The sequence below is a fragment of the Peromyscus maniculatus genome, chromosome 13 (genome assembly GCF_049852395.1).
Source record: "Peromyscus maniculatus bairdii isolate BWxNUB_F1_BW_parent chromosome 13, HU_Pman_BW_mat_3.1, whole genome shotgun sequence".
NCBI classification, from domain to species: Eukaryota; Metazoa; Chordata; class Mammalia; order Rodentia; family Cricetidae; genus Peromyscus; species Peromyscus maniculatus.
Genome location: NC_134864.1, coordinates 24305217 through 24559313, shown reverse-complemented (window position 1 = coordinate 24559313; position 254097 = coordinate 24305217). Strand labels below are relative to the sequence as shown.

The 254097-nt window shown below is 46.5% G+C and overlaps 1 protein-coding gene and 3 long non-coding RNA genes across 16 annotated transcripts; 2 read left to right on the top strand and 2 right to left on the bottom strand.

The window, feature by feature from the left end:
* The first annotated feature begins 26590 nt into the window (after positions 1–26590).
* On the top strand, positions 26591–145844 carry Mtcl1 (microtubule crosslinking factor 1). Of its 13 annotated transcripts, none has more exons than XM_016009937.3 (16): positions 26591–27736; positions 38041–38265; positions 40293–40451; positions 90876–90935; positions 96020–97330; positions 98417–98575; positions 109260–109382; positions 112607–112837; positions 114629–114826; positions 123463–123630; positions 127267–127521; positions 132889–133167; positions 135270–135301; positions 137935–139480; positions 142031–142087; positions 144672–145844. In XM_016009937.3, the coding sequence occupies exons 1-15, from the start codon at positions 26708–26710 to the stop codon at positions 142067–142069; spliced, it is 5814 nt and encodes a 1937-aa protein (XP_015865423.3). In that variant the 5' UTR covers positions 26591–26707; the 3' UTR covers positions 142070–142087; positions 144672–145844. The 13 variants fall into 13 exon arrangements, with proteins under 13 accessions (XP_015865423.3, XP_076405922.1, XP_076405921.1 ...); XM_076549807.1 differs by lacking the exon at positions 142031–142087 and adding an exon at positions 92351–92425 and having other exon boundaries at positions 26592–27736; XM_076549806.1 differs by lacking the exon at positions 142031–142087 and adding an exon at positions 92351–92425 and having other exon boundaries at positions 26592–27736; positions 95987–97330.
* LOC143268289 (uncharacterized) lies at positions 104973–109419 on the bottom strand. Its single transcript, XR_013044027.1, has 2 exons — positions 109282–109419; positions 104973–106624 (listed from the first exon to the last, which is right to left on the bottom strand). It is a non-coding gene; the product is annotated as an uncharacterized LOC143268289 (long non-coding RNA).
* A 48168-nt stretch (positions 145845–194012) lies between the features above and the next one.
* LOC143268288 (uncharacterized) lies at positions 194013–209354 on the bottom strand. Its single transcript, XR_013044025.1, has 3 exons — positions 209145–209354; positions 195308–195488; positions 194013–194282 (listed from the first exon to the last, which is right to left on the bottom strand). It is a non-coding gene; the product is annotated as an uncharacterized LOC143268288 (long non-coding RNA).
* Positions 202255–234392, top strand: LOC143268287 (uncharacterized). Its single transcript, XR_013044024.1, has 4 exons — positions 202255–202543; positions 225292–225451; positions 228982–229104; positions 234254–234392. It is a non-coding gene; the product is annotated as an uncharacterized LOC143268287 (long non-coding RNA).
* Positions 234393–254097: the final 19705 nt, after the last annotated feature.

Below are 254097 nucleotides of genomic sequence, written 5' to 3'. Positions count from 1 at the left end.
AACCTGCCCTTCAGCCTGGAGGGCTCCACTGAGCAAGGCGGGAGAGAGGACAGCTCAGAGCACGGGTGGACCGAGACTTACTTTCCTCAGCAACTCGGTGGCTATCAAGAGCGAGCGCGCTCTCCCTCTGTCATCTGCCCTCTAGGAGTAGGGGTTGGCAAGCCGATCCAGGCATCCTTACCGCTTTGATCTTGTCTGTCCTCTGAAGTAGCAGGAGATTAGCAGGAGAAAAGGCACACCCAAGGAAGACAGTGAGTACTCCGGAACCCCCAGGCCTGGAGTCTCCATACCCTCCTTCAGAGGAGAGAAGGTGAAGTAATGTAGAGGGGAAGGGAATGAGCCCAAAGGAGTGTCCTACAGACCACTGCTACAACTTAAAGACACATTTGAAGCAGGCTTTCACTAAATACTGGCCAGGTTGATGGCTTCTGGCCAGGTCCATCTCTGGGTTCCCAGAACACCTTGCAGAGGCTTGTTAAAGACAAATCCATAAGGCCACCATATTTCCCATCAGGTCCAATCAGAGGCGAGTGTACATCCTGATGTATTTCCTGTCTGAGTACCTCCCACCCACACGCACATTCGGTGCAGATGGGTTAAATACACACAGAACAAACAGGAACATATTCTTAACTGTCTTAATTGCAAACAGAACTCTTAACCTGCAAGGTGTATTTTTCCTGTTTTGGTCTCAGAAGGACAGAGAGTAGTTTTCTTTCGAGAAGTGAGTTCTAGGACAGCCAGGGCTATTACACAGAGAAACCCTATCTCGAAACAAACACCACCACCACCAAAAAATAATGACTCCCCTCACCCCAAAGGCTCATATGTTTAAATGCTTGGTCCTTAGCTGGTAGAACTGTTTGGGGAAAATTAGGAGGTGTGGTTTTGTTGGAAGAGGTATGGCACTGGGGATGGGTTTTTAGGGTTTCAAAAGGCACAGTTGGCTTTCTCTCTGCCTCATGCTTGTGGACCAGGTGTAAGTTCTTAGCTACGGCTCCAGTGCCATGCCTGCCTGCCTGCCTACCTGCTGCCATGCTCCGGCTCCCCATCAGCCATCATGGTCATGGACTCCCTGGAACTGTGAAACCTCAGATTAAATTCTTTTTTGTTTTAGTTTATTTGTCTGTCTTAGTTAGGTTTTTTTTGTTGCTGTGAAGAGACACTGTGACCACAGCAACTCTTATAAAGAAAACATTTAATTGGGGTAGAGGCTTACAGTGTCAGAGGTTCAGACCATTATCATCAATGGCAGGGAATGTGGCGGCGTGCAGGCAGACGTGGTGCTGGAGCTGAGAGTGCTACATCCTGCAGGCTACAGGAAGTCAACTAACACACTGGGCAGTATCCTGAGCATAGGAAACCTCAAAGCCCAACCCCATAGTGACACACTTCCTCCAACAAAGCCATACCTGATAGTGCCACTCCCTATGAGATTATGGGGGCCAATTCCATTCAAACTACCACATTATTTATGTTTGTTTGTTTGTTTGTCTGACTATTGGTTTTTTGGGGGACAGTGTTTATCTCTGTAGCCCTGGCTGTCCTGGAACTCACTCTGTAGACTAGGCTGGCCTCAAACTCTGAGATCAGAGAACTCTGCCTCTGCCTCCCAAGGGAGTGCTGAGATTAAAGGCATAGGTCACCACTGCCCGGCTTCTTTTATTCTTTTTTTTTGGTCATGATGTTTTGTCACAGCAGTAGAAAAGTCACTAAAACAGGTGGTAAGCTGGATGTGTGAACAGTGCTAAGCCAGATTGAAACAGAAGAATCAGAAGTTCAAGGTCACCATCCCCCACCTATACACAAAGTTCAAACTTCAAAGTCAATCTGGTGTACTTGAGACCCTATCTCAAACAAATAACAAAAGTGGCCTCTGGGCTGGAGCGATGGCTTAGAGGTTAAGTACACTGACTGCTCTTCCAGAGGCCCTGGGTTCGATTTCCAGCACCCACATGGTGGCTCACAACTCACATCTCCAGTCCTAGTCATCCCAGCAGTGGTCTCCAGCACACATGTGGTAAAGAGGCATACAAGCAGACACAGTTTTTAAAGAAGTGGCCTCTAGTATCTGACAATCCTTAAAATATTGACAAGATTTAAACTCAAACAAACACAAAGGAGAGGGAGAAGACAGTTTTGAGGGAAAGGAGGAGAGAAAGCAAGAGAACATGGTTGAACAAAGGCCAAGTTGAATGTGACTCTTTCTTAGACGCCTCAAGTCCTTGCCTCTGCTGGGATTACAAACCTTTCTTTGTTCACAAATGGACACAAAGCACATGTATTTAGGCATTTAGATTCGAGCCAGTGATGTGGGTTAGGCCCTTGGGATCGAGAGACAATCTCACACATCCATGATTTTTCTGTCACCTTTTTTTTTTTTTGTAAAAAAGAGTCTTTAATGAAATAGTCACCCTTGTGCAGAGTGTGAAGGAGAACGTGTGCTGTTCCCGAGTGCCCTGAGCCTCCTCCAATCTGTGATGCCACCTGCTCTGTGGGGCAGAGAGGTGAAACAGTTGCTGTGCATCCTGGGAATGCTCAGAAAGGCCCTGCTGCTGAGAGTGAACTCCTGAACACATCAGCCAGAGACCTCTGCCTAAGTCCTTAAACTACTGAATTTTTGGAAAGGCGAATGAGGTGAAGAGAGACAAAGATTCTAACTTTAGTTAGATTCATGAATGTTTTCTGGGCCCTTCCAAGGGCTTCCTTGGAATATCTAGTTTTAGCAAAGAATCCTAAGTTAGTTAACTAGTCCTGTCCCCAGAGATGGGTGGGGTCTCATTGTCCACTGTCCTTCCAATCTTGTCTAACTCTAACCTGTTCTCATGAAGAATCCTCTTGGGTTGGGGTAGCCAGAGTCCCTGCCATCCTGGCTCTAATGGTCCATCGTTCTTATTGTATTGAAAGACCCGTAGTAGGTGGGTTTACAAAGAGAAGAGGTTTATGTAGCTCATGTTTCTGGAGGTACACGGGCATTGGCTCAGCTGTGTTGAGGGTTGTACTGGGTGGTTTTGTGTGTTAACTTGACACAAGCTAGAGTCATCAGAGGAAGGAGCCTCAGCTACAGAAATGGCTCCATGAGATTCAGCTGTAAGGCATTTTCTCATTTAGTGATCAATGTGGGCGGGCCCAGTCGATTATGGGTGGTGCCATCCCTGGGCTGCTGGTCCTGGGTTCTGTAAGAAAGCAGGATGAGTAAACCATGGGAAGCAAGCCAGTAAGCAACACCCCTCCATGGCCTCTGTATCAGCTCCTGCCTCCAGGATCCTGCCCTGTTTGAGTTCCTGTCCTGACTTCCTTCAGTGATGAACAATAATGCTGAAGTGTAAGCCGAATAAACCCTTCCCTCCCCCCACTTGCCTTTTGGTCATGGCGTTTGGTTGCAGCAACAGAGACCCTCAGACAAGGGTCTAGTGACAGATGCACTGTGACAGAGCACATTGGGAGGGATAGACCGTGTATTGAAGTGGGGCAGAGTGACCAAGAACCAAACTTGCTCTTTACAGCATCTTGTTCTTACGGGAGCTAAGGATACCACAGATGCTACCTTAATCCCCTCTATGGGCTCAGCCCCAGTGATCTAAAGACCTCTCGTCATGACCTCAGTAGGGACCTAACCTCCAACACTTGAGCCTCATGACTATTGCTGCATCAGTCCCTTTTCTGTTGCTGTGATCAACACCATGACCAAGGCAACTTATAAAGGGAGGGGTTGATTTGGGGCTTACGGTTTCAGAGTGATAATATGGAGCAGAAGAAGGTGGCGGCGGCGGCGGCGGTGGCAGCGGCGGCAGTGGGAGGCTGGAGCAGCAGATGAGAGCTCACCTCTTGAACCTTAAGCAGGAGGCAGAGTGCACTGAGGAGAAGACAGGACGCTTTTGAAGCCTTAAAGCCTTTCCCTCTCACCCTATGACATACCTCCTCCAATAAGGCCATGCCCCCTAATCCTTCCCAATTAGTTCCATCAACTGAGGACCAAGCATTCAAACATATGAGCCTATAGAGGCCATTCTCATTCAAACCACCACACATGTCTAAACCACAGCCTCATCAGACCCCATGCTTTTTTCTGCTGACCATGCCCCCCATGACTTTTGCCTTTCCCCACTTGCCCAGGCTATATTTGGAGTTGAACCAAACCTCTCTCCCACACTGCAAACCGATCACAATGGTCCCCAATGAGGTCTTCCTTCTTGTGATGTGACATGTGTCAGTGAATACACTTTGTCTTTAACAGTTCCTCTTGTCAATCCCACTAATCAAAAATAAGACCACTACCACATTTTAAAGACAAATTTGAAGGAAACTTTAAATACTGGCCAGGTGGATGGGCTCTGGCCAAGTCCATACCCAGGTTCCCAGGAAATGGCCCAGAATAAAGTATGGCAAGAGCTTGAGAAGGAAAACCCATAATTCATTGTGTTTCCCATCAGGTCCAATTAGGGGCTAGTATGATATGTTTCCTGCCTGTGAACCTCCCACCCCCATGTGACCAAGCACATCGGCGCAGATGGGTCAAACAGTCTTGTTTAGGGGAGTGAAAACTTGTGACTTGTTATCTCCCATAAACAATAGCCTCCAGCATTTCAGGAACTATCTGTCCTTGAGCAAGGGGCTTGCAGATCAGAGTCATTTTTGTTTCATGGATCATAGGAATTAAAACTTAACGTGTAACTTTGGCTCTTACATGCTGTATCAGGAATCCACTGTGTGATTGGTAATGTCCTCAGTGTCTTACACATGTGGTCCTGTGTATGACAAAGGCAGAGTGGTATGTGGCTGTCACTGCCTCCCTTCCAGATGCCTCTTTAAGGACATGGTGCTGGCTGTGGTCTTGCAGACAAATTTCTTATTAAATAAGAAACACAGAGCCAAATACAGAGTTAAAGCCAAAGAGATCAGAGCGAGAGCCACCTAGCTTTAGCTTACCACCAGCAGTAGCTTCCCCGAGAGAGAGACTTTCTAATGTCTGATTTGTATTTTTATTGCTTTCTTGTTCTGATTTCTCATTGGCTCTAAGCCCAGCCACATGACTTCCTCGTCACTGCCTGTCTATACAGACCTCCTGGTCTCTATGGTTGGTACTGGGATTAAAGGTTCCTGTTACCACGCTTGGCTGTGTCCTTGACCACACAGAGACTCTGCCTGTTGTGTGATTGGATTAAGGGTGTGGCCTACCACCGCCTGACTGCTGTCCCTGGCTCGCTATGACCTCCGATCTCCAGGCAAACTTTATTTATTAACATACAAATAAAATCACATTTCAGCACAATTAAAATATCACCGAATGGTCTCCTACGTCTTCCCCTTGGGTGGGGCAGAGGCAGAAAATTGGCCTAATCTGGGTCCATTAATTTTCCTCTCCCAAGAGTTTTGGGACATAGGGACTGAGAAAAGGGGCCAGTAAGAGCTGTCATGTCCTATGTGTTTATAGCTCAGACCTTTACTAAAGGTGGCCAAAGCTGCCAACAGAAATGATAGAAGAGAAGTCAATGTGACCAGACACCATTTGCAGGGAGCAGAGGCAGGCAAGCCAGATTTCCAGTATAAGAGATCAGAAATATCTTCACCTCATAGAAGCCAGAGAACTGTTTTTTTTTTTTTTTTTTTTTGAATCATCTTTCAAATAATAGAAACTCAAGAGACCTTGTGTTCCAGTGTATAAGATGATGTAATCTAAATCTATTCTGGTACAGAATGTAATTTTGTGAGATATTGTAAACAGATGTTTCCTGTCCTGACCACCCAGTCCCAAATAATTGACCCAGAGGCTGAATATGAATTATAAATGCTCGGTCAATAGCTCAAGCTTGTTACTAGCTAACTCTTACATTTAAATTAACCCATGTGGCTCATGGCTTATTACCTCATTTTCTACCTGTCTTGTTTGCTCAGCAGCTGGCTGTCATCTCCTGACTCTACCCTCCCTCTTCCCATCATTCTCAGTTTGGCTTTCCCACCTAACTTCCTGCCCAGCTACCAGCCTGTCAGCTTTTTATTAAGCCATGAGAGTAATACATATTCATAGTGTAGAAAAGAATTGTTCCACAGCAAGATATAACTCCCAGTGTTCTTCTGGGAAGAATTTAACTTCTTTTTGTTTTTCAGACAGAGTCTCATGTAGCTGGTGATGGCCTCTAACTCCCTAGGCAGGAGAGGATGACCTTGAACTTCCTGCCTCTACCTTCCAAAGTGCTAGAAACACAGACCTGTGCCACCACACCCAGCATAAAGAAATGGGTTTTGTTCCTTCATTTGTTTTTGTAGTTCTGGGGACTGAATCTCAAATTAACATTCTTGGTTTAAAAAATAGATCTAATGATAAACTTTAATGAGATTAAGCTCACTGTAGGGAACCTGTAACCCATTCACTCAGCCAAGTAGCACAAGGCTGATCTGTAACAAACCTGCTTCTCTGATTGCATCTGGTCTCTGTCACCTGGTGACTATTTTCTTTTCCTGTATAATGTCCTATTAAGACTAAATTGCAGCTGGGCAGTGGTGACACACACCTTTAATCCCAGCACTTGGGGAGGCAGAGCCAGGTGGATCTCTGTGAGTTCGAGGCCAGCCTGGTCTACAGAGCAAGAGCTAGGACAGGAACTACACAGAGAAACCCTGTCTCAAGGAAGAAAAAAAAAAAGGAGTAAATTACATTGCTCTTCCAGAAGTCTTTCTCTTTGGATGAAACGTCTACGTCTACTAAATCTCACACTGAAGTGGTCTGAGGTTGCTACACTGTGGGCTTCAGCAGCATACCAACCATACTAGACATGCCAAGCCTTGTGTTTACCCAGACTCATTGAATAGAGAAGTCCCATAGGTGAACTACTGTTGCACTCTGGGTACCAGGTGATTCGGGCAAGCTCAATTTAAGGACCCCGGTCTTGAGGACACAGGAACTCACAAAGAATCAATCACAAAGGGTTGTGTGGAAGTGAAGGGGACACTTCTTGTCTATGTTTTTCTTGGTTCAAAGTGGCATCGTTCTAAGAAATAAATGATCATGACCGAAGTTTAGACAGTGACCCAAAGAAAACTTCATTTGTTTATTGTTTCCACGTCAGACTATAGAGTCTTGTTGAGGAGCATAAACAGCTGCTGCTTACCCTGTACCCACGAGAACCACAAGCTGCTGACCAGCCACAGTCTTCTCATTCAAGGGGAAGCTAATGAGGAAGCTAATGAGAGTTTTCTTCAGAGGCAACATGTCCAAGCAAGTCAGCAAAGTTTTTATTTGCTTCTGGCTTTCAGCCATGATGGGCACCAGAAGATAAGTATTTTTAAAAGTCCCCAGTAGTGGGTATCTCCGCCGATGCAATAAGCCAAATTAGACCAAATTAAAACTCCAGATTTAATGAGCAAAGCATCCCTAGGTGATCTCTGGGGAAGAGGAGAAACCATGAGGAAAGTCTATGGACCGGACCTTAAATACCCTGTAGGGGTGGTCTCGAGGAGCTTGTCGGGGAGGGAGGGGGGAGGAGCCAAGGCTTGGGCGGGCTTTCTTTGGTCAGGGTCTGGAATGGAAAGAGTGGGGCCAAGTTCCCAGCCGAATATGTGGGCAGAGTTTGGAATGGGGCCCGAGCTGGAGATTCCCAAAAACCATACAGGTCTCCCACTGACACAGTAAGCTTGGGACAATGTCATGTTCCTAAAAGGAGACCTCAAAACTTGACAGGTGGTAGGACCTGTTAGCATCATTCTTAAAATGAGGCACCGAAAGATTTAATGATTGCAGGAACACACCTGAGGAAAAGCCAAAAAGGGTCGCCAGAGTACTAGCTCGGTCTACCAGCCTTTCCTACCATTATCAAGAGAGTACTGATTTTTCTTTCCTTTACATCCACAGCAAGGACCATATTCTCTGATGTAATATAATAGCGATCCTTACTTACAGATGGGCTCCTAAGGTCCAAGGCTATGACTAGTCATCTTAGTATTCTTTGTGTTTGGCAGAATTTATTTGCTGAATGACTTTGTGCATGTCTGAGTAGTTATGTGGGAACTGCCCAGCAGATGTTCCTGACTGCAGATTTCTGTTACACACACACACACACACACACACACACACACACACACACACACACACACCTTGATAGTGATTTTATTACCAGGAATTTTTTTGTTTGGGGTGGGAGTGGGGTTCCCATCTGGGTAAAGGGACTTGTATCTGGGAAATTTGGGTCCCCTCTTAGGATTATTAGTCTCATTAATAAAAATAATTTAAGAACGGTCCCAAATGGAAGCAGTTTAGAAGAAACCCCTCAGGGCAGGTAAGCTGTAAACCTCTGCAGCTGCTCAGAGGAGGGTAATGGAGGAGAGACGTGGGGGAAAAAGCAGAACTATACCATAGGCGTTACCGGCATGGGAAGTCTGCCGCATATCAGCAGGCAGCCATGTGGCCAGGAGAAGACTTCAGAGGAAGGGTAAGGAAGCCCGTGTATCAGAGAGAGCATGCTTAGGTTCTGGCCAGAGCCTGAAGGAAACAAAGTAAACAAAAAAGGAAGAAGGATGCTAACAAACCTCATTGCAAACTTCAGGACAGCTGGTAGGAATTGTGTTAGGGGTGGGAATTCTGGAACAAAAAGTACAGTGTCTCATTAAAGGGATAATTACCCCATCTACCTCTTCAGCATGGCGTAAGGTGAGCCAGCCTCCTTCCTGAGGGGTGGGGTCTTGGCCTACAGATTGACCCGCACAACTGGAATGTTAGGTCTCCCAGGGCTGGAGACTACTCTGTGGACCAGGAGTTTTCCTTTAATAGGCCCTTATTGCTGCTCTAATTTCATGTAAATTAAATCCCTTTTAGGTTGGGAGTGTAGTTCAGGAGCAGAGCACAGAGCACATGCAGGAGATCCACTCATCAGCACAGACCCACACACACATCCACCAAACCCTTCTTATCTATGCTGGCTATTTGTGGCAGTCCATTCCACTAGAAACAGGCTCTCACAGGCTCCCCCTGACAGCACACACCTCTTCCAGAAAGGCCACCTCATACTCACATATGGGGTCACTTCTGAGCTCATCACTCACTGATGGCAAAGAAAAACATCGAAAATTCAAACGGCCCTTTGTTGGTTCTTTAGGGCAGTTTGTGTGCCTTTGGGTCCTCAGTGAACAGTTTGCCGAGGAAATGAGAAATGTCAACACCAGAGAGGCACTGTTTTCTTAAGGATGAAGCCTGCTAGGCTTAGGAACCCAGATTTACATATAAACAGGGTAATTTCAAGAGTAGCTGAGCTGCAGAACTCAGTTGCTGCTAGATGTGCTAGTTATGATCCTCTGTAATCCTTCTAGGCTGTTGGGAAGAAGAAATGGAGAATTGGAGGAAACGGGAACCCGAGGAGGTTCAGTGAGGGGCCCAAAGGGGTCACCACCAGGAATTCGCTCTGGTATTGAAAGTGCAAAGGATTTTATAAGCAATATCTCATTTATTTGGTGGGTTCTTGTTTTTGTTTTTAGCCCTGGCTAGCCTGCCTGGAACTCACTATGTCGGTCAGAGTTCCTCCCCCAGTCCACCTCCCAAGTGCTGAGATCGAAAGTGGGCACCACCATTTCTGGCTCAGTATCTCTTCACTCTCTCTAACAGCTTTGGGGAATTGCATTACTATTACCACCAAGTTAGTTCTGAGAAGGGAAACTGTTGATTAAATGGCAAGCTGCGGGCGGCGGCCATGCCGGAGGAGAGTGCTGATCGAAAGAATCACAGCCGTGGTTACCTTTTTAGAGCTTTATCGGGGGTAGGAGAGAGGGAGAGAGAGGGACAGACAGGGACAGATGGAAGGAAGGAGCGGAAAGGAAAGAGAGGGACACACAGAGGGCCCACCCGCTTTTTAGGCTGGGACACCATTGCAGGCTGATGACGTAATTAAGGGCAGAATCCTTACAGAAACTACCTGATCACAGAGAGAAAGTAAGTCACACTTACTTGCCCAGATGAACTCTGCTAGTGACTGGCAAAGTCCTCAGAAGCAGGTTGAGAGCTGAGGTCAGCCTGGTTCCAAGGTACATAGGGCTGAACACTCAATTATCACATACTCTCAGGACTTCAACTGGTTAAGAGGTTCTGTACTAACTAACTACTGATTTCTGTAGACAGAAACTTTCTAGCCAAAGTTGAGGGTGGACTAATCTATGTATAAACATAAATATTTAGAAGACACCTTTTAGCATGTCTACTCAGCAAGTTAACAGTAGCAGGGGCCCTCTTGGTGTCTATGCCCTCCTGAGCCATGGGCTTTTGAGCAGATTTATAGCACTAGGTACGAATTCCCTCCTGAGGAAATTAGGTCCAATCCAGAAGCGGTCGGTCACCTCCTTAGCCTCCCTGCCATTATTGTCCCAGTGGGTGCATGAAGAGCTCACCACTGGGTAAGACGGTTGGGGGCTCTTCTCTCCCAGTGGCCTGCACAGCACATTCCAGCACTATGAAAACTAGCCAGCGGGGGTAGATTTCAGGTCAAATTCCAGCTTGAGTTCTCTGTCCTGCAACCAAAGTAAGTTGTGTCTTTCACAATAGGGTCCTAACACCTAGTTCTAGTGGGTAGCCAAGAGCATGCTCATCTTTTGATGTGAGTCCTGGGGATTCAAACTCATGGTCCTCATGTTTGCAGAGCAAGTGCTCCTACCCACTGAGTGTCTCCCAGCCCCACCATCCTTTGGAGGTGCTGGAATAAATCCTAAGAATTCACACATTATAAGAAAATGTTTCGCCACTGAGCTCATTCCCAGCCTTGTACGTTCTAATTTTTAAGTTGGCAAAGAACAACCGCTGTTTGGTTCCCATTATTATACATAAAAGGCTGTATTTCTTTTCTTTTTTAGACAGGATCTCACTATGTCACCCTGACTGGCTCTGAACTTGGTATGCAGATCAGGCTGGCCTCAAGCTCCCATAGATCCTCCTGCCTCTGCCTCCAGAGTACTGCAATTAAAGGCGTGCGCCACCATATCCTTAGAGGCTACCTTTCTTCCTTCCTTCCTTTCTTCCTTCCTTCTTTCCTTCCTTCCTTCCTTCCTTCCTTCCTTCCTTCCTTCCTTCCTTCCTTCCTTCCTTCCTTCCTTCCTTCCTTCCTCCCTCCCTCCCTCCCTCCCTCCCTCCCTCTCCCTCCCTCCCTCCCTCCCTCCCTTCCTTCCTTCCTTCCTTCTTTCTTTTGTTTTTTCAAGATGTGTTTCTCTGTGTAGCTTTTGAAGCCTATCCTGGAACTCGCTCTGTAGACCAGGCTGGCCTCGAACTCACAGAGATCAGCCTGCCACTGCCTCCTGAGTGCTGAGATTAAAGGCATGCGTGCGCCGCTGCTGCTGTCGCTGCTGCTGCCCCCGCCGCATTGTATAAATTGTAATTAGCATTCTAGGTGCCGATCAGATTTACTATTATCAAAGTACTTATATTGCATCCCCCATACAAGCTGTCTAAATAGCAGTAAAAGTGGTATTAGTATTATAAGTTAAGAGCTTAAAAATGTACTGTCTTTTTTCCCCTTATTTTTACTTTCATTTGAAATTTATAGTGCATCTAATAGTGATTGATGCTGTATAGTTTGCCTTAATTTAAAAATTTTGAATGTGCACATTCAGGTTGACATATCTGGAGGTGGGTGGTTATATTCTCACATGGCAAAAATATATGTTTTTGTCCTTTATTTGAAAAAAACTTCTCAGCAACTGGCAATGCAGTTTCCAGATTTATCCTGAAATTTCTGTAGCCTTGCCTAAGTTGTCTGGGCAGGATAAATGTGAAAACTTGCATTCAGCATCACAAATTTTGCTTAGACATTCTCCCTCAGTGCTTTATGCTGACTGGGCATGCTCTGACAGGAAAGTCAGTGTGGGCCACCACCCAGAGGCTTCAAGAGAGCTTATATAGAAGTGCAGGGTGGATTGGCATGGGGAGAAGGGTCACAAGGTCATAAGATCACAAGGTCACAAGGTTTACTACTGTATGTCCATTGCACATAGTAGACACTCAACAAAAGGGGGATGAAGATGACCCTTTGGAGCCTGATAGTAAGTTGTAGGAACAAAAAAGCAACTTACAGAAGGACTCTTTTGCCCCGACACCCCAGCAAGGCCTTACTATGTAGCCCAGGCTGGACTGGACCTTCCTATGTAGACCAGGTTAGTCTCAAACTCAACAGAGATCCACCTGCTTCTGTCTCCCAAATACTAGGATTAAAGACATGCCCAGCCACGCCCAGCCCGGGGCTCTTCCTGAAGCCTCTTCCTGCTCTGTCCTCTGAAGTGTCTTCTTAGTTGAAAAGCATCCATATTCTTCCTGGGATTAAAACACACAAGAACACACAGCTCCAGAATGTTGAGAACACGTTATATCAGAAACGTAGGTGAACACACTTGTCAAAATTGATTTACTAGCAACAAGTTCACAAGCTACGTCAGCTTCTTTAGCTGAAACTTACCAAGTAGTCTCCATGTCCCTTGCTAGTGTTACCATTGGCCATCGTGGCTTTATTCTATTCACAAATGACTCTCAGGCCACACGTACATGTGTTTATTTATGTGACGGAATGGCTATAGACTGTGAAAGAAGCCACAGAGTTCAAAGAGGGTTTGCTGGAGGCAGAAAGGTGATGCCCATGCAAAAGAGAGTCATGCAGGTCATCGGATATGACTGAACCCAGCTGGAGAGCTGTTGGAGGCTCAGCAGTACAGGACTGGGTACAGAGTAATGGACCGATACATGGTGTGATGGCTGGTGTTGGTTGTTCACTTGACTATAACTGGAATAAACTATAATCCAGAAATGGAGCGCACACGTGTGATCTGGATCTTGAGGCAGAAGACAACATGCCTTTGATCCAGACCTTGAGACGGGAAGGCACACCTTTATTTAGACCACACCTTCTACTTATCTTATATCAGGACAATGGAAGAAGGAAGGGTTTGTTCTTCATCTGCTTGTCCTCCCCTGTTAGCACATCCATTTCTTCTTCAGGATCCAGCAGACCAGCTGAGACACCCAGCCTGTGGGACTGAGCAGCTTCTAGATTCTTGGACTTTCCATTCATAACTAGTCATTGTTGGATTGCAGCCTGTAAGTCATTCTAATAAATTCATATTAGAGAGAGAGAGAGAGATTCATCTTATGAGTTCTGTGACTCTAGAGAACTCTGACTATACAGATGGTGTCTTAGTTAGGGTTTTCTATTGCTGTGGTAAAACACCATGATCTGAAGCAATCTGGAGAGGAAAGGGTTTATTTATCTTACTTATTTATTTATCTCAGGTCACATCCATCATCAGGAGAAGCCAGGGCAGTAACTCAAGGCAGGAGCTGAGGCAGGAGCCATGGAGGAGTTCCGCTTACTGTCTTGCTCTCCATGGCTTGCTCATTCTGCTTTCTTACAGTATCCAGGACCACCTGGCCTGAGGTGGCACACCCACAGTTATCTGGGTCCTTGAACATCAGTCATTAATAAAGAGAGTGCCCCAAGACTTGCCTATAGACATCTGATGGAGGCATTTTCTCAACCGAGGTTTGTCTTCCCAGATGATTCTGCCTTGTGTTAAGTTGACAAAACAAAACAAAACAAAACAAAAACCAGACAGTGCAAAGATAGGGCTGTGGCACCTCTCTCTGCTCATTAATGTGGGAAAATATTATGGGGGATAGGAACCAAAAGGACTTAAATATGGAAACTAAATGACCACACACATGCCTGTCGAAGACACCATGAACCCTGTGATGTGGTTATTGCATCTCTGATATCAGCAAGGGTTTTCCTAGGGTATCTCATCAAAGCAGCATTTGATCCAATCATCCTGACTCCACCTACATCTGAGCTTTAGAAGGTGTGGGTCAAGTTATACTTCTTATTAACACAATGGTGTGTGAGCACCACCCAAGGGCGTTCTCAGTGAGCTGACCCCTGTCCACTGAGCTCCTCAAGTGGCATGTGCTGTGGATATCATTCTGTATAAATAAAACACTGATTGGCCAGTGGCCAGGCAGGAAGTATAGGCAGGACAAGGAGAGAGGAGAATTCTGGGAAGTGGAAGGCTGAGTCAGGGAGACACTGCCAGCCGCTGCCATGACAAGCAGCATGTGAAGATGCTGGTAAGCCACGAGCCACATGGCAAGGTATAGATTTATAGAAATGGGTTAATTTAAGATATAAGAACAGTTAGCAAGAAGCCTGCCACGGTCATACAGTCTGTAAGCAATACAAGTCTCTGTGTGTTTACTAGGTTGGGTCTGAGCTGCTGTGGGACTGGCGGGTTAGAGAGATTTGTCCTGACTGTGGGCCAGGCAGGACCAGAAAAACTCTAGCTACAGGCATGGAGGAACATTTTTGTTTCTGTGCAAACACAGAAATGCAGTTGGTTGGAAGCTGGGAAATCACAGAGCTCTTCTCTTCTGTACTAGTGGTCTTTGTTTTCTCAGAGTTTCAGAATCCAGCTGTCTCCCCCGCTTCTTGAGCCTCTCAAATGCTGTTCCCTCAGGACTGAAGGACCTGAAGAAAGCCATTTATAGCATTTTGTGAGCAGCTTTTCTGTGGACCACCATTGTGGATGCTGCTGCCCCATAGCCCACAGTCCTATTCAGTATTTAAATTAGAGAATGGCAGAGCTGGAGAGATGGCTCAGTGGTTAAGAGCACTGGCTGTTCTCCCAGAGGATCTGGGTTCAATTCCCAGCACCCACATGGCAGCTCACAATTGTCTCTGACTCCAGTTCCAGGGGATCTGACACCTTTATACCAAGGCATATAAAATTAAGTTAAGTAAATTACTTTTAAAAAATTAGGGAATGGCTTCCACGCTTTCTTCAACTTTAAATTCATAGAGAACTCACCCTTAAGTGGACTCCAGGTACTGCCCAAAGGCCCAGAATCTTTTTTGTTTTGTTTCAAGACAAGATTTCTCTGTGTAGTAGCCCTGGTTGTCCTGGAACTCACTTTATGGACTAGACTGGCCTCGAACTCACAGAGATCCACCTGCCTCTGCCTCAAAAGTGCTGGGATTAAAGGCATGTGCTACCATGCCCAGCCAAGGCCCCGAATCCTGATGAATACACAGCTTTCTTTCCTGTGTGTGCTAATTCTAGAACCGTCCCTGGTTCCAGACTCTAGTGTCAACCTTCCCACGAGGAAGCAAGACATCTCTGGGCATCATCTGTGTGATAACCATCAGTTTCTCCCTTCGCTTGCCTCATCCTCATCTTTCTCCTCTGGGTACCTCGTGAACCCACTCACTACACCCTAGCAGAGATCTGTGGCAGTTCTGATGGCTGCCTGCCTGATAGCCTCGTGAGCATGGACGAGCCAACAGCACACATGAGAAGACAAAACAGAGCTGGGGAGAGTGTGGACACACCTCTACACTTCGGAATTCACAGCCTGGCTGTGCCACCTAACCACACCCCCAAGCCGGCTTTCCAGAAGTCTTCTTGGTTCAAAATGACCTTGTTCCAAATTAATGAATAGTGCTGATGTCAGGGTCTTAGACAGTGACCCAGAGGAAACCCATCTATGGGTAGGTAGACTGAGGAGCTTTGTTCAGGGAATGTGAACAGCTGCTATTTCCCCTGGGCTCACGATAATGCAATTCTGTTGAAGAATAGCTTTCTTTCTTTCTTTCTTTCTTTCTTTCTTTTTCTTTCTTTCTTTCTTTCTTTCTTTCTTTCTTTCTTTCTTTCTTTCTTTCTTTCTTTCTTTCTTTCTTTCTTTCTTTCTTTCTTTCTTCCTTTCTCTCTCTCTTTCTTCCTTCCTTCCTTTCTCTCTTTCTTTCATTATTTTTTTAAATTTTAATTTTTTTCATTTTACATACCAACCACAGTTCCCTCTCCTTCCCCTCCTCCTGCTCCCCTCTCACCTCCTCCCCTCCCATCCCCCCCATCCACTCCTCAAAGAGGGTAAGACCTCCCCTGGGGAGTCAACAAAGCCTGGCTTATCAAGTTGAGGCAGGCCCAACACGCCCCCCCCAATCAGGTTGAACAAGGTATCCCACCATAGGGAATAGGCTCCAAAAAGCTAGTTCATGCACCAGGGATAAATCCTAGTCCCACTGCCAGGGGCTCCACAAACACACCAAGCCACACAACTGTCACCCACATTCAGAGGGCTCCCCAGCTGTCAGTCCAGAGTCTGTGATCTCACATGAGCTCAGGTCAGTTGTCTCTGTGGGTTTCACCGTCATGATCTTGACCGCCCCCACTGAATGAAGAACTGCTATTTCTTCAAAAATATTTTAAAATTACAGTTGTGTGTGTGTATGTATGTGTGTGTGTGTGTGTGTGTGTGTGTGCGCGCGCGCGCACCTGGAAGTCAATCCTAGGGATCAAATTATAATTGTGGGGATCAGGGTCACATGTCTACCCACTGAATTATCTCACCATCCCCCAAATGGTCATTTTCCTTTTTCTATGGCTTCTTCATTTGTGAAACTTAGAAAATAACACCTACAAAACTTAGCCAGATCCACTTTCCCTCCCGTGGACTCAATTGCTGTTTCTACCATCATAGTCACAAAAACCACTTGCAAATCAAAATACCTACTTTTTGTTGTTTGATGGGAACTGAAGGCCTTAGGCACCTCCTTTGCCTACACACAAGTTCATACAGGAAGTTGATTTTTGGCAGGCGTTACTCAAGAGAATCTGGTAGTGGGAAATCAGTGGGACCTACACAGTCTTCTCCACTACCCATAGATGATAGTCTCTCACACCAGATGTTAATGAATATGATTCTAAATGTTTATATAGATTAGAATTCACACAATAATCTCGAGTTGGATATCAATATTACTTTTTAAGCAAGAAAAGGGAGACACAGAAAACGTGACTAGTGGCCCAGTGGGTGGTGAGGGTCGTCTCCCAGCCCTGCCTTTTGGATGTGATCTGTGTCAGGAGAACCTGCCACGTGGATTCCACACTACTTCAGCCACATGGATACACAGACAGCTGTGCTTTCAAGTGTTTAACCCATGATGCCCCAAAGGATTTCTTTCTAAGCATAAAAGCCCAGGGTTTTTATCCTTAGAAAGGCTTATTCTTGTTGGATGTGGTGGCACATGCCTTTAATCTCAGCACTCGGAAGGCAGAGGCAGGTGGATGGATGGATGAGTTTGAAGCCCTCCTGAACTACAGAAGGAGTTCCGGGGCATTCAGGGGTACACAGAGAAACCCAGTCTAAAAAACAAAACAACCCCAAAACCCAAAGATAACTTATAAACAACCGAAGCTTGTTTGGCACCAGCAAATGGTGCGTTATAACCTGGTGGCTGGCGCCCTGTGGGGAGACGTGGCAAGCATGCTACCTTGGCTCTCAACGGCTTCTTATAAAGTCGCTATGCCAGCATCTAATCCTAATTCCCACCTCTACAAAACATTAATGTAGCTAGAGTTTTCCTGCCTTGCCCACAGTCAGGACAAATCTTTGTCACCCGCCAGTCCCACAGCCACTCAGACCCAACCAAGTAAACACAGAGACTTATATTGCTTACAAACTGTATGGCCGTGGCAGGCTTCTAGCTAACTGTTCTTATACCTTAAATTAATCCATTTCCATAAATCTATACCTTGCCACGTGGCTCGTGGCTTACCGGCATCTTCACATGCTGCTTGTCATGGCGGTGGCTGGCAGTGACTCCTTCTGCCTTCCTGTTCTTTCTTTTCTCCTCTCTGTTAGTCCTGCCTATACTTCCTGCCTAGCCATTGGCCAATCAGTATTTTATTTATTGACCAATCAGAGCAACACATTTGCCACACAGAACATCCCACAGCACATTAACATGAGTTTGATCATTTTACCTCCTACAGGAACTTTTGGGGGCTATGCTCTCTCTGCGTTGAGTTACTTTACTGACTTACTGTTACACTGAACTTGAAATTCTTAGCACATTTATCTCCGAACCTGTGATTTTTCCCAGTGCAGTCCCCAGGGAAAATGGAGCACACGGGTGAGAGCAAAGTAAGACACGGCACAGGATTCGTGTCTGCTGTCCTTTGTGATTTTATTTTCACACCGTGCCCCCGGGACCCCTGAGCACAGCATCCCAGTGGACCCATGAGGCCTAGAGTTTAGTGAGACTCCAGCTAATTAGAGGAGTGTTGGATCTGTGACTGAGTAGTCAGGAAGGGCACTGGACTGGCAACTCTGTCCCTGGAACAAGAAACTACCTGACCATACCGACGAGAGCACAAAGGGACGTGAGCTCCAAGAAACATGGGACCCCGTGACTAGCTTTGCTTCTTGTATTGCTTCCCTGGGTTAACCAGTCCCTTATGTTGCAAGTAATAGCATGTAGGGAGAGATGGGGGCCCCCAAGTACTGGCATGTAGGAAGAGATGCCCCCCCCAACTATGGCCATGTACAGAGAGATGGGGCCACCCCACCCTGAGTTTATCCTCCTTTTACCCCACAAAGCTGACAAGTATCGGTAGGACATATGACCATCACAAAGCAAAATAAAAACAGTTGAGTTCTTTGGGCAGCAATATTTCCGCTGTCCTGGCAACAAAAAGGATGCAAATGTGTAAAGATTCACAATATAAACTGTAGTGTCTGTGACCTGACATGTGTCTGTGTTTGTGTGTCTACAAATGAATAGTACTGTATAACGCAGGATTCAAGATTTGTTTAGTTTTTGATCCTGCATGGTCCCAGAGTGGCCCTTTGTGATACTGAGACTCTGACATAGTTTACATTAGATGAAACACAAGGCCTAGAGAAGCAGGCATGAAGGCCTGGATGACAGTGGAGAAAAACTCTGGATGTCAGTGACAGCTTTTTTCTTTTTCATAACATCTCCTGTCTTAGAAGATCTCCAAAGGCAGGCACCATGCTCTGTGGTTACCAGCCTTGGAACTCTTAATGCCTGTACGAAATTTAGCATCTTAGGTATTTGATCAATAGTCTTCCAATGAATGTTCAAGAGAATGAGTGGGTGAACTAGCTTTCTTCGTGTCTTCTACCCCAGGTCTACCAGAAAGAATTCAACAAAATGAAAAGTGTCCCTGTCTCCTTGGTGTGGGCGGACCTAAAGATGAGTCAGCCTGACAGGAGACATTCCTACCTTGAGGAATGTGCGTTAATCATAGGGTGACCACACAGCCCGAGCTGCCCAGGCCGGGTCTGGTTCTTACCTGCTGTCCCTGTAATTATGGAGTCATAAATGTTCCATGGTCTGGATGATAAACTGCATCATAGGGAAAACTGCTTCCAAGCACTAACTGGAAGATGCCAGATATGGGGTCCCCAAAACACAGGGGGACACGTGAGGACAGGAAATATTCCTTAAAATCCTTTTCTGCTCCCAAATTCTAGGGAGTGATATTTAAATGCAAATTCATTCTGAAGTTAAAACTGAGTGTGATTGGCATAAAACTGCAATCCCAGCACTAAGGAGACTGAGGCAGGAGGATGGTGAGTTTAAGGCAAGCCTGGATACATATAGAGATTCTACCTCAACTGCCCACCTTACCTCAACAAGGAAAATTGCATAAAACATGGTTAGCTCTCGATAAATGTATTCCATCATATTAACTTTCTTCACTATATTAGTCATTCATTACAATGTGTTTATCATCTTATTTTTTAAAAATATTTATTATGTATACAGATGTATTCTGCATGCAGAAGAAGGCACCAGATCTCATTATAGATGGCTATGAGCCACCATGTGGTTCCTGGAAATTGAACTCAGGACCTCTGGAAGAGCAGCCAGTGCTCTTAACCTCTGAGCCATCTCTCAAGCCCTATCATCTTATTTTTTAAATTTTTAGTTATGTATATGCATATGTCTCTTGAACATGGGTGTGTGCCATGTGTATAAGAAAGTCAGAAGAAGGAATTAGATCCTCAGAGTTGGAATTACAGGCGGTCATAAGCCTCTGGACCTTGTGCTGGGACTGGAATACAGACTCAACTCCAGCCCCAGCTCACCATGTTCCAGTCTGATTTGTCTGGGAACGAACAGACGTGACCTACAACTTACCATGGATAATCCCATATTGATAATTAGCGTCTGCAAGTTCATTTCAACCTTTAGATCCATAAATCTGAGAGGTATATTACAAAGTTATTAAAGTTCAGTGTCTTAATTATATAGGTGGAGTCTCTAACAGCTGGGAAGACTGAGTTATTTTGTGGACAAAGAATTTTTCCATGCCTAGAACTCACATCACCTTAATTTTTCTTAGCAAAATTTTCCAGACAGTAATTTTATGTAAAGATAATAGTTAAAGTGTATTTTTTTTTTTTTTTTTTTTTTTTTGTATGGGACCCCACAGTGTCTCATCTCCTGATTCATCAGGATGCTGATTTCATAGTATGATCTGCTCTGGGACTTTCTATACATGCATTTTTCTAGTTTTACTTTCTTCATTATATGTAAGAGTCAGAAGGAAAGTTGGCCAGAGTGCAAGAAGAAATGGTTCCAGGTGTCGAGAGGGATGGCTCAGTGGTGAAGTATGCTTACTGCTCTTTAGAGGACTTGCTGCGTTCGGGTCCAGCACCCACACAAGGCAGCTCACCGCTGCCTGTAACTCCTCCAGTTCCAGGGGACTTGACGCTCCCTGACCTCTGCATGTGCCTGTGTGTGCATGCTGTGACCATAAACTCAGGCAGGTGTACAAACACACGTAACTTTTTTTTTGTTTGTTTTAAATTTTAAGACAGGGTTTCACTGTATAGTCCTGGAATTTACTCTGTTGTCTAGACTGACCTCGGACTCGGAGATCAGCCTGCCTCTGCCTCCCAAGTGCTGGGCTTAAAGGCGTGCATCACCGTGCCCCGCTGTAATAAGTCTCTTAAGACAAATGAAAGAAAGGGTTGTTGGTATCTTCTCCATTTTTATTCATTCATTCATTCATTCATTCATTCATTCATTCATTCATTCATTTTTGTGGTGTTGGAGCTGGAACTTAGGACCGCACACGTGCTGGGTCACCCTAGCATGTTACCCTTGATCTGCCTCCCCAGCCCTCCCACCTTCATTCCCGTTTTGAAGGGCTAGTAACTCTGTGGAAACAGAAATAAGCTCCGGTGAACTACATCACAAGCTGGCGAAAGGCAGCCTGCAGTGCGCGGCGGGGAAAATTGCAGCGTTCTAAATCAAGACTGACAGCGTAGCTACACACGGACGGTGCTGACCAGGGAAGAGAGCTCCCATTACTTTTCCTTATTTAACAACATGTTTTCTCTGTGCACCAAGCTTAGAGGCCCAGAAGAGCGTTTAAATATAATTTTTAAAAATTTAGCACTTACGTTGCCAGAGGAAAGGAGTCCAAAATTTTAATTCCAAGGTTGGCAAACATGCCAAAGCTTGTCTAAGGGAGTTCTGCAGCCTTTGATGAGAAGAAGCCTCTTAGGATCACCTGGAAGCTACTCTAAATTGCACAGGGTACCCACTCCCATTCTGACCTAATCCCCTGCCTCACCTGTGGCTGACTCTTTGAAATTCTCTTTTGAACTCACCTCGGGGAGAGGATGTCGTCCCAACTTCGACCACCAGGGGGCATCCTCTCCAACTCTGCTCAGTTCTGTCTGGGCAAGAAGAGACTGTGGTTTTCTTTCTTTTTCTTTTTTTTAAAGATTTATTTATTTATTATGTATACAGTATTCTGCCTGCACATATGACTATAGTCCAGAAAAAGGCACCAGATCTCATTCTAGATGGTTGTGAGCCACCATGTGGTTGCTGGGAATTGAACTCAGGACCTCTGGAAGAGCAGTCAGTGCTCTTAACCTCTGAGCCATCTCTCCAGCCCCAGAGAGACTGTGGTTTTCAATCCTTAGCCTCGAGTGCCTTTTTTCAACCCTTAGGAAATGTCCTTTACATGAAATGAGGACTATTATATGTGTATTACCCTAGATATATGTTTTTTTAAAAGCTAGGACTGGCATAGTGGCGCACGCCTTAAATCCCAGCACTCGGGAGGCAGAGGATCTCTGCGAGTTTGAGGTCAACTGGTTTACATAGAGTTCCAGGACAGCCAGGGATATGAATAGTGAGACCCTGTCTCTGGATGGGGCTTGGGAAGGGAATAATCCCAAAAGGATGAGAATGGACTAGGGAGGGGGACTGGGGGGGGAGGCATGCCATAAGATGACATTTCCCAACCATGACAGACCCCAGTAAAAAGTTCACACACACACACACACACACACACACACACACACACACACACACACGCACGCACGCACGCATGCACGAATGCATGCACCACGCATACACACCAACAACTTATATAATGCTGTAATGGGAATAATAAAAACCAAGGGCGTTTCACAATAAATGGCGTATTTTACTAAATAAAATTTACGTATAAACAGAGCAGAAAATACATAACTAAGGACTCTTTTAATTAGAAGCAACTGTTCAGAGGAAGACAAGCGCAGGTGTTTATAGTGACAGCTCCATTCTCTTGAGTGGCACTGACCCCCGTAGGAAATGCTCCGAGTTCCAAAGAAGCACACGGCTGTGGTCCCAGCTAACTCGGGGACAGGAGGATTCCATGAACACAGAAATAAGGCTAGCCTGGTCAACATAGCAAAATGAGGAAGGGAGGGAAAGAGGCAGAGAGGAAGGAAGGCAGGGAGGAAAAGAAAGGGAAGGGAAGGGGTGGGGGAGGACAGGGGGGGAAGGGACAAAGGAAATCCGGGTCAAGTCCACATCCAAGTTCACAGAGAACAAATAACTTTGGCAGGACTTGGAACCAGGTTTGCCTGTTATGCGTGCCCCAGCGCGGGCCATGGCAGCAAACTGCTCTGGGATAAGGAGATGACAATACAGCCAGCCGTAAATAGTGCTTGCGTGTACGACTTCAAAGAACTTCCCGTCAGTCTCTGCACAAGAAGAAAAGTGGACCCTCGGAGTGGATACTCCAGAGACAGCATGGTTCCCATGCACTGTCGGTCGGTCACGGGGATGGCAAAGGAACCTGGAGTCAAACCGGAGGCACTGAAGATGGGCAAGCACGGAATTTAGGCCAGAATCTCCTTTGTCAGGTGACGGGAAGATAAAAGTTACCAGAAGATGCAGATCACTCAGGGACAGCCAGATAACTCAGAATGCCACTCAGACTGGCCCCTGCTGGAGAGGCTAACTGAAGCTGAGAAGACAGAGTCCCTGCTTCCTCTCTTCCTGGCCCACTCCAATCTCCTGACATCGCCCCCTGTCTGAACTCATTCCACAATGGCAGAAGCCTGCAAAAACCGCTCTTGTGCTAGTCAACTTCTGTTACTCCCAAAGGTTGGAGGAAATTAATCCGACCCAAATCATCATGGGCAAATTAGTTAAAGCCAGCCATGAAGTAAAGCAAGCTTTTTATTTGTGCACACCGAGTGCCTCCCCCTAAGGCGGGGTTCAAGAGGCCAGCGTTGGATGAGAGGAAGACAAGGTTTTCATGGCTCAGGAGTAGGGGGTTTCCAAATGGGGGATTTGGTGTGCAAAACAGGCTGGGTTACAGGAGCAGAAGATAACAAGTTAGTCCTAACGACCTCCTGAAACAAGGCATGATTGCAAGGTGGTCATAACAACAGGTGGTCATAACAAGCTTTTGAAACCAAAGTATGGTTGCAAGCCAGTTACAACAACTTTACTCCCCCCCCCCCCCCCGCCCCTCCCCCCAGCTGAGGACCGAACCCAGGGCCTTGCACTTGCTAGGCAAGTAATCTACCACTGAGATAAATCCCCAACCCCTAGTTATAACAACTTTTTGAAACAAAGACATGGTCGCTGTTTCCTGGAGCAGGCAGTACAGGACTTTTTGTAGTTAAGGTTACAGGTGAAGCATAGGATTCCTGATCCTTGAGAAACAGATTTAATCACAAACAGGAATGAACCTAATTTGTCTTTACTATAAGATGGCTTTAAAGCCTAAGGTGGAGGCAGTCTGGTTCATCACTTCCACATGAGGGGCTGAGGAAAGGTCTACATCTGAGGGCAAAGGGACCAACCAGGTACAGGCACATCTTGTTTGGTTGTTGTTCTACAGAATGAGGAATTTAAGTTTCCTTTAAATTATAAACCATGAATCTTTAGACTAATTTGATAACAGAAAAAAATCTCTTTTCAAATTACAGTCGACTTTTTTCTTGCCCACAGGTGGCAGAACCGTGTGTGTGTGTGTGTGTGTGTGTGTGTGTGTGTGTGTGTGTGTGTGTGGTGTTGTATGTATAGTGTGCATCCCATGATGCACACGTATGTATGGAGGGCAGTTGTCTTCCCCCTCTCTCTCTCTGCTTCACTTTCTTGAGACCCCCAGAGCACATTTGTTTCTGCTAGGCTGGCTGACCAGTGAGCTCCTGGGATCTACCAGATCCATTCCCTCCAGGAGTTAAAGGAGACCACAGACATGCTCTGCTTTTTACCTGGGGGCGGGGCTTGGAACTCCAGTCCACAGGCTTGCGCTGCAAACACTCGTTTCCAGTGAGTCATCTCAGCAGCCCCACAACCACCTGACTCTTTCAACTCACAGAAAACAGAAAAACAAAACATTACCTGACGCCCCAGGTCAGGTGCAGCAGCATCCATCACCCTAACCTGTCCTCTCTAAAGGAAAAGGAAGTTGGGTACCAGCCTTGTGGAGGTTTTTGGGAGACAACGCTTTGGGGTGGATTTCTGCGTGACTGTGTATAGTCTGAAGAGGTAGCATGCTGTGCTTAGAGTCCTGAACGTAATTCTTCAGGAATGTGGGAGTTCTAGGTCACTGGCGAGGGACTGGAGTGGCCACTTTGGTACTGAAGGGAGACGCTGGAGCGCCCTCTAGCGGACACGGTTAATCAAGCGTGGCGGCCGGCCTCTAGGCTCTCTCCTGGCCCACAATCGAACCAACTCAGGAATACGACTCAAAGGCTACTCAGTACGGATTGCATTTGGTGTGTCTCCCTTTCAAAAGATTTCCAGAAAAGCGATTCGGAAAGTCCAGGCCTGTAAGTGCAGCAGAGTGGGGGAGGTGTCAGTAGGGTCTGAGCTTAAGCCCCAAGACATGGTATCTTCCCGGAGCATGACTTTCCAGATTTATACGTAAAAAAAAAGTCAGTTTCTCCTGCAGCTTCGGACAGTTCCGGCTAAGTAGGGCCATTCTGTCCTTAAGATTACAGACTTTGGAGTACAGTTTTTCTTTACCATTTCCAAGTCTGCCCACTCCTTATTTCTTCTCTTTATGCCACAGCCGCCCCATTCTGCTGCTCTGGGTTCTTTCTTAGCAAAGATGAATCAGGCTCAGCATCCTCCCGTCTCCCCTCCACAGCCTTAGATCTAAGCCTTGCCCTCCATACGTCGTGCTGTGGACTGGCCCGTTTCAGGAAAACACAGGATTTCCCCTGTTTCCCAAACACCAAGGCTAGAGAAAGGATTTAAACTTGTCCTCGCTACCTCTATTGCCCATGGAAAGCCTGGGACATGAACCACGCCCACTATCTATCAAAAGCACTTTTCTCCTATTTCCTCATTTAATCGGAATACAGCCAGAATCGGCATTCTCTGATTCTACAGGTGAGGAAGGAATCCGAGACTCCCAAGGTCAAGCGTCTGGCCCACGGGGCGGAGACTGTACTCAGGTTCCTTGGTGCTCTAAGGCTAATGTATTTAGCCTGTAGACCTGGGTTTGAATCCCGGCTCAGCCACGGAGTTCAGACTAGCGGCTTTCACCTCCTCGCGCCCGTGTCTCACTCTGAAGACAGGGTTTCCAATTCGGGACCGTTACTAGGACGATAAAGCGTGCATCAGCAGCGCCTGGCTCAAGGCCGCAGGAACTATAAATGTGAGCTCTCTTTCAGACCCCAAGCTTGGCGAACCGCTTCTCCTATTTCTACAGCGGCTCCTCCCTCCCGGAGCTGCCCAGGCCACTGGGGGTGCCAACTGTGGAGCGCTGTGCCGGGCTTTGACGCTGCATCCGGTACCCAGTGATCCTTAAAGAAGCCCTGGGGGGCGAACTGATGAGGGGAGGCTGGAGAGGGACGGGGAGGGGGGCTGGGCCGAAAGGAGAGAAAGCTGGCACCCACTGCAGAGGGGCCCTCCACGCCGCTCGCACCTTCAGTGTCCCCAAGTGGCCGATGCTCGCCCTCTTCCCTCCCTTCCCACCCAGCGCCTTCCCTCCCTAGCCGGCTCTGGGTGGTGTCCCCAGTATATCCAAAGGCAAAGAGTGGTCTTTGGAGGCGAGGGCGCGTGGGCAAGCGGGCTCTGCACCCCACCGAGCCCCGGCCCCGCCCTCCAGCCCGCCCCGCCCCCTCCCCGGCTGGCTGGCTGGCAGGAGGCGGGGCGTGCGCGCCGGGGCTCGGGACGGAGCGGGGGAACGTGCGTGCAGCTTCTCTCCGTCTGAGCCGCCGGGCAGAAGCCGTGGCTGCCGGTCCCCGCGGACTGGCAGTGGGCGGGGAGCGGAACGCAGGAGCCCGGCGCGCGCCGCCGCCGCCGCCGCCAGACAAGTGTTTTTTTTTTGTGTGTGCCAGGGCCGCGGCTGCTCCAGAGCTCCGAACGCTCGCACGGTGCAAGGGATGCGAGCGGCCGCCGCGGCTGTGCCAGGAGGAGAAGCCGAGCGCCGTTGACCTGAGCCAGGGGAGAGAAACTCCCCCCGGGGCTGCCGAGTGAGGGGGAGGGGGACGGCGGGAGCGCGGGGCGCACGCCGGGCGGGGCAGGGGGTCAGTGATGACCCGGCGCGCGGGGAGGCTGCAAGCCACCGCCAGCGCCGCCGCCGCCCGGAGCATCTGCCGCCTGAGCTGCGGATCGCGGCCGCCGCCCGGGCCATGGAGACACTGAACGGCCCCACGGGCGGCGGCGCCCCGGACTCCAAGCCGCAGCCAGCCGGCCAGCATCACCGCCACCACCACCTGCACCCGCTGGCCGAGAGGAGGCGGCTGCACCGCGCACCCTCGCCCGCCAGACCTTTCCTCAAGGATCTGCACACGCGGCCCGCCACGGCCACCCCCTCTGCGGCCCGTGCCCCGACTCCCGCCGCTCCTCGCTCGCCCAACCTCGCCGGGAAGGCGCCGCCGTCGCCCGGGCCCCCGGCCGCAGCCGGCCGCCTCTCCCGACGCAGCGGCGTAGTCCCCGGCGCGAAGGACAAGCCGCCGCCGGGCGCCGGAGCCAGGTCGGCGGGTGGCGCCAAGGCCGCCCCGGGGACCAGGAGGGCGGCGCGCGCGGGGCCCGCGGAACCCCTGTCCCGGGTCGGGAGGCCGGCTGGGGCCGAGCCGCCGCCTGCCGTCGCGAAGGGCCGCAAAGCCAAGCGCAGCCCCGGCACTCCTCCAGCTCGCACCGTCGGGCCCCCGGCTCCCATCGCCCGGGTCCCCGCCGTGACCCTCTCGGTGACCTCGGTGGCCGGCTCGCGTATCAGCCACACGGACAGCAGCTCGGATCTCTCCGACTGCGCCTCCGAACCCTTGTCTGATGAGCAGCGTCTGCTCCCCGCCGCCAGCAGCGACGCCGAGTCGGGTACCGGTTCCAGTGACCGGGAGCCCCTGCGCGGAGCACCCACCCAGACCTCCGGAGCCCGCGGGCCGCCGCCGGGCAGCCCTGAGTCCCCCGCGCTGCTCACGGCGCCCCCTGTCGCTGGTGCCGGTCTCGGGGGCCGAAGCAGCCCAGGCGGGGCCCCCTCAGGGTCCCCGGGACACGGTTCGGTGGAGGATGTTGGGGGCCGAACGCCACCGGAGCGGACGATTCTCGGGACTCCCAGGGATCCTAACTTGGGCGAGCAGCCCCGGCTCCTGGTGGTGGCGGAGGAAGAAGAGTTGCTGAGGGAGATGGAGGAACTGCGTTCGGAAAATGACTACCTCAAGGTGAGTGGCCTCTGGGGTGGCAGGTGTCTCGGAGGCCGACCCCGGATCCTCTGGCTGCCCTGAGGTCCGGCGAGCCCAGTCTGGGGGGGTGGGGGAGCTCATTAACACCTTAACTCTTCTACTTGGCACCCCCACTGCTCCCCAAATCCACTAGGTTCTGGTAACTTAACCCCAAACTTGTGAGAGGACCTGTAGGTCTGTTTTTTTGTTTGTTTGTTTGTTTTTGTTTTGCTCTTTGCTCTTAATTTTAGAAATCTTGCGTGTCTTCGCTTATGCCTTTTGGGTGGCTTATAAGTCGTTTTGAGTGCATTGACCCCTACACTGTCACCTGTTGAGGGTTATCTAGATGCCCAGCCGTGACCCTACACGTGCCTTTGTGTGTGGTATGGTTTCCAGGTGCCAGACGTACCCGCAGCTCCTCCTGTGAGTTCAGAAAAAGCTGGGCCCCTACCTGCTCTCCTGGAAGTCTTCGGGGTATAGCTGAGAGGGCTGGTCCTTTTAGTGATGAACACCTTTTAAATTCGGAGGAAACGCTTTGAACTTGTGGCCTGTGTCCCGGGACAGTAATGTTTTCGGCCCTTTGTAAGTGACCACAAAACTGGTCAGAAAAGGACACTCGGCTCTTTCCAAGGAACTGCAGCCTCTCACACTCCGAGTGTTATCCAGTGGGGCCTGCTGGCCATGGTCTTGTCATGTTAGCCTTGGGATAGGGGATAGATAGATGGGATAGATAAACAATCAGTCTCCACCTTCTCTCCAGGGCTGGCCTGCAGAGCAGAGGGTTTATACAGTGTGTGTGTGGGGGGGGGTGAGTTAAAGACAGCTGGGGTGATTTGGTAAGAGAAGACAAAAGGGGGGTAGTAGTGAAAGTGACCTAGTTTGCGGTAATCCTCAGGTCAGGAGGCGACTCCAAGAGTGTAAATCTCTTCATTGCTCTGTTAAGATGTTGTTGAAGGTTCTCCCGCAGAGCCAGGCGGCCCCTGCTGTATCCAGTGGGTGGTGTGATTTTGTTAGCAGGTGTTGAACCTGCCTGATTGAGGCTGGGATGGAGGTTCAGGTTTTCAAGGTGAGGGTAGTGAGATGTACAGTTCAAGCTGGAATTAACGCCTTCCCTCTGGGTCTTCCGAACCCAAATCAGAAGTTGCTCTCGAGTCCAGTGGTTAGGTTATCATATGTGAAGCAAGGCAGACCAGAAAGCCAGAACTGAGCGCTTCAGGACGCTTCCAGTAAGGTATTTGCATTTGTCCCTGGCTCTTATGTAATAGATAGCAGAGTGCATCGCAAAGGTGTGGACAGAAAAGGCAGGTAGCCATGTGGTGTGGGGCTCTCGTGAAAGTAGGGAGCACTGTGAAGATGCCTAGTGAGCACAAGGTCCTGCAGGGTGAGAAAGTGAGCCCCAGATGAAAACTTAATCCACGGCCTATGACCTGCAGTAGTTCTGATCAGATCACAGGCATCCAAATTAAAACTGCTGAGCAGCAGACAACGGAGTTTTCTTTAAAGAAACTGTTTGTCACAGCATCCTGGATCTTCCAGCAGGCGACTTAGACCTCATTTCTAAGTTAATTCTTGGATAACCGCTTTATTTGCCTTGCCTGCTTCCTTGATTTTAAACACATGATTAGATCCCCAGGGGATGAAAGCAGCTGTCTGACCTTGGAGTCTGATTTATGTGGCTCTGACATGTCACTGGACCTTCGTAACATGGACTGGATTTTGCCCACACCCTCCACACCCCATCATGGTAGGTGTAGAACTGGGGGTGACCCCCCCCCCAACATGCCAAGCAAGAGCTAACTACACTACTGTCCTGCACCCTCCAGACCTTGCTGCTGGTATGTTTATCTCAAGTCCAGTTCCACAGGCAGGATGCTAGCTAGCTGTCCGACACCTGCGTCTTGCCCAGGGTTACCCTGTCAAAAAAGTGGTGCTCCCTTCTCTCCAGTGGTGCTCTCCAGAGCCTGCATACCAGGCTGCCCCCACTTGCCAGCAGAGCTGGTGTATACCATGCAATGCCTCAGAGCTATTTATTTATTTTAAGCTTTCCCAGGGGACCTCTGTTTTCTGCTCAGGTGAGAGGCCCATAATGAGTATGTCTCACTGGCCCGCGTTTGAAGGGCCACAGAAATCCCACTGGTAACTTTCGATTTGCAAGAAATGTTCGGTGCAGCTTCCCAGGGAGCAAGTGCCCTGGTCATCTGTTCACTGAGCCTGTGGAGTCCATGGACAGCAGGGGGAAGAATTGGTTAGAAGGGGTCTGAAGGACAGCAGGAAGCCAGAATAATTGCCTGTGTATGTATGCCATGTATATGCTGGGTCCTTCAGAAGCCTGTTACAGTAGTTCAATTTTCAAAAGAATAAGAATCCTAATGGACTTCCCTACGGTCCGTGAGCCTACCCCCTTGCGTAGAAATTGTGTAGAAATTGCGTAGAAATTGTGCAGCAGTGACCTCATGAGGTATCGGCCATCATCATTCGGTGTTTTTTTTTTTTTTTTTTTTTTTTTTTGCAGCTAGAATGTGTACATCATAAACTTAATTTTACCTTTTGCTTACTGATGCCACACCAGGGTACCTTGTCCTCCTCCTCCCCACCATGGTAGAATAATGTGTGCTTGTTGCACAGAGCTCCTGAGGTCACAGTATCTGTCCATACCAGTGTTCTCTAATAAGAAATTTTGTGCAGAGACTTTATGTGTGTAGGTTCTGGATGGTTGTGACTCATCGAAGCATTACATTCTTTTCTTTCTTTCTTTCTTTTGAGACAGGGTTTCGCTTTGGAGCCTTTCCTGGAACTCACTCTGTAGCCCAGGCTGGCCTCAAACTCACAGAGATCCGCCTGGCTCTGCCTCCCGAGTGCTGGGGATTAAAGGCGTGCGCCACCACCACCCGGCCTTTGCATTATTTTCTGAGTGAGAGAGAGAGAGAGAGAGAGAGAGAGAGAGAGAGAGAGAGAGAGAGAGAGAGAGAGAGAAAGAGAGAGAGAGCGCTGTTGTTACATTGCGGTACAGAATTTTCAGAATAGACTGATGTGTCTGGAATAAGTAAATAAGGTCGACATTCTTAGAGGATGTCTTGTTGGTAAGGAACTTTAAAGAGCATATGTTGGTTTAATACATGTTCTCTCTTCTGCTGGGTGGAGAGTGTAGGGTCATCTATGACCCTATGTCTGTTCTTTCTTCAAAGGGCATTAGATAATTAGATGGAAAAAAAAGCAGAATACCTCAGTCCAGGTGGCTTGCCTTTGCATGAAAATACAAGCAGAAACACACCTGGGGCGTCCTTTGACCCCTGATGAACTCACAGATAATATTCAGAAATTAAGGCCAGCATAGGTATCCAGCGCCTTTGGGTCTTTCTTAGACAAACCCAGACAAGTTTCTTAATGCTGAGGAGAGACTTCACACAACACTGGCCTGGTTCCTCCCTGCCTGGCATTTTGCTTGATTGAGTGCTCTGGGACAATCAGACAAGCAGGACGGCTCATTGTCAACATCTTAATTAGGCCTTCCATTTCCACTGGCTTTTCACGAGGTAGTCGCCGAGTTCACGAGCGGGTTTTGAAAATGCTCTTAAGCGGTCTTACTTTTTACTGTGGCGGACTCACAACCTGCCCCTGCTCCATCCCGATGCCCTGCGTGGTGGCCCGGTGTTGGGGTAGGAAGGCCTGAGACTCTCTGCTCTGCTTTCTCAGTCATTTTCTAAGAATCGTTTACTTACAAGAAAATGAGAGCAGAGAACTGGCTTCTTGGAGTGATTTCTTAAGAGAGATCATTGAGGTTTTAGGTTTGGGGGAGGTGATGTGGATTGAACCCGTCCACTGAGAACAGCCTGCAGGCTTGGGGGAGATTTTTAGTTTAAGGCTGTCATGGTTTCCATTTGGCTGGCTGCGTGGCAGGTGCTCATCATGGCCCAGGGGAGGGGTGTTGGTGTGGACAGGAACTGGCATCTTAGCCTCTGGAGGGTCAGCTTCTCCGCCCCCCCCCCCCCCCCCGTCCTTTTTCTTTGGGGGAGGGGGGTTGTTAACATGGATAGTATTCTTTATTCTTTGCCGACATTCTGCTTCACATAGGCATTCTTTATTCAGCCATGAAAGCATCAATATGCTAATCTTAGGTGGCAAGATGTTGTAGTCGGGGACTGTAGCCACTCAGCTGCTGGCCGGACTGTCACTTGGTAAACAATAGTAGCCGTCCCTGGGTCTGCTCGGCTACAGCTGGTCCTCTGCACAGAACATTTCCATTGTCCCAAAGGAAATGAGGCCGATTATTCCTCTATGACAAAAGACAGCAGTTTCTGCCTTAAACTCCCAGAAGAGGAGACTATTGCTACAGTAACTACAGGACCGTGAGTGTTCCCACTAGGTCTGTTTACAAGGAATTATTAACGTAGGAATAGTTACTCATCTTTTTTTAAGTTCAGGTACAAAGTGATGGATGGATTTCATTATGGCATTTTCATGCACATATGCCATTAATCTTTGATTAAATGAGATTTGAACATACTCGTTAGTATGAGCCAGAGTTTTGGTTAATTATACCAAGAAATGCTGGATTTGGTTTTTATGGATGAAATTCTTGTTTTACTTGCCTGCATACATGGCATCCAAATCTATTACAATTTGATGTCTTGATTCATTCTCTGTAGCAAGGGGGAAACGTTGGACAGCTTCATACAACCTCAAGAATCCATTTTATATAAAATATTTTAAAAATATAGTTAATGGGCAGGGAGGTGGCTTAGTAGGTAATCACCATTGTTGCCCAACCTGGGTTTGGTGCCTGCCACCCACCTGGTGAAGGGAGAGAGAACCAATTTCTGAAAGTTAACTCTCTTAACTTCCTTGAGTATGTGGTGTGTACCCCCTCCAAGAATAAATACAATGTAATTTATTTTTTTTACAGGTCAAACTATGTCATTAAAAAACGTAGTTACAGCCGGGCGGTGGTGGCGCACGCCTTTAATCCCAGCACTCGGGAGGCAGAGGCAGGCGGATCTCTGTGAGTCCAAGGCCAGCCTGGGCTACCAAGTGAGTTCCAGGAAAGGCGCAAAGCTACACAAGAAACCCTGTCTCGAAAAACCAAAAAAAAAAAAAAAAAAAAAAAAAAACGTAGTTACAAACTAGAATAGTTTTTCCATGAGATAATGACCTAATATTTAAATATATCCAAACAGTCTAATGCTAAAAACAAACAAACAAACAAACAAAAACCTATTGATTAAGGACAATGTTTTTTTCTCCCCCTTATAAATCCTGTGTGTAAAATGACATCAGGGTGCTGGAGAGCTGTCTCGGTGGTTGAGAGCATTTACTGCTCTTGCAGAGGACCTGGGTTCCATTTCCAGCACCCACGGGCGCGGCTCACCACAGATCCCATGCTGTCTCTATCCTCTGAGGGCAACTGCACACACGTGGTTCACATAACTTCATGCAGGTACATACACACAAATAAAAAATAATAGTAAATCCTAATAAAAGAAAGAAACGTGGTGGGGGGCACATGGGCATCTCCCACTTTCCTTACTGTATCGAAATTATATCTGCCAGAAATACTGCATGTTCTGCTGCTGTGTTTGATATTCTTAAAAATTAAAAAAAAAATGACAGACGCCTTAACGGTCAGGAACACACTGTCTTCTGAAGTGTAGCATGTCCTCAGTAAGTTAATGTAATGTAGCGTTAGTTTGAAAAATCACAATCCACCAACATGACCCTGGTCCAAGTAGTCATTCCTTTTGTGTTTCAAGCGGCTGATGCTCTCTGTGGTAACTGACTTTCACTAGACCTGAAGATCACATCTTTCCAGGCCACGGAAGGAGTGGAAACACCAGCCTCAGTTTGCCTTTGAAACAGGCCTGCTAGGGCAGGAAGACGTTTGAACTCTCAGGTTCCTGGCTTTTGGAATGAGAGTCTTTGCGTCTCTCCTAGCTGCTGTGGGGTTTTCTTGAGTACCAGTTACTCTAATAGATGTGGATGTGTGCCATCCACGCTCAGGCTCTAAATGCCAGGCAACTTTTCTTAGTTTACATGGGTGTTGGGCTTTTCAAAAAGTACAATTGTAGGTTTGTTGCTGTTCGTCTGCCCTGCTTGTAACAGCTAATTTGTTGTGTTTACTAGAAGCTGGAGCGTCTGTGGTAGTAGACGGCCATCTTGGCGGTCAACTCTCTTTCATTAGCTCTGAGGCAGAGATTACAGGGCCTCGCCTCAGTTTGGTTTCTTTGTCTCTAAAAATGGAAGTTTATTTTAGGGTTGGCCACGAGGGTCAAGTTCATAATATATAGGGTGCCTTCTGTTTCAGAAACTTATGTAAAATCTGAGGTTATAGCAACAGTGACTGAAATGAAAAATAATTCTGGTCTTTCTTTAGTTCTACTCATGTTGGTAGTTATTTGTGTTATTTGTGCCCAGAATAAAATGATCTGTTTACATATGGCCTGTTCAGGGATTTGGAGGTGTCAGCATAAAAAAAAAAAAAAAATCACTGCTCTCCCCTTAAAGGGAATAAGAAATAGTTTGTTCTGCAGCTGTTTTGAGTGACCATGGCCCAGGAGCACAGATTTGGGTTATTTCAAATTCCATGTTCCAACGTGAAAGCAGTTTCACAAGGTTTTTATAGTTTCACAGCACAAAGAAAGTCCTATGGAAGGCAACTTTAAAACGCACTGGCGGGTGTGCCAGAGAGGCAGGTACCGCGATCGGGCATCTCTATAGGCCCAGGGTGCTTAGCTCTTGGTTTGGCACAAGCTACTGCTCTGTTAAGTTAATAGCTGTAAGAGGGATTTTATTTATTGTCATGAGGTGTTAGTTCAGGTACAGAATGGGACAAGGCATGGCTGTCCTAAAAGGCAAGCACTAGCCCAAGATAAAGTAACCAGCCTCTGAACCTACAAAATCCTAATCTCCCCACTGTACTGAAACTTCAGCCTGTTTGTCCACCAGTCTCTGCAGGCACAGCCTCCTTCAAGGAGTTTTGTTCACACCAGACAGCTTCTTCCCAGGGATTTTCATTCACAGAGATGAAGGAGCATCTGAGACTGTTTGTAGCTGGTAATGGCTATTTCCTCATGTCTCAGGCAGAGCCAGCCGTAGGGCGGACGAGGTTCCCTCATTGTAACGTGTGCAAACTAAGGGACATTTTTATGTCGGAGAACTGTCTCTTCTCTCTTGTTATGTATACAGCATTTAAAGGACAGAACAGGTAATTCCAGGCATTAATGCCTTGGTCTTGTTTGTTTGTTTGTGGTCCCGTCTTGCAGTCACTTTTCAAGACTGGACTCACCATGTAGACCAGTGGTTCTCAGCCTTCCTAAGGCTTCGACCCTTTAATACCAGCCCTCATGTGGTGCTGACCCCCCAACCATAAAATTATTTTCATTGCCACATCATAACTGTCATTTTGCTGTGGTTAGGAATCATAATGCAAATATCTGTGTTTTCCAATGGTTTTAGGCCACCCTAAAGAGGTCATGACCCACAGGTTGAAAAAAAACCCTGATGTAGACTGTGACCCTTCCACCACTGCCCTTCTGAGATGAGGGGGGGGGGGGATGAAGGCATGTACCACCACACCCAGCGGAATAAAACATTCTGTAAGAGGATGAGGTTTGGGTTTTTTTTTTTTTTTTTTTTTTTTGGTTTTTTTTTTGAGCATTAGAAAGTGGGTGAAGGTTTGTGTGTGTGTGTGTGTGTGTGTGGTATTTTTGTGTGTGCACTGCATGTGTGTGTTCAGGCAGGCATCTACATGTATGTGTGCTCCTGTGGATGCCAGAGGTTGACAACTGATCTTCACTTTATTATTTTGTTATTGAACCCGGAACTCACCGATTTGGTTAGATTAGCTGGCCGGCAAATCACAGGGATCCTGTTGATCAGGATAGTAGGAAGCTGCAGGCTGGGATTAGGGGGATGGGCTCCTCCATTTGTGTTCTGAAACCATTGTGTGTAGCTGAGGTTGACTGGAGAGCCCTCTTCCTCCAAGCATGCCCTCCGGTATTTCCTCTACCTCATCTTTACCCAAGATAATCTCTTTTTTTTTTTTTTTTTTTTTTAAGGATATTTCTTTCTCTTCAGGGTCTTGTCAAACCGAGGCTCAGATGTTGGGAAATGTGTCCTTTTTTGTAAGAAAATCCCGTTTTAAGAACAAATCAGGATTAGGGAGGGTGGGGAGAACACCCTCTCGCCCCCCACCCCCCCAGAACCCTGGAACAAACTGAACAGCAGGGCAGAAGAGGGCTATTGAGGGCATTCAAGTGTGGGTGAGAGTTTCCTATTTTTCTTGAGCCTCAGTATTAATTGCACAAAATAAATAGGCGTAACTGAGTGCTTCTTTTACTCTGCAGGCATTTGAATCAGCAAATATTAAACAAATTATGAAAATTTCTAGAATGCGTTCCTTTATGTTCTTCCTAAATTGCTCTTTCTTGAAATGTTTCATGTTCGAAAGAATATGTGTTCCATATACTGCACCACAATTACTGGTTTGAGGTGGGGTGGGGGTGGGGGTGGCGTTTCTTGACTAGGCCTCAAGATCAGAGCAATGCATTGCTGCAGTAAGGTTCGAGTTCTGTTGTCTTGAAGATTCGGTCTTTTCTGCGTGTTGACGTTCCTGTGTGTTCATCTCACGAATGTTTTTCTGAGAGCCCGCTGTGAGCCTTATGCTGCCCTGGGTAAGGGCCAGTGGACAAGGTTTTAGGCCTTCAAAGCTCACTTTCAGGGTAGGTTGAAAAACATGAAAAAAAAACCAAACAACTATAATAATAAATGATGATAGAAGGAGACAAGAGAGAGACAGAGACAGACGCCCCCGGGGCTGGTCAGGGGGCCCTAACCCATGTACCTCACACCTTCTGGTGGATCTAGGCTGGAACATTTCTAGGAGGGAGGAAAGGCTGGTGAGGTTTACAGGTCCTGAGGAGCTCTGAGGCCCAGTGTGGTGAGAAGGGGTGGTGGGCAGGATTTTGAGAAAGAAAAGAAGTCCTGAAGGGTTTGGTAGTGGTTGGAGTCATCGAATTTACATACTAAAGGCTCCCAGGGATTTGGAGGCCTGCTAGGAAGTTTGGAGTCTTGGAAGGATTTGTTTATGCTTGGAATTGAGGCCCAGACCTGAATTAGGATTGGGATTTGGGAACCTGGGAGGAGAGTCAGTCAGACCCTGAGATGATGATAATACTTCCTGGAGCGTGGGCTGTAGGGTGGGAGGGAAGCTGGGAGCCAGGGGCGAAGCCTCAGATAAGGAAATGGTTTTATTTGCAGTTCTAGAATCAAGCTCACCTCATTCCTTAGACTCTAGAGTTCCCCGTGCTGAGGGTGATTTTATAGACAGAAAGACTGAAGGAAGCAGAAACAAAGGATGGAGAGCAGATTGAGTGTTTCAAAGTGACTGCAAGATGGGACCAGGGAGATGGAACCCGAGGAAAAGAGCAGCTTCTGCTCGAGTTACTGCAGGTTACTCTCCTCCCAATGTAGATGAGAGCACCAGGGAGTTTGTTACCATGGCATTGAGACTGGCCTGTTTGGGACATCCTGATTTTTCCGAAGGTCACATAACAACACAGTTTTGTTTGGTGGCATGGGAAAGAGTATGATTTCATTTTGATATTCAGACTGATCTGTGTAGGGGCCCAAGGCCAGAGCTCAGAGCAGAACAGTGGGCCCGATCATTTTATGTAACGTGTTTGCATTCAGAGATAGTAAAAACGGGAGTTATGGGAAATGCAGGAAAGGAGATTGGGGGAAAAAAAACAAAACAAAACTGAACTCTCGTATATTTGAAATAGTGGAAAATGCTTCTCATTAGATAATCATTGAGTGCTGACATTTGTATCATAGAATAGGATTTCAGAGACATCCACAGGATTGCTGTAATTCCAAGGCCATCAGCAGTTATTATCCTGCTAAACTTTATGTCCATCGAAGGGGGAAGGTCTGTTTGGCTCGCCTTAGTACCTAGATTGTGCCTTTGGCTTGAATCTAAAGGCTTAGTTGTTTGCAAAGCTGATTCCACTTCTGGTTATATAAGGAAATAAAGGGAAACAGAGTAAATTCTAGAAGCTGTAAGGAGTCATGGTGATTGTGTTTTAGATTTTTAGTTCAGAAGAGTACTTGGTGACATTATCATCTCGTGTGAGAATTTCCACTGGTCCTTTGCTGTTTTATCTGGTATGGCCACGAGCTGATGGGGCCGTGTGGGCATCTGACATTTAGTGTGATGGGTGGAGCGGGGTGGGCGGGTGGATGGAAAGAGCTACATCCTTCTAGCTGGCTCCTGCTAGGGTCTAACTCACCTGCGGTGTCTGGATTCCTAGGACGAGCTGGATGAGCTCCGTGCAGAGATGGAAGAGATGAGGGACAGCTATCTAGAAGAGGACGGTTATCAGCTGCAGGAGCTCCGGAGAGAGCTGGACCGTGCTAACAAGAATTGCAGGATCCTGCAGTACCGACTCAGGAAGGCTGAGCAGAAAAGTCTGAAAGTGGCCGAAACAGGGCAGGTGGACGGGGAACTTATCAGAAGCCTGGAGCAAGACTTGAAGGTGAGTGAGCTCCCTCGGCATCCCATTCCTAGAAATCTGAAGTGGAAACTCCAGACACCCACCCACCCAATAGGTCTTACCTACTGCTCTTGCAGAGGACCTGGACCAGTTCCCAGCATCCACGTGGTGGTTCACAAACATCTGTAACTCCGGTCCCATAACATACAATGCCCTCTTCTGGTCTCAGAGGGCACCAGGAGTGAATGTGGCATACAGACATATGTAGGCAATACCTCTACACATAAAATAAAATTAAATATCTTAAAGAGATCGAGAAAGAATGAAAACCACGCTTGAAGGCGGGACTGAGTTCACTCTATGGACCGCAAAGCTGTCATGACCTCATCATCCAATCATTTATCTAGATGCGGATTATACAGAACATCTCAGGTTCTGAGAGTTGTCAAGTCTCATCTGGCTTTCCTGATGTCGGGAATAATCCTTGCTTCTCTCAATTACCAACCACTAACAGAATGCCATTCAGTGTGAAATAGGGTGATTTGTAGTTGTCTTCCCCCCACCCCAGACAGGGTTTCTCTGTGTAGCTTTGATGCCTTTCTTGGAACTCACTCTGGAGCCCAGGCTGGCCTTGAACTCACAGAGATCCACCTGCCTCTGCCTCCTGAGTGCTGGGACTAAAGGCATGCGCCACCACTGCCCAGCCGATTTATAGTTGTCTTATAGTCTTTCCTCACTTGCTGTTAGAAAGTAAAGGAGCTTTGGGCTGGAGAGAAGGCTCAGCAGTTAAGAGCACTGGCTGTTCTTGCAGAGGACCTGGGTTCCATTTCCAGTACTCACATAGTTGGTGGCTCACAACCATCTGTAACTCCAGTTCTAGGGAATCTGGCATTATCTCCTGGCCTCCATGGGCACTGTATGTAAAACATGCAGGCAAAACACTCATACACATAAAATAAATAAAATTTAAAAAAAGGAAGTAAAAGAGTTTAATTGCTTTGAACATTGCAAGGTTTTAACCACACAAGAGCCACAGAAGACATCTTTAAAAACATGACTATATGGACCATCTACTCATACAGAATTTTTATTTTTTATTGGTTTTAGTTTTTTGGTTTTTCAAGAAAGGGTTTCTCTGTGTAGATTTGGAGCCTGTCCTGGAACTCACTCTGTAGATAAGGCTGGCCTTGAACTCACAAAGATCCTCCCTCTGCCTCCTGAGTACTGGGATTAAAGGCATTGACCACCACTGCCTGGCTGTGTGCCACCACTGCCAGGCAGTTTTAGGTTTACTGTGGATTTGATTGACAGGAAGCATATGAGTGCAAGGAGAATTGGCAGTATTGCTGACACTCCATGAGGAAACAGCCCTGTCCAGGGAGGCTTTGTCATTATGAAAGCCATCTTCTCCTTTATAATGTAGTTTCATGTTTTAAAGTATACACTGAGTATCTGTGCTGCATAGTGTTTTGTCAACTTGACACATTTGAGAAGAGGGACTCTCAATTGAGAAAATGCCTCCGTAAGACGGGCCTTATGGGCAAGCCTGTAGGACCTTTTCTTGATCGACGATGGGCCCAGCCCTTTGCGGGTAGTGGCATCCTTGGGTGGTATATGAAAGCAGACTGAGCAAGCCATGGGGAACAAGCCAGGAAGCAGCACCCCTCCATGGCCTCCACTTCAGGTCCTGCCTCCAGGTCCCTGCCTTGAGTTCCTGCCCTGTAATGTGGGATTGTAAGTGAAATAAACCTTTTCCTCCCGAAGCTGCTTTTGGTCACAGTATTTTATCACAGCAATAGAAACATTAAGATTGTATTTGTTATTCTAAGTATTTATGTCTGAAAGGGGTTCAGATTTTAGAGCATTTCAGATGTTCGATTTTTGTTTGGGTCAGGGATGCTCAGCTTGTAGTACTTTCTTCTGTTAAATATAGGTCTGTCGCCTATTTCCTGCATTCTTGCTGTGACTAAGCTGATGATTCTTCCTCTGAGGTTGTCTGAATATTCCCTTAGCATCCCCTCTCCCCCAGACTTCATATCCTGATGATTATCCCCGTGTGTCCAATGCAGGTCGCCAAAGACGTGTCTGTCAGATTGCACCACGAACTGGAGACTGTGGAGGAGAAGCGTGCTAAGGCGGAAGACGACAATGAAACTCTCCGGCAGCAGATGATCGAGGTGGAGATATCCAGACAGGCTCTCCAGAATGAGCTGGAGAGATTCAAAGAGGTAATGCAGAAACATGGGGATAGTACTTGGGTTTGCTAGGAACTAGGGACTCCTTACATCTCATTTTTGGGTTGGAAGATAGGAGTCAATAAACAGTGGAAGGCTATTTGACTCAGGAGCTGAGGAAAAGGTACATGTATGTATTATATGTATATGTATATATATATATGTATTTATGTATATATATATATATATATTCTCATTGTAGACAAATAAAAAACAAGTCACATAAACACACAGCTGCAAAGGAGATTATGCAATCAAAGCTGTAGGTTGCTTGCAAAGCCAAAAATATTTGCTATCTGGCCTTTTACATAAAAGGCTTTGGAACTCTAAATTCATTTCCTATCATTTCTATTCAAGTGAACTGGCCATTAATCCCTTCAGTGTGTCCAAGTGCAGTGTATTATTACCGAATTAAACACTAACTCCCCCCTCCCCTGAATTTTTTCTCTTCCAATGAACTGGGGAGTATATTCTGTTTGTCCATCAAAACTCTATAAACAGTTGGGTGTGGTGGCTCATGTCTTTTAAACTCAGCACTTGGGAGACTGATGCAGGCAGCTATCTATGAGTTCAAGGTCAGCCTGATCTACATAGCCAGCTCCCGGGCCATCCAAGGCTACATAGTAAGAACCTGTCTCAAAATAACAACAACAAAACCTTCTGGAAATATGCTCTTTTGCACACACATATCTATATATTATTCAGCCAATATGATTCAACATAGATATCTATATATAGGGATAGATATTTTCGAATGTTACAGAGTGATTATTCTAGCAAAGTTGTCTAGAAAAAAAATATTTCATTTGCATATGGCAATGTAAATCCTGACAACTTTCTTTTTGACTTTGGTGTAAGATTGAAGCTGAGTGTTTTCTTGGAAAACACTCTGCATACTGATGAAGTGAAAAAATACTGGGGAAGGCTGGTTCAAGCTGGCATATGACCTGCTAACAGCCTCATGTAGCAGTTCACGTCTTCTGGGTACATTTGTTGTTTTGTTCAGTCATTCCCACCCGAATGTCCGGCACCACACCTTGTTCAGGCTGGGTCCCGAGCTCTGGGGATGGAGACATGAACATATGCTGTAGTTCCCCCGGGTGCCCAAGGTTTTTTTGCAGAGCACAGACCATAGCAAAGCAATGATGTTACCATCTCTTGTATCCCCAACCGCCTTTGCTCACGGTTTCTTTTTATCCCAGCTGTCCAGTGTTTTCACTAATGCCCCTCTGTAATGAGAGTTCTGTTGAACGGGGCAGGGACTTATCTGGTTCACTGTGGATCCTTGAGCCTGGATGGGTGCCTGACACATGCCGAGTGAGGGAATGAACATAGAGATGGGAATACCAAGCCGTGACGATCATGGCTTGCTGGGCATAAGGATGCCAGCCGTTCGCTGCAAGGCTTCACAGCCCAGGAAGCTGGCTTCTGAAAGATTATTTTCATCATGAGTGCAGTACACCTCTTAACTGCTGCCTGGTTCATCCCCAGGCTGGGGGAGTTTGCCCTCTAATGATGGATCTTTTGACTCATTCATTGTAATTGGTACCTTTTACTGCCTGCTTTTCCTTTGGTCTTAATTTTCTGAAACTGTGCTGATTTATAGGTCAAGCCCTACCTACCAGTGTGTATAGACAATAATTCAGAAGTATATCTTATATGGTTGATCTGGATAGATGTAACTACACATATTCTAGTTGTATACATGTAGGTAACACATGTACACACACATACACACACACACTATATATATACACACACACATATACATACATACACACACACACACACACACACATATATATATATGTGTGTGTGTATGTATGTATATGTGATACCAGGAAGTTCCAGGATGCCCACAGGAACTGACGTCCACAGATGCTCAAGTCTCTTACATAAAAATGGTAGTTTTCTGATAGAACGTGAGCACATCTGCATACTTCAAATCATTTCTACACTATTCATAATGCCCAATACAATATAGCCACTATAAAAATAGTTATTTTGTTAATGTTGTTTAGGGATGAATCATAGAAATCTAGTCTACGTAATCATGGTGACAGCAGTATTTTTTTGTGGACCGTTTTATACCCCTGGCTGGTTGAATCTGTCCGTGTGGAACACACGGATGCAGAAGACCGACTACATATATATTTTAAGCAAGGGAGTCTGCATATGTTTAGATGGATTGTGTAAGACTTGGATTCCTTGGGAGGAAGAAATGACTGCTGTTGTTTTCGACATGAGAAGAAAAGCCAGAGGAAGCAGGGGTCGTCTTGGAGCCCCAGGCTGGCTCAGGCAGTGGAGTGAAGTGGAGGGGTCAGCCCCTCCCTGTGGGTTAACATGACGCAGAGGGGCGGCTCAGTTGAGATGGAATAAGGATTTCACCCCCAGAGCTGCAGTCAGTCCGGTGGGACGATATTTTTATACCACACTGCTAAAGGATTGTGTAACAGACAGGAGTCTCAGGCGAGTCAGACCCGGCAGAGGGTGCTGGATGAAGAGAATGAGGGAGCCAGGGGACGTAGGGTCCCAAGGTGGCGGAAGAGAGATTGCAGGGAAATGCCACCTATCGTCTCCCTAGATGGGTTATTCTCACAAAAGCTAAAAACACGCACAGTTGAGTTGGCTCTTCAGTGTTCACCTGTGACACTTTGTCAATGGATGCAGGGTGGCCTAAAATTGCAAGGGCTTTTCCTGCCCATGAATAACAGAGTCCTTGTGTGAAGCCGCCTGGCCTCAGAGGACCCGAGCCGCCCTGCTGTGGTCCTTTCATAAAGCTCCGTGGTTTTCCTATTTCGGGGTCCTGGTAGACACCAGCAAACCCAGACATTTCCTACGACTGTACGCCAGTGACTTGCCGCCAGCAAGTTTGGGCTCTGTTCTGCTTTTCCAGTGACCATTGGCTTTGCAGACTTTGTAGTCAGGTGAATGGTTTCCAGTGGTTATGATAAGGAAGGGCCAGCTGTCCGCGGGTGGGTTTGGAATTGCCTTGGGGAGGGATGGGTGTGTTTTGGACCCAAGCAGGCAGGTGGCAGTTTTATAGCACATGTGAATGTACCAAATGCTATTGACTTATACTTGAAATGGCTGGTTTTATGTTACATGAGTGAGTTTTAACCTCTTTCGAAATGGTTTTCTTCTGTCGTACTTGACTGGTATTTTGGGCGAAGATGTGGGTGACAGTGTGCACTTCCGGAGTTCTGACAGTAAGTCTTCAGTCTTAAACAAACCTGCCTGGGCACTCGGTTGTTTGACTTCCTGGCGTGACACAGGGGACGGGTACTCACTACCTGGCCTTCACTCTGTCTCTCCCTGCCTTCCTTCCCCCACCCAGGATGCAGACTGGAGATGGGGAAGGGCTGTCAAAAGGGCGACAAAGGACTTTCCCCTCTGGTCCTTTTTAAATGAAAGCAGGTGGGTCATGGGAAGCTCACTTTCTCCATTGATAGATGGGAAAGCATGGGAAGCTCACTTTCTCCATTGATAGATGGGAAGGCATGGGAAGCTCACTTTCTCCAATGATAGATGGGAAGGCAAGAGGGCTGACCTGCTTGGCCTGGTCTCCTGGTTGCTTTCTGTGATTGCTCGCTCATGGTCCCTGCCCCCAGGAAGCAGACCCTTTGCTCTGCTGCAGAGTCCCAGCATGTTCTTGTCCTGGACTCCTCGGTGTGGTTTCTTTATAGAGCTGCCACAGTATGTCGGAAAGTAAAAGTGGGTGAACTCAGCCTAGCTTCCACTTTTCTTTTTTCTTTTTGAGACAGGGTTCCTCTGCATAGTCTTGGCTGTCCTAGAGCTTGCTCTGGAGACCAGGTTGGTCTCGAACTCACAGAGATCCACCTACCTCTGCTTCCCAAATGCTGGGATTAAAGGCGTGAGCCACCAGGCCTGGCTAGCTTCCACTTTTCCAAGATGGTTACCCCTATGTTTTTTTCATTCTTCAATAACGTCCACCCCCAACTTTTTGGGTATATTTTATACCAGACACAAATAAGTAGCCAAATTAGTGGGCAATTTCTTTTTTTTTAAAGATAATTTATTTATATGTATTTTATGTACACTGGTTTTTTTTTTTTTTTTTTTTTTTGCCTGCATGTATGTCCTTGTGAGGGTGTCAGGAGTTATAGACAGTTGTGAGCTGCCATGAGCGCTGGGAATTGAACTCAGGACCTCTGGAAGAGCAGCCAGTGCCCTTAACCACTGAGCCATCTCTCCAGCCCCTAGTTGACAATTTCTAAGGACAGAGATATGTGGGTTATTGTGGCGTAGGAACAGGGAAAGAGAAGATTAGGGAAGAAGCGTGGTGGGTGGCATTCAGGTGACTGTCCTGTGAACGATCATGCAGAGAGCATTGTCATATCATCAGTTGCTTGCTCGTGTTATTTGACTGTTCTGTCTCTCCTGGTTTCTCTGACGGTCAGATAGGCACGCAGTTGGAGTGTGGTATGTGGAACTTCAGCTGGAAAATTTTATTGGGCTTTGCTCTGGCTCGCTGAGCCTATGGCAGGAGCTAGGTTCAAACAAGCGGCCCCATATATTTTATTTTATAGGAGTCACAGGAGCCACTAGAAGCCAGAGGGCTTGTGCAGGCTGCCTTCCAGACCCTGGATGTGATGTCATTGCGGGGTTGGTGCTTAGTAAATGAATGGTTAGATACTGTGTTTCTGTGTGCTTGAGCGACCAGGGCTACTCCAAGTCTGGGTGGAGATTTTCATGTAATTCCATTAGAATGAAGTTTTAAAAATTCACCTGTAACCCATGGGGTTGGGAAGAACATTTTATACATTCAGCGTACAAATGTAAAGGTTTGATGGAATCATGCTTCTCTGTCTATGGAGTCTACTATATTTTCAGTCTTGTTCTGTTGGTGTTTTTTTTTTTTTTTTTTTTTAATTGATTTCCAGTCCATCCTTGTATTGCTGCAGTTTGTAAAGTATATTCCATTCATTAATAGTATTGTTCAAGTTTTTTGTGTACTTTATATTTTGGTTTTCTTGTAATTCAAGCTGTGTCAAACCCTTTATGTATTTTGAAGCTATATTTTAAAATCCAAGTAGATTTAGAACTTTTGGGATAAATTACCCTCATCAGTTGGCAATGACGTCTTTATTCTACTGGTTTTTGCTATTAAGTCTCAAGTTTTCTCATTTTATCATCTCTAATAAATGTATTTTATTGGCACTTGCTTGGAATGGCTTTTCTGTGGCTCCTTTAGTTTCTGATTTTTCTATGATTATGTTTTAGGTTATTATTTTTTATGAACCAGAATATAGCTATATTTTTTTAAACAATTTCTGAGAAGCACTTTTGAACCAATGAATTTAATTCATTTATGTCATTGTGGATATTAAAAAAATGGACCGATTTATCTCTATCATTGCATTTTATGTTCTTTATTTTCCATGCATTTTGTTTGTTTGTTTGTTTTCTTAAATGTTGCCTTTTCTTTGAATTTTTAGTTCCCATGTTTTCTCTCTCAGTTGGGACAGTATACATTCTATTTCTGTTCATTTGACTCAGATATCTCATAGGCACATTTGATTTGAAGTTTAAAATTATGCCTGCTTCTTTCCTGAGTAACAAGCACATCTTTTAAAGAGCTAATTGATTCTGTTCTTTCCTATTACTATTGTTATCATTTTAGTTTCATTTTTTAAAAGTCACCCCTCTTAGTTGACATATCTAATAGCAATGTTTATTTTCATTAATTAGCACGTTTGCCAACTTGTTCCTTTTCTTTCTTTCTCTTTGTCACACTTGTGTGTGATGTGTACACGTTTGTGTGTGGGTATATCTACATGTGCGTACACTTGCATGTGGAGGCCAGAAGCCAATGCAGGATGTCTTCGCTCTCTCTCTACCTGATTTTCTGAGAAAAGTTTTCTCACTGAACCTGGAGCTTCCTGAGTGAGCTAGACTGGCTGGCAAATAAACCCACCCAGCACATAGCACGGCCCAGCTGAGCCGCCTGGGAGGGTACTGGGGAGGAGCGGCAGGCCGTTCCCTGACCTAGGAGACTTTAATACAAGTTTGTCTGCATTTAGAAGAGAACCATTTCCCAATGACCTGTCCTCCACCCTCACCCTCCGCAGCAGTGAATCGGCCACTTGTGTATTTACAGCTCCTGAACCGAGGGCACCCACTCTTCCAGCCGGCCAACTACAGCTCAAGCATTCAAACTCCTGTGGGTCTGCAGCCTCCCTGCCTGCCTCCCACCTTGCCTATTGCGTTCAGCCCCCACTGTGCTCAGGGCTTGGCCCTTCTGGCTTCTGCGGTGTCCCAGCTTCTCCTCTGTCTGCTCCTTGGCATCTAGTCTTCTAAACTAGAACTTTGTTTATGTGCCGTGATATTCAGACTGTCTGACAGCCAGGGAGTCTGCAAGTGGAGGTACATAAAAATAATAAATAGCTATTGTCCTTCGACTACAGTGCAGTAAAATGTCATGGCTGGTGTTTTCAGACTTTATGGTTCCCCCAGTAAGCAAAGATTTGCTTGGGGAAGGTGGTAAAATTCTCTGCAGGCGGAATCTTACAGTGGATCACTCCTTAGGACCCTGGTTATGTTTTGGGTTGGAGCACCATTCCTGGCTTAAAACCTAGTAAGTCCAAATGCAGACCCTTGCACTCACTCACTCAGGAAAGCTGTGAAGGGACCAAGCAGTCTCTGGTTTCATTTGCTGGTCATGGTATGCTTTCATGTGTGGCTGTGTGTGGGAGTGGGTGGCGGGGAGATTCCAGCTAAGGTATAGGAAGGGGAAGGAATCTGGTGACTTAAGTGATATCTCAGTTGTATGTCCTGCTAAGTTAATAATGGAGTAAAATGGGATGGAGGGAGGAAGGGAGAGGAATTAATGGTGTCTGGTTAAGTCTTTTGCCTAATACTAGAACCTGAGAAGAGGTGGCCCATGGTGTCTGTCTGTCTCTGTGTCTCTGGCTGTGTGTGTGTGTGTGTGTGTGTGTGTGTGTGTGTCTGTCTGTCTGTGTGTGTGAGCCATTTCTGTCTTTTATCCAGTCCCCAGCTGGGAAAGGCAGAGTCCAGAGACTCATAGAGAACTTTAACAGGCACCAGCCACAGAAAGACATGGCATAAAGGTGTTTGAATGCTTGAGCTGTAGTTGGCCGGCTGGAAGAGTGGGTGCCCTCGGTTCAGGAGCTGTAAATACACAAGTGGTCGATTCACTGCTGTGGAGGGTGAGAGTGGAGGACAGGTCATTGGGAAATGGTTCTTTTCTAAATGCAGACAAACTTGTATTAAAGTCCCCTAGGCCAGGGAATGGCCTGCTGCTCCTCTCCAGTACCTTCCTGGGCAGCTCAGCTGGGCTGTGTGCTACGTATGTGCTGGGTGGGTTTATTTGCTTTTTCACAGGGAACTGTGGCAGAGATCCGAGAGGGAGAGTGGTTGGCCTGTTTAAGCATTTGGAATGTTCTGGTTTCTTGGGTTATGTTAGTTCATTAAGTTTGGTTGTTGAAGATTTTACCAACACCTTGTTTGGGTTTTGTTACGGCAGAGACAAAGAACACGGTGGTGAGGAGAATGGGGGAAGGCAGAGGTGAGCACAGACTGTGTGTGTCTCATCTGTGTGCAAGGCCAGATCAGATTTGCACCATGACCTAAGGGATGGTAGTCGACTTTCTGCAACTCTCAAAACAAAACAAAAAAACCTTGAGATAATTGACTTACAAGAAGAAAGATTTACCTTGGTAATTGTATTTAGAGATTTCAACCCATGATCCTTTGAGGCCTGTGATGAAGGAAAATCGCAGAGGAGCGTGGGCTGGAACAAAGCTGTTTAGTCTCGTGGTGGTCGAGAGGCAGAGACCGACACTCTAATGGCCTCTTCAAGAGCACACTCCAGTGACCTTCCTTTTCTCACCTCTGGAAGGTTCCACCGTTTGCCAGGAGCACCGCAGGCTCCCAAACACATCTTCAGCATGTTGGCTTCTGCAGGACTTTTACAGTGTCCGGTGTGTCGGGCCCACTCTCTCAGGGCAAGGCGTCCTCAACGGTCCCTAGTCATGCTGCAGCATGCAGGAGAAGTCAACCATTCTCCTCTTCCTCCATAGCTCCCTTGGGCATCTTCTTCATTGTAGCTTGAAGGGGGTGATCACTAGGGTCAGGACCTCAGGTGAGGGCTCTGGAGCCAGCGTCAAGGCAGGGAGTAGGCAAGGCAGCTCCGGTCTGTCATCAGTAGTTGGAGAAAGGTACCTGTGCCTTCCTTTGACCCACTGATGCTTCTCTATGTAATTAATTTCTATTTTTAGAAGTACTGATCGAGTTGTTTCATCTAATGAGAACATTACGAGAGGATGAAGCGAAGGGAAGGTTCTTCTTCTAAGGGAGTGGTGTGGGCCCCTTACCTGCCTCAGCATCTTGCTCCACCAGCTGTACCTTCCACCCAGAGCCTTGGTCTGTGCCTTCTCTTCCTGACCACCAGTCAGGAAGCAGTCTTGTACATTCTTTAGGATTCTCCTGGAAACACCAGCTCTCATAGATGTTTTCTGTAACATTCCAAACTCTGAACAGATGTTTCTATGTGGTGGAACTACTAAATGATGCTTGTGGAAAACTTGAGGAATGAAACTCTTTGCCTGGAACTGGAAATATTGGTTAGTTCTGTAGGGTAGGAATGAGGTACAGTGTCATTTCACAGATCACATGGCTTATTGTCATTCGAGAAGTGTTCCTTTTCCTTTGGGGCTCACATTAAAGAGGATTAGACTAGGTGAACAAATCCCGTGGGAAGTGGGGGGTGAGGGGTGGGAGCGGGAGGGGGGCCGGTGTCACTGGAAAGATAGAGTACATAAGCATCATGGTGAGTGAGTTCCAAAAATATCAAGGTCTCACTCAACTAGGATGTAGCCAGGCTTTTGAAAGTACAGTCACTGGACCTGCCTTATCTGTGGCTTCACTTTCCAATGTTTCCATTATTGTAGGCCAACTGTGACAGAAAACAGATAAAATGGAAACTCCAGAAATAGATAATGCAGGTGTTTTTATTCCAATATGTTGTTTATTATTTTGTTAATCTCATGCTGTGATTAATTTGGAAGTCAAACTGATAGGTATGATGTAGTCACATAGAATCTGAAGGAAATTTCTGAACGGTCTGTCCTTAGCCTGTGCACATACATAGATCTTTCGGGTATCTTTTCACAAATTGAGATGATGATGATGTCATTGAGTACTGCCACTTGGGACTGCCTTCACGTGTGTCGTAAACGCGGTCGGCGATGGACCACATGTGTACAGCTGTGCTTGTTTTCTCCATACACTCCTTCCTAGCTTATCTTAATCTCCTAAAGTGTTTGGAATCTCCAAAGGGATAAGAGTATGAGTTTATGAGAGGACAGATATTTGGGGTCCTCTGTGTTGTCTCAAGGTAGTTAACCAAGGAGACTGTAGGCTTTATCCTCTTGTCTTTGGGGAGCAGGAACAAGGAGAGAGTCACTCAAGGATATTTATGTTAATCTGGCTAAGGATGTGGCCAAGCTGAAAACTTGCCAACATGCAGGGCTCTGTTCCATTGTAATACTGGAAGAAAAGAAAACGGTAACCAAAGGTCAGGTTATCATCAATAGCCAATGCTATGACCAACCATGCCTTTGTAGCAAAGCCTTCTGGGACTCCCAAAGCAGAGCGAGTGTGAGGGTGCTGCAAGCTAGTTGTCCCCATACCCAGCTCCGGGCAGCGTTCCCAGCTAGTCATGCCTGAGTTGCATCCTTTTATAATAAAATAGTCTAAACACGAGTGAAATTTTCCTTTGACTTCCAGGAATGATAGTACCAAGTAATTGAATCCTGGGTGGTGAGAACAACTTATTTTAGCCAAGTTGGGCAGGTGCTGTAGGTAGCCTAGGATGTTACCTTTTCAGCTGGTATCTAAGGGTCAGAAAGTCTTACAGAGCTCAAAGTTCTTCATCTGATGCTTTCTGGCTCAAGCATCAGCATTGAATTTTATTATAGCACCCCCACCTGGCCCCACCCGGCCTCACCTGGTCTTGGATCATTGTGAGAGAACCTCACACATTTGTCTTAGACATGGTCTGCTTTGAGTTTGCATGGAGGGAAAGGAAGACAGCTGTGTCCCTACCTCACAATAACAGAGTTGTGTGCTAGTGTCTATGGATCCATGAGGTTTATTTCTCTGGGATAAACACCCAAGGTAACAATTCTGGGTTGTATATTAGTTGCATGTTGAATTCTGTAAAGAAAGTCCTCAGAGTGGGTGTCTCCACTGTTGGTGATGCTCAGGCATCCCAAGGTCTCCACACTCTCACAAGCATAGGCAACACTGTTTTGTTTTGTTTTGTTTTGTTTTGTTTTGAGACAGGGTTTTACTATGTGGCTCTGGTTGTACTGGAACTCACTGTGTAGACCAGGCAGGCCTTGAACTCCCAGAGATCCTCCTGTCTCTGCTCCTGAGTGCTGGGACTAAAGGTGCCCAGCAAACATTGTGTTTCGTAGAGGTAGTCTACGTGGTATCTCACCGTGGTCTGATTTGCACTTCTCCATGGCTAATGATGCCATACATCTTTTCACACTCAGTTTCCCATCTGTATCTCGTTTGGAAAACTGTCTCTTCGTGTGTTTCTCTCATTGAATTTTGTATTTAGATTCCCTGTTTATTTTGCTATTGCATTTTGAGAGTTCTTGTGTTCCAGACACCGTCCTTCATCAGACACACCATCCACAAACACAGTCTCCATCTCTGTGGTTTGTCTTCTCACCCTCTCCACAGGGTCTCAATCAGTCCTAAGCTCTTCATTTCATGTGAGGTCTTGTTTATAGCTGTCTCCTTTTATGGTCACGAGCTTTAAGAGTTCAAGTCCCAGCTGTAGATGGAATGTTTTCTGTGTCCCTCCTTCCCCCACGTTAAGATTTTGTAGTTTCACATTTAGGTCCACTGTAGCTAGAGTTTTCCTGCCTGGCCCACAGTCAGGACAAATCTTTGTCACCCGCCAGTTCCACAGCCGCTCAGACCTAACCAAGTAAACACAGAGACTTATATTGCTTACAAACTGTATGGCTGTGGCAGGCTTCTTGCTAACTGTTCTTATAGCTTAAATTAATCCATTTCCATAAATCTATACCTTGCCACGTGGCTCGTGGCTTACCAGCATTTTCACATGCTGCTTGTCATGGTGGCAGCTGGCAGTGACTCCCTCCGCCTTCCTGTTCTCTCTAATCTCCTCTCTGTTAGTCCCACCTATACTTCCTGCCTGGCCACTGGCCAGTCAGTGTTTTATTTATTGACCAATCAGAACAATTTGACATACAGACCATCCCACAGCAGGTCCACGATTCAGTTGGAGTTACATTTTGTATGGGATATGGGTTAGATTCTGGGCTTTGTTTCCTCTGTACCTGTGGCTGTTCAGCTGCCCCAGCACCACATGGGAATGACACTTCCCCTCCCTTGGATCTCTTTTGTACTTTTGTCAAAAATTAGTTGGCATGGCAGTGGCACACGCCTTTAATCCTAGCACTCAGGTGGCAGAGGCAGGTGAATCTCTGTGAGTTGGAAGTTAGCCTGGTCAATATAGCAAGTTTCAGACCAGCTAGAGCTGCATAGTGAGCCTTTCTCAAAACAAAACAAAACAACAAAACAAAACAAAAAACAACCCAAAAAATTAGCTGGGCATATTTGCTTTTTTTCCTGGTTCTCTGCAAAACGGCACAGGCTTGAATCTTCACCTCCATAGCGAATGCTTTCTTGATGTTGTCTAGGCCAGCCAGTGGTGTGGCTCATCTGAACCCTCACTGGACTTGTGGACCATATTTTTGCCTTGTGGTATATATGCTTGTATCCCACCCCTGCTTGTTGGGCATTCATTAAACATATGTCACTTTTGAGTTGAGTGGAGGTGGCACACACCTTTAATCCTAGCACTCGAGAGGCAGAGGCAGGTGGATGTCTATGAGTTTGAGACTAACCTGGTCTACAGAGCGAGTTCCAGGACAGCCAGGAACAAGTGCACAGAGAAACCCTGTCTCAAAAAACAAAACAAAACAAAAATATGTTACTTTTGCTCAAGAAAGAGCCATGCCATTATTTAAAAATCTCTTCCTAAGGAATTTCTGATTCTGTAAATGATTACCCAGGACAGTTAATGCAAACCAGTAATTCTACTCTAGGTTAAGTTTACTTTTTTTGACAGTGGCTATGAGTCACAAAAGCTTCGTGTTTGGCCAGTGGTGAGCAGAGCTGCTCTTGATTGTAAGGTTCCTGAATATCCAGCCAAGCTCCACTGGGGTCATGCCGTGCCAAGTTGGCCCTGTGAGCTGGGGGAGTGTCACCCACAGCATCATGGTGCCCCAGCGGCTTCTCAAGGCAATGGCTTTGTCCTTTGGATTGTCTGCATCAGAGCATCAGTGTGGTTTACAGACTTTTCCAGGGATTCCGGCTCCAACCATTTCTTCCTCTCCAGCCCCCCAGCCCTCCTTTGATGAGAATCTTTGATAATAGAAGGCAGCATTTCATCATGTTATCTACTGATCCTTGGGCATCAGAGTGGGACTTGTGAATGCTAGCAAACTAGACATGTCCTAGTTACTTTTTAAAAGAATGATTAAAATAAGCCAGGCATGGTCATGCACACCTTTAATGTCAGCACTGGGGAGACAGAGGCAGGTGGGATTTTTGTCAATTCGAGGACAGCCTGGTCTGTATAATAGAGTTTGAGGCTAGCCAGAGCTACCCAGTGAGAACCTGCCTCAATATATTGACTTTTTGACCTAGAGAGATGGGCTTCGTTTGGGGGAAGGATAGCACACTTTTCCTCCTCCTTGATTTATACAGCTTGGTTAATTGTGTTAATGGAAGAATTTCATGTGGGGATGGGGGCGTGGGTTGTACTTGCTTGTGGCCCACAGCAGCTTCATTAGACTCAGGGAACATGGGAAGTGCAAGGATGCCCCTCAGATGGTTGGCAGCAGTCTACCGAAACTATTAATTTCTTGGTGCTGATGTGCGCCGGCCATCCAGGCAAAACAGTGTGGATTTATTAAACACCTATTTGTGTTTATCATTTAATTCTGAGCATCCAGGACAGACGCTTGTGGTTTGTTTCCCGTGGCATCTTTGGCTTCATCTCTTCCAGTGGGAGGAGTGGGGGAGAGTGGACTAGGAAAGGCAATAACAGTGTTTGGGGAAACTTGGGGAGGGGTGGTTGCTGGACACTTGGCGTTCCTCCAGGGGACTGCCAGACAGCCTCAATTGTGGAGACCAGGCTCTTGGAGATTTGTGTGTGTGTGTGTGTGTGTATGTGTGTGTTTAGTCACACAAATAGCATTGTTGTTCTTTTCTCATGCATGAGAGAAACATAAACTAATTGCTGAAAAACGTCTTCCATGGATTAATCATTTTAAAAACCATAAGAACCAGGAAACTTTAGAGGTGTGATTGTGTGCTACAGGACCCTGTAATTGAGCGATGGGGAGTATGGCATCCCACCAGCATCCCTGTAGGAGGAAAGCAGGAAGGATCCTTCTCCCCAGTGAACCTGAGTCACTATGGAGGTGTGACCAGGCTATTTGCCTTAGTTTTGAAGGCATGCCAAGCATTTCCTGTCTGCTTCCAGGGGTTTGAATGTAGGCATTTTGGGGTCAAGGTGATTGGACTGACTTGTAAACAAACGCTGTCCGAGTGATCACCAAAGTATCGAGGCCCCCATGTCGTGGAGCCCCACGGAAACATCCTGGTGTACACGAGGGGGTGGTTGTAGGAGGAATCCATTCCCAGTGTCTGCTTAGAACAAACAGCCTTGCTCAGCCTCTGAGCGCATGCCGTTTGGATGGGTATTTCTTTGTGGTAGGAGCCGTCCCCATGAGATATCAGACACCTCACAGGTCTCTAGTCTCTTCCCACTAGATGCTGTCCGCGCTGCCACAGCCCCAAGTCTGGGACCATCAGAAATGTCTGCAGATACTGCTCAATGTCTTGGAGCAGGGATGGGGGTCTGCTGGCCCCCTGTTGAGAGCTGTTGACCTAGACAAGTGCATGCAAAAGCCATGATGTTATCTATGTGTATTTACCATCCACAGGGGTTGCTGATTCTTTCCTCTTGAATGGCTTATTTGACATGATTGTGAGGTGGCTGAACAGGCTCTTTTTTTTTTTCCTCATCTCAGAAGCCTGTTCTTATTTTCAGGCTTACATCTGGTTTCACATCTTGTTCCTCAGCTCTCCTGTGGAATCTGAAGTCTAGTCATTGTGCATTTTCTCAGGGGTGAGCTGGCCTGCATTTTTTTGTTTGTTTTGTTTGAAATCAGGTAGATGAGCAGCAGGTAGCAAACACATTCACCTCTTGCAAAGCCTTGTACGATACCTGTGAAATAACTGAGGCGATACCTGGAGCTTTGTAGGGAGACGATGGCACAGTCCTAAGGGACATCCTTGGGCAAGCTGCTTCTTGTAGCATAGGTTTCTTGGGTGAGGATAGAGTGTAAAATGCCTATGAAGGAGTCCTTAGATCCCGTACTGTTTGACCCTGATTACATATCAGAACCCCCTGGGTATCTTTGAAGACTCCTGATATCCATACCACACCTAGGCCATAACTTGGGGTCCTGTGAGGTGGGGCCAGGCATCTGTGGTTCTCACAACTCCCCTGGTCGGTTGAGTTCAACAGCCGTGTACAACTTCATAGTTGTACTGCTTTCTCTCTTAAAGTGTGTCCCACCCGAGGGGAAGTGCAAGGTTCCCTGAGTCAAGAAGGAGAAAACAAGAGCTGCCCCAAACTGGTGCTTTATGTGGTTGAGGTTTTATTTGGAGTGGCTTGTTCAGGCAAATGACCTCTTTGCTGCATCATAGTGGAGGCCCAGACATCATAGCTACACTGTGTAATTACTCCAGTGAGTTAGAAAGTGCAGTCTTGGGTTTTATATTCTTAGGACTTCGGAAGTTGTAAAGGACAATAACGCCACAGCTTCCTTTCCATTAATTGCAAATCAGAGGCCAGATTCTAGTGTACAGGAAGGTGACCCCTGTCTGAAGTTCCCTGGAAACCAACACTCCTCTTGACCCCGCCCCTCTCCACCGGCTTGGTTTTCTCCTTCTCTGCCCCTCCCCCTGGAGTAGTTCCTGCTGGTTGCGTGTGGCCCTGTCATTCCAGGTGGAATATGACAGTACTGGAACCCGTTACAAAGTCGTCAGCAGCTACTGTCCCCTCTGCCTTCTTCCTTGAAGACATCCCATCAGGCCAGACATGGTGGCGCACACCTTTTATGCCCGCACTTGGGAGGTGGAGGTGGAGGCGGGCAGATCTCTGTGAGTTCTAGGCTAGTGTGGCCTACATAGTAAGTTCCAGGACAGCTAGGGCTATATAGAGAGACCACCGCCACCTAACCCCCCTTTTTTGTTTGTTTTTTGTTTTGCTTTTCAAGACACGGTTTCTTTGTGTAGCCCTGGCTGTCCTGGAACTCACAGAAGCCACTTGTCTCTGCCTTCCTAGTACTGGGATTAGAGGCATGGACCACCATGCTAGGCCTGAGAGACTAGCTCTTAAAAAAAAAAAAAGCCATCGGATCAGGGCAGCAGGATGCATGTTGCCTTAGGAAGAGTTAAAGCTAGCTGAGCAGCGTAGGGGGTCTTACTCTGCACATTTCTGGGAATTCCAATGGAGGTGGGAGGGCCAGAGCTGCCATCACCCCCTGAAAGTTCCCAAGCCACTCGGGTGTGGCTCTCACTGACGTAAGTGCCAGTCTTAGTCCTTCTCAGGACAACCCAGTGGTTTGGGTGGGGCATGCTCACCCAACTTGGTGAGAAAATTGAACCCCAGGGCAAGTAGGATCTAACTCCCCGGGCACGCAATGTTGGTGGCAGAGCGGTCCGCACACAGGGACTGGCAGTGAGTCTAGGGAACCAAGGCACTTTTAAAAATCAAAATGTCTGTCCCTCCTCCAAAGAGAAACTCATAGAAAATGGGGGTGTTAGGTTTGAAGTGTGTACATGTGTCTGCTGGTCTGTGTAAGGCTGCATGTGTTCAAAATAAACAGACCAAGACGAAGAGTCCTACAGTTCTATTGCACACTTTAAAAATCCATGTCACACACAGGCCACAAGTGGCTACTTTCTGGGGACAAACCGTTTTTCACTGGCTTGGCCAGAGATTAGAAGACCCGTCATTAAAATCAAACCTGCAACCAGGTACACCATGACAAGCCATTGGCCGTAACTTAATTTCAGAGCTGTTCATGTGTGAGTGCATGTATTTTGTGGTGCATGTATTTTGTGTGTGTGTGTGTATGTGTGTATGTATGTATGTATGTGGCGTATGTATGTATGTGTGTTTGTGTGTGCTGCATGCATGCACATGTATTGTGGTTCACTTGTATAAATCCTAATGTATTTCATACCCAAATACTTCCTGAGTTAGCAATTTGAGGGCACATATATTATGGCCCGGAACATTCCAAGGATCCGTGCTGGATCCTTCTTGTTCTCTTTGATGAGACTGTAAAGTCCTGGAGCGGGGCGATCCCATACAAGATGCTGGGGCTGACCTTTTCTTTCACAAACCAGATGCTGGAACAGCCAGTATTCACTGGAAGGGTTTTCTGAGTTTGTGCATTAAGGCTGCATTTGGACATTTAGTAAAGGGCATGGGCAGGGGAGTTTAAGGTTGTGTTAGGGATCGGTTTAGAGAAAGCATCAAGCAGGGAGACATTTCCTATATCGGTGTCATGTCACATCTATATTTATTTATATAAATAAATATATTAAAAAGTCACAACACCTACATATTATTTATGTATTTATTGGTTTTTGTGTTTTGTTTTGTTTTGTTTTGTTTTTCTGTTGTTGGCTGGCTTTGAACTCATAGAGACCCATCAAACTGCTTCTGCCTCCTGAGGGCTGGGATTAAAGAGGCCGGCCACCACGTCCAGCTTGTTAAGCTTTATTGTTCCGAATTTCTTAGTGTGCCCAATGATTTACAAATTGAACTTTATAAAAATAAGTGTGTATAAGCATGCATGTGGGTACTCCTGGGAGTTCAGGCATCTGTGTGATAAGGTTGCTGGGAAGACCTGAATGTATCCCCTGCGGACTGTGGATCCAGAACTTCCAAGGTCAGGGGAACAGAAAGCCTTGTGGAGCCCTGTTTCCCAGCCCTGGGCTCAGAAGGGAGTCTGTGTGTGCCAGTACAAAGGGCCGGTGAGCTCTCTGTGGAGGAGAAGAAAGGAGTCAGGCGTCTTTGTCAGGGCAGTTACAACAACACTGTCTCCTTGTTAAATAGTCGCTCTCTCCTCCTGCCCGTTCTGCAGTTCAGAGGCAAGCGCTTTAGTCATCCTTGTAAAGAAATAGCTGGAGGGGATGGAGAACTGCTCCTCCATAGGAGCCAAACTGGGTTCCCAGCATCTGTGCGGCTCCCAAATGCCTGTGACTCCAACTCCAGTATCTGTGTGGCTTCCAAATGCCTGTGACTCCAATTCCAGGGGATCTGATACCCTCTTCTGACCTCCTCTGGCACGTGTGCACATGTGCACACACCACACATACACACACACACACACACACACACACACACACACACACACACACACACTAAAATAAATCTTAAAAACTTAATAGCTGTCTGTATAGTGTGCTTTTAACTCCCCTGTATGATTTGGATCCTAACTAAAATCAGTCTTTTGGCTTTTTGTTTTGTTTTGTTTGTTTTCCAGTTAGGGTCTCCCATGTATGTAGCTCTGGCTGTCCTGGAACTCACTGAGATCATCCTGCTTCTGCCTCCCAAGTGCTGGGACTGAAGGTATGTCACCATGCCCGTCTGTCTGTCTGTCTGTCTGTCTGTCTGTCTGTCTGTCTGTCTGTCTGTTTTTCAAGACAAGGCTTCTCTGTCCAGCCCTGGCTGTCCTGGGAGTCTCTCACAAGACTGGCTTCAAACTCTGAGCTCCTCCTGCCTCTGCCCCAACCCTCACCCCAATGGCATGCTCCACCACACCTGGCTCCAGTCTTTTTTTTTTTTTAAACAAAACAATATTATTTATTTAAACAATAGTTTTTTTTTTTTAACTTTCAGATCTCTGTGCTTCTCATCTTGTATTCTTTTTTTTTAATTGGCATACTATTTGCACGTATTTATGGAGTACTGGATGGTTTGATGCGTCTCAACAATGGAATAATTAGCATTTCCCTCTCCTTCAATGCTGCCATTTCTAAGGGCTGGGAACTTTAAACTCTGGTTATAGCTCTTGTGTTCAGCTCTTGAATCAGCTTAAGCTTGGAGAGCTCCTTGAGAATGAGCTAATGGCCCAGTATTGGCTTTATTTGCACTTAACAGCCCTGGGAGGCAAGCTGGTTGTTGATTGATTATTTTATCACCCTTATCAGGCAGATACCCCCAGGCCTGGGGAGATTAAGGAGCAGGAATCTTGGATAATTGATTTAGGAAGTGGTAGGGCTGGAGGACACAGACTCCCTGGGGCAGGACCGAGGGCCCTTTCTGGCCTTATCTCCTACGGCTGCTTCTGTTCATTGAAAGTGAACATTAAACCAGATTTTTTTTTTTCCTCTTAGGATTTCTCACCATTGATTGAACTATTTCCGGAAACAACCCTAAACTCTCCTTTTACAGAATTAGTTGGCAGGGCCATGATTTTCTTAGGCTCTAAGAGAGTGTCCGGTGTACTGCACAGTTCCATGCTTGCAAAGATGGAGTGACAGTCAACATTTTGAAGTGGATGCGTGAAGCAGTTTGGGGTTGTCTGAGGAAGTCAGAGGTGTGGTCTAGAGGACCCTGGCTCATTATAAGGGTGTTAATGAACCCATAGTAATTGTGTCTGGCTGTTCCCTTCCCAACCCTCTGTGGAGAATTAATGAGGACACTGGGTTTAGCCATTCATCAATGTCCTTTGTTTCAGCTTCTGCTTTTCCTAACTTCAGATGAATTACTTAGAATAGCAAGTGCCTTTGATTCCATGGTTAGCACTCCAGATGTTTAGGAGATGGGTTCCAGTCGGATCCACTAATAGAAGGAACTGGATGCTTCTCCAGGACCAAAATGATATAGATGGCAACAGCAAACTGTGCAGCTAGGTAAGAAGAGATTGTTGGATGGGGAAAATAAATGGAATAGCAGCGGAAGAGCTGAGCAACTGAGCGCCCAGCAACGCAACACAAGACAGGGAGGAGGAGAGGAAAAAGACAAAACCCAAAGTGATTTACTTCCGTGCCAAGGCTACACAGACGCACGGACCCGTAATGGCTATGGCTGAATTATGATGTGCTTGCTGTTTGCGACTTTATTTCTCAGTGCACTTGGTGGCTGTCCAGGAACTCATCAAATCAAGTTAATGGAGAGTTAAATGGCTTTGGAAACAAGCTGGCTCGGGGCAGCTGGAAGCCAGGGCTGTGCAATCTTGGCTCGGTGGGGCTCTGGATCGGGCATGCTCTGGCAGGTGAGCTGGTTTAGAGGAGAAAGTGAGGTCTCAAGGAAGCTGCTGAGAAGCAGCAGGAGTCTTCAGGGGAGTCCTGCTGCCCTTGACCTCTTCAGCTGGCCTTGGCTGTTCAGGAGTTCCCAAATGCAGTGCAGAGATCCCTGCTACTGGACTGACTCAACTCATCCCCAGGGGCGGACACCATTGAAACAGGATCCACCTTCCCAGGGTTACGGTTAGGGAGGTAGAGGTATTGACACACATGGAAGCTGACTGGATTTCATTATTTTTTTAATCTTAATCGTGGAAGTTTTCAAATATCTATAGCCTTGGAGAGAACAGTACAATGAATTTGCAAGAACCCACAGCCCAGCCCAGTCATGGTCAACACTACATTCTTGTTTATCTTTCCCCTTTATCCTTCTCCCGCCCTGTATGTTGACTTTTAGAAAGCCAGATAAGTCAGATAGCCACACACACAATAATTAGTACATTTGAATTTTTTTTCCAAACAATGTGGAACATAAAATAGCAAGCTGAAGGAGCCCATAATAATTGATGTCATTTATTTAATTATTTATGCAGATCACTGTTTTTATTTTTGAGTAAGCAAAGCTGTAGAGACATAGTGCAGATATGGGACTGAAACTTCACACCTGCTAGATGCCAGGCTGGCGCTCTACCGTTGAGTTTATTGGTTTCTATTACTTGGCATGGTGTCCTCCATGTTCAGTCCACGTGGCAGGATGTATCAGAATTATCACTCTTTCAGGAACTACATAATGATCCATTGAGTGATTGAGCCACATTTTTGTGTATCTGTCTATTGATGGACATGAGAATCACTCCTCCATTTTTGCACTATGAACATAGATATGCAAACTAGTCCCACTTCTGATTCTTCTGGGTGTCTATCTAGAGGTGGAACTGCTGAATTCTATGGTAGCCTCACTTTTAATTATGGTGATTTTTTCCACAGTGGCTGCGCCATTGTGGCTAGTGATAAGATGTAGCATGAATCTTAAAAGTTCTTATTAATAAAATCAAACCTGGAGCCAAGTATTGGGGAGAAATGCTGGATGGTCAGAAAGACAGAACAAGCCACAGCTAACCTCACCTGGCCAGCTTCTTGTTTCCTTAGACTGGAAGCCTCTGAGTCCTCATATCTAAATGGCTCTCAGCTGAACTGTGCTGCCAGAAGCCTGAAAGCTTAACTAGCTAACAGCTTAACCAGCCAAATGCTTCTAGTTTCTGGTCCTCACGCCTTATATACCTTTCTGCTTTTTACCACCACTCCCTGGGATTAAAGGCTTGCTTTCTGGGATTAAAGGCATGATGAGTCACCATACCATGCCTGTCTGTATTCTTGAACACATGGATTCCTGCCTCTGGAATGCTAGGATTAAAGGCGTGTGCTACTACTGCCTATCCTTTATGTTTAATATTGTGGCTGCTCTGTCTCTGACCCCAGATAAGTTTATTAGTGTGCATAATATTTGGGGAATATAATACTACAATAAATAAAGGTGCTAATTGCTCCAAAGTCCTGCCTAAACTTTATTCCATTTTAATATTTTTGAGACAGGGTCTCACCAGGTAACTCTTGTTGGGCTAGAGCTCCATATGTAGACCAGGCTAGCCTTGAATTCAGAGATCAGAGATCCCCCTGCCTCTGCCTCTGCCTCCTAAGTGCTGGGATTAAAGGCGTGTGCTGCCTCACCTGGCTTATTTTCCCCATCATTTTGACGGTAGCCATTTTGTGACTGAAGGTCTCTCCGTGGTTTTCACTCACTTGATGCCTAGTGCTGTTTGTGCTTATTGACCATTTTTTTTCATCTTTGAAGAAATGCCCATTCGAGTTGTTTACATGTGCTGTTTCCTTAGGTAATAACATTTTTTTTTTTTTACACTGCCTGTAATAGTTTATGTGTTTGTGAAAATTTTATTTTGTGTCTGTGATGAGTGCTTAGACTTAATGGTTGCCTGCTGCTGAATAGCACAGTGTGTGCTTATGGCTTCGGTCTGCGTTCTCCTGTCGGCTTCTGACGCCAGAGCATCTTCTGGTGTGTGTGTATCTTACTGTGTTCATTCTTGGTTGTTGCTTGTGAGACTGGGCCTCGCCATGTAGCCTTGGCTGGCCTGAAGCTTGACTATTGTAGATCAAGCTGACCTCAAACTCACAGAGATCCCCATGCTTCTGCAGGAGTAAAGGCACATGGCTACCACTCCCAACTCTTATTTTTCTTAATTGGGATATCCCCCTCCCCTTTTTTTTTTTTTTTTTGGTTTTTCGAGACAGGCTTTCTCTGTGTAGTTTCAGTACCTGTCTTGGATCTCATTCTGTAGACCAGGCTGGCCTTGAACTCACAGATCCTCCTGGCACTGGGATTAAAGGTATGTGCCACTGCCGCCCGGCTAATTGGGATATCCTTATGTAGTCGGTCAAGCATCCCTGTATCACTTTCAGATGTTCTTCCAGATTGGCCTCTTTTTGCCATCCTGTGCCACCTTTCAAGAATAGAGATTTATATTATATTGTAATTAAATTTGTGGGCTTCCTCCTTATACTATATGCTCCAAGCTCAAGAACATATTCTAATGTAATTGGATGTTTGACTCACACAATTAAGTTCTTGAATCAAATTGGATTTATCTTCATGGTCAATGTAAGCAGAGTGCCATTTCTCCTATGTGGATGATCAGTTTTCTAGGCCATTTGCTAATCGTGTCTTAGAGGAGTAGGCTGGGCCCTAGAGTTATCAGGATCTTTTTGCAGCATTACCTCACTGTATCTAAAGGTAATGGACGAATTACTGACAGTTACGTATACAAACAATGGGACTTTTTTTTTTTTTTAAGTTGGGTTGACCTCTTCAGGCTTCCTATAGGAAATCTCTGTCCTTTTGTGACTTTAAATGTTGTTTAGTGCAAATGAAAAAGCAAAGGCTGGGTAATGTGTGGGGATGGGTGTTTTGTTCTTAGAGAAGAGAGACCTTCTCTAAGACCCTAGTTCCAAGGGGATCAGGTTCAACCTACTCTAGTGTGACCTTCTCTCTCTCTCTTTTTTTAAAAGATTATTTACCATGTATACAGTGTCCTGTCTGCACATATCCCTGCAGGCCAGAAGAGCGCACCAGATCTCATTACAGATGGTTGTGAGCCACCATGTGGTTGCTGGGAATTGAACTCAGGACCTTTGGAAGAGCAGCCATTGCTCTTAACCTTTGAGCCATCTCTCCAGCCCGTGACCTTCTCTTACTGAACGTCTTTAGGGACTCTATTTCTGGTTGGAGTAGGGCAGCCAGTTGAAGACCAAGCCTGAGAACCTATACCGACCAGTTCTTTCCTCTCTCCTCACACTGGCCTTTGTTGCCAGAGCCTGCTTTGGATCACAGCAAGCATTCTTCTGTAGTGTTCCATATTGGCCCAGCCTTCCTGATGGAAATCTGAGAGGGTAGTCAGCCATTGGACTGGCAGATTAAGGCCTTCCCTAGTGTGCTCCACGGCACTATCTGCTCCATAGTACTGACTCTGTGACTTTCCTCAGGCTACTGGGACAACAGACTATAAGTTAGTGGCTTTAAAACCAGATACTTATTGTCTCATAGTTTGGGGGACTTGGAGCCTGAAATCAAGCTGAGCCAGACTCACTGAAGGCTCCCCAGAAGTGTCTCTGCCCTTTTCTTTGCTTCTGCCGGGGCCAGCCATCCTGGATGCACTGCCACAGCTGTATTACTTCAGTGTCTCGCTCGGCTGACACTCAGCCATGTCTGTGTGTGTCCGGTTCATCGCACAGCCTTCTCCGAGTGTGTGTGTGTGTGTGTGTGTGTGTGTGTGTGTGTATGTTTCTCTTCCCTGTGCTTGTGAGACTCTTAGCCACAGTGGATCAAACTCGCTCTCCTCCATTGTAGCCTCATCCCAACCTGATCACCTTGTGGAGACCCTTTTTCTGAATTAGGTTATATTCACTGCTATCAGAGTTAGGACTTGAGCATGTTTTTCTTGGGGTCAACTCGCAACACTGAGGGTGGCAGAGAAGTTAAATCGTGCACCATCTCTTGTCCTCATGGAACCTGATGTGACACACAGCTCGTGAGCACAGAGTCCGTGGCCCGCGCTCTCTATTTCCTTTTGACTGCTTCTCTTGGTAGCAACTCATTTGCGGTGATTTTTTTTTCCCCTAACGCCCTTCCCCACAATAGATGGCCTGAGCAGCGGCTAGGGTCGCTATTATTTCTGCCTTTGCATGCGTATTCTGTGCTGGAGCACCCCTGACCCCAGTGGGTTTTGAGGAGCCGCTCGGTCCCTTTTGTCACTACTGCATTGTGCTGACAGTGAGTGCCACAGGTCCTTCTAGTCTAGATCTTCAGGCCTAACCCTGGCTACCTCTCCTTGGAGGATGACCCAGCACCCCAATCAGCCGCTACACCACAGAGCTCCCTGGTTTCTTCATATCTCTCCCTTCTCTCGACCTCCTTGGGACCGAGACTCCTGGGACATCTATTTTGGTAGTTCCGTGGTGGACCTCTGCCTCAGTACCTCCCGTCCAGTAAGCTCTGCACAAGGCTGCCATGTGAGTCTTCCATAACAGTCTTCTCCACCCCCATGGCTAGGCCCATTTAACCCCTTTCCAGCTTCTTCCTTTCTGTTCCCAAGAACCTAGTGACTCACTTGGGCACTTGCTAGACACCCCCTGTATATGCTTTGTTGAGGTGTACCCCACATCATTTGATTCATATGGTGTGCCTTCTTCCTTGCAATCTGTTCGATTAAGCTCCCAAGTCCTTTGATGAACACATGCGGGGGGGGGGGGGGGAGTGTTCTCTTGTGGAGTTCTTTTCGTTCTTATCTGAGGAATAACCTGGACCTCCCTATGAGGTAGACACAGCTCTGCGAAGGAAGGCATCGTCTCACTCACTTTTCTCTCCATTACGGTGACTTCTTAATTTAACTCCAGTAGCCACGTAAAAGCATCTATTGAATGCATGGGCGAGCGCATGCATGAAACGAATGCGTGATTAGCTGCGTGCATGCATTGAATGAGTGACTGGCTGCATGTAAGCTGAATAGCTGAGACCAGCCATGAGGATGATGGAAGGAAGCATCCAGCAAGTCAGGCTCGCTCCACACAGCTTTGAACACAGCACATTCACAGCATTGCCTGTGATTAGCTGCTGTTTCTGTCCCAGGAGGTTGGCCAAGAAGCCTTCTTTAGAAGAGTAAACATTTCTACTTCAGTTTAGAAAAAAAATGCCCCCTCTTGGTTTCTGTTTATTTTTTGTTGTTGACAGTGAGGTATTTTATGAATCCCTATTTGGAGAAAGCAATTAAACAAAAAATCCCAACAGACTTAAGGAAACCAGCAGTTATAACTAAGAAAACAAAAATAGTTAATGGAAATAGATTTATAACTTGGGGGGAATGGGAATTCAGAGGACCAGAAAAACGTGTTCAAAAACATGTTTGTTGATTTGTTTGTTTAGTGTATGTGCCATGGTGCAAGTGCGGAGGGTAAAACTCATGGGAGTCAGTTCTCTCCTACCATGTGGGTTCTGGGCCTTGAACCCCGGTTGTCAGGCCTGGTAGCGAGCCCTTTGACCCACAAAGCTGTCTCCGCAGCCCCCAAAGCTTCCGACAGCAGAGAAGGTCCAAGGTGTGTGTGTGTGTTTGGGGCAGTGCAGTGAGGGAGTACTGGTCTGCGTCTGTATTCTTCAGAGTTACCTTTTAGTTCAGGAGACCTTCCTCTGACCTTTGCAGTGCTGGTGGATCAAGGCGGGACTTCGGGGAAGGAGCTGCCTGGTTGGTAAAATGCGGCTCACAGGGCAGCCTTATATCTCCTAGCCAAGTAGTCGCAACTGCTTCTCCCAGTAGCTGTCATCCAGAGTTAAATCTTTCCCAAGCAGTTTCTCTCACGTTAAGGACAAATGAGGTCCTTTCATGCCATCAGCGGCTCGTGATGCTTCCCCTGCAAGTGACACACGCACCGTCTCCACCTTTAGTTCTGTTATATACAGAGACCCTGGACTTGCCCCAGCTCACTTGGAGATGCATTTGGCCACATGCTGTATTTGTTTGGCAGCTTTCGGCTACTCGGCTGCACTTTCAGCTCCTGGGGTGTTCTTCTTTGAGAAGCATCTCCTCACTCATGGCGTCATGGCACGGATGAGCAGACAGAAAGTCAGGTGCACCATAGGGCACCCGGATCAGCTGGCTGCCTAGGGTGGCAGTAATACTGCTACATCAGGTTGGAGAGGACTGTGGTCAGAAGGTAAGAAAGCCTCCTGGTCTGGGACTATTAAACCATGTGTCACTACAGCAAGGGATGCAAGATGCAGAAGGGTCAGAGATGAGCCCGAGGGAGGCTGGTAGGCCAAAGACAAGGCCTGTGGGCCTCATGTCCTGCTTGGGTTGTTGGATGTATTTGAAAGGAATGGGCTCCTGCTCCAGCAGGATCATAGAAGAACATGGCACAGTCTTAGTGTAATTTGGAAGAGTGGACACTGGGGACAGGATGGAGAGCGAGCCGTTTAGGAGGCTTGAGCAAAGGTCTACGTGGGGAGAAAACAACCCAACCAAAGGCGTTTCTGACCATGACAGGCGTCCATGGCCAGGAGATTGTGTGGAGGGCATGGCCGCCTGTTGACGCCTGTGAGGACGGCACCTTCCACTCAGAGTGGTGCTGAGTCACGGCGAGCCGTGCCCAGACAGAGAGCATGAGCTTGGTGTTATTTGGACGTAAGTTCTGGTCTGTCGTTTAGCAGCTAGGTGGCTGTGGACAGGTGGCTTAATGACCTGGATTTAAGCCTCTGCAGCTGCAGAGCAGGGATGCCAGTGTCCCCTTATGGGATTGTTAACTCTGTCTTTGTGAGCTCAAGCTTTGCTCTGAGTGGCAACTGTACCACGACAACCTAAGATGGTACTTGGAATTTGCTTCTGTGACTCCATGGGGGGGGGGGGGTAAAGCCAGTGCTAGCTTGATGGCAGTGACATTTCACGACAGATATTTATTGGCTGCTAGACTAAGGGTCCTAGAAAGAATCCAGACCCAAGCCTGCCTTATAAGGGTACCCCCACTGTTTTCTCTGTGTCCCCAGCTTCTCAAAGAGAGCCGAGTATCTAGTACCAAGGCAGTAGCTGTTCGTCAACTGACTGACTGAGTGTGTAAAAGCAAGAAGTGTCCGTCTTTGCATCAGATGAGGGACAGGGAGGAAGTATTGACTGCCGCATACACTCCTCAAGGTTATACACTCTGACCCCCGAGTGCCTACCTCCAGAAGAAATGGGACTTGAAGATGTTTTTTCTGGACCGACAGGATTACTGACGTATTTTTAATGCCCTGCAGCGACCCTGACCTGACTTCAGGGGGGGCTTGTCTTAGGAGAGCACTCCATGACAGCTCAGTGGCTTGCAGATAAAACAAGTTCCCTGGAGGAGTGACAAGAGGGGCCCCCTCTGGCTTTGCTGGAACAAGGCCCCCAGAGTTCTTCTCTGTTTATGTGTTGATGAAGTTGCTAGTGAGCCGCAGAGCCCTGGGGTGGGGCAGACGCTCTTACAGCTGCAGGGTGCCTGTGGCAAGTCACTGTGCCAGGCCACTATTGCCCTTGTGTGCCCCGAAGATGAAGAAGACTGGGTCGGCAGAGGCACAGGCATGTGACTGCACCTGTTTACCATCCTGTGACTGTCCCCATCAGTACTGGATCCATGCCTGTTTGGATTTTTGAGGAGAAGAAAGTTTATGCAGAAAAAAAAAAGGGGGGGGGAAGATTCAGACTGTCGCTGACTCTACGCTCTTTGCTGAAATGTTTAAATAGACTTTTGACATGTTTGGACATAGCTCGTGTGGGTTCTGTCATAAAAGACCCCAGAAGGGAATTGTGCCAAGTTATGGGTTCTATGTTTTAAATTTTATAGGCATAGATGTTAAACATGCCTCTTCCAGTGACCACCCAAGAGCATAACATGATATTTTATCCATGCTTCTGGGGCATGTAACTAACATTGCCACTACTGTTCTGGGCTCTGACCAAGAGTGGCCATGTAAAATTTTCCCAAACAGAAACCTGAATTCTCTGCTATGATTTTTGATGGAGACACTGTGTTTGGCATCCATTTCCTATGTGCCTGTAACCTGAAAATAATTGCTGTATTCTTGGGGCCTCTAGCCTTAGGCCTTTCTACTGAAGAGGAAGCCTGAAATGAACTCTGGCAAAACTAGAATCCCAGTGACCCAGTGCAGAACCAGGCTTATGGGCAAATTGCATGATGTGGTTGAAGTAAGACTGGCACAGTGTACAGTGCCATGTAAGTGTGTATCTCAATAAAGTCATTTGAGGCCATTCACCATGCAAGACGAGGTTAAAATAGAAATACGAATACCCAGAGTTGGACAGACAGAATCCACAGGGCCCCCTTTTGAATGTATCTCACTAACTTGAGCATAGTGTTTAAGATCCACTTGGAGCAAAAGCCAGCATGACAGTGTCTTGCAAGGAGACTGTTCATGGCTGTGTAAGCTGAAGGTAAGGGGAGTGGGCAGCGGAGCAGACCTACTGCCCTGCAGCATCCTGAGAGCAGAGGCAGAGGGCATCGGTATGGGGGGGGGAAGAGATCTGGTGGGGGCACCATACTAGATATGAGGTCAAATTAAACATTGTCACACATGCTGCGTGGGAGCATTGAAACAGTTGATTGTTGAGTCAGATGCGTCAATATCGCGACTACTTCTAAAAGTCGCCTGTACATTTGGGTGGTCATTTTGGACGGTTTGTTACTGTCTTGTTTATTTAACATTTTAGTTTCCACATACTGGTGGCGCGTGGACCAAGAGAACTGATATTTTTCTGTGCGATGTCCAAGTAGAACTTTTTCAAGTTTGATGGTTTTCTTTGGCCATTGTGAGTTGTTTTCATGTTTGATTTGGGGGAAAGCTTAAGAAAGGACTGGCAGAGCTTTGTCTCACAGGAAGGCACCCGGAACAGCTTATGAAGAGTAAAACTGTTTCCAGCCTTAAGGTGCAGAGATGTCTCAGTGGTTAAGAGCACTTAAGAGGACCCGGGTTTCCATCACCCCCATGGTGGCGTGCAACTGCCTGTAACTCTGGTTCCTAAGGATCCAAGGCCCCCTTCTGGCCTCCATGGAGACCAGGCTTATGTCCCAATCACATGCTACATACACATCTGAACAGGCAGGGAAAATACTATTGCACACTTTAAAAATGCTGTAATTTTTATTTTGCAGACACACAGGTTCCTTGCTTCCATCTCAACTGTTAATCCCAGTAGAAAGAGACAGAAAATGAGGTCACAGATCAGGACTAGAATTGATGTTCAATAGGATCCACGGCTGGGGTATTGGTACCCGACGCTGGGTGTGTAGTCTACTCTGAAAGCATGAGGAGGGTCAGAGTTTTGTAGTCATAGTTACTGTAGGGAGGACCTAAGTACAGCGCCGTGAAGAACAGCGAGAAGCCAGCAGATGAGGTGGGCAGACAGTCACATCCTCGTCTCCAACATGGCTCCTTGGAGCTTCTGGATAGAGAGTGTGGAACGCAACTAAAATCAGGGGCCGATTTTCCTTCCCTGTCTCAGCTTCTGCTGCTGACTTCAGCAGAAGCCTGGGCACACTTAGGCATGGAGGAGAGAGGAGTGAATGAGATCCAGACAGGCCGAGGGGTTGCCTGGCTGAGGCTGTGCATGGTTTAGACAGAAGTCATTATGCACACTTGGAACTGGGTGTCAAGGGCACCCCATGGGAAAGACGGTTTTCATAAAATGCCAGTGTGTGCCAGATAGATCCCATTTAAAAGCACGTGGGATTTTTGGTTTTGTTTTGTTTTTCTAATCCAGTTGTTTTTCTTGGATTCAATTGTAAAGGCTAAATTTTTTTCAAAGACTTATTTCCATTATTTTTATTTACCTGTATATATATATATGTATGTGTGTGTATGTTTTGTTTTTCTAATTCTTGGATTCGTTGTAAAGGCTAAATTTTTTCAAAGGTTTATTTTCATTATTTTCATATATGAATACGTATGTTTGTATGTATTTATGTTTGTGGGAGAATGTATGCCACATGTGCACATGCCTGTGGGGGCCAGGCTGCCAGATCCCCTGCAGCTGGAGTTACAAGCATTTGTAAGTGCTGGGAACTGGACCAAATCCTGGCCCCTGGAAGAGAGTATGCACACTTAAATGCTGAGCCATCTCTTCATCCCCCAAGACCATTTTTTTAAATTGGAAAAAAATCATTATTTAAAATAAAGTTATTGGCATTTGGATTTTGGCTTACTTGCAGCCTTAAAAGTGAGCTTGCTGCTTCTCTCTGGATGCAGAAGGATGTTTGAGACTTCTTGTTTGAAGGCACGGGATTTCATCCCTCAGGACGTATCAGGCAGCCCACCCTCTATCCCACACTCGGGAAGTGTGACCTGATGGGCCCAGGCGGATGCTACATCTGCAGTGGGTTGCTGTCTCAGCTGAGAAGACTGTTCTTTGCTGTGAAGGGATCCTGCCTCATCCCTCAGGGGCTCATGCAAACGTTCCTGAAACATGGTCCAAGTAAAGACTGGTCCTAGCCTTGGGTTCATGGCACACACAGCAGTGTGAGCCCCAGACTGTGCCATACACTATAAAAACATCTGGGAGTGTGTTGTGAATTGGGACTGATACAAGGCCACCTCACAGCATAGTATCTGGTTATAGTTTTTAAGTTTCTAGAGTATGTTAATTTTTTTTCATGCTATTACCATTCCTGATGCTTTCCTGTAGACTTAGGGACCTGCTTCCAGATAGTTCTCTCCCCGCTTCCTTCACTCTCTCGCTTAAAGCAATCATCTTTATAAAGCGTTGCCTATGTGCATACTCACAGCTGTTGTGAATATGGAAGGCATAAATGATTCAGTCCTCGGCCTGGGCTTTGTAACCCGAGGATGGCAAACCAGCCTGTGGAACACACCAGTGATGTCAGGGAGGAGAAGGGAACCAGATCATCTCATAGGGTTTCTATGGGGAGCAGTTGCACACCTTTTCATTTTTCTACGTTTCTGTAGCCGTTCCCACCGGGCTCCCCGGAGCGACAGTATGCTGATGTTACCCTTCCCATTTCTCCGTGTGGTATTCTTTCCTGTCGTCTATTTTTTTGTCAGCTCTGTCTTGTTGAGGTGTGAGGTGCAGGTGTATTTGTGGGAAGAAAGCTGTTCAGCCATGGTGGTGGGAAGAGAGTGGTTTGCAGGTGGAATACATCTGAAAGGCTCCGCCTGCCCTCGCTCTTTGATGCATCCTCTGTGGCAGCATCAAAGAGGCCCCCTGGTGTGAGCAGCCTCGCCCTCCACTAGCTGCTGGGGGGCTGGAGCCCTTAGTCACCACACACATTGCTTTGGAGTCCCCGGGGAACCTGTCTGTGAAGATGGCCACATTAACTCTATAGAGCCACGTGGCCCTCCGAATGCTACCATGCTATGGCTGCTTCTCAGCCCTGCTCTGGAGTTAGGTGGCAGCTTCTCCATAAATCCCCCGATTTCACCCAAGGAGCTGTTTGAAGTCACACAGGTAACAGAGCGGGAGGTTCTAGAACCCAGACTTTCTGTTGCCGAGTTTGCAGTGACTCTTTTGGACTTGCTTGCTGCTGTTATATTTGATATGAAAATGTCCTCACGAGCACAGAACATCAGTGTTAACTCTTTCATTCCTTCTCCTCTGTAAGTGAGGAGGTACTGGGTGGGGGCGGGGGGAGGCACTTTACGTTTGCTACTCTTTCTGAAAGACGAATAGTATGGGCAGCTGTACCTTCTGCTGAGAACACTTCAAGGACCTGTCTTTTCTGCTCGCTTTCCCTGGAACCGACCTTGTCCCAGAAAACCACCCTGAGCCAGTGTGTAGCTCTGATCCTTCCAGGATATCTCTGGGGGGGCGGGGCGGGGGATCCAGGTTAACCTGACCCATTTTGTGACAGATTACAACTATTTTTAATGTTTAACCCACCTTTTAAAGACAAAAACCCTCATCCTCCTTGAGAGCACACAGCATCCCTTCACAGAACGGGAAGTGTCTCTGGATGCTGCCTGGCGAGTTGGAACACACAGCTCCCATGTGACTGTCTTCCTGCACTTGTTAGGTGAACTTGCAGACTGAAAATTGCCCCGTATGCAGTGCGACAGCAGCCATCTCCTGCACAGCAGGTGCCTAGGCTTTGGCACAGAATACTCAGGTCTCTTGGGGGGGGGGGTTTGGCATTCATGGAGGTTGTTGTGCTTTATAGCCCTCCCCATGTTTCTGCTGTAGGACTTAATCTTTACTAGGCAAGGGATTAAAATCCGTATGCAGGTGGATTTTCAGCAATATCGAAGTATGGAAGCAAACTATTCCTGGGGGAGAAAGGAAACATTTAGAGCCTTTGCAAGGGAGGAAGAGAAACAGAAATTGAGAGTGTCTTTGTCACGTTAGGTGGTGATGTTCAGCTTGTCCAGCATCCAGGTGTTGTCAGCTTAAAAAGTCCCTTAATTCTGAAGAACCGTCTATAGTAAATCCTAAGGCATATATCCAGTGAGATGTATTCACACCTCAGAGACCCCTTCTACACGAAGTTGGCTTTTACCCATTTCTAATGGCCATGGTTGTCTAGTGTCCTGTCCTCTAATGAGTTTATATTCACAGGGCACAAAGGAGGCACTGGCTCCCTGATTACCAGTGAGGGGGGCAGAGTTAGCACCATGGAATAGTCAGCCACCAAGCCCTACAGTAGAGTCCCCAGGGACTGCCTGTTAGCTGGAGCCTCAGACGCAAGGAAAAAAACTGACCTATATTCTATAATTACACTAAAAACATGGAAAAAGAAAGAAAGAAAACAAAAACAAGTCCCGTGGCTTTTCTGAAAGAGTAGGTGAGAGTCAGAAATACAGATTGCACATCCATAATCCCAAAGTAAAAAATGCTCCATAATTCAAAACTTTTTGAGCATCACAGATGGAAAATTCCATACCCCAAACTATTTTGTGTTCAAAATTATTATTATTATTATTATTATTTGGTTTTTCAAAACAGGGTTTCTCTGTGTAGCTTTGCGCCTTTCCTGGATCTCACTCTGTAGCCCAGGCTGGTCTTGAACTCACAGAGATCTGCCTGGCTCTGTCTCCTGGCTGCTGGGATTAAAGGCGTGCGCCACCACCGCCCAGCCAAAATTATTTTAAAATACTGTGTAAATTTACCTTCAGTGTGTGTCATATATATATATGAATTTTATGTTTAGATTTTGGTTCTTCAAGATATTTTATTTTATATGTGCTAATATTCTAATATCTGGGAAGGAGGCAACCTTGAAATCTGAATACTTCTGCTCCCAAGCATTTTGGAAGAAGTATTCTAACTGCGTTGGACCTGCCATGGGGGGTACCATGAGTCACCTCAGCATGCTTCCTGTCCTTGCCGCTGAACTTGGAGGAGTCTGGAATGCCATATTCTTCTTTAGCAGTGATCTTTATTTTCTATTGTTTTACATTTTAGTTTTCACAAAGGCAAATTGAATATCTCACTCTTGAGGGTGCTGGGTTCGCGAACTATCCCAGTGGTGGTAACTGATGCCGACTCTAGTGATGCCTTACCTTCCCCTAAGAAAGGCCCCATAATCCGTGAATACAAAACGCAGGTCAGGAACAAAAATAGAGGTGGCTGGAGGCAGGAGGGCTGAGGAGGGGCAAAGAGAGACTATTTTCTGCCCATTGACCCTGGGTCAGCAGCCTTGAGGAAGTCTGGCTCCTGCAGAGAGGACATGGGACAGGAAGGAGGTGTTATGTCTCTCTCTGCCTGCCCTGGGTCCTTTTGCAGAGACACATCTGCCACAAACACGCAGGTGTTGTTTCCAGAAGCAGAAACACAGAAGAGGCCATTTGTGTCTCTAAGAGTTCTTCTGTTTGGTTAGGAAGTATCTCTTCTGATGGGATGGGCTGATAAAATTTTCCAGATCTTGAGATGTGGTAGCATTTTGCAGTGGTAATAAAATACTCCCATTGTTTTGAAGAAGGCCAATCTTCCCGTAATTGGCTTCCAAACTGTGGATTTGGATAAAGGGTTTTAAAATCTTGCTTGTTCATTTTTTATGTGCAGAAGATAAAAGCTGTCAAGATGCCCTTTGGGGAGAGTTTGTGGCGGTGTCTGACAAAGCTTTTCGTTGACTTTCCTTCTCAGCACTGTGATGGTGGCTGGTGTGCCACTGTGAGGTTTTTTGTTTTGTTGTTGTTTGTTTTTTCCTTATCCACTTGGCAGGGCTCACCTCATATTTCCCTGGGAAAAATAATCTTAAGTTTTCTGGTTCTGTAGATCATTTATAGAACGTTCCTTCGACCATAAATTTTGGGGGTGATTGAAGACAATGGATACATCTTTCAGATTGATTATGCTTCTGCCTTGATATTTTAAGTCATACAACTTGGTAAATCTATAAAGGCGTGCTTGAGCACAGAGCTGTGGCCTTGGGTGCTGTTGAGGCATCCTGAAACTTGTCCATGCTTCGGCATATTTAGGTCACTCGGTGTTTGCGATCAGACAGTATATAATGGCGGTGGCTTGGGAGCATGGGATCTGTACGTTTTGCTGCTACCTAGGGAACCTGACAACAGGTGTTCAAAATAGAGTTGAGGAGACAGAATATACCAACCGTGTACAAAAACTCCCTTCCTTTCTCCTTCCAGTTTCTACAGTCTGGGACAGTCATTTAGTCCCGAGGAAGAGAAGGGGAAAAGGGGCAAGGGTTTGGGATGTTGGGGAAAGTGGACAACTGTTACCGGTTTTTAGGTTGTGAATCCAGACGATTTGGAGGAGATTAGCTCTGAGGCTTAGTGTCCACAAGTTAGTGCTTGCTCTTCTCAAGGAGGAAGAAAATTATGCAGCACTGTCAAATGTCTTTCCTGGGGCTCAGTCCATTCTGTTTTAAGCCCTTAGCAGGTTTTGAGCCATATGTCAGAGTCAGATTAAAAAGGCATTCTGAAAGAATCCTGCTGATTACAGATTGGGCCAGAATACTGGCTCTTTGCTTTTATCACCTTCCTATGGCCAGGACCCTATATACTTAAACCCTTTTCTCCATCATTAATTCAGAGTGAGAGCACTTCCCCAAAGGGCACTCTGAAACCCCGCTTGTAGGGCAATTGAAGAGGTTCCCCATTTGTTATCAGCAGCATGAAAACAGTCTCAGGAGAAGAAAACATTTCAAAAGGCAGAGTGCCATAATGAGGCCCTTATTTAAGGGCGAGCTGCCTGCCCAAGCAGGGGACCTTTGGAAAGGCATGTAATTGGCACACATTTCTAGAGAAAGTACAATGGTCATGAATGGCTGATTGTTGTGAAAATAGGCTTTCTATTTCTACCAGGGTCTCAGAAAACATTAGACCTTGGCCTGTGGCTCCTAGGGGTTTAGGGGAGCACATGCTAGAACTGTGCTAGGAAGAGAAGGTAAGACTCAGGCCCTTTTCCTGATTTAGGTCCCCGTTTTCTTATCTCCAGCCTTTCCAGCTCCTTCTGTGCCTGCCTTTTTTCTTCTTCCCATATTTCCACGAGACAGTGTTGTGTGAACGTGTGTGCATATAAAACAACTGTAGAAGACACTACAGAAGGTATTTTCATGAATGTAAAACAAATCTTAAGATTTAATAACTCTGTGAAGGATTGAAATTTCTCCCACTAGTATTTTTTTTTTTTTTGAGCAAATTTTAGAAATACCTTTTCATGAGGAGTGAGGAAGAAATTATTTACTTAGAAAGGAAGCATGCCTATAGTAGTTTATTCAAATAGACAGACCTGAAGTATCAATAGAGGAGGTGGAAGAAAATAGAAATTATAAAAAGTGTATTACCATTAAAAAAAAAATGAAGCCATTGGAGAAAACCCTTGCTGGAGCTTTGGTGTGTTTAAAAGCTGCCTTCACGTTTATAAACAGTAGGAGTCCGCTCCAGCGTGTGTTTTACAGATTGAAAACAGAGCTGGCTAATCTTAGCTGTGAGGCCATAAAAGGAGAGAAAAGGGAATGTATAGCTTTGCAGGGGTGCAAGTGCAGTAAATCACAAGGGTCCACGGTGACACCCCAGACTAAGCCGCGACACCCCTATGAGAGTTGTGGGTGTGCCTTTCCAACTCTTCAAAGAGACCAATTTGGATCTACTTATATATTTTTTATTATAGTAAGTGTACACAATGCACAAGTTGGCATTTTAACTCTCATTGCGTGTGCCACTCAGTGGTTTTACTCATCACTACTGTCCCCTGAACATTTCCTAACCCCAGCGAGGTGTTCTGCACGTCTTAAGCAGTAGTTGGTTTACTCCCCCGGTCCCTCACCAGCCAGTGGTAACCCGGCTTTCTTCTCTGTGTCTGTGGATTTGTATATTCTAGGTGTTGTGTGCTAGTGGAATCATATAGTATTGGTGTGTGTTTCCATCTCACATCAGAATTGTCTTCTTTATTTTGCCTGATAAGTCCAATGTAGGTCTGGACCATGTTGTCGCTATCCACCCATCTTTTGACAGACACTTGGGTATACTCACCATTTGACTGCTGCAAACAGTGTGATTGGAACACTGATCGTGTTTTTAAAAGTGTCTATTAGGGAGACCGTGTTAAGGACACATGGGTGACTAGCAGAATGGGCATGTGACTTTGTGTTGCCCATTCTCCCACAGGTAGCAATGCCCACATACCTGCAAGGCTGCACAGCACAGAATGTGTACCTCAGCCAGAGAGGGAGCCCTATTGCAGGTGCATAAGTGACGTTAAAAGTAGATGGAGAGCAGTGAATGGTGGTGAATGCAGAAGACTCGTGGCTGCTTAAGGTGCTGAGAATAAGTGATGGAGGAGCGCTCAGCCCGGAATAATGTCTACACCTCCCCCACTACGTCTTAGGGAGCCTTATGAAAAAAGGAACGGGATGAATGAAAAAGCGCAGAGGAGGGGACAAAGGCTACACAACATGCCACCTTCTGGAGATGACACAACCATTGTAGTTAAACACAATGGCAGCTGTACCAGGCCTTTACACAACTGCCCTGTCAACAGTCCGTCATGGATGGGGGGCATTGTTTATGGGGTCCGATCCTTCCCTGCTGAACTAGATAGATTCTTGGGGAGGGGAGTCTGTATTCACTTGCAAAGCCACCAGTGAGCCCATCAGGCTCCAATGGATAGTTCTAAAGCCATGTTCATATAGACGGCCCTATTTCAACTCAGTGGATCACAAAACAAAAGAAAAAGAGATGAATGTAGAAAAGAGTTTTGTAGGGAGGGGAGTAGGGTTTGGTAGGGGTGAGAGGGAAATAAGAGAGGGCGGTGGTGAGCGTGATCAGATCACACAATACACATATGTGAAATGATCAGTGAACAAATGTAATTAATGATAGAAGTAAAGTAGATGGAAGGGAGCTAGGGAGATGGTTCAGTGGGTAAGGGTACTTGTAGCACAATCATGAGGACCTGAGTTCAAGTCCCCGACAACCCTGTAAAAAGCTGGGTGTGGCCATGTGGGCCTACAGCCCCAGCGCTATAAGGGGGCAGAGACAAGGAGGACCACTTGAAAGGCTTTCAGCCAAGCTCCAGTTTCAGTGAGAGACCCTGTCTCCTGGGAATGAGGTGGGAGAGTGAAAGACCAGGACACCTGACCTCCTCCTCCTCCTCCTCCTCCTCCTCCTCCTCCTCCTCCTCCTCCTCCTCCTCCTCCTCATTCCTGCACGTGCACATGGGTACTGACTCCCCTTCCCTCAGCCCGCCATGTTATTACATAGCTCAGCATTGATTGAAGAGAGCCACACCAAGGTGATGCCCCTAGTGTGGAGGCGTTCTAGAAATAGTCCAGATGATCAAGTCCTCCTAAGGCTGTGGGAGAAGAGAAGGAAGAAAGGATGATGTGTGGTGGCTGGGAGGTACACACGTGGAGTGAACAGAGAGAAGAATCAATGATGACAGAAGACAGATGTCCTTGAGGTTGGGAGAGTAGGGCCTCCAGGGGCCCCCAAAGTGATGGAGAATTGAGCAATAATAATGATGTGGCCATGCAGAAAGAAGCATCGCCCACAGGTGACATAAAGCGCAGTCTCTAGGATCCAGAGACCCCATGAGAAAACACAGGTTGGAAAGTAGCCCCTCCGCCTCCTGCATTGCGACGTTTCAGTTCCTCCATCCTGTCTCTTTCTTCTTTGTTTCATTCTAATTGTTTTGGAAGTGCCTAGAAAATCTGTATGGTCTATAGCCTGAAGAGACTGGCCAGCTACATGAAGACATTCTCCACTCTGGAATACTGATCTACTTTAAATCACAATTCTCTTATTTAGAACAAGACAGGAAATGTTCCTACCGAGCGAAGGGGAAGCCTTGTGAAGGAGGCTGAGCTTCTCGGGTCTGGTTTTCAGTTTTGGAGAAGAAAAAGTGAAAACCCAGAAATGGTCAGGGGATTGGAAAGAGAAGAGTTGGTCAAAATGCCCGAGAGAGAGGTAGAGCCATTGGAGGGATGTCTTGGGGGCAGATGCAAGGCAAGCTGCCTGGGGCTGTCTCACGGGGCCATCCCAGACCTGAATCCCCACAAAGCTGATTAATTTAGATGGTGTCAGCCTTCCCACTCATTTTATTTTACTATGTTGAAGAAAGGCCTAGACTTTCCCCTCTGATGGTTAGGATCGGACAGTGTGGAGAGAACATTGTTGCAACTTGTATTCTGGTGGTTTGACATATCTCATAAATCGTGTGTGAAATCACTGCTCCCATTGGATCTCCCCTGAACTTAGCAGCATCATGCAAAGCCTGACCTACTTAGCTCCCGTGGTGATGGAAGCAATACCTTCTTCTTGTGGGAAAGTTCGACTGGTAAAGTCTCTCCTATGAGTATGAGCAGGTAATAATAGTAAGACGTTTTCCCAAAAAGACATTGTGTGAGCTGTGAGGTACTGCTCTAAATCACCCAGAAAGAACATGCAGAAACCCACAGAGTTGGTTCTGCCCTCCAAGTACACATTTCTATGCAGAATGGAAAACACTTTTTTTCTGAACATTGGGTTTCTCCCAGAGAGAAGAAAGCTAGAGTGATTCATAATGACTCTTTTTCTGACCAAGAAAAGACATAATTGCTTTTACCCTAAGTTCTGCTTATTGTGATTGTCACTTATTAAGCACATGACTGTAATTCATCCCTACAGGAACCCTTTCTCTAAGGAAGTTATTGCTATTACTTGCTTGTTTTTGTTTTTGAGACAGTCTCACTATCCCTGAATGGTTTGGAACTCTGTATATAGAACAGACTGGCCTTGAACTCACAGAGATACCCCTATGGTGTGCTGGGATATTCACCATCACACTCAGGGCCAGTCATTACTGTTATTCCTAATTATAAATAAGAAAGTTCCTGTCCAAGTGGTGTGGTGGTTTGAATGGAATGACTCATAGGCTCACGTGTTTTAATACTTGGTCCCCAGTGATGGAACTGTTTGGGAAGTATTAAGGGGGTGTGGTTTTATGGAAGGTGGTGTCACTGGGGTAGGCTTTGAGGTTGCAAAAGCCCATGCCATTTCCCAGTTAGTTCCCTCTGACTTGTGGTTGTTGCCTCAACTTGTTATGAGCTCTCAGCTACTGCTCCAGCACCATGCCCACCTGCTCGCTACCATCTTTCCTGCCATGATGGTCCAGGACCCTCTAGAACTGTAAGCCCCAATGAACCCTTCTACAAGTTGTCTTGATCACAGCTGTGGAAGAGCTGCTTATAGATGTCATTTAGAGGCCCCCAAATAAGGCTCTGCAAGTAATGGACATATCTGCCCCCACCCCCATGGACACACACACAGGCACAGCTCAAAAGCACTATAGCCCTGCATGTCAACAGAAGTGTCCCCAGAACGGTGCCCGATGAGGCCGCTTCTGTCCCTGGCTGTGTGGTTTTTTGCCTAGTGAGTTGGTCCACCACCTTGCTGCAGCCTCAGCAAGGCACCAGCTGTTGGAGCTTGTTCAGTGCTGCCAGGCTGCTGAAGGACCCTTTCCCGGGTCTGTTGCGGTGTCCCAGCATCAGAGGCTGGAGCCTCGGGTTCCCCAAGCGGCGGTCGGTCTAGCAGATAACGGTGGCTCAAATCATGGCTCTCTCGATTCGCTTTTGAGGGGGGCTGCACTGGAAACATTTGGTCTGGCAGCTGATCATGCTTCCAAGTTGTGAGCTATTCTGTCTCATAAATATAATACAGTGGCAGATATTATTTGTGGTTTGGAGTAGCAAGCTACCTACCTACCCAGAGCATTTTCTTAGAGAAGGGCACTCAGCGCTGGAGATAAGGAAACTGCCTTCTTGGATTTTCACCACCTAAAGCTTAGGTGGTTTGTGTGCCTCCAAAGAATGCTGCTCCAAGTGCAACTCTTTCCTAGCCATCTTCCTCACCAAGCCATGCTTAAGATGGCTGAGGGCCTGCTGGTGCCAGCCGCTGCAGCCCCAAGATCTGTCCTGCCCCCTGCCCATTCTTAGCCCCCAGGGCAGCATTGCTCTTGAAGCCCTTCTGCTTCCGGGTTGCCATTCACCGGGCACAGGTTCGTTCCTACCTCTTACCAGGGCTGGCCAGCCCTTCTTCAGCATCAGAGCTGCCCAGTGGCCTGTAGGGGCTTCTCACACACACATCCTGCCCCTCCTCTATAGTCCAGTTACTGCCTTTGCGTAATTAAATCACTTGAGATTCTCAGAGAAAGCTTCTGGTCCATAAGAATCATAAAACCGTGGGGTAAGCTCTCCCCACCCCCTCCTCCCACACACCATTTGGGGTGTGGCCTAGTAAATGCTTGGAGGAAAGGATCTAGGGGCCTGGAGACAGGAATTACTGGAGATTTTGCCTTAGAACTGGAATGGCTTTTCTGCACGGTGCCAGCCAGGCCAGTGTTTGAGCAGTGTGGTGGATGATTAATGGAACTAGGCTGTGACTGTAGATAACAGGGATCTAGGCAGATTTGGGTCAGTAAGTCACATGGACGTTATACTTCGCCTAGGAGAGAAGCCTCCAGATAGGAAACCCTGAGCCCAGGAAGGCAATTAGAGATTGGGACTTTCGTTTGCTTGCCCCAAGTGCCCATTGGTCCCCATGTTGCCCTCTGCAAAGATGTACATGAGGGGCCCCAGCCACACAGAGCTAGCTAATCTTGTCTGGAGGTTAATCCTGTTTAATTTCCTGGTGATTTCTGTGTGGTGTAAGGCTCAGGGCCCCTCAGTCTCAACCCATCACTGGCAGGTGGGAAGACAAAGAGTTATTAATTAGGATGTTGAATGATTCTACGATTCCTAAAATGAAAATCTTTCCTGATTCAAAAGAATAATATGGGTCGTCCTTGACTAAAGGGCTTTGACTTGGGAGTTATCAGCTTTGCTGTGTTGCAAAAACAGCGTGTATTCAGTAGGAGCTGTCCTCGGAATCTCGGGGTTTGAACTTTTCCTGGGCCAGGGGTGTTTGACGGGGGCACCACCCTCTTGTGCTGTACTGGACAGCACCTCAGCTCCCAGTCGGCTGTGGGCATGAGTGAAAGTCCCCAGCACCCTCCATGTGCTGTGCTGCTCGACTGTGCCATGCGGCAGAGAAAAATAAAGCACTTTTTAAAAGTAGAATATTTTCTGTCTACTATGAGTTTATCAGCATATAATCCCATTGTGCCTCAAGGAACATCTATTAATTTTGATTTTTTTAATGGAATTTGTAAAAATCTGTAGTCACTCGTAATTCTATTACTCATTGACAAATAGCTATGAGCATTTTGATTTTAAAAAAGATTTGTTTTATTATTTTATATATATATGAGTGTTTAGCCTGTATGTATGTCTGTTGTCTGTGTACCATGTGTGTGCCTGGTACTACAAAGGTCAGAAGAAGGCATTGGATACCCAGGGACTGGATGGAGTTACTGATGGCTGTGTGAAGCCCTGTGGGTGCTGGGAATTGAACCAGGATCCTCTGGAAAAGCAGCAAGTGTTCTTAACTGCTGAGCCAGCTATCCAGACCCCCTGTGTTGGCATCTTCAAAGTGTATTAGCATCCAAACATTTTCAAGACAAAAATATTTAATCGTGTTAAGATTATATATGGTTTTTATTTTTTACATTGAAGAGTAAGATTTTATGAAAAATTCCCTTTGTCTTTAAATATTTTAATAATCATTTTAATGGCTGCGCAATATGTTAACTGTTTTCAGTGACATTGAAAACTTACACACCTAATGTTTCCCTCCCATTTTACCATGACCATTTTTGAACATTTGATAAACCTAACTTGATAGGGAACACCTTTATTCCTCTCGCTTACAGTATGCATTAACATTTTGGCATACTTGGTTTATCTCCTCTGTCCATTTGCCCTTACATTTTTTAGTTTTTGGTGCATTTGAAAATAAATTATAGACTTCCCACTAAATATACATTGTTAATTAGAGATATTTTCCTTTACTGAAATGCACAGATCTTGGATTTTTTTTTTTTTTAATTCATTGAGTTTTGACGAGTATGAAGGCAGTGAGTCTCGCAGTATTCTCGATTATCTGGGATGGTACCTTTCATGGCTAATATTGACTGTTGAGGTCTCAGAATCTCGAGTCACCTATGAGACAAGCCCATGAACTTATCTGAGAGGGATCACTCAGATTAGGTTAGCCTCACAGGTATGGCCGAGCTTGATTAAGCTAAGTGAAGTGGGAAGACCTGCCCCAAGGAAGGTGGCACTGTCTGCCCCACTGTCTTGGCCCTAGACTGTGCAAAGCATAGCAGAGCTTTTCTCCTCCTCTGTTTCCTGACTGTATACACAGTCACCTTCAGCCACTGCTGGATGTGACTTCTGTGCCATGATGGAGTCAAACCCACCCATCCTTAAATTGTCTTTTGCAAAGGATTTTTTTTACCACGGCAACAAGACACTAATTAAAACGATACCAAGTCAAATTAGAACTTCGTGGTAGATCACTATAAAATATTGCCAAATGTAGCCCAAAACCTCATATATATTTGTGTTTGAAATAAAGTGAAAATGATAAATACTTTCTCTAGTCACAATGTATCTGATGAAATGACCCATGAAGTTTTTTCATAAAGGGCACACAGTGTTTTAATTATATTTGTTCATATAATTTTTCAACTCTGCCTCGTTTTTTTTATGTGTGCTTTTCTTTTTGTTTTATTATGCTAGGGAATAGTTTGCCTGTCTTTGGACTGGGTGATTTCCCTCTGGTAAATCAGGAAGACAGAGGCAGATTGTTTTGGGTTTTATTTATTTATTTATTTTGAGACCAGGTCTCTTGTGTAGCCCAAGCTGGCTTATATCTTGATCTTCCTTCCTCAGCCTGCTGAGTTCTGGGAGTGTTAGCAAGTGCCACCACGCCCAGCTCTTCCCAGAGACAAATTGTGCTTACAGATAAATTGTGCTTTATCTTTAGGCAATTGGCATACTTTTCCAACTTTTATCACCATGCAAGGGCTACTTATCCACTCCCTACTAAAGGAGTCAGTCGGGGCTTCTGACATGCAGACTCTGATTGGCTGTTTCGTACAATGCTTGGTGGTGACATTGATGCCCATGTATGCTCATGAAGAGTTGGGGAGTTCTTCGTACAGTTTGGGGAGAGGATACTTTGCTTTGGGTGAATCCTCATTTTATAGTGACCATGACAGGTTTTGTAGTTTTGTAGGGACCATGATTTCTTTTTTTCTTCATGTATATTGTAATCATTACCTTCCATTTGTCTTATATTATTTGGTAGTACATATCAGAGTAATCTTCCAATAAGTAGGTGTCAAAATACATGTCCACAGGGTTTTAAATGAATTATTCAGCCACCTCATATAGTACAGAGCAGCGGTGGGTCCTGTTCCTCACGGTTGCGTGTGTTCTGCCATGCCATTTTGATCACTGCGTTCCCTGGGGAAAGGTTGTATTTAATAGGTTGGGTGTACTTACTGGGTTCCTCTGTCCATCCATGGGCCTTGTGGCCACAGACACTGTGGCTTTTGACAGGCCATTGCCCTTGTCTGTCCCTTTTCACCTCTTCAGGGTTTGGCCATGGGGAACCGGCTTCTGTAATTATATTTTCCTTCAGCGCAGTGTGTCTTAATATAACTTCCTTTTTTGACTTTGTGGTGTTTTTGCCTGCCGATGACAGTTTTCTGACTGACTTTTCCAAATAAGGATGTGCGCTGTCTGCAGCTCAGATCTTTCAGAACCCTCCTGAGTGCCAGCTAGTGCATCTTGTAGCTGTGCGAGAGGCGCCTCAAGAGTGGGGTGGCTTCCTAGAATAGTCCTTTGGGCTCTTTGGCCAAAGGAAGGCAAGACATATTGGGGGTGAGAAAACATGCCAGTCAGAGCTCAGAAAGAAAAGGAAAAAAAGATACCTAGAATCTGGGAGATGAAGACGATGTGATCCTTGGGAAGGTTGCTCTAACAGCCTGAGGACCATGACCAAGAACATAGGATGAGATGTTCTAAAGCTGGTGTCCCTAGTATGAGCATGTCAACATTACCTGACTTTTCGGTTATGTAACCAGTAATTCATTCTTCCCCCTTTCTCTCTCTCTCTCTCTCTCTCTCTCTCTCTCTCTCTCTCTCTCTCTCTCTCTCTCTCTGCTGCTGCTTCTTTTTTTTTTTTTTTTGAGCTAAGGATCGAACCCAGCGCAAAGCGCTCTGCCACTGAGCTAAATCCCCACTCCCCACCCCCCTCTTTCTCATTCAGCTTTAAGGTTGGTAGTGTGTTGGTTTGGGCTGCTATAACAAAATGTCCAAGGCTGGTTAGCATACACCAGCATACACCATAGCTTCTTATACTGTGGCTCATAACCCCATATCTGCCAGGGCCTGCACATGTTCTTCTTGGGGGTTTCACTGTTGTCTTGGTGCTGAACACCTACCTACCCTGCTCACTTTCACTGTGTGTGTCGTCACACCTCCCAATGTCAAAGGACACTGCCTCAGACACCTGGGGTCAGGATGTGTTAGGAATTTTAGCGTTTTTGCTGATAATAAAAAAATTTCAGCTCTTGTAAGAGCACAATGGTTTAATTACAGAAGTCAAGAATTTTGTTCTCCTACCATCATTCCTCAGCATACAAATTCACGTTAGCATCATTTAGGATTATATTGTGTGAAAATGTTTGATTTTTCAAGATTCTTGTCTAAGTCCCTGAATTGAGTTTTTTTAAAAGGGGTTTTATTTTTATTTATTTATTTTTTTTGATGAATTTGCTTTGGGAATCGGATAGAATTTCTAACCATTTCTGAAATGGCCCTAAATATACTTCTGCTTTTTTCATTTTTACTACACATTCATGCCAAGTGGTGTTCTTAGCATCGACAATCATAAAATCAAAATATTGATCAACTCTGAAAAATGTTGAAGATATTTTACATCCTGTGCTGCCAAGTGTTCAGCCAAGATGTCGCTCATCATGTCAAAGTAAACAAGTGCACGGGCCTCATTAGTATGCAAATTTGCCTTAATCTTTAATAGGTGGAAACATTCCATGTATAGCAGAATTGCTTTTAGGTAAGTTTCTTTATTGTTTGTTACCAGTAAGTGTTGGTTTTATAGTCATATTCTATATAACTATTGCTTGAAGTCACTTGAAGATTTGTTAGGCACAAAGATACCAGGAATAGAAAAGGTTCAAGAAGTCCTAACTTAAACAGCAGATCTCTTAGTTTTGGAAGTTGTGGAGTCCAGGGTCAGTGGGATTAAAAGTGTGCGCCACCACAGCCCGTCTTGGACAAGGATGATCTTATCAACCTCTCTTCACTGGGCACTTAACATTGGGCACTATGCCCTCTGTTACACATCTATCATGGATTGAATGTTTATTTCCTCCCAGCTCATATGTTGAAGCCCCTAAGATCCAGTGTGATGGTATGAGGTTACAGACCAAGCAGTGGTGTCTCTTTCTTTTAGGATAACATCAATCCCATTATGGTGGCTGCACCCTCAGGATTTCACCACCAGGCCTAAATCCTTCCCAGGAGCCTGCAGAGGGTCAGGTGATGTGGTGGTTTGAATGAGAAACTGTTCCCCACTGGCTCATGTGTTTAAACACTTAATCCTCAGTCGTTGGTGCTGTTTGAGGAGGTTATGATACCTTTGGGAGATGGAGCCTTGCTGGAGGAAGTCCACTCCTGAAGGGCCGGCTGTGAGTTAATTGCCTTGCCCATTTCCTGTTCCCTCTCGCTGCTTCCTCTGTGTAAAAGGAACTGTAACCAGCTAGTTTCCTGTTCCAACCAGCATGCCTTCCCTACCATGGTGGACTCTAGCCCTTTGGAACTCCAGGCCAAAATAAACTCTTTATTTATTTATTTATTTTTAAAAAAATCATTTATTTAAATTTATTTTATGTGCATTGGTGTGTGAAAGTGTCAGGTCCCCTGGAACTGGAGTTACAGACAGTTGTGAGCTGCCATGTGGGTACTGGGAATTGAACCCAGGTCCTCTGGAAGAACAGTCAGGGCTCCTAACCACTGAGCCATCTCTCTAGACCCCAAATAAACTCTTGAAGTTGTTTTTGGTCACGATACTTTGTCACAGCCTCAGAGAAGTAACTACCACAGGCGAAGAGGAGGAAAAAGGTGGCAACTTTCAGCCAGGGCACACTGCGTGGAGGACAGGCTGGTCACAGCCTTTTTCCACACCTGCTAGCTCTTGAACGAGAACTAATAGAATCTTTGTGCCTGTAACCCTAAAAGGAACAGACGCTTCTACCACCTTTTGTGATGGTTAGCTTTAATTATCAACTCAACCGAACCTAGAGTTGCGTGAGGAAATCCTCAGAGAGGGGTTGTCCACACTGGGTTGCTTGTCCTAATTAATTGACGCGGAATAACCCAGCCCAGTGTGCATCTCCCCTCCCTGGGCGGGGGAGAAGTTGAGCTGAGCACAAACAAGCAGGTGGGCCCTTTCTCTCTTGACTGTGGGTGGGTGTTTGAGGTGTCTGCCTTGACTTCCCCACAGTGATGGCTTGTAATCTGGAATCACGAACTGGAAGTGACCCCTTCCTTCTTTCTTTTGGTTGGGGTATTTTACCACAGCAACAGAAATGAAACCAGAGCACCCTCGTGTCTCAGTCTGATGTTGTTTCTCTGTGTGCCAAAATCATTAAAAACAAACAAAACAAAAAAAAAAAAACGAAACACACACAAAATAAGCTTTCGAAATAATTAGAATCTGCAAGGCCTTCTGCATCTGGCTCCCCACACTGACTCATTTTACAATGTCCTTTTTTTTTTTTTTGCCCCCACTTACTCACAATTCACATTTTAAGCTTTAGCCCGCCTGTGGAAACACTTGAGCAACCGACCTCGCCAATTCTTCTGAAATTACTTAAAAGAATTGGGCTTAAAATAGGAAGTCTTGATAACTGACATGAAAGCCCAAATAACTGAGCTGGCATGATGGTTCAGCGGGCATTGTTGCTTGCTGTCCAGCCTGATGACCTGAGTTCAACCCCTGGAACCCACCTGGTGGAAGGAGAGAATTGACGCCCACAAGTTGTTCTCTGACCTCCGCATGTGTGCCATGGCATGCACCCCCCGCCCCAATAAAGAAAGCCCAAATAATTGCCCAACTTTTACGCGGTAAGCACAACATGCAAAGGGCTTCAGTAGATTCAATTTGGATTCCCAAACTTTGTTCTTTAAGTAGCAAGTAAAGTTGATTTGCTGGTAGCTGATCAGACTGAAAGGTGTACCCAAGTCCCCAGTCCCGCCTTCCACTTAATTGGCACCCACATTTACTCTTTCTTTTCATTGTCTTTAGAAGAGACATGGATTGCTGGATCATGCACAGGAATAAGCTGGGTATGAAACATGCCACACAGACCACCCCACCCCGAGGGTCCCCTCTGTAGAGTCCTCTGTCCTGAGCATTTTGTATTGGACCAGACTCCGGAGGAGACCTTTACTAGAACACAATTATCCCTCATGGTGACTTGCTTCTCTGCTTTGGAACCTGCATTAATAGTGGGTACTTGGCTGGTTTCTTCAATCCTTGGGACTTTACATGTATATGTGATACCTGAAGGACCAAGCACATAAAAGATACTACCGGTTTGTGGGACGAGACCCAGGAAGTTGGTGAATAAGTGCCTGCTGCATACCTGTACATGAGGTCCAAGACAGCCCTTCCGTTGTTTTTTTCAGTATACGTTTTAATTTCCTAACCTTTTCTCATTTGCGTAGATATGGGACTTTAATGAGGGGGCTTACATACACTGAACACATGGACCACCTTGCAGTACCCTCTTGCAGTACCCTCAGCCTTTTGTCGTTTCAAAGACAGTGACGTGCACTGTAGATGATGGGGGACTGTGAAGAGCCATCAAAGAGAATGAAAAGTGCCCCCTAATGCTGTCACAGTGATCGCCAACATTGTAATGTGTACGCCTTCAACCCACTTTCCTGGATTGCACCTGTAATACAATGACATTTGTGTTTTAATCCCATGGAGATGCTGTTCATCACGTGCACTTTCCTTTTGACACATCAGGAGCATTTCCTGTATCCGCCCATATTTTTCAAAAGCATCATTGTATCTGAAGATCAGTGTAGCAGATGGCTGGTTTAAGTGTAGCAGCCTGTATTGTATACTGGTGATTTGGCTCAAGTAGATTTTAGATACTCTTACAACAACAACAACAAAAGTCAAGTGACTGAAATGCTGCATATGTTAACTTGCTTGGCTTAGTAATCACTCCATGTGCCTATATGCACATCGAGACATCATCCTGCACCCAGTAAACATACACAGTAAAGAGCAAAGAAAGGTGACTGCAGCGTCTCACAGCACACGTTTAACTGAGTGCTGGGTGTGAAGAGCATTCTAACTGAACATCTCAGCATCTGCCCTGAGGGTCCAGCCCCAGGGGTGGGTCAGGACTGGAGTTAGAGCCCAGCTTCCATCCCACTCATGTCTCACTTGGTGGGTCCTTCCTAACCCAGGTGCTCTGCTTTTGTTAAATCTCTAAGTATCCAAGCAGGAAAAACAGCAACAATAACAACAACAGAAAAAAAACAAAAAACAACCAATCCTTTGCTTTAATTGTGCATCATAGATGAAACAATTCTTTTTTTTTTGTTGTTGTTTTTGTTTTTGTTTGTTTTTTGAGGCAGGGTGTCTCTACATAGCCCTGGCTGTCCTGAAACTCACTATGTAGATCAGGCTGGCCTTGAACTCACAGATCTGCTGCCTCTGCCTCCTGAGTGCTGAGATTAAAGGTATGCGCCACCATGCCCAACTTGAGAAAATTCTGGGACTTTTTTTTTTGGGGGGGGGGCTAGAGTTACAGATAGTTATGAGCCACCATGTGGGTTTTAGGAGTCAAACTCCTAAAGTTTGTAAGAGCAGCTAATGCTCTTAACTGCTGACCCATCACTCCATCCCCCACTTTTTAAGAAAAATGCTTCTATCTTGAAATTTTTAGACAAATGTTCTACAAGCTTACGCCAGCTAGCCCATTCTTTCCTCACTGGTTTAAAATGTTGCCTGTGTAGATTGCTAAAAATCTCATATTCCCTCAATGCTGTTTGTAAGCTTTTGTTTTGTTTCATGAACCTGTGTAATGTTATTGCAGCACCGAGCCATTATATCTATCCTATTTCTGTATCTACTAGAGTGAGCCTACTGTCATTGTTTCCTTTTCAATGTATCCCTGCCTATTTTGACCAGTTTGTTGCTCTTGATTTAGAGTGTTTCTGCCAGACTGGGAGGTTAAATGCTGTCAACTTTGTAGGTGATGATGGTTTTAACCAGTGCTTAGCTCTGTCTGTGCTGTGCAGAGCATCCAGGGGAGAACGGAGGCTGTATCCTCAGAGACTGTATCCACCAGTGCTTGGCTCTGTCTGTGCTGTGCAGAGCATCCAGGGGAGAACAGAGACTATATCCACCAGTTATTAGCTCTGTCTGTGCTGTGCACACCATCCAGGGAAGAATGGAGGCTGTATCCTCAGACCATATCGTCAAAGCACATTTGAAGATCAAGCAGTTTAATTTAGCCTCACAGCTCTAGTTTGCTAAGCCTGTTCTAGATGAATTCTAGAATCACTTTGTTAAGTCCTTAGAAATTCTGACTATGCTTATACACACATACAAAGTACATCATAGAGTGTACACACACACACACACACACACACACACACACACACACACACACACACACAGCCTGTTATAGACACATTGCATATTATTCTCACATTACATAGTAAAGGGAGAGGGATTTGGACAAAATGATCTTGTCTTCATAAAGAAAGGTAATGCCTCTATAGCATCAAGTCTTCCCTATGGGCAGCATTCATCATTACCGTTCGTTGATCACCAGTATTTCATGTTTGCCCTCCAGTGGGTTCTGCAGATTTCTGGTGATTGTTAAGCCCTGTAGTTTCTTCCACTCTGGTTGCCATTATGAATTCAGTCTTTTTCAGCAATCTTGTGGTTCCCAGCCTTGTCTGTGGTTTGTTAGATCACAGGACTGGAGGAGTCCTCCACCCACAGGCTCCCTGCTCCCAGCACCCAGTGATTCTGCACCGGAGTTAGGAGCCTTTTGTCTCTGCTTCTAGCTTTCATTTTACATCTGCATATTTCATTTTCTTCTGGCACACATGGCATTTATTACTGGAAGACCGGTAAATCCTGGTCTGTTTTCTCCATAAATAAGAGCCTGCCACTTTTTAATCTGACCCTTCAGAACACAAGAATTAATTTTGATTTTAGCTGAACAAAGTGTAATTCGGAAAGAAGCCAGCTCCAGACCTGCTTTGTATCTGTTTCTGAAACTTCCTGTGTCTGTCTTCTTGCCTTCTCTTTACTGTTCATCTAAGAACCCTCTTTGTGCATTAAACATAGTAACTGAGGAATGAATGCTCCCTAGCGATGGTAATTAGAATGTCAACTACCTTAGCACTGCACCCCAAACACACGCAACACCATTTAAATGTCACGGAGTGGGGTGTTGTTTTTTCTAGAACCAAGTAGCTCCACCAGGAGGGGCAAGAGCCGGCTGTCATGTGCGACCCTCAGTAACAAAGCGACGCTTGGATCTTTTTCAGAGTTCCCTGAAGAGAAGAGGCAGCCGGGAAATGTACAAAGAGAAGAAAAGTCTTAGCCAGGTAAGCTGAGGTTTCCATCCCCAGAGCTCTAGTCCTAACAAGGACGCCACCCCATTCGGAATTTCCTCTTTGCCTCTAGGGCACTCAAAGAAACATCACCCGCCGATGCGTTGGAGTTCGCTCCAACCTTCTCAGGGTGAACATTTCCTCACCGCATCCCCAGCTCCGTCCCTTTGTTTCTCTCTTGCTCTGACAACCTGCAGGCTCTTTAGGAAAGAGTTCAAATTGGCTATGTGTGAAGCTGTAGTAAGTGCTGTCCAGGGGTCTGACAGCTCTCCTAACCCCCAGAAAGTGCTGTGGCCTTCACAGTCATTCACGTAGTGTGATAATGCAACCATTGGCTGGTTGGGTCATTTATATGCCATTGGTTTGTGAGTATGTGTGTTTTAAATATGTAGCTGAACAATGCCTTACATTGGCTTGCTGGAAGGTAAAACATTCAGGCAGTAAAAAAAACTGAGAAAGTTCAGCCTTCTCTTACATACAGGATTTGTATTCTTCCGGACTCTCTGGGTTTTTTGAAGTTGCCTTGCTGGATTCCTTTTCTCTTTTTAAAATTGCTTTTGGTATTAGGCGTTTGAAGGGAGCAAAGATGTTATTGCTATCTAGTTTCAGCAGACTCTAAATAGCCAGTGGTCACTGGAGAGATGCAGTGAGTCAGGCTTACTAGGAGGGCATCAAGGGCCTGTATGCACCGTCCCTGGAAACCCCCTCTTTATCAGTCCCTCATGTATTAATTACTTTTCCGTTGTGATAAAAACACCATGACCAAGGCCGCTTCTGGAAAGAAGAGTTTGTATGGACTTACGATTCCAGAAGGATAAGAGTCCATCACCATCAAGGTGGGGAAGCAGGGCTGCTAGAGCAGCGAGCTGAGATCTCATATCTTGAACCGCAGGCAGGAAGTAGAGAGAACAAACTTGGATTGACTGGAGGCCTTTCAATCTCAACGAGTGACGTATTTCCTCCTAAGCTTCACCAAGCAGTGTCTCCGATTAGGGACCAAGTGTTCAAATCCTGGAGTCTGTGGGGAACATTCCAACTGCCACACCCTGGTTCCTGTGTCCTCCAGAAAAATCAGTATCCCTTGAGGACTCAGCATAAGACTGATTTCTCCTTCACCCCACCCCCAATGCAGTTCAGAATCCATAGATCACAGGAAAATCAAAGGCATCCCCCTGCTGGGTGTTTCTGCTAACATGGGTTTAGAATATGTTTCTAGTTCCCCGTCTCTTGCCCAGCAAAAGGCTTTTTTCTCCAAGTGCAATCCCTGACTGATGAAGAGGTTGGGTATAACATAACACGCCAGGCACAGGAGCTGTAGCTTCATGGGTCTGTGCCCAAGCAACCAGTGCTGTGTGGAGATGCCCCACACAGTCTGCAGGGTGATTGAGAGAGGAGTTTCTATTCAGCAGAATGGTGGAATGGAACGCCCTGGGAACTGCAGGTTGGCCACCAAAACCCCAAGGAAGCTGGCACCAAGGCGCAAGGTAGGCACATGAGCAGTTGGCTGCTGGGGTGCTGGCGAGATGGCAGACTTGCAAGCCAAAGAATATATACCAGCAGTGATATATTTCTGTTGCTTGACAAGCCTTTCTGGCTGCTGGTGATGGTGCTGGTCCCCCGTGTGTCTGACCCCACGCCGCCATGCTTGCCTTTTCTGCCCATGGTTGGAATAGTTTCCCTTGGAAAGATGGGTTTGATCTTGTGCTTTCAAACTGTGTCTGGAGTTATCCATGGGCTCACGAAACTCAAGCCCCATACTCCCAGTTTAGGATTCAACCTAGATCCATCCCTCCCCTGGAGTCTTGGTAGAGTTTCCGAGAAGTCTTTGGTGACAAGCTAATAACATATCTGCCAGCTGTTTGAGCTGAACTTGTCTCATTAGGAGTGGGCTCCTCCTCAGAACAGGCTGAGCTCAGCTTCCCTTGGGTAGAGGGACCCCTCCCTCTCTCTCGTGGACCTCACAGAGTAGTGTGGGTCCTGCTTCCGCTGCAGTGAAGGAGACCAACTCCTTCACTTTTTTATTTATCAGGTTTCAAGTTTTCTTCCCCCCTCCCCCCTCCCCTCTGCTTTAGTTCTGGTGGCAGGCCTTGTAGTGTGCATGGGTGTTGGTAGAAATGACAGCATGCTTCATCATGTGTTAGAGCACCCGCTGTTTGTATAGTTTCTTTCTCCGAGGAAAAGAAGCCCGGACAGTGATGAATCTTCGGGTGATGGCAGACTGGACATCTTTCAGCCATTTGTGGAATCGCAGCCATGACTATCCCTTGGTCTAGGTTTAAGGAGATGGGGACCGTGGTGCAGGGGAGGATGTGGGAGTGGAGGATGGAGGACATTAGTGTGAGGGCCAAGTTTTCTAGACATCAAGGTGACTGCAGGGCCCTGGGATGCTCTGTTTGCATAAGCAGATGGTGGTAAACACTGGGAAGCTTCGGAGTCTTAGAATCTTCAGGGACTCCCCTTCCCCAGTCACTTAGTTCACCTTAGCCCTGGGAGAGATTGCAGGAGTCCCTGATCTAGGCTCCTGTTTCACAACAATTGCTTCCAGAGCCAGGCAGGATCTTCCCTGGCCCTCCGAGGCCAAGGCCTCACATGGGTTACAACACATGGCCCTGCGCCTCTCTTGCTCTGGCCTGCTCGAGTCTCGGGCTGGAGGCAGGCAGAGGATGGGTGTCTGGTTGAAGGGTATTCTCATCAGTAGTCCCTGCTGAGGAGCTTGTCTGCCATGGAGGTAGTGGTGAGATCATTTAGGCAGTTTAGGCCAATGGGCACACTCTGGTCACCCAGTTAAAGATAGAGTTAGTTCTAACAGTTCCTGCATTTAATTCCCAGAAAAAAATGGGTTAGAAAGTATTTACAACTTGTCTCCATTAATAAGTATTATAGTTTCCTTTAAACTCCTCTTCATGTGAATAGCAGAGACCTGTCGGTGTGTGTGTATTCTGTGCACATCTTTGTCTAACAGGAAGCTGGGAAAGTAGTTTTCATTGTTCTGCTTTTGAATGTTCTGAGGAATCAGGGCTGTTTAAAAATATATGCCAATTGCTGTTACTGAGTAAATAGACAGTGAAGGGATGGATGGATGGATGGATGGATGGATGGATGGATGGATGGATGAGGGATGGAGCAGGTATGCTTTGTTAGTGTCAGGATCAAGCACACTGTATGTCCTTACAAACACATGAAGTCCTGTCTCAGAAAGTCCTATCCAATCCCACAATCTATGAACTCATTTTTACCTAGTAGTTAAAAGAGTAGAGCAGCCAGGCATGGAGGCAAATGCCTTTAACTCCAGCACTCAAGAGGTAGAGGCAGGTGGATCTTTGTGAGTTCGAGGCCAGTCTGGTCTACATAGAGAGTTCTAAGACAGCCAGGACTACATAGAGAGACCCTGTCTCAAAAAACAAAACAAGAAAAGAAATAGGGCAGGTAGCCTCACTTCTAGTTAGTCAAAACTAAGTCCTTAGGGTGGAAGTCCTCAGAACTGGAAGACACTCTGCATAGTGCTCAGAGGGTGTGTGTTAGGTAAGAGGTCCCAGAGGACAGCAATGGGGGTGTATCTCTCATAGGGTACCCAAAGGCTCCAAGGGATATCCCTTACATCATGCTTTCTGCAGTTTGCTGGTAGACTTCTTCTGAGTCTTCCAGGTCACTCAGTTCTCCTTGCACGAGTTTGTGGTCGGGGAAAAGTGAGCCAGCAGCAAGCTGGAGTCCCCAAGGAAGCAGTTTCTACATCTCACTCCCAGGTGGCTTTGTGCTGCCGGGATGTGGCAGAGAGTAGCTGCAGTTCTCTGAGCGCAAGGATGTTGTTGATCCTCAGTCAGTCACACACGGAAGGCTGACTTGTTCCATCACGTGGTTGACAGCCCTGGTGGCAGCAAGTCTCCTACCTGGTGTCAGTACTTCCTCCGTGTGACGAGGGAGCCTTTGTAGACATCACCCTTGCCTCTGTCAATCTTTTAGAATTTATGGGGCCAATCAAACATGGCTGCTTTGTGTAATTAACCGTTTCTATTTATCGAACACAAAGAATAAACCAGTTCCATAAGACCAAGATAGTATAGATTGCTTCAAGGCCTGGAGATCCAGGTTGAAAAGGCAGTTGACTTTTTTAACCTCCATCAGGCAAGGGCCTCGGGGGCCCTCTGAATTCTCTGGTATTCTGCTGAGAACCACTTCCCAGGTTTGTAAACTCTTAGCTTCTTTTTTTTTTTTTTTTTTTTGGTCTCTGTGTTTAATTTCCTGCTCTGTTACAGCAGCTAAAACAGAGGCCCGGAACCAAAGGCTCTAAAGTGGTTTTTGCATGGCAAGGAGTCCTGGTGTCTTCGCTTGTGGTAGCCAAAATCTTCTCAGTGTCAGTGTGTGTTCTTATATAGTACCTCAGCTTTCAAAGTTCCTTGATGCCTGCCGTCTGTCTCCTTGTTCTGTTCTCATATCATTCTGGGAGACTTGAGGAAGGAGAGATACCAAGAGGGAGGATGAATTTCCCCAGCTCACGTACCTCAGCTAGTCAGTGGAAAAGCTAGCTCCAACTATACTTGTCAACCTCCCTGTCCTAGTGGAACCTTCCAGAACACCAGACACATGAGGCATTTATAGTCACCTCAGGATCGATGTACTTACCGAGTCTCGTTAGCTCTACCACCAGCTTTGATGAGGGATTTTGGTGATTTTTTTTTTCTGGGTGCTGGCGATGAACCATATTGGCTCCTCATGGTTACCAGGGGCCACCATGTTCCTGATGCATGTTGGACTTTATTTTAACTTTCTCCTTCTTCATATGTAACTTGTGTGATGGTTTTTATGTGCATGGTTTTTCCCCCAAAACTAACTGTTCATTTTCTTGACAAAGCAACAAGCTATGGGTCTTCCCAGGGCCCCATCTGCAGAGGCTCTGGTTCTCACTGTGGCTTTGTCATGGTTCCTTTCTGTCCCAAAGCCAACTGTACCAACAGGAAGAATGGTGTACGTGCGTGCGTGCGTACGTGCGTGCGTGTCGGGGGTGAGGTGTGAGGGGATCATAAAAAACACACATTTGGTATTTTCAGATAACCCTCCCTGGGGCTATTCTTGCCTGGCAGGATGACAGCGCGGATCTGAAGTGCCAGCTTCAGTTTGCCAAAGAGGAAGCCTCCCTGATGCGCAAAAAGATGGCCAAGCTAGGGCGGGAGAAGGACGAGTTAGAGCAGGAGCTGCAAAAGTATAAGTCCCTCTATGGTGATGTGGACAGCCCGCTCCCAACAGGGGAGGCCGGTGGGCCCCCCAGCACCAGGGAGGCCGAGCTGAAGCTGCGGCTGAAGTTGGTGGAGGAGGAAGCCAACATCTTGGGCCGGAAGATCGTGGAACTCGAGGTGGAAAACCGCGGCCTCAAAGCAGAGATGGAGGACATGCGGGTTCAGCACGAGCGAGAGGGAACGGGCAGGGACCACGTGCCAAGCATTCCTACCTCACCCTTCGGGGACTCACTGGAGTCCTCCACGGAGCTCCGTCGGCACCTACAGTTTGTGGAGGAAGAAGCTGAGTTGCTGAGGAGGTCCATATCCGAGATCGAAGACCACAATCGGCAGCTGACCCACGAGCTGAGCAAGTTCAAGTTTGAGCCTCACCAGGAGTTGTCAGGGTGGCTTGGGGACAGTGTATCTAAGGGTCCCGGGGCCAGTGTTCCCCTGCAGGAGGAGCTGAAGTCGGCCAGGCTGCAGATCGATGAGCTGAATGGGAAGGTCCTGAAGCTGCAGTATGAGAACCGGCTGCTGCTGTCCAACGTCCAGCGGTGCGATCTTGCTGCGCACTTGGGGCTGCGTGCCCCGAGCCCCCGAGACAGTGACGCCGAGAGCGACGCAGGCAAGAAAGAAAGCGATGGCGAGGAGGGCCGCCTGCCCCAGCCGAAGCGAGAAGGCCCCGTTGGTGGGGAGAGCGACTCAGAGGACGTATGCGAGAAGACCTCCGGCTTTGGAAGTGGGAAGCCTTCAGAGGCGAGTGAGCCGTGCCCAGCAGAGCTCCTAAGAGTCCGGGAGGACACCGAGTGCCTGGTGACCATAAAGCAGGAGGCCCAGCGGCTGGAGCGGACGGTGGAGCGCCTCATCACTGACACGGACGGTTTCATCCATGATTCAGGCCTGCGGGGCAGTGGATCGGCCTCGCCTGGCGTCCAAGGTGAAGGTGAGGGTAGCAGCCAGAACGAGCCCCCCTACTTGTTAGAGACCATCCACGTGAAGATGAAGGCTTTCAGGAAGGAGCTGCAAGCCTTCCTGGAGCAGATGACCCGGATTGTGGACGGTCTGTCGCCCTTATCCCACCTCACAGAGTCATCCAGCTTCCTCTCCACCGTGACTTCGGTGTCCCGGGACTCCCCCATCGGGACCCTGGGGAAGGAGCTGGGCCCAGACTTGCAGGTAAGGGGCCTCGCGGCTTCGCCTCCCTGCTCCGTCTCGTTCTTCCTCCTTCTGGCTGGTATGGCTGCTCTGGCACTCGCGCTGCTCACCGCTGCTTGGTTTTAATTTCAGACCTGCATTGTACTAAAGCCTCGGCGTCAAACAAATCCTCTCTCTCGGTTGGTTTCATATTTTTTTTTCCTTTCTTTTCATTTTGTTTTATAAGTTCCTTCTTATTTCCTCCTTCTCCCCCCCCCCTTTGAATTGCGCCCTTTTTCCTGGTTTAGAGGGCCTTTCGTGACAAAGTTAAAGCCCAGTGGAGGCGCTAGGGACCCATGCAGCCTTCCATGGCTCCTTTCTTGGTGTCTCAACCAACCAGCCACCCTGACGAAGAAGCTGTGAGGAGTTTAAGACAAAATACCAACTCCCGCCACAGTCAGGACACTTAGACTCAGAGTAACAAGCGCCCGGCTCCCTCTGGGTTTATCGCCAGAGGGACAAGTGCAGTTCTGAGAAGTCTCAGGCATCCCCCCAGGCCCCACCTACCCCCTCTGGAAGATAAGCCGGGATGGGGGAGAGGAGCCGGCGCTGAGAAGGCTGGTGTTGATGGAAAATCCCTCCGCCACTCGCTCCTGCCGCCCAGGGTGTGAGGGCCAAGGGGAGCAGCCGTGCAAGGACCCGCTTCCCAGGCTTCGCGCCCCGGGTGCATGGCCCAGCTGCCGCCCGGACTGTGGCTTTGGCAGCTCAACAAGTAAGGAAGGCAGAGCCTCTCCCCTGTGTCCTTCATGGGTAGTGCGCCTGTTCCCATTGCATGTGTTCATACCCAGTGTTACGCCTAGCTGCCACCGCCACATTCACCCCACTTTCCATGTTAGCGCATCTTCCTGCTCATGCTCCTTTTGGCTTCGTTCTCTTAAGTGTTTGAGCTGATTGTTTTCATTCATGCTTTTCCCTGTCTGGTAGTTTTGGTTTTGTCTTTTTGTTTTCCCATTGTCTACCCACTTTTGTTTTTACCCACCCCTCCTTACCTACCTACCTACCCACCCCTTTGTCTTTTGTTTCTCGTTTAAAAATTCACAAAATAAATCCCCTTCGTGCACTTAACAGTCCAAACTGAGAGACCAGCTGGAGTGGCAGCTCAGTCAGGATCGAGGGGACGAGAGAGAGGGCCCGCGCCTCAGAGCCACTCGGGAGCTGCACCACCGGCGTGCTGATGGGGATCCCGGGAACCACGGGCTGGGAGGCCAGAGCTGTTTCAACCTAGAGGTAAGTGAGCTGCTGGGGCTCCCTGCGAGTCCGCTTGCCTTCTGTCTCCCTCCCCCTTCTCACTGTGTGGCTCACTGTGAAGTTTCCTACCTGTGGCAGGGCCCTGAGGGGATGTGACAGGAGGAGGGATGTGGAATCCAGTAGAACCTTCCTGAATCAACATCTTTGCAATGAATAACTAGGGCTTGTGTGTAGTTGCGTGTAGGTGACTTGCAACTTTCCTGTCACACAGAGTGAGGGCTAACTGCAGCCTGCCCTTCTCCCCCGCCACCTCCCCACACCAATACACCTGTGGGTTATAGCTAGAGTTTTCCTGCCTTGCCCACAATCAGGACAAATCTTTGTCACCCGCCAGTCCCACAGCCACTCAGACCCAACCAAGTAAACACAGAGACTTATTTTGCTTACAAACTGTATGGCCGTGGCAGGCTTCTTGCTAACTGTTCCTATAGCTTAAATTAATCCATTTCCACAAATCTATACCTTGCCACGCGGCTCGTGGCTTACCGGCATCTTTTCATGCTGCTTGTCCTGGCTGGTGGCTGGCAGTGACTCCTTCTGCCTTCCTGTTCTTTTATTTCTCCTTTCTGTTAGTCCCACCTATACTTCCTGCCTAGCCATGGCCAATCAGGTTTTATTTATTAACCAATCAGAGCAACACATTTGCCATACAGACCCTCCCCCAGCACAGCCAAGTGCAGACCATCTCAGACACCTGCACTCAGGCCCATGGTCCTAATCATCCTCTATGCAGACCCGCTTGGTAAAGCCACAAGGAACCCAAGAACGGGCTCCCACAGGACATACAGAACATCCCACAGCAGTGGGTGCCTGGAGATGTACTAAGACAGACTACGCTGGCAGTTGAGCATCCAGTGGCTTCCTGTCCCACACCAGAGAAAACAGGCATGGAAATCAGGCTGGGTCTTTCCTGATTTCCAAGAAAGCTCCTTAGGGTTTCCCTCCACAGTTCCTCATTGCTTGTGTTGTGCAAGCCACCCTCACGGTGTCTGGAGACACTCTTCCAGCCTCTGGGCAAGAGGGGGACTATCTCCTTTCCACCAGCAGCTTCCTCAGCCTTCTCCCTTGCCATGGTAACCTGGTATGCAGCGTTGAAGCTACCCACACAGTTCCTGTGTTGCTGAAGAGAGGTTACATTTCCATACAGGAGGGGCTTCTGAGTCACCAGTAACTCCCAGTACAGAATGGGCTGGGGAGGGTGTCAGAGTGAGGTTGGAAGTGTGGAGCGACAGGTTCCCCACCAGAAAAGGACCAGAACTTCTGAGGCATTGAAGATTCTGGATATCTTTTTTTTTTTTTTTTTTTTTTTTTTTTTTGGTTTTTCGAGACAGGGTTTCTCTGTGTAGCTTTGCGCCTTTCCTGGAGCTCACTTGGTAGCCCAGGCTGGCCTCGAACTCACAGAGATCCGCCTGGCTCTGCCTCCCGAGTGCTGGGATTAAAGGCGTGCGCCACCAACGCCCGGCGAAGATTCTGGATATCTTTATCTCCGTGAAGCTGCTACTGCTCAGCTCTGAGGCCCGAGAGCAGCCCCTGCGTGGCAGTACTGAAGGGGAGGTTCAGATGGTAATCGCCGAAAACAAGCTCACTGGGTAGGAAAATCTGGCTGTGTAGGTTGGGAAAGGGACCCCACAGCTGAGCTGAGTGGCACAGTGTCATGAAGTAGCTGCTGATGCCACCACCAGAGGTGGTCACAGCCAAAAGAGACCAAACATCTGTGGTTTGGGGATCTGTCACACACCACCCCCCTCCCCACACACACCATGTGAGAGAATGCATCACATCTTTACCCTTGTGCTTGCATACACACACACACTCACTCACACACATACACATACTCACATACACACACACACACACACACACACACACACACACACACACACACACACACATCTTCACTCTATGGCTGGGCATCTGTATATCACCTCCAAAGCATAGAAATCAAAAAGTGTTAAAAAACATCCTGTGCAGTACCATTGACCCTTGTTAACCTCAGATGCCAGGTCACCTGAGAAGGCGCTACCTAGGTATATGCCCTAAGGGAACTCAGTCTGGACTCATAGGGTTGTGACAGGAAAAGCCCCTCCTCTGAGAGAGCTGAGCATATATTGGTATTAACTTACCAGAAGCAAGCAGAATCACTGTATCCCGTGGGGAAAGCCACTAGGTGCCGAGAGTGGCCGAGTTCCCGGCCCTCCAGGCAGAGCACCAAGCGTGAGCATCTGGCACTTTAATGTTTCCCCAGGACAGTTTTTAGGCAGAGTTTGGTGTATCCACTTTAAATCAAAAATTAGACGTCCCTCAGTTTTATAACTGAAGTATAACAGAATGGCCACATACTGGAGGCACTTGTTTCCCCATGGATTTCATGAGTGAGTGTCTCAGGACTCCGAAACTTTCACAAGAAGCACTTTGGTAGCCCATACAGCACACAGGGTCCCCATCTGAGAAGGCTGGTAGTTGCTTGGGTAGGGCGCAAATGCACACTTTTCAAATGGCGCTCGGATGACTCATCACCAGACAGCCCAGGAAGATACTTTTCCCAACCTTCAGTGGGTGCTGCACCACTGATCTGTTCCTCAGGGACATTTTGAGCTCTGGGACTCTAGCCAAAGTGTCCATTACAAGCTTGGTCTCCTGAGTAAGGCTTTGTTTTCTCATCTATGAAGTGGGTCCAAGTACTGCTCTGCTTTCCTCCTGTGGTTATATGTAATGATTCTTTAAGCTGTGAGTGGGAATTGCTTCCCCACGTACCACGTGCTGTGGACAGCATAAAGGAGGCTTAAGAACAAGGGGCAGAATGTTCTAACAGATGGGTCACCTCCCAGTCACTGGGTGAAAAACGTAGTTTGTCAGCACGTGGTAGTCCTGTGATGGACTGTTTGAGAACTGTAGCCCCCACCTCAGGAGGCCGGCTATTCTCGCATGTCCCGTCTAGGGAAGGTCTGTAAGCCTCAGAGCCCTTCACCCGCTGAATGCCTCCTGGGTCCTGTTGGTGCTGGATGGCAAAGTACTGCCTGCATGCAGGCATCACAGCCTTCAAAAACCAGCCACAGGTTTGCAGAGAGAAAACTGAATGAAGTCAAATCCACAGGGACAGCCAGTCTCCAGGAAAGGTGGATGGGTCAACCTGGGAGGTAACGCCAGCAGTACAGCTCAGAGAGCCCGGGAGGAGAGATCTGCTCTCCAGACTTGACTCTTGCTCTGTTAATGGCAAAAATGAGGCCTTTGCAGAGAGGTGATCACCAGGCCCTCCTCCTCCCTGTTTTTATTGTTCTGTGCCGGCAGAGCCTGGCAGCCCAGAGCCTACACTCTTCACAGCTGTATTTCTGGCCACTGTCATTTGGTGACTGGCTACCTTACGATAACACCACCATTCTTTTGAATATATATTCAGGTTCCTTTCTATTGTTTATATTTTAAAGGGGGAAATAAGTTTAGGAAACTGACGAAGGCCGGGTCAAGGGAGCTTGTTGTAGCTAGAGTTTTCCTGCCTTGCCCACAGTCAGGATAAATCTTTGTCACCCGCCAGTCCCACAGCCGCTCAGACCCAACCAAGTAAACACAGAGACTTATATTGCTTACAAACTGTATGGCCATGGCAGGCTTCTTGCTAACTGTTCTTATAGCTTAAATTAATCCATTTCCATAAATCTATACCTTGCCACGCGGCTCGTGGCTTACCGGCATCTTCACATGCTGCTTGTCATGGCAGCAGCTGGCAGTGACTCTCTCCGCCTTCCTGTTCTCTCTACTCTCCTCTCTGTTAGTCCCGCCTATACTTCCTGCCTGGCCACTGGCCAATCAGTGTTTTATTTATTGACCAATCAGAGCAATTTGACATACAGACCATCCCACAGCAGCTTGTTTCCCTAGAAGGGGTGAGAGAACCCACACATCCTTCACTCTGGTGTTTTCATTCACAGAGGTATTTCCCATGGTACAGAAAAGGGATCAAGTATGTAAACACATCTACTTTTAAAAATGTAATTAACTGTCCAGTAGCCCTTCATCCTGCTGTAGGTTTTCCTTTTGTCAGAAGAGTCCTTCCTCCCTTGTAGGGCCCCAGTCAGGGAGGCTACCTGTCCTGGCACAGTGCGTCACTCCCATAGCCTCGCTGGTTGCAGTGTTACATTATGCTAAAGGACTGTGTTATGATGTATTACCAGGGGGCCCTGAGGGTATCCTGCATGTGCGTGCAGGGAAACATACTGGCATGCTGGGTAGATGCAGCGGTGGTTTTGTGGGTGACACATGACATGCGGGCAGGGCGGCAGTGGGTGGATTTAACCCAGACACTGCATCCACACGGAAATGGTTTATTATAATAGAAGAGAAGAAGACAAGAAAGAGGGAGAGAAAGTGAGGGAGAGGGAGGGGTTGAGGGGTGCACACCTTATGGGAGTGGAGAGGGGGGGGGAAGAGGAGAGAGGAGAGAGAGAAAGAGAAGGAGTGGAGTTTTTCCTTAAGAAGAGGCTTCTATGTCAGGATGCAGGGTAACCCTAAGGGGTGGGTCAGAATATTAACAGACTGTACAATGGGCATTTCCAAGGAGCAAGCAAGAAAAGCCTCCCAGTGAAGACGGCTTTAAATTCGCTGCTGGTGAGGCCTGTCCTGGAGGCAGCATGGAGCTCCTGGGAGTTTGCAGGGCATCCTGACCACAGAAATGCTCTGTGTTGAAAACTCACACAGACTTCAGAGTCATGGCAGGCGGGGGTGGGGCGTGGTGGTGGGGACACAAACATGGACACTTCTGTTCTGTTACACTGGGGTTGAACCCAGGGCCTTGTGAATGCTAAGCAACTGCTCTACCATTGAGCCACACCCCAGTCCCAGTGTAGACGTTGATCCAGAGTGAGGCCTGGCATGCAGCCGGGGTCTACCCTGCTGGCAGTTGTCTCTGCCCCCTCTTGTAGTGCCCTTTAAATAACCAGGGGGTCTGTCCTCGAGCCAACTCGTCCCTGTGTGTTAAAACTCCTTGGGCACTCTATCCTTGGTTCTTGGAGGGAAGCGGGGAGGGAGAGCTGGGGGAGAGTGTCTGACAGGCAAGAACCCTGGCATTAAAAGAACATCTTTCAGAGTTTAAATGCAAGTGTTCTTTTTAAAAGGATAGACTTCTCCAGCCCTGTTTGTGAGACACCTTCTGTGGTTTTGGCCTTCAGAGTGCTGCTGTTGAGGCTGGAAGAAAGGGGACCAGTTGCTCCTTTGGAAGATCAATTTTTTTTGGTGTGTGTGGGGGGGTTGTTTTTGGCCAGGTTTAAGCTATGGACACTGCTAGCAACATTAGGGGCAGCACTGCTAACATCGAGGAAGAAAAGGAAAGTCCACTCTTAGCAGATAGTAAACGGGGATAATATCAATGGCCTGCTGTTCAGATGCCCCCACCTTTACCAAACCTAGGAAAGGAAAGGTGTGTCTGAGCCAGGGTTCTTTAAATAGAAGTCAGAACTCATTCACACCTGTTAGCTCACTAATGCAAATGCACAGAAACTAGCAGCCCCCAAAACTTATGAGCAAGCAGACTTAGAAGGATCGACACTCCCGTTGCCTATTCACCCCGATGTATACTGGCAGTAGACTCCCACTGTGCTCTGGACTCTTCCCCGACTTTGCCCCATGTTTCCCAGTAAGCCTGTCAAGAGATTCCCTTACTTTAAGAGCAAGCATTGTATAGGACATTTCCTATGGAATGTGCAAGGCACCTTAAAAATAGACCCGAGTGAGAAGTGGCCGAGCGTGGACCCTGGTCGGGTTTCAGACATAAATGACACCAGGCCTGTGCCAGCGGCTTGAGTGTCTGTGTCGGCTCTCAAAGGGCTCTTCTCGCTCGGTCCTCCTCTTCATCCCTTAATCACGGAAGCACACAGCATCTGTGGTCCCTCATGTCTCAGCTGTGAAATACCAGTCCCGGGAAAACTACGTGGGGTCTGTGCCAAGTATTTGTACATGTGTGGACCTCATAGACCGAGCTTGACAGGAATGGTGGGAAAAAAATGGCCAGGACGGAATGGAATTCACCAGAAATGAGGTCATCATGGTCCTGGAGTAGTTGTGGGGTCCTACGGTGTAAGTGACTGCTGGGTAGTGGAGGGGGTCACAGTGAAAAAGCGCTCTCCTTTTGTTTATCGTGGGAGTGACATTAAGCCTGGGACTAATTTATAAGCTGCTTTATCTGGAGCTGGTCAGAAAGTCAGCAGTGTGTTGGGCTGGAGAGATGGCTCAGCAGTGAAGAGCCCTGGCAGCTCTTCCAGAGGACCCGGGCGGGGTTCAATTCCCAGCACCCACATGGCAGCTCACAACTGTAATTCCAGTTCCACAGGATCTGACACCTTCACCACCAATGCACATAAAATAAAGTTAAATAAGTTATTTTAAAAAAAAAGTAAGCAATGTAGATGAGCGGGGAGGGGCATGGATGGTGGGTTTCAGAATGCTGATGGGTGAGGGCGGTCTGATGCCAGGGCTAGTGTCTCTGCAATCTCAGAACAAGTATGCCTAGTGTTTAATAGAATAATCAGGGTGAGTTCATTTGTTGTTATGATCAAAATAGGTAAGTGAGCAAAGCATGGTTATGAAATTTAAACCTTGGAGATTTGGTGATAAAGAAAAGTGTTTATTTTTCTACAGGAAATTTGTGTTGTGTGCAAATGTTCCCTAAATGTATGTGATTGTTTGCAGTTGTGTGGAAGTAGAATCATTCTAGAAGGAGTTTTTGACACAGTGTGTTTGTATTTTGTTCTTTGTGACATTGGAGTGACCACAAGTGTTCAGTATTTCACTAGCAAAAGGGACACCACTTGAAAAGAAAACTTGAAAGGGCAGGAATCTTAAGTGCACATGGTCTACCTAGGCAGTGCTGGCCCTCCGTAATAAATCTGTTGCCCCAGGTAAATACCCTCAGATGACCTCAAGGACTCTCTCTGTGACCCAGTACAAGTGTGGCTCAAATAGAAAGGCATGCTGTCAATCAGATGTTGCTGAAGAAGGAGGCTTATCTCTTTATAATATTTTAAATATTTATTAAGATGAAAACTATTATAAAATTATAAAGTAATATAAGATTGAGCATATCTAAACTGAAAACCCAAAATGCCCCAGTCTGATACTTTTGAATATCCAAATAACTCAATAAATAGAAAATTCCATACCATGCAGCATCACACACAGAATTATTAAAAAAATACTGTACAAAATTACCTTCAGACTATGTGTATAAAGTGCATATGAAACAAATAAATTTTGTATTTAGTCTTGGGTGCCGTTCCGAAGGTATCTTATTATATACTTTCCTTAACAATGAACTTGATTAGAATGTCTGCTTTGTGTCTCAGTAACACAACACTTTGGCTAGTGTCTAATACACTGCGATCTAGAGAGTGTTCACAGTTCGAATCCATAATGTGTGAGCAGAATGAAAGCTTGCGGCCAGCACCCAGGCCCCCGAAACAGCCCCATAGAAAACACCTGAGATGCAGAACCTTCCTGCTGTGACCTCAGTGCTGTGGGTGGTACCCAGAATAGTATGTCCCCAATTGCACTGTATAAAATATAAAGCATACCAGGGCTGGAGAGATGCCTTAGCAGTTAAGAGCACTTGTTGCTCTTCCAGAGGGCCCGGGTTTGGTTCCCAGCACCCACATTGGGCAGCTTTCAATCAAGTATAATGCCACTTCCAGAGGATCTGACACCCTCTTCTGGCCTCTACAGGCACCTTCATATATAGGTGCACATAAATTCACACAGGTACACATATATAAATTTTATATATATATTCATTTGAATAGTGAATTCTCAGGCATCTTCTAGAGTTAGAACTCACTCCAAAGTGGGCAGGCAGCAGTATTCGGCCTTTAGACATGTGGCTTTGGATGGTCGTTGCCAGCAGTGGTGATCAATGGCTTCAGTAGCTCCAAGGGAACAGAAGACAGGGCATTGGACCAACCACAGGGCATCGATGAGCAGGAAAAACATTTGCCTACGGGTTGATAGGCAGAAGTGAGGCACCAAGAACCTGTCCGCCAGCACAGGCTGTGGGGTGGAGAGGAAAAGGAACTGTAGCTGACCTTACTCAGGACCAAGATTTGAACTTACGTTACCAGTTTGTTCTAAGAATCCCCAAGGATTGTCTAAAATAGTCAGCTTTATAGTCACACCCACGCTGTCAACCAAGTCATGTGCGAGACCACTAAATAAATGCCCCTTGAAGATGAGCTCACAGTGCAGAACTTGAAACACACAGTTAAAAAGTGTCCACCAAGCTAGAGCAGGCAAAGCATCCTGTAGCCACGCACGTACAAACAATCCTAATTAAACTGAGGGATTATAGGAATAGAATACAAAAATGACGTGAAAGTGGGAAATGTTGAGGAGAACGAGTGGGAGGGAATGAAAAAGAGGGTTGCAGGTGGCAGAGATGAGCAGAATACATTATATACATGTGTGAAACGGGCAGAGAGTTTTAATTTATAAAAATACCAAACTTCAAAATAAAGGAATAAAATAAAAATGAAAGAGTACGGGTCAGCGAACAACTGAGTTGAGTCAGGATTCAACGGAGATCTTCAGATAATGAATGGGATTATCGAGCCGGGCGGTGGTGGCGCACGCCTTTAATCCCAGCACTCCGGAGGCAGAGCCAGGCGGATCTCTGTGAGTTCGAGGCCAGCCTGGGCTACCAAGTGAGTTCTAGGAAAGGCGCAAAGCTACACAGAGAAACCCTGTCTCGAAAAAAAAAAAAATAAAATAAAAAAAAAAATAAATGGGATTATCGAATGGACAGTAAACAGTAAGTGTGTGGAGCGCTGCTCCACACAGGCCTGAGGGAAGAGTAAGTTGTTGTGACCCAAGTCGGCACATATTTTAGAAGAAATTCAGTCATTGGAATCAAAGTTAGTCATCAAAGAGAATCCGCAACAATGTCCAACCACTCACAGACCAGAGTGAGTAGCATTTCATGATCCCTATTCTTGAGTTTCTTAAAGTTGGATGAGTTTTAAGTATTTAATGCTAGGGAGAACCCAGGGCCTCACACATGCTGGGCAAGTTGCTCTGCCACTGAGGACACCCCCAGCTTCTGATTTTGGAGACAGGGTTTCACTACTGAACCCTGGCTGTGCAGGAACTCATTATGTAAGCCGGAAAGAATGGCTTCCAACTGCCTCCGCCTCCCAAGTGTTGGGACTAAAGGCACGCACTCCCGTGCCCGTGAGTTTAACTCTTTTGGAGCTCTAAAGCTTACTACAAAGTTGTGAAACCCCCGGCATGTAGCTTTCTCTTCCTTGGATCTGCCTTTTTGAGTTCTGTATTTTCTGTCCCGGGAGTGTGGTCTTTGCCCGACGACAAGCCCAGTAACACCAGCATCTAGAATGGTTTTCCCAGTGAGAAGTAGAACTTAGTTAAAGGCAGGCACAAGGAGCCAGTGAGATAACACGTCTTAATCACAATTTTCCACTCTAGGTCCTAGTGTTTAAAACGACCTACCCAGTGAATTGGAGTGGCACACTCCTTTGTGAGGCAGAGGCAGGAAGATCTCTGTGAGTTCAAGGACTATGTAGTTCTGGGCTATGTAGAGAGACCTATCCTCTTTTGTTTTATTTCATTTTTTTAAATCATTATTAAAAATCATTACACCTCCTTTTAATTAGTACAAACTTGTGGGTAAACATTTTGCTTAAATTTCAATGGTGCCTCAGATTTTAATAAAATGTTCCTTTAAGAATCATGACTAGCCAGCAGCTGTGGCACACGCCTTTAATCCTAGCACTCAGGAGGCAGAGCCAGGCGGATCTCTGTGAGTTTGAGGCCAGCCTGGTCTACAGAGCAAGATCCAGGACAGGCACCAAAACCACACAGAGAAACCCTGTCTCGAAAGACTTAAAAAAAAAAAAAAAAAGAGAGAATCATGACTAATCTCCCTTTCATGGCCATTTGGTCATAAAGTGTAAGCTTTGTCAATAAGAACAATAGTACAGATCCCTGGGCCTATCCCTAGGTTGGAGTATAGTCAGTATTAATAGATCTGTGCAGTTCCTGGACGTGGTATGACAAGGAGGGGCTTAAAAACAAGTGTCTGTCCTGGAAGGAGCCGCAGCTGCAGCCGCAGCCGCTCTGAGTGACCAGACCAGGGCCTTGCTGTGAGATTAAAGGCGCCCTGGATAGGGCAGGGAAACCCCCAATATGCAATCATATAAGCAGATTGGTTGGACCCCCTAGCAAGACCCCTGATGGCTCAGGGAAGTGTGTCTAGGAGGCTGACTGTGATGGTGGCCATGTTGGACGGAGGTATTTTCACCAATCCTTCTCCTTACACGTTCTAACCCACCGAGAAGCCGCCGTGGTACCAGAGAGCCTTCTGGCACACCCTGTTCTTTTTTTGTCCCAGCCGGTGTGTGGTTGTGGTTCAAGGTTCCCACTTCGTTGCCTCCTTTCCTACCTCAAAAAGTTGCAGGGCCGTTCAAATAGCCACGGAGCCCCGAGCAGCAGGACTCCTCCTGTGAGAAGCCCCGGGGAGAGGTGGTCACTCCACTGCTGCAGCCTCTGTGCTGTGTGTCCCTCACCCCCACCCCGCCCCGTGTCTGTCAGCGTGTACAGATGTGTGTCCTGCGTCGTCACCGGAGGCAGAGGTCTCATTTGCACTAAACCCTTCCTTTATCCTGCCGATCAGCTCAGGGGCCCCCCTGCTTTACCTGAGCAGAGTGTGTCCGTAGAAGAGCTACAGGGTCAGCTCGTGCAGGCGGCCAGACTGCATCAAGAGGAGACAGAGACATACACAAACAAGATCCGGAAGGTAAATATTTCATGAGGACCCCAGCACGCCTGCCCCGAGGGCTGCAGAGCCCGCCCCCAGGAGCAGTGCCGTGATGCATTTTACGGGCACGCTGTCTGTTGCATGCAGGTGTCGAGACCTGTCGGCATTTGGACGGGTCACTCGCTTGAGAGGCTCCCTCTTAGATGCACTGGAGAAAACTGTCCACCTTCCTTTCCACTCTGTAGCACGCTTTTCAGTAATGTTGTCCCTCCTAATCCAAAGAGGGGACGTTCTAGAACATTCCAGAGATGCCTGAAACCACAGAGAGTACCAAGCCTCTCCTATGCTATTTATTTTGCTGTTGTTTAACTTGAAAATCATGTGCAGTAGAGATGAACAGCAGTAACTAAACCATTGTAACAAGGTCCCGCAGTAAACGCTTAAGATGGATGAAGTAGTTATTTAGGGGGGTTTCCTATTCAATATTTGTGGACTGTGATTGGCCCTCAGATTACAAGCCACAGTAAGCAAGACCGTGGATAGGGGGAAATGTAGTTTCATGAAAATCTTCAGGTCTGGTTGGACTTTCCTGCAATGATGCCCACCAGGAATAACTAACATGAAACAAGGTCTTCAAATGTCATCAGGCAGGAAGCGTGTCTGTCACCGTGAAGGGAGTTGTCCGAGAGAAACATCAACTCACCCAAAAGTGTTGTCTTCAAAAAGCAGCCACTAATTGAGCTATGGCCTGGTTAACTTGTAGTTATTTTTAAAATTATGTGTTATAGGCTAATTATCCTTTATCCACTAAGGGATTCCCAGATCCTGGTGCTCCTGCCCTGGGCCTCCAGGGACACTGCCCTGCCGCTTGCATCTAATTAAGTTGTGAGCAGGTATCTAGATGCAGATTGCCGCTTCTCCCCTGTGCTCATTCTTAGAAGAGAGCTGTAGCTTCAAAAGGAAGCAAAGCAGAGCAGTTGGCACCGAATAAGATACCTTGATCCTCCAAAAACACATATACTATGCAAAATGAGTCATTCGGTATATCCAAGAATTTGTTTTGGCCAGGACTATGTGCTCTAGGCACAGACCTCCATGGTGGCTGGGGCCAAGAGGCTCTAAATGGGTCATGGGTAGATTAAGGGAGTGTCTGCTATACCTTGCAGCTTAGAAAGTGCAGAGTTGGGTGCCAGACCTGTGCCTCCTGTTGTGTCTTCCCAGGTGCACACTCCTTTCCAAACGTATTCTGTAGAGGTAAAGTTTCATACATTATTACCGAGGAGAAAGAATTACGTAAGAGAGAAATCTGCCCCTCCACCCTCCATACACACATATGCACACACATGTAGGCGTTTTCATTGCTCAAAAAAAAATGCTTCGAAAGGTGAGGCTGGCCCCGGAGATGCTGGCGACCCGGTAGCAGAGTCCCAGGTGTGGGTTTATGGTAAAGGAGTGTGTTGAAAAGGTCTTCAAAAGAGAAGGTGTTATCTTTTAGCTTCTTGAGAAGGAAGAGGACAGAGAGCGAGAGGCCAAGCTCTGGGCTCTAGAGGTACCTAATGGACAAACAGATGGAAGCAGACAGAGATGTGTAAGGGAGGTCCATGGGTCCCCTAGGGTCTGGACAGGGTGCTGCCAGGGAACAGTAGAGCATGATGGAAGTTGTTACTGTTGCCTTTGCTCCCCACTGAGGTACTTGGAATGTCCCCAGTTGGGGACAGTGCAGTGAGGAGCTGCAGAGCTGGGTTTCCAGGGCCCCCGGCTCTTCCCTACTCCATGCCATCACGGCCTTCTGGGGATAACCAGCATTGGGACTCTGAGGACTGTGGAGGTGGAGAATAAATCAGTCGTGTTTCCTCTTCCAGCTTGAAATCCAGTGTAATCCGGTGTTAGAACAGTAGCCAGAGAGGTCCCTGCACAGCCATGCGGACCTTCTCAGAAGATATCAGCCTCCATTGATCACATCAGGCCATATTGCTATCTCCACCAGGCAGCCATAGTTGTAATCCTGTGTATGGTTCTTGAGGATTAATCTAACGCTTTATAAGAAAACCACTTCCTTGACTTTTGGTCTAAGTGTTAAGTCGGAAGGCAGTGGTAGGGCTGCCATTCCAACCCTCATTTTGGTCTGATTCAGAAGCCCTACCACTACAACAAAGGCTTTTATCCTTCAGTCTTTATCTGAAAAATAAGATTTTTATCTGTACCTATTTGCTTAGTACTGACACAATAATTGCTTCCTGCTTAGAAGAGCTCCATATAGATATTAAACAAAAATAATTTAGTAGCCGGGCAGTGGTGGCACACACCTTTACTCTCAGCACTTGGGAGGCAGAGTCAGGCAGATCTCTGTGAGTTCGAGGCCAGTCTGGTGTACAGAGCGAGTTCCAGGACAGGTACCAAAACTACATAGAGAAACCCTGTCTCAACTCCCCCCCCACACACACACAAAATGATTTAGCCAGGTGTGGTGGCATATGTCTGTGGTTCCAGCTACTTTGAAAGGTGAGGCAAGAGATTTGATTTTAACCCTGGAATAGGAGGGCAGTCTGAGGGACATAGTGAGACCCTGTCTTAAAAAAAGAAAAAGCTCAGGAACTTAATGCAGAGATGGAGATGGGTAATTCTTCAGTGGTGCTTTCATTTCCCTAACCGGTGAACACATTTAATGGGCACACTAAGTCTAAAGTATGGAAATGGGTCGTTACATTTGCTTACTGGTATACACAGTTGAGTCCTGCATGCTCAGGAAGAGTTCTTTCTGGCCCATCTGCTCTAATTTTCTAGCACATAGTAGGTCTTCTGTTGTCTCAGTATTCTCTACCGGGGCTTGAGAGAAGCCGGAAGCCTCAGGAAGAGGTAGATTTCTAATTCTTTTCTTCTCTGCCATAGTAATGAGCCCTTGTGTGCCAAGCACAGGCACACAGGGGAAATGGGGTCTCCTTAAATGGCACCTGAGTTGATTGTAAGCCATGTGTCCAAGTAACATTTTCCTGATGGCAGTTGGAGCTACCTAAAAAGCATGGAGGAAGGTTGACAGGGAAGACGATTTCAATGCCTTCCTTTGAAATATCACTTGCTTCTAAATCCCCAAATTCATGAGGTTTTTGCACATCAGGTCGTTAATCACCCTGAACGTATGACTCCCCTGTTTCACATCCCCCGTGCACCATCCAGGTTGGACAGACGGTAGGGCTGCTCCCGAGAACCTTGGTCATCGGATCAATCAGCTGCTTTTTCACTGCCTCTTCTCGGTTCTGTTCAAGATGGAAGAGGACCACCTCTACGCTCTGCGGTGGAAAGAGCTGGAGATGCACAGCCTGGCCTTGCAGAACACCCTCCACAAGCGAACCTGGAGCGACGAGAAGAACCTGCTGCAGCAGGAGCTGCGGTCCCTGAGGCAGAACATCTTCCTCTTCTACGTCAAGCTCAGGTGGTTGCTGAAGCACTGGCGGCAGGGCAAGCAGATGGAGGACGGAGGAGAGGACCTCAGGGAGGTAATGCCTCCCACCCATGCAGCCCGTGGAATTGGCGGCTGCTGTGTTCCTGACAGCCCCACACCACTCTGCCACCCACCCAGTGTGACCTCTTGTTGTCATTTATCCTTCGGGGTCGAGCCAAGCCATGGAAACAGAGTTGGCCTATCCCAGCATGCACGAGTGCCACACTTGGACTCAAGTCTAAGTGCTCTAAGGTCTTTCTTTTTTTTTTTTTTCCTGATTTTTTGAGACAGGGTTTCTCTGTAGCTTTGGAGACTGTCCTGGACTAGCTCTGTAGACCAGGCTGGTCTCGAACTCACAGAGATCCACCTGCCTCTGCCTCCCGAGTAGGTCTTTCTTTAATTGCACCCTGGAGCGGTTTTGCTCACTCCTTCCTTTGTCGTGGATGGATAGAAATCCTTAAAGTCATCATCATCCCGAGGTCTTCACTACCTCATTCAAACTCACTGGTTTATACAAGCTGGTGCACAAATGTTTCCTGTCCTTGCACGTCCCCACATGCTGGAACCCATCCCTCCAGCTCTGTAAGGATCTCTTCTGAGCCTCGCATGGGTCACTTTGTGTATGTTTACACATGTCATAGCATGCATACGGAGGTGAGAAGACAGCTCGAAGGAACCATCTCTCTTTCCATCACGTGGGTCTCAGTGAGTTCATGTCTTTGGCCTGGGCTCCAGCATGTGTCCATGTTTACCCATGTGTCTCAGTTCCTAGATGTAGAGAGCGGGGTTTGTTGCTTTCTATTTAGTTTTGTTTGTTTGGTGTTCCAGTGTCTTACCTGCTTGTAGATCTTGTGCACCATGTGTGGGCCTGGGGCCTGCAGAACCCAGAAGGGAGTGTCAGATCCCTCTGGAACTGGAGTTAATAGATGGTTGTGAGGGGCTGGGTGGGTGCCGGGAACTAAACCCAGGTCCCTCTCTGTGCAAGAGCAGCCAGGGTTCTTAGTTCCTGAGCCATCCCTCCTGCCCCTTCAGTTTTTTGTTTTGTTTTGTTCTTTGAAGCCGCATCTTTGTATGTGGCCTAGGCTGGCTTTCTACACAGAAGTTCTTGTACCTCAGCCTCCTGACTGCTGAGGTTGCAGGTGTGGGCCGCCGTGCTTAGCACTGACCAAGTCCGAGCGCCCCGTGGCTTTGCGTGTCCTGTTCCTCAGTCTCGCTTTCTGTCACAGTTCGGCCACACACAGCGTGGGCAGCCAATGCAGCCACACAAGCTACTAATTCCGATGCTCCTGCACTGTGAATGCTCGGAGCCCTTTGAGCTGCTGAAGCCTTTTGTCTGCCCTTTTAAGTGACCCTGCAAGTGGTAATTCTCTTTCCTCAGATTGAAGAACATCTTTAAAAGTTTATTCAACCAGGTTCCCAGGGTCCATGGCAGGGAAACACATTGTTCAGCCAGGCTGAGATATGGTTGTGAGGTTTCTTGTTGATCAATACCCTGGAATTCCTCCTCCTGTCGTTTATAAAACTGCCACTGTGAACAATCATAATCTACAAAGCATAAAGCTTGTCATTAATCGTTTCTTACATGCCAAGCACCTTTGCTGCCTAAGGGAAAGAAGTGTGGTTAAGTAAAGCTAGCATCTGAGGGAAACGACCGAGGACCAGATCACCTGCAAGGTGAGCAGTTACCCGACAGGCCACACACACAGTTCCAGTGTGAGGAGGAGTTTGTTCTCACACAAAGGCTCGTCTTGGCTACTCTCATAATGAGACTCGATTGCAGGGGGAAACGTCAGTCTGTAGAACAAAAGAATATAAGCCAAGTTATGATCTTGTGTGCTGCTTTCAGAGTGAACAGCCAGACAATGTGCCTGGGTTTGCGGAGCTCGGCGTCCAGGGGGGTCACCAGACAGATGGAACAGACCAAGAGGATGCTGACCAAGGCTGCGGCCTTCCCATGGGAGAGCATGCCCCACACTCCCCGGTACACATCGGTGAACATGGATCGCGGCTGCAGACTGCAGATGGGGGACCACTCAACAGGCAGGTGGGTGCCTAGCTCTAAGCCCAGCATTCTATATAGCTGGAGGAGACTTCTAGGCTCTGTTTCTATAAGGAGAAATCCACAGAGTCTGTTTAAAGGGCAAAGAATTTATTAAGGGGAAGAACTCACTTGACACGGATTCTGGAATGCTGTTCCGGCCACCTGGATCAGTCTCGCATCCAAGTCTCTCACATCCAAGTCTCGCGAGGGATTGAAGAGGGAGCTGCCTACGTGCATCTCAGGTCTTAAGAGTCTCGGAGAGGCCACGCCCCAGGGGCATGTACCTCAAGGTCATAGTAGGTAGGACAGTTACCTGCTATATCTCTAGGGGTGGTGCTTCAAGGTCATAGATAGAACAGCTACCCACTACATGTATCTGTCATCTTATTCCAAATTGTTGATGTTCCCGGCTGCAGCAAAGTCCTCCACTGACGTGACCACCTGTCGGTATTGGGGGATAGAGTTGGGGTGGCTAGAATCTTACTAGCTGTCAGGCTGCTCATCCGTTCACTCCAGTGTCAGCTCATCGATTCATTTGATTAACCCATCACTTAGGACCACTGTAAGATCAAATCTATTGAGTATGTACATCCTTGGATCTGGAAAACTGGTCTCAGAAGGAAGATATTCATTAGACAGACTTCTAAGAAGAGAGAATACTCACTTTTGTCATAGCCAGGAAGCAACCTTCTTGGTTAGTATTTAACAGAATAGTCTTTGCCAACAGCACTGAATTGGTAACCTAGTTGATAGGGAAAAATAAAGAAGTATTTGTTTAAATTCCCATCATGCACGAAGTATTTCATGTTTCTCTTGGGCCACTTAAAACACACACCCAAATGAAAATGCATGGTGACACTTTGAAAAAAAATCATAGCATGGGTAAAGAGGAGTGAGGTTTAAATGTTACTAAATGTCTGCTGACAGTGAGTCTTGCTGACAAACCCTGAAGACCAACTCCCCCCCCACAACCCACTATTGATAACATAAACTTCATTATTTTTATTTATTTATTTTTGCATTCCTCTAACAAAGTGGTGACTCTATTTGAGTTGGAGACTTGAGATCCTGAGGTGGCTCTCTGAGTTCTTTCTGAGCTTACGCGGCTTCTCAGAGAGCTTGTGCAGAAAGCCTGGAGTCCCCACCCCGACTGCCTGCTTGCTGGTGTAAGGGTGCGGGTTTTGGCACCGGGCACGGCCCAGCCTTCCAGCCACAGCTATTCTGGATTACTCCTGCTGTGTGTTCAGCAGCTGCTGCTTCTCACCTGTCCAAAGTGGTGTGTGTCAAGTGGGAGATGGTTGTCACCAGGCCCTCAGTGCGGATTCCAATGAGAAAGTGGTGTCTTTTTGAGTGCAGGCTGGGGGGATATTACTTTCTCTTCATATACAAGTCAGAACAGTTGTCTATACCCCACCCACCTTCATTTTCCCTGAACAATGTGACTCAGGATGAAGATAATAACTTTCAAAGGAGCCTCTCCTCGGAGTCATCAGGAAGTGCGTCAGTGTGCCAGAATCCCCGGGGAGATCTGAGGTCATGGAATAAGTTTTCCAGCAGTGATCTAGTTAGAAACTAGAACGTTACAAATTATGAATAAAGCTTTAAAATGTAGGCATTTTATTGTTGTGAAAAGAGGTATTGTCGGGCCTCTGCGGTGGTGTCTGAGATTGGCTCCAATCAATAGACAGAAACATGCCACAACCAAGACCATGCGGTGGGCATTTCCCAAGAGTGCATCCAAACGCTTTGGAAAAGGGAAGAGATGCAACACATCTGGTTTTCCAAACAGTCATGGAAAATGTTACCCTTGGGGGCGAAAAAATAATGTAAAGTCACTCAGCCGGAACCACCCATCAGAGTGTTTGAATGTTTATCTCCCCTTGCTTGCCGTGGTTACTCTTAAAAGTAGGGCAGACATGTGAGTTTCTTCTGCAGACAGTGTGCTGGAGGATGGGCTGACGGGGGAGTGCGCATGTCAGAATCAGGTCTGCATCTCATTGAATCTGCCAGCCAGCAGTAGCAAAAGCAAATGTGTGCACAGTGCCATTCGGAAGAGGACAGGAGATTAATGAGCCCTAGTAACGACAGCTGGTTCGCTGAGAGTGAACGAACGTTCTCCATTAGAAGGTTTGCCTCTCTGGGAGTGGTACGGTTATTAGCTGGGCAGCCTGGATGCAAGAGTCACTACATGTGTTTTAAAGAGCCTCTGTGTAGAACCATGGCCCCCTCCAAGCCCTGAGAACCTCGGGGAGTGAGAAGTAGAATGGGAAACACCGCCAATCAGCTTTCCCATGGATGAATGAGCAAGTAACAAAAAGTAACAAAATTTCTCCAGCCCCAGCCATGGATTTGTATCTTGCTGCACATTCTCACAGTGGGACGCTGTAGATGGCAACATTTATCATATCCAGAGAAGTTAAGAAATATCGAATGTACTGACTCACACTGAGTACAGGTCAGAAGCAAAATTCATCAGGTTGGCAAACATTTGGTTGTGCCAATGTTCCCTGCCTCCAAGTCTTTAGTTACACAATCCCATGGCAGTGACCTTCTCAAGCACAGTATGCGCTTTTATTTTCCTCGCTGCTCTGTCAGGCTGAGAGCGGGGAGAACCAGCTGTATCATTCACATCGAGCTTCGGGGTGTAGGCTGCCCCGTGGCCATTTGAGGCCAGCATTCCTAAGGCGGTTTATGCATTTCGTACTCTTTTTAGTAATCCCTGAAACCGAGGTCTGAGACACAGGTGATTCATGTTGCCGGAATTGCAACCCTGTGGTCACGGGGTGGCTTGGATGACTCCAGAGAAAACAGCTTGTTTTCCTGGCATTAGAATAATTAATTAAAGGAACGTTACTCTGATGCCCAGAGATATGACACAGTTTATACATAGTGACTGTGGAGAGCCTAGCATAAGATTCGATTCACAGCAATAGCTTAAGAAATATGGTTTCACATTAATCTCTAAGCTTCATTCACCCTGCTGCTAGGGTCCTTCGTCCCCAGTCCAGCTGCAGTGGTGAAGCCTGAAGAGGCTGCCCCCCAAAGCTAGCCTTCCCCCCACCAGCAGGCTTTGACTAAATCGAGTACTTGAAGCCTTGTTGCTTTCTAGCTGTTCATGCTGCCTATATACCACCCCCTTCCCAAGATGAAGAGACTTGCAGAAAGAACACTTCTAATAGATGAGATTAGCATGTCAGAACTATGAACTACCACTCTCACTCAGGAGGCTGAGGCAGGGGGATTTCAAGTTAGAAGCCAACTTGCAGTACATAACAAAACCTTGTCTAGAAAACAAAAAAACCGACCTCAATGACTGAGGATGTAGATGTAGTTCAGTAGTAGGGCACTTGCCTCAAAGGCACAAAGCCTTGGGTTCAGTCCCCGAAAAATTAAATCTTTAAAAAGTTCCCCTCTTGAGCCTAGATAGTGTTTACATTTTAGCTTTGTGCACTAGGGCCTGGTTTATTCTTTAGAGCTTGTAGCTTCTGTAGCTTAGCTAGGAGCCAGACCGGAGCAAACCAGACCGGAGCAATCCAGACCAGAGCACATGATCACACACAGTTGGTCTTTGTGGTGTCTTTGCGGCTGTTGTCTCTGGAAACCGCACACACAGGTAAAAATTCAGAGGTGCTCAAAGTACTTCATAAAAGGACTCTCTCAGCCCCACATCCTCCCTCCCAGAATTCACCACACTAAGTTGTTTATAGCATCCCTTCCACAAGGGAGGAGTGTGTGTGTGTGTGTGTGTGTGTGTGTGTGTGTGTGTGTGTGTCTCCTAATGCTCTTTGAACAGTGGTTCTGTTGCCACAATGATCCCCTGACTTTGATTAAACCTGCTCTGGTTTTTCATCTTGTGAGCTGGTAACTCCGTGTCTAACCTACTAAATATGTACCTCCTTAAGAGGCCCTCACCCACCTGATTTCATTCTTGGGGGGACTCTTGGATAGGCACAGAGCCCTCCCGGCCATGAGCCACTGGCACATTTCCAGCCAGAGGCAAATGACTTCTGCATGAAAGTAAGTACCATTCCCGAAAACTCCCACCATAGATTATACTTTGAAGGCCAGTCTTGGGGGGGGGGGGGCTCATTCTTTTATCTACGGAAAGATAATGATTTCAGAGAAGAATGTTGAAGTTAATCTCAGCATAACAATGAACCAGAGTAACAAATAAATGGCTTAGGAAAATGTTGCTGATACGCAGATCCATCCTTTTAAGGTCTTGTTTGGGGTTTCCTGCCAATAGGTGGGGGACTGCCTGGGATTGGTTTGTTTGCTTTTATTGAACACCACAAAAGCTCCCCTCTCGCCTTTGAATGGAAACTGGCCATGCATGAGCCAGGCAATCAGGGCAGCTCCCCTGTCTTGTGAGTAGCTGAAATAAATAAGAGACAAAGGCCATCACCTCTGTTTTGTGACTGGCTTTTTGTGGGTCACCCCACAGTGGCAGGTCAATATATCCCATTCACCTTTAGATGAAGCCCATTCCCAAAGGGAATGATTGGCTCAGAGGTAAGCCAGGCAGAGCTCATGGTGGCTTCACTCTTCATCTACTTACAATTGCATGTGATGCGTGTATCTCAGAAATCTCAGATTCTGAAAAAATAGCTGGCATTGCATCACACATATCTTGGTATATGACCTTATCCATACTCCTGCTTCACTTGCTCTGAATGTACCACAGGCTTGCAAGGCAATCTGGGGGACTAAAGGCCAACCTTGAACCTGTCATAAAGTATGACCCGTGAGCACAGATCTCAGTTTTGGACTTTTAAAGTGTCCCACCCCAGAGAGATGAGCCTGTGAAGGACTGGGATGCCCTTAAATGCCTTAAGGAATAGGAAATAGTAAAGTCACTATTGCCAACCATCCTGTTTGAAGAGATTTGGGAAATGGTATTTTTGTTTTGTTTTGTTTGGGTTAAAACTTACCTGTACTAAAATGTATAAACCAAAACATAAGCTGCATAGCTAGACTCTGACCTGAAAGGTTCAGAAAGTTCTTGTGTCCAAATGACTGACCTGATCTTTATGGATCAGGGTCTTCACTATGTAGCCCTGGCTGGCCTTGAACTCACAGAGAACCTCCTAGGATTGATACATTTGCCTTTTACCTTTTACTTTGGATCATCTTTTTACCCTGAAACCTATCTCAGCAGGAGGCATCAGAAAAGACATGAGAAAGGGGACTTTTTTGGTGGCTCAACTGTTATTATTTCCCTTAATGAGGGAGATGACAGTGTAGCTGGAAGTTTTCCTGTTTCCCAACCAGTCCTGCAACCACTTGAACCCAATTAAACGCACAGAGGCTTATATCGATTAAAACTGTTTGACCATTAGCTCAGGCCTACCACTGACTAGCTCTTACATTTAAACTAACCCCTAATTCTTATTTATGTTTAGCCACGTGGCTTGGTACCTTTTCTCAGTTCTGCCTTCACATCTTGCTTCCTCTGTGTATGGCTGGTTACTCCTGACTCAGCCTTCCTTTTCCCAGAATTCTCCTCTCTGCTCATCCCACATATACTATACTTCCTGCCTGGCTACTGGCCAATCAGCACTTTATTTATCAACCAATCAGAGCAACACATTCACAGCATATAGAGTGATATCACCCATCACAACAGTTTCTCAGAGTAGGATGACTTCCCCAACAAAATGAAAAGAAAACACCTGGGCACATTGTAATGTGATGTTTTAAATGTTTCTGGCTTGGGTTGTCTGTTAGTGGTGGAGATGAGCCTAAGTTATAGTCTAGAGAGTGGGACCTTGGCATACCTGTTTGTCCTAGGCTTTAGTTCTTCCTGTATAAAATGCATCAAGATTGATAGGAAATAAAAGGTCAGAAGCTGTCCTGGCTTCCTGCCACCCCACACAGGGTTCTTGGGTGATTGTGATAACAAGGCTTGCTTGCTCTCATTGCTCATCTTCACCCCGAAGCCATTTTGGAGTTCATTCTATGGTAACGAATACTGTCTTGGGATCATAGAGTATTACACTGATGACTTGGACCCAAATGTGCATAGAAACATTAAGGCTTAATTTTTATCGGATCCAATATCTGCTAATGCCAAAAAGTGCCCACTTTGCTTCCAGAGAAAGTAAATTTTCAATCTGCAAAGAGGCCGTAAAGCCCTGATTTTAATGTCCTTAGTGGTCATGTAACACAGGGCTGAATCATCACATGATCCTAATGTTATTAGAATGTGGTACAGGAGCCGAGCCCTCACAGGCTGAGCCTTTACTTGACTTGGGATTCATGGAGAAGTGTTGATTGCATGGTTCACTGCGAGTTCTTCCATGTAAATGGGATGACTGACTGCCCCAAGACTAGATCAAAATTATTATGATTATTTTTCCGCTTACATTTCATTTGATCCAAAAGGTAGATGATTTTTATTTAAAGATCTAAAGGTGAAAATAAGTCTCTCATAAAACATATCATTCTTCAGAACATCCTGTGCAAAAATGTGTATTTCTTTCTTATATTGATGGGTAATTTGCCTGCAAGTGTATGTGCATTGTGTATCAGTAGTACTCACAGAGACCAGAAGAGGGTGTTGGGTCCCTAGAACTAATGGTTGTGAGCCACCACGCGGTTGCTGGGGGGCAAACCCTGGTCCACTGGAAGAGCAACCAGTCAGTCCTCTTAACCCCTGAGCCATCCCCGTGTCCTTCTGAAGCTGTGTGTCTCTGAGAGGACTGTTGCAGTACCTTTTCTTACCCAGCTGTTTACACTTACGTCCCTGGAAGGTACTTTTGATGTGGAGTTTTACATGTTCGTGAGTATCCATCTCCATGAGGACCAGGCAAACATTGTTACATAGTGGCAGGGACTGTAGAATTGAAAAGTTTTCTGTCTGCCAAGGTTTTCAAACGTTAACTGAATTCTACTCTATTTTTTTTTTAAGATTTATTTATTATGTATACAATATTCTGCCTACATGTACACCTGCACACCAGAAGAGGGTACCAGATTTCATTACAGATGGTTGTGAGCCACCATGCGGTTGCTGGGAATTGAACTCAGGACCTTTGGAAGAGCAGCCAGTGCTCTTAACCTCTGAGCCATCTCTCCAGCCCCGAATTCTACTCTTGATGCCTTTTGTCACAAGTAAATATTGGTGTTCGCCATCAGAAAATTAAAAAAGGAATAAATGGTGATAGACCTTAACACTCTGTCAAAACCAACTACATTTGATACAGTAACTTCTTCATAAATTGTGCTATGCACTTCCAGTTAATCAATATGCTGTTGGTGATTGAATTCACTTGTTAAACATAAACATATACACACAGTAGCTCAGATTCTTCCCATGCACAACAGTCTTTTCTGGTTAGTGGATTCAGAAGTGTCTTGGAGACACGACATTGTCATCTGTGAAACTTACACACTTGAGAACCACACAACAGTTTATAAATGTTTCCAGTAAGTCTGCTGTTGTGTTCTGGTCCGTCTTCATGGCTGTTCTTTGACAGAGAGTTGAAGGCACGTGACTGAGAAGTGGTCTTGCGTGTAGAATGTGAGCTGGGGCCTGCTGTACTTGCTGAGTGGTGGAACAGTGAGTGAACTTTCTGCATTCTGTGTGAGCCAGGGGCTCTGACGTCCTGAAGTGGCAGGTGGCACTTAAATGTGTGAGGTGGGATTTAGTTTTCAGTTCCCCGTGCTTCCTGAGTAAACCAAACCAAGGACATCCAGTCAAGAGCTCGCGAACTCGGTGCCTTGTGTTTAATTGGAAAGGACCGGTCATAGCCACCCGTTTTATCAAAGAGCTATAATTGACTTAGAGTATTTAATTCAGACAAACTTCCTCCATTTTTTCCCTCTTCTCTTCAGTTCTTAAGAGACGGGTTCTCTCTGTGTAGCTCAGGCTGGCCTGAAACTTGCAGTCCTTCTTCTTACTCTCCCCACAATGGGATTACAGGGGCTGTGTGCCCGACTTTGTGATACAGTGCCCGCGCCAACACACACTAAAACAGGAATCCGAGTTTTGAAGTGTGCCTTCAAAGGCTGGGCAGGGTCTGGAAAGCCTAATAGCTTTTATGTGAAGTACAAACGGCAACAAGTTAATAGCTCAGTCTTGGAATCAGCAGATGCCGTGTGAGCAAGTTGAGTATTTCACCTCCGGGTTTAATTAGGAGCTCTCAAAAGCCCCTCCCATCCCCGCCTGGCTTGTCCTTGTCATAGCCTCGTAGTGACCAGAACTCCAAGAGTGACTGCCCTGTGTCTCTGAGAGGTCTGGGCCCTCATTGATGACCTCTGCTTCAATAGTTGGCATTGGAGTGATGCTGTACCATAGTGGCCAGCCCAACTCCGAGCCCTGGATATCTCAAGTCCCACAGTGTGTCCTGACAGCCAATGGCTCCCAGTGGCCTTTGGCCACTTCTTGATTCTAAACCGACCCTCAGGGTTGAGAGCACCTCTGCCGTGGATGCCCACAGTACCGATCCATGGTCCATTCTCTGAACACACCTACCCAGAGCCTTGGCCTCAGGAGGCCTCAGGCCCTGGTGGGGACCATCTTGGATGATTGTAGACCAAACCCACAGGTACCTTCTGCAGGGAACCTGGCAGGTGCTCCAGCCCCCACCGGCTAAGAGACACTCTTTAGTGACATCCCCCTGACTCTGTTCCCACAGGTGGGGGAAAACCAGCAGCTGTTCAGGGCCCTCAAGGCCCTGCTGGAGGACTTCCGCTCGGAGCTGCGGGAGGACGAGCATGCCCGGCTCCGCCTGCAGCAGCAGTATGCCAGCGACAAGGCTGCCTGGGATGTGGAGTGGGCCGTGCTCAAGTGCCGCCTGGAGCAGGTACCTGCCCCCTCGGGCCACCTTCCTCTTGAACCCTGTGCCGGTCCCCTCTCCAGGATGAGTGAGGAAGACACAGATGACTTCTCCCCAGCCACCCCGGTGGGGGGAAGGGCAGGGAGAGGGGAGGAAGGGCAGGGAGAGGAGCCGGGGGTGGGGGGGTGGGGGGGTGGGGGGGTGAGGCTGTCAGGGAAGTGCCTCACCTCCCAAGTTCCTCTGTTCCCTGGGCGCCAAACAAGGATGTGGAGGAGCCCCATTGGAAAGGACAGCCAGTGGGAAGTTGTCGCCATGTGGACTGACTGTTCTGAATCACAGGAAGCCAGAGTAGAGGTTTTTGTGTTGTTTTGTTTTTTCATTCTTTTTGAGACAGGGTCTCACTATGTAGTTCTGACTGGACTGGAACTTGCTGTGTAGACCAGGCTGGGCTGGGACTTGATCTGTAGGCCAGGCTAGCGTCCCAGAGATTCACCTGCCTCTCTGCCTCCCAAGTGCTGAAATGAAAAGTGTGCACCAGCGCCCTGGCTTCAGCCTGTGGTTTTGTCAGCTCTGAAAAAGGGCAACATGTGGCTGCCCTTTAGAATTTTTGAAATATTGAAAGGAGCTTCCTTATTTATACCAAGGAAACTGAGACCCCGAAGGGTGCAGCTTGCTTCAAATCTGAGTCAGTGCTAGTGTGGGAAGAGCCCATGTGACCCACCTCCAGCGAGGATTTACAGCCCAGCCTTGGGAGTGTGGCTCGGGCCAGCTTCTCTGGGTGCCTCCCATATAGTGTCTACTGCTCCAGTGTGCTTCCAGGTCATAAGGCAGGAACAAGGTCTGTGTGTGTCATGCATTTTCTAGCCTTTGTTGCGAGGCAAACTACAAACTAATTAAAATTTTATATGGATTGGCTCAGTCATGAAAGGAAAAAAAAAAGTCTCCTAAAAAGGAGATACCTGTAAATAGCCTCAATTGTGATAAAAGACAAAAAGAAAACAGCTCTCCTAGGACTCCCCAAGTTCACTGTTCTGACCCATGACCTCCAGGTACCCCTCAAGATCACCCACACCACCACCACCTGACCCAGGATACCTCCCCAAGTCTGCCTGCAGTACCACTGAGCCCAGGCATCCCTCAAGTTCACTTGTCCTGCCACGTGAACTTAGGTACCTCCAAGGTTACCTGTCTTGCTGCTGACCCTGGGCACCCCTCCTGCCATCCGCCATCAGATTTCACAAAGCTCACCTGCTCTGTCCTCTGACTTCAGGTTTAGGCCTCATGGTCCTTGGGAAGGTAGGAACAGAGTCATTCAGGCCAAACTTACGAAATGATAGAACCGTGGCCCTGCTATGGTTCCTGGCTGCTCAGGCGAGGGCTTCTTACTAGATGCTCCGTTCATCCTGGCATCCAGTCTATCATGAAATTCGCGCAAGGATGCTCTTCCAGGAGGTGCCATTACATCCCTTTAGAAGTACCACTGGTGAGGGATCCGTGTAAATAAAAAGGAAGATATATTTGTTGATGCGAGCCACGTGCAGACATTGCATCTCTGTCTCAGAGGAGCCTGAGATCCACCAGTGGGTTGGCTACAGATAAAGCCTCAGGGGAGAAGAGTGCCTTCCCGCCAGGAAATGAGCTAGGACCTCAAGTTCAGAAGCCAGGTACCGTTCATCTTCAGTACCACAGACTGTTCATCTTCTGCCTCATTTGTTTAGGACGTTTCTTCCACATGCGCAGCCCGGGATCGGTGAATGGCCACTAATGCTGTCTGACTTGTCAACACAGCTTGGCCTTCTACTTAGATACAAATCAAACCCAGATATTTTCAGGGGAGCCCAAATCTCTTTTGTTTTGTTTTGTTTTTCTCCCAAACTAATCCTTGCTCTAAATACCTAGGATCCAGCAACAAATGGGATAGTCTTTGCTTAGCTGGGCTTGCTGGTGCATATCTCTAGGGAAACTGAGGCAGGGGGATCCCAAGTCTGAGGTCATCCTTGGTCACAGACTGGAACCAATTTCAAAATAAAAGCACCCGCCGAGCATGTGTGGAGCCCGTGGCTGCGTCTCTAGCCTACGGGGAAGCAAAGCAAAACACAGCTTTTCTGTTCCACTGAGTCAGTCCTCAGCGACCTGGCACAAGCCCGGAGGCTCTCTGAATAGAAAACCCTCTGCAGACGTGTGCACAGGCCAGTCTGATGGAGGCCGTAGTTGAAGGTCCCTCTTCCCTAACCAGCATACCTTGGCGTACCTGGGTTCTTTGACCAGCATGAACTTCCTCTCCCTCCCCATCCTCTGTACCATCACTGTTTACTTCTATATATGCCGTAAATACAAATGTATCACGACTGTGTGTGGTTTTTTTTCTCTGCCTCAGAGAATAAGTGATGTTTAAAATCAACTTTAAATGTTTAAAATGAGTTTTATATCTATATTTACTATTTCCACCGTGCATTTTTGGATAGATCCGAGTGTTGCTCCCATATTCCTTCTGTTTAAAGAAACTCCCCTGTCGGTCTGGGAGGGCAGGTCTGCTGGCAAGAGCTGTTTTTGTTGTACGTTTTCATTTCTGTCTGTTAGAAGAGGTTTCTCCTTCAGTTTTGAAATTTAGAATTTTATTGTCTTAGTGAGGTCTCTACTTCTCTGATAAAACATCCTGACTAAAAGCAATGTGGGGAGGAAAGAGTTTTAGTTTCAGCCTACACTTCCATATCCCTGTCCATCATTGAAGGATGCCGTGGCAGAAACGAGAGGCAGGAGCCTGGAGGCAGGAGCTGATGCAGAAACCATGGCGGAGTGCTGCTTACTGGCTTGCTCCTTATGGCTCGCTCAGCCTGCTGTCTTAGAGAACTCAGGACCATCAGCCTGGGGATGGCACCACCCACAACAGGCTGGGCCCTCCCATTATCAATTATCAGTGAAGACAATACCACACATGCTCGCCTGCAGGCCAGTCTTAAAGGGGCATTTTCTGAATTAAGATTTCCTTTCCCAGATCTGTTTAGGTTTGTGTCATTTATCCTGTTCGAATTTTTACCTCAGCTGCTTAGAGGTGCCCATCGTTCTCTGACTCACATCATTTCCAACGCGAAGTCTTGTGTAATCCTTGAGCACCGATGGTTCTAGGAACTGAGAGGGCTTAGGATAAACAGGATGCTTCGTGGGTACCCAGAGGAGGGAGACCTGCATGCACACCTTAGCGCTGTCACCTTTGCATAGTGTGTCTTTTCTCTCTCATGCCTACCAGTTTCTTCTTTGGTAGTTCTATGGTTTCTATATGTCACCCCTGGTGGTTTGACAGACATTTACTAAAGAACATCGGGTTCCATTGTTGTCCCAGAAAGGGGCCAAAGATATTGAACCAAGCATGGTATCACCTTCAAGGAGCTGTAGAGGCCAATGACGGAATGGCTTAGACTGGGAGGTGCAGCTAAGAAGGGGTCTGTAAGAGCTGTGATCCACAATCTATGAGAGTTTTACATCCGATATTCTTAATTCTGGCCTTAAAAATGAAATTTGTTTTGTTTTCCCATGGGATCGGTCCGGCTTGGCTTCAGTATGCATCCTGGGATCATGTGTAGATAGATATTCTGAGCTTCCTTTCTCCCTCGGGTGCTGTGCTTCAGAGGGGGTCTTCCTGAGTCTTTTCTTCTTCTTCGGCAGCTGGAAGAGAAGGCGGAGAAAAGCTTGGGAGAGCTCGACTCCTCTGCTGAGGGCAAAGGGGCCTTGAAGAAGGAGAGAGAGGTCCACCAGAAGCTCCTGGCTGACAGCCACGGCCTGGTCATGGACCTGCGCTGGCAGATCCATCACCGGGAGAAGAACTGGAACCGAGAGAAGGTGGAGCTGCTGGAGCGCCTGGACAGCGAGCGCCAGGAGTGGGGGCGGCAGAAGGAGGAGCTGCTGTGGCGGGTAGAGCAGGTGGGTGTGCCGCAGCCCCCAGCGTGGGCAGCAGCTGCAGCAGCGTGGGCAGCTTGCAGACAGCGCACGGCCCTGGCCAGGGGCACCTAGAGAAAGGAGCTTGCTGCTGTCTCCTGCTTTCTGTTAAGGGCATCCGGAAGAAGAGTGAGAAGTGCTAGGTTTCCTGTAGCGGAGGTCTGCTCCCATGTTCTGTGTGTGTTAGTTTCTTTTGTGTACCAGGATACCTGTGAGAACAACTTAAAAGATGTGGGGAAGCCTTGCACCAGTCAGTGGTTGCTTGGTGCGGTGTGCTTGGATGGTACATGGTGGCTGGAACACCTGGTAGAGGAGCTACTTCGTCTCATGGTGGACAGAGAAGCAGGGAGAATAATATAGAAGGACTGGGCAGGCTGTAGCTCCAAGAGCACAGCCCCGGGGACCTACTTCATTGAACTGGACCCCCATCTCTTTATGTCCTACCACCTTCTGGTAATGCCATCAACTTTGAATTTGTCTAGGATTTAATTCATTTATTAGGTCAGAACCCCCAGGATGTAGTGGCCTTAACTGAAAGGCCTGGCTTTCAAACAAACACACCCAGGTCAGCATTACTAATCTAGACATTTCTCAACCCAGTGAAGTTGACAGTCAAGGTGAATCATCGTACCCTTACATTACACACATCCTTTCATTGCAGAGTTTGTAGGCGATTTTGCCTTTATATGCATGTGCAGGGGCTGGGAAGGGACCTTTTAAAGGGATTTGAAGATTAAAGTTGAAAGGGGAGGTTATTTCGGGTTATCCGTCAGCGAGTTCTTCCCCAGAGTAAGCTAACACTTAGGATGGCCACGGAAGACGTGGTCGTGGTGCTGGCTGCAGCCTGGATGGAATTGTTCCCATTAGTGAAGTAATTACCAAATTGAGTTAGAAGTCATTGTTGGCTGGCGAGTGCTCCTGCTGTGGTATTGCTGAGCCGTGATTAGATAGGACCAGAATCAAGGGAGGTATCTGGTAGCTCATCATCTCCCGATAAACAAACTCAGATGGATGTGGGGAGGGCAGAGGGAGTTGTTTTCCTGCTGCTGGATAATGATTCTCTGCATTGCGTGCGCTTGGTGTGGTTTATATAGCTGCAGTAGGGCCAGAGTTATGTGCAGATTCAATTTTCACGTCACGCTGAGGAGAGGGTTTTGAATTCCTCCCTGGCTGGATTCCCACCCCCACAGATACCTTGCCTCTTTTCAATCTGTCACTCTTACGAATGCCCTAAGCCTCAAGAAATATCAGTCAGTTAGAAGTGGTAACTGGGAAGAAAGCCCACTCCAGATAGAAGGAGCGGAGGCCTTCCTGGGCTTGATCACCAATGAGTCACCTTGTTAATATTTGATATGGCTCCACTTCAAAATCCTCCAGATACTACCAAGAGGAAAGTTACCATTTCCTGTGTGGTTTGGAAATACAGCACTGGGAACAATCTGCCAGATCGTGCCTAGCATCTGTGCTCTGTTGAGTGGGTCTGTCGCGAGGCAGAACTCCAGGGCTGACAGTAGCATGCATTCTTACAAAATGATCACCAGTTTATCACACCCAACTTGACTTTTTCTTGGGAGACATGAACAGATGTCTCTGCCCCAGATGGAGTTCTGACTACAGGCCAAGAATGATTCCACCCCAATCTAGTTTAGTGAAGCGTTGAGTTTATTGGGGTTACGTACAGCACTGTGGATGAGGGGTTCCTTACAGGAGCCTGGGTGGCTCCTGGGTAGAATCCTCACTGAAGAGCCCACTGGAGCACCGTGATTCACAGGAGCTGCATCTCTGGTGCACAAACTGTAGGCAGCTCAGCCTCCAGGCAGCTCCTTCCTCCACAACTGTTAACTGCTTATATAACCTTGGGGGAGGGGGGACTCTTGGTGGATCTTCTAAGTTTCTGTGGTTCTCGGGCCCTGTAAGTCTCATGACGCTTTCTTCTCCCTCCAAGAGGCGCAGTGTTTTATCTCCTAGGAAACAACAGGTAAGCAGTGGCAGCCTGGGTACTAGGTGCTTCTTGGCCACTGCTTTGTGTCCCTGCCACACCCTGTGAGGCCATGGTGTCCCCTGTCATGGGCCTTTGGGGGTCCCCTCTGCCTGTCATTGCTGCTTGTTGATCCTGTCACAGGCCGCTTTAGTGTTGAAAGTCACGCTGTCAGCTAAGCAGGTATCTGAGGCTTTTGTGTTTCTTTGGGGGAGTAAGGAATTTCTAGGCAAAGAAGAACTTGGTCAGACGCATCTGGTAGCACTCAGTTTCTGAAGCAACAGTGACCCAGGGCTGAACTGTCTGTCACCTCACCTGGTGTTTCAGGTGTGCACCTGGCCCTCACACCTGTGCCGTAGGTCCTGCCGTCTGTGCAGGATTCCCTGCGCGTCAGGTCGGTCCACGATGAAAGGATGCTGCAGACGTGCAGATGCGGCTTTGAGAACTAAGTCTAGCCTTTCCGCGGGAGTTGTCCGCGTTGCATAGGGTTTTAGAGATCTCACTGCCCGATTTGAAAACTAGTACAGCGGCTGTACATAAGCATTCTCTGAAAGAGGAGGTTGGCTCAGATGCCCATGGAGATGTATGTCTTGTCCAGTTGCTTGCTGGTTTCATATCTAGCTGCATATTCCATAGATGAGCAAGAAATGTAACTGAATATTCCTCACGGCACCCACTTGATACTTGGCCCCCAGGGAAGCCGAATAACCTTGGCTGTGATAACTTGATATGGACAGGGAGAGAAGCAGCAGCAAATCCATTTTCCACTTCCAGGACATGTGCATCATACTTGCCCGGTGTCGTTAAGCTCCTGCATCATTTCTACGCGGTTTGTGTGGTGAACGACTGTAGGAATGTGCCTAAGGCATGTCTCATCTATCCTGGTAGAACTCTTATCTCGGCCCACGTTGGATTGGGGCGGGGAGTTAATTAACTTTCACGGAGTCACACTGGATTTCTCCATAGGATTGGTCAGCTCCCAGTACACTGTCACAGAATGTCTCTCTCTATACTTGTACTTGGGGAGCTAAAAAAAAAAAAAAAAAAAAAAGGAACCATCATGTGTCACCGATTCGCCCTCCCATTAATTTTCTCGAGTCAGTTACCTTTAGAACCTGAACGGCCAGCCCGTTTTCTAAAACCTGTGCACAAGGCGACCTCTTTCTTTCCACCCAGTTGTAAGGTGACACTCTTGAGATTTTTTGTTGTTTTTGTTGTGCTCAATGATTTGAAATCCAAACCTGTTAAATTTTCTATTTGCATTAAATGTCATTCCGCTGCAAGATCACAAGTACAGTAGGTGTGCGGCCCCAGGAAACCCTATCCGTTAAGGATCCATTATACTATTACAGCAGCACACAGGCATCTCGGCAGCAGGGACTGCCAGCGTGAGCCACTTCAGTTCTTTTTTTTTTTTTTTTTAGGGAATCTGACACTTAGCAGCCCTGGTGCAAACTGCTGCTGGCTGCCTGGGTTTATTTTTGAAACCCGCTTTACTGAGTTGGAACGTGGTTGTTCATAGCTCTCCTCTTTGGTCGGTCCTTCTCCCCCTTCACACACACACACACACACACACACACACACACACACACACACACCCTCAGTGCACATTTACAGCTCCCAATGTGATTCTTGCATTTTAATTCTCTGCCCAAAATAACTTGGGAGATGATCATGTGTTGAAATTCATCCGCACTGACATGCGTTAGAGAAATATAATGAAAAGCTTTCCTATATATATATATATATATATATATATATATTTCCAAGTAAAGCATTTAGCATCATTAAGGGAACTGCGAAGAAATGTGTCATTAGGAAGGGGGAGGAGGGAGTGGAGGGGCTGAGCTAAAATCTGGAGTGATCTGTTTGTTCCCTCATATAACAGTGAACCTGATACAGACTGGCATCTTAAGATTTGGCTGCTGGTGGGGACCCCCATCTTCTCATAGGCTAGCAATAATGTTCAAAGACGTTTGTTTGAACACCTCCAAAATTAGAAAATGAGCTGAGGGTCCTTTGGTCCTGTCCAGCTTCCTCCTGATCATGCACAGTCCACGCTGCTGCAAGCTCATGGATGCAGACTCAAATGGCTTCAGAGACGCAACCTGTGAAGATGCTCCTAAAAGCCAGTCTGGGTTTGAGGGTTTTTTTTTTGTTTGTTTTTGTTTTTTTAGAACTTCCTTCACCATCTCAGCATTTGAGGATTGGAAATCTTGAGTCAGCCACTCTTTCCAGTGAAATCCAAATGACATTCTGATCGTTAGATAATTTACTTATTCAAGAGGATAGTCGGTCTAGGAGAGCGTGCACTCTCATATCATAAAGTCCGAGGTGAGAATAGCTTCAGGCCCCGATTGCACTTTCTATAAGTGTTTAGAAAGAGAGAGGCGGTGAAGAAGAGAGCCGAAGCCTGTGAGCCACACCCCTGGGACATCCCGTCGGGCCTCTGTGAGTTTACATAGCTCTCTGATAAAATACCCCCACTAGGGATCTCCCACTGGAAGAAAGTGCTTATCTGCTGAGTGAACTGCACATGCCCGGCCCCTCTGTGGCTCACCTGTTTGCACATCTCCACTGAGCTGGGCAAGATTTGGGAAATCACTTTGCTTGCAGAGCAGCAAGGCACACATCCACAGCTTCAGCCCCTGCCTCCTTGAAGTGCTGGGGATTGGACCGGGGCCTTGCGAATGCTAGGCAAGTGTCCCCTGCCCCTTCCTCAACACTCCCAGTGACCTGTCTGCCCGCTATTGCTTTAGTTTACCAGATCAGGCTGAAACGTGTGCCAGATCTTCAGTCATCTTTACAGCTAAGTTTGAACTCTCTCCAGCAAAGTTAAAGTTGTCTTTAGCACCATGTGGCCACAATCCAGTTCGGTTACTTGGGTTATATATAGAATTTGTTATCTGCCTTAGGAAAATGGGGTTCATTTCAGGAGTTTGCCATTCATGGCAGTATTCCATGGAGCATAACTAAAGTTCTGGAGGTAATTGCAAAAGAAAGTACTAAACACGATGCTTATTCCCATTAAACTTAAAAAAAAAAAAAAGTCTAATTTCCCATGAGCACAAATTGATAAATTATTGGACTATAACAAAAATGAAGCAGACAACAGCAAAATCCCTTAGTACATAAATATTTGCATCGGGAAGAGTCCGTAGTCCTGGTAAAGTGCACTTTTCTTTAGAAGGCATTTGCATTTGTGATATTACTGTAGGACATTTTGAAACTGAGGGCATGACTTTAAGAATATTTGCTTCTAGCCAAGTCTTTTCAGGTAGACACTTGCAATTCAACATAGTGGAGAAAGGATGGTCTTAGAGAAATTGTCACACTGGAAAGGGAGGCTGATTCTTTCCATTTTTAACACTCAGTTGCAGAAAGAGAACAGTCCCCGGAGAAGTGGCAGTTTCCTCTGCAGTCAAAAGGAAGACAACCCTCACCCTTTTCCACACCAAGGAGGCCTCCGTGCACCCCGACCTGTGTCCATATGGCCCTGTGCAGACACTGACTCCATCCCATTTGAAGACCGGCCGCTTTCCAAACTGAAGGAGTCGGACAGGTGCTCGGCCAGCGAGAACCTGTACTTGGATGCTTTGTCCCTGGATGATGAACCAGAGGATCCGCCACCCCTCAGGAACTGCCTTGCCGAGGTCAGCCGGGGTTTGTGCTCTGAGGTCCCTAACAGCAGGAGGGGGCTGTCATCAGCTGCAGCCAGTGTCTGGCAGATGCCCCTCCCGGCAAGTTCCCCAGACAACCTGTGCCTTGAGCCCAGTGACCCTTTGCCAATGGAGACGGTTTTGTTTGGTGGGCCTGACCCTACTCCTGTGGTCAGTTTAACTTAGCCATCTTGCTGTGGGTTTAGAAGTGCTGGACTAGGGTTGCATGCAACATGAAAACTCTCAAGAACGAGTGTAGTCAACAAAACACAATAGACAAAATAAATGTGTATTTTCAACTTTTCTTGAAATCATAATACAGTTTTCTGATTCTAGAAAACCAATGGCTGAGAAATAGTTCTGTATTAAGGAATTTCTTAACATTTAATAGATATCACTAAATGGCAGCTGATGTAAATATTCTGGGCAAAGGGAAAAAGATCCAACAATTGAATCAACAAATGAGAGAATTAAAGAGAGCCACCAAAATTTCTGTGGCACAATGTTATTTATTTTCCCGTGATGATTTTTGTTTGTGTGTTTGTTTGTTTGTTTGTTTGTTTGTTTTGTTTTGTTTTTTGAGACAGGGTTTCTCCATGTAGTTTTGGTTCCTGTCCTGGATCTTGCTCTGTAGACCAGGCTGGCCTCGAACTCACAGAGATCCGCCTGGCTCTGCCTCCCGAGCACTGGGATTAAAGGCATGCACCACCACTTCCTGGCTGATTTTGGTTTTAAAACCTCATTTTAAAAAACTGGTATAGGAATAGTGAGACCCTGTCTCAATAAAACCGGATGATGGGGTGGGAACACTAGTATAGGAATCGTTACATGTGATCCAATTAACAGTGACTCTACTGGGTACTGTTCTTTCTAATACCTCAGACTTACAGGGACTTGCCTCAGATAGTGCTGAAATATGGGGACATTGTGTGAGTTGAATGTCCATGTTTCAAAATGCTGAGACCACAGGGTTTCGGGTTTCCAATTTTTATGCAGTTTGGGATATTTACATATTCATAATAAGGTTTCTTGAGGATAGGACTCAATTCAAACACAGAAATCATTTATGTTTCATATACACCTATGCCTGTAGCCTAATGGCAATTTTAGTCTATATGTTTATTTTGTGTGTGAAACAAATGTCAGAAATGTTCAGGTTTTGAAGTATTTCAGGTTACAGATTTTTGGATAAAGGGATGCTCAACCACGTATGTCAGTCACGTCAGTGACGTCAAATATTTGCCTTACCCTCAGCAGTGTGTGTCAGGTTGGTAGAATGTCTGTTGGTAGGTAGGCCCTGCCACAGGTCTGCAGGCGATCTCTGGTCCAGCTTTGTAGCCGAGAGAGCCAAAGATCCAAGAGAGACCCTTCCTCAACTCTGTTGGAGGAAACAAAGGCTTGCTGTCTGTGAGGAAGGACATGCTTCAGTGTGACTGTCCCAAGGAGTATGGCTTCATTACTGTCAAGTGATTGTTTCTTCCAGTGTGTCAGCATGCAAGTCTTTTTCTCAATAGACAGACAGCCTTTGCCATTGTGTTGTTGACCACACAGCTCCTGCTGCTCTTAAGGGGAAGTCACTGTTTTTCTACTTCTGATCCTAACTAAGAATATTCAACAGCAAGCAGGAGCCCCTGCCCGGAAGATGCCACCCATACCAACCTCCATAGCAAGATTTGGACCAGAGGACATCGGTCTCTCAACTCTCCACTCACTCTGTTAGCTTCCACGCCTCCACTAACATACGCACACTTGGACTTACCCGGGATGGCCAGTTCTTTGAACTTCAGTGGGGAGGTCCTCTACGGGAACACAGGAGAGCCATTTACTCAACCAGCTTTAGAGTCAGTGTTCCTCGCTCAGGCAGGCCCCTCCCTCCCTGGGGAGGCTACAGAAGCTCTTGCACTCCCATGATGCTGCGGATGCTGCTTTTACTGTTAAGACTTCAAAGGGCTCCGGGCAGTAGCCCAGAACTGGGCCTCAGTGAGCATTTTAAACCACATCTTAAGGGGCCAGAGCAAAACGAGTCACTTTAGCCCAGACAGGATTCCTAGGAAGCCAAAATCGACTGATTCTGACAAACATTTGTTTTTTTACAGGAAGAAGAAAGTTGCAAGGGAAATCTTCAAAGGTAAGTAAAATTGATTGCTAAATTAGAAATCTTTCATTCTTAAGGTCCTACTGTTTTGATGCAGTGTTTATGGGTACTCTCCGGAATAGTTTACATTAAGTAGTTGCTATTAAATTATTGGCTTCGTGGATTAGTATTAGCAACCAAAGGAACACACGCTGATGTGTGTCTTATGACAAGAACTTTGCAGTGCTTGAAAAGGTCAGTTTTTCAAAGGTCTGTGGAAAACTTTCTTCTTATGGGCCGCTCAGAAAACCGCTCCTTTCAGGAGGCATTGCTCCTGGTACATGGGGGATTTGTTGTTACAGTCCTTCCTGCGGTGATCCCCCAGAGGAAACCGACCGAGCTGCGGCCCTTCGTGTTAGCTGCACACCAGCTTCCTGCTCGAGAACCCATGCTTTCTGGTTTCTGCCTTTTCTTCCTTCTGTACATGGAGACACGTTATCTCCATCCCATCTGTTTCTCCGGCAGTTTGCCACTTTCAGTAACCCTCCTCCTTTTGGTCTGTGATCTTGGAGGCTGTAAGTGACCACCTCCTTTGGAGCCTACGTTGTCTGATGTCCACGCAGCCGACAGAGTTGTCTGGGCATGGTCCTGCCCTTCTCTGGTCTTCCCTGGGCAATGCAAAGTATACCTGAGGGCTTGGGTAGTCCGGAAGTAATCCTCGTATGCCTCTTACTGCTCTGTTTCCCTGGGTCTGGGACTTAAGTGCCTTGGGCCTCGGTCGCCTCATCCACAAATAGGAGGGTTTCAGATGCTTGAACGATTTTGTTGTTTTATTTTCTTGGAGAGTTTCAGATTCTTGAAAGATTGTGCTGTTGTATTTTCCTTGTGTAGTTTACACATGGGAGCACACGGGAAGCCAGTCAGTATCTGACACAGAAGCAGCCCACCCAGTTTAACTGCCCCTCCAACTGCTCTGCCCATTCCCAGCAGCATCCACAGCTCTGTGTCCAGGTGAAGGCTTCGAGCCGTTTGCTTTTGGTAGTCCAGGCCTCCCCATCTCTCTGGTTCTCTTTTGCACTCTGTTTTTAAATCTTATTTGCTTCTGTTGATTTCAGAAGGAGTCAACACGGGGGGCTGTGCATTTTAAGTAGCATCAAAATGTTCAAAACTGTGAAGGTACCGACCCCCTCCCCTGGCCATGCACCGTGCGAGTTCTAGCCCTATGGTGGGTCCTGCCCTATCTCTTATATCAGGAGGCACTTGAACATGCTTCCTCTGCGTCCTAGTCTCGTTTCATCAACGTGGCTGCTTCTAAGGTCCATGCCCCTTCGTTCTTTCTCATCCCTGTGCTCCTCCATCCAGCTAACCCCAGGGGCACGAAGCCCCCACCCGTGGCCACCACTGGTGGTTCTGTGTAGCAATCATTGAGCATTCAGACTTGCTCATGGAGGAGCCCCAGTCTGGCCTGACTGTGATCACCAGGCTCTGTGGAGGGGTGATCTGTGCCCTGGGTCTGGGATCCCCTCTGACATGGCCAGGGCTAAGACAGAACCCTAGGTACACACTGTCTGTCAAGGGGAAAGGAAACTGATCTAGCGGGATGGTAAGTTGGTGTCTGCCTTGCCTCCCACTTCTGCTGCAGTTGGAGTGACTCTGGGCCACAGAGGTTCTGTCACCGGAGGTGGTGGACACACCCAGTCCCCAGCCTCTGACCATTTGTTCGCCCTGGTGGCTAGGCAAGCTGTATGACTACTAGCCCAGCCACCTCCTGACTTGTCCAGTATGGCACCCCACCGCCTCTGGGGAGACTGAAGAGCAGCTTGGAAAGCATTCAACAAATTTACGTCGGATTGAAAGATGAGGAGTTAAAATGCTTGCCCTGAGGATCTGCACCCATGTGCATACGCACTGGGCAATGGCTACCAAAGTCCAGCTATTGTGACTCACCTGTCTTCCCTCTTTACTGTTGTTTGTGTGTCGGAGGGAGTTTTCCTCCTACAGAGGACAGAAAGAACACATAGAGAGAGACCACTTGCCTATAGAGAGGAAAGCGGAGAGAGGAGAGTACGCCCTCATACCGAATTGCGTGGGCTTGATCGGAATCTTGTTTGAAACAAGACTAGAAGCTGACCACATCCCTGTTTTCTCCCACATCTTCCAAGTGGCCTTTGGAGACTGTTAGTCCTTCAAGCCAGTGGAGGATGAGGCTGGGTGAAAAGAGATGGGGACCTATAGATGTTTCACCAGACTCTCTCTGCCGCGTCCTACGGCTCACTGTAGCTAGAGATTAGGGCGTGTTCATCTGCACGGGTGGATGGAAACCATGGAAGCCAGTAGAGGATAATGCTCCTCAGTGGGCTGAGTGGCCAGACCACAGCCTGGAATTAGCTGTGACCGGGTAGATAATCCATGTGTCTGTGTAGCCATTGCGGCGGGGGGTAGGGTGGGAGGGTGGGGGGGGTGGGGGATGGGGGGTAAGCTCTATTAAATTCACACCAAGGCAAGGCTGTAGGCACAATTGCAGAGCAGTACAACTGTGGACATTCATGGGGTGAGCATATCAGCCACCCAGGATATCGAGTGGCTGGCCTGATTTTTTAAGAGGTAGGTAGAGGCGGGCACCTCCGTGGGTATGTCTTGTGTAGAGCACAGCCCAGAGCCGACATCTGCTCTCCTTCTTTCCCCAGGGCTGTGTCCGTGTCCTGTATGTCTGAATTCCAGCGTCTGATGGACGTCTCCCCATTCCTGCCTGAGAAGGGCCTGCCGTCTGCCAGCAGCAAGGAGGACGTCACTCCGCCCCTGTCTCCCGATGACCTGAAGTACATCGAGGAGTTCAACAGCAAAAACTGGGACTACACTCCCCCCAGGACTGGGACTGATAGGCCTCCAGACCTCTGGGCAGACAGGACCGAGGTGGGGCGGGTAGGACAGGAGGCCACCACAGAGCCTTTCCCTGACTCCTCCTGGTACCTGACCACAAGTGTCACCATGACGACGGACACCATGACCAGCCCGGAGCACTGCCAGAAGCAGCCCCTGCGGAGCCACGTCCTCACCGAGCAGTCTGGGGTGCACGTATTGCACAGCCCACCTGCCATCCGCCGGGTGGACAGTCTAGTGTCGGGCGGGGAGGGCAGGAGCCGAGGGGACCCTGAGGGCCCCTTCCCCGTGAGCAGAGCGAGAGGGAACCTGGCAGATGCCAAGGGAGGTCACCCGGAACCCGTGCTCAACAGGTGGCCTTGCGCCCCACCCAGGCACCCCCGAGACTATGTGGAGGGGTCCCTCCGCCCCCTAGACAGACCCATCTGCCCCTCCCTGGGGTTCACCTCCCCCCTGCACAGCCTAGATATGTCTAAGAACATGAGTGATGACATGAAAGAGGTGGCCTTCTCTGTCAGGAATGCCATCTGCTCTGGTCCCGCTGAGCCACAAGTCAGGGATATGGCTTGCCAGACCAACGGGTCCAGGGCTGCAGGGACACAGACCATCCAGACAATCAGTGTGGGCCTGCAGACTGAGGCCCTGCGGGCCGGCGCCGGTGGCGTCACCAGCAGCCCCCACAAGTGTCTCACACCAAAAGCCGGAGGTGGCACCACACCCGTGTCTTCTCCTTCCCGAAGCCTTAGGAACAGACAGGTGGCCCCTGCCATCGAGAAGGTGCAGGCCAAGTTTGAACGCACCTGCTGCTCCCCAAAGTATGGTTCCCCCAAGCTTCAGAGAAAGCCCCTCTCAAAAGCTGACCAGCCAAATAGCAGGACCTCACCGGGCATGGCCCAGAAAGGGTTCAGCGAGTCGGCCTGGGCTCGCTCCACCACCACCAGGGAGAGCCCTGTGCACACCACCATCAACGATGGCCTCTCCAGCCTCTTCAACATCATCGACCACAGTCCCGTCGGGGTGCGAGCCGGGAGCCGCTCTCGCTCAGCGGAACCTCGCCAGGAGCTGGGTCCAGGCCAGGAAACGGGCACTAATTCCCGAGGGAGGTCGCCCAGCCCCCTAGGGGTGGGCTCAGAGACGACGTGCCGGGGGGATGGTGGAGAGAGCACACCCGTGAGACAGGACTTATCCGCGCCCCCCGGCTACACACTCGCTGAGAATGTGGCCCGGATCCTCAACAAAAAGTTGTTGGAGCATGCCTTAAAGGAGAAGCTAGCCAGCACCCACAGCCCCTCAGGTCTCACCAGCGACAGCCACACCGGAGACGCAGGACCAGCTGAACCAGGATCCATGGAGGTAAACTGGGTACTGCCCCATTCATTGCCCATCAGCTCTGCCTTTAGCAGCCTAGCACAGGAAGCCTGGGGCGGATCCTGGGCAGTGGTTTCAGGAGTCCTTGTAACTGGGCAGGGATGAAGCGAGCTGGGAAATGGACCAGGCAGAAAGATAAACCTTGAGTAACTTATAAGAAAGTTTACTTTTACTGTCCTCAAAATCGTGAGGACGCGGTTTGGTCTGACTCTGTCCTCTGGTCTGGGATTTGTCTTTCTCTCTTGGTCTGGGATTTGTCCTGGGGTATCTCTCTGTGTGACTTGGTGCAAGTGTGAAAACTGAGTGAGCAGAAGCCATGCGTGCATGCCTGTCTGGTCAGGACTTCTCCACACTGCAGATCTTTATGTGTGGCTTCCTGGGGGGGCATGCTATAGTGTATTTAGACCACATAGACACAAACTTCTTTGATTGGGAACTACAAGAATAGCTTTTGGATTCTCAGGCCTCCTCAGTACAGAGTTTGTCATCTTATGAACCACCCTTCACTGGAATCAGGTAATGGATAAAGTAAAAACTGTGCCCTAATAGAATATGGCAGTGGCAACTGAATTCTATTGACACATATGCCCATATGTGTTCTTACACTGGAAAAACAAACAACAACAACAAAAAAAACGAACGAACAAAAAACACACACGCAAACAAGGGCACCCACGGGCATGGTGGTCCACAGCTTTAGGGAGACAGAGGCAGGTGTATCTCTTTGAGTTCTAGGCCATCCAAGGCTACCTAATGAGAACCTGTCTCAAAAGAAAGAAAGAAAATCCCATGCCCACAGCAAGTGATGACAGCAGCAGGGATTTGCGCCTCACTGTCAAGGCCTCGCTGACAGAGCAGGCCTGTCCAGTCAGTGATCACATGACTGCAACTCCTAGGAGCCTGGCTCTGCACGTGTGTTCGTGAGCCTCGTCCAAGCCCAGCCACTCCCATGTCCAGCAAGGGCAGGGGCAGAAGACAGCAGGGCGCTCCCAGGCTACCCACCGCGTCCTTGCACGGAGTCAGCTCTGGCTTCCCGTGTGACATGAGGAGAAAGGTGTGCCTCCTCTGCCGCTCGCCCCACACCGGTCACAGGTTCCCCGTCCAGCCCTTGGGGGAGTATTCAAAATAGAGAGTTCCCACCAGAAGTAGGTCAGGCCATGCTGGTTTTGACAGTTACCTATAGAAACTGGCAATCCCCTGAGCTGCTCTTCCCAAGGTCTGAGTTTTAGGGACAGATTTGCCACATGCTCTGCCAAGAATGGACAGCACAGGATAAGAGTTCTCAGGTAACAAATGGTGTCTCTTTTGATATTTTGTACCAGCAAACCTCAGGAGCCCTCAGATAAGTTCCTGTGGCTTGGGAGGGTCTGTGTGTACATGAATACTCTGCCTTCAGTTACAAGAGAGCTTGTTTTAAAGCATTGTCCATTGGCTGTCTTGAGTTTCTGCTCTTATTAGAGGCCAAGTAGAAATTAAGTTTGGGAACCAAAGAACCTTTGTATTCTTGACAGCAAATGCTTAGAGCAACTGGGTGATGCGGAGGTTTAATAGTTGATAACACATAGTTGAATGGAGTCAGTGCCTGGGTGTGCAAAACTCACGATGTCACTGCAGATCACTCTGCACGGCCCTTATTCTCCGAAAAGCACCTGTGTCGAGCCTCGAGCCTCCCCTGCACCCCTCCCACCCCCCATCCCCTACCCCCCACCTTGTTGGCTCCTAAGCAAGCTGAGTGTCGCAACAGGGCACACAGCCAGTTTCAGGGGCCAAGAGCCCACGGGGAGACTCACCGGCAGCGTTTCAAGGCCGTGGGTTCGTCTTCCCCTTTCTCTCAGCAGTTTGCCTGTTCTGGGTGCCAGCAGAACCAGTTCTGCTTGGATGGACCCCACGTAATAGGCCCGTTGGGAATCACGTCTTGCCTCGGTGACCTTGTGGCAGGTCTGGCTTTCATGCCCCGAGCCGCGGAGTCGCTGGTGTTTGCCTAGCCCGTGCCAGGCACCCTGTGTAGCATGTTACTGGGGTCTCAACACATGAGAGACAGGAAGCGTCCCTTCTGTGCTTCCCTCTCACCCCTCAAGTGACCCTGGCCTCTCTCTCTTGAAGCTTGGCAGCAAAGGCAGAGATGTGCCAAGAGAGCGATCTGGCATCCTTCCCTCCCAGAGCTAAGTGTACTGGGGTACATTCACGCACAGGCAGGTGTAGCTTGTGGTGAGCAGAACAAGCCAGGCTGTGTATCCAGACACACCACTACACCCCTCACATTACGTGCTGTCAGAGAGCTGGGGGGCCACTGCCTGTCCCTGGTTCTGCTCCCTTCTTCAGTCTGTTGGCACATGGCAGGAGACAGTCCTGTGGGCTGAGTGCCATGGCCGCCGCCTCCTGCCCGTACCCTGCCTGCCTCTGAGTGAACTCGGGGACCACCGTTCTCTCCTGGAGGCCGTCTTAGAGCAGGGACTCTGCTTGTACTGTTCTTCTGTTTGAAACCTACTTTCCAACGGACTTGTTTTTCTCTCCTTTCTCTGCCTGTCTGTCCAGAACCAAACTGTCTTACTAACTGCCCCATGGGGACTCTAGCCCTGCCTGCCTCACACTGTAAGTGCCTCCTTCTCTCTCGCTTCCGCCTGTCCAGAGAGTTGTATGTGTAGCTGATGTGCTCATGGTTGTCATCCATCACCATCTGTAGAGATCCACTCTCACCCCCCAGGAATGGACCCCAGTACAGATACCCCGCTTTGCCTGCTCCAGGGTTGACTACTTAGCTTGTAGTTTCCGCTGGGGTTTCTCCCGTCCTGGAGTTTGCAGTTCGAGCAAGAGAGAAACATTGGCTAGGAAGGACCGTCTCAGGCCCTGCCTGGAGGAGCCTTTGAACCCTGCTTCTGTTGGTTTTAGACCCACACACCACGGCTCACTGGCATTTCAGTTGCATATGTGTGCTGTGGTGTGCTGGGGTGTGGTGTGCATAATGTGTTGAGCCTTCTCACTCATTTTTTTTTTTCAAACAATCGTGCCAGAAAGAATAAACCCAAATGTCTTTTGTCCTTCCAAATAAGTCTACTGGTGAAAAAGTAAGTCCTTGATAAGTATCAATGAATAATAATACTCTGAATGAATAATAACAGAGACATCTCTGTTGCCTGTATTTTTGAGAACTCAGCATGGCCGTCGGAGCCTGAACTGAGTGAGACCTATGAGAAAGTACACGTTGTGGTTTGAGTCGGGGATGTAGTCACCCTCCTAATCTACCTGAAGTTAAGAACTGAAGCAGAGCCATGCTGTACGTGGTGGCGCACACCTTTAATCCCAGCACTGGGGAGGCAGAGGCAGTGGATATCAGTGAGCTTGAGGCCAGCCTGGGCTACATAACAATGTCAAGGCCAGCCAGGGCTACATAGTGAGACTCTGTCTTGGGGCTAGGGGAGACATAACCACCATCAGATAGAAGTCATGTCCCCATAGCAGGGGGAGGGGCTGAATGGCCAAGAAATTGGTGGACAAGACCATTTACACACAGCCACCCCACTGGCTTCTGAGTAAAGGACAGCATCGCTCATTGTGTGTGCTGGTGTCTTACTAAGGAAATGTTAGTTTCCTTGACATTGTGGCTGCACATTTTTTTTTTTTCCTGCATGAACAGGTGCTAGTGAGAGGGTTTGATGGTCTCTGGGAAGAGCTCGTTCTATTCGGCCTCAGTGGGAAGAGGGCCTGGATAGATCCGTAGCAGCAGCCACACCGATATTCAGCAAACGTGTGCATGCTCACTCCTGTAGTACTGGGAGCAGGGACGTGGATTTCACAAACCATACCCACCCTCCTCCAGGTACTGTGAGTTGAGGTAACGAGACAGAGATACGGCCTTGACCTCACGCGTATCCACGTGGTAGCTATAGGCACATCCTGGCTGTCATGGTACTATCAGTATAAATGGCCCAGGGAAGAGCCTCCTAGGTCAGTTAGGAGGCATCTGATGGAATGGTCTCAGTGTTAATGTTTCCTTCCTTGCTGTCCCCTCAGGGATGAGGGGAGGACTCTACCCCATTACTCCATTGCCCTTGCAGAAGCCTGTGGGTCCCTTGCCGCCCTCGGGTCATGACATCCTCACTGGCCATCTCTGAGCATCCTTGGTCATGTTCTCATCTTCTCCCAAGAGCCATCACCTGCCCACTGGACACAGCATCTGTCCCTCCATCTCTGCTGTTCCTGATCTCTTCATTCTGGGTCCTTCATTGTCTGTCATGTCTAGATCTCCCAGTTCACCTCTTGACTTCCATTGTGGGGCCTTATTCCTCGACATCCTCTTTGTGCCTTTCATCACGGTACTATACCTCCTCACGTTTTGTGTGAGCATCACACTGCGTTGTGACCCAGCCCCCCACCTTCCTGTGTGTTAGTAACTTCCGAGTTTGGACATTCCCATTCCCTGACACGCAGGCAAGGGACACGTAGCACCACATTCCCTTTAAACAAGCCAGCGGCCACAGGTGATCTGCACCAAGACTGAATGCTGTGTGTCACGTGGTCAGCAGCCCTCAGAATGTTACAGTGGCCGAAACCCAAACACACGAGCACCGTCTCGGTACCAGTTTGTAAGACCGCTGCCGCCGCCACGGTGACGAGTCATTAAAGAAAACTAGACCTCAATTAAAATTTCTGTCTGCAACATTTTTTTCCCACACATTGTGGGAGTTTGTTTAGCCTTCTGCCAGTCAGCTTGGAATAAACAGTGGCAGAGTTCTGTTTGAATCCCGTTGCTGATACAGCTGGATGCCACCCCAGGTCCCTGTGGGGCCCCTGTAGACTTGAGATCCTGTGAGACTAGCTCAGTAGCTGAAGGGTTCCTTCAAGGGGCTCAAGGATGGGGCTGGGACAAGGTGACCCCCCATTGCTTCCTCATCATCTCTGTGTTCCAGCTCCAGAGATGCCCTACACGCAGACCCATGTCCCTGTGTTTTGTTGTATTTTTGTCACAGCGTAAAAAGGTCACGTGTCACATCTCCGGTCATTCATGTGGAATGTTTTCCTGATCACTTTTAAGTTACTCCCCGTGCATGCCATAATCACTGAGATGCTGAAGCCACCTGGGCTGTTCCATTTGACTTCCGTGTGTGTCTGAAGTGTGTTGGGGCCATTGCCCATGCGGACGCTGCAGGTCTGAGTAACGCTGTCTCCCTCTCTGAAGGAACTACCTTGTTCTGCACTCGCGCCATCCTTAGAGCCCTGCTTCTCCAGGCCAGAGAGACCAGCAAACCGCCGCCTTCCATCCCGCTGGGCCCCGCCTTCCCCCACCGCCTCCCAGTCTCAGTCACCTGGAGACCCGGTGTCGGTGTCCTTGGAGGAACACGGTGAGGAGGAGCCACCCGAGGAGAAGCCACACCTGTGACATGATGCAAGCTTGCATGGATTATCACCGGAATAATTCACTGTAATTTTGCATACCCAGACCATCAGTCACCATCCACCAACCTCTGCCCCCAAAGGAAAGATGTAGCTTTCTCAAGGTCCAAGGATGTTTTTTTTTAAAAACACACGGCTGCTGAATGTCCAACCTGGTAAACTGAGATGTTTCGGGAATGAAACAGTAAACGTGCCTGTAATAATTTTTTCATAGCTCAGAAAACTATTTTTGTCTCCATCTTTTTTACACACAATATATTAAACAAAAAAGGGTAAATAAGGTATAAATAGATTTAAGAGTTTTAAAATGTACATCTTAAGAGATTCCAAACACCCTTGTTCTTGATCCTAACTGCCTCTGTTAAATTTGCACTGTTCCATTTTGGTTGGGTTTCTCCATATTGAGTTCAGAGTGTTCTAAGTTAAGTTTTATTTTGTCCAGTGCTGAGGTTTTTAGGAGTCTTTTTTAATGCTTCAGACTGTCCAACTCAGTAAACTCTTTTTAGTGAAAAGGCCATGAGGCCAGAAGACAAGAGTGTCCATAATCTGGAGGGATGCAGATCAACATGTCTGAGAAGGTACGGAGCCCCTCCGATGACTTAAGACTCACTGTATGACCCATATACTCCGCCTGCCGCACATCCTCGGGCACCTGTACATACCCTGCTCTTGTCCCTGCCCGCACCTGCGTGTGCGTCGGTCTGATCCACTGTAACTCATTGTGGAGTTCCTCGTACTGTACGGTTCCTGTCGGTCCCCCTGTCCCAATGAGACAACAGCCCCGTTTTTAAATTATTGTTCAAACATTAACTGGCAGTGTACAAAGCTCACTCGACATTTTCTTGTTTAAGGGAAAAGCACTACAGAAAATCCTGAGGATGCCAAATTGAGACAAATGATGGTGCCTCAGAGTCTGTCTGAGACCATGATGATATAGAAATAAAGCCCTTACAAGGTCTTGGTGTCACAGTTCACTGGCTCCTTCCTCTTCCCCCCACCCCTTGTCTTGTATAGCTCTAAATGGGAAGTTTCTCCAGGTTTTCTGTAGCTGGCAGAGTGCAGGCAAAGGCTGTAAAGAAGGGGACCGGCTACCCATCTCCTGGGGCCGCATACTTGTGAGATAGTATTGTAACTTTCCTGGACTCTGAGGGTCCTGGGAAATTCTCACCACAGATGCTAGAGCTGGGAAGGGCCACGGCAGGCAAGGTGGCTCCGAAGGAGGAATATGTGGTCAGCCTCTTCCCTTCTAATCAGGAAAGGGAGTAAGTAGCCCGCAGCTCTGAGCGTCATTCATCTCCACTGCAGACATGCAGCCCAGCGTCCTGGTGTCGGGGGTGGTGTGAGGCTGGAATTATGAAGACACTGCTGGAGAGCACAGACCTATTCAAAAAGGCCAGAGCTGCTGGCTTTGACGATTCCGTAGCCCAACGGTTCTCTTCTTACAAAGATGAGGTCATAAGGCCTCTTCCCAGGGTCCCACAGTTCCTCCTTTAAATGGTTTCCAAAGACAAGTGTTGGTGCAGAGATGGGGCAGTGGGAACCTTGGCAGCATGTTGGTGGAGACGTTAAGTGATGCTGCCACCGTGGAAGACAGCATAACAGTCCCTTTAATCCTCAAACACAATCACTGCATAGTCAGCTATCTGGTGGTGGATACACGAAGCTTCTAAGTTAAAATGAGACTCCTATAGATACCTTTACACTGCTTTTCACTGGAGCATTATTTATAACAGCCAAAAAATAAAAATAGAAATAACACATATGTCCACCTGCAAGTGAGCAGAGAAACAAAATTCACAGTGGAATATTAGCTGGCAGCAAGAAAGGAGGACACTGTTGTACATTCTTCATTGTGGGTGAGCCTTGAAGACCTAGAAATGAGGTAAGTCCGTCACAAATAGTTGTATGATTTCCATTCATGTGATGTTTACTAATGCAGTCATTCATAGAGACAGAGTAACATAGTGGTTACTGGGGGCAGAAGAGATCTGAGTTGGCATTAAATGGTGGCAGGGTTTTGTTTAGGATGAAGGTAAAATGCTGGAAGTGGGTAGTGATGGTCACATTGTCCAATAGTGAAGATACACTTAATGCCACTGGGCTAACACTTAAAAGAGCTAACATGGTAAATCTTTTGCACATTTTACCACAAGAAAGCCTTTTTAATGCAGAAAATGAAAATTTCACATAACCACACTAGATACAGCGACAAACAACTTATCAGCAAGTGGGTATGTTGTTGGAGCTGGGGTGTGGCTCCATGGCGGAGTGTTCCATGTGTGTTTGAAGCCTCGGGATCAGTCTCTAGCCTTAGAGACAGAAAGAGATGTCGACAGGTGCACAGGCACATTCTTTCAGTTGGAGCCAGCGGTGAACTGAGTCTCAAAGCATGTGTCAGGACTGCTGTCTCCAACCATGCGCCTGCTGTATTTTAACCTTCAGACAAGCATCCTGAGTATTGGTGGTGATGATCCCCAGCACGCCTGTTACTTTGGGGGTTCCTAGAGAAAGAGTTTCCAAAAAGCTCAGACTTGATGGTCCTTACAGCACATCATGCTGTGCTATTCCAAAGCTGCCTGAGCCAATCGTGGTGACAGGCTGGACCTGCAAAGGAGTCTGGGTGCTGTTAGAGGGAAGAGGGTACCTGGAAAGTAATACAGGCTGTGTGCTGCTACAGGACACCCCCAAAGTTGCAGGAACAAGCTCTGGTCACCAGGATCGTGCCACGTGATTGAAAGAGGTAAACTTCCCAGGCACAGCAGGGCCTGGGTTGGTGCAGACAATATAAGCACCATTTCATTGTGGATGAGGGAGAGATAGGGGAAGCTTTCATAAGAACAGCCTCATCAGGCAGCTGGCTGGTTGCAGACCCTCCATGAACAAAGCCATCTGGAACCTCCAAATACTTAGGTCTATTATGGAGCCGCTCAAACTTTAAAAGGCAAGACAGGATGATGGAATCATTTCCCACTGCTCTGTCCAGATGGATGCGAAGGCAGTTCTGTGGGTTTGGGGTCGGCTACAAAGGCAGAGCAGCTGTCTGCAGGGAAGGGCCCAGGGGAGGCATCTCCACCAGTCATCATTCATGGGCCAGCTGTTTTCACGTCCTAAAGAAAGATGTGGCAGATTCCTGAGACCCAGGAAGCCAGACTCGCCCATCAGCATGCCCTGCACAATGGAGGATGGCAGCTCCAGCAGCCTGGAGACCTTTACAAACCACAGTCAAAGCAGGGGTGGGAGCTGCATGCTGGGCCCTCCATTTTTGCTCTAGGAGATAACGAGCTATGATAAGGTTTTTAATATTATGTATCTAGATTTTGTATATGTGCACATAATTCTAATTTTTTTTTACTCTTTTCTATAAAATGACCTAAGAGGTTTGCAGATCCTTAATTTCTCAAATTTTTATTGAATACATTTAAATGTTTTGGTACGCGCAGTGAAATGGTCGCTGTGTCAAGCAAATCAGCACGCCAAGCTCACAGGGTAGCGTCCCCCACCCCTTGTGGAGAGAGCACCTGGAATGTACTCTTCTATTCCCTCTGGATTTTTTAAAGAGCATCTCTCCATGTAGCCTAGCTGGCCTTGAACTCCGTCCTCCTGCCCCAGCCTCCCCAATGCTGAGATTGCAGGCATGTGCCACCATACCTGGCTCTAGACTAATTCTTTTAGCAAAAGTCCCAAACACAACTCAGTGTGTCACTCCAGCCTTTATATCAAGTATTGGCACTCCAGACTATCAAACTTGGCGGTTATTGCGCACGTTCATGTCCTCTGAAGGCAACTGAAAAGTACAGCTGCTTGTTTCTGTTGTCTAATATGTTGCTGTTTTTAAGTTGTGTTAAAGTATGTGTAGTATAAATTTTACCATTTAAACCTTTTGTGTTTTTTTGTTTTGTTGTGGTTGTTGTTGTTGTTGTTTTGAGACAGGGTCACTATATATCTTTGACTATCCTGGGACTCACTCTGTAGACCAGACTAGCCTAGAACTCAAGAGATCTGCCTGCCTCTGCCTCCCAAGTGCTGGGATTGAAGGTATGTGCCACCACACCAGGCATTTTAAAAGGTACGTTTTAGTAGTAGTGAATGCACAATGTTTTGCCAAGCACTACCACGTCTTGCAGACACTCCACAAAACCCCAGATGCATGAACTGTGCCCCATTCCCTGCATGCATGAATCTGCTCTTATTCTCCAGGCTCTTACTTAGGAAATCTCACATAGGTGGTATTTTGTATGCTATGTGGCCTCCTGTGTCTGGCCTTTTCACTTAGCATAGAGTTTCCAAGGTTCATCCGTGTTGTACAAGTAGCAGGACTTCCTAGTTTTGTTTTGAAGACAGGGTTTCTCTTTGTAGCCCTGGCTGTCCTGGAACTCATTCTGTAGACCAGGCTGACCTTGAACTCACAGAGATCCACCTGCCTCTGCCTCCCAAGTGCTGGGATTAAAGGTGTGGGCCACCACTGCCTGGTTGACTTCATTCATTTTTATGGCTGGATAAAATGCACTGTATTTTGTGTATCCATTTAGCAGTTGGTAGTATCTGTCTATTTTAAAAACAAAAGAAAACCTTTGGTTACCTTTGAACAGCCTGGAGCATTCCCTCCAAAGGAGAGGATTCGCAGTGAGTAGTCAGGACCGGGCACTTTGGAATCCTTAAACTTCCTTTTTGCAAGAGACCCATTCTTATTATATTCGTCTTGATTGTCTTTGATTACATATGGGCCTTTCAGCAATTCTCCCCTCTGAACAGAGTCTTGTATAGCAAGAACATAGGCTGAGTCATAGACAAGCTATTTTAATAAAATTGAAGACACTGCATATTTAAAACCACCTGGGGCCCCAGAATCCATATGGCACTAAGAGACCAAGACCTGGGGCCAAATTCTGGTTCAAACACAAGCAGCATTGGGCCACTTTTCTAAGGCTCGGTTGAAAACCAGCAGCAATAACGCCTGCTTCACTAGGACAGCTTAAGGATTAAGGTTTGCAGGTATACCTACTGCGTGCAGGATACCATGTGCAGAGTTGCAAGCCGTGGGGAGACAGGTGGATTAGCTCCTCAGCCTTATGGAACCTTTGCTCTGGTGATACAGGGCAGACAGGAAAACTTGCTATATAGGTATAGAGAGCAGCTGTTACCAAATGGGGCCCATTTTGCCTGCAACCACTTACTATTCCAATCCCTGAAGCCAGCCTATGCATGAGGCAGCCAAACAAACTGGGCTTAAATCTGCATTCCCAGGGTTCCAATGCAGAAAGAGGTGGGACAGGTGGGAGGGGTGAAGGGCTGGAGGTAAGGGAGATGAAGAAACCGGTGTACATGAGCTGAATGACACTTCTCGGGGTGAGGGTGGATGTTCAGGAATGGCCCAAGGGTGGAGCTTAGGGCCCCGCTGTTACAAGGTCTTCTATCCATCGCTCATCATAGGCCCACAAAAGGAATCGGTGACTCCAACAATTTCCAGCTAAACAAGGAAAGCTATTTCCAAATCCCTAAAGCAAAACAAATAAGCAAAAAACATTCTTTACCAAGCTGGCAGGGCTCTATCACTTTATCGTTGCGTTAAAGGACGTCTAAGACCACTGACAAGCAAGGTTCTGAAAGCAAAGTGAGCCAAGGTTCGCTCAGATCTCCTCTGGGTTTCGAAAGAAACCACTTACTCTCCAGGTTTCAGACTTTAGGGAAGGAGAAGGGCTCCAATCTCTTACGAAAGAAAAAGGTATAAATTTCATTGTAGGGAGCAGGTACACAACCAAGAGGCTTCCCCAGGAAGGTGCTGCTTGCGCATGCGCAGGGGTGGGGGCGTGTCTAAACAAAATGCTGTCACTAGGCCCAGAAGATCCTGATCAAAGTCGCTGTGGGGAGGCAGATTGAGCTCCGAATTAAGGTCACTATGGCTGGAGGAAGGAGTAAAGGGCTCTAGAGTGGGTCAGAGGAGAAATTGGAGCGTGGGGAAACCTGGTGGGTCCACAGGGAGGGGTAGGGTACCAGACTTTCTCTATTGGGCCACCAACCCAGGCTCCTTTCTGGCCAGCTCTTTTAACTTAACTTGTTTCTCTTTGTCTTTTTTGCTCTTCTTTCTTTCTGTGTATTTTACGTTCACTGCTTCTGTGTCTGGCTGACTGGCAGCTGCCTGGCTCCTTGGCCAAGGTGTGCCCCTCACTCTCTCCCCCTTCCTCTCTCTCGTTCTTCCTCTCCAGAGCCTAGATTTCTCCTATTTATTCCCTCTGCCTGCCAGCCCTGCCTAGCCTTTCTCTGCCTAGCTATTGGCCATTCAGCTCTTTATTAGACCAATCAGGTGCCTTAAGGGCAGGTAAGGCGAAACGAATGCAACACATCTTTACATAATTAAACTTACATCCTTACCTGTTAAACAAATGCAACACATCTTTACACAGTTACTCAGTAGTATTCCACAGCATAAACAAATGTAACACATCTTTGCCTAGTTAACTCTTCCCCAACAGGTTAGGGTTTTCTGGATGGGAAAACAAAGGCACTGGCAGATGATAAGCAAAGGAGTTCCAGAGTGTTGTAAGCAGAGGAAGAGGTGGGGGCCTCCAGGTCTAAGACTGTGGTGCTAAGAAGACAGAGAGGCAGGCAGGCTGGCTTGGACAGGGTTTCTGCCTTTGCTAAAGTCAGGTTCACAAATAAAACAGGGCGGTGGGGGCTGCTGCAGAGTACCCACACACTGACTAGGGACCCAAGAACCACCTCCAGTTGCTCAGTGAAAACCCTTATTTATTCTTCTGCCACCTCCGTGGCCTGGCCACCTTCTTAAGAAGCCTGCTCCTCTCTGAGCCCTTCCCTCAAGGCACAAGCTCATGCAGCTAGGTTCTTGGGTCTTTTGTGTTGTGTTCCTTTAAGGTTAGGCACTTGTAAGCAATTATTGGACATTTGTAAATGTCAAATAATAATAATTAGCAAAGGCAAGTATCATTGTTTGTTTGTTTGTTTTGTAAGGGGACAACTGGGGTCTCTGGATGTAGGGATGTTTGGAGAGAGCTACAGTGGCCCACTTATTAGTGCTGCAACACAATCTGAATGATATGGTAGGTAGCAAAGGGATCCTGGCCTTGTTTTCCTAGCCCAGGTCCCGTGAGGTTGGGACAGCCTATCCCATGGCAAAGACTGATGTTCCCTGATTTCCTAGCAAGCTACTAACCCTCAGCAAGGCCCCAGGGAAACACACAAACTCCAGTGTCCCTATAGCGATCCTGGAATGAATTTACATTCATCAATGGCTCCGGGTTCACAAGCCAAACCCAGCTCACCCTGTCCCTTACAAATTCCATTTCAGATTGATTAAAATAAAAGCAACAAAAAAAATAAGAGGGTATAATAGTAAGTGAGATGCACCTAATAATGCCTATTATAATTTTAAGCTCCGAATTTCTGGAGAGAGAAAGGAATTTATCTCTACAACACTGTTTTTTGTGTCTTGAGTCATTTCACTTAGGGGGATATGCTCCCAAATAATCTCAATGAGATCAAAGTAATCTGCAAAATGGATCTGTATGGGGTCGGACATGCAGAGAACTGTGGGGAAGGCTGACCAAGTGATGGTCCATGGATTAGTCAGGATTCTCTAAAGGAAAAGAATGATAGAATATATATGTATAGGTATAGGTATATATATGATTGATTTGTATACATATTACTTATTTACATATATATGCATATATGTGCTGCAAGCCACAGGAAAATATAATGGAATCCAGCTACTATCACAAAAGCTACTACTTGGAAAGGCCAAGGACTATTCCAAAGGTCAAGCCATGGCTTAAGAAGTCTTGGTGATATTTTATCTGAAATACCTATCAAGCATCCAAGGCCAAACGATCTCCTCCTGAATTAAGGCAAATTAAGCTTGGACCCTCCTTTCTTATACAGCCTTTGTGGTATTTATACTAACATTGTAGACTCCTAACATTTATCTAACCACCTCTAGGAATGTAGTTTGAACACATAAATTCCATTTTTCTGATATATTAACTGATTTTAGCTCTCAGTTGACCTCCTCCTTTACCACCCCCTTTTGGGTTGTAAAAGAAAGCCTGACAGTCACTGCCTGAGGAAAACTCTTGTCTGCCTTTATGACCCTGTAAGAATTCAAGCCTGGTGACCCTGCTTTAGCTAGAGGACTGCTATTGCATGGGTGTATAACTGTAAACCTCAGAGACTGAGAGAGGATTTTGACTGGAAAACTAGATGGAGACCTAGAAGAATGAGGTGGAAGATGAGGAAGAGCCAGATGAGGAAGAACAAGATGAGAAAGACGAAGATGGGGCAGAACTAAGATGAGAGAATTAAGATAGAACTTAGAGGAGTCAGCAGATAAATGTAGAGAGAAATCAGGCAAGAAAGGAGCTAGGCGTGAGAGCAGAACTGAAGCTGTGTAAATAGAATTTTATCCCAGAGGAATAAAGTAGACGGACTAAGAGCTCGGTATACTTAGATTCTTTTCCCGAAAATCATTTGTGCCATTAGTAGCTTCTCTTTTGGGCCCCTGGGAAGAAGATTATTAAGGCTGGACCATAATATATATATCATTGAGTGGCCTACAGGTTGTGACCCAGCTAATCCAACAAAGGCTGTCTCCCAATAAAAAGGGTAAAAATGCAGTAGTTGTTCAGTCCATCAGGCTGAATGTCTCAGCGGGCCCAGTCTGGAGCTGGAGTCCTGGAGGATTCCCAGAGAACTGCTGGTCTTCAGTCTACATCGGAATCCCAAAGAATTAGGTTCTCATCCCTCAAAGGGATGCTTCAGCAACAGGATAGATGAGCTTACCATGCAAGAGCGAAGGCAGGCAGCCGAAGGAGGAAGCTTCCTTCTTCTGTGGCCTTATGTGGACCTGCCACCACAAAGTGTGGCTCCGATCTAGGGTGGGTCTTGCCCACTCAAATAATCAAGTCAAGAAAATCCCTTACTTCATGCCCAGTTGCTTGGGTTTTAGTTAATTCCAGATAGAGTCAACCTGACAACCACGATTAGATATCAGAGTACATCAGCAGGTCTGTTCATTTAACAGCCATTCCCGATGCCAAGCCCTAGCCCAGACCTTTGAGCAATACTAAGCTCATGATGGCTGCCCTCTTTCCCCAAGGCGCCTCATCTAGTCAAGAGTCCATTTATCTGGGTCAACTCAAGCCTCCGTGTTTTCTCCTGAACTGAAAGTACCTGCTCCTCTGAGATGGGGCATCTCATGTGCCAAGTAGAGATAGCAGCGGCTGCCTCATAGGCAGATCACAAGGACTAGATGAAGTGATGCTGGTTACACCGTGAGCATCATAGCGAGAACTATGTACATGGGTTAAATAAATGATTAGATTAAAAAAAAAAACAAGTTGTAGCACAACATGATGAGTGCTGTAAGAGTTCAGGCAAACACAGAGTGAGCGTCTAGAGGGACTGATTCTGTCTAAGAGGCCGTGTTTTGGCAAGAGTATTGAAGAATACAGAATGCTTCTCCAGGCAGGCAGGAAGAGGGAAGAAAGAAAACCTCACACTTCTCTGGAATTTTTATCAAGATAGGTTCAAAATCATTATCAATTATTTTTGATGGTTGGACAAGTGTTTGGGTTTGGTTGTTGGTGGTGGTTGATTGTTTTGTTGCTGTTTTAATCAAATTCGAGCCTGTGTAAGCTTTGTTGTAAAGAAAACTGAAATCAGAAAGTGAAGGTCACCGTCATGACGCTGCCATCTATTAGGGTGGCTGGCAGCATGCAGTGGCCTACAGGCAAGACACTTGTCAGCTCCCTCCTGGCAGTGCTTGGTCTGGCTTTGTGTGGAAGGAGTCACTTTTCCTTGATTTCCACGAGAATGTCCCCCCATCAGTCTGTACCACATTCTTCCAGCTCACTGCTAGTGTGAGCTGGTGACCCAGGCAGTCATGTCCACAGTCCACTGCTGGATCCTTGTGAATTCCATCCTGTAGACAGCTGCCCAGGCTCTCAGGGAAGTGCTAAGAAAAATCCTATCTACATACTGATTTTGTTGGTTTGCCATTAAAGCAGCAATAAACATCCTCTTCCCTCCCTCTGAGCCAGGCTTAAGTCTCCCTTCCTTTTAAGGTAGGTAGAGTTCTTGGCCAATGAGACGTGAGCAGTACTGAGTGTGTCCATTTATGCTGGACATCTTAAGTTTATTGTAATTTTGACAATTGCATGCATGTAGGGAATATATTGTGAGCATATTTACCCTGTTACCCTCTCTTTCCCCTTCCACTCCGACAGATCCCTTCTCAACTAGTCCCTCTCTTACTACTGTGTCTTATTTTAGGAGTGTGCAGGGCTTGTGAGGGAAGCCATAGCTGCTCTGTGTTCATGATTACATCAGCCACGCCGTATCCAGGAGACAGCATTTCACAGGCTTCCCCCGGCTCTGGAAAACGTAAGAGCCAGCACTGACTAGGTTCTTTATTCTGCCCCAACAACTGTGCCAGTGCCACACCAGCCCGGGTCCCCAGTTGCCTGCCCTCCATCCCCAGATCCCCCTCAAAAAATGGAACATGAGTTCTCATTAAGCCACTGAGATTTGGGGATTGCTCACCAGGGCAGTATACCTGACCACAGTCACCATCCACTCACCAAAACATGGAAGGTAGAGAGTTGTCACAACGTATACATAAATGCCACTTGGTGTTATCAAAAAAGGTAAGAGAATGTGAAGCAATGGAAACAGTATTTTTGTGGTTTTTTTTTTTTTAAATTGATTTGTTTGACTCTAATAAGAAAGTCTTCAGATCCTTTGGGAAGAGGACAGACAAATGTGGTATTGAGTCAGCCAGCTCTGTGTGTGCAGTGGGAGGCTTGTGCTGACACCCTCAGGGGGCTGTTCCTTGCCTGTCCTGCCTCCTCCACCCACTTGTTGAGTCAGGGGAAATGTCTCCCTCCAGCTGGCAAATGGAGACAATACAGGACCACTCCTAAGGACAAAATGCAGGTCATAAGGACTCCAGGAACATCTTTAGCAAAGCTTTTTTTTTTTTTTTTGGTTTTTCGAGACAGGGTTTCTCTGTGTAGCTTTGCGCCTTTTCCTGGAACTCACTTGGTAGCCCAGGCTGGCCTCGAACTCACAGAGATCCGCCTGCCTCTGCCTCCCGAGTGCTGGGATTAAAGGCGTGCGCCACCACCGCCCGGCTCAAAGCTTTTTTTTTTTGGAGACAAGTTCTCTCTATTACGTAGCTCTGGCTGTCCTGGATCTCACTCTGTAGATCAGGCTGGCCTCCAACACACAGAGATCCACCTGCCTCTGCCTCTCGAGTGCTGGGTTCAAAGGCATGCGCCACCACCACCCATCAAACAAAGGCTTTGTTTTATACATAGACTCAATGGTGGCAACTAGCTTCTCTACCTCCTGGGGCTCACTTCACTATCACAGCACACCGGTGGCACTACTGGACTTAAGAACCACACGATATCCCTCAGAAGCTCCTGACTGTGGCCACTGCCATCTTGGAAATGTTTCCCTTGGTGATTCTAAGAAGCAGCCGGTTGAGGACCAACAGTAACTAGAGAGTATCTTAAGCCCGTGGGTCCCCAACTGTCTATACCCCAGACTTTCAGATGTAACTGATCACGGTGACACCTCAGGGTTGGAAATTTAAAAAGAAAAACAAAACTTTCAGGTGATTTTGTTTTCAGCAAAGGTTGGGAGTTCCATTCATAAGCAGATTCAAAAGTCCAGAGTCTGGCATATACAGGTGCAGATTTGCATCATATCAACTTTTTTTTTAATGCTCTCTAAAGTTTTTTTTTTTTTCTCATTCTGCAAAATGGGGAAGTGACTTCACAGGATGGCTGTGAGCGCTCAATGACATAGTATAGGACCTGCTGTATGACACTTTCTTGATAGCCTATTAGTAACATTTCATTTAATTCTCTCAATTACCTCATTTTTTATTTTATGTGTACGTGTGTGTCCTGAGTGTATATGTGCACTGTGTTTTTGCCTAGTGCCTGAGAAGGTCAGAAGAGGGCATCAGATCTCCTGGAACTGGACTTATAGATAGTTATGAGCCACTATGTGGGTACTAAGAACCAAATTTGGGTCCTTGGTAAGAGCAGCAAGTGCTCTTAACCACTGAGCCATCTCTCCAGCCCTCAGTTACCTTGTGGATCAAGGTAATTTTCCTAATTTCATAGCTGAAGGAACTAAGGGTCAGAAAGGCTTCTGGCTGTCTCAAGGTAACCCAATGTTCTAGTCAGGGTCACTGTTGCTGTGATGGAACACCCTGACCCAAGCAACCTGGTGGAGGAGGGGGTTTGTTTGGCTTACACTTCCACACTGTAATGCATCACTGAAGGAAGTCAGGACAGGAACTCAGGCAGGACAGGAACCTGGAGGCAGGAGCTGATGTAGAGGTCATGGAGGGGAGCTGCTTACTGGCTTGCTCCCCATGGCTTGCTCAGCCTGCTTTTTTTTTTTTTTTAATAGAACCCAGGACCACCAGCCCAGGGATAGCACTCCCCACAATAGGCTGGGCCCTCCCACATTGATCATTAATTAAGAAAATTCCCTACAGGCTTGCCTACATCCCTACCTTATGGGGGCATTTTTCAAATGAGGCTCCCCTCTCTCTAGCAACTCTAGCTTGTGCCAAATAAAACCAGCCAGCACACCCAGTTATAATTGGCAGAGCCAGTTTTATATTAACACATCTGGTTTGTACTAACCACTGAGATGTTTCTAACAAACTAACCCTTCCTCCTCCTAGACGGGACAACCAATGCCCTCATGCCCCTAGTAGTTGAACTGGCCCCACTAAGGGACCCATTTAAGCTGCTGTGTGGATCTGGGGTCTTCCTGGCTCTCCTGCAGCTGAATACACTAAGACCTGTCTTGACTTCCATTGACTTCGATTTATCTCTTGTCAAGGTGGAAAAAAAAAAAAAAAAAAAAAAGGCGGTGGTGGCACACGCTTTTAATCCCAGCACTCGGGAGGCAGAGGCCGGCCTGGTCTACAAAGCAAGTTCCAGGAAAGGCACAAAGCTACACAGAGAAACCCTGTCTCAGAAAAAAAAAATCAAAACAAAACAAAAAAGCCTTAAATGACCTATTTGACCAAAATCCTGTTTCTCGATGTCCCAGAAAAGCAATAGCTACAGATGACTGTTTTTTTTTTTTTTTTAATTGCTGTGGGGCCCATTTCTCAGGGGATCATAGCCTGTTAAATCCTGGATCATTTGATGGAGAAGAACACACACACTCAGCCTCAGTGTTACCGTGTTTACTTCTGCTGAGCCAGTGGTGGAGAGGGGCTTGCCTAAAGCACTTCCACACTGCCAGCTTTCTGTCACAGGTGGAAATACCCAAGGTATTCAGTGCACACAGAGGAAAGGTCTATTGGACTCACAATGTCAGAGGTTCTAGTCCATGCTTAGCCTCATCACTCTGTGCCTGTGGCGGCACAGCACATCGTGGCAAGAGCATACAGCCGAGCTTCACCTACATTGTGGCTGGTAGGAAGGACCTGAGTCCTGTAACCCCCTTCTAGAGTTCACCGCTGGTGTCCTAACTTCTTCCCACTGAGTCTCACCTCCTAAAGGTCCCACGATCTCTCACTAGTACCACATGCTGGTAAGGACCCTCCAGACACCAACTGCAGCATCTGCCTTAAAGGCAGCCACTCTGACCAAGCATGTCAAGAGGAGTGTGTACCCTTAGGACAAGGCAGGGCACCCTGTACCCTCCACAGAACCACGGCTTTCCTTTGTTTACTTAAAACGTGTTCATCACTAACACTGGGTCATCATTCTGTCCCCAGCCATACTCACCCCACCTGGTGTGAAAGTTGAAACCCTGATTTTGGGAAAGAGAGCATGACTGTGTACGGCTAGGTCGGTCCAGCCCAGGAAACCCAAGTGTTGAGCCCATTGGCTCTCATCCCATATCTCCTATGTTTGGGTCTGAATGTCGCCTTTTTTGCTGCTATGTAAAGAGAGGCAACCATTTATTTCCAGAACTTTCCTAACCCCTCTTCAATTAGAATGAATCCCTGAAGAGTTTCCATATAGGAACTCTGGATCCCCACAGCCTTGCTGAGGCAGACTTTCCCCTGCGGGGGTAATGGATGGGCCTCGGGGTTGGCGAACTCACCACCTGCACGGGCAGTGCCGATGCCTCACACGGAGGGATTGGATTTCTGCCCAGGAAATGTTTCCGGCCTCCTGGCCATGGAAGGGGCTGCATCAGCCACTTCTCGCCTTATTGGCACCACTGAGAACTTGAAGGAGGCCATTCCCAGGCCGTAGCTAGTTAACACAAGAGCTCAAAATGACAAGGTGGGACTATGTTCCCGTGGGAACGTTATGTCCTTAAAAGTCAATTCCAAATTGAATTGAATTCTTAGAGCCTCAAAAGATCTTGTCTAAATTTACCCTGACCCACTTAGGGGAGAAGTCAGAACCCAGCAGATCATTTAGAAATGAAATTCAGTGCCCTATACTGAGGACACCAGTGACCCATAAGGTAGCCAAGGACCAGTTTCAAGATTCAATCCATATTAACTTCCTTGCTCATGAGATCCGACAGGCAGCCAAGTGCATCCCTGTTGGTCAAGGCAAGACAACCAGCTGGAGGCTCCTCAGCACAGCATTAGTGTCAAGGATGCTGCTGGCAGGAAGTCAGTGATGCTCTGAGCCACCCAGTGATGCACAGGAAGGGGAGCATCTTGTTACCTAGCAACACAGATGTGGACGTCACTCTTCCGAGCATCAGCAGCAGGCAAACTGATTATCACATTACCCTGGCATTTCAGCAAAGGTAAAATGGGGTTTAAATGCTGCATTAAGTGGGAGATAAACCGCAGCGAGGAGGCATGTGCGTCAGAACCCCTACCTTGGCTTCATCGTTCAACGTGAGAGCTCGACTTTCCCCTGGGCGGAAGTGCCGGGTGCATGTCAGGGCAGGTGGCGGCCCCAGCAGGCACCCTGGCCAGGAGAGGTTGGTTTCTATTTCCAGCTCACCAGCATAATGCTGTGTCACAGGCAGGGAAAGGAAGGTAAGGTGCCTTCCCAGCCACCCGGGAACTGTGAATTGATGAACCATGTCTCTGCAGGCACACTGAACTCAGCCCTTAAGACACAACTATGAGCCAAACAGAGCTTTCGCAAATGCATCAGACCTTTCCTAAACTGCCAGATGTGCCCAGTTCTCTTATTTCTAATTTTTTTTTTTTGTAGTAGCATGGGGAGTGCATTGCAATATAAGGAAGATATAAAAAAGGAGATCCTATCTCCTTTGACAACATGGATTGGCCTGGGAAACCTCACACTAAGTGAAAGGAGGCAGGCACAGAAAGACAAAACCCACGTGATCTCGCTCACCTATGGATCTTCACAGAAGCTGAGATATGCAGAGTGGTGGTCACTGAGGGCTGGGGAAGGGGAGCTGGGCAGGGGTGAGGGGGTGAAGGTGAGTCCTCTGGGGACTCACTGATGACATCTTGTGATGAGACAGGGAATCTTGTTTTGTCTTCCTGTTTATGTGATGTCATCTAAGAATTCATGGCCAGAGTCCCTAGGAACTGATACCTCCTTCCATCCTAAAGAGAGGGTGCCTATACCAGGGGCTAGACTGGTCCTGTAATCAACCATTCAGCAAATACTGCAGCTCCACCCTGTGCTGGGTGGTATGCTGTGGCCTGGGCAGGAATCAGAAGAAAGCAAATTCTTGTTCTAATGTAGCTTACCACGCTGTCACCAACCCCCAGATCGCACAACTTGTCATTGCTATAGAATCTGCTCTCACTGGGAGGTTCTGTGATATAGTTTGAAAATGCCAGCACACATGTGATTGCAAGCTTGGTTGATGTGGCCCTGAGCTGTGGCCCAGCACTGTAGTGGGTCTGTGAAGACGGACGCTCAGCCAGGCTCTGCGGTGGTGTTTGTTGTGAGGTATCTACCCGAAAAGACCATTCAGATGCTGGATCAAGCCATTAGAAACTCTTTATTAGCCCTGAGACCTCAGGGGTCATTCTTATCTCCAGGAGGCCAGGACCGTTCATGAGGGAGTCCCTCTGGCCAACTGGATTTCCCATGCCAATCAGCTGTGGCCAGGATGGCTCCTGGCTGTGGTGGTACCAAGATCTCCAGGGAAGGAGTGTGTCACCTATTCCACTTGCTCTGTCTCATACGCACTTAGTGTAAGAGAGTGAGCCACAAAAGCAGCCCATTCGAGCCTCTAGTAACATCCTGGAACCCACATGCAACAATAGTCCACTTCCCTTCCAACTTGGGACCACACAGTCACTGACTTTTCCCGAGAATCTTGCATCCACGCCACGCCACGCCTGAGTAGCCTCATTTCTTCAATCATCTCATTTAAGTCTCTTATCAGGGAACCAGTTTGAAGTGTTCAGTCTGTAGTCAGGATTCTTTCATGTAGTCAATCAACAAACACTTGCTAACTATCTCTCGCATTCTAGTCTAGAGGACACAGGGATGACTGGGTTTCTCTGTGTAGTTTTGCGCCTTTCCTGGAACTCACTTTGTAGACCAGGCTGGCCTCAGACTCACAGAGATCTGCCTGCCTCTGCCTCCGGAGTGCTGGGATTAAAGGCGTGCACCACCACCGCCCAGCATGGTGTCTCTTCACAGCAATGAAAACCCCAAACGAAACAGTCCCCTTTGCTCAGAGTGACAGAGAACAGACAGAAGTAAATCCCGGAAGATGACGTTTCCTTGGGGATATTTATTAACTAGTTTGGCTCACTCCAGGATGACATGCTTGACCCCTCTAGGTCTGCATTTCTCATTAATTTTTCCTGTAGCCGAACTTTATGATGAAATCTGTGGAGATTTGTTGGGCTTACATCAAAATCCTGCAGTGCAGCATCCATACTGGAATCAATAAATGATTGACACACGGCACTGCTCATAGGGAGGTGGTACTGCATCCTGGCTGGCGTGACTGGGCAGACAGAGCCCAGGAGTCCATTGCTTCCTCTGCAATGCCCCTGCTTGTACAATCGGCTCTGCCCACCCATCCTTCTGCTAGTGCAACCCCTAAAATGGCCTCCTCTGTCCGTGGGCCCCTTTGTCCGGTGAGTGTCCCTTCCAGGACTCTGCCAAGCACCGGACATAGCTGCAGCCCTTTCCCGGAGCTGAGGGCTCTGCTTCCTCCACAGCTCTTCCTTCAGTCAGCGATCCTGGCAAACTGATCCTCTGGGCTGTGGCTGTGGCAGAGACAGAAGCAATGTCTCCCCTGGGGATCCCATCTGCAAATGCTGCTCCACACACAGACTCGGGACAGGACAGCAAAGCAGTTTCTGGGCCCCCTGGGGAGCTCTGAGTCACTTCATGATGAGTGCTGCAGGGCCTCTGGAGGCTGGGCAAAGAGGGAAACCATACCCAGAGAAAAATCTGGAAGAGTCAGACTTGAGGTCCAAGGCAATGGGGCACAAACAATGGAGAAAGGAAATCCAGCGTGGGGTGAGGCTGTACGTATTGGGGTTGAGGCTGGCTGTAAGGGGCAGGAAACCCGAAGAACCACCGAGTCTTCAATATAGTGAATTTCTCCCTCATGGAAACTCAAGGATGCAGGGTCGTTATGGAGCTTTGTGAGCAGAAGAAACCCAAGTTCCCTTTGTTCTGTAGCTGCCAGGAGAGCGTTTAGCTCATGGCTCCCCACACCTTTATTCCACGCAGCAGATAGGGAGAAGTAAAATAATGAATTTCTGTGAGGAAAGTTCTCACAAGATGCACGTGGCTCTTCTGCATGTATCTCTCTCTGAGCTAGAAGTCAGTCACAGCTCCGAGTGGCATAGAGTGGAAGCCGGAAACCAGTGACCGCATGTTCAAGTGTAGACTTCCCACTAGCTTCTAAAAATAAGTTGAGTAAATTATCTGCTGTGGGATGGTCTTTATGCTGTGAATATGTGTGGTTCCTATTGGTTAATAAATAAAGCTGCTTTGGCCTATGGTAAGGCAGCTTAGAGGCATGCAGGAAATCCAAGCAGAGATACAAAGAGAAGGGCAGAGTCAGGGCAGATGCCATCCAGCTGCCCAAGGAACAAGATGCCAGCAGACTGGTGGCAACACCATATGGCAATATATAGATTAATAGAAATGGGTTAATTTAAGATGTCAGAGCTAGTTAGCAATAAGCCTGAGCCATAGACCAAACAGTTTGTAATTAATATAAATCTCTGAGTGTCTTTATAAAAATGGCTGCTGCCCAGGCAGGACCTGGCAGTACCAAGAAACTCAGTCTATGATTATCCAAGTTTAAGATCCCAGAGATGGAGCACCTTCAGGGTGATGAAACAGTGGAGAATACACCGAACAACAAACAGGCTGCTAAAAGGCTGTAAACGTGAAGGTCACTGCCGTACTTCACTGCCAAGGGACAGTGAGGCTTATCTGCTGGGTAGTTATAAACAACAAAGAAGATGGACACTCAAAGGTTGAGCAAAGGGTCAGGATGGACAGGAAGACTCCAAGGTGAAATCAAAGCTGTAAACCTTTAAGCCACAATTTAACCACAGACTCAAGTTTATTCTATGATTATTTCAACTGTAGAAAACAGAAAGCTGGACATGGTGTCCAGCACTTAGGAGGCTGAGGCAGGAGATTCACAAGAATCATGAGTTCAAGGCCACTTTAGTTGTATAGTAAGATTCTATCTCAAAACAAACACACACACACAGAGAGAGAGAGAGAGAGAGAGAGAGAGAGAGAGAGAGAGAGAGAGAGAGAGAGAGAGAGAGAGAGAGAAGGGGGAGAGGTGCAGACAGACAGACAGACAGAGACAGACGTGGATGGAGTTGAGCAAGGAATGTGGCTAGAAAGGGAAGGGGAAGGAGAGAAAGAAAGAAAACAGAAACCTCTGCTCTGACCCTCCCGCACTAGAAATACATGTAAGAAGTCAGTGTTGAGCGGCCGAGTCCAAAACAGTCCCTCGGACCCTAGAGATGAGCGTGGATGTTTCATCTCCCCTGTCCTTGCTGACTCAGCACGAGGGAATTGTCACCTATTCCCCATTGTGCTGTGGTGTGCTGGTCACCTGCCCAGATTCGGAGGAGGCTATTTGAAAGGCTCTACCTTTGAAGATGGAAAAAAATATACATATATACAAAGAAAAGCTAAGGAAGTGGTCCGCTTGGCTACAAGAGACTGGCAGATTCACTGGTGTGCTACCTAGAACAGAGAGCAGTCCCGGAGCAGAGGCAGGGCCCAGCCAACTCAGAAGGCATCCATCGAAGCCATTCTGAAGATTGGAGGGTCACATCTGGCTCCCACCCTGGCAGGAGCAGAAAGCCATAGAAACCTTGCCAAGGATGGCATCCGGGCAAGGGTCTTCCTTTGTCTCTCCCAAAGCTCTAAAGGGGACTCCACTCTCTGCTCTGCAGTGTTAGAGTGAGGAAGTCAGGTCCATGACGTCAGGGTCCAGAAATGGTGGGAGGAAATTCAAACACGGATCCTACGGCAAACCACACTCATTCAAAGGAGACCAGAGAAGATATGGAAATACGCCTTCTGCATTCATGCAGTGCTGAGGGTGACTCCCTCGCTGCCCCCTTTCTGAAGCGGAGGTTTAGGAAGCCTCTGCTCCCTCTTCCTGGATGTCTGATGATGGGGAATGTATTACGGTGCCCTTTATCCTCCAGGACACACTCCAGCACTCCAGGCACACCTGCAACTTCAGACACTGCTAACAGTAGTGTCATGCTTTACCCTAGACACACTATGACAAAATTTCTTTATCAAGCACCGGAGGAGATGAAGAATAGCAAGTAATACAACAGTTGTCATCATCATACACTTTCTATTGTGATAAAGGCTTAAAACTTTTGAGTTGTTTACTTCTGGAATTTTCTACCTAATAGCTTTGGACTGCAATTGAGCAAAACTAACTGAAACTTCATAAAATGAAAATGGAAGATCCTTGGAACTAATGAGTGTCATGGTAATATCCAGAGCAGAATAGAAAAGCATTCTTAATATCTCTAAAGTTTAAAGTAGATTTTGTTTCTTTCCACCTTCAATAATGCATATGTATAGTAACAGACAATAATATTCTTTTTTTTAAGGTTTATTTATTTATTATGTATACAGAAGAGGGTGCCAGATTTCATTATAGATGGTTATGAGCCACCATGTGGGTGCTGGGAATTGAACTCAGGACCTCTGGAAAAGCAGTTGGTGCTCTTAACCTCTGAGCCATCTCTCCAGCCCCGACAATAATATTCTTATCTATGCACTAGTAAAAATGAGTAGTTAACATTTATATACCATTTACATTTGATTCTCATTAACTGTGATGCTTACGTTCAGTAGTGTTGTTGAAAATATTGGATGAGTGAATATTGAATCATGGCTCCAAGGAGAGAGATGGCACCAGAAGGAGACATAGAGTTGTTCCTGGGATCCTCTGGTGTATGTGTCCACGAACAGGATGTGGTATGGCTATCTTAGTCATTGTCCTATTGCTCTGAAGAGAAAACATGTCCAAAGCAACTTATAAAAGAAAGCATTTAACTGGAGGATGGCTTATAGCTCAAGACAGAGAGACTGGCCCTGGTGTGACCTTTTGAAACCTCAGAGCCCATCCTCGCCCACACCAAGTGACACACCTTCTCCAACAAGGCCACACCTCCTAACCCTTCCCAAAACAGTTCCACCAACTGGAGACCAAGCATTCAAACATATGAACCATTTTCATTGAAAGTACCACAATGCCTCTCCATGGCTTATCAATGTCCTACATAGACAATGTCAGCCTATTCTGACATTGAAATCTACAGACCTAATTCATCCACTGAAGCATCAACTCAGCAATTCCAAACTCAGGAGCTATCTGTCATCAATGTGTTCAGGCAATTCCACTGGCAAGAACTTCTTCATCCTATTCCAGGACACTCATTTAAACAAGTCTGGTCATGCTGCTCCTTGGTAAAATGGAACATGGTAACAGAATATAATCAGGATTCCTGTCGTATTATATCCCTGTCACATAAAGGACATCTTGATGATGTCTATGACATCTCTCATCGCTGGCTTCCATGTAATTAGCACTATGATATGCACCAGGTTTGTGTCTTTGGTCCTTGCAAATACTAATAGTTTTTGCCAAGTAAGATAATCCTCTCTTTGTTTTTCTGACAACTTTTGAGACAACCTTGGACACCCACTGAAATGTCATCTCCAGGGGTATATTTACCGCAAAGGCAATGAGATTTAAGCTTCATGTTTTCACTTGCACATGCCTCTACTAAGACCACAGGTAAGGTATTAGCAATGAATTCACAGGAGCTTTTGTTGTTTTGTAAAACTGCTATAGGATCAAGGTCTCTTGGGTTTTTGTTGTTGTTGTTGTTCTTGTTGTTTGTTTGTTTGTCTTTTTTTCATTAAGAGGCCATGTGAATCACACCACCTGCAGACTTCTCAAAACCTGGATCTGTCCAGACACTACTCATCTCACAAGGGAGGTCCCTCAGCTTCTCCAGCATTTTCTCCTCTCAAATAATATTCAATGTGCTGCACTGCGGCTTACAACAACTTTCTGCAACTTCTCAACAGTGGGTGTGATGTTGACTGTCAAGTGGACTGGGCTGAGGTTTGTAGAGGTGTGCTCATGAGGACATTTTCAGAAATGGTTGATAGTGGGGCCCTTGGTGTAATGAGTGCTTTAATCCATTGATGGATTCAAAATTTGAATTGGTTGAAAAATTGAAAGTTGGTGGAACTATGGAAGACAAGGCATGGTTAAAGGGAGTAGATCATTGCTACCTTCCCTGGCCCCTGCTTACCATATTGCTTCCCAGTTACTGCCCCTTTCTGCTCCTGTCTGCCAGGAAGTGAACAGCCTCCTCCTCACATTCCACTGCCTCACGATGGAGGCAGAATCAAGAGAACAAGAGAAGCAAGGGCTATGGATGGGACTCTCTGAACCATGAGCCAAATATATTATTTCTCTAAGTTGTTCTGCTGGGTATTTTGTCCTAGTGACAAGAAAAGTCATTAGTTCAACAGGGATTCGACAGACATTAAATGTGCATTGCTGATAAAGACACAGAGCTTCATGCATTTGCTTGATAATTGTGACTTGATATTCAGACCTCATCCAAAAGATCCTTCTAATAGCTCACTGCATTCTAATGGGTGAGTGGAGAACAGGGGTGCTGAGCTGCAGTGAGGGAAGAGAGCTCTGTCAGGAGGACTGTGGGAAGAACTGTGAAGCAACGTCAGGAAGGTAATGGGAGCCCAGTGTCGGGGACCCACTCCCACTTTTCCCCCAGGATGCTCTGCTGTAGGATGGTTTATATGTCAAATTACTCTGATTGGTCAATAAATAAAACACTGATTGGCCAGTGGGCAGGCAGGAAGTATAGGCGGGACTAACAGAGAGGAGAACAGAGAAAACAGGAAGGCAGAGGGAGTCACTGCCAGCCGCCACCATGACAAGCAGCATGTGAAGACACCAGTAAGCCACGAGCCACGTGGCAAGGTATAGATTTATGGAAATGGATTAACTTAAGCTATAAGAACAGTTAGCAAGAAGCCTGCCACGGCCATACAGTTTGTAAATAATATAAGTGTCTGTGTGTTTATAAGTGGACTGTCGGACTGCCGGGGCTTGGTGGGAGCTGGAGAGAAATTCTCCAGCCACAATGCTCTTGAAAAGAGAAGGGTAAGAAACGTAAGATAGAAATATAATAGGGAGAGAAACAGAAACACAGGATAGCTTTGGGAGGGCCTGGATCATTATCCACCAGCCCCTTCTGTCTCTTCTAAAGGGCTTTTTATAGAATGCCAAGGGATGGAGCAAAGACCTCCCCCTAGCTCAGCCAAGTGTAGACCCTTCTAATCACCTTGTAACCATGCACATGGTCAAGCCATCCTCTAATGCAGCCCTGCTGGGTAAAGCAAGCTCAGATATCACTAGGAAACCTCCATGGGCTTCCACAGGCCTTCAGAAACACTCAGGGAGTTAAATATAGAAGTAGTTAGCAACAGGGACTCATAATCTAAGAGAGTGCATTCTTTGGTGGTGGCTTGATTCTTCTTTGCAATAAGGAGAAAATATGGGAAATCTAAAGAATGTGGGTATTTGGTTAAAATTGGGTGGATGAACTCAGAAGCACCAGTTAATCCCACACCACTGTTTCCTGTCTCCACTTCCTATGGGAAAGTCTTACACTGTCAGCTCTGACACAACTTCAAGAGGCAGCTCCATCATGACCCCTCTGCAAGGTCATTCTGAGGCTGCCCATCCGGATGCTCCAGATTTTACTTCTCCCTCAGCTCTGCAGCCAAAACTACAAACATCGCTGCAAGTGTCCACTGTTTTATTTATTTGGACATTAGGGTCATTACTGAACTATGCACACACAAACTATCCTATTTTTATCTGACAGCCCTAACGTTCCCACACTCAACTGATAGGAAACTATAGAGTTTTGAATTTCTAGGCATCTTTTTATCTTGTGTACTCCACGTTGTTCTGGAAAAAAAAAAATGTGGAATGGTTCTGCCATGAGAGGGAAGAAGGTAGGCAAAGGCGGGAGGCAGAACCAAACACATTTGAAAGCGCTTCCCAGGGGAAAGACTGTCACATTTGAAAACAGATACCATCCTTGTTTCCTCAGAGAAGGAGGAGGGTCTGTGCTCTGTAAAATCACAGTAGAAGCCGGCACTGCCAAGCCAGCAATTCCTTATCCTGCCCTTGCAGTTTTTACTACATCCGAGGCAGGCACGAATAGAATCTGAGATCATTCAAAATTTAAAGAGTGAAAGCCACAATCAAAATGTCTCCGGCTTGGAGGAAGGGATTAATAATTTAGCTCGTGAAAAGTTAACATTTAGAGAAGTCTTGAAGATTCCGGGAGGTGGTGATTGCCTGGAATAAGATAACTCCCGCTAGTCTATTAAAAATACAATAGCCAGAGGATCTATATGTGACCCTCACAGATACCTGACTTTTTTTTGACAGGTGTGTGTTCAGTACACGGGTACACTGGGGACAGTAGCTACTGAGTGACTCAGCCACTGTTCCAACAGGGGATATAGGAACACTGTTCAACCCAATGCATCCATCTCTTCCTGAGCGCCTCCTAAGCAGGGGTGCTGGGCGGGGATGAGAAGCGTGGGCTTAAAATGTTCGATGATCCAACCATCCAACTCTCGAGTAGCAAACAAGACGCAGGGACAGTATATCGTATGTCATGCAGCTGTGACAATGACTCTGGGGACTGGGAGGCCCACTTGCCTAAGCTTGTGTTTGTAGGGAAGACAGTCTGGTAGAGATTTTAGATAACCGTGACGGTTAATTATGATAGCTTGATTGAATTAAGATGTGCCTGGGAGATTAGTAATACCTCTGCCGTGCCGTGAAGATGTTTCCAGAGATAGTTTGACTGTAGAAGCTCTGACTCAATCAAGAGATTAATACCTGATGGATTCATATTCATATGATGACATCATTGAGAAGTGCACAGAGTAGGAGACGGGGCCCAATAGGAGTGCAGGGTGGCTATCCACCAACCCCACAGTTCCCCAGCATTTTCTTGAGTGCAAGCAGCAGGAAATATTAGATAGAAGGATTTAGATTGTGGAGATAAACAGATAGAAAATAAAGGATAACCTCGAGAGGGCCCGGAACCTATTCCAATGGGCTCTGACTGTCTCTGCCCCAGGGTATTAATAGAGACGCCAAGGGGTGGAGCAAAAGACCTCCTCCCCCAGCACAGCCAAGTGCAGACCATCTCAGACACCTGCACTCAGGCCTGTGGTGCAATCATCCTCTCTGGGCTCCCACATAGGAGCAAGTAATTAACTGGGGATGTGCCCTTCGGGCTGTATCTCACGGGATCCATCCTATGGTCCTGTTTCTGCTTCCCGTTTGGCCACGATGAAAACCGCCCTGCCACGCCTTCTCCCGCACATCTGAAACTATGAGCCCAAACCAGTCATTCCTCCCTGAAGTTGCTTCTGCCAGGAATTTGCAGAAGCAACCGTCAAATGTAACTGATACATGGGTTTGCATCCTAATGAGACCTTTGAGTCTCACTGGCAGAAAACCCCAGCAGTGAGCAGAAATTTGGGGGCTCAGGGTCCCCTGAAGACCTTCTCTCATATCACTGACTAGAAGTGAGGCATCCTCTCTGCCTGCATGCACTTACCTCCTTTACCAACCTGGACATTTCTGTTCCTCGGCGAGGTATCAGCCCCAGCTCTGCTTCCCAGGTGAAGCCTCCATGGCTGCCCCAGACAGACTTGGTGCCTGACTACCAAACTACCTGTTATTTGTTCCTCCTCAGACTCAATCCATCCTCGGGGAGCAGAGAGCAAAGGCTGTGTTTTATGGTCTTCTGGTCTTCTTCATGGTCACAGAGCTGCCAAGCAAGGCATTCAACAGGTGTTTGTTAAAATAAATGTCTTAATAAATAAATAAATAAATAAATAAATAAATAAATAAATAAATAAATAAATAAATAAATAAATAAATAAATAAATAAATCTGCTTAGCTCAGCAAGAGAGCATAGCCTCTACCCTAACAACAAAAGCCTAGCACTTTATCGGCTGGGGAGATGGCTCAACAACTAAGAGAGAACTGGTCTTACAGAGGACCTGAGTTGGGTTCCAAGTACCCACAGCAGGAGGCTCACAACTGCTTGTAACTCCAGCTCCAGAGGGATCTGATGCCCTCTTCTGACCACTTCAAGCACACACACACACACACATTTTTAAAGCTGGGCACCCTAAAGAACATGATAGCTTTTTTTGGTCCACCTGAAGGGTGAGGCCATGAGACAATGAGCCCCTCCAACATGGAAGAAGGGACTCATTTAAGGGTCAACAGAGGTAGAGGAAGACAGGGCTACCCAAAGAAGCAAGAAAAGAAGAAAACAGATATGATTTTAGAGAGTTCTTACACGTAACCAAAGCACAACAATTTGGACTGGAAGCTTTCAACATGAGAGGAGGCAAGGGGTCCTCCCAAACATGCTAGCTCTTCTCCAAGGGCCTCTGTGGGAGACTCCTGAGAAGACTGTGACATCAGGAGATCTTATGAGATGTCAAGACAAACGGGAAGAGTGGCAGAAACACCTGTGCGTCTTTGTCCCACCATAAGCCAAACACAGACTAACCTACAGCCAAGACAGAAGGAGGCCTCTCCATTGTGGCCATGCCTTGATGAATCCCTGTAGACAACAAATTAGTGGGAGTGCCCCCGGAGAGCCAAGCTCCATGCTAGAGGGGATAAAATTCACACAGCACCTGGAGGGTACCTGACTAAAACTGTTTTAGTTTGGTTTCTATTACTGTGATAAAAACCATGACCAAACGTACAGTTATTGCCTATCACGAAAGGAAGCCAGGGTAGGGACCCAAGGCAGAAACTGAGGCAGATACCATGGAAGAGTTCTGCTTACTAACTTACTCCTCCTATTTTGTTCATCCTGCTTCTTGTAGCATCGTGCCTGGAGGTGGCACCATCCATAGTGGGCTGAACCGCAAAATAACATGAAGGCACCTCAAAAACAAGCTGAATGAAAAAAAAAAAAACCTAGACCAAACACAAGCACGGTCTGCTGGATGATACAATACCACTGAAATTTTAGAATCCAAATGAATATATAAAAAAGAAAAGTTAGCTATCAAAGAAAAGAATATTGACCTATAACAATGTAAATCAGATCAGTGGTACATGTGAGGAGGGGGAAGCTAGTGGAATTAACTGAGAAAGGGCATAAGGGAACTCACTGAAAAGTAATATTCTTTACTTTGATAGAGGTTTGAACCATGTGATATAGGCAGATACAAAAACTCAACACACACATCCTTAAGGGTTTGAGCATCTTATTGATTTTAAATTTTACCTCAAAAGAAAATAAACAAATGGCTCCCAACAATTAAATGTGGCCAGGTATGATGTTGTACACCTGTAATTTCAGTCAGGAGAGTGAGGCAGAGAAACCCTGAGCTACAGGTCCCTCACTGAGTTCTCTGGCCCACTCCTATGTCCTTCTTGCCAGCCAATTTCACCTCTCCATCACTGTTTGTTATTGTTGTGGTTTGGTTTTGTTGCTCTGAGATACAATCTCCTGTAGCCCAGGCTGGCCTCGGACTCATGAGCCTCCTGCTTTGGTCTCCCAGTGCTGGGATTACAGGTGGTGACATCAGGCTTGACTTCTCCGTCCCTTTTGGAGAAGGTGATCTGAGAGTCCCAACAATGGTGGACCAGGAGTAGAGCAGACTAGCCCACATTTTCCATGCGCCTTACCTTTTTCTCCTTGACAAAGCTAGCTACGTGGAGACCCAGAGAAGGAGAGTTCAAAAGGAGGCAAAAGGAGTTTTTAGAGCTTGCCTGATGGAGCCAAGAAAAGGCTACAACATTCTAAAGAATTCAATAGTAGTTGGCAAGTCTTCAAGTTCTAATGCGAGAGGATGATAAATTATTCAAATGAAATAATCTTGGCCTCCACTCACTGTAGCACAAGAAGTATCGATTCTGCCATTACTAACCCGCAGAGGCCTTCTGTGTGAGATGCTAATGTGAGGTGGAGAAGTAAGAGTGTTTAGGCAAACTACGAGTTCCTTTTATTCTTTCTTTATCTTTTTCTTTCTTTCATGGCTTCCTTCTGGGATGGCCTGCTTTTCCAGGCAGTTTCAACAGCACCATGAAGACGCATTATCCACACATACTATCATAGTTGCTTGGGGAGCTATTGCAAAGGACTGATCAGAATCCCTGCCCATACTCAATACCATCATCTCACCTTTAGGCTGGTGTTTTTCAAAGCTTTTTGATGTGCATAAGAATTGCCTGGGACATGGTTAAATGCAGATTCTGACTCCACTAAAGCTGATGCACTGGGTACACCACCTTTCTGACTAGCTCCCAGGTGATGACAAGGGTCTTCTACAGGTCACTCTTCAAATGTCAGGAGACAGCTGTGAAAAACAGCCCTGCCTCCTAATAAAAATAAAAGCAAAAGACTAGCTGGGCTTGGTGGTGCATTCCTGTGATCCCAACACTCAAGAGGTAGAATAGTTTGAAGCCAGTCAGAGATCCCTGTGAAACCTATCTGACACCAAACAGCAGGCTGCCACCTTCCAGACTTCCCTGAGTCTAACCTCTTTAAAGTCCCTCAGCTGCTCACTAGTAAAACCCAGATGATTGGGCACAAACTGGTTCATCTTTCTTCCTCACTTGCCCTCCATTGTTTTCTTACTATCTTCTGTATCTCAACCACACAGAACCATCTGCTGCTTCCCAGCCACTCTACCACCTCTTGCCCTGCGTTTTTTTTCTATCTGGAATGTCTTGGCTCGAGTCTTCCAAAGTTGAGGTCTAGCCTGCCTCTTCTATGATGCCTATTTCTTCCCAATGTCATCTTCCTTCCTCAGACTTTTGTTTTGAGGTAGAGTCTGTGGAGATCATGCTTATTGTGAACTCAGGATCCTCCTGAGAACTGGGGTTATGGGTGAGTGCTGCAACACCTAGCCTTCTCTTTGAGTATTTTAATCTCATTATACCTGCCTCTTTTAAGGACATTGTCAGTATGTATCTTGGAGTATAACTGTATTAGGGTTCTCTAGAGGAACAGAACTGGTAGGGTGAATATATATATATATATATATATATATATATATATATATATATATGAATTTATATGGGATTTATCAGAGTGGCTTATGGGCTGTGGTCCAGCTAATTCAACAATGACTGTCTCCAAAAAGGCCAAGTATCTGGTAGTTGTTCGGTCCACAAGGCTAGATGTCTCATCTGGTCTTCAGTTTACATTGGAATCCTGAAGAAGTAGGCTCTCATCTGAGCAAAAGAATGCCTCAGCAGTAAGATAGATGAACTTGCCAGCAAGAGTGAGAGCAAGTGGACAAAAAACAAAAGCTTCCTTCTTCCATGTCCTTTTCTGTGGGCTGCCATCAGAAGGGGTGTGGCACAGATTCAGGGTGGGTCTTCTGAACTTCAATCATGCAATCAAGAAAAATCCCTCAGAGATGTGTCCATTTGCTTAGGCTTTAGTTAAGTCTGATGTAGTAAAAATGATAACCAATATTAGCCACCACAACGACTTAGGGGCATTGGTTTTGTTTTGTTTGCCTGTACTGTTATTCTATCTCTACCCCGTTAAGACGGGCTTTGGTTTGGCCCATGGCATACAGATACCTACAGACACCTCTCAGAATGGCTTGTCTGTTGCCTCTCAGAATCTGTGGGGGATCTGTTCCATAGCCTTTCTGTGGATACCAAAACCGTCCTTTCTATAAAGCAATGTTGTATTTGCACACAGCCCACATGCATACTTACATGCTTTAACCCATATCTGAATTACTTACAATACTTATTACAATGTAAATGCCATGTGGCTAGCTGGGGAGACATCAACAAGGAGAAAATCTCCAACGTCCAATACAGATACATTTTTCCTGGATATTTTTGGTCTGTAATTGGATAAATGCTCCCATGCTGAACCCATGGACCCAGATAGCCAAGTATACATAGCAGGTGTGTGTGTGTGTGTGTGTGTATATGTGTGTGTGTGTGTGTGTGTGTGTGTGTCTGTGTGTGTGCATGATAGTTAATTTTGAGACTGTAATTAAAATCAGTAAGTTATGGGCTGGAGAGATGGCTCATTGGTTAAGAGCACTGGCTGCTCTTCCAGAGGTCCTGAGTTCAATTCCCAGCAACCACATGGCAGCTCACAGTCTGTAACTCTAGTTCCATGGGATCCGAGGCCCTCATATAGACATACCTACAGGCAAAAACACCAATGTACATAAGATAAAAATTTTAAAAAATTTAGAAAATCAGTAAGTTACATAGCTCCTGGGTTTTATGGTTGGTTGATGTAGTTTTTATACTGAGTGTTGAGCCTAGGGCCTTCATGTGCACCCAGCACATGCCACCACTGAGCAACCTTCTTTCACTTCTCATTTTGAGACAAGGTCTCACTGTGTTGCCCAGGTTGACCCTGAATTTGATATGTAGCTCAGTCGACCATCTAGTTTGTGATTTGCTGGCCTCAGTCTCCCAGGTTACTGGGATTACAGGCCTGTGCCAGAAAAGCCCAGGAAAATGAGTAGAGTCTTGATGGTTTGTTTGTTTGTTTATAAACCAGGTTTCTCTCTGTAGCCCTGGCTGTCCTGGAACTGTGTAGACCAGGCTGACCTCAAACTCAGAGATTGTCCTGCCTCTGCCTCCAGAATGCTAGGACTAAAGGCATGGGTCATCATGCCCTGCTGATAGACTTTCATGTACTATTAATTTTGCATACAGGCAAGTACTGCCCAATCATGATAAACCCATTGCCATCATTCTAGTACACTCCACTGTCTTCTCCAGCCAGTCAGCCTACCTCCTTATTGGAAACCAACTGTTCCAGCTTCTAACACTAAAGGCTGGTTCTGTCTCTTCTGAGGTTTCTCTGTGTAAGGCCACACAGAACATACTCTTTGGTTGAGACTCTCACACTCAACATATGTGATATCAGGTGCTTCGGAATTCACTGACAGTCAACTCATAAAGTCCCGAGTTACTGCAGTCAGGCAGGCTGGGAACTCCTTGATGTCCAAGTTACTTTCTATTGCTGTGAAAAAACACAGACCAAGGCCACTTAAAGAAGGAAGAGTTATTGGAGCACACCATTTCAGAGGATTACAGTCCACGACCACCATAGCGGGGAGCATGGCACTGGAGCAGTTGAGAGCTCACATCAGGATCCACAAGGAGGAGGCAGAGCAAACTAAGAAAGGGCATGGGTTTTTTGGAACCTCAAATCCCACCCCCAGTGATATACCTCCTCCAACAAGGCCATACCTCCCAATCCTTCCCAAACAGTTCCGCCAACTGGGGACCAAGTATTCAAACATGTGAGCCAATGGGGAGCATTCTCATTAAACCAGCACACCTTAATTCAAGGGCAGCTTGGGTTGTATGGTGGTTTAAATGAGAATGGCTCTCATAGGCTCATGTATTTGAATGTTTGATTCCCAGTTGTTGGTGGATTGTTAAGTGAGGATTAGGAAGTATAGCTTTGTTGGAGGATGTGTGGCCTTGTGGGAGGATGTGTGGCCTTGTGGGAGGAAGTGTGGCCTTGTGGGAGGGGGTGTGGCCTTGTGGGAGGAGGTGTGGCCTTGTGGGAGGAGGTGTGGCCTTGTGGGAGGGGGTGTGGCCTTGTGGGAGGGGGTGTGGCCTTGTGGGAGGGGGTGTGGCCTTGCTGGAGGGGACTGCATCACTGGAGGTGGGAACAGAAGGAAGTCCAGACCAGGGAAATGCTACATTACTCAAAAAATGTAAACCAAGATCTGAGCCTCCCAATACCAGGTGTGTGACCAGGTGCCACCTGTAATGAATTCTTCTTACCTTCTTCAGGGAAGAAAAAGGAAGTGAGTCAGTGCCAGGTCCTGTGTATGCATGTGTGTGTGTGTGTGTGTGTGTGTGTGTGTGTGTGTGTGTGTGTGTGATTCTCAGCCCCCACTACCTCTTTCCCTTTTATTCTGAGGCAGGCTGACCTCAGATTTGTGATTCTTCCACACTGGCCTCCGGCTCAGCTCATTTTGCGCTCTTTGAAATGTCATTTTCCAAGTGCTTCTTCAAAACTGCCCAGGAAATGATCTCATTATTATTGCTTCACAGAACTAGAGCTCAGAGAGGGTGATGGACATCTCGTGGTTGAATCATAGATGGTGGGACTCGGGGGTTTGTGCCGGGCTCTGGGCTATTTTAGCTCTGATGCCCTGCCCTTGCGTCTGGCTCCTTAAAGGTGATCTCATGCATCTCATCACAGTGCTTAGCATTCTGACCACAAAGCTCTGAGGAGAGGAGGCAGGCACGGGGTGGTCCCCTCTCCCCGCCAGTCAAGGAATCTGGCTGGCCTGGCTGGCCAGCACTGGCCTCAGATGGGATTATTATTTGCAAAATTGACAAGGCCTGTTGCATTGGTTTGCTAGGGCTGCCAGCACCAAGAATCAAAGACTTGGAAGATTTTTCAGTTCTGCAAGCTAGAAGTCAAGATTAAGGTTTCCTCTGAAGCTTGCTGATGGCCACTTCCTCCCTGTGTCCTCACGCCACCTCTCCTCTGTGACAGTTATACTGAACTATCATTTATATCAATGACTCTCATTTTAATTTAATTACCTCTTGGAATACACTGATAGTCACATTCTGAAGGTTAAAACCTCAATATGTGAATTGGGGAAACTCAGTTCAACCAATACCACCTGTCTAGAAACGTTTCTATTCTAAGACGGCTACATGACTTCAAATTCCTATAGTTAGTCCTCTCTGAGTTCATTAAGGAACACATGTTTAATATAAGGGAAGGCATAGGGAGTCATTATCTTCTATTAACATTGTGGCCATTTTGCCTTATGAATTACACAGAGCAGTGCCAAGCCTGCTGGGATGGTTCCAGGGCAAATTGAGGAATAAATTATGGTTTAGGATTCAACCCAAACTTAGGAAAAAAAAAATACGATAGTGCGGTGGCCAGAGGCTTCATGAGTAGAGCGTGGGGGGACAAATAAAGCCAAAAGCACAAAGATGGGAGGTACATGAGAATTTTGCCGGGCACGTGTGCAGAAGATTGTTAAGAATAGGAGAGTCTCAGAGCTAAGTAGAATCTGGCTCACTGAGTGCTTTTGAACTTTTGATGTGTCTGAGTATGTCCCCCAAAGGTTCATACCGTATGAATGCTGACTCGGTAGAAACTTTAAGGGAGCAGTCGGGAATGCTTAGGTCATCAGGGACACAATACTGGGAAGGAATTAATATAACTCTTGAGGGAAGCCAGTTAGCTGTTGAAAGCAAGTTATTCTGAACTAACCTGGTCCCTCCCTCTGAACCTCTCTTGTTTCCAATCTGGCTGTGTGATCTCTTCCTCTTTCCAGTGATCCTGCTACGATGCCATGATGGTGTAGCCAGAAAGCTCAAACCAGAAATGAACAGATTCCAGCCCTATGTTCTTAGACACCCAATACAGGGAGTTAAGTAGAACAGTACTCAGCTTTGTGACCCAGACTACTGGCTTAAACTATCTGGATCTTTGATTCTATTGGCCACAGATGAGTGATTTTAATGCCTATCCTCCAGGGATAGAGCAGAGAAACCACACTCCATTGTACAGATAAAGTATTTAACACGGCAATGATGCCCAGTGCTCAATGAATGGCACCCTAAAGATGCTCAAATACTCCATCAGGAGGTTTGTGGATGCTGGAGAGGGAGGGTGACAGGTGTCCTGACTGAACCCTCAGCAAATGAGTGTCTCTTCCGTTATATTCATCTATGTTCTTGTCCTTCCTACTAACTCTGTAAGTGGACAGTTTGTGGGATGGAATCATTATCATAGAACCAGGAAAAAATTATGATCTCCCAATGAGGGAAATGCCGTGGTTCATTTTGTTTGGTTTGGCTAACTGTCATAAGGATAGCACTATGGGAAATCTCTTCTAAGTGACCCAAGCCGTGTGTCAGCCAGGGAAACTTAAGAATATGGCAGAGGAGGTGTGTGACCAAAGAGTCTTCTTCCTCACAGTGCCAAGCAGAGCACTTAACCAGTAACACACTTTTGGCAAGTCAAGAAGAAGGGCCATTCAAATCAGTGACATGTTTTTCAGAGACTCGAAATGAGGGAGCACCTAGAGAAAAGAGATGGACTCAAGGCGCATGTATGAAAAATCTAAAGTTCTAAAAACGTTCCAGAAGTGACATTTAGAAGTTATTCTCTCACTCCAGCCATAGCCGAGACCAGACTAGGAAGCAGATTCCAGAACGTGAGATTTCCAGAGTCTGATCTTGCTCTCCAGCATCTACAGTGGAAACAGGTCACACACACACATGACAGACATGGCAGACACTTATATCCATAACCTGAGTCCCAGAGTCTACCACGGCAAGCAAGCTTCAAAAGACAACTGTACACGAACTATAGACTTCAGAATGTGCAAAAGCCAAATCCCTGGGCACAGCTAGAAAGAGCTAGGGCAGGACTGGTTCTGGTCCAGCATGGAAACTGCTGCATGGCTGCTTGTGGCCTCAAGTGGAACTGCATACATGCTCCCAAATCGAATGGTTTGTACCGGAAGAGTGAAAACATGAGGTCATACGCTCATCACTCATTTCACGTGCTCTGTTCCTGGAAGTGGGCTGGAGGACAGAACCCCGGAGGCTACACACTTTGCAAATACCTTGCCATCCAAACAGGATGATGCCGATAAAAGTTCACAATTTTGCATATTCATGGCCCCTTTAAGTGCAGGCTAACCTTTGCATCGGATGCTGAACTCAGAGGAAACAAATAAGCACATCTAGCCTTGCTGATCGGCTCCCTAAAAGGCATCATTTAAGTCATTTTGGTGACTAGAGGGACTGTAAAGGGTGATTTGACTATGTGCAAAGCTTCACCATATGGACTGAACATGCAACCTAAACCCCATAAGCATCCACTGTGCATTTAGTCTCTGTGCATCTGAGGAGGAGAATCAGATCCTAAAGGATAAAGCCGGTTAAGGCCCAAGGCAGACAACAATTAAACCTACCTTGAACTGCGTGGGTGCCGAAGGGTCTGAGGAAGCAACTCCTGTCAAAGTCAGAACAGAATGGGCATGCTCCCATGCAGGTGGCCCGGGCCCTGCTCCTCTGAGTGCAGGGCTGCATGTTTGGAATGGTGAGTCATCCTCCCCTCACTACTACCCAAATATCTAAGATGATCAAATGGACAGAGACGTAAGTCATTTCGGGCTGCAGTTTGGAAGGTTCCAGTACATGGCTGGTTGACCCCATTCCTCCTGGGCCTGTGGGAAGGTAACACATTCTGACGGGGGCACGTGGGAGAGCCAGGCTGCTCACCAGGACACAAAAGAGACAAAGAAGGAACCTGAATCCCCCAAATCCTCTTTAAAGAGCCTCCTTGCCGACGTGCTAAGAATTTCTCCAAAAGTCCCATCTCCTAGAAGTCCCACTGCCCTTTCCCATAGAGCCATTCTGAGGGCCCAGTCTTGAGTACACAGACCTTTGAGGATCATCCAGCACCCACATGGCAGCAGGAAGACCCCATTCCCAGAGAAGCTGCCTTCCTTCTGCCCCATCATCCTCTTTTTTTTTTTTTAAAAAAAAGATTTATTTATTTATTTTACAGTGTAATGTTTGCATATATCCTTGCAGGCCAGAAGAGGGCACCAGATTTTATTACAGATGGTTGTGAGCTACCATGTGGTTGCTGGGAACTGAACTCAGGACCTCTGGAAGAACAGCCAGTGCTCTTAACCTCTGAGCCATCTCTCCAGCCCCCACCATCATCCTCTTTAGTTATAACTCTACCCTTCCGCCTTTGCCTGTCCCCCTTCACTGGTTCAGAACTTGGATGGCCAGAGCGCTCATCAGCAGACTCAGATTGTCCTTTAAGCCACCAGGAAATGAATGGCTACGTTCCTTTGAGGACACTGTCATGCCCGGAGACACACCTCATCCTAAACAGATGGGAAGGCAGCTTGGGTCGCAAGCGCTTCGGTATGTAACTGGACTCACCCAGTGAGGTGCAGGAGACCTACAGCAGGACAGAGTCACAACGGAACAGGACAGCATGGCCAGAGGAAGCAGCAGCAAGCTCAGACAAGGTGGTTAGTTTTGGCTGGGGCACAATAGCATGCAATCACCACCTTGAACAATCTACTGCTGCCATTCCGGAGGTTAGGATCTGGAGACACGACTTTTCAGGGACTCACAGGTGGTAATCCAGCTGCCGTCCAGGCTGTGGTATCCTCACCTAGGTTCTGAGTCCTCTGTTAGTTCGCTGGTATTTGGCAGAATTCATCTCCTTGTGACTGTAGGGTTTGAAACCCTAATCCTTCTGAGGCAGCCTGCTGTTCCCCACGGACGCTTCCCACAGCATGGCGCTGGTTACTTCAAGGTCCTCAGGCTGATGAGTGTTTGCTATGGCTGCTCCGAATCTCTGACCACCTCTGCAGTCTCTTTCCATGGGCTCCCAGCAGAAATAATCTCCGGTTTATGAGATACTCTCCAGCTTCGCTAACTCACCATGAACGGACTAGGTGCTGCTATGGTTTGGCTCTGAAAGTTCCCCCAAAGGCTCCTGTGTTAAGTCTTGTCCCCCAGCCCCAGTCCACCACCAGGACGTAGTGGAACCTTTAGATGTTTGAGTCTAGTAGCTCTAGTTATGTCACCAGGGTACGTCCTTGAAGGGAACAGTGGGAGCCTTGGCCCCTCTCTCTCTCCAGTTGCTTCCCGGCTGCTCGAAGAAAACCCGGCCCCCCCACCTTGCACTCCCACCATCACTGCCACAAAGCAGTGGGGCCAAGCAAGCAAGGACTAGCGTCCCTGAAACCGTGAGCCAAAGCCAAAGCCAACCTTTGCTCCTTTTGAGATGGTGTCCTGGGCACTATGCCACAGTGTCAGAAAGCTGTCTAAAATAGGTAACTTGATTATCTTGGCCAAATCTTTTCACCTTTGCCATGCCATCTGAGATAATCACAGATGTCATATCAACTCTATCAATGTCACAACCTCATGGGAGAGTGTATCCGGGACTTGAACACCAGGGGCAGGGGTTTGAGGGTCCCAAGTAGAATGTTGCCTATTTCAGTGGGAAACTGGGAGGTGAGACATCTGCAGGCAGGTCCCACTCAGGGACAGCCAGATGAGCAGCATCAAAGACATTTGTCAGTAAGTAGCCCCTAGGTGTGAAGTCTAGATGATTTAGCCAGAGTAATAATCAGGTCATGTTCTGGGCACAGCCAGCCAGCCAGGAGCCTTGAACATAAACTGAGACGAGAGTGAGAGAAAGATGTGGCCAGGACAGTTGAATCTCACAAGGCGGGGCTATCATTACTCAGATCACGGCCTGAGGTCAGCCAGCCTCAGATCAAAGAAGCTTTGTCTCTAGATTGCTCTATCTATGCAGAGAACAGCAGGCCGGGAGCTGCTGGCTTCCTGGCAGAGGCTTCATGGCCTCTCCTTTTATATCACGATGAAAAAAGTCCCTGACAGACACAGCACATGACCACCTCTGTGTCTAGCCACTCAGAGGTCTATAGGGGAGGGTCTATACCTGGAGGAGGAAGGATGGCAGGTGTGGTGGCTTGAATAAGATTTTCCCCTAAGTGCATATATTTGAATGCTCAGTCACCAGGGAGTGGAACTCTTTGATAGAATTAGAAGGATCAGGAGGTGTGGCCTTGTCGGAGGAAGTGTGTTACTGGGGGTGGGCTTTCAGGTTTCATGCCAGGCCCAGTCTCTCTCTCTCTCTCTCTCTCTCTCTCTCTCTCTCTCTCTCTCTCTCTCTCTCTCTCTCTCTCTCTCTCTCCTTACAGATCAGGATGCAGCTCTTAGCTACTTCTCTACAACCACACTTGTCATGCCCGCCACCATACTCCCTGCCATGATGATAATGGACTAAACCTCCAAAACTATAAGCCAGCCCCCAATTAAATGCTTTCCTATAGAGAAGTTGACTTGGTCATGGTGTCTCTTCACAGCTATAGAACACTGACTAAGACAAAAGGCAAGTTAGAGCTCCCAGAAGGCTGGAATGCAGAGAGGCCTTGGGTGAGACGTCCCCTGGAATTCATTTGCTGGAAATCTAGTTCCAGAGTTACATGTTTATAAATTTGGAGGAAGAGGCTCTGGGGAACATTAAGATTAGATGAGGTCATGGGGTTGGGACCCCAAGAAGATGTTTAGTAGCACTGTAAGTGAATCAAGCTAGTATGCTCGCTCTGTCTCTCAGTGTGATGTCCTTCACCTTGCTATGATGCAGTGAGAGAGCCTTCACCAGGTGTTGGCCCACTTCTCTTGGACTTCCCAGCCCCCCACATCATGAGCTTAGCACGCCTTTATGATGAATACACTCTCTTGAACATTTTCATAGTATCAGAAAGCAGGCTGAGACAGGTCACGTGACAAGGCAGAGGATGATGATGATGAGGGTACAAAGTCATGCACAGGATCAATACAGCAGCATAGAACATCTTTGCTGGAGCTCAGGATGGCCCTCAGCACCTGGGGCTGCACAAAGGAGCATCATAGCCAGGAGAGAAGGGTGCAGGCCAGCCTGCAGGATCTCAGCCACCGTGACACGGCCCCCTGCTCCTGGGTCTGTAATGTAATTCCTAATTCTATTGGGGCTCAAGACCAGGGCAGAACTGTGGTCCGATTAGTGAAGAGTGAAGCAGGCACAGCCATGGGGCTGAAGGTACAGGAAACCTCTGTTCCAGAAGCAGCCGGGGAGGCAGAGACCACTGAAAGCTCCATAGACCTTGCTCCCAAGCCTCGACCTTCCTCAGAGATGAGTGAGTTGCTTTGTAGAAGCAGGGTATGTACCTCTGGCTGTACAGGAGCTCAGTATGTAGATGAGGCTCTTCTCAAACTGTGGGCGCCATGGGCCCTGACCCCCGACTGTGAGTGGCTGCAGCCTTGCTTGCCTGACCAGGTGTCCTTCCTATTCAGATTCCCTGCCGGTGTCCTTCTCGGCTTAGGATCATCGGAGAGCTTACCGGAGGTTCTTTGTTCCTACATCCTGCTTGTGATGTAAACAACTTAGGTGCATCCTGTATTTGGTGTAAACAACTTAGATGCAAGAATGCAGAACTTTGGGTCTAGAATGTAGATCATTGGTAGCGAACTTCTGCCCTCAGGGGATCCTCCATTTGTGTTGTAAGCCTGTATTTAAGGTTTCTTCCCTCTTGCAATAAACGGCATTCGACATCCAAACGTACGAATGACTCGCTGTCTCTTGTCTCTATTTTTTAATCCGCAGCCCTTCGCTCAGACATGGTGAACGGTTAGTGGTAACGCAGGCGCTACTGCTACAGATGGAGGTTCCTACCGAGATTTGAGTAAGAAGGAACAGCTGACGGACACTCTTGGAAGGCCGGCCGGCATTTTACGGTAAGAGTGGATTGGAATGGGTGCTGCTAGGTCACAGTCGCTCCTCGAGGAACAATTAATTGGACTGTTGAGGCGGCAAGGCACTATCATTAAGAGCAAGACGGCTAAAGATTTTGTTCAAATCCTCCAGAATGCTAGTCCTTGGTTTCTGGTCTCCGGAGGATTTAATATACCAGATTGGGAACAGGTCAAGGTTGACTTACAGAAATATTTGCATAAAGAAGGACCTGATTCCGTATCCTTAGCTACTTTTTCTTTGTGGCGCTTGGTTAAGGATGCATTGCTTAGTGATGATATTGAAGTCCAAGAACATTTAAATGAAGCTAAAACTGTGTTGGAGGAGTCTCAGATAGAGGAGGCTCTCAGAACCCTTCAAACTTCTGATGTTTCTGATTCGGCAGAGTCGTCTTCCGATTCTGCAGAGTCATCTTTAGAGGGTGATGATGTAGAAGTCAGATCAGAAAAGGATGCTAGATGCCTAAGAGGGAAATCACAGATTTCTCGCAAGGATAGACCTCCAACCTATAATCCTGACTTTTGCAACACGGAGGTCCTTCCTTCCGCACCCATGGAGGGATTGACGGGGGGAGTTGCTTACCCGGTTATAGAGACTCAAAATGCTCAAGGGCAGAGACAAAGGGAGCACAATCCTCTAGATTTTAAAAGCATCAAACAGCTCAAGGAAGCTGTGATGTCATATGGGCCCCATGCTCCTTTTACCATCGCTATACTTGAATCTTTTTCTGCCTCAAATTGCACCCCTAGCGATTGGATGCAGCTGTGTCGCGCCGCTCTCTCTGGGGGGGATTATTTAATTTGGAGGAGTGAGTTTCAAGAACATTGTCAAACTACAGCTAATAGAAATGCTGCTGCAGGCTTCCCGGCTCGTAATCTTGAGATGCTCACGGGTTCAGGGCAGTATGCCACTTTACAAGCACAGATTTTGTATGATCCTGCAGTTTATGCACAGATTAGTGTGGCCGCTACCAGAGCGTGGAAAGGGCTACCTAATAAAGCTGCTGGTGAACAACTATCTAAAGTCATTCAAGGGCCGTCAGAACCATTTGCAGAATTTGTAGATCGCCTGCTTCAACTAGCAGGGAGAGTGTTTGGGGATGTTGATCAAGCCATGCCCATAGTAAAGCAACTGGCCTTTGAAAATGCCAATAAATATTGCAAGGAGGCCATTAGGCCTCATAAAAATAAGAGCTTAAATGATTATCTTAAACTATGTAGAGATATAGATGGGCATCACATCATGGGACAGGTAATGGCCTCAGCCATGAGGGGGATTAATTCTGGAGGAAACCGCCCAAAAACCTGTTTTGGATGCGGCCAGCAAGGTCATGTTAAGAAAAATTGTCCTGGAGCCCAAGCAACGGCAAAGACACCGGGACTTTGCCCGCGATGTAAAAAGGGGCATCACTGGAGTAATGAGTGCCGATCTAAGACTGATGCTCAGGGAAATAGGTTACCGCCGTCGGGAAACGGGCAGCGGGGTCCGCTCCGGACCCCCCAAAGCCAGGTGTACGGAGCCCTGGATACACCTGTCCCATCCCCAGTTTCCCACCATCCCATCCAGTTTGTTCCTCGAAGGAACCCCTTTTTGTCCAAGACCTTATCAGAGGCACCCCTGGAAGCGCAGGATTGGACCTCTGCTCCTCCACCAGAACAGTATTAACACCTCAGATGGGTCCCCAGGCTCTCGGTACTGGAGTTATGGGTCCACTACCTGCAGGGTCTTTAGGACTGATTCTGGGCAGGAGTAGCGCTCTTATGCAAGGTATTAGAGTAATTCCAGGAGTGATAGATGAAGACTCTGAAGGGGAAATTAGAATCATGGTTGAGGCTGGTAAAGGGGTGACTATTATTCCCCAGGGTGCTCGCATAGCACAACTGCTTTTGATGCCCCGCTTTCATACTAATAATCCTTTTCTTAAACCACACAGAGGTGAGGGTGGATTTGGCTCTATGGGCCCTCTAGCGTGCTGGGTTTCCACCTTAGAACAAAGACCCATGCTAAATTTAAAAGTTAATGATCACAATTTTCAGGGTCTTTTAGATACTGGCGCTGACACTTCAGTTATTTCTTTAAAACATTGGCCCGAAGCTTGGCCCCTTAAAGATTCTACCTCTCACCTACAAGGTATCGGCACAGCTCAGTCGCCATTACAGAGCAAGCTACTTTTAAATTGGAAGGATGAGGAAGGTCATGCAGGAACTTTTCAACCCTTTGTGCTACCTGACATTCCAGTGAACTTGTGGGGACGGGATGTGTTGGATGGCATGGGAGCGGTGCTTACTACACAGCCTGTACAACAGATGCTGAAGAGTCAGGGCTACTGCCCGGGCAAAGGCTTAGGGAAAATGTTGCAAGGAGACCCGCTCCCTGCGGCAGACAAAAACTGTGTCACTAGGGGTCCTGGCGATACTAGAGGATTAGGATCTTTTCCGTAGGGGTCACTGCACAGCAGCCTTCAATAATACAACCGATAAAAATCACTTGGAAGAGTGATGACCCTGTATGGGTGGAGCAGTGGCCCCTTGCTAAGGAAAAATTGGAGGCTGCGTATGCATTGGTTAAGGAGCAGTTAGATGCTGGACATATCATTCCTTCCACTTCACCTTGGAACTCACCTATATTTGTTATTAAAAAGAAATCAGGAAAATGGAGGCTATTACAGGATCTTAGAGCTGTAAATAAAACCATGCTTCTCATGGGAGCAACACAGCCTGGCCTGCCTGCCCCTGTGGCAATTCCTAAGCATTGGCAGTTAATTGTGGTTGACTTGAGGGATTGTTTCTTCACCATTCCTTTGCATCCCGAGGACAGTCCTCGCTTTGCTTTCAGTGTTCCTTCAGAAAATCTTAAGGAACCTTATCAGAGATATCAGTGGGTGGTATTGCCTCAAGGAATGGCCAATAGTCCTACTATATGTCAAATTTATATGTCTTTGGCCCTAGCTCCAGTTCGAAAAGCTTTTCCAGGTGTTTATATAATTCACTATATGGATGATATATTAATGGCTGCTAAAGATAAAAAACTTGTTTTTGATGCCTTTTCTTATTTACAAGAGGTTCTTAGCTTGGCTAATTTACAGATAGCCCCAGAAAAGGTACAGGTATCTTTTCCCTATCATTATTTAGGTCATGAATTGTTACGCACGGGCATACGCCCACAAAAGATTACTCTGCGTATGGATCAGCTACGCACACTTAATGATTTCCAAACCTTTCTGGGAGATATTCAATGGCTTCGGCCCACTTTAAAAATTCCAACAGGTCAGCTTCGCCCCTTGTATGATGTCTTAAAGGGCGACCCTGACCCTTCATCTCCCCGTAAATTAACAGCTGAAGGACGTGTAGCCCTACAACGTGTGCAAGAGGCCCTGGAACAGGCTCACGTACAGTATATAGATCTTAATTCTCCCTTATTGTATTTGATATTTTGTTTTACTCATTCACCTACTGGAGTGTTTTGGCAAACAGGTCCTATTTTATGGGTACATTCCCCAGCTTCTCCAGCAAAAATCATCACTCCTTATCCACAAGCTGTCGCTCAGATTATATTTAAGGGAATCAAGATCAGTGTTCAAACTTTTGGTAAGGAGCCAGATATTGTGGTGACCCCATACACCCAGTCTCAAGTAGCATGGTTGCAAGCTAATGATAATGATTGGGCCATATTGACATGCTCCATGCAGGGTCAGTTTGATACTCACTACCCCTCCAATGATGTGTGTCAATTTTTTAAATTGCATCCTGTTATATTTCCCAAGATAGTACAAATGACTCCTATTCCTCAGGCCCGTGTGGTATTTACTGATGGCACTTCACGTGGTTTTGCTGTGGTGGTTTCTGGTAATATAGTAAAGAGAATAAAAGTCCAGGGCACTTCTGCCCGGGTGGCAGAGGTACAGGCGCTGTTGCTTGCTTTACAGATGTTTTCTGATGAGAGTGTAAATATTTATACCGATAGTCAATATGTGGCACATGCCATTATGCCTTTGGAAACAACAGCCTACATACCATCCATTTCTTCCATTCATGAATACTTATTGCAAGTGCAAGGACTTATATGGTCTCGCTCTCATAACCTTTATGTGGGCCACATCAGAGCTCATACTCAATTGCCTGGACCTCTAAGTGAAGGTAATCAGAGGGCTGACGCCATTACTCGTATGGCTGTCACATTAGTCTGTTCTGCCTTTGATAAGGCTACTCAGTTGCATCAGCGTTATCATCTTAATGCTGGATCTCTCCGTTATCATACAGGCATAACCCGGGAACAAGCCATCCAGATAGTTAAATCATGCCCTACTTGTGTGGAATTTTTACCTGTTCCTCATTTGGGAGTTAATCCTCGAGGACTTTTACCTAATCATGTGTGGCAGATGGACGTCACACACGTGCCTTCCTTTGGAAAATTACAACATGTCCATGTGTCTATTGATACATATTCTTCTCTAATTTTTGCTTCTGTCCATTCAGGGGAAAAGGTTAAGGATGTAAAGAATCATTGTCTTCATGCTTTTGCTTACATGGGAGTGCCAAAATGCATAAAGACTGATAATGGTCCTGCCTACAGTAGTACGGGATTTTCAAAATTCTGCCAAGATTTTTCTATTGTTAATAAGACTGGTATTCCTTATAATCCTCAAGGGCAGGCTATAGTAGAACACTGCCATCGTACCTTAAAAACTTATATTGCTAAAGTAAAAAGGGGGGAGTTAGGGGCTCATCTCTCCTCTCCACATTCTATTCTTTCCCTTGTTTTATATATTTTAAATTTTTTATCGGTGGATTCTGCTGGAGTATCTGCTGCAGATAAGCACTGGAGGGCTCCTGTTGCAAATCATCCTCTGGTGCGATGGAAAGATCTTTCTACTGGCACTTGGAGGGGACCCGATCCAGTGTTGGTGTGGGCCCGGGGATCTGTTTGTGTCTTTCCGCAGGACAATGAAATTCCTCTGTGGGTTCCTGAACGCTGTGTACGCTCTGTGGCTGCTGCTGAATCCCAACATGGCAGAGACCTATTGGGCCTTCGTAAAAAACTCTCCCCTTCTGATGCCAATGGGGATTGAGAGCCCAATATGGCCAGCCTTGGCAAACATTATTGTAAGCCTAGGAACTGTAGCCATGTGGTTGGATTCTTCAGAAGGTAATGTATGGTAACTTTTTTCAAAAAACATTGAGAATGTATCACACCTTGGAGATCAAGGATAACTCTGAAGGTCAATGAACTTCATTTGCTAACAGTAGCATGCCAGCTAAGCTTTTCGCATTTTGCAACCCCCCTCAAGCTGGTGTAGTACCTACTTTTCAGGAATGGCTCTGTGCAACATTTATTTGCCTCCTGAAATTCATCTAGCCTTTCTGAAGATACCTCAAAATTTGTGAGCCTGAATGTAGCCATTACTGAGGCCATTAGTTCTGCTCCTTGTTTGCTGTTTTTGTTTTCTGTTTTCTTTATGTTTCTCAGTTGTTCTCTTGCAGACCTGCCAGCCTAAGTAGTGCTGGGATCAAGAAAAATGGGCCTTGGTGGTTCGTGTTCCTGGAGCCGTGTCCATGCCAGTGGACCGTGGCAGCTAGACACAGATGATGCTCACACGCTCCAGAAGAGACTCTGACATCGCTGTTGCCACTGCTGCTATTGTTTCTGGGATTGCTATTTCATAATTGGTTACTACAGCTAGCACAATGGAGACCCTGGCAGCAAAAGTAGCTACCACAGTTAGTTAATCTTTCTTCTTATTGGGCATGATAAATTTAATTCCACTTTTATACATTATAATTGGCTTTGTAAGTTGTAAATTATTTAGAACTCAAGTTCCATTTGCTCAGGATACCACCTTACAGGACTCCTATTTGCGGTAAGGCTCGTTTAAATAGGGAATGGTTCAATTGCCTGTAGCCCTCTGGCTATGGGTGGGTTAGGACTTCTGCTGGTCTTTTCTGTGTCGCACAGATTGCAAGCCCAGTGCCACTTTGAGATCTTTGGCGGCAGTCACTCTACAGCTCACATGGTTGAGTCTGTATGATAATGAGTATTCAGAGACGGGTAATGCTTGGGCCGCTGCCTCCAACCTAAGACAGAGCACTTGTGTGGCCTGGGCAAGTGTCTCTATGACGGGTAAGGTGGTCTGCTGGTCCCACGCAACCTAAGTCAGAAGCTCATTTAATAAAAAGGGGGGACCTGTGGGCGCCATGGGCCCTGACCCCCGACTGTGAGTGGCTGCAGCCTTGCTTGCCTGACCAGGTGTCCTTCCTATTCAGATTCCCTGCCGGTGTCCTTCTCGGCTTAGGATCATCGGAGAGCTTACCGGAGGTTCTTTGTTCCTACATCCTGCTTGTGATGTAAACAACTTAGGTGCATCCTGTATTTGGTGTAAACAACTTAGATGCAAGAATGCAGAACTTTGGGTCTAGAATGTAGATCATTGGTAGCGAACTTCTGCCCTCAGGGGATCCTCCATTTGTGTTGTAAGCCTGTATTTAAGGTTTCTTCCCTCTTGCAATAAACGGCATTCGACATCCAAACGTACGAATGACTCGCTGTCTCTTGTCTCTATTTTTTAATCCGCAGCCCTTCGCTCAGACATGGTGAACGGTTAGTGGTAACGCAGGCGCTACTGCTACATCAAACGTGTACACCTGCCTTAACTTCTGGCGTGCTAAAACTGTTGATGTGTGTCAATGTATCTGACTGATTAGATCCTTTTCTTTTCCCCCCGATTTGAACAAGCCTTGCTCCCCTGAACCTCTGGGTTGTTTTTCCACAGAGGCTGCCTGAGAGGAAGTTGTCAGCCTCAAGCCCTTCCCTGAGTTCATTCCTCCTTCAGCTTCGGAGTCTCTGCCCCAGTGAAAGGCTGGTCTCAGAGGGCTCTTAGCCTCAGCATGACTCTGCCCGGGGAGTCTGTCTGTCTATATTCTTGTCTCAGTGCCCTTCTCGTAAGTCGTCTAGGAAGGGGCTCAGTCTGCATCCTGTCTGGAGATCGATGGTGCTAATGGTCTCTGGTCCATTAGGAGGCAGGAGGCAAGTCAGCAATGAATCACTTATCAGCTCAGCCAGGCTGGGTGTGGTGGAAGGAAAAACCTTGTCATAGTCCCACACCAGAGTCCTTGTCTTTCCTCTCCTTAAGGACATACCCCCCACAGAGCCACCTCAAGAAGCCATAGGGTAGCTGTACAGATGAGGGTCCTGTTCCCAGAGACTACAGGTGAATCTGATTTCTTTACACGAGGCACTTTCCGCTAGAGCACTAGAGAGTCGAGACTCAAAAGAGGCACATGGGTGTTTCCACATCTTGTGCTGTGGTGCCTGCAACTGTCTTCTCAGTCCGATTCAAAGATTCTGGCTCTTGGGAGTCTCAGAAAGGATGTCTTATTCTGGAAAATGAGCCCTATGAGCAGCAAAAATCTCTTTTATTCTTGTTTGTGGATCCCACCAGAAGAACTCACGTTCCAGGATCTACTCACTGAGTCATTTCCATAGCGAGCTCCAGTTTACGAGCACAGCTTCACTGAGGGGCACATCATAATACCCAGGCAGCAAGATCTTATCCATTATGTCATTTCTAGGGATGTAGTCAGTGGTAGAATACTTGCCTAGCAAGGCCCTAGATTTGATCTCCGTCACTGGAAAATAAAACTACCAAACAAACAGACAGGTAAAAAGACATTGCTGTGTTATTCAATACCTACATTTTAGCAGTAGTAATTTATGCAAACTTCCATTTCTAATGGTATCAGAAACCAGTATCTCAACTTCGGACAGTGGCTGGAATCTCCCTACCTCAGGGACTGCAACTTTTGGGAGTGATGGGAGATTGAAAGGAAAAGAGCAGTATTCCAGGTATGTCTTAAAACCAGAGGTGGATAAGCTTTGCCTTCCTGCTTGGATGTGTTACCAGGTTAGAATCATGCTCCATCCGCTAGCTGTAATCATGGGGCTTTGATAGCTTGATTATAGTTCCAAGATTACAACCCAGCACGAGACTGCTGTTGAATTAAGCCATGCCCACCATGAAGAGATTGCTCTCCTCTCCCTAAACCAAAGCTGCTATACATCTGCCTAATGTGATTTCTACCTACCCATTGGCTGCTAAAAGGGAACCAACCCTTTTCTTGTTTGCTACTTAGTAGCCTTGTCTCCAATACTAGTGGCCTTCTAACCTCTAGAAACCCAACTCAGCATGAGTGTCAATCACTGAAATTTGTTGTATATAATGTATTTTTCCCCCAAAATGATCCAGATCTTTGAGCAATGTGGAGTAATGACGATCACTACCGACCCACCACTTTCAGTACCAACTAAATGGAACACACACACCTGTGCTTGAGCACACTTGTGTTTGGCCTGCAGGTCTGTGCTTCACTTGTTTGCCTAGTGCCCAAAGAGTCCAGGAGAGGGTGTTGGATCTCTTGGAACTGGAGTTACAGCCAGTTGTGAGCCACCCTCCATGTGGGCATGGGGAATTGATCCTGGGTCCTCTGGAAGAGCAGCCAGTGCTCCTAACCACTGAGCCATCTCTCCAGGACCTCGGCTGTAATTTTGATGGTGTGGCTGGATGACTGGATTTCTGTAAGGAGTATTGCCATCCAATAACACCAGTCTCTTGGTTGTCAAGTATGAGGTGTCTTTCCACTCATCTTCATCTTTAATTTCTGCCAACAATGTCTATAGCTTTCAGAGTGCCAAGTGTTAGTTGTTGTATGATATTTTGTTTGTGTTCTGACAAATAAAGCTTGCCTGGAGATCAGAGGGTGGAGCTAGTCACTAGTTACCCATAGAGGCCAGGTGGTGGCGGCTCTCACCTTTAATCCTAGCAGTTAGGAGGCTCATGCCTTTAATCCCAGTATAATCAAGAGGTGGAGACAGGATCTCAGCCCCCTTTCAGTCTGAGGATCTGGAGAGGTAAGAAGTCACTAGTGGCTGCTCCTTTGCTTCTCTGATCTTTCAGGTTATTACCCCAACGATATTTGACTCCTGGTTTTTATTGATAAGACTAATTAGATTCACACTTCAGTTAGTCATTAAGGAAGCAGACACTTTTGTTAGAGGTGTGAAACCCTCCTTTCTGTAAGTTGCCTTGGTCAGGGTATTTTATCACAGCTATAGAAAAGTAACTGAGATACCAGGTGTGGGGACACACCTATAACCTCAACGCTTGGGAGGCAAATGCAGGTGGGGGAGCTACCATTACTGTACCTTCAGAGTTGTTTTTAAACTAAAACTCCCTGGAGAAACAGAGGCAGAATCAGCAGAATCACTGAGTTGCTTAGAATCATTGTTTCAGGTGACATACATAGGCTTGACTTTCTACGTATAACCAGAAATGTGTGTGTGTGTGTGTGTGTGTGTGTGTGTGTGTGTGTGTGTGTGTGTGTGTGTCTCAGTCAGTGTTCTACTGCTGTGAAGAGACACTATGACCAAGGCAACTCCTATAAAAGGAAGCATTTAATTGGGGCCTGGCTTACAGTTTCAGAGGTTTAGTCCATATTGTTATGGCACAAAGCATGACGACATACAGCAAGCCATGGTGCTAGAGGGGTGCCTGAGAGTTCTACATCTGGATCTGAAGGCAATTGAAACCTCAGTGCGCACCCCAGTGACACACTTCCTCCAACAAGGCCACACTTCCTAATCTCTCTCAAATAGTGCCATTCCCTGGTGACCAAACATCCAAATATATGACCTGTGGAGCCAGTCTCATTCCAGCCACCACAGTTGTTCGCCGCCATCCCGTCTCTCCTTTTAAACATGATCTAAAATGCTGTGAGCAAGCTCAGAAATGTGCTCACCATCCTTTCCTTGTGAACTTATAGACTGTGACCTTGAATCGAACATGCTCAGGAATGTATACCTCCAAGTGAGCAGTGGCCCAGTACTCTCCTTCCTGAGGGTCGTATCCCTCTTGTTTCATTATTTAAGTTTTAGGTCTCTTGCTTGCTGCGGCGTTTGAGTGACAATGGCCCCCATAGGAAGACGTGTGTCGTTGAGGGCAGGCTTTGAGGATTCAGAAGACTGAATTCCCGGTGTGTTTTCTCTGCTTCCTGTTTGTGCACTACGATATGAGCTCTTAGCTACTGCTTCAGTGACATGCCTGTCTGCTAGCTGCTCTGCTCCATGCCTCCACCATGATGGGGATGGGCTTCTATCCCTATTGAACTGTAACCCCCTCCCCTAAACTCTCCTTTCTGTAAGTTGCCTTAGCCATGATTTTGTTGTTGTTGTGGTTGTTTGTTTGTTTTGTTTTTCAAGACAGGGTTTCTCTGTGTAGCTTTGGTGCCTTTCCTGGAACTCACTCTGTAGCCCAGGCTGGCCTCAAACTCACAGAGATCTGCCTGCCTAGTCATGGTGTTTTATCACAGCTATAGAAAAGTAACTGAGACACCAGGTGTGGGGACAAACCTATAACCTCAACACTTGGGAGGTAAATGCCGGAAGATTAGTAGTTCAGCATCATTTCTTCGATACATAGCAAATTCTGGGCAGCCTGGTCTGTAAGAAACCTAAAAAAAAAAAAAAAAAAAAAAAATTCAAAAAGCTTTATACCTCTTCTGTTAAATTCATACCAATGCATTTTATTCATTTATTTAAAAAATATTTTTATGTATATGAGTGTTTTGCCTGCCTGCTTGTATATATGTATGGGTGTATGTATGTATGCATGTATGTGTGTATGTATGTATGCATGTGCACCACCTGTGTGCCTGATGTCTGAAGATGCCAGAAGAAGCATCAGATCCCCTGGAAATGGAGTTACAGACAGTGTGAGCTGCCATGTGGTGCCAAGAATCAAACCCAGACCCTCTGGCAGAGCAGTGGGTGCATCTGTCTCCTGAGCCACACCTCTGCTCCTTATTTCCAGTGCTGTCTCTTGGGCCCTTCTGCTCCTTTGTTGTGTGGAGAAGCCCTTCCCTGCACAGAGTCCTGCCTCACACAGGTATTTCCGTCACTTGAGAGTCCAGGCTTCGTGGGTTAATTCCCAGCTGTCTCATGACTCATCACCCAGACAACTCTCATAGTGAATGTCTCTCTGCATTCTGCTCCAACAGGGCTGAGTAAGTTAAATCTACCCCTCATAGTGAATTTCTCTCTGCACTCTGCTCCAACAGGGCTGAGTGAGTTAAATCTACCCCCTCATAGTGAATGTCTCTCTGCACTCTGCTCCAACAGGGCTGAGTGAGTTAAATCTACCCCCTCATAGTGAATGTCTCTCTGCACTCTGCTCCAACAGGGCTGAGTGAGTTAAATCTACCCCCTCATAGTGAATGTCTCTCTGCACTCTGCTCCAACAGGGCTGAGCGAGTTAAATCTACCCCCTCATAGTGAATGTCTCTCGGCACTCTGCTCCAACAGGGCTGGAGGAGTTAAATCTACCCCCTCATAGTGAATGTCTCTCTATGCTCTGCTTCAACAGGGCTAAACGAATTAAATTTATCCTTTCCAAGGGCTTATTATTTTAGAAAATGCTTTTTTTAACTTCTGCTTTTTAGCTCAAATGCAATTAACAGGAAAACAAAATGTGTCTCACCATGCTCTCCTCAAATCTATGTTAAATAACCTTATTTAAGGAGAACGAAGCAGGAATGGTTCCCCAGCCGCTCTCCTTGGGAAGAATTCTCTTCCTTGGGCTATTTCTGTAAGTCCTTTCGGCAACATGATTTTCAGCCGCAGCATATGTGAACTTCACATTGTTTCTTTCTTGGGAATAACTAGAAAAAGCACAGAGCAGAGTTCAGAAATAGAGAAGAAAGATGTCACAGAGGGAGAACAGTGGGTCCAGCATGGTGGTCCACGCTTGTGGTCCAAGTGCCGGGGAGATGGAGGCAGCAGATCAGGAGGTCAAGGTCATCCTCTGCTACAGGGGGAGTCTGTAGAGGAGAGAGAGAAAGAGAGAGGTGAGAGGAGAGAGAGAAAGGTGTTTTGAGCAGCACTACCCTGGCTGAGGAGATTAGCAGAGGGGCCCTGGCACCCATTAGGGCGTGGCTGGCTGTGGCTACATCAGTGAGCTCAGGGAAGAATACAGGTGGGCTCCAAAATGAAAAAAAAATACAGAATAAAAATGAATATATGTATTTTGTAATAGATATAGGGATACGCCTCTTGCGGGGTGCAGGTCCCCATGGCCATGCACAGTGCCAAGTGTGCTGTTCTTGGCTACTGGGAGTTGGATGTGGTGAGCACAGTACACACTCTAGACAGCCTCTCCTTCCATTTTTCTCCAGCGTACTCCTGGGCCTTTGGTTTTGAATTTATAGGGCAAGAATGTATTTGTCCTCTATCTTCTTTCCATATTTTGTGAGTCATTTTACCATAGCAAAATGAATATTCAAATGCATAATATCCACCATTACTAATTTAATATATAGTCAATATGTTCATTTGTAAATATACTACTTTATTAGGTGGGTATTTTTGTACAGAAGGATCATCCCACAGCAAAACCATCTAAGTCTTTTCTGAGAAATAAGAACATTGAGTGCTTACGGGTCCTCATGGATTCATTTATACTCAACTCCTGCCAGCTCCAATCTTCCCATAAAATACAACACAGGCTATTTTCTAAGTGCTCATCAGGGCGATGGTAGTGGTGGTGGTGGCAGCGGTGGTGGTGGTGGCGGCAGCGGTGGTGGTGGCAGCAGTGGCGGCAGCCATATGCCTTTAATCCCAGCATATGGGAGGCAGAGGCAGGCAGATCTCTGAGTCTGAGGCCAGCCCGGTCTACAGAGAGAGTTCCAGGATAGCCAGGGTTATGTAGAGAAACCCTGTCTTGAAAATCAAAATCTAAATGACCATATTTGGGAGTGGGGAGATGGCTCAGTGGGTTAAGAGCACTGGCTGCTCTTCCAGAGGACCTGGGTTCAACTCCCAGCACCCACATGGCAGCTCAAGACTGTCTGTAACTCCTGTTCCTGGGCTCTGATACCCTCGTACAGAAATACACGCAGGCAAACTGTCACAAAATGAGAATAATAAATTATTAAATGCCCACCAGTCATCCCTCATTGGTCAGAAGCTTTATGAAGCCTGAGGACCCAATGGTCTCACTCTCTGTCTCCAGCGCATGAAACATGACTTACGCTAGGTGCTCATCATAATGCGTCAAAATACTTTCTCATACAAATAAGTACATGCACCACAAGTAAGCCCATTAAATTTCCAGCTGAAGAACAAATTCTACAGCCTCGGAAACCCTTATCCACTTTTGGTAGGAGTATAAGCTAACGGAGCCACTATGGAAATCAGTTTGGAGGTTCATCAGAAAACTAAAAATAGAACTGACATCTGACCTAGCTAGACTCCTGCTAGGTGTTTACTGGAAGGAACCTAAGTCAGCATATAACAGACATCTGCACACCCATGTTAACTGCAGCTGTATTCACGGTAGTCAAGCTGATGAATCTGCTTAGGTAGGCACCATTAGGTGAACGGATAAAGAAAGTGTGTTATATGCACAGTGGCATTTTATTCAGCCACTAAGAGGAATGGAATTGTCCTTTTCAGGTACATGGATGGAATACAAGATCATCAGATTAAAAGAAATTAGTCAAACCAGGAAGACAGATATTGCATCATGGAATGTAGCATTAAAAAAAAAGATAAGTCAGAGGGGGGCAGTGTTCGGGAAGAGGAAGGGGACTGTTTCGGGGAGTATAGAAATGATAATGGGATGATGGGAATAAGATCAAGTTAATGACATATGTACATAAGAATGTCAATGTGAAACCCATATGACAAAAAATGCTACCCAGAAGCAGATATGTGCACAAAAACCCATGAGGAGACCCATGGCCATTAAATCTTAATGAACACATAAAGAAATCATAAATGCTTGGTGGACATGCCAACTACCTTGATCAGATTATTATACATTGTTCATGCACTGAATTATCATGCTGTATTCCACAGACATGGATAACTCTTATGCACCAATTTAAAATATTAGTAGGAAAAGTACTGGTTTTCTGTTGCACACTAGAGTGATTAAAGGTAAGAATATTGCACAATTTCAACAGAAGCTAGAAGAAAGCATCATGAATGTTTTTATCACGGAGAAATTATAAATGTTGCAGGAGATAGGAATTTTTAGCCTGATTTGAATGGTGCAGAATGTATACATGTATTAAGCATTCCATACTACTCTATAAATATGTACTTGCGTTCTGGGATTATCTCTTGAGTTCTGGGATTACTGGGGGCTGTCACACCTGCCTGGCTTTTACATGGATTCTGGGGATCCATGACAAGTGCTTTATCCACTGAGCCCTTTCCCAAGCCTCCTCTGAACTGATTTTTAAAAGACTAATAATTTGGTGACATTAAACTCTACATTTTATAAGCAGTCTCCTGAAACACGGTGTTTAAAGGCCAGTAGAAACTGGGAGAACGATTTGCGAACACTACCACAGAAAGAAATCTCTGGAATGGTGTGATTGCAACACCTGCCTATGGCAAGGAAACGCATCAGATACACATGCTGGTCAAAGCTCCTCACCTCACGACAGCTGGGAGATGGACAGAATTCAGCCAAGGGCACCAGGACTCCACTCAAAGGCACGTCCCTGTGCTTTGGGAAGGCAGGCTGGAAGACTTCTAACTAGTTCCTCCCTCCTAAAGATTCCTCTCCTCCCTCTCACTGCCACAGGGTAGGAACCAAGCTTCGAACACACAAACCTTTAGGGAACGCTCGATCAGACTTATCAGGACTTTCTTAGAAGGTGACTAAGTCCAGAACGTCAGGTTACATGCCGTATTTACTGAGGAAACTCGCTGTTGCTGCAGTCCCTAGTCCTTAAGGTGTCCCAGGATAGTAACTTCCTGCCCAGGAACCATTGTTATGGAAATAGAGGCACGGGGAGCCAAGACTGCTCTTTATTTTAAAAATATGTGTACGGACATTTATCTATTTTCAAAATTCAATTTTCTGTGATGACAGCGTCTCCCCATCCCTACCTCCGGGTATAGTGTGTGTTTGTACCTGGCAGGAACTGTACGGATAATAAAGAATGTAGCATAGGCCGGGCGTTGGTGGCGCACGCCTTTAATCCCAGCACTCGGGAGGCAGAGCCAGGCGGATCTCTGTGAGTTTGAGGCCAGCCTGGGCTACCAAGTGAGCTCCAGGAAAGGCACAAAGCTACACAGAGAAACCTTGTCTCGAAAAACCAAAAAAAAAAAAAAAAAAAGAATGTAGCATAATGAGGTAAGCACAAAGGATGCGCAATGACACATAGTTATGCATTAGGTTTAGCTTAAATAATACATCCTTTGTTGCCACACTTTCCCAATACTTCCTGAAAAGCTGAAGGATGCAGACTGCACGAACAATGGCACTGTAACATCGCTCCTGGCACTGTAACATCGCTCCGGGATGTTCTGAGGGATAGTAAATGCAACTAGCAAAATGGTGCGGTTGTTTTTGGGCTCTATATTTGCAAAATGCTTTCACACATAGCTCATTTGTTCCTTGCCGTGACTTTTTTTGATGCATAAATCTTGGCTCATATTTTACAGAAGAAAACTGAAGCGATGTGGCTGGAAGACAGCTCACGTCAGCACTGAGACCTTGTGCCATGCAAAGTCCATTTTGTATGGCATTTGTATCTAGAAATATCAGGAATTTAAAGAAATCGGCCAGTGGTTCTTCTCTGTGCCGGAAAAATGTGACTCGGGGACCAAACGTGGAGTTAAGTGGCACAAAGAAAAGGCAGGAACTCCCCCATAACGCAGAGCACCTGTCGACTGGGTGGTTACTGGTGAGAACTTCAATAACAAGACGTTTTCATACCGCTCATGTCTTTTTACCACGGGGAATATGCAGAACACTTCTTATTATCAGAAGTTCCTGGAGAAACGTTGTTTACTTCTTTCCAGCATAACATTTTTATTGATTATTTGGATTGATTATTTTCACATAATGCATCCCTTCTCATTCACTTCCCAGCCTTCTCAGATCCACTCCCTTCCCCTCCCCACTCCCCCCCCAAAAAAAAGAAAAGGAAAAAAAAAAGTCCAGTTTGTGTTATCCATACATTCACTGGAGCATGGTCAAACTTCCAGTGGCCAGCCCCTTAAAGAAAATTGAATCCGCCCCCACCCCCACCAGAAGCTATCAACCTTCTTGCCCAGAAGCCTCCTTGCCCTTTACAGTCAGCGGGAGCATGGATCGTGGACTTCCACGTGGTTTCTGATTCAGCACAGACCACAGATATTCACATGGTCTCCAACATCAGCACAGACCATGAACCTTGGCCGCAGCATGGACCATGGACATCCTTATGGCCCTCCGTGGCAGCACAGGCCCAGGGACATCAACAATTCAGGCAACAGCACAGACCACGGACATACATCCCCATGGCCTCCGATGGTAACATGGGCCACAGAATCCACACGCCGCCACCTCCTCCCAATAGAAACTTGATTCTAATGCTATACCATTAATCAAATAAAGTCCATGTTTGTTTCTGTTTCTGAATACATTTTTACAGGTGACCTGAAAATCCTACAAAGCATAAAAGCAGCATATAGATAGAATTCTGATGGCAGAAAAGTAACTGGATACATTTCTCCCCCTCAAAGTCATTGCTCAGTGACAACTATGTAGAACTATAGAAATCAGGACAGCTGTTGTCCAAGGTCTCACCCACCCTCCTCACACAGTGTGCATGATAGATATGAAGATGGAGAAGATTCACTCCTCCATGTTCATTCCAGTTAAATGATCTGATTGTTACGGTAGCAGCGGCAATTCACTGGAGTTGCCGATGGCGAGAGATGAGGCGGGAAACAACCTAAGCAAACCAGCCATCCTTCCAGGCTCAGCCTCAAGCTCTGAGCCAAGTTTCCACCTTTTCTCTAGGAAGACCTATGTGGTCAAATCTCAGCACCAGCAGAAGACCTGTGGTGCTTTGAATAAGAACGGCCCCCATAGGCTCATACAGTAGAATGTGTAGTTGCCAGGGTGTGGAACCATTTGAAAGGATTAGAAAGACTAGGAGGTGTGGCCTTGTTGGAAAAAGTTATGTCACTCAAGGCAGGCTTTGAGGTTTTAAAAGTCCATGCCAGGCCCAGTGTCTGTCTGTCTATCTTTCTGTCCGTGTGCCCCTCCCGCCCCCCCCCCACCCCAACCCTACCAGTAGGATGTAGCTCTTAGCTACTTCTCCAGCACCACACCTACCTGCTTCCATGCTCCATGACACCATGCTCTTGCCATCATGATAATGGACTAACCCCCCAAAACTGTAAGCAAGCCCCCAACTAATGCTTTCTTTCATAGGAGTTGCCCTGATCATAGCATCTCTTCACAGCTATAGAGCACTGACCAAGACAGGTTCCTAGAGCACACCTCTTTGTATGTTCTTATATTCTATGCAGAAAAGTCATGGTTGATACTCACACCTCTGTCACCCGGATACAGGCAAATGGAGTTTTAATACAGTCATTATATATTTGGGTTCAAGTTTTGGTCCTAAAGCCATTCCGTGGGTAGCCTAGGATGAAGACAGCATTGTAGCACTTCATTTTATAATGACAATGATCTTTGCTGCTGAGGGAGTCTGAAAGCCTTACCGGCAATTATCCAGTCTAGTTTTAAACACAGAGACAACAGATGACATCATTACATGATGAGGCGGTGAGATGACCTGGAGAGTACCTCCAGTCTGCCTTGCCGTGTGTGACCCGTGTGAGCTTGAGAGATTATATCTCCTCTCTGGGCCGCCGCTTTCTCATCAGTAAAATGGTGCCGTAAAGCCATCGACTCCAGTGGGGTTGTTACAGAGCTCAGTGTATCAAGCATGCAAATAATGTCCTTTCTCCTCTCACATATCAAAGCATCTTCATCAGGTGAACGACCTGAGGTGCGCTAACTTTATAAAGCAAAGGGCTTCATTAGCTCACAGTTCTGGAGGTTAAAAGGGCACGACTCTCCATCAGTTTGGCTCTAGTGAAGACCACAGAGCAACCCGGAAGTGGGGCAAGGTAGGGGCGGGAGGTCAGAAAGTGCTGTGTGGAAAGAAGAAATCAGACCATAAAAGTGGGAGCCAGTCAGTCCAGGGTCTACAGTCCTCTTGGAGGGCACATCCCAAATGACATGCACGCCTCCCATTGGGCTCCTTCCCTTAAAGGTGCCATCACTCCTGTATCACCAAACCGAGGACCTCCTGTGGTATTTAAAAAATGGCGGGAAGGAGTCACACCATACAACAGGTCCTACGTGGAGGTTTATTGAGGGGAGGGGAGAGAAGGGGGCAGGGACCGGTCCCTGGGGGCAAGAGCGAAGGAAGAGAAACAAAAAGAGACAGGAGGTGGGCAAAGGCCCGCCTTTTATAAGGAAATGTATCGAATGCACACAGAGGGTACTCTTAGTGGCTGCAGCTGAGGATTTATCCTATCAGGACCCTAAGGGCAGGCCAGTACAGATGCCTAAATGTTAACACGTCCCATAGAACCTCCAACAGCATTCAAACTGCCGAACTCCTTTCTGCATGTGAGCCTGTGTGTACGGGTGTGGACCTGTGCACACTACTGTGCCCTGCCTATTGGAGAGATGGAGCAGACCAGGAACAATTACACTTTACACGGGGTTTCCACATCACAAAGGCTTTCTTGACTTCACTGCCAATTTGCTGAACATTTGAAGTAGGATAATTCGGGGCTGGGGATACAGTGCAGTGCTGAAGCCCTTGCCCAGCCTACGTGTGTGATATGCTGGATCTGACTCCCAACATCGCCAGAAAACCTTCAGTAGATGGTCATGTGCTTCGGAAATGTAAGGGATTATTACAACATCACTTAAATTGGATTCAGGGTCTCAAACTTAATTCTTCTTTGAGCTGTTCAGAAATCATGGGGACATTATCAAAACATTAAGAATCTCAGAATGGCCTATTTTTTCTCATCTTCACACCCAGGACAGAAATCACATCGTTGTTTTGTGTTGTACACAATTGCTTTCTTGTTACCACGCAGGTGAGTATTTGTAACTGACACTGTATAGCCAGAAGGCTGGAAAGATACGTGGCATAATTTGTAGAACACATTTAAGTAAACAATCCTATGTGTTGTTTGGCGAATATTCAAAACCACAGAAGTTATCAAAAACATAAGGCAGCCCTCGTGAGGCACTGGCTCCTTTGGGGAGATGGGAAGATCAAATGTTGGGAGAGATTGAACTAGACTCAACTGTCTATTTCTTTTTTCTTTTCAATGAGAGATCAGAGGCAATTGGAACAATCTATTAGGATCAGTTCCCAATCAGCAGTCTCTTAATGAGTGCCGTATTTCCCTCTGTGTCTTTATAATTTAAACAGCTTTAATTGTTTAAAAAATGTAGACAGAGAACTACAGGCAAGCAAGGATGCTGCTATGGATGGGAGAGACAGTCTTTCCCGGGTATGAGCCCCCAACCGGCTGTCTAATACCGTGAAAAGGAGACCATGATTTTGAGAGGGAGCAAGGGATATGGGATGGGTGAGAAGGGGGAAAGGGAAGGAGTAAAATGATGTAATTTCTATTTTAAAACCTTTTTTTTTGAAGGGGGGCTGGGCATAGTGGCACAAGCCTTTAATCCTAGCACTTGGGGCAGAGACAGGTGGATCTCTGAGTTTGAAGCTAGTGTGGTCTACATCATGAGTTGCAGACTCTTCCTTTCCTCTCCCTGTTTAATCCTCTCATTCTGGTCTCCCCTGTGTCTCTCCATAACTACACACTCTATTTCTCCTTCCTTGGCAGATCCCCCCACCCCGACTAGTTCTTTATGCCTAACCACTGTGCCTGTACAGACGGTATCATGCCTATTGAACTTAAAAACTAACATCCATATATAAGAGAATATATACCATTCTTGTCTTTTGGGGTCTGGGTTATCTAACTTGGGGCAATTGTTTTTCTAGCTCAATCTATTTACCTGCAAATTCATGATTTCATTTTTTTTAAAGCAGCTGAACAATATTCTATTGTGTAAACATACAGCAACTTCCTTATCTATTCACCTGTTGTCCAGGCACCCACGTGGCTAGATTTTATGAGAAAACTATTTTTTTTCCCAGTTTGTGCCTCTGACAGTGACCATAGTGATGGGTGTGTGGCATGGGTTCAGATGTTTTTGCTGAATGGATGTGTCCTGTGGATGAAGATAAAGCTGTCAAGCCCAGGGCATCTGGACCAGCACACAGAATGAACATCACAGCTCTCGGAGTTCCTGTTGGCCTGGCTTCTGAGAGCTGACTCTGACTCTCAGACCTGCTGCTGGTACGGGAGCTGATGAGCAGCAGAAACCCCCAGACTGAAGGCCGTGAGCTGTGCTGCTCAGGATGGACCTACCCCGCCGTTGGCATAAAGGCTGTCAGATGTTAATGGCACAAGGACGCTGGCCATCTGCCGCTGGATCTTGAACAGCTGCCCGGCAAGGGGAGGTATGCCATGCCTCCATTGAGAGCCTGGAGGGGACACTTTGGGTCTAAGAAATGATGGGACCAAAGCCAGGCAGGAAGCAGCAGTGGGGATTTGCTTAATTAATGGAAATGACCGATGCTACTGCGCCTTCACTCTGCAGCTGGCTGTGTGCCAGACTTTTCATGGAGCAGGGCCACATCTTCAAGACAGCCTTCCAGAGAAGATTCCCTATGAATCCCAACTGATACCCGAGGAGCTGAAAGTCATTTTCCTAGAGACACAGTGTTAGCACACGGTGGGTCAAAGGCCTCTAGGCACTCTAACCTGTGTTATGGAAATAGGAGCATGCAGCCCCAAAGGTAAAGGATGGCTGAGCTGATTCCAAAACCAGGAAGGCTCATTCCAAACCCAGCTCTGTTTTGAACACTCCCCATTCCTTAGCTGTCTCACAGATATTTTGTTTACAAAATATCCGTGTTAATAAGCTTGTTCTCGTTAGCCTGCCATTTGTAATAGGGGTCTCTTTCAACTAATGGCTGACAAGGGTATGATTGGTCTAGCAGCATCATGTAACCCCACTGGGTGAGAGGATACCGCCTGCCATCCACCAGTTCCTCAGGGGCCTCACACCGGGCACTGTCCTGGGTCCCACCTTTCTCATTAGAACAGAGAATGCCACAGCTCGATTCTAAATCTCCCTCTCTCCCGCAAACATATCTGGTGAGGCTGTGTGGGGTGTTAGGGGGTGGATGCTCAGTTAGCAGCCCTGGAGCCTCTGGAGAGTTGAGATCAACAGCAGGTGCACGTCAGTATTTTCAACATCTAGCTCCAAAGTGACCAGAACCCTAAAGAACTAAATTCTGGCTAAGTTTGGAGATTTTAGCAGAGGGAGGAGAATGTCAACACTTGATAACTTCTAGGGAAAAAAAATGCCAGGAGAATGACCGACAGTCCACACACAGAGGGTCGGGGTGAAGGGTGTCAGGGAGACGCTCTTCCTGACAGACCAAGGACCCGCTGGTCACAAGGGCGGCTCTCACTCGTGAGCACAGAGGCGCCGTCTCTGTTGTCAACGCCCTAGTGGCCCCTGGACAGCACCTGTCTGGTGGGCGGCAGGGATGTGCCAGCTGCCCCGCCACCCTTGCTGGAGCAGAGGGGACAGTCTCCCCCAGCTCCTCCTCCTCCTCCTCCTCCTCCTCCTCCTCCTCCTCCTCCTTCTCCTCCCAACCCTCCCCTTCTCCCAACCCTCCCAGCTCTGGGCGACAAATGAGCGGTCGATTTAATTTCACTACACTCGGAGAGTCCACACCAGATGGAAGGCCACAGAAAGCAGGAGTGCCTTTGGCAGGGAAGAAGGGGGGGGTGGGGGAAGGGGGGGCTGTCACCATAACAACTGGAAAAGCACTGCGATGGTCTATTTTGGTGCTGCCACTAATTACTATGAATGTTTCATGCGACCCCGTGATCAGCCATCCCCAAAGCAGCCGGTACCGGCAGATGGCTTGCTTGTCGCTCTGTGAAGTTACCCAAAGCCACAGTTGTGTTTGGTTGTTTCGTTCTTTTCTTAAAAAAACAGCGACAGAGTTAATAGTGTTTTGTTTTACATTTCACTGTTAGAACTCAGATGCCTCTAGACCGCCTCCAAACAAACACCACTTTGGGAAATACCAGGCAGGCCCAGTAGAATGAACTAATTTTTGTGTCCAAACATAGAAATACAAAGCCACACAGGCACTTAAGAGGAGCAACGCTTGACAGGGTCTCTCTCACGACACCTCTGACAAGCAGATCAGTGTGAGGTTATTTGGGGAAACTTGGCTTTCCCTATTTATATATTGAAAGTTTAATTCAGTAAGATTCGTTGCAGAAAAGGTTAAGGTCGACACGAAGCCAGCTTTCAAAATGACACAGGGTTGAACTTGTATAGTAAAGCTCTGGGCCACAGACGGGGACCGAGTTCCGACAAGCAGGACAACTCAATCTATTTTTTTTTAAAATCTATTTATGCTAACTGTGTTGCTGCTTAACCAAAGCTATATCATAAGTAAAACAATTATCTGAAAAAAAAATCCATGTCAGGAAAACAATGGGAAGCAAGAACATTATAGTGAGAAGACCAGAAATAAACACTGGGGCCAGAGAGCGGGACAGAGGGCGAGCCTTACCAAGTTAACACGAAAAAGACAAGCTGGCAAGGAGGAAGACTGGAACGATCCCACTCAACACCAAGCGAAGGAAAATGGGCCCCCGGCAGGGGCACAGAGGCATTCCAGAGTGTCTGAAGGGGACCCACAGGTCATTATACGACTAAGACATACTCTTGGGTAGAGATTTAATATGTTAATGAGACAGGGACACATAAAGTATGCATAATTACATGTCACAGATTACTTTGAAGAGCTTGTATGGTGCATATGCATCAAAAAAGCCCACGTGATGCAGATGCTCCCCAAAGCCTATGTTATATGACTTAAGAGCCCCCACTCCATGTACAGTGGAATTTTGTACAGTGGGGTTATTTGAGCCACTGACCTCTCTGCTCCAGCTACTCCCTCCCTCAGTGTTCCTTCCCTTAAGAAACTCTTTGTTCTGCAGCAGCTATGTGTCTGGTCAAACCTTTGCTCCTGGACACAAGACCCTGGAACTCCTCTGGAGATGCTCTGTGCATCCCCATATGAGCTGATACCAATAGGTCTTCACACTTGGTGGATAAAAAACACGTCAACCTAGACGGGTGGTGGTGGCACACGCCTTTGATCCCAGCACTCAGGAGGCAGAGGCAGGTGGATCTCAGTGAATTCGAGGCCAGCCTGGTCTACAGAGCAAGTTCCAGGACAGCTAGGGCTACACAGAGAAACCCTGTCTTGAAAAACAAAACCACAAACAAACAAACACCCATATTACCCTATGGGATATTCGTTTCTTTCTGTGCACAGCAGAGCTGAGAGGAGGCACAGCTTTCCCTGAAGCTGGGTCCTGGGGCATCGTAGCAGGCTCAGGCCAGCCTGCATCTGGAACTGGCAACAGCAGCAGCGGGGATTTAGATACATCTCCAGGCTGCGAGGAGTAGTGGTCAGAGGAGTTTTTTTGTCCTTTAGATGCCTCCACACAGCTAAAGCCAGACCCTTGACTCTGACACACAGAAAAGGATTTCTGGATAAGCAAGTATAAGGTTGCTTCTAAGTTTTTTAGCAGATTTTAAAATGGGATTAATAGAAACAGAGGTACTCAGGAAGGAAGGAAGACACACCTGAGATTATGAATGTGGGTTTCTCAAAGACAAAATTGTGATGGAGGGTTTGTTTTTTGTTTTTATTTTCATTTTTCTTTGTTTTTTACAATAACCGCATGTACTGGTTTTGGTGGCTTCTGAAGCTACCCCTCAAAGGATCACTAAGGAACTTGAATAGATCATAGGGTTGTTCTTATGGATTGAATATGATTATAGTTGTCAGGTAAAACACTAGGTAGCAAGGATTGCCAAGGTTTTATGATGTTCTTACCATCTTGTTTTTGAGATTGCCAGAAAATGTCTGGAAAGGGAGTGAGGCCATAGAGAAGATCACTGTACGAAACAAATTGCTATGGTCCATTTTCAGGACTCGAGGTGTGCTTTGAGTTCATCAGAGTTACAGATAAGCAAGAGGCGCCCCTCTGTCCCTCAGCTGGCAGCTGGTGCCCACTTAAGTTACAGGTAGTCTGCTCCGTGACTGAGCCCACAATCAGAACAGGGGGCAGACTCAAGGCCTGAATTATTAACTAGCTAAGGCTTTATGTTTTAAATGAATGAGATGGGGAGTTGGGAGAGGGACAAACCCCAGCCCGTATATCAAGTTGGGTCACAGTTCACTACATATGGGGAGACTTTTAGGCCAAATTTCAACATGGCCTGGGGCAGCTCAATTAGGCCAAACTAAATTCAATTTAACAGAAACACATAGAATTTGATGAAAATAATGCATACTAGAAGGCAGTGAGGTAGACTGCTGGCTGGCTGGTACGAAGGAACAAAGGTAACACTCTTCCTCATCCATCATACAAGTTTTAGCTGTCACTCACCACAAAAGGCAGAGTCACAAGAGGGAAGACGTAACAAGTTATTTACAAAGCTCTGATTGACAGGGGAGACTTAAGCTGTGAAGACAAAAGTACCCAGAGAAAAGTGTGTGTTTTTCTTAAGTTCCTGTTTGGAACTTGGCACCTGGAAACATCAAAGTTGTTTGTACTCATGAATTACCATGTGATGTCATAATACATGGATACATTGTATGGTGTTTAAATCAAATTATATATAATTTGCTTATATCCTCAAGCATTTATTATTTCTTTATGGTTAAAAAAATTGAAATCATGGGATGAGTGAAATGTTTGCCTTGTAATCACGAGGAATCTGAGTTCAAATCCCCAGAACCCCTATTTAAAAAAGTGCTTGGTGCAATGTTGTGTATTTGGTTATTTTTTTCTCTTTTGGGGGGCCCGCCACCCAGCTCACAAATAAATCCACACAGATGCTTGTTCTTAATTATAAATGCCTGGCCTTAGCTTGGCTTGTTGCTATCCAGATTTTCTTAACTTTAAATTATCCCCATCTACCTTTTGCCTCTGAGCTTTTATCTTTATCTTAACTTCTGTAAATCTTACTTTCACTCTTACTCAGTGGCTGGCTGTGTAGCTGGGTGGCTGACCCCTGGCATCCTTCTCTCCTTGTTCTCTGGCTCTTCTTTTCCTCCCAGATTTCTCCTTCTATTTATTCTCGCTGCCTGCCAGTCCCGCCTATCCTTTCTCCTGCCTTGCCTTTGGCCGTTCAGCTCTTTATTAGACCATGTGTTTTAGACAGGCACATTAACACAGCCTCACAGAGTTAAACAAATGCAACATTTAAAATAATGCAACACATCTTTACATCATCAAACAAATGTTCCACAGCACAAGCAAATGTAACACATCTTAAAATAATATTCTACAGTGGTGCATACCTGTAATCCAGGGGAGTCAGAGACACGCATATCCCTGGAATCTTGAGGACAAGTTCAAGCTATCTGGTGGTGTTCCAGGCCAATGAGAGACCCTGTCTCAAACAAAAGATGAATGACCTCTAAGGACCATCACTAGTCAAAACAAGAGGTTGTCTTTGGACCTCTACATGTATGTATTTGTACACACACACACACACACACACACACACACACACACACACGGATGGGGGATGTGTGAGCATGCACATGCGTGCACACACACATACTCAAAATCATTTCTTCTAGCTAAAATGTTTATTTTCATGTTCAGAGTCAATAAGGAGTAGACAGTCATTTAAAAGTGTGATTGGAAGAAAAGGGGCTTTGACCGTAGGTGAACAAAGCAAGACCTGGTTATTCAAAATTGGCCTTGGCTTCTCTGGCCCTTCATTTATTCTAACACAGGACAGAGCACCTGCCACTTGCAGCCTTCATAACCTGCTTTCAGGGAAGGGAGATCAGAGAATTCTTGTTTCCTGCGTTGACACAGAACAGTGATGTAGGGGTGGGGTCGAGGTCATTTTCAGAAGAGGGTGTTAGATCCCCTGGAACTTGAGTTAAAGGTGCTCATGAGCCACCGTGTGGGTGCTGTGGATCGAACCCAGGTCCTCTGGAGGAGCAGCCAGTGCTCTTAACCACTGAGCCATCTCTGCAGCCCCCTCATCTCACTCTTGAATTTAATCCTATTCCAAAACAAACCAAACAAGAAACAGCCTGAGAGCAGGGACCTGAACAGCTACTTGCACATCCGTGTTCCTTACAGCAATAGTCACACAACCGGCCCCACCGACTTCAAGTTTGTGTGCATAAAATGGATAGAAACGGGAACTGGGCTTTTAAATAGCCAGAATTTGAAAAGGTGAAATCTATTTTTAAACCCACAGCACAAGGTCTTGACTCCGTGGAGATGCCCTATAAATGTCTGATGAGGGAACATGTGCGTGCAACTACCCAGGATTCTGAGTCCTGTTCAAATGTCACCTCCTTGGAGACATTGTCCTCTCTCAGCCTGCCTCTTTGTGCTCTGGTGTATGACTGCGCTTGACTGAGCAGAGTGTGCATTATGAGAACAGCCCTGTGCATGGGGTAGATTTCCTATCCTTGCTCTGCCATAAGCCATGCGCCTTTGGACAAGGTACTTAGCCTTCTGAGCTCCCTGATTTGAAAGGCAGAACAACACAGGCTGTGAGCACAGAGCCACCATGATGCTATTATCATGGCTGTGACAATCATGAGCTGTATCCAAAGAGCACAGAGCCACCATGAGGCTATGGCCGTGGCAACCCCATCTCCCTCCTACTAGTGAATGCTTTGGAGAAGGATTCCTTCCCTCCCCCCAGGACAAACAGCTCCTCTTCCATGGAAGAGGGCCAGTGAATGAATGAATGAATGAATGAGCAAATGAGTGAATAAATAGACATTTAATCACTTATTTCCAGAGGGCCCTCCAAAAGAGGACATTACAGTGTGGGTCCATCACCCGTGGTACCAGCCATGGGTGCTCAAAGCAAATACTTTTTTTGACACCAATGTGTAACCAGAACTTTCTCTGGTCCTGCCTTGCCCAGCAGTCTGGATGAATCTCTCCTATCTGCAGTCCCATAGCCACTTATAAAATAATTACTCAGAGCCTTATATTAATTACAAACTGTATGGTCTATGGCTTCAGCTTCTTGCTACCTAGCTCTTTCATCTTAAATTAACCCATTCCTATTAATCTATGTTGCCACATGGCCGTGGCCTTAACCGATCTACTGACATCTTTTGCTCCTTTGTCGGAGGGCTCGTATCTTTTCACTCTGCCTTTCTCTCTCCTGTCTCTCTCCTTGGATTTCCCACCTGCCTCTAAGCTGCCTTGCCACAGCCAAAGCGGCTTATTTATTAACTAATGGGAACAACATATATTCATAGCATACAGAAAGACCATCCCCAGCACCAATGCCCTTCCCAGTCAGACCTTAATGTAGATGTAACCAATCGTCTTTTTAAAATAAGAAACACAGAGCCAATGTAAAAAAGAAAGCCGAGAGGTCAGAGCTCAGAGATAAAATCTTACCTCCTGCAGTGCTCCTAGCTTCCCCGAGAGAGGGAGGTACTTCCTGTGTCCCTGTTTAAATAATCTTTCTGTTCTGCCTTCTCATTGGTTGTAAACCCAACCACATGACTGCCTCATCACTGCCTCTAAGTACCGCCCTCCAGGTCTTAAAGGCGTATGTCTCCAATACTGGCTGTATCCATGAACACACAGAAATCTACCTAGCTCTTCTAACCACCACGCTCTTACTATGGCTCTAATAGCTCTGACCCCAGGGCAACTTTATTTATTAACATAAAATTAAAATAACATTTCAGTACAAATAAAATATCACCACATTTCCCCTTTTCTATTTTAATAAAAAGAAAAAAGGCAAAAGGTTATAACTAACAAAAGAAAAACTATATACAAAAGTACAATAACTATATACAATATATACAAGTAACAAATACCTAAACGATGTCTAGTCCATTTGTATTTGACAAATCAGAGAAAATAATTCCCTTATCTATCCTATTTTAGTAAGTCCAAAATGTATCTAATTCACTTTCTATCCTAATTAATCTTCAACTATAACTAACTAATCTTCAACTCCCTCAGAGACCCAAGAAGGAAATAATATTAGCTAACAAAAATAAAAACAGGAAGTGCACAAAAGCAGCTTCCAAAAATTTTGTGAGTTGACAGAAACAGCCAGCTGCCTGGACAGTCACCTGAGGTTTCTCCACAGTGTTGGGGCATCATCTTCAGCCTATAGGCTTATCGTATCTGACAGACTCATTTGTGAAGTAGGTTGTACACAAGGTCAACAGTTCAACCTCACACTGGGTGAGAGCAGTCCATGTACCAGAAACACCTGAATTCCACTAGTGTCATGTCATGATTCAGGATTTTAAATTCTGGAAATTGTTGATGGTTTTTGAATTCAGCTGTCCATTCTTCTTGGCTGTGTATATATGGCTTCATCTAAGCATGCCCTTCTCCACATCCCTCTATTAAATGCCAGTCTACTATTGAGAGGCGTGAGCTTTCAGTTGCTGTTCCATTGCACAACAGAAGCCATCGGCCCACTGCCTGTTCAGCTGCCTTCGAAGAAAAGGACACTGTACCTTTTCCAGATTGTGAAGGCGACTTCAGGGATGGTGCCATATTGTCCTGGCCTCAGAAGATGCCTTTTGATAAAGCCATAACCACACTTGTTTTGGCAGGAATCGGTAGTCCTTTGTTTCGTGTTCTGTCTGTCCATTTTTTCTGTTGATTTGAGGATACTTTGTTGTCCAGTGGCTAACTTTTGCCACAATGAAAACTAACTCCATATGCAGTTTCTTCAATGCCCATATTTTCTCTGAAGTAGATTGGTACTGCCAGGAGCCGACATGTCTCAAAAAAGAAAAATTTTCTAAGTTATTAAAACATTTTAAATGCCATATTCTGTAGATCTCTGAAGGGTTTGAAGATGACCTGTCTAAAATACATCTGCTCAATTTTTAAAACATATCTAATATGACTACAATTTCTATTGTAATGTCTAACTACTAACTTTCATTTCTTTATATCCTAATAGTTGGTAATAATGTATTTAAAACTAGTAATTGTCTTTTTCTTTTCTTTCTTTCTTTTTTTTTTTAAACAAGAACCTTAAATCTAATGTCCTTTGCTTAGCCTTTTTCCTAACCCTTGACAACAACTTGTAACCAAACCCCCTAAACAATGAAAATTATCCCAGACCCAAAACCCATTAAAAGAACCAAAAAAAAAAACCACCCGCCCCACACCACCTCTTTGGGAATGTGGGCATCATTCTTAAAATTGCTTCCTGCTGGGTATGGGCGAAGTTATCTTTATCCTGAAAGAAAAATTTAGGTTAATTGTCAAATTCTAGGAAAGGTAACTATATCCTTCATTATTATCCAGTCTGTGTATAATGCCAAAGTTCAGGGTTTATCTCAAGTCCTTATTCAAGTAGTCTTTGAGACTGGATCATCTCAGCTAGTCATCTCAAAATTGCTCTGAACACCTTGTAGTTCAAAGCTGATCTGTAGATGATGTTTGTCAGTTCAGTGATATTATTATTGTCCACGTGGAATTGTTGTTGTTGTTGTTGTGGTGGTGGTGGGGCCCCATCTTCTTTCCGGAGACTTCAGTTGATGTTAGGCCTGGCCGTGATTTCCTGCAGAAAACTGATAAGAGACTCGAACACAAAGACATATATATGCAGCTAACTGAAGCCTTTTTTCTAGAATTAGTTAGTACTCTATATGACCATTCATATCTTAACAAAGTTTAAAATGTATATATATATTAATCTTGTAAATTTTGATATAAAATTTATACTTTAAGAAAAGTTTAAAGAATCAGAATAGAATCAAAGAGTTGAGATTAGTAATAAAATAGTCCCTTAATTAATTTGGCTTTTGTCCTGTCCCATAGCAGAAAATGGCTCTTTCTGGCATGATACAGGGAGTTTGCATTTTCCTTTTAACAACATGCTTGAGTTTAAAGAAGGAGAGAGCCATTCTCCAACTCCAAAGTCAGCTTTAAATTTTAATTGAACTGGGACTATTAGAAAACCAATAGTGTTAAATCTTTAGAGAAAAGCAGAAACAAACATTTAAGAAGACATAAAATTTTTTAGATAATATATACCCATATGCCATATACTCCCATATACTCTGTTTCCTGGGATAGATGATTTGTCCCTTTTCTTCAGTTGTCTCATTTGTCTTGTGTCCTTCAGATTCCTTAACCTTCATTCTCCTAAAAGACAAAAACAAAAACCTTCCCCCAAGACTAATTTTGGGGATGTTCCTTTTTGGCAAGTTATTATCTGATTAAATGAAAAGACATGTGTTACAGGTACAAGTTAGTTTAAATTGGATGTTCATGCTGATTGATGAACTATCACCTCCTCTAATTAAGAGGTTTTTCTTGTTCAAATCAAACCTTTATCAATTTTGATGGTATCCACAGCTTATCTTCTCCTGTAGAAACAAAAGCAAAACCTCGTCCCCAACGTAATACATACCCTGGCTTCCATTCTGAGGTCAGCACATCCTTAAAGTATATAGGCTGATTTAATTCTGTAGTTTTTTCTATTACCCAATGTCTCTCTGCAGCTGTTGTTCCTTTCTCATTGGCATTCAGAAAATTCAAAGTTAATAGAGCATTATGCAGTCTATTTCTGGGGGTTTTTGTTACTCTTTTCTGTTTATTTAGCATATCCTTTAGAGTTCTGTTTGACCTTTCTATAACTGCTTGACCTGTAGGATTATGTGGTATACCTGTAATATGCTTTATATTGTAATAAGCAAAAAACTGTTTCATTTTAACAGAGACATATGATGGAGCATTGTCAGTTTTGATTTGTGCAGGTATACCCATAATGGCCATAACTTCTAGCAAATGAGTGATTACAGAATCAGCTTTTTCAGAACTCAGAGCAGTTGCCCATTGAAATCCTGAATAAGTATCGATAGTGTGGTGTACATATTTCAGTTTTCCAAATTCTGCAAAGTGAAACACATCCATCTGCCAGATTTCATTTCTCTGAGTACCCTTTGGGTTACATTCTGCTGGTAAAGGCGTTTGATTATAGAAGGAACAAGTAGGACATTTCTTTACTATTTCTTTGGCTTGTTGCCAGGTTATGGAAAAATCCTTTTTTAAACGTTTACTATTGACATGATGTTTTTTTATGAAATTCTGAGGCCTCCAGCACATTTCCTATCAATAATTTATCAATCTCATCATTGCCTTGTGCTAGAGGGCCTGGCAGACCAGTATGAGATCGGATGTGAGTTATATATAAAGGATGACTCCTTTTCCTGATTGTATCTTGTAATTGAATAAATAGTGAAGTTAATTCTGAAGCATCAGGGATAAATTCTGCAGTCTCAATATGTAATACCACTCTTTCAGCATACTGAGAGTCAGTTACTATGTTGAGAGGTTCTGAAAAATCCATTAATACCAACAGAATAGCATACAATTCTGATTTTTGCACTGAATTATAAGGACTTTGTACCACTTTACTTAAATTTTCTGATTTGTAACCTGCCTTTCCTTGTTTGTTGGCATCTGTATAAAATGTACGAACTCCAGATATGGGTTTTTGCCGTACAATTCGAGGCAAGATCCAATCAGCTCTCTTTATAAAATCAATTCTGTTGCTTTTGGGATATTTGCTGTTAATTTCTCCCAAAAAATTACTGCAAGCTCTTTGCCAAGGTTCACTTTCTGTCCATAATTTTTCAATGTCCTCCTTAGTTAAAGGTACGACAATTTCTGCTGGGTCTATTCCTGCTAATTGACGAAGTCTCAATTTTCCTTTCCAAATCAAGTCAGAGATTTTTTCCCCATAAGTTTTTAATTTTTTATTTGGTTTATTTGGTAAAAATATCCATTCCAATATAATATCTTCCCTCTGCATTAATATTCCAGTAGGGGAATGCCTAGAAGGTAAAATAACCAAAATGCAATCCAGCTTTGGATCAATACGATCCACGTGCCCTTCATGTACTTTCTTTTCTACCAAGGCCAATTCTTTCTCAGCTTCAGGTGATAATTCTCTTGGACTATTTAAGTCCTTGTCACCTTCTAAGGTTTTGAACAAATTAGTCAGTTCATCATTTTTTACCCCAACAATAGTTCGTAGATGAGAAATATCTCCAAATAATCTTTGAAAGTCATTAAGAGTCTGTAGTCTATCTCTCCTAATTTGCACCTTTTGGGGTCTAATTTTTTGTAGCTCTATTTTATATCCTAAATAATTAATAGAATCTCCTCTTTGTATTTTTTCAGGAGCAATTTGTAATCCCCAGCAAGGCAAAATTTTCTTTACTTCTTCAAACATTCTTTCTAAAGTATCTGCATTTGAGTCAGCTAGTAAAATATCATCCATATAATGATAAATTATAGATTTAGGAAATTTTTTACGTATCACTTCCAATGGCTGTTGTACAAAATATTGGCACAGAGTTGGGCTATTTAACATTCCCTGTGGGAGGACCCTCCATTGAAATCTTTTAACCGGTTGAGAATTATTATAAGTAGGCACTGTGAAAGCAAATCTTTCTCTGTCTTTTTCTTGTAAGGGTATTGAAAAGAAACAGTCTTTTAAATCAATAACTATGAGAGGCCATCCTTTTGGTAACAGAGTAGGCAAAGGAATTCCAGATTGTAGAGAGCCCATCGGCTGAATTACTTTGTTAATTGCTCTAAGGTCTGTTACCATTCTCCATTTACCAGATTTCTTTTTAATAACAAATACAGGAGAATTCCAAGGGCTGGTTGACTGTTCAATATGCTGAGCATTTAACTGTTCTTCTACCAGCTCTTCTAAAGCCTGGAGTTTCTCTGTTGTTAAAGGCCATTGCTGAACCCATACAGGCTTGTCTGTTAACCATTTTAAAGGTAGAGCTGTTGGTATTTTTGGAGGATTATCAGTTGTTGTGCCCTGTTCCTGTATAATATGGATGGCTGGTGACCACTCAAAATAATGCCTTCTAATATTTCTCTCAGAAACATGTGCTAGTTTATGATTTGTTTCTGAGATTGGAGGGATTTTAATCTGAGTATTCCATTGTTGCAACAAGTCTCGACCCCACAGGTTCATAGCTATGTTAGCGACATATGGTTTTAATTTTCCTCTCTGTCCTTCTGGACCTATACATTCCAGCCATCTTGCACTCTGTTTCACTCCAGATAATGTCCCAATTCCTAACAGTTGAACGTTTACCTCCTGAAGAGGCCAAGCTGGATGCCAAAATTCTGGTGCAATTATGGTAATGTCCGCACCTGTGTCTACCAGACCAGACAACAAAACACCATTTATTTTTATCGTTAATTTTGGTCTCTGTTCATTAATAGAAGTTTGCCAAAAAATTTTCTTTATGTTTTCTCCTGAATTTTCTATTCTCTCTTTTTCATCATCCTGACCAGCATGATTTATTCCAATAGTCATTTGGTTATTTAATCGCTCAGAGCAGGGATTTCCTCTACAGCTGCAGGAAAGGTTTGAACTGGTTTTGCTATGGGGGCCTGCATGAGGCCCCTCCGGGAGTTTCCCGGAAACTGAGGCAAAGGATTACCCTGTCTGTCCTTTGTTGATCTACATTCATTGGTCCAGTGTTTTCCCTTACCACACCTTCTGCATACTCCAGAAGGAAGGGGCATTCTGTTGCCATTGTTCCTTGAAGAAACATTGCTTCTAGGAATGACCTGTTTACAGTCCCTTTTAAAATGTCCTTGCTTTCCACACCCAAAACATCTAACACTCCTCAAACCTTTTGAAATTACTTCTCCTACCCACGTATCATGCTCATCAACCTCAACATTAATTGTTTCTCTAATCCAATCTTCCAAAGGTGCAGATCTTGCCCTTAATGGCCTGATTATTCTTTTGCATGCTGCATTCGCATTCTCAAATGCCAAAGCTTCAATTATTGCCTTACTAGCTTCTGATCCTGAGACCATTCTGTTTACTGCTGAAGCCAGTCTTTCTAAAAAATCTGTGAAAGATTCTTTTGGGCCTTGCATAACCTTTGTGAATGACTCAGGTTTTTTTCCTGGTTCATCAACTCTGTCCCATGCATTCAAGGCTGCCATTCGACATAAAATTACGGTTTGAACATCATATAAACATTGTGTTTGTATTGAAGCATATTGGCCTTCTCCAATAAGCTGATCCTGACAAACTTGTATTCCTTTATCCCTCCATTGTGTTTCTACGTTTCTAGCTTCATCCTTAAACCACGTTAGAAATTGAAGTCTCTGGCTGGGTTCTAGAACAGCTTGTGCAAGGTCCCGCCAGTCCTGTGGTATAATCCTATTATATGTTGACCAAGAGTTTAACATTTGCTTTACATATGGGGAATGCATGCCATAAGATACTATTGCCTCCTTAAACCTTTTAAAATCCATCAGTTCAATTGGAGCCCAGATATTTTGTGTAGCCATTTGATCAGGCATCTGCTGTACGGTTACAGGATAAATTAAGGATGACTGTGTGAAAACAGGCTTTCTTTCTGTAACCTTATGATCCAAACTTGAACCAACTTCACTGTTAAAATTAACAGGTTTTTCTAAAGCTGTTATCCTGGCACTTAAATCGACTATCTTTTTAAATAGTAAAATGAGAATAAGCATGGTGATAAACTGCATAATTCGATCAACATTAATCTTCTCATATAATTGTTCCATTGTCAGACTGCCTAAAATTTCAAAAACCCAATTTTCTTCCAATGTACACAGAAAACCCATTTTTTCCTTTATGACTTACCAAATCTGCGTAGAACAGTAGAAATCCGAGCGAATTTCAAAAGAGCCACCTAGTGTCCTAGGTGTGAATCCAGAGAGAGAGAGAGAGACAGAAACAGAGAGACAGAGAGAAAGCAAGAGAGAAAGCAAAAGCGAAAGCGAAAGTGAAAGTGAAAGCAAAGGGGTAGCCGGCTAAAGCTTAAAGCCAGCCACTTGTTCCCTCTTGAGCCGAGTCAAGGCTTGGCTTTACAGGCAGGGGCCCTGTTTAGCAGGGCAGGCCTGAGCTGTTTGTAGCACTGGCTTTAAGCAAGCAGCTCACAGTCCAGCCTGAGCCCAAGCAGACCTGGGCCGGGGCTAGGGAGCCGGCTGCTCCGGCTAGGGAGCCGGCCCCAAGCAGTTTTTAATGGATTCTTGTCATGTTGGGCGCCAGAAGTAGATGTAACCAATCGTCTTTTTAAAATAAGAAACACAGAGCCAATGTAAAAAAGAAAGCCGAGAGGTCAGAGCTCAGAGATAAAATCTTACCTCCTGCAGTGCTCCTAGCTTCCCCGAGAGAGGGAGGTACTTCCTGTGTCCCTGTTTAAATAATCTTTCTGTTCTGCCTTCTCATTGGTTGTAAACCCAACCACATGACTGCCTCATCACTGCCTGTAAGTACCGCCCTCCAGGTCTTAAAGGCGTATGTCTCCAATACTGGCTGTATCCATGAACACACAGAAATCTACCTAGCTCTTCTAACCACCACGCTCTTACTATGGCTCTAATAGCTCTGACCCCAGGGCAACTTTATTTATTAACATAAAATTAAAATAACATTTCAGTACAAATAAAATATCACCACACCTTAAGACATCAGGGCATGGAAAATTCCAAAGCTTCCTCTTAGCCACCTGCCAGAGAAGACATCTCTTGGCTTCTATCTTTGTTTCAGTGATTTTTTTCCCCCCTACAGCATTTATACCTTTTGGAACATCTGAAATATGGTCTTCCCAGCAGATTTGCTTATCCCTTCTTCTTTTGGGAAAATACCAAAATAACAAGTTATTCATACTGTAACTGCAAAATTGACCAACCTGATGGTGATAAGGCAATACATTCTCAACCAGGCAATGGGTGAGTGATTTGGCCCCATGTGGACCACTGGCAACATCTGGAGACAGTTTTGGCTTTCATGACTTAAGCGTGGTGGGTGAGCCCTGGTGTTTCAAGTATGGAGTGGAGAAGGTCGGAGAGGCTCCAAACATCCTGCAGTGCCCAGCACGACCTCACAGACCAAAGAATTATCTGACAGAAATACCAAGAGTGTGGAAGGAGGAATGCAAGCTTGAGGCCAGACTGAGCTACACCAGGGAACCACGGCATTCAACCAAGCAAACCAGCCTACATCACCAGAACAGAGACAGACCACATCTTCCTTCTCAGTCCCACTATCAGAAACGTGGTCTCGCCTGGGTGTCTAGGTCAGACTAAGCTGCAGCATGCACACGGTCAGCCCTGAGCGTGTTGGAATGCAAATTCTGCAGGTGTGAGTGGAGCTTGAAATCTTGACCTTTCTAACAAGCTCTCAGGTGAGGCCAGACAGGACTGCCAGTTTATGGTTGTACTTTGAGCAGCAGCGGCTTGAAAGAGTAAGTTTCTTTATTATGAAGTAAGGAATCTAAGCACACAAATGTAACAATTGGCCCAGTTACAGTCTCCTTGGTGTCTTGAACTGGGGAAAATTAGCCTTCGGAATTCTGCAAACATCCTAATTCACAGGACACAGTACCAGACCAGAATGCTGATGCTCCCTGTCAGTGCAGAGACGCGGGTAAGAGGGGGTGCTTACTGAGGGTAGACTTACACGGAAGTGCATCACGAAGAATGAAGGAAAGAAGGTGAAGCGTCCTTTTGGAGGGAGAGCGGGTGACAGGCCCTGCCTGGGAAGCCACACTCCTGTGAACACAGTACAGGAATGTGGACCTAGAAACAGAAGCGGGATGGGGCTTTGGGACGATGACATAGAGCCTCTTCAGGAAACAAGAGTGGGTCTTCTCTGGGGTACCAGGCACCCTGTAGTGGGGGACAATGTTCAGACCCAGTTGTGGGGATCTGACTTCTCGTCACTCAGAGCCCGCAGGTTTCCACAGAGTCTGTCTATTGACGTGGAGCCAGCTAGGAACAAAGGGCAACCTTGGTCTTCACACCCTCTCCCTGTAATTTTCTTTAACCCAGAAGTTACTTCTGAGAAGCAGGAAGGGAAAATGACCTCAATCCCGTGTTGAGGGTAAAATGATCAGAAATTCAGTTTTGTGCTATTTTTGTCGTTTGTTTTCGTGAGACCGTAACCCAAGAAGCCCGGAGTTCACAAGTAGCCCAGGCTGACCTTGAACTTGCCACAATCCTTCTGCCTTAGTCTTGAGCGCTGAGGTTGCAGGTGTGAGCCTTCACACCCAGTTTTATTTGCCATTCTAGGATCTAGCGGCAACCCGGACTAAAAATGGTTCAGACGGTTTCCACATCACCATTTAGGCAGGTTACATTTATAGCCAGGGAAAAGGAAGTAACGGAACGGAAGTGAGCCGGTTGACTAAAGCTCCTGTCTTTCTTATTTGAATACGGCTTGAACAAGGGGCCACTACCCAGCAGACCGAGGTGCAGTTAAAGGAACAGGTTAGTTTATATCTCGAGTCAGGTCCCAGGTGTGGAGAAGCCGTTAGGTGAGCAGTGTGTAGACAGCTTTCAATAGACCCAGTTGTTTAGCAGCCCCTGCCCGGGTCAATCTGGGATGGATACCACCGCATCATTGTGTGTAGACTTACTTGGTTAAAGATCCCTTAGGAAAGCCGGGCAGCAGTGAGTTTTATAAGGTATGAAAAGACAAACAAAACTAGTCAGCCCTGGGCTATTTTTTTTTTCAAATGATTTAAAGCAAAGGGAACTTACTGATAACACTGACTCACATAGCCTGAAACTTCCCGTCTTCAGGGGAAAAACAGGTCTGTTTGGCGTGTTTCTGTTGGGTCAAGCAGCATTCAGCACACATGACTCCCTTTTGATTTGTTCTGGTTTCTGGGTCTAAGGGCAAGGACTCAGTCTAAAACAAAGGCCTCCCATACATTTTAGCACCTGGCTGCCCCTTGCAGCTGTGGGTGTGAGCATAGGATTTTGTGAGAGTCTCTCTGGGGGTGAAGGGGTGGCATTCTCCGTCCAGCTCAGCAGAGGTCGGAACAGAAGCCACACCCAGGGCCAGCACACACACTGGAGAATCCACACCCCTGCAATGAGAGTGCATTTGAAGGAGCAATGAACAATCATTGTTTCCTTTATACTTGTTTTTGTCTCTCTTCATTTCTAAGAAATGCAACTTCATTGCTTTCAAGGACAAATGACAACTTGAGCCCAGCTAATAATCGCAGGGGCTTCTTGCCGAAATGAAGAATCTGTTTTAGGCTGTCGTATAGCCGAAAATGATTTATAGTTAGCACAATTAGTCATGGGTAAAAGAATAGTTCTGTGGTGCACGGAAATAGCCTCTATCTAGTGGGAGCATCTCGTTGCTCCACAGCCACCCCAGCGCTTGCTCAAGCACTTGATCACCCCACACACACACCTTCCAGATAATCCTTACCTCATTGCTTTGAGATCAGCGAAATACAAGGTGATGGATTTTCTCATGTTGCTACACACACTTAACTAATGACCAGTGTGTCAGAGCAAAGAGAATTTTCCCCTTGCCCCCTGAAGATTCCTCCATTGAGTCTGACAGCAGACAAGAGAAAATCATACGACTTCATTATGTTCACACACATGAGACTCACCAAAATATGAGACTTGAAGAAGGGCCAGATGGTTGAGATTTATGTACCATCCTAAGCTGCAGAGGCTTGGGAATCTCTGGGGTGGGATGTGAAAACAGGTTAAGAGAGAATGAGAGAGGAAACCAGGGTAGACCGCATCTCTCAGAAATCAGCCCTGGAAGGGTAAGTTAAGAGCTGTATGTGTTGGGCCTGGAGAGATACCTCAGTGGGTAAGCATGCTTGCTGCTCTTCCAGGCAACCTGGGTTCAGTTCCCAGCTCCCCTGTTGGGCAGCTCACAGCCTCCTATAACTCGAGCTGCAGAGCATCTGAAGGACCCCATCTTCAGGCTTCTGCTGGCATGCACACAGATGCAAATTAAATCTTTTTTTTGTAAAGGCTGTACATCTTGGTGTCCCAGTATTGAACCAAACTCATCAAATAACTTATAAAGGTAATAGATGTACCGGCTGTCAGCCTCAGAGGTTCCTGCTCACCATCATCTGCTCCTCCCAGGACAGAGGTTCCTGCTCACCATCATCTGCTCCTCCCAGGACAGAGGTTCCTGCTCACCATCATCTGCTCCTCCCAGGACAGAGGCTCCTGCTCACCATCATCTGCTCTTCCCAGGACAGCAGATAAAGCAGGACAAACTCGATCACTTTACAGAAGGAGAGTGTGAAAGAGCAAAACTGAGAGCGAGAGCGAGAGCGAGAGCGAGAGCGAGAGCGAGAGCGAGAGCGAGAGCGAGAGAGAGAGAGAGAGAGAGAGAGAGAGAGAGAGAGAGAGAGAACAATATTTCATGAGGGCAGGACCAAATCACTCCAATAGTCCAAGTCTGGGCCCCACTTAAGGATCCCACCTCCTGTCAATAGCTCCACCCTGGGAAACAAGCCTTTGCTAACATCAAAATCTAAACTATAGTAACGTGCAAACGTCAAGGCAGACACTGGTACCTCGGTTCCTTTCTTCAGTTAGGGGTTGATCCTGGGAAGGGGTTCCTGACAGTGGCTTTCCACAGTAGGTACCTGCTTACAAAAGCCATACTTCCAGATGCCACGCTCTGAGCCCCAACGCCAGCCTTTTCCAGCCTGAATACCAGAAAAGTATGGCAGAAATATAGATCAACATACGTGTGTTTTTTTTTAGTGTCGGAACTTATTGAATAGCAATAAGTTCATAATGTACGGTGGCTTCGCTGGCAGCAATCTACCAGCCAGTCCTGCTTTTCTGACGGCCTGGCTGCTGCAAACACAGCCTTGTTTGTTTTATTTCAATCCTCAGTTTCTAATATTAACTTTCAGGTAATACATGACACAGTAAATATATCTTCATATATGTGTGTGTAGGTTACCAAATGTCTGTAAAGGCTCAAGGAGGCTGCAGCAGAATTCAGTGAGTTTCAAAGAGACTTGAAAGGCTGAGAATCTCCATTAAGAGGAAGACACAGAACCCAGGCTGCAGGAGCCAGGCAGCTGGATTTAGGCTGCTGGAGTCACAAAGTCAAAGTCAGGTTGAGCTGCAGGAGGTAATGGAAATGGAAGCTGCAGAGAGAAGGGCAAGGCCAGGTCCAAGTGAACAAATGGGTGGACATGTCGATGGCAGATCCCAAAAGACAAGTGGATGGATGGTCAACAGTTTGACTAGGCCACATCAACAACAAGGACCAAACCAAGCCGAAGCCTCTGGGACAGCCCAGAGTTTTCTGGGGGAGGTCAGCTCCCACCCTTTGAAGGGTTCTTATGAGAGAGGGATAAGAAAATATTAGAAAGAGAGACCTAGTGGTTGAGAAGACAGAAACACAGGATAGCTTCAGGAGGGCCTGGATCGCTACCCAATGGCCTTTTCCATTTATTCAAAAGTACTTTTTAAAACAATGCCAAGGGCGGGGCAAAAGACCTCCCCCTTGCAAGATCAAAACACACCGCACAGCCAAGTGTAGACCCTTCCAAACACCTGGTAAACACGTCCACGGTCAAATCATCTCCTTATGCAGCCCTGCTGGGTAAAGCAAGCTCAGATTCTCTGACCCTGAGTAATTTGGACCTCCACAGTTTTTTTTAATCTGTCAGTCCCTTGATGCTCATATCAATTGGTCAGATGACAAGCTGGTGAAAGTGTCACCAACACAGTGTTAGGTCTTTTCCTTTTTATAGGGTCCAGGGGAGGGAGTTGCTCCCCTTCCTCAGTCTGGCATGTTCAAGTTCGCAAGCCGGTTTTCCTGATATGATTTTAGTGAGACCATGTGTTCGTATAGTCCCAATTTATTCTGACAAATTTAGAGGGTGGCACTCTTCCTACTTTCAGGAACAAACTTATTTATTGGTTTGTGCCTTGTGGATGGTTCCAGGCAGATGGTATCATTTACATGTCTATCAAGGTACTCAGGCATCCTCCATCTTCAAAATGGAGTCAAGTACTGCTCATAAAATGGAGTCTTTCAGGAAAGGTGAGGGGAAAAAAAAGTCTTACACAATGCAGAGAAACTTTGGGCATACCACAATCTCAACATAGAATGGATTTAGCAAGGTTACTAAGTCTACATTGGTGAGGTTGTGTCTGTTCACAGTGTGGCTAAAAAGGACACCAAGAAAAGAAATCATGAGATTTTATATATATAATTATATATATATATATAATTTCAATAATTTACCAGCTTAAATATGCAAAATCATTTTTATTTGGGCACATCCAGGAAGAGAAGTAGCTGGATCTTTGGAGCTATAATAGGTAAGTGTGTTTATACTGATGAGGATGTGTAATGTTATGAAATATACATCGAGGGGTTCATCCACAACTCCTTTCAAGAGACTAGAGCAATAAGAATATCTTTTGTCCTTAGTTCCTGGAGCAGAGAGCCAAAGAGGTGAGAGGCGGTCTTTATTTACAAAGAACCTATTTCAGCTACACCTGAGTTCACGTTAATGAGGCTATTTATGTAAAGCCCCTAGATAGCCATGGGATTGGGGTCTGCCTGGTTGCCAGGGCAACCAACTATGTGCTCAGAGGGTTGAAACCCTTTATCCCTCTCTCCCCAAGCTGCCTTGATGGACAGAAGCTCAAGATGGACACCAGCGGCCAACGGTTTGATCAACCATAGCTGTGTGATAGGCCTCTGCAAGCACCACAAAGCTGGGCTTGGCAAGCTGCAGAAGGGCACAGTGTCTGCAGTGTCGTGTCCCCAGTCGAGAGCACAGAGGTGATGCATCTCTCCCCGCGCACACCACCTTATGCATTTCTTCCTGCCCTTCACATAGGCTTAGAAACACATACAGGTATTTTCCGACTTCTGTGAGCTGTCCCAGCAAATTCATCCAACACAGTGGGGGTGTATCTGGAGTTCCAATTCACAGGCAACTGGCAGCAACAGGGGGTACCCTAGTGCTTGCGACTGGCCCACTCAGAAAGGGAGCTTTCTTCTGGGACCAAAGCTGTGACTGACGGGATCCAACGCTCTCCACAGTTAAGCAGTACAGAATTGACTTCAGTAGGAGACATAACTGCTGTGATTCTAGAGGCATCCATTTGAGGAGTGTAGGGATGTTGAGAAAACCGCCACTCACATTTAGTCACAGATGCATTTTGTTTTGTGAGAGTAGTGAGTGAAAAACAGATTGTTTCCTGCTCAGGGAGACGGGAAACTCCACCTTCTGTTGAACAGCTCCTGAGCCTGCTGGCACTGGGAAGAAGGGTACAGTCCATTTAGATTAGAGAACTGTGTTCCATGATGAGGCCTTGGGGTGCTGAGCGCTTTAACCTGAAGGACCCGAAAAAGCTCAGAAGCAGGTAGGTCACCTTACCCTTCTCCCGGCTTCTTGCCTGAAGCAGATCATAAAAGAATCTCTCCTGGCTGTAGATCATAAGACTCACTGTTAGAGGGGTCTCGCCCTGTACCCAGAGGCCAAGAATTGTACACGCAGACCTTGCTGACAGTTCTTGAAGTGTGAGACTCATCGCCTCGTGCCTTGTTCTCCCCCCAGTCACCTCTGCATGACTGTCCCTAAAAACACATTGTTTTCCTGGGCTCTTCTCATGACAGATAGAACTTCTATTAAAATTCATCATCTTTTTTTAAATTGCTAATCCATCTTTTATTATATGAATTTCAGCCATGAATCTTGAAATAGGTTAAGTTTTTTTTTCCCCATTCAGGCATTTATTCTGGAGTTACAGATCAGACATTCACCAAAATAGGGTGGGCAGGTGTTTCTATTCTTCTCTTTTTAGTCAGTTGTCAGAATTTCAAGTCAGGAGCTTGTCCCTAACTTCCAGAGTTATAAGAACTGGACAGATCTGGCTGGCTGGGGCCAGCACTCTAGACATCGTGGCCAGGTTTCCAAGCACAACTACCCCATGGACAGCTCTGGCCTCCATCAGGGATGGTTCAAACACCCTGTAGTCTCCGGCAGAATGTGGCTAGATTAGTTTATCAAAAGTTATCTTTGTGCTTTTTGATTTTTGGTAGGGTTATCCAGAAAATGAGATCATTCTGGTACCCACATTCCTATCAAAATTAAAACTAGACCAAGACTTCCCAGGCAGAGCATGGAGAGTTGCGTTTTCTTAGGAAGTAAGGTGCATGGATGCTGTGGGATGGGCTCCTGCAGGTACCCAAATGCAAGGCTTCGTAGTTCCCTTGTATCAAATGGCATGGTCTTTCATACAACATCCTCCTGTGTACTTGAGTCATCTCTGGACTTAGAATAGTAGAACGATGCAAGTGCCATCCAAATTCTTGTTCTACTGCATTCTTTAGAGATAACAAACAGGGAAACTGTCCATTTGGCACAGATGCAGACTTTTTCATGTTCCCGATCTCTGACTGAGTACATCTGTAGATGCAGAATTTGCAGGCACAAAGTCCACACAGAATACTTAACCTACCCACTGATGTCTGTAAATAAAAAAAAACCATATGACTCTTTAACCTACTTTACTCATTTGCAGTCACTGGTTGACTCCCACAGATATCAGGTTTTCAGTCCTTGGTGCAACCTGCAACCCAATACAAGAAAATGTTTCCCAAATTCAAAACACCTGATTGACCAGTCAATCAAATACAAACAGGGGTGTCACCTGGCACATGAATCTAACAACAAACAAATCCTGATCCAATGGCTTTGAGACAACTGTGCAGTGTAGACATAGATTGAGGTCTAGGTGGCATTAAAGGATGACTGCCTTAATAATAATCTTATTAAGTGTGATAATAAGGTTCATGTGACATGTTACAAATGTTCCTATGTCGAGTACACTTGTTGAAATGTTTAGAGATGAAAAAGATTTGATTCCTGGAATTTGTTGCAAGATAGTCAGAAGAAAGTATAATTTTGAAACTTTTCCGTAATACATAGATTAAGAAGCAGTGTGCACCCCACGTCAAGAACCCATGATCCCCTTTCTTTTCCTGCAAAGTAAAGTTCCTGGTACAGTTTGCTTCTTGATGTGCTGGTTGCTCCTCGGTATTGCCCACAGCATGATGAACTAGCCCTTTTGTTCTATAATACTTCCTGTCAGTAGCATGGTCTATTCAATTACTTAGGTTAGCTGGGTGGCAATTTATTTTGAAGTTTTGTTTTAAAATTGTGTGTTTGGGAATGACATGTTTCTTTCTATTTTAGTACTAGGCACATTAAATTTTAACCTGAGACCAGTTTTAAAAAGGACCTTTGTTTTAAGATGAGCTATAGGGTTGTTGTAGAGGTATTGGGTCTTCACCTGGGAAGGTCAGCATAGGCAGGGGAGACCTGGCTGTCATGGGCATACTCCTGAAGGAGCCACAGGTCCTGAAAGTGTCACCCTGGGACACCTTTGCTCTTCTCAGAATTGTAGAGCAAAGGCTCATTTGGTAATGTGGCTTAATCAGGACTCCACTCCTCAAGGGACACAGAGGAGGACTCAGATTTTTCCAATACAGTCATTTCTTTTCTTCCCTTTCCTTTTCTTTCTTTCTTTTCCTTCCCTCTCTCCCTCCCTTATTCTCTCTCTCCCTTTCTTCCCTCCCTTCCTTTCTTCCTTGTTTGCTTGCTTGACACAGGTTCAATGTAGCCCAGGCTGTCCTAGAACTCACTATGTAGCCCAGGCTGTCCTGGAACTCACAGAGTTCCTTTCTAGTGCTTGGAGTAAGAGGCATTCACCTCTACACCTGGCAAATATAGTCATATTTCCATCTGCTTAACTCCAGAAAAGCTTTCTTGAAATTTTTTTGTATGAACGAACATCTATGAACGATCCCTTTCCATGTCCACAATTCTTCTTCTCTGTTCCCACATCTGACTCAGTTCTCTTCCTAAGAGGCATGTGTGTCCAGTGGTCTTTGTATTGACCAGCTCAAGACTAAAGAAAAAGTGCTTTAACCAGTTGTCTCTGCTCTTTCTATCCCAGAGAGAGTGAGAGTTAACACACACACACACACACACACACACACACACACACACACACACACCAAGCTACAGAGCCTTTCATGACACTGGGGCCATATGATCAGCCATGGTCTGAAATTCCTTATTATACAATTTTCCTCAGTCCCCCGGGAGAGCTGTGAAGGGCTCTTGGCCGTGGCCCATGGGTTTCAGGAAGAGTTACCATTTGTACCACAGGCACAGACTAGGTGAATGCAAAGGGTGGTAGAGTACAGTACAGTACTGGATAGAAGTCCCAGGCTGATGCTTCCAACTTGTGTGAGCCTGGACTAAGTCTCTTCACACCCCTTCCTCTCCTTCCTTGTAGGGACATGAGTGGGGGACTGCATTAGGTACTTCTGCATCGCTGCAATCAAAATCCCCGATAGACACAAGGGAAGAAACATCTGTGTGGGTGCACGGTTTCAGAGGAGTCTGCCTGTCATAGTTGGTAAGGCACAGGGGAGCCGCTTGTCTGTGGAGGTGGGAATGTAAAGTGCCAACTAGGAATCTGGGAAAGCGCTTTTCTGGAATTAATCAGATTGAAACATGACTGTATTTGCCAGGTGTAGAGGTGAATGCCTCTCCCTCCAAGCACTAGAAAGGAACTCTGTGAGTCCCAGGACAGCCTGGGCTACATAGTGAGTTCCAGGACAGCCTGCGCACACCTAAAGGCTCCTCTTCCCCACTGCAAGGCTCGTCGGATTTTCTGCCCACTTTTGAGCCTCTGCCATCATGCAAGTGGTGGTGGCTGGCTCCCTTGCAAACTCTGACTAAACAGTCTTGTTTGTTCTCATTTAATTGGTTTTCATTTACTTTTACTTGGACCTAATGTTTTTTAATTGCTACCAAAATTTACATTTGCTCCACAAATATTTACTGAGAAGCTAATTGATACTACTGTGTTCGATGCCAGAGATCTAGGTTGAGTTTCCAGACTAGTAAGGGAGAGTATCATTAGTCAAATAATTCCACCAACAGATAGACTATCTCAACTATCAGGAGAAGCAGTGTGCCATGCTATGAGAACCTAAAGTTCTTGGCCCAGACAGGGAGGCTGGAGCCAATTTCTTTGAAGAATTAACCATTACCCTGAGATTTGGAGAATGACCAGGGAAAAGAGAAGAAAGAATATGAAGACCCAAGCCAAGTCATGTTTGGACAAAAGCATGGACAACACCAAAGCCCTGAGAAAGGTGAGCCTGGTTGGAGTCCACAGAACTCAGAGACAATGCCAGGGGACGTCTGATTGAGAGAGAGAGGTACACCAGGTCACATTGGGTCTCATGGGCATTGCTAAGGACTTTTGTCTCGATCCAAAGACAACAGCAGTATGAGTAGCCAACAATGACTGAGACTGTGTCAGCATGCTTCTGATGGCTTCATGGACAAATGTTACAGTTCATTATTATTGAAATCTGTTATTTATTACAAGTTTTTGAAAACTAGTTAGAGATGGATAAGCTTTGTGGATATGGAAGAAAACAGATAAGTATAAATTTTAGTAGATATAAAACAGAGGACTTGGGGCCAGGGAAATGGTTCAGTAGGGAAAGTTCTTGCTGAGGAAGTTTGAGGACCTGAGTTAGGCTCTCCAAACACCCAAGCGTTCTGGTTTGCTTCCTGTTGCCGTGACAAACACCGTGATAAAAAGCAGCTTGGTAAGGAATGGACTTACTTCATCTTACAGCTTACCTTCTAGCATGAAGGGAAATCAGGCAGGGTAAGAAATCAGGGCAGGAACCTAGAAGCTAGCACTGAAGCAGGAGCCGTAGAGGAAGGTTGCTGAACTGGCTTTCTTATATAACTCAGGCTCACCTGCCCAGTGGTGGTACCTCCCCAGTGGCATGGGTGCCTCCCACATCCATCATTAATCAAGAACTAAGCAACTAACCAACAGGCCGATCTCATGGAGGCATTTTCTCAATTGAGGTGACTCTAGTGTGTGTCAGGTTGACAAAAACAAACAAACAAACAAACAAAAAAAAACAAAAAAACTAACCAACATACCAAATAAGTGTTGTGTTGGTGTGTTGGTCTGCCTATAATCCCATGGGATATCTGGAGTAAGTTGGCTAGCTAGACCAGCTGAATTAGTGAGCTCTGGGTTCAAGTGAACCCTGCCTCAATAAACAACATGGAAAATGATTGACACCAGTCATCAACCTGTGACCACACACGTGCAAGAGCACCTAAATGTGCACCCTAGAAACAGGTGCACCCACATATATGTGAGCACACACACATGAGGTGGTTGTGGGCAGAATGGTCTCCTCAGTGATATCCACATTCAGATTTCTAGACCCCATGTGTCACCTTACAAGGGCTTTGGAGATGTGATTAAGCTTGGAATCTTAAAGCTTGAAAACCCCCAGGTTCTTCAAATGGGCCTTACACAATCATCTAAGATCTTCAGAGCAGAGATATGTGCCTAAACATGAGGCCAAAGCAAAAGCCACCTAAGAAAGTGTTAATCCCAAAGACTAGAGGAGAAAGACCACTGACCCAAATCATCAAGGCCAAATTAATTAAAGCAAACAATTAATTAAAGCAAACTTTTAAAATTCATGTACATGGGCTGCCTGCCTCCTCCTAAGGCTGGGCTTGAATGGTCAGTATTGAATGAGAGGAGGACATGGTTTTTATAGCTGGGGGGGGGAGGGGGAGGAATAGGCAGATTGGAGGAGCAGACCATAACAGGTACTTAAAGCACAATAATAACAATGGAGGGTCATGACAAGGTAGTCATAGGGGTCATGTAACTTTTTAAACAAAGGCATGATTGCCATCCCAGGAACAGGCAGTACAGAATTAAGGTTACAGGTGGGCCATAGCCCAATCCTTGAAAAACAGAGGTTTAATCATAAACAGGAATGAACTTAGTTTGTCTTTCCCGTAAGATGGTTTTTAAGTGTAGTTTGGAGGCAGGCTGGTCCTTCAAAAGAACAGGTTAACTGGATTGAAAGATTAAAACAGAACTCTATTCTGAAAACTAAGAGATACTGAGAGAAGATATTTTTAAATCATAAACCCAATAAGGGTCTCCTTTGTTAATATATTGAAAAACTCTTAACAGTGGTAAAAACTAAAAATCTAGTTAAGAGTGAGAGGCAAAAGCCTAGAGTGGATTTGTTCTAAAGAAGACAGAGAATAAACATAGGAAAAGATGGTCAGTGTTCTAGGTGCTGTGGAACTGTAAATTAAAACCATGATAACATACCATTGTACTACCACAGAGAGATGCCCCTAGAATAAGAATACAATGCCCACATTCCCAAAGAGGTGGTGTGGGGTGGGTGGTTTTTTGGTCTTTTAATGGGTTTTGGGTCTGGGATAATTTTCATTGTTTAGGGGGGTTGGTTACAAGTTGTTGTCAAGGGATAGGAAAAAGGCTAAGCAAAGGAGATTAGATTTAAGGTTCTTGTTTAAAAAAAAAAGAAAGAAAAGAAGAAAAAGACAATTACTAGTTTTAAATATTTTACATTGGATTGGATTGGATTGTTTTATATTGTATACAAATCTGAAATTGATATTGTTAGAAAATGCTATATGTATATTTCTAATTGTATTTATACCATCCATTTAACAATGTAATGCAATTTTACAATAAGACAGATTCAGATGGAACAAGACTTTAAATGCTTTACAATGTGTGTAAAAATGTATGTAGGCTTGGAAGAGAGAGAAAAAGGAATATATATAGTTATATAAAGAAGTAGATAGTTTTAAAAAATAAAGTCTTTAAAGAGACAGTAAAATTAATATAAAAATAAGCCATGTAAAGAGGAATATTACACAGAGAATCTGGATTGTGTTGTCTTTGGGATTTTTAACTGCAGAAAAACATTTGATCATAAAAGATGTTGAGTTAAACCAATATGTATATTTTAAAGATTGCTTGACTTCAAAATTTGGATGTAAGGATGTGTTGCTTTGGAAAGGAGACTCTGCTTTTGTTTCCACAGAAAGCCAGAGGTTATGGATTTGTTCCAGATTATGATACATCAGGTTTGACCAGCCAAGACCCCCTGAAAGGTCTCCAATGACACCATGGCCCAGATGATCCAACATCCAGAATCGTTTCAAGGCAACTGGCTCAAACAATACAGCCTCATGGACTATTCCATAATCCTAAAATTTTCTTTGTATCCCCATAAGATATAGCGCCCCCCTCCAGCAGGAAGTAGTAAGAGAAGCTATGCCCAAATTCCCAAATATACCAAGCTGGCTTTAGAGATGGAATTGGCTCACTCCCCCTCTAAACCCAGACATATTGCTTTAAAAAAATGGTTAAGAGATTATGTTCCAAATCAGAAGAGCCCTCTGGTGTGGGACAGAGAAAAACCAATATTTTTATTTAAAACAGGTTAATTATAAATAAAATCTCTTTCTGAAGAAAAAAAAAGGGGAAGTGCTGTGGATATCACTCTATATAAATAAAGCACTGATTGGCCAGTGACAAGGCAGGAAGTATAGGTGGGACAAGGAGAGAGGAGAATTGAGGAAGGAGGAAGGAAAGAGAGACCGCCTGGAGCCGTCGCCAGGACAAGGAAGATGTAAAGTACCAGTAAGCCACGAGCCACGTGGCAAAGTAAAGATTAATAGAAATGGGCTAAATATAAGAGTAAGAGCTAGACAATGATAGGCCTGAGCTAATGACCAAGCAGTTTAAATAATGTAAGAGTCTGTGTGTTTATTTTATAAGTGGGCTCCGGGCCTGGGGGGAGCTGGAGAGAAATTCTCCAGCAACACACATCATTTAAATAAATAAGGAAAACAAGCTTTGATGTGGTGGAGAAATTGGAACCTTCGCACACTGTTGGTAGGAAGACAAACTGAAGCCCCCTCAGTGGAAACAGTTTGACAGCCCCTCAAGAAGTCAAACACGTTCATAAGCATGTATTCAGAACTGTGTGCATCTGTTCACATACAATTCTGTGAAAGTAAGTAGGGGAGAGGTAAGGTGATGAAGACACCTAAGGCTGAGCTGTGGAGATAGGCAGGTGGAAAGTCACCAGGAGGAATGAGAGAAGTCACAGACAAGGAAGTAAGTTGCCCTGGGTCACTAAGCTGGCCAGTGTTCTTAGTCTGATAGTAGAGTCCACTTGAGTGACTTCAAATACATGAAGTTGATTGAAAGCCGTGAACAACTTACAGAGTTGTGGGAAAGGCAAGTCTGTGAGAATCTTCCAGAGGAATGGCCGCTTTTGCTTCCTGGGGAGCGGTGCTCTGGGGCTCCCACTGGCTAGCACTTGGGACCCATCTCCTACTGCAGTGCCTGACAACAAGACATTTGCCTTCGGTGTGCACTCTACCCAGGGTAGCAGTTTCAAGGGATGGTCCTGGACAGGGTGTTGCAGGGGTGAAATTTCATGGGGCTGGGGAGATAATGGAAAATGTCATTTTGAGCCTCCTCCTCTCTGCCAGGAAGGTATGCCAAGAGGGGAATGGAATGAATGCTGATTGAGCCAACCTACAGTATCTTGCAGGGACTGGATGGCCAGTAGGTCAGGGAGGGGGCAGACGACAGCAGTGTCTGTCCAATGGTATGTAGGGAAAGAACCAGACCCGGAAAAACTGAAGGCATCTCTCAAATTTAGTAATCCCAGGGTGGCCAGACAAAGCCGAAATAACACATTCACGGCATCGCAGAGTTTGAAGATGGAATGCACACCAGGAAAGGATGACCGCGAGTGTAAGCGAGCACTCGGAGAAGTTTGCCTGCATCAAGATGGGAGGACGTGGACGTGGCGGGGGGGGGGGGGGGGGGGGGGGGTGCGAGACAAGGGATGAGTGAACGAACAGGGAAGAGCTGCTTCTCCCTCCTTTTCTTTTGAACTTGGATTGTTTGGGTTTCCAGAGAACTGGAAAAGAACCAGTTGAATGTGAAAGGTGAGTGCATAATTCACTGGGGGGATGGGGGGAGGGGCGAGCCACCCACCTTTCCTTTGAGGAAGAGTAGGTGGAAATGAGCGGGGAGAGAGCCAGAGCTCATCCAGCTGGTGAGCTCTATTTTTTTTCCTGTAAAGTGGGACGCTCAGCCATCTGCCAAAAAGGAGGAGGAAGAGGCGTAGGCATCTGAGACCAAAGGGAGGTGCTCTTAGCAGGACTCATCGGAGAGTTCAGGGTGAGGGGACCAGAGAGACAAAATGCGCAAGCTGTGTTAGGTGCTGAGGAAGCTTGATGACACCAAGTGTGGAGGGACCAATGGGAGCTTCCCATTAGCAGAAGAAAGAACACATAATATGTATGTACGTGTATACATATACATGATGTATATATCTCTGTACACACACATATGCATGTAGAAATGTAAATGCATATAGATCTGTCTCTACATTCAGAGATATAAAATATACATATCTATAAATATATCTACATATATAGATATGTACATATGAATATTTAGACATATACATATATGTGTGTCTTGTGTATCTATATACTTTGCCTTTCTTAAGAAGGTTGGGTTATTGTCAGAAAACAAATAAAAAAAATGAGCTAGAAAGTTTATCCTGCAAAACCTACCTGGTTTAGAATACAGAAAAGAAAGGAAACATTGGGCAGATGGGAGAAGGGAGGCAGATGACCTTACAGAGCCCTGTGATGGGGTGACAGGTGAATAGTAGGAGACAAAGTCACGCCCAGAGTACTTCCGCTGACTTAGAGGTGTGCAGGAGTTTTGATTGGCTACTGTATCCTTGGCCATGCAATGCATTCAAAGATAACCCCGGAGAAAGTCCCCAGTGGTAAAGTCATGTTAAGGGCTTTACCACGAAGCCACAAAACTTAAGCTTTGGGGTCCTTCGTCTGCAGACCCTAGAAAGAATCCTAGCAACTTTGGTATTTGTTATATTTTGCAAGTTTAGATCTGCCCACAGTTTCTTGCCAAGGCTTTGAATGGGGACTATAGAAGAGAGAATCTGGAGTTCAAGCGTTCTCAGCAGCACACAGCCTCCATTCCTTTATGTTATCTAACTATAATGAAAGAAGTGAGCTAAGGAGCTGCCCCACCCCTCCCCCTAGCTTCAAGGATGTCCATTAGCAAAGGCTTTCAGCCCTGGAAAAGAGAATGGAGGACTGGAGATGGGCGTGAGAACTGCCCTGTGATAGACGACAGGAGAACCACACTTAGCCACCTGCTCCTGTCAGCTGATTGTGAGCCCACCAGAGTGGCTGACTTAGGGGCAGCACCTCAAAACCCTTGCCTCCCTGCGCGCCCCACTTTAGACCTGTTACGTCTACCTCTTGTCATTCCACGTCATGTGTTGCAAGACACACCTTTCAATCCCCCCAGGCCCCGTCACATCATCCATACACCCGTTTCTTAACTCCTCTGTTTGGAGACACTGGCAAGACTCTGATAGGATGGTGTCCCTCTGACCACTACATATCTAATGCACTTGGTTTTGCTTCATCCACAGGCTTTCCTGGTGGTCTCTCTGGAAAAACAATCATAAACACAGATGAAACATGGACAATACTGGGGTAGCATCAACGTAACATGTTACACATTTCTCACTATGATGCTGACCCACCCTCTTTTCCGTGATGTGTCTGACCCAGATCCAACCTCGTCCTTTTCTCAACAGAAAACATATGATGCATTGAAAAGCTTAGTATCCATCTGAGACTGAATCTACTTAAGATCTAGACAAAGTCTCTTTACAGTTTAGGTTCTAGGAAATAGTTACTGCCTCCTGTGAGAGAGTAAACAATGGTTCTGATCAATAACTTTGCCCCCAGGAGTTTCTAGTTGACTCTACCCTATTCATTTTACTTAAAACATTATATAGTTTGCATATATTCACTTGGTTAAATCTCACATTGGTTCATTAATGGCTGACTTTTGACTGACTTTCCAATCTTCAGTGAACATGTTAGAGACACCCAGAATATCTACTACTCTGGGGCTGTTTGGGCACTCAGAGGAAAGATCCACTTTGATAGGACTGGCCCTTTTAATGGAGGAAGATTTTGACCTCATTAACAGACTCTTCATTGACCAGGTCGTTCATTATCGAATCATTGTTATTAGTTTGGTCAACAAACTGGGCAAATGCTTGGAAAGAATGTATTTGTTGTTGTTATTCATGATCATATTTTTAAATGTCTTCTTAGGGACCTAAAATATCTTTATAACATAATAGGTGTTAAAAAAAAACAAGCAGACATAACTTCTCACGCATCCTACTTCTGCCTCAAATACAAATCCTGCATTAATATATGCAAATTATGCACAAACCCTACTTCCTACCCCGTATCTATCTATATCTTCCCTAAAATCGAGTACCACTCACAGGTTTACAAATCTGTTTCTCCCCCTGGTTTCTGCTATGATTTAGATATAGACTGTTGAATGGCTGAAAGCTAACCTCCCGGTGTACAGAGCTGAGAGGTGGTGGGACCTCTAAGAGATGGGGCTTGGTGGGAAGTGTTTAGACCTTCGGCAGCATCCCCCTTGAAAAAGGTCAACACTGTGTTTCTTCCTTTCAGGATTGGGGACCAAACGCAGGGCTTTGCGCTTTCTAGGGAAGTGCCTGACCTTGAGCTCTATTTCTGGTCCTCAGAGTTTTGAGACAGAGCCTCATCATGCAATCCCGGTTGATCCTGAACTAGACAAGAGGATGGTGAGTTCAGGATGTTTCCCCGAGTGCTGGCATCGTGGCTATGCACTGGCTTAACATTCTTCTGAGACCCTGAGTTGATTCTCTAGAAAGCAAGTTACCATAAATGAGCAAGCCTGTGCCTCCCCAGCCTCTGGCTTTCTGATGTCCTCCTTATATACACTTCCCCCATGATGTTGTCTGCCCTGATGTGATGTAGCCATAAGGACCCATACAACAGCTGCCATCAATGCCTTTGAATTTTCAGCCTCCAAAAAGGTGAGATAAATAGCTCTCTCCCCCTCCCGCCCTCCCTTCCTCTCTCCCCCCTTACAAAGTATCCAGCCTCGGGAATTTTGCTATGGCAACAGAAATTGTACTAACACAGTTTCCACAAGACTCTACAGTTTTTGTCACTCCTCCTAATATAAGAAATGTGATAAACATTTACTGTTCACTAATTCCTTAGCTCATCCCAGAGCACTCGAAACTTAGTTATCTGGTCACAGTTGTTAGGGATGTGGAATCCGATTCTAGCTTCTAATGCTTTATCTTGGATATTTCTCTCTTCCTTACTCACCCATGACTTTCTGCCAAGTGTTAATCTGTAAATAAATGCTTCCATGTACTCTTCTTAAATCACCGCCTTCAACTGACTTGCCTTCCTAGTCAGAACCTTCTGAAGACTGTGGTAAAAGTCGAAGTCTGTGAGAAATGTCAACTGTTCTCAAATGAGACCCTTACTTACTGTTTTTAAGCCCAATATAGAAACCCCAGCGAGGCCAACTTAGCCGGTCCTTTTCTGACACACCCAGCATCCCTCTCCCCCAGGGCCTTTGCTTCCTCATTCAGTGTCCCAGTACCGGCCTCTGAACTCCAAGAAGCTCAATCGTATCATTCCCAGGAGGAACTAACAAGAAGTGAATCAAGGATGAGGCAGAGCCAGGTCCTACTTTTCAGGGTCATTCACTTAAAAATGCTTCTGTCTGGAAAATATTCCCCCCTGCTTTCCTTGCCCTCTTGTTTTCTCCACATTTCTATTCGTCTTTTAATGGTAATTTCAGCAGAGCTCATGGGAGCTGTCTTCCAACTCTGTGATCCCCTCTCCCCTCCTCCCAAAGCACCTGGTGAACAGCCTATGCTGTCTCTGCCTAGGGACAAACCTGCTCTCCTCTGCTCCAGCTCCTGGCTGCTCTGGATTCCCATGGCCTGCCTGAGCCACCAGTAATGTGGCGGTATGGCCCTTTGCATACACAACTATTCTCTAAGCTTTGGGGCTCTGCTGTCTTTTGTTCTTTGAGACCTGCCTTTTTTCTGCTCTGCAAACCCTCTTGCCCCACATCTCCCGACGAAGGGCTTTGCCTGCAAGTCACAGCACTAAATCAACCGAAGAAACAAAACCATCGTTTCTTAATCTGAAGGTCGCTTTTGCAATGAGAATCACCGTTTGTAAATTCCCTGTGGCATGTGTGGCAGACACTGTGGAGTCAGGGCCACGTGGACAGTCCAGTTGCTTTCTTGCTAGTTCATTGTGTTTCTAAAGATTTACTCAAGACTGGAAGAAGGCAAGTGCCTAGTTCGGGTCCATTTTATTCAGGAAGTGATGGGGTGGTCTAGAACTCTAGCACCAGGTTGTGTTTCCTGTAGAGTGCTAAATAAGTGGTAGGGGTTTTGTTCCTTTGTTTGTTGTGGAGCTAGTATCTCTCTATGTGGCCCAGGCTTTCCTGCAACTCCTCACTGTGTAGCTCGGGCTGGCCTGGAACTCATGGTCTGCAGGCCTCTACCTCGAGATTCCTGAGATTACAGGCATGCACCGCCGTGCTGAGCCTTTTTTAAAAATTATTTTTATTTTTTTTTGTTAAATTAGTAAATTGACTGAAGCAAAACAGCCTGGATCTGACAAAAAAGAGAGTCACAGATGCAGTACACAAGATTCCATCTTTGAGCAGGACGTTTCCAAGATTTCAAGGCAAATCAGCCAAAGGCAGCTAGAGCAGCGGGCAGCAGCGGCAGAGGCAGAGGCAGAGGCAGAGGCAGAGCCAGAGCCAGAGCCATTCCTTGTGTAGGCGCTGAAGTCCTTGGACCTGGGTGAGGAGTCCTCTAAAGCTCCTCCTCCTACAGACAGTTGGTGGTAGCTTGCTTCTTGAGGTCTCTTTGTCCTTGAAGGGATGTTCTGGCAGGCGGTGTGACAAAGAGCACACCTCCCAAGGAACAGGCCCTGTTGATATTAAATGCTTCATTTGCTCCTTCCTCCACCTGCTTTCTGTTACCTCCCAAACCCCAGAGACCCAAGGGCAGCCTTGCTGCTGCTCTGAGAAATTGTTTTGCCTAGAATATTTGATTGCACACAGGAACAGATGCCAAATGGAATATGACATGCCAGATGTCCATCCAGGCAAGAGGAAGTTAGGCAGAAATGCCCCATCTCCTTATGTCAATGATCCCAAACCTCTTGCTAATCCCAGTGGGCTTAACTCCCCTGGCTCCTAGGTCACAGACCTCTAGAGGGCTGGCCAACCTGGATCCTCAAGTTCATTTTGCTCAGTTTTCAGACTGAGACCAGAATGCCTGAGTCCCAGACAAGTGAAATGCTGCCCTCATCCATTAATAGCTGCTCATGGCAGATGTGGTTCTGGAGGGACCTGGAGGGACCCAGTGTCTCCATCTGCAGACTGCAACAAGAAAAAGTGCCTTTTCATTGTAACATTCTTTGTTATTAAGAGCCTAAGAAGGAAAGATTTCACTCCCTACACACTGTGACCCACTCCCAGCCGCTTTAATAGGTAATACTGATGCTTCAACCAGCCAATTCTATTGCAGAAAAATATATGGCATTTACCAAAACCAGGGAAAGAAATTCTTTGCGCGCTCATCAGACTTCAGTTTCTCACCCCAAGAAGTTAGTTGAGACTAGAGTCACACTTTTTATAGTTGCATAACATAGAACTGGTTGCTCAAATTCTGTCTGACTATTAATTGAGTATCTGTAAGGAGATTAATTGTATGAGCAGGCTTTCATGACCAAGTAGACCCCCACCCCACTCCCAAGGCTTTTATAAGCAAACTACTTGGAGACTAGGGACTTTTTACTGTGAAAACCTATCAACTGTAGCATGGAAAACTCTGAGCAGGCTATCAAAGCCCGCTGGACCACGACGTCAGACAGACAGCTTACAGGCCCAGAAGGCCACTACTGTTGGGGGCCGAGTGACTGGCCAGAAGAAAGATACCATCAAGGAAACAGAATGCAGCCTTCCATTTGTACTCTACTACCCCAGCCTTGCTGTAAACTAAATGTCTGCATTCTCCAATGTTGACGACCTGACTCCTCGTTGGATAGTCCTAGAAGGTAGGGACTTGAGGAGTTATCCTGTGGAACCCCTATGAATGATGTTAGTGACTGCTATAGTTTGGATCTGGAATGGAAAAGGTCCATGAGCCTTCAACAGAACCCCAAGCCCAGAGTTCAGCCAGGTTTTAGAAAAGAAAAATATCTGAATCAATGGGTCTGTGCTCCCTGGCTACCATCTTCCCAATCATCTGGGCAGTGCGGGTGTCTTTGGGGGATGCTCTTCAGCAGCCAGTGTGAGTCTCAGGCAAGCTGAACTTCAGGTATGATGATAAAATCCAAGGGCAGTCAGTGTCCAGCAATGCTGTCGTGATGAGCAGAGTCCTGCCTCAGAATCCACTGAGAATCGTCAGCGAGGATGATCTCGAGTTTCCCATCTTCCTCTAGCGCATCGAATAATGCTTTCCCGTCCAGCTGCCGTTTCTAGGTCCCAGGGGTGGAGCACAGCAGATACAGCCAGAGGATGACTGCTGTGTGGGAGATTGCACTGTCGTACTTGTATTTGTGTACCAGGATCTGTTACTCCACCCTCCCCTGTGCAGTCATCTCTCACCTTTCGACACAGGCATGATCCAATGGCATAACTGTTTCCACGTGCGCGGTCAGTCTCGAGCCACTGGTTCCACCCCGAGATATGGCGTCTTCTCTGAAGGCAATGAATACACCTGGCGTGTGTCCTTACTCACCACCAGGCCTAGAACTGCAGCCCCTGCAGGCTGGTTACATAAAGGAATGAGAGAAAGAGATGTCGAAATCTGATCGATGCTACTAGGGCCCGCCACTGGCTCTCCTCTCCCCGAGGCACATAAAAGACTAAATGTCACCTCTCCCTGCCATCAAACGGTCCTCGGAAGCAGAAGTGATGTGTGGTACTACTTCTGGTCTGAACCACAGGCCCGAGCTCTTCATGCAGGCTCTTGCCTAGCCTAGGCCACCAGACATCTGTAGGTGGCAAACCTGGGTTCCTGGGTGACAGGGTGAGCAGATTACACCCTCACCCTGCTGACCTGTGCTGATTGTATCCCAGCAGCAAGAAATACACCTTGGCTGAAAGGTTCCAGAAAGACTTTTTTGTTCTGCAGCGTAGCTTAGCCCGTCCTGACTAACACAGCCCACATCCATTTTGAGAAGAAAGCAAAGAGTGCACATATTTTTTAAAATAAAATTCTTAAGTGCTCTTGAGGGTATTTCCTGATCTAAATTTTAGGTTTTGGGTGCCCTCACCCAATTTCTCAGGCAAGATCTAAAATTCAAAAGCCACCTGATCCAGAGAAGACGACATACTTCTGTGGTCCCAGCTTCTTTGGAGGCTAAGCCAGAGGATCACGTGAGCCCACAATATATAAAAAGCAATCTCAGGGTAGAATACTTGCCACGCAAGTGTGAAGACAGGAGTCTGAATCCCGAGCACCCGTATGTCAGATATGGTAGTGCATGTCTGCACTACCCAGATCCCAGGGTGTCTGTCATTCCTGCATGCCTGTGGGGACACGGGAAGTGAGGACAGAAGGGTCCCAGGAGGCTAATGGGCCAGCGAGTTCAGCACATGAAGTGGAGAACAAAAGAGACTCTGTGGAAGGTGGGACATGTGGAGGGTGAGGACTAACACTTGAAGTTGTCCTTTGACCTCTACAGGCATACTGTAGGGTACTCACCCCTATTTATTTATTTATAAAACAAATCCATCTAAGGAAGACCACTCAATCTGCAGAGTTTCATCTGTGAGCTAGAAGGCATAACGTCCTTCAGTGACAATAAGCCAGATCCCTGCTGCCAGTACCAGGTTGATGAGGAAGACACTCTGACTCCCTCTTCGCGACGTTATACCCCCCCCCATGCATGAACCCACATTCTCTATTGATTTGGGCATAAATGTTGAAAAATGCAACTTCATTTCATTTTTAGGTTTGAAATCTGGAGTGACATTTGTAGGAATGAGAACCATATGTGCCTTGTCATGTCCTCTCAGTAGGGCCAGCTTGGCCCCACTGTGTGGTGCCATCTCCCCCGTGACCTCCTGGGAAATTTCACTTCTCGCCTTGCAGAGACTGCAAGCAGTAGGGGCAGGGATAGAAGCCTCCACATATTGCCGTTATTTCCACATTCCCCTTATCCAAAAGCCTGACTAGTTTTGGTTCTGGCGTTGGCTGGGAGTTGTGCAAGGCTGAGAACCATATGGTCTAGTGCTTTCAGAATCATCCCAGTTCCCAGTGCTTTATTTGTCTCTGCAATATAAAAAAAAAATTGCTCCCAAATTCCCATATTTTAGGACACAAGCTGGGTCTATTAGACAGGATTTCGTACTGGGAGCAATATGAAAAGTCACATGGAGAGCCTGTGCCTCAACTTTTGGCTGAAATGAATTCACTTTCTCTTGCAATGCACTACATGATAAGCTTTATTTCTGCCCCAAGAAATTCTGACCAAAGGTACCAGTTTCAGAAGATGATCTCCTGGATCATGTAATGATGACATCCTTCTGTGGAAGAAAGTTTGAGGTCCAGCTGACTCTTTTGGTTTTGTTTTGTTTTGTTTTGTTTTGTTTTTGAGACAGGAGGCTGCATGATTTGGGCAAGTTCCTGGCCAGCAATAAAGACTTTCTTTTCGTCTTTAAGAGTGTCCGTGTGGTGGTCTCTGGTGGGTTTATCTCCCAACAGTAACGTGTTGGTGAGGATATGGGCAAACTAGAACTTTCACACACTTATGCAATGCAATGTTGTCACCTACCAATAAAGAGGGAGGTTAAAATGGCCCCATCACTATGGAAATAGTATGATAATTATTGCAATTTTAAACATGGGCCTGCAGGATGGCTCATCAGGTAGAGCTGCTGGCACGTGGGTCCGATAACACAAGTATGATTTCCAGATTCCACAAAGTGGCAGGAGAGAACTGAGAGCTGTCTTCTGACCTCCACGTGTGTGCCATGGCACACGCGTGCCCACCCTTGCACAGACATAAAAAAAGATACCAAGCATAAAATCACCATGTGATCTGGATATATCCAAGAGTGTTAAAAACAGGGTCTCAAACTGGCAACTGTGCCTGCATGCTTGCAACAACATCATTCCAAAGAGCCAACAGGAGAAGTTCATATCTGCCAACAGATTGTGGATCAATGTGTGCCCAACCTGTGACATTGCAACACAAGGTTGTCACCTACAAAGTTCATGCTTGAAACCTGCACAATCAAGTCTCACACACACACACACACACACACTAATCTCATACTTTCACAGCTAGCCTTGGTTGCAGGCTGCCCACGTCCTGCAGATTGTACACACCTGGAAAAGTGGAGTATGTGCACATCATACAGTATAATTCAGCACTCAAAAGGAACAGGAAACTCTGGTACATACAACAACATAGCTGAAACATTCCAACACGGCCGCAAGTGAAATAACCCCATCCAAAAAGGGCAAATGCTATACAATTCCTCTTAGATGAGGAAGCTACCGTCATCAGACTCACAAGGCATGAGAAGCAAGTTCATTACCAGGGGCTGGGGCAAGTGGGGAGTTAGTGTTTAGTGGGTGAAGAGTGTCTATTTGGAAAGATAAAAAAGGCTCCTGACCTGGACCGTAGTGATGCCTGCACAACATACCAAGGCACTTACAGCCCATACGTTACACTTTCGAATCCTTAGGATGGCCAGTTGTAGGCCATGTGTATTTTATCACAGTTTTTTAAAAAAAGGAAACCTGGCCGGCAAGATTGCTTCAGTGGGTAGAGGTGCTTGTATGTACAGGCTTGACAACCTGAGTTTGTTCCCCGGATCCCACAGGGGGCAGAAGAGAACCATTTCCTGAATTCTCCTCTGACCTCCACATGAATGCTGTGCCTGCAGACAGACAGACAGACAGACAGACAGACAGACAGACACACACACACACACACACACACACACACACACACACACACACTAATAAAAAAGGAAACCTAAAAAGAACAGGGATTCAGATATTGTCTTCAACTCTCTTCTTTATAGATGAACACAAAACACTCCTCCCACAATATGCTATTTTGCTACATGGTCATGAAACGGGCAAGGCTGACAGACTTTTGGGAAAGTCATGTTTTAAGCCATATCAGAAATGCAGAAAGATAAGCTAAGAGTAGAAGTTATCTGGGGCCACATTCCAGGAGTCCAAATCCCCAACACGTCAGCTCCCTTCTCTTTTACAATACACTTAAGAGATGAAGATGCCAAGATGCTCGAAACAGCAAATGCATGTGCCCGGCAGTAAAAGCACAGGAATTATTTATGTATGAGATTCCAGTGCGAGAAAAACCTTAAACCGTTTTAGTTCATCAAAAGGTTCCAGAGGCAAATGCTTACTTCCTCCTGTGAGTGCTGTATATCGACTTTCCCCACCTCATGTGTGCTCAAGAGACGATCTTATTATCTCATCCCAAAGCATCAAAACAAATTCCCACTGAACGGAGGAAAAATGGTTCAGTGGAAACAAAATGCATTCTACTTTTCCTGCATCAAATACTTATGGAGAATTGGCAGGGGGCCACACTTCTGTAACCCCAGCACTTGAGAGGTGGGCAGGGGAGATTAGAATTTCACAGTCACCCCCACTACAAAGAAATGTGAGACCAGCCTGGGCTGCATCACATCCTAGCTCAAAACAAAACAAAGACCACAAATATGCACACAGACACACCCACACACATATATACATACACACACACACCATACATATTCACACCACACACATAGGTACATATATATGTGTGTATATACACATACAGACATATATATGTGTATATATACATACACCACACATACTCACCACACACACACACACACACCATACATATTCACACCACACACATATGTACATATATATGTGTGTATATACATATACAGACACATATATGTATATATATATATCTATATATACATACACACACCACACATACTCATACCACACACACACACACACACACACACACACACACACACACATGCACACACACACATATGTAGAGAGAGAGAGCATCTTCTGTTGTGTCTGATAGGGACTATGTTAACTCAAGGGTTATGGCTGAGAGTCACACAAAGTTCCTACCTTCATGAAATTCCTTTATCTGCCCTCAGATAAATAAGCAGGATGGTGACCCATGGGAAGGCTGAAGGGATGCAAGGCCATGTGGGAGTTTTAGGGCAGTGTAGAGAATGTTGTAAAAGGTTGGGGAAGTCTGAAGAGCCAAGAGAGCCATTAGGATGGTTTATAAGGTTCAGCCAGAGAAAGAGAGGCACTGGAGATGAGCTAGGGGAGTCAGAAGACAGGTACGTGGGTGCAAAGGAGGAGCATGCGTAGACAGAAGGTGGGTGAGAGGAAGGGAGGAAGAACGGGCAAGCTGTAAAGAGGAGAGGAGGGAGGGAGGGAGGGGAAGGCACACATAGGTTTATTATGGGGTCTGGCCTTATGCAGTTTTTTTGGGGGGAGCTACTTAACTGCATCCATGAGGCTGTCTGCACCTTGAAGCCCACAGGAAAGCTGGGTAGAGAAGCTGCCATAAAGTGGGAAGATAAAGAATGAGCTAGAACCCACAACACCAGCGACAGCCTACCTACTGCCTGGGTTCTTGCTGTGAGTACTTGGGGGTGGTGGTGGTGGGATAAGCCAGGTCCCTCTGTCGTGTATTAAAACGTCCACACACCTGGCCTTGGAGAAGTGGAATCGGAACTCCAGAGCAGTGGCTCCTGCCTCGGGCTGAGGAGAAAAGCCACAATTGGGAGGCCACACGGTCAGCCCCAGAAGGGCTGCTGCTCCCTGGTCACCACCTCAGCACCCAATGGGAACCTCTTCATAGCTCATGGTGCCCAAAACCAAACAGGGAAGTAGTTCTGCCTAGTGAGGCTGACACCTTTTTAAACCCACCACAGATGGAGACTTCACCCAGGCTTGGGAGTTGAGGAGGTTTATAAGAGAAATTGTCAGCTAAGCTAGGGCAGTAAGGATGGGCAACGTCAGCTAGAGACAGTGGAGGCATCTTCCCAGGTCACTGGGGTCACACTAAAAATATAGGCAGTTGGGAAACTTTGTATCTCTCAAAGGGAGTACGAATAAACAGGAGAAATATGTTTTCTGAGAGAAAGAACTTAAAAAAAAAAACAATGGAAACTATGGTGATATTTTATTTGTACTGAAATGTGATTTTATTTGTATGTTAATAAATAAAGTTGCCTGGGGGTCAGAGCTAATAGTAAGCCATAGCGGAGCTGGGTGTAAAGGCTCACATCTGCAGTCCCAGCACGTGGAACGTAGAGGCTGGAGGACCACAAATTCAACATCACCCTTGGCTCTATGACCCCCTGCCTAACAAAAGGACAAAACAATAGACATATAAAATAGAAAGACAACAAAAACGGAATGCTCTGGTCGACTGTCTGTCTGAATTGAAATCTTGTGGCAAGGCTAGTTTGTAACAAGACATCCTCTCTTGTCCTTTCCTTCCAGTTTTGGACTTTCCAACCTCTTCCCAATTCTTATTCCCCTCCTTATAGCCAAGAAATGGCCGGGCAGGCTCCTGCCGGTACATACTTCAGCCTGTCTTGTTTTCGACTCTGAAGAGCCAGCTCAGAGCTGCAGGTCTGTTCTCACATCATCTTGGAGTGAACTGCCCCAACACCTCCCTCGGCATAGCCTGAGCCAGGCTTCTCCAACGGAGCCGGTAAACAAGCACTGGCTGCATTCTGCAGTAGGCTTTGACTCCACACTCCGATGCCCTCCAGATTCAATTCAATCCACTTCCTAAAGGGAATCAAAGATGCTGGGAGACAGGCAGGCTTCCTGTCTTTCCCAGCGCTCTACCCCGCCTTTTGAAAAGTAACTATTCTTGAAAAAAGTCACTCCAGGGGCTGAAGAGATGGCTCAGCGGTTAAGAGCACTGATTGCTCCATCAGAGGTCCTGAGTTCAATTCCCAGCAACCACATGGTGGCTCACAACCATCTGTAACGAGATCTGGTGCCCTCTTCTGGCCTGCAGTCATACATGCTGTATACATAATAAATAAATAAATCTTTTAAAAAAAAAAGTCACTCCAACAGGGCTGCTTCTCTGCTTTTGTCCTGACCTTGGAGCCGAGGCAGAGTAGGGAGGAAGAATAGGAGGGAGGGGCCCTGCCAAATGAGGAAGGTGCTCCCCACAACAGGCAGGGACAGGAACCCAGGCCTGTCTTCTACAGAACAACGGACCCTTGGATCCTCAGCATCAGAGGTCCCCAAGAATAACCTCAGATTCCAAAACTCACTACAGAAATTCCCCAGACTCAGAAGAGGTTCTCTACCTGTGGTTGTGGTTTCGAACTGTGAAAAGATAGCGGTGAGAATCACTAAAGGAAAATGATGACAAGGAGACCACAGGGTGTGCAGCATGGGCTGGCGCTGGCATTAAAGTAGTCGGGCTAGTGTTCTGACTCAAGTCAAAGGCAGCAGCAGGGTAGCCAGGGACAGTTCAGTGGGTGTCAGTTGGGGAAGCCAAACCGACCTGTTCCCCACCTCACCCCCCATGATCTTTGCTTACTTACGGGAACATAACATGAACAGGGCTTACAATACGATTTATCTCTAACTCTGTACGGCTTTCACCGATCTTAACACTGCCCAGTGCCCCAGGGTGAGATGGGTCATCCTGCTCTGTCTCCAGAATGACTCAGCAGATGGCTACTGAGGATGAGATCACAGTCTCTGGATGCCACGGCTCACAAACCAATCGCCCGTTCTGGGGGACTTCTTCCTAGTTGATGGTTATTTCTTTTTTCACCCCTGACATTTTCAAATGCTTCCTCTGTGCCACACTCTTGATCCAGCACTAATACAGATTTGTTTAATCCTCAAATAATTTCTGCAGAAAGCACTATGATTATCCCCGTTTGAGAGGACAGATTGCCCGTAGTCACTTGAGGTCACACCACAGCAGAGACAGACAGCCTTTAAATGTAACCCCGCCCACCAGGGCTGGGAAAGCACTGCTGGGCTGAGGTGTGCTGGACACGGGGAAGGAGCTTCACTCACCCAAAGGTGCTGAGCATGTCCAGAAGAGCAAGCTTAAGGTGCCTTGGATGTAAAAGTTTTAATGAAGAAAGGATACGGTGGGAACACAGGGGGTGAATTCTCCGAAGGAGAGATTGCACTCTTGTGAGAGAATGGAGTCCTTATGGTGTTTAGGGGACTTTACTTCCCTTCTGGGCCTTATGTTACCTCCAAGGCCGTTGGAGTGGGATTCTTGTGTGAAAAGAGGAGAGGTGGGCAGCTCGTTGCCTTATACTGAGCCCCATTCTTCCTCCCTCGGGTGTTGGGGCTCAGGCTCCAACTGCATAAGGCATCCTAAGTCCCTGGGTGTGGGGCGTTTACTCACCACCCCCACAGTTCCCCAGAGTTTTCTTGAGTGCAATCAGCAGGAAATATTAGATAGAAGGATTTATTGCGGAGATAAACAGATAGAAAATAAAGGATAGCCTCGAGAGGGCCTGAAACCTATTCCAACGGGCCCCGACTATCTCTGGCCCAGGGTTTTTATAGAGACACCAAGGGGTGGAGCAAAAGACCTCCTCCCCCAGCACAGCCAAGTGCAGACCATCTCAGACACCTGCACTCAGGCCCGTGGTCCTGATCATCCTCTATGCAGACCTGCTGGGTGAAGCCATGAGGAACCCGAGAACGGGCTCCCACATCTGGATCAGGCTCCAAGCCTGATTATTAGAAAGTGGGGAAGTCTACTTTTTCTTTTTGGCCTTTTGTCTGAATAGCTATGTCCCGGTGAGTCCTCCTGACTTAGAGAGAAGGTTAGATACAGGCTAAGCTAAGAAGGCAGGAGGGCTGAGGACGTGGACCAGTGGATAATGAGCTTGCTGCACAAGCATGAAGCCGGAGTTCAGATCCCCAGCACTCATAAAAGCCAGGCAGGCGAGCCCCCCCCCTCCCCCGCTCCTGTGACCCAAGCACTTAGGAGGTGTGGGCGAGCTGGCAAGCCAGACTAGGCAAATCTGCAAGTTCTGGATCAGTGAGAGATCGCCGCCTCAGTAAACAGAGTGAAGAGTAATTAAGAAAGACCTCTGCTTTCTACATGCACGTGCGTGTGCGTGTGTGTACACACACACACACACACACACACACATGTATGCACACCTGCACCCACACATATGTAAATGCACTTTCACACATGTACATACAGAAGGAAGGAAGGAAGGAAGGAAGGAAGGAAGGAAGGAAGGAAGGAAGGAAGGAAGGAAGGAAGGAAGGAAGGAAGAAGAAAAGGCTTTTCAAGGTGGGATCCGAAAAGTACCATTTAATTGTCCAAGGAGACAGCTGTGAAAGCTTCTTGGAACAGACCACCCTTCTGGTTTTTGTAACAAGAGTGTGTTGTCTGTCCAAAAGTCTCAAGGCAGACAGATGGTAAGTGTGGATATACTTAAGGACTGTGGACATTTGTACGTGTGTGTGCATGCGTGTGGGCCTGTGTGTGCATGCGTGAGTGTGTGCATGAGTGTGTGTGTGTGTGTGTGTGTGTGTGTGTGTGTGTGTGTGTGTGCATGAGTGCTGGGTATCAGACCTAGCTTCCCAGGGATGATGAGCATACACCTCACACCTGAGCTATGCCTCCATCCTGGGGACTGTGCGGACCATCCTAGCATCCCATCTCCTCTGCTCAGCATTAAGGAGCTTCCCACCAGCCCCACTCCAGGCCCTGCGGCTGACTGACTGGTGAGGGAACAGGACTGGGTGTGGAACGTGCATTCTGTCGGTGCTTTGCAGCATGCCTGTCTCCTGGGAGAGCCTCACTGTGACAGAAACCCACAGGCCACTTGACAGTGACTCCTTTCCACAAGTCTTTCTGCAGCTTCTCCGGGGAAACCCTGGAAGAGGAACTGCCCAGTTGCTACAAATCATGGGAACACTTTGGAGAAACCCTCCACACAAAAAAAATCTTCAGGGGAAACACACACACACACACACACACACACACACACACACACACACACACACACACACTTATGCGCGTACGCATGTGTGCGGCATAAGATAGAGTTGAGAGGAAAGAGTTGTCATAAGAGCAGGAGACGGCAGCATGGAGGACTCCGAGGCGCAGGCAGGGACAGACGCTGCCGAGTGCTGCTGAGGCCCTGTGACCAAGTGAGGAAGGGGACACACAAGAGGAAGGCTGTCTTCTGAGAGCTGGCCTCACAACGGTTAGCAGGACTGAATAAGGAGCTAAAGGAGCCGTACTAGAAGGCACGGTACGAACCTGGATATAGAGGCCACGTGTGTAATCCCAGCACAGGAGAGGCGCCTGGGCTCGAGCGAGACTCCACTTCAGTAAGCAGATAAACACGTGTCGGGGTTGGCACGACCCTCGTCTCATCGGCTCACCGGGATGACTCTCAGAACTCCAGCCCACTGTTGTAGTTGGGATCGGGATTTCAGTTTTAGGATAAAGGGTAAAAAGAAGGAGACTCCCAGGAGAAGGCCTGGGAAGACTCCGAAGGCAGATCCTCCAAGCTTCTCCCCATAGAACTAAAACGTGTCATTCTCCTGTCACACTGATGTGTTCAGCGACACTGGGGGTGACAACTAAGGGGCCCCAAAGTTTTGCTTGGGTCTCCATATTTAGCACAAATGATCAAATCATTGGCTGTCTGAAAGCTCAGTCCCCTGTGTGCCTCCCAGTGGCAGGGGGGATGGGCTGTGATTGGGTGCCTCAAAGGCCCACCCTCTACTCACAGACCATTCCTCCAATATGATGCCCCCCTCTCCCCCATCCCGAGTCACCTTCTTAGTCTGATGGTGTCACTATGTCACTCAGGAAAATCTAAGACTTAGTGGACTGTGTTCTAGGTAAGTGAGGGAAAAGCAACTCCTTGGTACAACGCGATGATCACATTTGAGGAATGTTTTCAAACACAGTGCTGAGCACTCAGACACATTTCACTTAGCCTTCAAGGTAATCCCAAGGGATACATGCATTTCGATCTCACAACAAAAAGCCAAGGCACTGAAAAAAAATGCCATGCTTGAATCCACACAGTGGCAAAAAGCAGCAGAAATTCAAATTCGTACCCATGATCTGCATGTTGATGTCCCTCTAGAATCTACTCTCAGAGGGAGAAACCACGAAGTTGGGCATGTTTACTATCAAAGAAGAACATAGAACTCAAGGCCCTGGGGCTACTTAGCATCCTGGAGAAATGTCTAGGTTCTTCCCTGGGAGGAATTCTGTCTTGGGCTAGGGGGTGTAACTGTGGTAGAGTTTCCCCAGCAAGGGAAGAAAACACCAACCAACAGAGGTCCGCGCTCAGAATCAGAAGAGCTGCCCTGAATCCAACTTGGTGTGTTAGTTGTCGTACGGTGTTAGAAGGGCAGGAAAAAGACAGGAAACTGATATAGAAAAGCCTCATGAATCTTACAGGTGTAGTCCGATTTTCTTTGGGCAGCCAGCTCACAAATAATGATACAGTGGCTTATTATTAATTATGAAAGCTCAGCCTTAGTTTAGGCTTGTCCCACTAGCTCTTATAACTTAAATTAACCTGTTTTTTTAAAATCTACATTCTGTCCTGTGGCTCATTACCTCATCTCTCTGTACTGCTGTTTCTTGAGTCTGGCTGGAGACTCTGCCTTCTTCTTCCCAGAGTTCTCTCTCTGCCTGGAAGTCCTGCCTATATCTTCTGCCTAGCTATTGGCCATTCAGCTTTTTATTACACCAATTACAGCAATATATTTTCACAGAGTGTACAAATATCTCACAACACATGGAGTTTTTTTTTTTTTTTTTTTTTTTTTACCTCACAGGTTTTGTCTGAGGAACAAAGGAGATACATTGTTTGAAGAGAGAAACAAACCCATATAAAGCTGTCTCCCCCTCTTTCCCACCAGGTTGGCTTTGATCTTTGGTTCTCAGGGCTCATCTCTTCCCTACTAACCTTTTTCCTCTTGTCACATGTGATACCGCAAGCCTCTGAAAGCTTTGCATTCTATTTTTGTTCTTGTGGTTCAATTATTTTTATATTGTTTACATGGACCATTACCTTAGCTCTAGGAAACACTAGCCTTGCCATGGATTTGTTGAGTACCTAATTGTGCATGCCACAGCACTTGAAGCCTAGCCAAAGGCAGTCGGTCCGCAGGGAGCCAGGGGTGGCAGCTTGGGAAAGGCCACATCAGGCAAGGCCTCAGAAAAAAACTGAGTTCTAGTCCTTATTCTGCCTCTAACTGAGTTGTTTCGTTGAAAAGGACGCATGCATCCCTGAACCTTAGATGAGTGAGTTGTGAAATATCATCAGTCCTCTGTGGTCACATCTCAAATTCATAAGCTGCTCATGGGGAGGGGGGGGCAGTGGTTATGGGAAACAGTGTGTGAAAGACTTTGGTGCCAGCAATATGAATAGAGGGAATAATTATACACATGGAAGTAACAGGGAGTTCCACATATGAGATCTAGCAATGTCACTGGAGTCTTGGTGCGGGCAGTTGGAATGGCCAATGTTGGGGTCATCTTGAACACATCTTGCACACCTCACTGGCTTTGTTACCTTGTCCATTAGATGTAATGAATGCCTGCCTCAACGGGTCACTACGGGATGATGGGAGGTCATCTGTGAGCTCATACTGACACCCACGAAGCTGCCAACAACCATCCCTGGTACACCTGGGCTTTGGCCTCAGGACCTGCCACACTCAGAGACAGTGTAGCGTCATGATGTCTAAAGAGCTCTGATCTCGTCCATCAGTGCCACTGAGACCAACTGTGCTTTCTACAAAGAGCAAAGGACATTTGGAGCCAGGGCGGTAGAAAAAGTTTTTCAAAGCAAGTGCCCTTGGGATGGAAAAAAGAAAAAGAGATTTCACTCTCAGTTCTGTTACTAACACACGGGAGTCACTGATGGAGGAGAGATGAGACAGAGAACCCGGGGCAAGAGCAGGAGGTGGGTCCACAGGGGATGGAATGACAGGGAAACAAAGTCCAAAGAGTTCATTGGCTTTCTGACTGCATTTCCACACACGCTTCCCAGGACATGCTCAGTAATGCTTTGTTTGACCAAAATGCCTCACACAGGCCAAGTCTACCCAACAAGCTCAAGCTTCTGGAAATAGGACATATCTGGGGGAACCTGAGGCAAGGTCAAGGGCCTGCTTAGTCTCATATTCTGCATACTGAACACTGAAGATATGAGTTGTTACAGCCTAGAAACAGAAAAAAAAAAAAAAGGAATTAACCATTCATGCTTGGTCTGGGGTGGTAGAGAAAAATCTGTCTCTGTGGCCCTGAATGCTCTGGGTATTATAGTTTGGGTCTGGAGCCGATGGCGGTATTTGAAGGTGGTGAAACTTTCATGGGACATCTTTGAATCGTCTTCTTTCCCTCCTTTGTTCATATCTCAGCCATGAGGCAAGCAGCTTTTTCCACCATGTGTTCCCTGACAGCCTGCTGCCTTACACAGGGCCAATGGACCACGGACTGAGGCCTCTGAAAT

Coding starts and splice junctions, on each gene's coding strand:
- Mtcl1 (XM_076549812.1), top strand. CDS start 26,708: ATGGAGACACTGAACGGCCCCACGGGCGGCGGCGCCCCGGACTCCAAG. Junction 92,426..95,986: donor AGCTGGCACCAAGGCGCAAG/GTAGGCACATGA, acceptor TGGTATTTTCAG/ATAACCCTCCCTGGGGCTAT. Junction 135,302..137,934: donor TGCAAGGGAAATCTTCAAAG/GTAAGTAAAATT, acceptor TTCTTTCCCCAG/GGCTGTGTCCGTGTCCTGTA.